Below are 288,358 nucleotides of genomic sequence, written 5' to 3'. Positions count from 1 at the left end.
ATCGTTTGTCCGTGCATTTGTGCTTTCGTCCGTTCATCTGTGCATCCATCCGTCCGGGCTTCCGTGTGTCGGCCTGTCCGCGAGTCCGTCCGTCTTTCTTTTCGTCCATACTGGCGTCAGACTGTATGTCCATTCGTTTGTGCGTCCGGACGGACGAACACTACGCCCCACTCATCATCATTCACTCCGTGGATATGGTGCGATCTTTTTCTCAAAACATAAATTGGTATGACAAAATTTGGCACATGAAAAGAACTGTTTATTTGCTTCGATTTAGGTACAAAGTCTATTTTAATTCAACCACCACATGGTGCAAGTTGCGTCTCATTATAGACAAAACAATTATTTTGTGATATTTGCGATTTTTTTCTCCTAAAGTGTGACAGCTTGAGAGGTCTAAAATATTTTTTCCTTCAAATATACCTTATGTGGATTAAGTATTCACTCCTCAGATATCCATTCAAAGTGCAATGTTGATATAGAAAAATGTAGATATAACACATTTCGGATAAATTATTTGAGGCGTATGTGGTCGAAAATGGCAATATTACTGAGCTTCAAACACTTTACGCAAGCCCTTCACTTAAATTGTAGTCCAAATGTGGAACGGAAGATGCGATACTTATGAAAGAATTTTTCTCACAAACATCCAGACGGGATTCCGGGAAGTTCAGGAGCCAGCCAAGTCACCAATAAATTGTCTGCGAAATATTCTAGCAGTTACCCTTTTTAATGCAGTAATTTCAGCGCGATTTTTTTTAATACATTTGCGGTGGTCACCAAAATGGCTGGGACGTCTCATGTGGAATGACCCAATAGCCAATTCTTCTATTACATAATCGTGTCAATGTGAGCCAGTTCAAGAAAACTAGTAACATTTGCACTTTAATACGTAACTGCCCATTAGCTAATTTTACAAGTTACCTGCACTGAATACCTTCTCAATGCGCATACCGTCATGTATGTTAAGTGGCATTGTGCTTTTGTGCAATACAGATAAAATATGTATGTGTTGTTGCGCGTCGTACTGTATTCCTTTTATTAAACTAATCGAATGAGTACCATGGTAGATCTGCAGAAATACACATGCAGCTGTGTTGATGCATTTTTAAGCATAGAACTTGACATTCACTTAGATTGGTCGTTGCATGCAGCTAATGGAACATTATCAACTTGGAGCAGCACCTTTTTATTTGCCTGCGCGAGCAAGCTGAAAGGGTAAAGTAAGGTTCATATACGGCACGAAAGGTATAATGATTCTGCCGCTGCGCGCTTTTTATGGCGTTTATTGCTCAGCATACTTTTTCTAGCATTTCTCATTGTAGTGGATCCTGATGCCACTGAATAAGCTTGCTATGCACTCAATGTATACTTACACAAAAGAAAGCAGTTAGTAATGCATGGTGCACACTGAATGTAGCACTCTTTGTGAAATTTCAGTCATTACTCCTTGTGTACTTATTTTATGTTTCCGGGATTGAATTTCCTGTACAGAAAGAACAGCTTCGCCCCACTTCTCTCGAAGGCACCAGTCATCTTAACAGCTGAAGATGATTGTGCAAGCGGCAGTGACGAGTGGTTTTGCAGTTAGAAGTGTACCAACACCGAAATTACAATACAATCTCAATTACACTATCTTGTCGAATGTTCTCTTTTTTTAATGTTGAAATTGATACTGCGAGATGTATTATGTAGTAAATGTGACCCTAGAAACTCGCTTACACTTTCTACGTTTTTTTTTATTTTATAGGTGTACATCAAACGTCATACGTCTCAGTCGTTTGCCCCACCAGCGCAAATGTTTTTGAAAGTTGTGGAGATTTATTGTATTCAAAACAATGAAATTTTAGTATAGAGAGAAAGAAACTTGGTCGCGTGACATATTTCAAAATTTTTCAGAATGCCATCCGAGTCCTGTTTGTCAGAGTTGCAGTTTTTCTATAGTAAAGGCAGATGTTAACACATGGGCTTAATATTTTTTTGCTTCGGCGTTATGTTCTGTTGAACGTTACGCTACAGGTTACTGCTTGCACTACTGTGGTGTGCTGCGTGCGTGCGTGCGTGCGTGTGCGCGCGCGCGTGTGTGTGTGTGTGTGTTTGTGGTTGTGTGTGTGTGTGTGTGTGTGTGTGTGTGTGCGCGTGTGTGTGTGTGTGTGTGTGTGTGTGTGTGCCTTCCGCGTCTTTGTCGTTTACGGCCCAGTTTACGTACACATATATACACTGGTCTCATGCAGCTCATTCAAGACCATGGCCCCTTATTTTGTCAGCCGCAGAGAAGGTTCATATATGCTTCTCCCTGAGAACAATTGAGGCTTGGGCCAGATGGTGATGCATATGTGATGGAATGAAGTGCTATGAACGGCTCTCCTCAACACACAAGTCTAGGCGTCACCTCCTGTGTTTCTGCTTTTGTTGCCCGTTAATTGCGCTTAATTTGATAAAGTATGCTCATCCATAAAACTGCCAGCGTTTCAAGGGGGTTTTTAGTGTACCCCCACTCGCATGGGTGTAGCTTCATCTAACACTCATAGTTTAGGGGTGTTCATAAACACCTATTAACTAGGGTGCAACGTTTATTTACACCCTACGGTTCCGGTTGTTTCTTAACACCTTAAACATCCTCGACACCCTAATCGGGTGTTGCCCATGGGACAAAACAATTACACCCTTATGGGTGTAAATGTTTTTAGAGTGCTGCAGCGCTATGAAGAAAACAACACCGACTCTTCACGAAGCCACAGCTATTCCCCGGGATCACATGTATGGCTGGCTGTTCCTTACGAAACCCCCAGCCTATTCTCAAGACTGATCCCAAAGTACGAGGACCCTTGCCACGTTTAGGAGCAAATCTTGCCGGTATTTTTTTTTATTGAGCCACTTTCCCCTTCTGGTGACATGCGCCGGCGTGGACGTGACATTGTCCACGTCGCCCGCCTTAAAGCATATCATATGTATCTGCTTCTAGACTCTTAGGTCGCCAGGATCGCTCTTTTTCGGCGGGGAAAATTGTGAAGAAGAAAACGCATCGTTGGCAAGCAAATTTGACACCGCTTAGGTACTGGGTTCTGGGCTCCTCTAACTCGCCTCCTGCTGATCGTCGCCAGCACCTGCTTGACCGTTGCTCTGTCCCAATCCTGTTTTCATCGTAGAGCCACCGTCGCAACACACGCCAATAAACCCCTTTTAATATCAAACAGAATGCTTTGCTATTACCACGGCTCACACGACACAAAATATTCCGGTCAGCAAATATTTTCGATGCATTTTTAACTCACAGTACACGTCACTGTAAACACTGCACAATTTTGAAGACGTGCCACTGTTCCTTGCGAAGGCAGCCACGTGTGTTCCGTTCTCCTCCAGCCTTAAAGAGTGAGCCGCCGCGACAAAATTTTGTCATCAAGTTTGCTACACGTCTAGGTGTTATGTGGCAGATACCACAGCCAATCTTGTAACATTAGGATTAAGTTTATCTCTTCTCTCCCTCTCAGGAATGGTGCTAGGGGGGAGGGTAGATCCAAGGTTCAACAGTTAGTGGGGATATAAGCTTGTCGTTGAATTAAAAATGTGTTTCAAAAAAAGGGCGTATCAGATAACGGGATAGCAGCATGTCCAAATGCTATTTATTCATACGAATGCTCCTGTCTTAGTTTTCTGGACATAGCAAGTGTAAGTACAAATATTTAACACCTTCGAAAAATAAAGTTCAACAAAAAACATATTTACGCATTTTTTTAGCTCAGCACGCAGTCTGGGCAGATGCCCACCAAGCACATTCCAAAAATGCACGTTCTGCAGAAAAGCAAAAGAAAACAAAATATTACCTTGTCTGAGTTCAATTGTGGGCAGAATATTTGGATGATATAATCACCGCGTGCGCTGTGTAGAAAATGAATTCAAGATTATGGGTGCTAAAACACTCGATTCATTGTGAACTATATAATTTATGTAGGAGGATGATACAATTGCAAGTGCGCCGATGTTCGAAAGGGGCTGCAGCGACAAAACGTGCGCATGCGAAGTAGACAAGAAATTCTGCTCTAATCGACAAAATATTGAGCAATATTTTGTTTTTTTTTACAGATCATAACATAGTAAAGTCATGTCTGTTGTCAGGCGACCAAACCACCGACGCATATTCGAGTCAGACCAAAGTGATATGGGCTGTCAGTCAGAATTATTTTGTTCAGTTGCTTACCGAGTGCGTGTCAAAGACGCCGAAGTTTTCGAAGAGCTAGTTGCAGATTGTTTAGAAGTGTGTGCGCAATTTAAAATTTACTGTGAGAGCCAGAAAACTGTGTATAAACTACATAACAACTACAAAATTTACATTTTCATTAGTATATGTAAGGCTGTTTATCCTTTGAAAAGGTCGTGGCTACAGTCTTTTTGATGTTCGCCATGTTTCGCTCCTGTTAATAACCGACGAAAAAAAAAAAACACTTTTCAGTGCGTCCTGATTTTGAGTAGTATATATGGTTTTACAGATAAGGCAGCCGTCTGCATCCATTCCAAGCCTAATTTGAATATCACCCACACTTTTTTCTCCACCATTTTGTAAATAAGAAACATTGGATACGGGTCCAAGCAGTCTGATGATCTTTTGTATTGTATGATTCAACAAATAAATAAATATATAAAAAAGCGGATCAAGCAGCCATTCTTGAGGCCCCTTCCTGATGTGATATGTACGTCAGAAGGCTTCGCGTAGTTAGGCGTAATGGATTTTGAGAGCGACAGCAAATATTGCGCTATCTCATCAACTTGTTGCCGCGAAAAACATTAGTGAAACATCTAAAAGTTTAACATGGCTGACCGAGTCAAACACCTTAAAATAGTCAATAAATATGACATCAATCTGTTTTTGGCCATTAAGGGAAGCAGCGATGTCGTGCGTAAATTGAGGTAACTGTGTAACAGTAAATTGTCAGAATGAAAGCCGTGCTGTGATCGTGAAAGCATATTGGTGCATTTAGATATCAAGCAATGTATATGTTGATTTATGCTCTAAAAACTTAGAGCTAGGAGAAGCCAAAGATATTCAGTGATATATGTTTCTTTCGGGACTTAGATAGAGCACGACTTTTGCTAATTTCTACAGCTGGGGAACTGCTGCAGAGATTACTTACTTATTATATAATACAGCAAAATTATCAGTACATCATTCTGTATACCACTTTAGAAACGCATTTGTTCTACTATATGGGCCAGATCATTTTGCAACTTCAAAGTTTAGTATAAGATTATGTACTCTAGACGAGCTTAATGAAAGATAAAAAAGCGCACGTAGTTTGCTGCAAGTGGCAAATGAAGGAGTGATGCCGTTATCGGCAGAAAAAACAGGTTTCGAATGTTTATGACAATGACAATAATCCTTATTTTCACATCAAGAGAGTAGTTTATACGAAAGGGCGAGCGAAAAAAGCTGTCGTTCAGACCGCTTGACGAGGCCGCCGGCCCCCTGATTGGCGCTTATCAGAAGCGATACATTAACAATATACTAACATACCTCAGCACTCTGTAGCACAAGGCATGTATAAAAAAAGTACAATGATGTCTAATTTCACAGAATTGCGGTACTTAGCAGAGACAAATAGAAAGAAAACGAAAACGGCCAGTTAATAACATTACTCATACGAAACGTTCGTTGCTGTCTAAATTGTCGAAAAAGGAAAGAAAGAGAAACAAACACGTGCGTTATACTTAGAAGTCAAAGGCATTAGAAGAATGTTTTTGAGGAATGTCTGTCTTTAGTTCAAAATAACTGCGTATAGATTTAAAAGACATATATTCTAATTGTAGCACTTGTCAAATTTGTCTGTCTACTAATCTTTGTAAGTTGTTTCTAAGTGCTTGTTTTTCATAAGTTGTTCACACTGGTATTAATTTGTAGTATTCTCTTTTACGTGTTGCATATGCAGGAGGTTTTTCTTGTGGGTAGCGCAGGATTCGTTCTTCCGAAAAAGTCTGGTGGTCCAGTTGGTCTAGTGCATTGCAGAGTGACGTACAGAATAAACCAAGTTCTTTCGTCACTGCTGCAATGATCACATGCAGCAGTGTCAGTCATTTCTATGCGGAACGCGTACGCATTGGTAAATGCGACACCAAACCATAACCTGCATAGCATGGTAGCGTCTCGTCGGCAAAGTTCTTCAAGAATTCGAGGACGGAGAGTTGGATCTAAAGTATATAATCATGCATGCGTGAAATGCAATTTATTCCACTTCAACGTAGTGCGCTTGCGAGCAAGCATACGGAGCTTCCGTGCAGCGTCAGTTTTGGAAAGCAAAATTGATATTTGCTTCACTATGGGCTGAACGGGCAGCTAGATCGGCCCGTTCAATGACAATTATTCCACAATGGCTTGGAAGCCATTGAAAGGCTATTTCATATTATTTGTGAATCAAATGGTGAGTTTCTTTTGCAATTTCGAACACCAGTTGTTCGTACGGGACGTGGCGTAAAGGTGATAGAAGGGATTGTAGTGCCGGCTCGGAGTCACCTTAAATTGCCCATTTTTGTTGCTGTTTATCACTAATGAACTGCAATGTGGCACCGAAACCTGTGAGCTCCATTCTCATCGATGTCGTAAGGTAGGAGGTCCTGAATATGCTTGTTGTGGCTTTTAATGGTATAACAAGAGATGCCTATTAACTGTTCTGTAAAACGGAGCCATCGGTGTATATGTGTATACAGCCTTGATACGTCTCGTATAACAAGAAAAGAGCAAGCTGCTTAAGAGCAAGTGACGGAATATATGCTTTTTTTTCTGGATGCCAGATATTGCTAGCCTGATGTAAGCCTGAGTAAGACACCAAAGAAGAGTCGAAGGCCTGGTGGGGGCTGTGAAGCATGTTGGCAAAGAAAGCGATATGTGGTTACTATTTTGCAAAAGTACGAACGTGGTCTGTCTGCTGATAAAAAGGCTATATGGTGGCTGAGTGTCCGAGCAATATGCTTTATATGTGTCCTGAGTGTCGCAACGTTACTATGTCTTGCGACAAAATGGTCACCGGTGATTGCTGTAGAAGCGATTGTTAATGCACTACGAGGCAAGCCTAGGCAAATCCATAGTGCTTAGTCCTGAACACTCTCTAACGTTTGTAGGCTCGTTTCATTTGCATTGGTGATTGCCGGTGAGCTGTACCGCAGGAAATCGAGAAAAAGTACCCTGTACAGCTCTAGCATTGCACTGGGTGACATACCCCAAGTCTTTCCTGCAAATAACTTCGGTTGATTCAGTAGAACCGTTTTTTATGTACGGCACGTGGTCACTTCATGTTACATGCCGGTGAAGTATGACGCCCAAAGACTTGTGCGATTGAACTTATGGTACAGTTTGGCCATTCATGCTTATGGTGTACTTATTCATAGGCTTGCGTGTAGAAGCTACGACAGCGCATGTCTTGAAAGTTATTTCCAAGCCTTGATTTTGGAGGTAGCGTAATGTTTCAGTGACAGCTTTTTGAATTTTCGCTTGCAACTGCAGGCGTGTTAGAGCCGATGCCGAAACGAAGATATCATCTGCGTACATTTGATAGCCTGACTGTGCTTGGAAGGTGCTCAATTAGAGCAATTAGCGTAAGATTGTACAGCACAGGGCTCAGTACGCCACCCTGGGGGACTCCACCGTTGCTGTAATGTGGAGAGGTTTGACCATCTGCAGTGCTCACAAAGAAGGATTGCATTAACAAATAACTACGTATCCAGCCATACATCTGACCACCTGCTCCTACATCTTCGAGAGTGGTGAAAACTGCTTCATGCGTGACGTTGTCATATTCCCCTTTGACGTCTAGGAAGAAAGATGTGCAGAGGCACTTACAACCTTTCTTGTGTTAGGCGTAAGTGACCAGGTTTACAACGCTGTCAATGGATGATCGAGCACACCAATATACTGCCATGACATCTGAGTAGGTGTTGCTGCACTCTAAGTTCCACTCCAGGCGTGCTAGGATTGTCATCTCTATAACTTTGCCTACACAACTGGCCAATGCGATAGGATGGTAGGATGAGAGCTCCAACGGCGACTTGCGTGGCTTCGGAAACGGAACTAGGCGACTTGTCTTCCAACTTGTCGGAAGCATCACATCTAGCCAGGATTTGGGTAAAACTCCAGGAGCAGGTTCTCGCGCTTTCACCGAAATGACACAATGACCTATAGGAAATTCGATCAGGCCCTGGTGCCGACGCGCGTCTACACAAAGCTAGTTCTGCTCTGAGTTCAACAATGCAACAAGGCAAAGCCACGTGGGAATCCAGTGTTTGTGGTCAGCTGGTTGAGGGCAATACCGAAGAAAAATTTTGCAGGCCTTATTGGCGTCAAAACACCCGAACACTTCTTGCCAGGAAGTATTTTCTATTTGACTACTAATGTTAAATAAACCTTCATCTGTAATTGTGGGCACCTAATACGTATATGTAGGTTGAAAAAAACATGTATGGGTATGTGATCACTTATACAATACGCGAAAACACGTGCTTTACCATTTGCATAGTTTACACTTTTAAAAAATATATCAATTATAGATGAAGAATGTTAAGTTTTTTCTAGTGGGTGAATGAATGACACTACCGAGGTCACTGAAAAGATGTAAAAAATCATGCTCTCTTTAGGACCGTAATTATTCATTGTACTGATAGTAATGTCACTGCAAAATACAACATTTGAAGGTATTTCCTACAGCTTCATAATTGCAGGAGGATCGGCTATCAAGAATAAACGATGAGGGCATAGACGATCAATGCAGGACAAATCGGCGTCTAAAATCTGAATAAACTTTTTATAAATAAATATAGCAATGATTGATTGATTGATTGATTGAGATGTGGAGTTTAACGTTCTAAAACCACCTCATGATTATGAGGGACGTCGTAGTGAAGGACTCTGCGAATTTTGACCACCTGTGGTGCTTTAACGCTCACCCAAAGCTGAGCACAAAGGCCTACTGCAGTTTCGCCTCCATCGAAAATGCAGCCACCACAGCCGGATTCAATCCCGCAAACTGCGGGTAAGCAGCCGAGCCCCTTAGCCACTGGACGACCACGGCGGGGCTATAAATATAGCGAAGGAATTGCTAAAGAAGTGTTTCTTAGCCTTTTTATTCAGCTTGTATTTACTTTTACGTTAAACAAATCATTACAGTTCCAGTGACGTTACATAACAGTTCAATGCATTAAATCATTTTAGTTGAAATGACGATTTTTACGTAAGCTCTTTATGCGACCAGTGAGATTAATTATATCTTTTCGGTACCAAGGGTGTCTCGGATGCTATTTCATATACTCTCTTAAAAAAAAGTAGTACTACTTACAAATTTTGTGGTAGTAAAATGCTTGCACAGCATTCGCTACCCTAAGTAGTAACTACAGTTAGTAAACACAGACATTTACTACTCTGACGTAGTAAACACCTATGGTGTACTGCTTACAATTGTGACTCAGGTAGTGATTGTGGCCACGGCACTTTACTACCTGAAAAATCACTAAGTTGCAAAACCAATTTTTAATAGTTCTTTTTGGAGACACATACTTTGCGAGGCATTCACGCATAATCTAACAAAAATCAAGGAGTAGCGCATCTAGATTGCGGAATTCAACACAACATATTTCAATACAATACAAGCGTCTAGTACGGCAGTGTCATCAGTTTTAGAAAAGTTCAATATAGCTTTTATGTCAAGTATTTGAGGAGAGCGCGCAAAGTTTGAAGTGACTTTAACAGTTTTATAGTAAGAAAGCTCATTGACGACTTCCCGTTTTACAGCGTGCGATAGAAGAACACAGCTCCATAACAAATTTAGGCTGCAGCTAAGCCTTTTTCGTGTGATCTTTTGTGAAACAGCAAAACGCTGGTAGCAATGCGGCCGTTCCTGGAGAAAGCGCAATGTTCGTGCAGTGTTATCAAAACATGTAAAAGGGTGTACGAGTCGTTCGCTAGTTTTTGAGTTTTTTGAATTGAATTTCACTTAAATTATGAGTGATACATTGGATATGTTGTATACAAATGCAGAAGGCCTCAAAGTAGCATCACTGTGAGTGAGACCTCCTCAAAGATTATTCACTAGAGATACAATAGAATAATAAACATGGGTAAGGACATGAAAAGTAAGTTGTATAAATGTACAGATAAGTACGAAGTGGCAGATATAAGTTATAGAAACTGTGTAGACAAGCACGTAAGACTGACACAAAAGTTCACTAACATTCACTCAGTGTATTCCCAAGCTTTGTGACGGTTAGGCAAGAAAAACAGAGGTATACAAAATATACATAGGCACCAGATAGAATCTGTGTGTTATATTATATTATGAATATAGTTAAAAAGACACAGAAATGCAGTAACACACTCTGTATATTATTGAGCAACATTCATTTATTAAGTGAAAACGTAAGCCTTTTTAAATATATTAGGCGGTGTATTTTTTTACCCACAAAGGTGAAAAATTTCGCAAGGATACAGACGAAATTGTTATGGTAAGTTTGTCATAATTAGTTTTTGGTTTGAGTGAAAGAAAGTTATTAGCATTTCCAAAACAAGTAGATGACACCTGAGGAAACTGACGCAATTTTAGTGAAGGAATGAGTAGTTTTTCATTCACACATTAGTACAAAGCAATGAAGAGAAAATATTTGACCATTTTTTGAACTGATAAAATTCCAAGGATGATGCGTTGGACATGAAGCTACTGAATGATATTATCCTCAGTGCTTGGTTGTAAAGATGTTGTGTGGCTGAAGTTGAGTGGCGCATGTATTTCCCCATCAAGAAATATCATACATTATGTTGCTGTGAAAGAAAGCTTGGTAAAGTGACAACAATACTTCAAAACGAAAAAAAGGCTAACGTTTAGCAACATATGAATGACATATAGAGTTTTCCGCATAAGCTGTGATTATGTGAAGTATATTTTAAATGCTCATCAAGCTCCACCCCGAGAAGCATCGTACTAGAGGTGGAGTGAATTTTTCCTTTTTAGCATTTATATTTGATTTATTATTATTGAACAATTTCCCGTTGTGTGTCACGTCAACGCTTAGAATAAACAAAAACAAGCCAACCTCTTTTTTGTGGTTTTTATAGTGGTATCATCCGCATAGTGCATGTAGGGTGACTTAGCTAGACAATGACGAAGAATGTGGATGTAAAATAAAAATAAAAGCGGGCCCAGTATTGAACCTAGCGTAACACCTATGTTGATCACTTTATGCTTGGAAAGGTATCGGGCACATATACGAAGTGTTCTCGATCACACAAATAGCTATGAATTATAGTTCTAGTGGGACGCCAGATACGCCAATAACTTCCAGTTCCTAAAATAAAACATGATGTGTGAAATAGCATCAAATGCTTTTGATAGGTGAAGAAAAACACCTCCAACAGTGCCACCACTCTCAATAGCAGCTTTAATTTCGTCAGTTTGAGATATCACGGCAAGATCAGTGGAATAATTAGGCCTGCAACCAAACTAGTTATTAGAAAGGATATGGAATAGCCTGATGAATTATAAAATATGCACGCTCAAATATCACTATGCCTGATGAAAAATCGCAGGTGATAGCACTCGAGAACGCGCCCTTATAATCCAAGTTCAAAGTTCTGAATCGAGCCACGCAGCCTCCTATCTGAGTATGTCTTCGTACTCTTTCATCCTCATAAAGACCGGCACGGTTCCTTTCCGGTTTAAGAGCGATCGACGGCAGGCATTACACGTGGCGTGATGTTATCGCATGCGCCTTCCCTGCAATGGGGATCGGCAGCTTGTTTCATCTGGGCTTCAGCAGCGTTACTCGATAGTGCTCGTGAGATTTCATTCACGGGAGCAGCATAGAGTGCGAGTACAAAGGTTATTGATTTCGACTTTATACGGAACATGACAGCGACAATGAAAACCTGTAGGGAGTGTACAAATCAAAATTATGCAAAAGGTGTCGAAGCGGGCTGGCCTTTTAGGGGCAGAGCTCCCAAAGCCTTGGGTGTGTCCCTCATAGCTCGTTGCTGTGCGTGACCGCCTTGTTACGGATGAACGGACGAACGGACGGACGGACGGACGGACGGACAAACAGACGGACAGACAGACGGACAGACAGATGGACGGACAGACGGACAGACAGAGAGACAGACGGACAGACGGACAGACATACGGACGGACAGACAGGCATACGGACGGACAGACAGACAGACAGACAGACAGACAGGCATACGGACGGACAGACAGACAGACAGACAGACAGGCATACGGACGGACAGACAGACAGACAGACAGGCATACGGACGGACAGAAGCACGGATGGACAGATGGACGCTTCACCCCACTCATAATCCATCACTCCGAGGATATGCTATGATTGTTTTATAAAGAGCTGCGTCGTCTTCGCGGTAAAAAAAATTGGGCGTTGGTTGAATAAAATATTCCAAAGCCTCTTTCTTTGGTTTCGTTCTTCTTTACACTACACAATATTCCCTTCACTACAATTTTTACCGGCCATGTCTCTTCAACATATATGTCTTCATAAAGCACGTGTGCAATGTGAGCGCTAAGCGTTGAGCATATCAAGATTTCTAGCTTGTGGGCTTAATTTTATTATTTCTGCTTGCGCAATCGGAAACTTGAAAATGCAGTGAAGTCACAATTTTCTTGCACGTAATTATTCAGTTCAGTTCAGTTTAATAACTTAAAGACCCCCTGAGGCATATAATATAAACGGTGGTCAAATGACAATACAAAAATGTCCTACAAAACTTTATGCAATGCAGTACGTTTGTTAATCTAATATGTTGTTAGTATATCCGGAACTTTTATTACTCATTGTTAGTCTCAATAACTTTCGTCAGATGCTTTATCAACAGAGATGGGCAGGCGGTAGCAACACTTTCCTAGGAAAGGCCGTTCCTTTCTGAGGCAGTTCTAAAAAAGAATCAGGATGAAAAAGTGGTGGTTCGTGCACGTGGACGAGAGACTTGGTTCGACCAACCTAGGCTGCTAGAGGTGCGCGACGCGGGTGAAATGTAGGGTGATTGATAAAGAGAGCTGAAAAAGAATTCGAGGTAGAGCGATAGGCTGGCGAGAGGCGAAGATGGGTGAGAGGTGAAAAACCGGTTCGCATTTTAGTGATGTGCCACTTACGTCATAGGAATACGCAGAATGAATGAATCTGGCTGCCCGATTTCAAACCACAGCTAAGAATTCAGTGAGATATGCCTGATGTGAATGTCAGACAGTTGACGCGTATTGGAGTTTTGGGCGGACGAGTGTTTGATAAGCGATTAGTTTTACGGTCTGTGTAGTATGGTGGAGGTTACGCTTTATGAAACCTAATGTTTTGTTAGAAGCTGATATAATATTAGAGACATAGGTGCGCCACGATAAGTCACTGCGTACAGTGACAACCAAGTATTTATATGAGGACACCAGGTCGAGTGGTATGATGCCTATTTCGTAGGTAAACACCAGGGGCTTTAGGCTTCGAGAAAATGACAATATTTTTCATTTTTTGCATAAACAGATGTTAAACAGGTGTCACATCATTTAAAACGTGCTATAAAGGTCTTCGTGAAGTGCTTTTTGATTGGGTATCGCTCGTACAATGCCATAACGAACAAAATCACTAGCAAATACTCTAATATTGCTGGTTACATGCAATAAAATAACCTTGGTATATATGAGAAATAAAACTGGTGGAAGGACGGAACCTTAAGGGGCGCCTGATGTTACTGGGACGAGGCTTGACAGGTTATTATTTACAGTGACAGACTGTGAACAATTGTTTAGAAATTTTGTTATTACAAAACAGCAGGTTGTAGGTGAAGACGGCAGGTTGTAGGTGAAGACGGGAAGCTTTCAGTAGCGTTTGCTTTTGAGGTACCTTGTCGAGACTTCAGTAAATTCGGGAAAATTGTGTCAGTTTGTATGTTCATGTCTAGGTTAGGATGAACATCATGCAGGAGCATTGCCAGTTGGGTTTCGCAAGAAAGGCCAAGCTATGAAGGATGAAAGAAATTATTAGAATCTAGGAAATTTATGATGTTGGAGCAAATGACGTGTTCCATGATTTTAAAAGAATGTGGGTTAGGGAGATGGGACGATAGCTTAATGGAGAACTTTTATTGCTAGATTTGTAGATTGAAACAATCCTAACGATTTCGCAATCACCTGGGATAGCTCATGTGGATAGCGATTGTGCGAAAATAAATGACAAAGAAAATGAAACTTCCTTAGTTGTGTTTTAAACACCTTTGTATTTATTTTGTCTCTTCCAGCTGATCACGAAAGTTTCACGTTATGAATTAGGCACGATATTTCATATACGCTGACAGTAAAGTTAGACTTAGAGGAAGTTGTAGCACTTGGTGGAAAGGAAAGTGGTGCGTCTAAGTCTGATGTAAAAATGATGACAAAAACAGAGTTGAATACATCAGCACTTTTGGCATCAGACAGCCTTTCCGCCGGATCGCTACAAATGACAAAATCCAGTGTGTCATCACTGTTCACCATCCTCCAGAATTTGTTCGGAATGTTGATAAGCATATTAGCGAGATGAACCTAGTAAAACGTACGTTTACCAGGTTCATGGCGTAGTGCAGTAATTGATTGATATGTGGGGTTTAACGGCCCGAAATCACCATATGATTATGAGAGACGCCGTAGTGGAGGGCTCCGGAAATTTCGACCACCTGGGGTTCTTTAAGGTGCACCCAAATCTGAGCACACGGGCCTCCAGCATTACCGCCTCCATCGGAAATGCAGCCGCCGCAGCCGGAATTTGATCCCACGCCCTGCGGGTCAGCAGCAGAGTACCTTAGCCACTAGACCACCGCGGCGGGGCTCGCGTAGTGCAGTATTGCAGTGAATAGCATAGTGCAGTAATGTAGGCGTTTTCAGAAGCATAATATCTATCCCAGGCACCATGGTTTTCCCCGTATCTGGCAGTACGGTAAAGACGATTTTTATTATTTCTAAGGCTCTTTAGTTTTTGAACCAGGGCTTGTAGCTGTTGGCAATAAAACAAGCCCTAGAAATAATTTGTCAAAATGGTTGATTGGGCGAGTTGGTGATACATGACTAATTATGAAATGGAAGCGCACAACGTAGAAGCAGACGGAAAGACAGGGACAAGCGCTAACTACCAACTGAAAGTTTATTCGGAAAAAATATGAAATATATACTAAAAGATGAAACAGTGTCAAGGCACATACGATAACACCAAAGCATAGACCAAAAATGGCAACACCGATAGAATATCTTAGTGCGTCAGCCCTACCTTACCATCGCTTACTGTGCTTTACATTGATTAGTTAACTTCTACGGCATCTGCTAATGTTTAAAAACGCTAGCTCCTTATCGGACAAAGCGATTGATGGTTTGCTGACGCAAGCCCCGTGTTCCGCTATGTGTGCTGCTTCAATTAGATCAAGATGAGCGCACAAGGCTTATAATTGAAGCAGCACACATAGCGGAACACGGGGCTTGCGTCAGCAAACCATCAATCGCTTTGTCCGATAAGGAGCTAGCGTTTTTAAACATTAGCAGATGCCGTAGAAGTTAACTAATCAATGTAAAGCACAGTAAGCGATGGTAAGGTAGGGCTGACGCACTAAGATATTCTATCGGTGTTGCCATTTTTGGTCTATGCTTTGGTGTTATCGTATGTGCCTTGACACTGTTTCATCTTTTAGTATATATTTCATATTTTTTCCGAATAAACTTTCAGTTGGTAGTTAGCGCTTGTCCCTGTCTTTCCGTCTGCTTCTACGTTGTGCGCTTCCATTTCATAATTAGCCTAGAAATAAGTTTTTCTGTCAGCTCCCTTAGCGTGCTTTCAAGCATGTCCATTTGTCGTTAACTAGGTGATCCTGAAAAGTTGCCTCAAATACGGAAAAGGAATTGTGAAGTTCCTTATTAATTTTTCTATAGTCGCCCTTATGACAGAGTTTTCTAGCTTTCTTATACATATCGCGTTTTTGCAGGGTGTGTGTAAAAGGGACGAGAATAACTTTATGTTCACCAATTTCTGATAGGTAATGAATAAAGAATAGACTCTCAGGTTTAGTCGCTAGTATCAAGCCAAGAATGCTGAAAGATTGCGGTGTTACACAAGTTGATCAAATCACCTGTTCGGTTAATTGAAGTTAAGGCACAAATCAGCAAATACACGCGCTTCTGTTTTCCCTGAAAGTTCATAGAGGTCACGTCGTTCCGATCCATGTGGGAAAGTTAAAGCCCCCGAAAAGGAGTGTCTCAGCTTTTGGGTGAACCACTAGTAGATTTTCGGTGGCAGTAATCGTAGTTCGAGGCAGAAATCATAGTTAACATTGGGAGGTTCGTAATAGACACCAAGAAGAATTTTTTGAGGGGTTACGTGAATGACTAACCATAGCATTTCTATAACGGACGGTATGTCGATTAGTGAGCATTGCAGTTGCCGACAAATTGCTAAAAGCACAGCACATCTCCACCACGCGTATCAACATGGTGTTTCGGGTAAACAATAAAGTTTGGTGAGTCGGCAATCGCTTCAGCATCACTAATCTGAGAGGTAACGTCCTTCATCTTTTTCCCGCTACCTCATAAGCGGAGCCACACCATGCACCACACACATTTTCGTCCCCTTTTGACCTCTAAATTCACGTTGAACTGAAAAATGTGCTCCAGTCATCACACTTTTCACTTTTTTCGGTTACTGCCAGTACACTTCAGCCAAATGATAACACAACGTTTAATATGTTGTCTCGTTTTCGAAGTCAGTTGCGTACGTTAGAGTAATGAATCGATATCATAAATTCCTCTGAGGAGTATTAATTGGTGTTTCATTTGGCTTTCCACAGTGAGATGATTGCTATAAAGTTTCCATCAAGGAACTTGAGGATTCATCAAATGAGTATCGCTTTGAACCAAGAAATAGTGTCTAAAATCAGAGGGATTGAGGCATTTCATTGTTTTTCGTGAATGAAAGAAGTTATTTCCTAGCTTTACAAACTAGAGAAAGTTTTCGACTATTCGAAAAAATCTTGCTCTCAGCTTTGAGTGACGAAAACTTTATAATCATGGGGTGAGAGCTTTGCTGGGTATAGCGGCCAAGACGATGGACACAGAGAACTTCTCCTGTGTCAATGTTTATTTGGAGTTAATCGCGGCAGATTTCAATGGCCAACTGCTCGGATTCGGTGAATGCTTCTGAGCTGAAGGTGTTATTTGTTTGTTATCGCGATGACTTTGTTATTGAAATTTTGTGATCGCGATAACTGCGGTTTTCTGCGTCATCAACACGAGATTCCAGCTCGACAATGCGCCGGATCATGTGGCCCTTAACTGTGCGTATTTCAACTACACAACTTTATAAGGGAAGGGGTGTCTGATAGTGGTATTCAAGGTTAGCTAATTGTGTGCCTAAGTACTCGATTGTTTTGTCAGTTGCGACTAGTTTGGTTTTCAGATTTCTTACTTTAGCGATGATTTTCGTTTGACCAGCTTACAGTTTCTGCAGTTCAAGAAGTAAACTATCGGAGTTGGTAGGACAGGGGTTACTGTCAATGTCGTTAACACACAATATTACTACACGAATTACATTTACACATTCAGTAGCAATGGCAAGACAGCAGTGTGGGTCCTAGGCAATAATTGCTGTATCTTTTAGTAAGAAAAGAATACGATTCACCAACCTGCATGATGTAAAGGAGAAATTTAGCGAACTGTACCGGAGCACAGTCACCGAGCTCACAAATTGCAGCCGAAGGCTTCGCTTGATTTATATCGGACAGGGATGCTGATGGAACCGGCCCTGTGGTTTTTTATGCTCGACGAGGCACTAGGATCAGCTGGGCTTTGCAGGGGGAGGGGGTTGTCTGGAAATGATGCGCCGTAGACCATATGAGCGTGGAAATTGCCGATATTGTCGTCGATATAGCAGACCACACCTCGAAAAAGCATATACCGTGCAGTGGGCCAGTGAAGACAGCAACTCCGGTAGCATGATGACTTCGAGCATCTGCATGATGTAGAAGAGAGGATTAGCGAATGATACCGGAGCACAGTTACTGAGCCCACGAAATGCGAGACATGAAAAAGAACGGAAGAGGCGGGCTTACTGCATGTAAAAGCAGGGTAAAAAATCACAACTGATACTTTTCGTATACTGTTCATTCGAGAATATGTGCCCTATTCATGTCGCGTGGGTCACTGTTCTGCCGTCACGAAAACCGCCAAATGAACGCAAAAAGCCAAGAGAGAAAAATGAATCTTCGGAGGCCGTAGAGCTCTCATAAAGACAGAGCACACAAGCATTAACACAAGAGAGCTGTCCATAAACCGCAAACGCGGCTCTGAAAATTTGAAGAAAGGATGCTCAAGTGATGTATTTTATGCCAACATTCTCCACTGGAAGCAAATAAGGAGGAATGGTGGTTGGCTGGAATTATTGAGTGGCAGCGGCAGCGGTGTGGTCTCGTTATTTCGGTGGCGGCGCGGCAAGGCCGAGGTCTAGCCCCAAACAGTGCACGCCTGTACCACGGTCGGGAGGAAGGGGAGGGGTGGGGCTTTGCGAATAGCGGGTGACGATGTACATGCGCGTGACGATGTACATAAGGAGATGTCTATTGTTTAGGTGAATCTTCCATGTCCGCGAAATCATACTTAAGAAATAATTTTATGCCATGGCCGCTTTTTATTACACGCAAAAGCTTGATTGGCTGAGCTCGTCCATTCGCTAAAAATTGTTCTTTCTCGCGTTATTTTTCTGTCAAGGCTACATGTAGCTTGCTTATACTAATTATTTAGCGTCGCTGTTCTATCAACATACTGTACAAACGCGCAAGCACGCAAGTACTCTGGCGCTGTCAACAATACAACGCTGTGATAGCATTTTGTCAAAGTAAATAACTATGTTTAGCTGAATTACCAACTTCAAGGACAATAAGTTAAATACTAGAAATAGTTCTATTTTCTTGAATTTGTTTGCCCATTCGCAGCACTCCTGAGGCCTTCACAAGCCTGCAAGACCTGCTGTGGTTCATGCACAAGGACAAGAACGCCATCTTGCGGATAATGGCGACAAGGCGAGAAGAATCCGCTTTACTTTCCAGCCAAGAGTCAAGGCCGGTGTGTCGAAGTATCTCCACGAAGCTGCAAAGGGAAATTCTACACAAAGGCAGAGGAGTGCAAAAATTGTTGCAAGTCTTATTTTAAAAATAAATAAGGATAACATCTTCAGGTTATCCTTTTCACCATGAAAACAACGCTGGTCTGTTTTGCGCTATTTCTCTTTGTCTAACTTATGCTTCAGAATGCATTATTTGCATATATGTATATGCACACACACACACACACACACACACACACATATATATAAATATATATATATATATATATATATATATATACATATATATATATATATATATATATATATATATATATATATATATATATATATATATATTGTAATAAATCTGAAGAACGGACGCACTGCTGTTACTCAAGAAGACGATGATGATCGGTGGCTGTAGTAGTAGCTCGCCGACGCCGCTCGCCGGTAGCCATACCTGCCTCTTAAAGCACCTTTTGCCAAGCTGCGTCTGAAGCGTTCTCGACGTACAACACCTCTATATTAAGTGGTGGATGTGCGGGGTTCCTATCAACCTGGGACATCGCAATCGGACGCAACCCTCATCGTTCACCATGACTGCTCTTGGCCCTTCTCAAGCTGCCCCATCACTGATAGTCTACTGTACTGGCGGGCCTCGGCAACACGAACCAACAATTTTTCGCGGCAACGACAAACAAGACGTCGAGGACTGGCTCGTCAAGCACAAAATCGTAAGCGCTTTCAACAAATGGAACGCGTGCGACCAGCTCATGAACGTGCGCTTTTACCTCGCTGATGTGGCCAGCTTCTGGTTCAAGAACCACGAAGGCCAAATCGCCAACTCGTCTGTCTTAAAGACCACCATCGCCCCGGTCTTTGGTCGTCCTGCCGTGCGCCGGCTTCGCGCGGAGTAGCGTCTGCGTAGTCGAATCCAGCGCAGGGACGAGACCTTTACAAGTTACATCGAAGATGTCTTGTCTCTAAGCAAGCGCGTCGATGCATCTCTAACCGAACACGAAAAAATCAAGCACATCATCAAAGGAGTTGACGACGATACCTTCCAGATAGTCGTCGCTAGGAACCCACAGACTGTCACGGCGTGGTCCCGCTCTGTCAGGAGTACGACGAGTTGCGTAACCAGCGTGTCTTGACGCGCAGGGCTGCTGATGATACAGCTGAAGTTTGGCCCTCGTGCACGACGTTGCTGCTCACCACACCGTCTTACTGCCCCACATTAAACAATTCATTCGTAAAGAAGCTGCGCGTCAACTTTCTCTGTGCGGCCGAAGCATTAGAGCCAGTGACATCGTTAGACCCTCGTCTACGCCAGGTCATTGAGACACAGGTCAAGCAGGCACGGCCTTCATCGCCACCTGTCCCTAGACCGCTTACCTACGCTGCCGTCGTTGCTAGACCCCCAACCCCACCTGTCTCTGGCGCATACCGGGGCACCGGGTCCTCCTACCCTACGACGCTGCCTACATACAAAGCACCCCATCCTACTACGCCCCCTGCACCTTCGGTCGTTAACCCATGTCGCGCCTTCGATAATCGACCCATCTGTTTTGCATGCGGTTTTGTGGGACATATAGCACGCTACTGTCGCCGTCACAAATTGCATTCTCTGGACCGTGGGAATTCTGCAAATTACCAGGCTGCCCAGGATCCCCAGCGACCATCTTCCCCTATCGCCGACTCGTTGTCCCCACGACACCCAGCCGACTCTCGCCGGTCATTACGACCCCGTCACTGATCTGTCTCCCAAATGCTTCGGCGCACGAGCCCCGCTAAAGAGAAAAACTGACAGCCGCAGTTCCGAAGGCAAGAACTGGGTCGTCGTCAAACTCTCCAAGACCTCCTCTTTGTCCGCCAAACGAAATTGATGTGCGAGTAGAAGGTGTTGCTGTACGCACACTTGTCGACACAGGCGCCGTCGTTTCTGTAATTAGTAAAAAACTGTGTCACAATTTCACAATAGTTACAACGCTGCTTACGAATCATGCTCTGAGTACAGCCACCTCCCATTTCATCGCGCCGACAGCTCAAAGCACAGCACGTGTTCTTATTCAAGATGTTGGTACGCCGTCAAATTTGCTGTTCTTAAACGTTCATCTTACGACGTCATAATAGGATGGCATTTCTTTTCTACTAATCAGGCCCTCGTCGACAGCGCTCGTGCTGAACTTTCGTTGAATCCGTGCCTTGATATCGGCCACCACAGTTCCTCGAAAGTGTTTGCCGCAGCTGATGTCCGCATCGCACCTTTGTCCGCCGTCCTAGTGTCTGTGTTTTCCCCTGCTGCCACTAACTCGACGTTCCTTTTCCAATCAACTACAGCTAGTCCACACCACCGAACCATCGTCCCCTCGTTTGCTGTCATCAACTTTTTCAATGATTTGGCTGTACTTTATGCGTGCAACGCCTCAGCTTGTCCATACATCCTGTTACGCGACGAGTGTCTGGAGAGCCTCGAGACCTTACATTGTATTTTTGAGGACTGGATGTATCCAGACAAGCCATTTCTACCGACTTGTGTCATTACAACCGCAATGGACGCCAATGACCATATGAATGTATTCCGCAAGTCTAATTATCGCCTCCTCCCACCTGGGCAGCAGGAACAGCTGATCAAGCTCCTCCAGCGCTTTAGAGCTTCGTTTGACCACAATCAGCCTTCCTTTGGTCGAGTGTCATCTGTTCTTCACCGTATAGATAACGGTCAAGAGACACTATTACGACAGCGTGCATATCATGTGTCAACTGCCGAACGCCGTGTTATCAATGAACAGGTCGACGATATGCTGAAACGTAGCATAATTGAACCGTCAAGGAGTCCCTGGGCCTCCCCAGTTGTGCTCGTGAAAAAGAAGAGCGGCCCCATCAGGTTCTGCGTTGACTACCAACGTCTCAACCGAATCACGCGCAAGGATGTCTATTTGCTGCCACGACTTGACGACGCCTTGGACTACCTACAGGGAGCAGAATTTTTCTCCTCTTTAGATGTGCGCTCTGGATACTGGCAGGTACCCATGGCAGAGGCCGATCGCGAAAAAACAGCTTTCATGACGCCCGACGGGCTTTACTAATTCACAGTCATGCCCTTCGCCCTCTGCAACGCGCCAGCTACTTTCGAGCGAATGATGGCCTATTTCCTTCGAAGTCTAAAATGGAACGTTTGTCTTTGTTATTTAGATGACAATGTCGTCTTTTCAACTGATTTCGCAACCCATTTAACCCGCCTCGTGAAAGTCCTTACTTGTATCTCTGTTGCGGGGCTTCAACTGAATCTGAATAAGTGCCATATCGCCACTCGAAAGCTACGATCCTTGGCAACGTGGTTTCGAAGGACGCCGTTCTCCTGACCCTGCCAAACTTACAGCCGTTTCATTGTTTCCTAAACTAACCACCATGAAACAGCTCCGATGCTCTATAGGCATTTTCTCCTACTTTCGGCGCTTCGTACGCTATTTCGCGACGATCATCGCTTCTTGAACCAAGCTCTTTGCCCGCTCTAGAGACCTTTCGGCCTGGTCTGCCACCTATGACAATTCTTTCAATGAACTGCACCGCCTCCTCGTGTTACCGCCTATTCTGCGACACTACGACCCATTGGCACCCACAGAGATCCACACCGACGCTAGTGGTGTCGGGCTAGGTGCTATTCTTGCGCAGCTGACAGATGGTTTCCAAGAGTACGTGGTTGCCTACACAAGCTGAACTCTTAGCAAAGCCGAACTCAACTATTCCGTCACTGAAGAGGAATGCCTCGCCATTATTTGGGCGATAGAGAAATTTCGGCCTTACGTGTATGGGCACCCTTTTGACGTCGGGACTGACCACTACGCTCTCTGCTGGTTGTCGTCACTGAAAGATCCAAGTGGTCGCCTTGTCCGATGGGCTTTACGCCTTCACCAATATAATATTTGCATGGTCTATCGCTCCAGCCGGAAACATTCGGACGCAGACGCCCTCTCCCGTTCGCCCCTACACCCTGAGCAGGCCTGCTGTGAAAGTCTCATCTGCGATGCCACTGCCGTCACCATCGCTGACATGCCATCTGAGCAACGCAAGGACCCTTGAGTTGTTTCGGTTCTAGACATCCTGGCTAGGCTTCTCCCCTTACTCGCACGTTGCGTCGGCAAGTTGAGCACATCACCACTCGCGACGACGTGCTCTACCGACGCAACTACGCACCAAGTGGACGTCAGTGGCTACTCGTGATTGCATGTCATCTGCGATAGGAAATTTGTTCCACGTTTTATGACGACCCCCAATGTGGCCACGCAGGTTTCCTGAAGACTTATTCTCGCATACGGCTCTGATAATACTGGCGTGGCATGTACTGTTTTATACGACAGTAAGTTCGGGCTTGCTCGACATGCCAGAGGCGACAGACTTCCCCTCTTCGCGCAAGTGGTACCTTATTACCCCTACCATGCCGATCCCGATGGTTCCACTGTGTCGGCATCGATATCTATGGTCTCTTACCAACACTGCAGACGGTAACCACTGGATCATAGTTGCCGTCGACCACCTCGCGTAGTACGCCGAAACTTCATCCCTTCCCTCGTCTACAGCAAAAGACGTTGCGACTTTCGTTATTCTCAGCATCGTTTTATGTCATGGAGCACTTCGAGAGTTACTGAGTGATCGCGGTCGCGTATTTTTGTCAGAAGTCATCACAGCATTGCTGCGTGATTGCCACGTCGTTCCCCGCACTAAAAGCGCTTATCAACCCCAGACCAATGGAATGACAGAGCGCTTCAACTGCACCCTTGGTGACATTGTGTTTATGTATATCTTGTCAGACCACTCCGACTGAGACCGAGCGCTCCCGTTTATTACGTTTGCCTACAATATCGCCATTCAAAGCAATACTGGGTTCTCTTCTTTTTTTCTTCTTTACGGACGCGAAAATTCTTGCAGTATGGACACCAGTCTTTCATACAGACCTGACTTCCCAGAGTCCACGACTCTGTCTCAAGCCGCTTCATAAGCTGAAGAGTGCCGCCAACTGGCAAGATGATTCACAACCCAAGAACAAAGGCAGCAAAAGCACCGCCATGTCGCATCAGTTAACACTAATTACCACGATCCAGGTGCACTCATCTGGCTGCATGCCCCTTCTGCTACGCCTGGCCTTTTTACCAAGTTGGTCCCCAAGTATCACGTCCCATATCGTATACTACAAAAAACGTCACCGGTGAGTTACCTCATCGAGCCACTGGCAGCATCTTCTGACCTACGTCGTCGTGGCCAGGAAATTGTCCACGTACCGAGACTTAAGCCCTGTTACGACCCTCCCGTGTTTACTTGCTCATAAACCGCCAGGATGGCTCCTTATTTCGCGGGGAGTGATTGTAATGAATCTGAATAACGGACACTCTGCTGTAACTGAAGAAGACGATGATAATCGGTGGCTGTAGTAGTAGCTCGCGCACACCACTAGCTGGTAGCCATACCTGCCTCTTAAAGCACCTTTCGCCAAGCTGCGTCTGAAGCTTTCTCGACGTACAACACTTCTTTTTTAATATATATATATATATATATATGTATACGTATGTATGTATATATATATATATATATATATATATATATATATATATATATATATATATATATATATATATATATATATATATATATATATATATATATATTGTGAGCGCGACAAGCGAATGACTCTTTATTCTCTTTGTAATCATCATCACCTGTACATCTTCTTCATCTAGGAATATCATCACCGGCGTGATTGAGCTCGAGCCTGGCCGAATAACCCGGTTCCTCACAAGTGGTGGACTGTGCTTTTCGTTCCCTCAAGTCCTCTCGCCCGCTCTCACTGAAGCTTCGCTCGGGTCGTCGCATACAACCACCTGCCATGGCAGCCCAAGAAAACCCTGGCCCATCCAACGTCGCCGTCTTACTGCAGCCACTGCCACGCGCTCCGCCCAACAACACTCACCTGCGTGATCCACCTGTGTTTTCCGGTCTCCGAGGCGATGATGTCGAAGACTGGATCAAGAACTACGACCTCGTCAGCGATTTGAACAGGTGGGACAATCCACACAAGTTGCGCAGCGTCCCATTTTACTTGTCCGATGTTGCGAAAACTTGGTTCTGGAACCACCACCCGGATCTTCCCGACTGGGACACTTTCGAGCAGCAAATTCGTCAGGTATTTGGTGCCCCTGCAGTTCGCACTGAGGCAGCAAAGAAAAAACTCGCTCAACGCACCCAGCTGCCGGGTGAATCTTACACCTCTTATATTGAGGATGTCCTTGCACTGTGCAAGCGCGTTAACACCGGCATGTCTCAAAACGACCAAATACGCCACATTAATAAAGGCATTAACACCGTCGCCTTTAACGCCCTCGCCACGCAAAATCCTGCCACCACCCAGGACGTGATAACCATCTGTCAGCGACTTGACGAGCTTCAGTCTCTTCGCCTTTGCTAGGATGCCACCGACGTTCGTTTGCCTGCACCCCTCGACTTGCGTGCGCTTATTCGCGACATCGTTCGTGAAGAGCTGCACGGGCGCTGCTTTTCCTGTGCTGCTGAAGTTACTTTACCTCCTGAAAAAGATAGCTTGCGAGACCTGATTAAACAAGAGATCGCCTCCGTATCGCGTGCGACGTGTTCCAACAGTCCCTGCGTGTGCCAGACGCGCACGTACGCCGAAGTTGCCGCGCTCTCTGCCGCACCCACCGTTTCTGTGCCTACAACAGCAGACCATACGCCTGTGGCTTCGTTATCACCGCCAGTGCGTGCACCACCTTTCTACGCACCTCAACGCCCACCTCGACCAATCTGTTACTACTGCGGCTATCGAGGACATATCGCTCGGTTTTGTCGAAGGCGCCAGCAAGACGAGCAACGCGGCTACGCTCCCGAAGAACATCGAAGCTTCCGTCCGACCATGAACTACTTACGGCCACCCTCCCGATCGTCCTATTACCGTTCACCGTCACCTACTTACAACACGGGCATGCCTGGAAATTCCCGTACGTCTCGCCGCAGGTCGCCTTCGCCAGGTCGCCGTTTAGTGTCGCCTCTACGGCCCGCCTCCCATTCTACGAACGCCCACGCGGAAAACTCCCCAATGCAGTTTTAGGAGGGGAAACTGCATCCCTTGGACAGCTAACAATTCCTCCAGAGTGGCCATCGAATTTGATAGTAGTGTTTGTAGAAGGTGTACGTGTTGAGGCTCTTGTAGACACTGGCGCTGCCGTTTCGATTATTCGTGCTGATTTTTGTTCCCGCCTTCGAAAAGTCACCACACCTTATGGCGGCCCACCTCTACGTGCGGCGACCAACGCTCTCATTCGTCCACTTGCACAGTGTACCGTTCGTGTCTGCATAGAAGGCATTCGTCATCACATTGTTTTCGCGGTATTTCGTGAGTGCACCCACGCTCTCATTCTTGGGTGGGATTTCTTGTCTTCTGCGTCCGCTTTCATATCATGTCATCAGCGCCTCCTGCATCTAAACGCCACTGACTCTTCTCCGCTTGAACAAGATGAACGCGTCCGCCTTGTCACCAAGTCAGATTATGTACTTCGGCCATACATCGAAGAAATTATAAGTGTTAATTGCACCGACATTGTGGATGGTGACGTACTAATTCTCCCTTACGGTCATACCCTACGTAGGGGCATTGTGATCACACCGGGGCTTATTCGCTTCTTCGATGGGTGTACGTACCTAACCGCCATAAATCAAACGCCCGAGTGTGTACTGTATATATATATATATATATATATATATATATATATATATATATATATATATATAGGTCACCAGAAGAGAGCGAACGAGCACACAAAAAACGATGCTTTATTGCCAACGTTACGGCCGGGAACCGGCCTTCGTCAGGGCATACGTATGCCTGACGAAGGCCGGTCCCCGGCCGTAACGTTGGCAATAAAGCATCGTTTTTCGTGTGCTCGTTCGCTCTCTTTTGGTGACTTAAATCTCGACTGGAATCCAGAAAGACTTTCAACAAATATATATATATATTGATTGATTGGTATGTGGGGTTTAACGTCCCAAAACCACTATATGATTATGAGAGACGCCGTAGTGGAGGACTCCGGAAATTTAGACCACCTGGGGTTCTTTAACGTGCACCCAAATATATATATATATATATATATATATATATATATATATATATATATATATATATATATATATAGGAAGGAATTCGATACCTATAGGCCAGTTTTTCAGTTTTGACACACTGTATTAAAATCTAACAGCCAAGGAAAGTATAGCGGAGGTTATTAAAACAAGTTTTGAGGTAAATGTGAAGAAACAAAAGTGTATACGAAGATAACGTGCCGTGTCAGAAACAGAAACTGTTACCTTCGAATAACTTGTTCGATGCTCTACCACTGAGCTACCATGGCGGCTATCTTCCCAGCCACTTTGTTGGGTATATATGTGGATATAAACGTGAGTGTGTCAGTCAGCGCCATCTGTAGCCATGGCGGCGAGTGTGGCCCGCTCTTTTATGGGCCTGTGTGGTGACAAGTAGCACGTGAACCTATTACAAGTTATTCCGTGTTTTGACAAAATATTAATTAACTCTAACCGACAATAATGCCAAAGAAAGTATAGGGAAGGTTATTAGACCAAATTCTAAGCCTAAGAACAAGTAATTTTCCGGAACAGCCACGGTTTCAATGGGCAAGTAGTGAGGGTCAAATGTAACGTTTGCCTGAGCATCGTAATAAGGCTATGCCAGTTTATAAAGTTCCAAAATTACGAATATGCCACAATGGGCAATTTATTTGTGCTTCGAATGTGCAGTAGAGTAAATGTTTGGAACAAAGTGTTGTATGCAGTGTGGTGTCGGGACATTGAAGAAAAATAAGAACATAAATATTTTTTCATCCTCGTAATTTATTTATATATTTAAACATTTTGCAATGAAGTGTTTTATCTTTCTCAGCCGGCTAGGTACAAGCATAAATGCTGGCTGCATCACAAATTTTGCACAGCCATCTGCACAGTACTGAGCAAATACATCGAGCACTTACTAAATATTTTACTTATTTCTTTACCAGTAAGTTAAAACATAGAGCAAAATACCATAACGGGTACTGACACAAAATCTTGTGGCTCACATAACCTGCGAGATTGATTCCCTCGAACATGTGCATATCTACAAAATTTGAGTAGCAAATATAGCTTAGACGGTCATTTGTATGAATATTGAGGTTTGCGCGCTTCATCCAATGCTATACGCCACACCTAGCATCTTCGAATCACTGAAAGAGACCTGATGCTGAGTCCCAACATCCTGGCGCCACCATTGTGGCTGAGCTCAGAGTTGGCACCGCTACGTTAATAATATCATAGTCTTTGTTGCCGTTTGGCCACACTTGTGCTAGCAGGCTACAATTTAGTGACTGCTGTGTCCATGCCTGTTATAAACATGCGGAACTTGAGCAAGCCTCATGAAAATCTTTGCACCCAAACAACAATGATTACGTTGACGGCAATGACACTGTGCTGCACATGCAGCAGCTAAAGATTGTAAGCACACAATGCAGGTAGCACAGAAGAGCGTCAGTGTTCTGTGTGTAAGGAGGAAGAAGAACAACACGCGTAGTGGTTCATCTCTTAAGCCAGTTGCGCATAGCGCGAGCTGTTTGCCCCAGCGCCTTGATTCCTGTGTCGATTTTCGCTGCTCGCTTTCACTACCGATAGACCTGCTGTGCAAGTGCTACTTACGCCAGAAAACCCCGTTTCATGTGCAATATTTTGCACACTAGCTGGAATTTGTTGCATCCGGTGGCCCGTGTTCTCAGAGCTGTGCCAAGATGAAACCAGTCTGTATTAAACAGACAGCAATTGTCCATCTGCCCATGCTGCAGCAAGCAATCTGCCGCTTTTTAACTAATAGGCTGTCAACAATGTTATTAATGCAAGACGAAAATTTTGTCAGTGCCGCTTTTTGCAATAACTAGCAACAACCTTCAAGTTTCTCACTGTCAGGGCCCTGTTCAGGGGTACCTGTTTTCCCCTTGATGCACAAAGGCCCCAACGCGGGGTCACTCTGAGGATCTCATTCTCAAGTTGAAGGAGACTCCACAGGAGCTTTGAGGCCTCCTTGCATTACGATCGCAGCCAAGCCCACTGCTACTTCTTCTGCCTTTCAGATGAGCCTGCATTAGTAAAATGTCTCTGTGATCCTGTTTTTGTATGGCAGTTAACCTCGTTACAATCACTCTTACAGTGTTGCTATTACACTTAATGTTTACTTCCCTAACTACTTCAAATTGTAAAGTTTCAATAGTGAAAATTGATCCAAGAGGTTTCACAACTTTGTATTCAAATAGGTAAATAGAAGCTTCCACAAAAAATTTGCGTGCAGCTATAGGCACGTTCATAGGTTCTCATCTGTGGCATTAGCACAACATTTAGGTTGGCACATGCTTTTTCTACCGAGAACAATAAATGGAGTAAAAATCTGAAGTAAACAATAAGTAGGGTTACACAAAGATTCGTACTTTTGAATATTTTTCGAATAGTGTTATCTATTCGATTCAATTAGTATTGGGAATCTTGCTGTTTGAACTCTTGTAACTTACCAAAGACAAAAAACACAATCAATGTCTGACTGAAAGTGCCTTCCAAATTTTTTATATGTTTACCTCATCACACTCGCATTGCATGAAAACTCACTTTTTGGCTCTGCTAAGGTCACAAATGAACTGTGATATGATAGAGGTGGCAGAGATAGGGACATATGAATGGTGTTTTTCGACATGAAATTCATCCAACTCTTTGGCTGCATGAAATGGTGTATATAAACACAAGCCGGTTGCAGCATTGCCTCCTTCTTAATAAGGCAATTACGAAGCGTTTCCCTACCAATACTTCATCAATTTTGCGAAAAAGAAGACTTTCATGTCATAACAATAAACTTTAAAAATGCCTCTAACTTTTTTCTATATTTTCACACGAACTATTTGAAAAGAACTCTAGAAGTATTCTAAAAATATTAGAAAAATACTCAATTCACACTCACACTTCAATTTTCGAATTTGCTTTTGCAGCCAAACTATAACAATAAGTTTCAAGAGAAGTGGGAAAACCAGAAAGAGCTAAGCACTTGATCGACACTCGTGCCAGAGAGAATACTTCTTCTTCCTCAAGCACTTTGATAATGATAAAGCAGGCAAAACCATATAAAGCATTACCAAATTAAGGCATTCTTTTGCTAGAGAGGAGACCTCTCTCTCTTGTTCTTCGAGTGCCTTGACGATAATAATAACTGTCCTGCCATTTAGGGGCTTGGGTCATCTGCTGTCATCACCTAAATTGTTTTCGTTTTTATAAAGTGTAGCAGATGGCAGATATGCAAGAATTAGACACGCCAAACTGGGCATTTCTTTCAATAATTTAAGTAAAGTATACGCAGCACTCTCCATGAAGCAATTAAAAATGCCCCGCAACACTTTTCGAGCATGGTGAGAAAATGCTGCCGAGGGTAGTCGAGGCACCTGAGAGCATGCGAGACAGACATTATAGGGCAGCGCGCCGCGTGTAATTCATAATTTATTACCAGTCACCTGAAAAACGCTGTTTTTTCTCAAACAAATGAGGCTCCATATACAACTGACTGCACTCAAGTGCAATGCCTACAACCGAAACGGGAGGCTGCCACATGCCCGTGCGCCTGTTCGTGATTACACTGAGGAGAAGCCCCACGTTTGAAGAAAAAAAAAGGCATGAAAGCGCTGAAGGTCATGACGCACGTTGATCAGTAGGCATAGTTTCTTGCCCCCTAGTTTTCATTCCTGCGTACCTTTGAGTGCGCTCACTCGTACGAAAAGAGAAAGAAAGCATGTAAAGCATGTGGCAAATTCCTGTAGCTCCGCTAGTACTTCGCGTATTGAAAAATTTTATGCAGCAGTTGATATGGAATGAATTAGGTTCTCTGATGAAGACTTTTGAAGATTACTTTGAAAGGCTTTTCAGGCCTTCTTCATTACAAGGCGATGCGAAGATGTGCCTGTAACATGAAGGTCGGAATTTTTTCACCCGATAAGGTTTGGTTTCGGCACAACGTAGCCATCACAATTCCAGCTTGCAGTTTTACATTTAGTCGACCTGTTCCAAAATTTGCACACTGTAAAAACTACACCTTCAAATCAGTAAATTATCTAAAATTGAAAAAAATGTGATTATTATGTGAGCAAATAGAGTACATACATACAAAAAAAGTTTGGTACAAGCAGCAGCAGTGCAATTGGGATATTTAGGCCGTATTAGAAACGCTGTGGAACTGGTAGTGATGAGTACTAATGCATCAAGAGCAAACAAAATTTTCAAAAAAGCACACCTGCCTACCTTATTACTTATGAGGGCCACAACTGTAAGCAGCAGTCACCCCACTGGCAGCTGCACCCGGAAAAACAGAAAATTAGATAGCTTAGTCAGCCATAAACCGAAGTGATTCCACACAAGAATGCAACCATAACTGACAGAAACGGCCACTTAAAACATTAAAAGAAAGCTCCAATGCACAGCCCTTAATGAGCCCTTTGCAGCTCTACGAGCCACCAACAGCCGCTTCTCTGAAGCACGCATGCTCTGGCACCCTCATCCGAAAGAAGGCACCGTGCCAATAGCCAGAATGCTTCACACCAAACGCTGGTGCAAAAGCACAAAAAATTGAGAATTCAGGACATATGGTCAGGTGGAAGCCGCTACAGCGCTATGAGACAAGTATGCAAGGAACTTGTTTCTTTCAAGGCCTTGCCTTTGTTTCGCTATGCATGAATGAGTCATGTCAATAATCCTCGAACAAGGGTGCAAAGGGCAACTATTCGCACCATTGTTCAAGATTTATAGCGATTGAGAATGAAGATTAGCAGTTACTTCTTATGAGTTCAATCTCATTTGACTGGTTTAATTAAACAGTTAAATCAAAACACTGGTTAAAGCAAACGGGAGTGCTCCCTAGAGTAAAGAGTTTGTTGTGTTGTTAGTAGTCTCAAGAAAAACTAAGTGCTAAGTACACACCATGTAAACAAGCAGTTTTGAGATAGTTCGCAAAATAGCACGTACCAGCACCCGCAGCCGTACCCTTACGTTCATATGATTTCCATTAAAATAATTTAGTTTAAATGAAGAAAGTATAATGTAAATGCAAGGTCAAAAGCGGTATCAGCTTCGTTACAGAAGCAGCAAGAGCTGGCCGGGTGTACGGGTTGCGTCGCAGCAGCAACCAGGAAGTCTTAGCTCGTGCCTCGAGCCAACGTGTCGAAGTCGCTGCAGTAGTGGGCATTCCTCTTCACTACACTTTGTCCCCCGTTGGAAAAGGACATAACTGACACAAACGACCACTTAAAACATTAAAAGGAAGCTCCCATGCGCAGCCCTTAATGAGCCCTTACGAGCGGATCGTAATAAGGTTTCAACAGCTGTACGTGAACGGTTTCACTACCCCGAAAGCGCTGATCTGTGGTTGGCGTAACGTGTTCGACGAAGTAGTTAACGGGTTAAGTCTGCGAGACAATGCGGTAGGGTTCCAGGTATTTTGAAACAAGCTTCGAAGAAAGGCCTGTATGCACAGCGGGAAGCCAATGCCACACAAGAGTGTCCGGAACAAAGTTAGGGTATGTCTGGTTATCGTCACGTCGAGATTTTTGTCTCCATTGGTCGACAGTTGTAAATGATTGGGAGCGCTAACGGCATTCCTCGGCACGGTGGGCAGTTTAGGAGATAGGCGTAGACTCGGAGGAATCTGGGTGGTAGGGTAGAATGGTATCTAGAGTGGTGGAAGGGTCTCGGCCATATAACAGGAAAATGGCGAGAAGCCTCTAGTTGCCTGTGGAGCAGTGTTATATGCGTACGTCACAAAAGGCAGAATGAGGTCCCAATCGAAGTGGTCTGAGACAACATACTTTGATATCATGTCCCCTAGGGTACAATTGAATCTTTCCGCCAATCTATTCGTCTGAGGATGCTAGGTGGTTGTAGTCCGGTGCATGATACGGCATTCGGCAAGGAGTGCGTTGACGACTTCAGAGAAGAATACACGTCCTCTGTCGCTGAGAAGTTCACGCGGTGCGCCGTGACGAAGAATGAAGTTCTGCAGGAGAAAAGAAGATACGTCGAGTGCTGTGGCTGCAGGCAAAGAGGCTGTTTCTGCGTATCGCGTCAAATAACTCACAGCGACAATAATCCAACGGTTTCCGGAAGCCGTGAATGAAAGAGGCCCGTACAGATCGATTCCAATGTGATCAAAAGGCCTGGCTCTGCAAGGGATTGGCTGGACTGGACCAGAGGTATAATCAGGCAGAGCTTTCCGTCGTTGGCACTGTGGGCATGACTGAATGTACTAGCGCAAAAAGGTGTGGGGTCCTCGCTAATAAAACCGGAAGGAAAGCCGAGCGTATGTTTTGAATATTGCCACGTTCCATTTCTAAAATTTTGTAATCGCCCCAAAACACTACACAATTCTCAGCGCAAGACGCGCGTGCAGTTTTCGAGAAGCTTCCGGACTTTAGTAGATCATTTCGAAAAGACCACGCCCACTCTGCGAACTGATTGATTAATTGATACGTGGGGTTCAACGTCCCAAGACCACTATATGATTATGAGAGACGGCGTAGTGGAGGGCTCCGGAAATTTAGACCACCTGGGGTTTTTTAACGTGCACCCAAATCTGAGCACACGGGCCTACATTTCCGCCTCCATCGGAAATGCAGCCGCCGCAGCCGGGATTCGAACCCGCGCCCGGCGGGTCAGCAGCCGAGTACCTTAGCCACTAGACCACCGTGGCGGGGTCACTCTGCGAACTGTACAGATTATTCTGGAACCTACGCCACCGCCAGCGATAACGCTAGAACATTCGATGGCAACAGTATAAATGCCGACGCACTTCGTCGCTTGTCAGTAGTTGATCGACGGCCGACGCCCCGTTCGCTGCTTACCTGGTTCCGGAATTCTCGCGACCAGGCACGCTGCCAGTCGTCGACCTCATCTCATCGAGCATCAAGCGAACTCCTGGACAACCCCCCGGCTCGGTCCAGGCCTTCATCGTGAGCCAACGCTCGGGCACCACAGCGCAAGCCGTGGGAGCCACGGCCAGGACGGAAGTGTGATGCCTTTCGCAGCGCCACCGCCGAAAGCTTATTGCTTTAACTTCAGTGCTCCAGAGGGTAGCACCGTCGACGACATCATAGATGTCCTCGAAGCAGTAACCAGCCCAGCCTGTATCAAGCCCCTCCAGCACATGGGAGGGGCAAAGTTCGGCGCTGCAGCCGCAAACGTCCATGCAGCCACCAAGCTGAAGAGCCGGGGCGCCATTCTCTTGAACGGCGAATCAGTTCCACTAGTCAGCGTAGGTCCTGAAATGGTCCACGGCACAGTTTTTCGGGTACCGCTGAGGGTTGGCGACGCAGCCCTAGCGACTGCTCTCTCCGCCTACGGCAACGTGTAACATATCTACGAGCCAGTGTTCAAGGGCCACACTGGAGTTGGCACAGGTGTCCGTGTGACGCGAGTGGAAATGAAACGCCAAATACCAAACTTTCTGACAATTCAAGGCTACAATGTCATGTGTGATTACCGGGGTGTCAAGAAAGTGTGCTCTAAGTGCAGGAATATTGGCCACATCGCCAAAGATTGTGCCACGCCCGGTTGCACGCGCTGCAACGTGTTTGGACATGCCACAGTGGGATGCACAGAACCGTGCCGCAAGTGCTCGGGCAGCCATACAACAGCTGACTGCGTATGTACGAAGACCTTCGCAGCGGCTGCAGCAGCGGCAACCGAAGGACAAGCGTGCATCGACCTCACGCCTGCATTGCAAGATGATTATGCGGCGCTCGAGCCTGCGAGCGACACTGATACAAGTGACACTGATGCCTATGCTGAACCACAAGACGCAGGAGACCTGCCTCCCCTGTCGGAGAAAGCCTCGTCAACCCTTCACGCCGCGTCCGAGACCAGCGACTTGTCACCGGACGCCTATGAAGAACACAGCTCATCCAAAGCCGAAGCTCGAGTGCCCGAATTTAGCAGAAACCACGAGAGCTACAGCTCTGACAAAGTTGGCACCACCAGTAGCTCCGAGGCGCCGAGAGCTTCGATGGGACGCGGCAGCCGAACAACGGGACGTGCAGACGCTCCGGTCATCAGCCCAGACAAGCCCACAACGGTGATTATGCCACCGGCAACGACAAGCACCCGCGCAAGCAAGTACTCGGCTCAGACCCACAAACTGAGCCTTTCAAACCCCATTTACCAGATCACAGGTGCGGCCGCCGGTGCGAGTGTTGGTGCAAGCGCCATGGAAATAGTCCGTTCAGCCACCAAACGAGCCCACCCACCGACCACGGACTCTGACGGCTCTACGGACAATTGTAAGCCCCGAAAATTCGCTAAGGCTCTGACGACGTCAGAGCATTTCTCTCTTAAGTCATGTTCACTCGTTGAGCGCTCGCCCCACTCTCTGCAAGGGGTTTCTATGAAATTTGCGCTGACTCTCCCTTTTTCAAAATGGCTACGGTGCATTTTCTTTCCTTAAATGTCAGGGGTTCCAGACGCCAAGATAAGCCGAGAGAAGCCATGCACTTCGCAAGGTCACGTCATGTCGGCATCCTCTTCTTACAGTAATGTAATTTTAGAACCCCTTTTGATGTGCAATGCTTTTGTTCACCTTTCGGAGTCGAAGCCTTTTTTTCGCTGACTGATTCAAAGATGTGCGGAGTCAGAGTTGTTTTCTTGACACCAGCGTTACGTCGAAGAGCACACTGCGTTTATGGTTTTGACGGCCGCACACTAGCAGTAGACTTTGACCTCCACGGCAGACGATTAAGGGCGCTCGTAATATATGCCCCAGCTCAACGTGGGGGATGGTCGATTTTTTTAATTCACTCGACTCATTCATGTTTGACAGCTACCCTACTTCCTTAGTAGGAGATTTTAACTGTGTTGAGGTCACCGACAGTGATGCGCGTGGACGCAGAGAAAGCAGACAATATAGCGGAGTTAGCGCATTGCGATAACTCATTGTTACGGGCGGCCATTTTTGGCGACACCGCGTCACGGCAATTAACGGGCGCCGTACTCCCCGACTGACCGTGAGAAACGGCGGCGCATGAAAGGGATCCGAGAAGTGCAAAATGGGGTGCTCTTCTTAGAACGTCGCCGCCGACAGTTAATCCTTTTGTAACTGCGGCGACGTCTGCAAGGTCGTAGAAGGCCGCAGTATACCCCGAACAAGGATTAAACTACAATACGCACTGACTGAGAGCTAAGTGGTTGACCGTTCCCACGGGCAAAAACGTGGGAAACGCTCTGGTGGTCAAGCCGTATGACAACAACCCGACAGGTTGTCACTCTCGCTAGTTGAGGGCCCTCTCCCAATGAAAAAGGGGTGGGGTCAAAATATTTTTGGGGCGGAGTTTCCATGGATTAAACGCACATGATTGGACCCATGTAGAGGTATCTTGTCCCCAAGGAAGAGAGCGAGGAGACACGAGGGGGATTTAAGCGCAGGATTTTGCCCTGCTAGGCAGACTAGTCGCTGACCAAGATGGTGTAGAAACAGATCAACAAGCATCTCTTCTAGAAGTTTTTAGTGTGGCTCTGTATCGGCTGGCCACCTAAACTTAGCCGTTCGTCTAGTTGTGACGCGATAATAACGTCTGCAACTTAGACATCGGGACTTCGCCTCGAGTTAGCTCAACCCGCTCGAAGTCACCTGCAAGCACTAGCCTCCCGGAGCCACCAGCGTTGCAACCCCGCCGAAATCGCAGTCGTGCCAGAATTCTCTTCGACTTCTCGCTTCCGATCGTCGGGGACGCAACGCTGCCGGTCATCACACGTATGCCTTCATCTGTTTATATTTTCGAACTTTCTACTCCGTCGTTCTATTGTGTTAGTTTGTGTAGTTTTTAATAGTTCTCTCGCGTAAGCTGATTTATTGTTTTTATATGTATTTGTATCAAGTGTTGATGTAATTTCTTAGCTGTATTGAAGGGTTGTATTAGATCCCGTGTGCTGCAATATCACTAGAGTAAAGTTTGTTTTGTTTTCTCACGTCTCTGATTTCTTCACTGTCTCTGCTTGCGTATGGAACGAACCAACCTGCTGTCATTCCCGTCGCCGACTTCGCACTGGCGACGCTAGAGTGGCAGCTTGTAACAAAACTGGCGTCCGCGAGACAGGTCGTTCCGTACAAGAGTAAGACAGTGAGGGGAGAACGAGAACCGTGCGGATAGCGTGCTATAGAGCCGCACAGTTGAAGCGGTTGCATCCTGCATATCATGGCGCTATTTTTATAGTGGCATTATAGTGACAGTTGCAGCATGGAGTGTATGGATTTTGATAAGTGGATCGCGCACGGTAAACAGTTAGGCCTCGAGGGCGCCGAACTGAGACAATCCGTTAAGGAGCAGCAGGAACAGGCGCAGGCGTTAGCCAGAGAAGAGCGGGCACGGGCCCGGGAGAAAAGGGAAAAAGAAAGGGAGAGAGAACGCGAAGAAAGGGCGAAAGAACAAGAAGCGGCAAGGGAAGAAAGGGAGAGAGAGCGCCAAGAAAGGGCGGAAGAACGAGAAGTGGCAAGGAAAGAAAGTGAGAGAGAGCACCAAGAAAGGGCGAAAGAACGAGAAGCGGCAAGGGAAGCCGGAGAACGGGAAGTGCAGTTACTGCAATTAAAGATTCGCCTCAGTGGGGGTAGCAGGGTTAGCCGATCCAGCAGTGAGCACAGCGATGCCGGCGAGAAACTGTCATTTGAGCGAGACACATGATGTCAAGGGCTACTCACGGTTCTGCCTTGCGAGGCAAATGAAGCTGTTACGCGACGCAGTCAGCAGAACGCGAACTACTACGAGGTAGTTAAGGCAGAGATGTTCCGGACATTCGGAACTTCTGTCTGGACAAAAGAAGAGCAGCTCAAACAAGAGTCTGAAAGAAAGCGCGAAACAGAAAGACAACAGTCTGGAAGCGAGGCGCGTCGGAAAGCGCTGGACGTTAAAGTGTGTCAGGAAGCGCTAGAACCAGAGATCGCGCCAGAAAAGGGCCCGCGTATTCTAGAATGCGTCAAGTTAGAGTATGCTGAGAACGAGGCCTTGGCCGGTCTGGAGGTAGAGACGATGTCGAAAGACGCTCCTTGCGTGGATGAGGAGAGTGCCAGCAGCCCTCATGGGCCCAGTAAGAGGCTGGAAACCTCCTTCGTGCCTCAAAAGTACGTTTCGACATCGTCAAATGTAGGCATGATTAGCACAGTGGCCAATCAGAGCGAGGACACGACGCTTCAGGAATGCAGCGATGCCGTCGGAGAGGGCCCCTTTGATGGCTTCATCAGTGTGGACCAAGCTAATTTGGCCCGACAGTCCGTCGTGACGCAGAGTTCAAAAAGCGTTATCGGGAGGGAAGACCTAGTACCAGCTACAACGAGCTTCCCAACTTCTGAGGTCCCGAAGCGACATAATGATGACATCGAGGGAAAGGAGGTACGCAAACATCACCGAAAACGAAAGAAGCGGAAGCGTACCACACTGTGTAAGCCTAGGACTAGTCCCACCCCGTCGCCAGAAAGACGAAGGGGTAGGCATTCAATCAGTTTTAGGAAACGTCAATGGTGGCGTTCAGCCTGGCACAAGCAGCGAGACAGCTTTGGAGGAGGAAAAGGAGGTGCATCACCCAAACGAAAGGCGCGCTTTAGTTCGACAACTTCAGGAAGGCGACCTTGTCCGAAGGGTCAATGTCGAAAGATCACAAAAGCTAAAAACCGCGTCGGGGCGAACACAAAGGGACAGTGGCCCCAGTTTTCCCCCTGTTTCTGGCGTCCCTTTCAAATTCCTGAGGGGAACAGGCCGAAGTGGAAAATGAGGTGTGACGGCAGTGCACTGCTTAGAGTGTGTGCATTTTGTAGCCTCTGGCGTGTTCGAAAAACCACCGGGACCGCGACCCCATCGTGTGCGATTCAAGCGAATCAAATTGAGAAAACGGGGGCGGTCAGAGTGAAGAATTGTTGCACTTGCGTGCTAAGTATGGTTACTTAGTGTTGCTTTACAGATGCAGACTTCAGTCATAATTTTGGAAGTTACGTGATGCGGTGTAAATTGTTCAGAAGAAAAACCGCCGAGCCAAAGGCTGAAAGTTAGCATCGAATTAGTTTAATCATGAGTGCAAAAATTTGCAGAAGGTAAAAACCGAGAAAATTTGTCATTTTTCTAGTATTTCCAAAGGTTTAGTGTGGCATCGTATGCCTCCACTGCCATGGGGATGTGGCATGAATGAGCATTTGAGGACGATGTTAGCACAAACCGAATGATTTGAAAATTGATTAAGATTGGCGTGACCCGGTACAGTTGTCGTTGCGCGCATTGAGAATTGAGGTCTATGAGCATGTTCTTTTTTTCCTTTCGTCGGTTGTTTTCTGTTGGTATGAGCGTATTTCATTGTATAAGAAGTGTATTTTGAGTTATTTTCTTTTTGCTTGGTGCATTGGTTGTTTTACTTGCTGTAATGCACATTGAAGGATTGCACTACAGTAGAGGAGCGCACCTGTTCCGTTTTGTTTCGTAGTATACATTCGTGCAGTGTATGCTGTATTGATGGCTGCCGTACACGGCTATTTCCTCTTCTTGTTTGTATTGCGCCTTGATATTGTTGCGTGTAACTGAAGCTGGTACTCTAACAATTTGTTTGTTTTTTTCTTTTGTTGTTACTTTGATGCGCTCTGCCTAGTTATGTTGTGTATGAGAGGGACAGCCCTCATGTCTCCCTTGTTGGTGGTGTTTTGTTCCTTGTTGTCGAAAAAATTCCCCTCCGTGTGAACAAATGTTATGAACAACATTCTGAAAGTGGGGGGCAATGTCACGGACGGCCATTTTTGGCGACACCGCGTCACGGCAATTAATGGGCGCCGTATTCCCCGACTGACCGTGAGAAACGGCGGCGCATGAAAGGGATCCGAGAAGTGCAAAATGGGGTGCTCTTCTTAGAACGTCGCCGCCGACAGTTAATCCTTTTGTAACTGTGCCGACGTCTGCAAGGTCGTAGAAGGCCGCGGTATACCCCAAACAAGGATTACACTACAATACGCACTGACTGAGAGCTAAGTGGTTGACCGTTCCCCCGGGCAAAAATGTGGGAAACGCTCTGGTGGTCAAGCCGTATGACAACAACCCGACAGGTTGTCACTCTCGCTAGTTGAGGGCCCTCTCCCAAATAAAAAGGGGTGGGGTCAAAATATTTTTGGGGCGGAGTTTCCATGGATTAAACGCACAAGATGGGACCCATGTAGAGGTCTCTTGTCCTCAAGGAAGAGAGCGAGGAGACACGAGGGGGATTTAAGCGCAGGATTTTGCCCTGCTAGGCAGACTAGTCGCTGACCAAGATGGTGTAGAAACAGATCAACAAGCACCTCTTCTAGAAGTTTTCAGTGTAGCTTTGTATCGGCTGGCCACCTAAACTTAGCCGTTCGTCTAGTTGTGACGCGATGTTAACGTCTGCAACGTAGACATCGGGACTTCGCCTCGAGTTAGCTCAACCTGCTCGAAGTCACCTGCAAGCACTAGCCTCCCGGAGCCACCAGCGTTGCAACACCGCCGACATCGCAGTCGTGCCAGAATTCTCTTCGACTTCTCGCTTCCGATCGTCGGGGACGCAACGCTGCCGGTCATCACACGTATGCCTTCATCTGTTTATATTTTCGAACTTTCTACTCCGTCGTTCTATTGTGTTAGTTTGTGTAGTTTTTAATAGTTCTCTCGCGTAAGCTGATTTATTGTTTTTATATGTATTTGTATCAAGTGTTGATGTAATTTGTTAGCTGTATTGAAGTGTTGTATTAGATCCCGTGTGCTGCAATATCACTAGAGTAAAGTTTGTTTTGTTTTCTCACGTCTCTTATCTCTTCACTGTCTCTGCTTGCGTACGGAACGAACAAACCTGCTGTCATTCCCGTCGCTGACTTCGCGCTGGCGACGCTAGAGTGGCAGCTTGTAACACTCATCCGCAATTTCAAGCTCAGGGATGCGTGGGTCGACACTCACGGAAATATGTTCGTTGCAACATGGCAACGGGGTCCCAACATGACCCGGCTAGACCGCTTTTGTTTTCCAGAAGAGCTAGCCACACATGTCCTTAGTTGCGAGGTCCTACATTTTCCACCCGACGTTTCATGCATTACAGACCACTCTCCAGTGTCTGTAAAACGTTTCTTTGAACAATCCACTACATTTAGAAACCATTGGAAAATGGACACCATACTCGTGCACGACCCGGAAAGCGTAGTCTTACTGCGCAATGCACTAGAGCAAGCATGCAAAAGGCCGCCTGAACCGCGTAACTGGGACGCATTGAAACACAGTTGGCGCGCCGAGCTTATCAAAGCGGGGCGGGCGGCAAAGGAAAGCGCGCCTGATGACAGAGATAAACGACACGCTACAAAAAGCACATTGTACGCAGAGGCGAGACGCTGATGTTCGCAATGCACCACTATCTCGATCAGTTAAAGGCGCGGTACAAACGTTTGCTACGTCTTAGTTCGCGCACGGCTGCGCAGTCTTTTATCAACGAACGACCGGTTTCAGATCCAGCTGTTCTTCGAAGTGTTCGCAACGGCTCCTTGGGTGAACAAATGCATGTCCCTTTTGTTCAGTTGCCGCACGATCAGAAGTCCACACGAGCAGAAGTCACAGTCCACACGAGCAGAAGACATAATGAGGGTCTTTGAAAGACATTTTTCGAATCTTTTCAGGGCGGAGAACGCAAACTGCGTGAACTATACCACCATAATTAATGAGTTTTGCGAGAGAATTTTCCGCGTACCGGAGGAGTTCCGCGATGGTCTGTGCAGCCCAGTGACGCTGGATGAATTACGCATCGTGCTTCAGCACATGAACACAACTGCCGCCGCCGGCCCTGACGACATACTTTTGAGTTTATACAAACCCTTCCTTGAAACAATACAAGACCACCAATTGACAATGCTGAATGGGCTTCACGCGGATGGAATGAGACCGAATACGTTTCGTGAGAGCAGAGTTATACTTTCGCTTAAAAGTGAGGGAGAGCCGTCCGATCCAAGGGCGTGGAGGCCCATTTCCTTACTTAATTTGGAATATAAGATATTGACAGCCATCCTTGCAAAGAGCATAACAACAATTCAACCGGAAATAGTAAGCGACATACAAAGATGCTGTATCCCAGGTCGTACGATCTATTCCTCACTTGCGCTGACTTGCGATTTATTCACGTACGCTACAAGAACACAAATATCTCGCATTTTTGTTTCCTTGGATCAGAAAAAGCTTTTGATCGCGTAGAATAGAATTATCTCTTCGCTGTGCTTGAGTGTTATGGCTTCCCAGCCCATTTAACCGACACCTTCCGCTTACTATACACAGACATAGAAACGTCATTAGTAGTGAATGGCTATACATCTGAACATAGTGCAGTAAGTAGGGACATTCGACAAGGCTGTCCCCTCTCCGCAATTTTCTTTGTATTGTCGTCAGAGCAAGGTTTCGCGTCAGAGCAAGGTTTCGCGGAGAACCCTGTTCTTTTACGGCTACAAGCGGAGCAGTCAAGGTCGCCCCCGTTCGGGATTAGAAGGGGAAAGCTTACTCGGAAAACCGTCTAGCAAGAGGCAGGTCCGGCGCCACCGTCTGAGTCTAAGCCATTGTTAACAGGCACGCGTTTCATTGAGAATGACATGGGGACGCGACCACTTGGCATGGGGGCGGCAAGTACACGACCATATTCTCCCGCGCTGTTGTTAGGATGTCGGGGCGCCTCGCTGTCGCATGTACACCTGGTAAGCAATGGTGTACCCATCGCTCTTAAGGACGCTTCTAAGAAGCAACAGTTAATGAAAGAACTGACGGGGCCCGAGCGTGGGAACGGCCGCCGACGGTAGTCGGCCGAAGGAGGGCAGCACGGCCTGGTATGGGAGAGAATGTCCCATGCGGAGAACCTATCCCTTGCGTGTTTCATTTGGTAAGAAGGTTTTTACAAATGTAGTGCCTTTTATGAAAGTGTTTCTGTGATTGGTTGTGATGCTGCGAGTCCCAACATGTGATTGGTTTTTGTGAAGACTCTTTGTTCGACCAAGGGTTAAAAAGACTATGTTTGAACTTGAAAAGTGAGCGGAGTCGGGGTAAACAGCGGATCTCACCACCGGAGACCAGGCCATGCAGGCCGAGGGGTATGCCACCATTTTTCATGTTTCGTCTTTGTGAACCAGTGCATTTTGTAAATTAAAGTTGTGTTAGCTAAATAAACCCCCAATGAGTGCTCCCCGAAATCATCGTGTTGACGTCTCATCGATTGCCTCCGCGGAGTTTCACCCACACTTATTCGTCTCCCTGGTCGTTCGATGCGCCTAACTTTGAACAACCCCGACGTTTCGCTACAAAGTAGTGAAGGTTGCTCGGTAACGATAGTCCCGCTCCGAAATTATGCCCCGAGTCAACAACAAATATCAGGAACCTACCTCTGACTGCTCTACTATGACGGAACCCCCTACCTTCTCTGCTATGTCTACCCCCCAAGCTAAACCATTCATCGGACTACCAGTCTTTAGAGGCGCGCCGGAGGAATCTATTTCCGAGTGGCTACTTTGCTACGAACATGTAGCGTCGCTTAATAATTGGGACCAAGCCACGAAGGTGAAATTTCTATATCTGGCTTTAGACGGAGATGCGAAAAAGTGGCACAATACTCAAATTCTAACCGGTGCCCCTAATACATGGGAAGAATGGGCGACGCTACTAAAAACGTCCTTTACGAGTCGCCACTCAGTCGAGATCGCCTATTTGCGGCTACAAAACCGCACTCAATTGCCGTCCGAAACCCCCGAGCAGTACTACTATGACGTCGTACAGCTGTGTGCAAGATTGAACCCGTCTATGACGGAAGATGATCGGTTGCGGCACCTTATACGCGGTTTACGTCCGGATGTTCTGGAGAAATTGATAATCGCAAACCCGGAGAGCTGCACTGCATTCCTCCAAATTTTGCAACGCATAAATCTGGCAGCTTTGATGAGCCGTGTGTCGGGGCTACGACCGATTGGCATCCAGTATTCCACCGGATCGCAGTCGTGGATGCAAAACATCGCGCATCCCGTAGGGTTCGCCCCCGCCGCAGCGACAGGGCACCCTCCTCCTACGTGTGTCGCCACTTGCGCCGCGGCCGAATTGCGGTGCCCGCGGGAGGCTGCCGACCGCGAAAGAGACCTGAAAACGATTGCGGACTCGGTTGCCTTGCTGTCTGACCGGCTAAAAGGCATCGAAGACGAGGTGCGTCTACCCCCAATGCCTTGGCCTCAGAGAACTTCCCGTGCCAACGACGGGCGTCCCCGATGCCAGATTTGCCGCCGCATAGGTCACATAGCACAACAGCGCTGGCAGCGGTTCCGAGATGACAGGAACAATGAGGCCGAGCTCCAAGGCAATCAGAATGTGCAGCCTAATCTTTCGGGAAACGAGAACGGCCGGGCCTAGGGGGCCAGCCCGGCCGCCCCATCGGCCCATTGTCGGAAGGTCAGCTTCTCACAGTCCCCACACGAGCCAACGGTACAGAAACGTTGCGACACCGCCCTGGCCTCAAGAATAGAAATGCCGACACGCTTTCCCGCCTTCCTCATGATCCCGTGCCTGTAAGCGAAGAAAACCCTTTACCGTTACTGGTTCTGGATCAGGTGGATGTTGGAAAAAAGCAGAGGGCAGACCCATGGATGAAAGAAATTATGCAGCACCTCGAGCCGCCAGATGCGCCCGTTGTCAGGAAAACTAAAAGAACGGCACGGAGCTTTCGGTTGATCGACGGTGTACTGTATCGAAGGGTGAAAGGGTCTCAGGAGGATCGTGCTGCGCTCGTCGTCCCCAAGTGCTTGAGATCTGAGATTTTAAGGTACTGCCATGACGCCACCACGGCAGGCCACTTAGGTGTCAAGCGCACATGGGAGAAAGTTCGTTGCCGATATTTCTGGCCGAAGATGTTCTCGTACGTAAGCAAGTACGTTCTCTGCTGCCCCGACTGCCAGACAGGAAAGCAACCACCGGGGAGGCCGGTCGGTTTCCTCCAACCGATCCCACCTGCAGGTCGACCTTTTCAGCAGGTGGGCATGGACTTCATTGGGCCTTTCACTAAATCCAAAGCAGGGAACCGCTACATCGTTGTGATTACCGACTACCATACGAAATGGGTCGAGGCTGTCGCGTGTCCAGCGGCCACTGCCGCAGAAGCAGCCAGAGCTTTCGTCGAACAAATCGTCCTACGTCATGGTGCCCCGGAGAAAGTAAAAAGCGATCGTGGGCAGCACTTTGTCGCCAACTTGACCGAAGAAATATTCCGGCTCGTGGGTAGCGAGCATGCCACCACAACAGCATACCACCCACAGGCCAACGGCTTGTGCGAGCGTTTTAACCGCACGTTGGCTGACATGCTCAGCATGTAGGTTTCCTCACACCACCGCGACTGGGATGAATTCCTACCGTACGTTCTTTTTGCATACAATTCTTCCACCCACGAGACGACTTGATTCACTCCCTTCTTTCTTCTTCACGGACATGAACCGACACTACCAGTGGATGTAGGATCGGGCGCGCAACGCGGATTCGGCTACTCCCTGGATGCAATGAAAGTGGCCCGCAGGCTGCGGCAGGGTCGAAAAATAGTAAATGAACGGGAGAAGCGTCAGCAGGAGAAGAACAAGCGCAGCTATGATGGTAGGCGACGAGGTGTTGTTTATCATCAGGGCGACTTGGTGTACTTGTGGACTCCCTCCCGGGCGAATGGGAAGATGACGAAGCTTCTTCACAAATATCACGGACCTTTCCGTCTTGTGCGCCAGGTAGCCGAGAAGAACTGGGAGGTGGTAGACCAAACTGGGAAAAAACGTGACGTAGTGAATGTGGCGCGTTTAAAGCCCTGCCACGTTCGATTGGGCTCCGATGCCGACGACGCGGACGATGAGTCTGATGATAATCATGAGAAGCGCAATCTCGGTGGTGATGTGCGCGAGGGAAGTGCCAGGAGAGGTGACCATGGATTGCATCGAAGTGTTGTGCGCGAGTGCAGTGCAAGGAGAGATGACCACGGATTGCATCAAGTGTTGTGCGCGAGTGCGGCTCCAATGGTGATGTGCGCGAGTGCGGTTCGCGAGTGGGTCAGGAAATCCGTTTGCAACATTGTGTGCACGGGACACAGACCAGTGTTCCAGTACAGCAGTGCGAAAGCTACGACACGGACACTGAACTTCACTCGAACTGGAAGACATTTTCAAGTAATAACAACGCACAACAGAATGTCAGTGCTTACGAAACAGATACTGAATTGTATTGCAGTACCGACGAGTGAACCTATATATTTCTGTGCCCAATGATTTTGTTTTGTTTTTTCATCTGTTGTTTTTATGTAATTTTTTTAAAGCCTCTCACCTTTTATACACATGCATAAGTGTCTTTAAATAAGCGTCTCATACACTTGTTGAATGCAAAACCTTTTTGTATATTTAGTCTATTTCTTGTCGTGTTTTGCAGATAAAACTAGTGGGACACTATTTTTCGTAGGGGGGAGGTGTCGCGAGAGCAAGGTTTCACGGAGAACCCTGTTCTTTTACGGCTACAAGCGGAGCAGTCAAGATCGCCCCCGTTCGGGATTAGAAGGGGAAAGCTTACTCGGAAAAGCGTCTAGCAAGAGGCAGGTCCGGTGCCACCGTCTGAGTCTAAGCCATTGTTAACAGGCACGCGTGTCATTGAGAATGACATGGGGACGCGACCACTTAGCCTGACCGAGACATAGTGGCGGCAGGTAAACGACCATATTTTCCCGCGCTGTTTTTAGGATGTCGGGGCGCCTCGCTGTTGCATGTACACCTGGTAAGCAATGGTGTACCCATCGCTCTTGAGGACGCTTCTAGGAAGCAACAGTTAATGAAAGAACTGATGGGGCCCGAGCGTGGGAACGGCCGCCGACGGTAGTCGACCGAAGGAGGGCAGCACGGCCTGGTATGGGAGAGAGTGTCCCGTGCGGAGAACCTATCCCTTGCGTGTTTCATTTGGTAAGGAGGTTTTTACAAATGTAGTGCCTTTTATGAAAGTGTTTCTGTGATTGGTTGTGATGCGGCGAGTCCCAACATGTGATTTGTTCTTGTGAAGACTCTTTGTTCGACCAAGGGTTAAAAAGAGGATGTTTGAACTTGAAAAGTGAGCGGAGTCGGGGTAAACAGTGGATCTCACCACCGGAGACCAGGCCATGCAGGCCAAGGGGTATGCCACCATTTTCTATGTTTCGTCTTTGTGACCCAGTGCATTTTGTAAATTAAAGTTGTGTTAGCTAAATAAACCCCCAATGAGTGCTTCCCGAAATCATCGTGTTGACGTCTCATCGATTGCCTCCGCGGAGTTTCACCCACACTTATTGGTCTCCCTGGTCGTCCGATGCGCCTAACTTTGAACAACCCCGACGTTTCGCTACAGTATTATGCATAGATCCATTATTGAAACAAATTCAGAAATACACTTCGATACACGGTTTTCGTTTCCCAGGCTTGGGCGAAGTGAAAGTAGCGGCATACGCCGATGAGATCTCGTTGTTTATTCGGAACATAGATAACTACAGAGCTTTTCTGAGAATATTTTACACGTATAGTTACCTGTCGGGAGCACGTCTTAATCCCGGAAAAAGCAAGGCATTGTGCTTTGGGATGCCCAAAAAAGAGTTCCCTGATGGCGTCCAAATTGTCCAAGGCGTTAAAGTCTTAGGTGTAACTTTCCTTTCGACTGGTGAAGTAGCCCGCACCACATGGAAAGAAATCCAACACAATGTGGACAGACGCATTGAAGTCGCCAGAACGTTTCAACTACCTTTTACTGAAAGAGCTTATCTAATTAAATCCAGCATAACAGTGCCACTGCTTTATGTAGCCAGAATTGCACGACCACCTCGACGGGTTTTACTGAGAGTGGCTACTGCGTGCGGCTGCTTTTTTTGGGTTGGCCACGCCGAAGCTGTTGCCAGAGCCTTGGTCCGCCTACCAGTAAAATGGGGAGGGCTCAGTGTACCCAACATTGATGTAATGTGCCGCATGTTGGCTCTCAAAAACACCTGGGCCCTCTCAGAGAACTCATTGTATCGAGGCAGGCAACTCGTAGTGTATCTGCTAGGAACCTCTAGAAGAATTTTTGGTTTAGCAAACGACACGGGGCCAGCTGCTGAATAGCCACCGGCGTATTACACACATGTTATAAAATCTTTGCAACAATGGCAAAATGATTTTCCAGTTCAAGAACTTATGGAAATGTCCCCTACCGACATGAGCAAGCTAATAGCATTTAAAAGCCTATCTGAGGAACAACGCCTGAAATTCCGGGTGAAAAGACGTTGGACTCTCACAAACACGTCTCTCCCCTCTGAAGTCCATGACCTAAACTGGCTTAGGGAATGGAAGGCTTTACCAATGGCCGACCACCTTGCGGCGTGGGGCGTATGTGGCGCCCTCCGCCACATGCCCGCGATGCGGCCGCGTCGAAACACTGCACCATGTCTTCCATGAATGTATAGTAGCGCGCACCTTTTGACGCATGGTTACCAGAATGTTCCAAATAAGTATGCAGTTGAAGTCCAGCCACAGGGATAACTTCGTCATACTCTTAATGGCTATCGGAGCCTTCGTCTGATGGAAACGAAGGGGACTGGCCTGCCTGAGGGGATGCTCCCCGAGAGCCATATTTCCCTTACTACATCGGCTAACAAACATAATGCTTATGCATCTTAACGCAGAACTAGTCAGGCTGGGAGAGGAGGCTTTCCTACGATGGTGGTCTACGCGATTTATTATCGTAAAAAACAACACAGTGTCCATGCCTTTCCTCCCCTATTGAGGAGGTGGGCTAGAGGTTGTACCACTGTACACTGTACAGTACCACTGTACCACTGTGCCACTGTACCACTGTGATATTACAGTGTGCATTTTTCTTTTCTTCTGTATAAACATGTCCTTTTGTGCAATATTAATCTCGAGCGCGAGAGCGAATTGTCCTCACAAGTGAATGCAAAATATCATGCTACACTGTGAATGACCTCCCATTGTTGGTTCATATAGCCTTACTGTTTATTTAAGTTTAATCATCTCGATGTCATGAATGTCCTGTATTTGTTGTACAATTTCTGCATTGTACGTCACTGCATACGCTATAAGTTCTTTCGCTGTATATAACAGCTTGCATTGCACATACGCATTGTTAACCATTGTCTATTTTTATGCGTGCACATAAGTTGTGTAAGATATATCCGGAAATAAAATTCTCTTAAACGCTATCTGTGCAAGACTGCTACTGTAATCGGACTTTCCGTTCGCCAGGCACAGGTTCGCCCAAATAAACTGTTAAATCCCAACACGAAGTATCCTGTCTTCGGCCACGTCACAACCCCGTGACATCTGGTGGAGGTGCTGGATAAAGAGCGAAGGGCATCACCTTAAACTCGAAGAGGCCGTCCGATGTTATAAACGCCGTCTTCTCCCGGTCTCTTTCGTTGACTTCGATTTGCCGCAGCCAGTCTTGAGGTCCATTGATGAAAAGTACTTGGCGTTATGGAGCCGAGCTTGGGAACGATAACTGCCGATGACTTTGCTGAACGACAGCGAGCCGACCCGGAACTTAAGGCCCTAATAGAATACCTCGAAAGCAGGACCGCCGTAGTCCCGAAGGTATTCAAGCGCGCACTTGTGTCGTTCTTCCTGCGAAATGGTCTTCTCCAGAAGAAAAACTTTTCACCGCTTCGAGCCAAGTACCTCCTTGTGGTGCCTTCAGCTCTGCGACCAGAATTTCTGCAGGCCCTGCACGACGATTCGATAGCAGGGCACTTCAGTGTTTCTCGCGCGCTCGCGAGGATACGAGAACGGTACTATTGGCCACGTCTTACCACCGACGTGACTCGTTGTGGGAGGACATGCCGGGACTGTCAACGACGCAAGACACCACCGACCAGGCCGACGGGACTTCTGCAGCCAATTGAACCACCTCGCCGACCTTTCCAGCAAATTGGTATGAACCAACAGGGGCCGTTCCCGACGTCGGCTTTCGGAAACAAATGGATCGTGGTAGCTACCGACTACCTCAACCGCAACGCCGAGACAAAAGCCCTGCCAAAAGGCAGTGCATCCGAGGTAGCTAAGTTCTTCATCGAAAATATTGTCCTACGTCACGGCGCCCCGGATATCCTTATCACCAAGAGAGGAACGGCATTTACTGCCGACCTAACTCAAGCGATCTTGGCACACAGCCAGACAAACCACCACCGGACGACAGCGTCCCACCCACAGACCAACAGCCTTACCGAGCGGCTAAACAAGATGATCAACGACATGTTGGCAATGTACGTCGATGTCGAACACAAGACGTGGGACGTCATTCTTCCGTACGTGACCTTGCATACAACACTGCGGTGCAGGAGACGACGCAGATATCTCCATACAAATTGGTCTACGGAAGGAGCCCGGCAACGACGCTCGATGCCATGCTACCCAACGTCACCGACGAATCAAACCTCGATGTGAGTGAGTACCTTAAATGCTCCGAAGAAGCCCGACAACTCGCGCGTCTCCGTTTCAAAAATCAACAGACGACCGACAGCCGCCTTGACAATCTTCGACGACGCTTCGTGGAATACCAGCCCGGTGAACGTGTTTGGGTATGGACCCCGATACGCCGACGTGGACTAAGTGAAAAGCTTCTGCGACTGTGCTTCGGACCGTACAAGGCGATTCGACGTCTCGGCTCACTTGATTACAAGGTTGTCCCCGATGGCATCACTAACTCTCAACGACGCCGATCGCGACCTGAAGTCGTTCATGTCGCGCGCCTCAAGCCGTTTTATGCGCGTTAACAAACTGAGTGTTTTTTGTATTATTACTGCATCGTAATTTATTCATTTAATTTTCTTGCATAACTGTTGTACCTTCATCTTTAGTTAAAGCATCGGGAGAATGCCTTTTTCAGAGGGGGGCAATGCCACGTTCCATTTCTCAAGTTTTGTTATCGCCCCAAAACACTACACAATTCTCAGCGCAAATTGCGCGTGCAGTTTTCGAGAAGCTTCCGGACTTTAGTAGATCATATCGATAAGGTCACGTCAACTTTGCAAACTGTACAGATTATTCGGGAACCTACGCCACCACCAGCGATAACGCTAGAACATTCGATGGCAAGAGTATAAATGCCGACGCACTTCGCCGCTTGTCAGTAGTTGATCGACGGCCGACGCTCCGTTCACTGCTATCTGTGCAAGACTGCTACTGTAATCGAACTTTCCGTTCGCCGGGCACAGGTTCGCCCAAATAAACTGTTAAATCCCAACACAGTGCACGTTAAAGAACCCCAGGTGGTCGAAATTTCCGGAGCCCCCCACTACGGCGTCTCTCATAATCATAAGGTGGTTTTGGGACGTTAAACCCCACAAATCAATCAATCCCAACACAAAGTATCCCGTATTCAGCCTCGTCACGACCCCGTGACAATATGCCCGCATGTGCGCAAGCGGGCCTTCCAGCTTTCCACGCTGAGTGTCAGCGTGGAAAGCTGAACCTATTGCAGCACTAAGATGGCCAGGTATGACCAGTAACCACTTTCGGCCGTCAGACTTGTAATTCCTGCAGTAGAGTAGGCCATCGCGGACCTCAAAGTGAGCCGCTTCACGGCACAACGTTCGAGAAGATGGAGAAGTCGACGGATCTGAAAGGAATTGCAGAAGAGAGCTGATACAGTCATCCTTTGGTTGCTCAGACGCCATGTCACAGTTTTCTGGGAACGCAACCATTTCGCCCACGGCAGATAAACATGCAGAGCTTTTGGAGGACACAGATGAGCATGATAGAGCGTCGCCATCAGTGTGACGTCGGTCAGACCTGTAGGCAACACGCTTGTCGAACTATTGCAACCGCAAAGCCCAGCGAGCTAAACGGCTGGAGGGGTCCTTCAACGTGGATAACCAACAAAGCGCATGGTGATCATTGACTACGTCGAAGGGGTGACCATATAGGTACGCTCTAAATTTACCTAGAGCCCATATAATTGCCAGACACTCCTTCTCTCTCACAGAATAGTTGTTCTCCGCTTTGATGACGGTACGGCTTCTGCATGCGACTACGTACTCCTGGAATCCTGATTTGCGCTGCGCGATCATGGCGCCCAGTCCAACACCGTGCATTGGTGTGCACCTCCGTCGGAACAGTCGGGTCGAAGTGACGCAAAATTGGCGGCGAGGTTAACGGGCGGCGCAACTTTTCGAAAGCATCGTCTCAGGTGGGTGACCAAGTGCAACTTTACGAGTCACTGCGTAGAAGTTAAGTCAAGGGGGCGGTGATCTTCGCAAAATTCCGAATAAAGCGGCGGAAACACGAGCAGAGACCAGGAAAGCTGTGCAGATTGTTCAGAGACGCACACTATAAACTTTTTTACACCCATAGGGATGTATTTGTTTTGTCGCATGGGCACCACCCTTTTAGGGTGCCTAGGAACACCCTAAAAAATAAGGTGTTTAGAAACACCCCGAAACCATAGGGTGTAAGTAAACGTTGCACCCTAGTTAATAGGTGTTTATGAACACCCCTAAATTATGGGTGTTGAATGAAGCTACACCCATGCGAGTGGGGTGTACACTGAAAACCCCCTTGAAACGATGGCAGTTATATGGATGAGCATACTTGATCAAATGAAGCGCAATTAACGGGCAACACAAGCAGAGACACAGGAGGTGACGCTTAGATTTGTGTGTTGAGGAGAGCTGGTCACAGCACTTCATTCCACCAAATATGCATCACCAACTGGCCCAAGCCTCAATTGTTCTCAGGGAGAAGCATATATGAACTTTCTCTGCGGCTGACAGGAAAGAAGGAAGATACTGGTCTCACCCACTGCACTTATACCTGCATGCATGCAGCTGATAAAATAAGTTGCCATGTTCTTGAATGAGATGCATGAGACCAGTGTACTTACACACACGCACACACGCACGCACACGCACACCACAGTAGTGCAACTAGTAACCAACCGAACATAATGCCGAAGCAAAAAACAATTAAGCCCATACGTTAACATCTGCCTTTATTATACGAAAACTGCAAATCTTACAAACAGGACTGTGATGGCATTCTGCAAAATTTTGAAATATGTTAGGGGACCAAGTTTCTTTCTCTCTATACTAAATATTCTTTGTTTTCAATACAATGAATCTCCAAAACTTTCAAAACATTTGCGCTAGTCGGGCAAACGACTGAGATTTATGGCGTTTGATTGACACCTATACAACAGAAGAAAAAACACGTAGAAAGAGTAAGCGAGTTTCTGCAGTTACATTTACAATATATTACATCTCGCAGTATAAACTTCGACATTAAAAAAGAGAACATTCAACAAGGTAGCGTAATTTTGAATGTATTAATGTAATGTCAGTGTTGGTATACTCTAATTGCAAAACCACTCTTCACTGCTGCTTGCACAATCATCTTCAGCTGCTGAGATGACTGGTGTCTTTGACAGAAGTAGGGCGAAACTCTTCTTTCTGTACAGGAAATTCAATCCCGGAAACCTAAAATAAATACACAAGGAACAATGACTGAAATTCCACAAAGAGTGCAACATACAGTGTGCACCTTGCATAAGTAACTGCTTTCTTATGTTTAAGTATAAATCGAGTGCATAGCAAGCATATTCAGAAGCATCGGGCTCCACTGCAGTGAGAAATTGTAGAAAAGGTATGCTGAGCAATAAAAAGCGCGCTCTGGCAGAATCATTATACCTTTCGTGCCGTAGATATGAACCTTACTTTACCCTTTCAGCTTGCTCGCACAGGCAAATAAAAAGGCGCTGCTCCAAGTTGATAATGTTCCAATAGCTGCATGCAACGACCAATTTAAATGAATGTCAAGTTCTATGCCTAAGTATGCATCAACACAGCTGCATGTCTATTTCTGAAGATCTACCATGGTACTCATTCGATTAGCTTATTAAAAAGAATACAGTACGACGTGTAACAACGTATACATATTTTATCTGCATTGCACAAAAGCAAAATGCCACTGAGCATACATGACGGTATGCGCATTGAGAAGGTATTCAGTGCAGTTAATTTGTAAAATAAAGTACTGTACAGTTACGTATTAAAATGCGAATGATACTAGTGTTCTTGGACTGGCTCACATTGAGACGATTGTATATTAGAAGAATTGGCTATTGTATCATTCCACATCAGACGTCCCAGCCATTTTGGTGACCACCGCAAACGTATTAAAAAATCGCGCTGATTTTACTGCATTAAAAAAGGTAACTGGTCAAATAGTTCACAAACAAATAATTTATTGGTCACGTGGCTGCCTCCAGAACTTCCCGGAATCTAGTCTGGATGTTTGTGAAAAAAATTATTTCATAAGTATCTCTTCTTCCGCGCCAAATTTGGTTTACAAGTTAAGTGAAGGGCTTGCGTAAAGTGCTTGAAGCTCAGTAATAATATTACCAATTTTCTACCACATACGCCTCAAATAATTTCGCCCAAATGTGTTATATCTGCATTTTTCTTTATCAATACTGCACTTTGAATGAATATCTGAGGAGTGAGTACCTAATCCACATAAGGTATATTTGGAGGGAAAATATTTTAGATCTCTCAAGCTGTCAAACTTTACGAGAAAAAATCGCAAATTTCACAAAATAATTGTTTTGTCTATAATGAGACGCAACTTGCACCATGTGGCGGTTAAATTAAAATAGACTTCGTACCTAAATCGAAGCAAATAAATAGTTCTTTTAGTGTGCCAAATTTTGTTATAGCAAGTTATGTTTTGAGAAAAAAAAATCACAGCATATTCGCGGAGTGAATGATGATGAGTGGGCATAGTGTTCGTCCGTCCGGACGCACAAACAAATGAACAGACAGTCTGACGCCAGTATGGACGAAAAGAAAGACGGACGGACTCACGGACAGGCCGACACACGGAAGCCCGGACGGATGGATGCACAGACAAATGGACGAAAGCACAAATGTATGGACAAACGATTCGCCCCACGAATCTTCATTTTGTCCGTGTATATGCTGTGAAAACCACTAACGCTATCTATTGTGCAACTCATCAAGTGGCTACATAATACTAGTACGACTACAGAGGAGGGAACGACCCGCGGCCTCAAGAGCTTTGCCTCTAAATAATTTTTGAAGTTCCGAGTTCCCCGTTCGCCATTTGGTCATACAGAAGCCGACGCCTCGAAGTTCCCCATTGCCGTTAATGGAAAAATTAAAAAAAAAATTTATTCCTTGAAATAGAAATCGTAATGATGAAACTTGTCACATACCAAAAAACTGTTTATTTGCTTTCAATTTAGGTAAAAGGGGATTTTTAATTGGACCACCACCCCCGCTGGGGCGCCTGCGCAAGTAGGCGTTTGGAGTGTAGCGACACCACGGACCCGAGCTAACGGGGGAGTTTCGGCTCCCTCCCACGCCTAGCCGTGCGTGGCTTTGCCGTGTCCGGGGAAAAGGGGATCCTGGGGGTTGAGCTGACGCTGGGCGATTGGACCTTTAAGGCCCCCCGGAAGAGGCAACACACCCCTTTGGCCCCGGCTTCACGTAGACGGCACCCCTGGGCTGACCCACCCAGGGGAAATCGGCAGTCGCCTTTTCCTATCTCTCTCTTCCTACATCTTTGTCTTTATCTCTTACTGTTTATCTCTCCTGTCTTCTACTCTCTTCCGATTACTTCCAAACTTCCTGGCGGCTAGGGTTAACCCTGTGCAAATAGCCTACCTTGGTTTAGGCGCATTGGGTTTTAGTGGCGTTGTACGGCTGGCGTCTGCAGTTTTCAGCATCTGTAAACTTGTAGCGTCCCCTCGTTGGGCTCCGTGGTGGGTGGCCGCCAACGCTGCCGAACAAAAATAAGACCGGCATGCATAGAGCATTCCCTCAACTGTCTGATCGTACCGGCCTAATGCGGGTACGCACCGATGACATAAACTTCTTCAACCAGCCAGTAGAAACTTTTCCCCACTTCCACGTCATTCACTGAGAAAAAACCGGAAAGCAGGCCAGAACCGTATCTCCTTTCGTAGTTGCCAGGTGTCTTAATGAAACTCTCGGGGCTGGATACAAAGTAACCAAAATGGCTAGCGGAGACCTTCTTCTCGAAATTCGGGACAAAGCACAATTTGTAAAGCTAGACAGCCTCTCAACGTTTGGTGACGTGCCGATCACCGTAACACCACACAGATCCATGAACATCACTCGCGGAGTAGTATCTGATGCAGACTTACTTGAACTCACCGAAACTGAACTTTTAGAAGGGTGGAAGAGCCAAAATGTCAATAATGTACAGAGAATTATAATCAGAAGAGATAATAAGGAAATACCAACGAAACACTTGATACTCACGTTTGCATCCAGTAAACTACCAGATTCCATACAAACAGGGTACACAAAAACATCTATCAGACCGTATATACCAAACCCTCGTCGTTGCTTCCAATGCCAGAGGTATGGCCATGGCTCTAAAACCTGTCGTGGTCGCCAGACTTGTGCACAATGTGGAGTCCTAGGCCACGTGTCTGAGAACTGCAAACAACCGCCACACTGTGTAAACTGCGAAGGAAACCATGCCGCATATTCACGCTCCTGCACGTACTGGAAAAAAGAAAAAGAAATAATTACATTGAAGGTGAAGGAGAACATTACGTTTAAGGAAGCACGGCGAAGAGTCGCTCCATTCTATGGACCTACATACGCTGATGCGACGCGTCAGGGGGCACCGCCGCACCAGCCCTCGCCATACCTTCGGCCCGCGCATACCGAGCCGGCGGTTGTGGCACCTGCCCCCGAGGCGGCTGTAGCCCAGGCTACACCGCCTGCTCCCAAACAGAGGCCGGAGACTCCAGAGTCTTCGGGTCTCAAGGCCTCCCCTCACCAGGCGAGGCCTAAAATTCGAACTAACAGCCCGCACGTGCGGCCATCCAGTGCCTCCGAGGAGGCAATGGATACGTCGGCAGCCTTGGTGCCGAAAGAGCGGCGTGGCTCCTTGGAGCGCGCCAAGAAAACAAAAAAGCAAATAACAGGGCCTGGTGATGGCCCTGTTAAGTGAACTCAAACTCCCCGTCTAAACAGCCACTCGCTCTTCGTACACAAAGCATTATTTTACATTCACCATGAACACTCAAATTATACAATGGAACGTCAGGGGCCTTCTCAGAAACCTTGACGACATCCAAGAACTCTTACACAAACACACACCAAAAGTGCTGTGTGTACAAGAAACACATCTTAATTCAAAACACACAAATTTTCTTCGCAAACACGTTATTTTTCGAAAGGACCGTGATGATGCGATGACATCATCCGGAGGTGTTGCCATCATAGTGAAACAAGGAACTGCATGCACACACTTACAACTACAAATATCCCTTGAGGCAGTGGCTGTTCGAGCGGTTCTTTTTGATAAACTGATCACAATCTGCACTATCTACATTCCTCCTAGCTATCAGCTACGAAAACGTGATTTACACTCTTTAATTGATCAACTTCCGGAACCTTATGTTCTCCTTGGAGACTTTAATGCGCATAGCAGGCTATGGGGTGACTCTCGGTATGACGCGCGAGGTCGGCTGATCGAACAGTTCCTTATCTCATCGAGCGCGTGTCTCCTAAATCGAAAAGAACCAACCTATTATAACCTCGCTAATAACACCTACTCCTCTATAGACCTGACCATAGTATATCCATCTCTTGTGCCTCTACTACAGTGGAAAGTCGTCAGTAATCTGTACGGAAGTGACCACTTCCCCGTTGTTTTGAGCACAACGACAGTAACTGAGTGTCCACCACGCGTTCCAAAGTGGCTCATAAACAGAGCCGACTGGGAACAGTTTTATACTATCGCTTGTCTAGGTTGGAATGACATGTGTACTTTGAACATTGATGTTGCTGTGAACTACTTCACAGCGTTTTTGATTGATGCTGCAACAAAATGCATCCCACAAAAAAATGGACACCCTAGAAAACGATGTGTGCTATGGTGGAACGATGAATGCCGAAACGCGCGCAAACAGCAAAACAGAGCTTGGAGGCTGCTTCGTAACTCACCGACAGCCGAAAATCTTGAAACCTTCAAGAAAATAAAGTCTCAAGGCAGGAGAACTCGTCGGCATGCCAGAAGAGAAAGCTGGCAGAAGTTTTTATCAGGGGTTAATTCATACACACAGGAGGCTAAAGTATGGAACATGGTCAGTAGGATAGCAGGAAAACAAGTACACGCACTTCCACTCGTAAACACTCAGGGTGATACCTTGGAAGATCAGGCAAACTTCCTCGGTGCACACTTCGAACAGGTATCCAGCTCGTCCCACTATACTGACACTTTCCAAAAATACAGAACAAGAATAGAAAAGCAGAAACTCGAACACAAATCCACTAGATACGAGGCATATAACCAAGCTTTCAGTCTAGCTGAGCTCCGAACATCTCTAAACTCTTGCAGTACTTCTGCCCCAGGCTCTGACCGTGTGATGTATGAAATGTTAAAAAACCTACCAAACGAAACCCGCAAAACCCTACTTTCTTTGTACAATGCTATTTGGTCTTCTGGCACTATTCCTACCGCCTGGAAAGAGGCTATTGTTATTCCAATTTTGAAAGAGGGCAAGGACCCTTCTTTACCCTCGAGTTATAGGCCTATAGCACTTACAAGCTGCTTGTGCAAAGTCTTCGAAAAAATTATAAATTGCCGACTTGTACATTTTCATGAAACAAATAATTTGCTCGACCCATTTCAGTGCGGGTTTCGAGAAAGTAGATCCACCACAGACCACCTTGTTCGTATCGAGGCACAGATCAGAGACGCCTTCGTTCATAAACAATATTTTCTCTCTGTGTTCCTCGATATCGAAAAGGCTTATGATACAACATGGCGTTTTGGAATTCTAAGAGACCTGTCACACCTTGGCGTGCGCGGAAGAATGTTTCATATAATCGAAAGTTACCTGTCAAACCGGACATTCCGTGTCCGTCTGGGCAGTGTGCTCTCTCAAACATTTATCCAGGAAACAGGCGTGCCACAAGGTGGTGTGCTTAGTTGCACACTTTTTATTATTAAAATGAATTCTTTGCACTTGTCCATTCCCCGCAATATGTTCTATTGTACATATGTCGACGACGCTCAGCTTAGCTTCAAGTCATGCAACTTGGCCATGTGTGAGCGGCAGGTTCAGCTGGGTTTAAATAAGGTCTCCAAATGGGCAGATGAAAACGGATTTCGGCTTAACCCACAAAAAAGCACGTGTGTCTTGTTCTCTCGAAAAAGAGGCATGCACTCGGAACCTGACATTCGACTGAACGGGCAACGTCTGTCCGTCAAAGCCGAGCATAAATTCTTAGGCTTAATCGTGGACAACAAGTTGACCTTCGTACCCCACATAAAGTATTTAAAAACAAAATGTTTAAAAGCCATGAATGTTATAAAAGTGTTGTCGCATACTACGTGGGGTAGTGACAGGAAATGCCTTATGAACCTGTATAGAAGCCTAATTCGCACCCGTTTAGATGATGGGGCCATTGTTTATCAGTCTGCGACTCAAAGTGCTTTGAAGATGCTGGATCCCGTGCACCATTCCGGCATCCGCCTTTCTACGGGTGCTTTTCGCACCAGCCCCGTAGAAAGCCTTTACGCTGAGTCAAATGAGTGGTCGCTTCATCTGCAAAGAACCTACATGTCCTCTGTATATTTCCTTAAGGTGAAGGCAGACAAGAGGCACCCCTCATACTCTACTATTAATGACTTGTCGAGCTCCATTCTTTTCCAAAACAGGCCTTCAATGAGGCAGCCCTTCTCAGTTCGCCTGAAGGGTCTAGCTGAGGACACTGGAGTGTCACTCGAACACAGTTTAATGGCTCCTGTAGCATACCCGCCACCGTGGCAGTGGCAGCCTATAGATTGCGATGTGTCTTTCCTAGAAGTTACTAAACATGCCCCTATTGCCCATATTCGAACATACTTCTTGGAACTTCAACACAAATACACACGTCCTGAGTTTTTTACAGATGCCTCTAAGTCTAACTCCTCTGTGTACTACGCTGCTGTTGGCCCTTCCTTTTCGGATGCTGGCCCGCTACATCCAGACACAAGTATCTTCACAGCGGAAGCTTACGCGATACTCGTGGCAGCTAAACACATAAAACAATCACAAATACAAAAAGCAGTAATTTATACAGACTCCCTCAGTGTGGTAACGGCTCTGCAAAGTCTTAAAAAACAAAAAAACCCTGTCCTCGTTTCACTTTACTCCATTTTATGCACACTTTACACACTCAACCGACATGTTGTTGTGTGCTGGGTGCCAGGGCACCGTGAGATTCAAGGCAACATGATGGCGGATCAGCTTGCTGCATCCGCCCACGAAAGCACCGCCATTACACCTTTATCGATCCCGGCCCTTGATCTTAAGCCGTCTCTCAAACGAAATCTCAGGGACTACTGGCAGAGCAAGTGGGATACACACACACAAAACAAACTACACATTGTTAAGCCACACCTTGGTCATTGGCTGCCCGTATCGAAATCGCGTCATACAGAGGTAATACTTACAAGACTCAGGATAGGACACACATACACGACACACACACATCTTCTGTCGGGTGGGGATCCACCATTGTGTGACAGATGTGGTGAAGGATTAACAGTCCTTTACATTTTAATTCAGTGCAAACAATTGGACGCTCTAAGAAAACAACACTTTCCATTACCCTACCGACAACATATACCTTTACACCCTGCAATGTTCGTCGGTAGGGAACCGCTTTTTAGTCATAAGTCATTATTCGCGTTTTTAAGAGAAATTCATAGTTTTCATATCATATTCCCCGGCATTCCGTAGCACGACCTCTCCTGGGAGGTTTTCGCTGCGGTGGCTACACAAGAAAGCACTTGCCTCACGGCCCTTGGACGCAAGGGTATGAACGAGTGAGGCACTTGTGCTAATGCCATACATATCCATCATCGTCTTTTATTATCACCAACTTTCATCACCTATTCGCACCACACACCTTTCACGGCATGGTCATGATTTTACTACTTGTACGTTTTTACCCGCCTTACCGCGAGGAATTTTATGGCCCTTATACAGCCGCTAATCACAATCATCGTCCACATTCCTTGTCCTATGAACTGGGGCTCTTTGGCCATCAAATGGCCCTTGCGCCAAAAAACGCCATATATCATCATCAATTGGACCACCACATGGTGCAAATTGCGTCTCAATACGGACAAAAATGACAATTCTGTGAAATGAGTGATCTTTTCTCGTAGAGGTTAACAGCTTAAGATGTATAAAAATAATTTTTCATCAAAATATTTTTTCTGTGAAGTAAGTAGTCACAGCTCAGATATTCATACAAAGTGCTGTATAGCAATGAGAAAATGCAAACATAACACACTTTGGCTAAGTTCTTACAGACGTATGTGGCCGAAACTTTGTATTGTTATTGCTGATTTTCAAACACCCTACATAAGCCCCTTTGCTTAACATGTACCAAAATTGGTATAAAAAGGTGCGGTACTTGAAAAAATATTTTTTTCACAAACAACACTCAAACAGCAGTCTGAAAATTTTGAAAGGCAACCATGTGACCAAAAACTTTTTTCTCTCCGAAATATTCAAGCAGTTCACTGTTTTCAGTGCATTAAATCAGCATGATTTTTTTTTCGAACTCATTTGCCATAGCCGCAAAATTGGCTGGGAAATGTCAAATAAAGTGACCCTGCTACCTTAACTCAATGACCAATAAATAGTGCTAAATTAGGGCCATTTGTTTCAATCATGCTGTCAGGGTGAAAAAGCATAACTCCTTTCCGGTGCAGTGTAGGCTGTTCAGTGGCTGTGCGTGTTGTGTTCCCAGATAGATATGCTGCCCACTCTTACATTTTGGCTACAACACATGCTTAGATACCGTGCAGTATGTATAACAATAAAGTGTTATTGTGCAACAAAAAAAACTAATAGTACGCTTCACATAGCGAAAATACCATTAACATGTGAAGTACTTAGCGAAGTTAAACGCCAAAGTGAGGCGATGGCAATAAAACTCTGAATAACAAGAATATTTGGCAAGTTACACATGTTGGAAACAATCTGAATAAAATGTGCTCGAACGTTAGCAGTTATGTTCAAACAAGTGTTTCCGCTGTTCAAGTAGGCAATTCGACCACACCCACAGACTAAAGGTCTGTTCAACCCCGCAGGGGCGCCTGCGCAAGTAGGCGTTTGGTGTGTAGCGACACCACGCACCCGAGCTAACGGGGGAGTTTTGACTCCCTCGCACGCCTAGCCGTGCGTGGCTTTGCCGTGTCCGGGGAAAAGGGGATCCTGGGGGTTGAGCCGACGCTGGGTGATTGGACCTTTAAGGCCCCCCGGCAGAGGCAACACGCCCCTTTGGCCGGGCTTCACGTAGACGGCACCCCTGGGCTGACCCACCCAGGGGAACTCGGCAGTCCCCTTTTCCTATCTCTCTCTCCCTACATCTTCGTCCTTATCTCTCACTATCTATCTGTCCTGTCTTCTACTCTCTTCCGTTTACTTCCAAACTTCCTGGCGGCTAGGGTTAACCCTGTGCAAATAACCTACCTTGGTCTAGGTAGGTAGGTAGTAAACTTTATTCACTCAGTTGACAGGAGAGAGTTGGGGACGGCTTCAAGGGCCGGCCCCTTATAAAATCTAGGAGGAGTCTCTAGTCCGGGACCCCTGCGGCTTCTGCTGCTGCACGCGCTCGGGCCACTAGGGCACGCTGGTCTTCTAGGGTCGAGCAACCGAGCAGGGCAGCCTCCCGGCTCTCTCGGGTAGGGAGGGAAGGGGAAAGAAGTGGCGGGACCGCCGGATTTGAGAGCATGCCCACACCATATGGAAAGTATCCGCGAACGGATGGTCACAGTGCGGGCATTCCCCAGAGAATGCCGGATTGAAATGTTTGAGTATCGCCGGGAACGAGGCTGCAGATGCCTCGGCCCGCGCGCTTAATTACCGGGACACGCCTCATCCTCCATCGCCTGATGTTCCAGAACCCAATACGGCTACCTCTTTCAGAGAAATCACCGCTATGTACATACCTTGGTCTAGGCGCATTGGGTTATAGTGGCGTTGTACGACTGGCGTCTGCAGGTTTCAGCATCCGCAAACTTGTAGCGTCCCCTCGTTGGGCTCCGTGGTGGGTGGCCGCCAACACTGTTGAACAAAAAAATTGCCCGCAGCTTCCCTCGGGGGAACACTGAGGAGGATGCGGAGCATATAATTGGTTAACGGGGTGTTAAAGCGCGACTTACTTGGGTCGATGGCTAAATTGGTTAACGTGGTTGTGAAATGAGGTGTTGAATTGTGACTTACTTGGGTCGCTGGCTAAATTGGTTAACGTGGTTGTAGGAGGGGTGTTAAATGAGGGGAGTCGAGGAGCGATGAGTCGTTCTTCAACCGCGTTCAAGTCGGGTAGATGTTCGGGTCGGGGCGGGTAGCGGTAGCCGTAACTCACGCTAGCCGAGCGAACTCGACCGGCAATCAACGACTGCTTGCACGTAGCACGCACGACGTTGTCGGCATAGTCGGTGCCCTTTCCAAACGTATCGCAAAGAACCGACAACGCTTTGGAGTTGTTCTGAATGTTGCCGATCCGAGTTAAGTTGTTATCGAACCAAAGACGATCACACACCTTGCAGGTGTGGCCGAAGCTTCGGTCGAGGAAGTCGCGCTTGAAGCGAGCGTTGGGCGTGGCATACTGCTTGGCGCGCCACGCCGCTACCTCGGCGCGCTTGCGCTCGCGGGCAGCATCGGGATGGGCCTCTCGTCGCCAACGCTTGCACTCGGCTTGCCGTTTTCAAAAGTCCGGGTCCTCTTGTCGACGCTTACGTTTCAAAGCGGCCGAATCTGGTGCTGCTGCTCGACGCTGACGTCTCTCAGCGGCTTCACGTTCTCTAAGTTGAGCATCTTCCGCTCGACGCCGACGTTTACGTTCGGCGTCGCGAGCTCTTCTCCGCGCTGCTTTGTCTTCGAACGACGACTTGGTTGCGGTTCCGCCTACACTTTGGCCGGCGCTGGTCGAAGGGACGTCGATCATTGCGACCTCGGACGTCGACGCGCCGTTCAAACCAACCGACGAGCGGCAACTGAGCGAGCGAGCACCGACCTTGAGTATATATACAGCGCGATGGCGCATGCACTGTCAGCTGTCGAATGTTCGAGAAGGGGGAGAAGCGCAACGGCGCATGCGCGCGCGTCAGCTGCCGATGTTCTCGAAGCGCGACGGCGCATGCGCGCGCGTCAGCTGCCGATGTTCTCGAAGCGTGACGGCGCATGCGCGCTACATTATACAGCTAGCGAATGTTCGTGATGAGGAGAAGCGCACGCGGTGTGTAGAGGAGGAAGGTTGCACAGATGGTGGAGGAGTGAAGCGCGCGTGGTGTGTAGAGGAGGAAGGAATGCACAGATGGTGGAAGAAGGAGGAGGAAGCTTGCGGACGGCGCCGCACTACAAGCCTCGAGTATTAGATGCTCCGCATCTAAAATAAGACAGGCATGCACAGAGCATTTCCCTTACAATCTGATCGTACCGGCTTAAAGCGGGTACGCACCGATGATATAAATTTTTTCAACCAGCCAAAAGAAACATATCCTCACTATCATGTTATCCACTGTGAAAAAACTGAAAAGCAAGCCAGAACCGTCTCTGCTTTCCTGGTTTCTAGATGTCTTACCGAAACTCTTGGCACAGGATACAAGGTAACCAAAATGGCTAGTGGAGACCTTCTCCTCGAAATCCGTGACAAAGAACAATTTGAAAAGCTAGACCGTCTTTCAGATTTCGGTGGCATACCAATAACCATAACACCACATAGATCAATGAACACAACTCGCGGAGTGGTATCTGACATGGACTTACTTGACTTGACTGAGAATGAACTTTTGGAGGGGTGGAAGAGCCAAAATGTCACTAATGTACAGAGAATCATCATCAGATGAGATAACAAGGAAACACCGACAAAACACTTAATACTCACATTTGCATCCAGTAAACTACCGGAATCTATTCAAACAGGGTACACGAAGATATCTATTAGGCCGTACATACCAAACCCTCGTCATTGCTTCCAATGCCAGAGGTATGGCCATGGCTCTAAAACCTGTTGTGGTCACCAGACTTGTGCACAATGTGGAGTCCTAGGCCACGTGTCTGAGAACTGCAAACAACCGCCACACTGTGTAAACTGCGATGGAAACCATGCCGCATATTCACGCTCCTGCACATACTGGAAAAAAGAAAAATAAATAAGTACGTTGAAGGTGAAGGAGAACATTACATTTAAGGGAGCACGGCGAAGAGTCGCTCCATTCTATGAACCTACATACGCTGATGCGGCGCGTCAGGGGGCACCGCCGCACCAGCCCTCGCCACTCCTTCGGCCCGCGCATACCGAGCCGGTGGTTGTGGCACCTGCCCCCAAGGCGGCTGTAGCCCAGGCTACACCGCCTACTCCCAAACAGAGACCGGAGACTCCAGAGTCTTCGGGTCTCAAGGCCTCACCTCACCAGGCGAGGCCTGAACTTCGAACTAACAGCCCGCACGTGCGGGCATCCAGTGCCTCCGAGGAGGCGATGGATACGTCGGTACCCTTGGTGCCGAAAGAGCGGCGTGGCTCCTTGGAGCGCGCCAAGAAAACAAAAAAGCAGATAACAGGGCCTGGTGACGGCCCTGATAAGTGAATCCAAACTCCCTGTCTAAACAGCCACTCGCTTTTCGTACACAAAGCACTATTTTACATTCACCATGAACACTCAAGTTATAGAATGGAACGTCAGGGGCCTTCTCAGAAACCTTGACGACATCCAAGAACTCTTACACAAACACTCACCAAAAGCGCTATGTGTACAAGAAACGCACCTTAATTCAAAACACACAAATTTTCTTCGTAAATATGTTATTTTCCGAAAGGACCGTGTTGATTCCATGACATCATCCGGAGGTGTTGCCATCATAGTGAATCAAGGAATTGCATGCACACACTTACAACTCCAAACATCCCTTGAGGCAGTGGCTGTTCGAGCAGTTCTTTTTGATAAACTGATCACAATCTGCACTATTTACATTCCTCCTAGCTAGCAGCTGCAAAAACGTGATTTACACTCTCTAATTGATGAACTTCCGGAGCCTTATGTTCTCCTTGGAGACTTTAATGCGCATAGCAGGCTATGGGGTGACTCTCGGTATGACGCGCGTGGTCGACTGATCGAACAGTTCCTTCTCTCGTCGAGCGCGTGTCTCCTAAATCGAAAAGAACCAACCTATTATGATCTCGCTAATAACACCTACTTCTCCATAGACCTAAGCATAGTATCTCCATCTCTTGTGCCTCTACTCCAGTGGAAAGTCGTCAGTAATCTGTACGGAAGTGACCACTTTCCCGTAGGTTTGAGCACAACTACAGCAACTGAGTGTCCACCCCGTGTTCCCAAATGGCTCTAGAACAGAGCCGACTGGGAATGGTTTTATACCATCGCTCGTATAGATTGGAGTGACATAAGTACTTTAAGCATTGATGTTGCTGTCGACTACTTCACAGCTTTTTTGATTGATGCTGCAACAAAATGCATCCCACAAACAAATGGACACCCAGGAAAACGACGTGTGCCATGGTGGAACTCTGAATGCCGAAACGCGCGCAAACAGCAAAACAGAGCTTGGAAGCTGCTTCGGAACTCACCGACAGCTGAAAATCTTGAAACCTTCGAGAAAATAAAGTCTCAAGGCAGGAGAACGCGTCGGCAGGCCAGAAAAGAAAGCTGGCAGAAGTTTTTGTCAGGGATCAATTCATACACAGAGGAGGCTAAAGTCTGGAACATGGTCGGTAGGATAGCAGGAAAACAAGTACACACACTTCCACTCGTGGACACTCAGGGTGATACCTTGGAAGATCAGGCAAACTTCCTCGGTGCACAATTCGAACAGGTGTCCAGCTCATCCCACTATACTGACACTTTCCAAAAATACAGAACAAGAATAGAAAAGCAGAAACTCGAACGCAAATGCACTAGATCCGAGGAATATAACCAAGCTTTCAGTCTAGCTGAGCTGCGAATGTCTCTAAACTCCTGCAGTAGCTCTGCTCCAGGTTCTGACCGTGTGGGGTATGAAATGTTAAAAAACCTACCAATCGAAACACGAAAAACCTTATTCTGTTTGTTCAATGCTATCTGGTTTTCTGGCACTATCCCTACCTCCTGGAAAGAGGCTATTATTATTCCCATTTTGAAAGAGGGCAAGGACCCTTCTTTACCCTCGAGTTATAGGCCTATAGCACTTACAAGCTGCTTGTGCAAAGTCTTCGAAAAACTGATAAACCGCCGACTTGTACATTTTCTTGAAACAAACAATTTGCTCGACCCATTTCAGTGCGGGTTTCGAGAAAGTAGATCCACCACAGACCACCTTGTTCGTATCGAGGCACAGACCAGAGACGCCTTCGTCCATAAACAATATTTCCTCTCTGTGTTCCTCGATATCAAAAAGGCTTATGATACAACATGGCGTTTTGGAATTCTAAGAGACCTGTCCCACCTTGGCGTGCGTGGAAGAATGTTTCACATAATCAAAATTTACCTGTCAAACTGGACATTCCGTGTCCGTGTGGGCACGGTTCTTTCCCAAACATCTGTCCAGGAAACAGGCGTGCCACAAGGTGGTGTATTTAGCTGCACACTTTTTCTCATAAAACTGAATTCCTTGCGCTTGACCATCCCTCGCAATATGTTTTATTGTACACATGTCGATGACGTCCAGCTTGGCTTTAGGTCTTGCAATCTGGCAATGTGTGAGCGGCAGGTTCAGTTAAGTTTAAACAGGGTCTCCAAATGGGCAGAGGAAAATGGATTCTGACTGAACCCACAAAAAAGCACGTGTGTCTTGTTCTCGCGAAAGAGAGGCATGCACTTAGAACCCGACATTGAACTGAACGGTCAACGTTTGTCTGTTCATGCGGAGCATGAATTCTTAGGAATAATATTGGACAAGTTGACCTTCGTACCGCACATGAAGTATTTAAAAACAAAACGCTTAAAAGTCATGAATGTTTAAAAGTGTTGTCATGTACTACGTGGGGTAGTGACAGGCAATGTCTCATGAATCTGTTTCAAAGCCTCATTCGCACCCGCTTAGATTATGGGGCCCTTGTTTATCAGTCTGCAACTCAAAGTGCTTTGAAGATGCTGGACCGCGTGCACCATTTTGGCATCCGCCTTTCTAAGGGTGCTTTTCACACCAGCCCCGTAGAAAGCCTTTATGTTGAGTCAAATGAGTGGTCACTTCATCTGCATAGAACTTACATTTCCTTTGTTTATTTCCTTAAGGTGAAAGCAGATAAGAAGCACCCCTCATACTCTACTATTAATGATTTGTCGAGCTTCATTCTGTTTCAAAACAGGCCTTCGATGAGGCAGCCCTTCTCAGTTCACCTGAAAAGTCTAACTGAGGAAACTGGAGTCTCACTTGAACACAGTTTAATGACTCCTGTAGCATATCCGCCACCGTGGCAACGGCAGACTATAGACTGCGATGTGTCCTTTCTTGAAGTTACAAAACATGCGCCTATTGCCCATATCCGAACATACTTCGTGGAACTTCAACAAAATACACACGTCCTGAGTTCTTTACAGATGCCTCCAAGTCCAACTCCTCTGTGTCCTACGCTGTTGTCGGCCCATCCTTTTCGGATGCTGGCCCTCTACATCCAGGCACAAGTATCTTCACAGCGGAAGCTTACGCGATACTTGTGGCAGCTAAGCACATCAAACAAATACAAATACAAAAATCAGTAATATATACAGACTCCCTCAGTGTGGTAACGGCTCTGCACAGTCTTAAAAAACAAAAAAAAACCCGGTCCTCGTCTCACTTTACTCTATTTTAGGCACACTGTGCACACTCAACCAGCATGTAGTAGTGTGCTGGGTACCAGGGCACCGAGAGATTCAAGGCAACGTGAGGGCGGATCAGCTCGCTGCATCCGTCGACAAAAGCACTGCCCCTACACCCATATAAATACCGGCCCTTGATCTTAAGCCGTCTCTCAAACGAAACCTCAGGGTATACTGGCAGAGCAAGTGGGATACACACACACAAAACAAACTACACATTATTTAGCCACAATTTGGTCATTGGCTGCCAGTGTCAAAATCGCGTCATACCGAGGTAATACTAACGAGACTCAGGATAGGACACACATACACGACACGCACATATCTTTTGTCCGGTGGCGATCCACCATTGCGTGACAGATGTGGTGAAACATTGACAGTCCTTCACATGGTATTTCAGTGCAAACACTTAGAATCTCTAAGAAAACAGCATTTTCCGATACCCTACCGACAACATATACCTTTACACCCTGAAATGTTCCTTGGTAGGGAACCGCTTTTTAGTTGTAAATTATTGTTAGCGTTTTTAAAAGAAATGCAGAATTTTCATATCATATACCCGGGCATTCCGTAGCATGACCTCTCCATAGAGGTTTTCGCTTCGGTGGCTACACAACAAAGCACTTGCCTCACGGCCCTTAGACGCAAGGGTACGAACTAGTGAGGCACTTGTGCTAATGCCATACTTGTCCGCCATCGTTTTTATTATCACTAACTTTCGTCATCTATTTGCACCACACACACCTTTCACGGCATAATCATGATTTTATTACTTGTATGTTTTTACCCGCCTTACCGCGAGGAATTTTATGGCCCTTATACAGCCGCTAATCACAATCATTGTCCACACTCCTTATCCCATGAACTGGTGCTCTTTGGCCATCAATTGACCCTTGCGCCAAAAAACACCATATATCATCATCAAAGGTCTGTTCAAACAAAAGTCCAGCTTCAGTGCTCGATCCGCTACATAGACACGGCTGTCGGCAGTGTCACGCTACGTTGCGGGTGAACGAAAATACCAGTGCAGACAAACTTAACGAAATTGAATGTATTAGCAAGCAGGCTAACTTCGCGAGGCGCACCTAACGCGAAGCAAATACTGTGTTGTCACCCGATGCATCAACCCGAGTTATCACGGTAGTGTTACCGCACAAAACGAAAAAGAACCGAAAAGAATGACATGGACACGACGCCCTTGTTTTCCGTTCTTGGTCTTTTTGTGCAATAAAAAAAAGTAAGTGAACTACCGACGTGCTCAAGCGTATGCGTCTTACATACGGTTCATGCTTAGAGCTAAAGGCGCCGTCCCCACACATGTATTAATTAGTAAACTAAAATTGATATGCAGCACGAGCGGGCCCCGTTGAAAACGGCTGCCAAGATGGGCACCGCAAAAATCTGTTCAATTTCTTCGCTGAACCTCAGCGGCGCACGCTCACTCTGCTTTGTACTTCAAACAATCAAAACAAACAAACAAAAAAACTGGCCCACAATCACACTTTGCCATCATCCCCGTGAAACAGTTCGACAAATATTCTCGCTAAGTAAACATATGCTGATTTGTCATCAACTAGTTAAAAACTAAATTGTTTGAAGGCGTTATTCTCGTCCTCACGCAGTTAACAAAGCGCTGAACGAAACAACGTGAGAGCGGTACTCACTATTTCACTTCGAGTGCTCCACAATATGAATCCATAGGTCCAGTCTTCAGGATGGTGCACCTTCGCAATATGCAGCACGGACAGAACACACTGGTGTAGCACAAAGCGCAGTGCTACGAGCCGCGTCGGTGGCCGCAGCGGACCCAGTAAGTAGCATGGAGCTGGGTGGTGGTCGTCATTCCGCAGGCCGCGGAGACGTAGAACTCAAGAGAGCTGAGGCAGAGGGACAGGCGTAGAAGAAAACTTAACAAGACGTTTATTTGCAACATGTTGGACAGTAACGTCCGAACGACGACTCTTCTCGCGACTCTCTCCTGTTTTTTTCTGGTGGGCTGCTCGCGCTGCCTCGCCGTGCAGTTCCGAAGATAGGGGTGGAATGTCACTTCGGGGAACCAACCACTCATGGAGAGCACAACACAAAACAAGTATCTTTTCACGCATGTGGCATACGCACGTGGCAGACGGACGTGGCACAGGCGCGGGGACCCGGAGGCGACCACGCTGGAGAAATTCACGGCAGTCGCTCCTGTAGCACACAACAGGCCTTCCGCACATTCCAGAGGGGCCCGCCCGTAGCCACTGCCCCACAGGAGAAGCGCACAGCCGAGACAAATACAGCCGGTGCAGGTGACAACCCGCACCCCACAAAAGAATGTCCGAGATGACGGGAAGGCACGCTTGGCGGCAGCCGGCCCAAGGACTTCGTTACTGCTTTGTAACAGCTTCTCCGGCGGCCGGCCGAGACCTCGACGTACAAAGGTGATCCACCTTTGTGGGGAGAGGTCGATGAAGACAATGCTGGTGTGCTGAAGCCGTGGACACCTCGATGCGGCTCTGCTGCATTCCTCTGCCACCCCCCGGTGAACTGGAGCCTCTGGTAGCGTCGTCCAAAATGGGAGAAAGGCTCCCGCACTGCTGGCCAACACTCCTTCTCGAAAGACAGCACCTGTGCCCACCACGCGAGAAACACAACCGCCAAGCAGGCAAGCGCCCATACTCTCTTCCTGAGACCCACCAGGCTTTTACTTCATCCAAAATGATCTGTTCTTCATTACAATAGCAGCAGCACTTCCAACAACCCAACCTGAAATAGGCTGCTCAAATTCACAAACACATGTCGTGATAAAGCACAAATACAAAAAAGCAATTGTAAACCTGTCACACACACACAAAAATGGAACCTAAATACCCAAGCCAGATTACCTGTCGCCATCAAGATCCCTATAAACAACGACTTTAGCCGTCAGCGTTGCCATTCCGTTTGCCTCTCTTGTAACGAATTTCGAAAGAGTATTGTTGCAATAGCAAGCTCCAACGAAGTAGCCGGCCGTTCTTAGGCGACATCGTTTGCAACCACGTGAGGGGACAGTGGTCCGTCTCGATAATAAACTCTGATCCCGCGAAATAGCATGCGAGCATCTGAACCGCCCGTACAACTCAGGCGCATTCTTTATCTGAAGCGCTATAGGCTTCTTCCCTTACAGTTAGTTTGCGGCTTGCATATAGCACGGGATGTTCCTCTCCTGCGTCGTTTCTCTGACACAATACTACGCCCATGCCGCGGTCACTTGCATTGCACTGAACCACGAAGGGTCTAGCGTAGTCGGGGGCTTGAAGTACAGGTTGGCTCATGAGCGCATTTTTTTGCGCTAAGAATGCCCTCGCTTTCTTTTCATCCCACTCCAGAATCTGAGGTTTGGTTTTTCTAAGAGCGTCAGTGAGTGGGCTGGCAAGCTCTGAATAACGGGGAATGTAATGGTGGTAGTACCCTGCCAATCCTAGGAACGAACGCACATCTGTATTTGTCCGGGGCTGCGAAAAATTAATAACTGCCGCCACTTTGACATTGGAAGGTCTGCGGTGGCCTTGCCCCACTATGTGACCCAGGTAAGTAACCTCTGCTCGGCCAAGTTGGCACTTCCGAGCCTTCACGGTCAAACCTGCTTCGCGGAAACGTTTAAGCACTGCTCGCAAGTGGGTGAGTTGTTCGGACCATGACACTGAAAATACTGCTACATCATCTAGATAAGGCAGGGCAAACCCCTCTAAACCCCGCAATACCTTGTTCCTGAGATCCGAGAAACAGTAGGGGGCATTCTTTAAGCCGAAGCTCAACACCTTAGGGCGGTATGTTCCCATGGGAGAAATAAACGCCGCATATCTGCTGGCCCTTTTGGTCAGGGGCACCTGCCAATAACCCCGAACGAGGTTGAAGGTAGAGATGTACTTAGCACTGCCTACTGCCTCAATTCTTTCCTCTATATTTGGTATGGGGTAGGTCTGACCCTTCGTTATGAGATTTAACCTGCGGTAATCAACGCATGGTCGTGGATCTTTCCCAGGAACCTCCACTAATATAAGCGGAGAGGTATAATCGCTTTCACAAGCTTCAATCACATCGAGCTAGAACTTCCTTTAATCTCGGCCTCAATAATGGCACGCTCACGCGGCGACATTCGATACGCCTTTGACCGCATGGGCTGAGTTGCCGTAAGCTCCACGTCATGCACTACCAAATTTGTTCGGCCCGGTTTCTCCGATAACATTTCCTCAAATTAGATCAGGAGGCTTTCTAGGTCACGCTTCTCGTTAGCTGTGAGCTCAGCTACCTCAACCATGGTCTTGAGCATTTGACCAGCGTTATCCTCCTTTCTTTCCGCTCCCGAAAAGGGGAAATCTAGTGGTGGCTCTTCGGGCACGTTTACCGCCATGTTTACGACAACCTCTCTCTCGGTACGGTTTGAGCAGATTGCTGTGGTAGATCTGCTGCGTCTTACGTCTACCTGGCATCCTTACCAGATAGTTTGTGTCGGACAGCCTTTGAACGACTTCCGCCAGACCTTCCCATTGGACATCTAGCTTATTCTTTGGTGAAGGTTTCAGCCGCATTACTTGATCTCCAGCTTCAAACCGGCGTGATCTTGCGGACCTGTTGTAGTAGCGTTTTGCCCGAGCCTGTGCCTTGCTCATCTCATCCCCTGCCAGCTCCTGTGCTCTATGCAACCTCTCTAGCAGAGTTAGCACATATTTAACCACCATTGGGTTCTCCGCTCGACCTTCCCATGACTCCCGAAGAATACGGAGTGGGGATCGCAGAGAGCGACCGTAGACCAATTCTGCCGGGGTAAATCTAGTGGCTTCATGAGGTGCAGTCCTGAGCGCAAACATGGTTGCTGACCAGCACACATCCCAGTCGACTTTGCGCTCGAAGCAGAGCGCTCGAAGAACGTGTTTCGTTACCAAGTGTAACTTTTCTACTGGGTTTGACTGGGGGTGATACACCGAGCTGTGGATTAATCGGATTCCACATTTCTCTAAGAAAGCTGTAGTCAGTGCACTCGTAAAAACGGTCCCTTGATTGGACTGTATTTCAGCGGGAAAACCCACGTGTGCGAAAATAGCCAGCACACATCCCAGTCGACTTTGCGCTCGAAGCAGAGCGCTCGAAGGACGTGTTTCGTTACCAAGTGTAACTTTTCTACTGGGTTTGACTGGGGGTGATACACCGAGCTGTGGATTAATCGGATTCCACATTTCTCTAAGAAAGCTGTAGTCAGTGCACTCGTAAAAACGGTCCCTTGATTGGACTGTATTTCAGCGGGAAAACCCACGTGTGCGAAAATAGACAACAGCGCGTTTACCACTTCTACCGAGCTCAGTTCCTTTAAAGGCACTGCCTAAGGAAACTTGGTCGCGGGACAAATTACCGTTAAGACATGACGGCAACCGGACGTTGTTGTTGGAAGAGGCCCTACTGTGTCAATCACGAGTCGTCGAAAAGGCACAGTGATCACTGGCACGAGCTTCATTGGGGCACGAACCTTATCTCCTGGTTTTCCTACACGCTGACAGGTGTCGCAGATTTTGACAAAATTCTCTATTTCCCGGAAACAACCCGGCCAATAGTATTCCTGCAGCAGGCGATCCTTCGTTTTTTTGACCCCCAAGTGACCCGATCATGAGCTACCGTGAGCTAAGTGTAAAAGATCACGGCGGTAACGTTCCGGTACCACTAACTGATCAAACTGCACCTGTCTGCGATCTAGATATTTACGATAATGTATCGCAGCCCCATTCTGATACATCACGTTTTTCTTTGAAATACCCTCATTACTCTGACTCCTTATATTTTGAAGAGTGGGGTCTGCTCTTTGCTGCGCTATAAGAGACGATCGATCCACTCCCAGCAAAGTCTGCAGGCTACTAGATGCAGGAGTAATCATTTCCACACACACTTTTCCAGATTCAAGAGGGTCTTCCTCGTTTTCATCCGCGCCTTCATCGCTCACTTGATCAGTGCTTGGTGTGATCGTGTCTACCGTGTGCATGGGCTCTCCATCTCCGGCTTTCTCGGTGATTCTCGAAGGAACATCGAGCGGTGCGGCTCTAGTTGCGAGTTCTCGTGCCTTTGAGCGAGTGAGCGCGCACACAACCGCATCCCCGTACGCTAAGTTCTTCTGTCCCAGTAACCAATCGGATCTGTTTGAAAACAAGTATGCATACTGCTTTGGCAAATAAGCAGATACTGCAGCCTCTGTGTGCAATGTGCCAAAGGGGTCCTCGATGCATACCTTAGCAACCGGAAGGCATACGCTTGATGGTTCCGCTGCTTGTTTAATCCAAGTGCACTCTCCTGTGAAATGTTCAGCTTCAACATACGAGGGATGGATCACGTCCATTGTCGCTGCCGAATCCCGCAGCACGCGACACTCTTTTCCATTTACTATCAGCTCTCTGATATATGGCTCCAGCAGTCGCATGTTTTCACCCTCGCTGTCGACTGAGAAGCAAACAACTTTTGGACTCTTGCAGACGGCCGCAATATGACCTGGCTTGTGGCATTTATAGCACACAAGTGGTCGCCTCTTTTCAAACGCACTGTTTTGGTGCCTTTCCTCAACCGTGGTCTCATTATTTACCTCGCGTTGCTTTTCGGGATCAGTGTTGCGCTCTCGATTCTCTTGGACTGAATGTCCCCCCCACCCAGTTGCCTTTTGATCTGGTTCTACCGCTGGGAAATTTCTCTTCTATCAAGCGCGCGGCGCGAAACAAAATCCTCCGCTAGCTCCTCGACACAGTGGTTACCTCCTCCCTGTCTTGCACCCAGAGCCTAACGTCTTGGGGCAAACGACGGTAAAACTGCTCCAGTCCGAAACACTCCACGATTTTCTCTTTATGCTCGAATGCCTTAGCCTCTTTGAGGCACTCCCTCATATTAGACAATAATTTGTATGCGAAATCAGCATACGACTCGTCTTTCTGCTTTACAGCGTTCCGGAACTTCTGCCTGAATGCTTCTGCTGACAATCTATATTTTTTAGCAGGCTCGACTTAACTTGGTCGTAATCATCTGCTTCCTCTTTTCTCAAGCGGGCAATTACCTCGGTAGCCTCACAGGGTAGCAGGGTAAGCAAGCACTGCGGCCACATCGTTTTGGTAACACGCGACTTCTCGCATGTGCGCTCGAAATTTACCAAGAACAGACCCATGTCCTCTCCGGAGCGGTAAGGTTGCATTAGGTCTTTCATCCTGAACGACTTCCGTTCTACTCGAATAGACGCTTCGCTACCTTCACTACTACCTCGAGCCTTGAGGAGCTCGATTTCAAGGCGCTTCATCTCAAGATCCCTTTCTTTTGCTTCGCGTATGAGCTTCTCATTTCTCTCTTCAGCTTTGCGCCTTTTATGTTCGTCTATCAGCTCTAGACGCTCTGAGAGCTCGTCGTCGTCTGCGTTAAGGTTCTCAATAGCCTCGATAATCTCTGGCTTTCTCAATTGTTGACGAACATCCAAACCCAAACTTTCAGCTAACTCTAGCAAAAGCGGTTTTTTCAGTGCCTTAAGATTCATGGTTGCTACAAGTGCTGCTAACTTCACTACTACTAGGACGCTACGTTGCCATGCACACGTCAACGTAGAGTAGTTATCCAAATTCACCACCTTTCCTACAAAACTCTAGATAAAGCCTGGTAAAATCTCAGTGAAGAAAAGTCAAGCACTCACCGCACCCTGCAGCCATGATCTCAGCGGAGACGATCTCGATGCTGGCGCGAGCTTGTTGCGACTTGGCGTGAGCAGAATCCCGTCGCTGCCATCCAGTTGTTACGAGCCGCGTCGGTGGCCGCAGCGGACCCAGTAGGTAGCATGGAGCTGGGTGGTGGTCGTCATTCCGCAGGCCACGTGGACGTTCAGAACTCTCGAGAGCTGAGGCAGAGGGACAGGCGTCAAGCAAAACTTAACAAGACGTTTATTTGCAACATGTTGGACAGTAACGTCCGAACGACGACTCTTCTCGCGACTCTCTCCTCTTTTCTTCTGGCGGGCTGCTCGCGTTGCCTCGCCGTGCAGTTCCGAAGATAGGGGTAGAACGTCACTTCGGGGAAACAACCACTCATGGAGAGCACAACACAAGACAAGTATCTTTTCTCGCACGTGGCAGACGCACGTGGCAGACGGAAATGGCACAGGCGCGGGGACCCGGAGGCGACCACGCTGGAGAAATTCACGGCAGTCGCTCCTGTAGCACACAACCGGCCTTCCGCACATCCCAGAGGGGCCCACCCGTAGCCACTGCCCCGCAGGAGAAGCGCACAGCCGAGACAAATACAGCCGGTGCAGGTGACAACACGCACCCCACAAAAGAATGTCCGAGATGACGGGAAGGCACGCTTGGGGGCAGCCGGCCCAAGGACTTCGTTACTGCTTTGTAACAGCAGGCACATTTCAAACTAAACACCGACTAATAAACTGTACCGATCGAGAAGCCATGCGCACCACACGCACACACACGGGAGGGTTTATCGCCAGCGCACGCAGTGACATGTAAGACGATATAGTCCCCTTTCCCGCGCTGTGCGCCCGGCGCGCAGCAATAGCTGACAGCCACGGAGGAAGGCGGGCAGCCAAAGTTGTCTAGGCGACGAGACTTGATGGCACCTTGTCGTGCTCTCAGACCGGCTAGATGCGGTTTAACGCTAGCTCTTGCCCTCTGCTGATAACGCGGGCGCTGCTTTTTTGCAGCAGTTATCTGTTGAGTTATACTCGTTCTTTACCAGTGCATCTAAATCACAGTGAACTTTGGGATGGTGCAGTACGGCCAGTACGAGCGACTAGTCAGAACGCGCATTTGTAATCTTCAGGAGCAATGTTTAGCGTGCCTTCACCGACCTAATGTAGTGAATTTTGGTTAAAAAGCTAAGCTGATGCTTTTTGCTTAGCTCTATGGGTCCTCAGGGACTGCACATTCAAGGTCACGCAGGCGATATTTTATCAGCACTTTCATTTCGGTAAAGACATTGCAACATTGCGTGCATCGGCCATCACACTATTCGATGAGGACATATTGCCACGTGCGGACTGCTAGGAACACGAAGACCACAGCGCATACGCGCATCTGCACGCTTTTATGCAGCAAGCAATAACAAGAAAGTAGAGGAACACTTTGGCACGCTGTAAATAAAAAATACTGACCTGCTGCTACTTTCTCAACCTGTTAATTACTACTTCTGTCTTCACGTTGCGGCAATACATTTGTACTTAGCATGCAGTCCTTGAACAAGACCACAGCTGAAAATATTTCATAAATTTTGCTTTCTCGTTACCTAAAAAGTCAAGGCTTTGACCGAAGCACGTCTGCTGGGGAAGTTACATAAATTAAAAGAAGGGGATCCGCAAAAAAAAACGGAGAGAGAGAGAGAGAACTAGAGAATGCAATTCGGCTCCCGTGAAGAGAGCTTTGTTCGCAATTTAGTCCACAAGGCTTCCGTCATTGTGAACAAGGCTGCGTCAAGGTCACCGAAATGTCCTTATTCTGCTTTTTTGTTTATGGTCGGCGTCCTCTTCTTAATTTCCATGACGTACTCTTAAGGGCACATGAAGAGGAACATTCGCTACAGTAAATAAATAAAACGTGCCTGCTAAAAATACATGACGTTAATGTTCGTTTCTATGGGACCTGATGGCCTGCTGACGTGGTAATTATGTCTAAACAACTGTGCTGTTGTTGTTCTTTTTGCAGGTGGTGGACGTTTTATCTCCAGCTTTGAAAGCTTCGATCTTATGGGGGACGGGGGGAGGGGGAGTGTTCTATGCATGGCTACACCAATGTGCGCCACATTACCTTGTTCAGGCAAATCAGTGCTCTTTTTGAGTGTTGACTAATCGCGCAAATGACACAGGTGAAAGAAACAGGTACAGGAGAATGGGCCCTTCCTCTATTGAACAAGCGTCGCTCCTATTGTATCTTCCATCTTATAGTAGTTTGCGTGCTTCATTGATAAAAACTGCGTTTCGCTCACATTACTTTCTGCTTCTATTTATACTAAACTCGGAAACAGCTAGTAGAGGGAGCCTTGCTTGTATCAAGATGGTTAACGTATACTAACAGTATAAGAAAAACGGCCCGAAAATGTCGTGTATTTGTAGCCTTGTAGGCACATGTGCTCAGATTTGAGTGCACGATAAAGAACCCCAGGTGGTCGAAATTTCCGGCGCCCTCCACTACAACGTCTCTCATAATCGTATGGTAGTTTTGGCTTGGTAAACGCCACATATCAATAAATTATTTGTAGGCTTGTTATTTACACCCCAAATATAAGGGTGTAAATAGGGTGTTTTGGGTGTGTTTGAGTTACGAACACCTTAAATTTTACAAACGGGATGTAAAAGGGTGTTTGTATGGGTGATTTTAAGGCGTACACCCGTTTTACACCTCCAAATTTTTTTTGAGTCCATGTTTAGTAAACTCTGCAACTGCCCGAAGCTTGGCGGTGTCAGGAAGAATACCCTATTTAGATAAAACATGACCAAGGATGGTGAGCTGACTTGCGCCGAAGCGGCATTTCTTCCGGTTGAGCTGAAGCCAGCGTCAGTTAGGCACTGCAGCACTTCATCTAGCCTATGGGGATGCGTTGGAAAATCTAATGAAAATATAACCCCGTCATTCAAGCAGCACAGGCATGTTTTCTACTTCAGGCCACGCAAAAGATTGTCCATCATCCGCTCGAATGTTGCGGGTGCGTTGCAAAAACCAAAAGGCACGACACAGAATTCGTAAACGCAATCAGGTGTGACAAAGGCCGTCTTAAGCTTATCTTAAGGTGCCAGAGGGACTTGCCAGTAGCCACTCCGTAAGTCATTAGAAGAGAAGAACTCCGCACCTTAGAGGCACACAAGGGCATCGTCGATTCTCGGTAACGGGTAAACGTCTTTCCGAGTTATTTTGTTAAGACGACGGTAGTCAACACAGAAGCGAATTGACCCGTCCTTCTTGAAGAGAACGACTGGAGATGCCCAGGGGCTATTCGAAGGCAGGATGACGCCACTCTTGAGCATGTCAGCTACTTGGTCATCGAAAACCTGGCGCTCGGCTGCGGACACGCGATAGGGTGGTCTGCGGACACGCGATAGGGTGGCCCCGCCACGGTGGTCTAGTGGCTAAGGTACTCGGCTGCTGACCCGCAGTTCGCGGGTTCGAATCCCGGCTGTGGCGGCTGCATTTCCGATGGAGGCGGAAATGTTGTAGGCCCGTGCACTCAGGTTTGGGTGCACGTTAAAGAACCCTAGGTGGTCCAAATTTCCGGAGCCCTCCACTACGGCGTCTCTCATAATCAAATGGTGGTTTTGGGACGTTAAACCCCACATATCAAAACCCACATATCAATCTTTGACACAATGGCGCATTGGTACCCGTGTTGATGCGCTGACGCACAGCTGACGTGTGGCCGAGGGAAGTATTCTGGCAGTCGAAGGAACAACGGAACTTGTTCAGCAGTCGTAGAAGCTGAGCACGTTGCGAAACGGTTAACGTGTCGGCAACGCAGCTGCTCAGTAGGTCAGGCCTAGTAGTCTGCGGCGAAGAGGCACATGTCACTCCGGTGACTTCGTGTTCAGCTGAAGGACCAGTTGGCATGTCGATAATTGCAGAAGGGTCGAGACTGTAAACACGGCCGACGCACTCACCCCGAAGTACTGTTACAGGACATGACAAGAGGTTCGAGATGAACAATCTGCTGACGCCGTCATGAAGTTCTAGAATGGCATAGGGTAGCGGCGAACACTTGTGATGAACGAAAAGAGCAGATGGCGTGAAAAGGGCACTAGACTCGGCGAGAGAGTTGCAAGACACCATGGTAAGGGCAAAAGAGGGCGGTGGTATGATGATGTCTTCAGCAACAAATAGTTTGTCCCCGGTTTCATGAGCATCATATAATGGAGCGTCGTCAAACACTTCAAATGCCACCTCAGCGCGCGAGCAATCGATGACGGCCTTATTAGCGGAGAGAAAATCCCAGCCCTAAATGAGGTCATGGGAGCAGGAATCCAACACTAGCAATTCAACGACATAAATGAGGCCATCAATCGCGATGCGAGCAGTACAAGCAGCGGCCGGTGTGACGTGATCTGCACTGGCTGTACGAAGTGATATACTAGCTAGTGGCGTCATAACTTTTTTCAGCAAGCGGCAGAGTGTAGCACTTATTATTGAAACTGCGGCACCAGTGTCGACAAGAGTGAGTGCAGCGATGCCGCCCACATGTACGTCCAGAACATTCGTTGCTGAATTGAGAGGCCTTGGTATTTTCGCTGGTGACGCAGTTCCTGCCTCTGGAACTGCGGCAATCAGTTTTCCCACTCCGGCGATGAAGGACGACGACGCATCGGCGATGGCGAGCGGCGGTTAACAGGAGGGTGGTGGTCGGTGTACGATGACATCTGGTCGGGGGGCTGAGAGCCTGTGAACGAAGGGCACTGTGGCACATAAAGGGCAGTTTAGAAGGTCTGGTGGTAGCTCCGGCGGTAGACAGCGACGCGCCGACGGCAGTATCACGCTATGTGGCCAGGTAGCCCACAGGCAAAGCATATTGGGCGATTGTCGAGTGTACGCCATTGTCCACTACTCTGAACGTACCTTGGCTGAGCGAACCGAGGAGTGGGCCGCAGCGGCACGGCTGAGGGTAGTGACGTAAAAGTCTGAAGAGGTGGTCGAGCCACTACTTCAGCATGGCTTAGAGGTGCATTTACTTCGGCACAGGCAACAGAGCTCGGCAATGGGAAAGTGTCACGGGTAGATGGCAGAGCCGCGCAAACTTGCTCCTGGATGACCTGGCGAATGTTTGCTGGCAGAGGTGACGGTGGTTGGCCAGCTGTTGATAGCAGTGATAGCTGACGAGTGACTTCAGCACGAACAAACTCCTTGATCTGCGATAGCAGCGACTGAAGGTCAGATGTGGTGGTCACGCTTGAGAGGGTGTCATCCGGGACGTTGGGGTGTCGCGTGAGAAGACGCTGTCGTCGCAGCTCGTCGAAGCTCTGACACAACTCGATGACCTCAGAGACATTGACAGGGTTCTTCGAAAGCGGTATTTGAAAGGCGTCGTCAGAAATGCCTTTCATGATATGTCGAACCTTGTTAGTTTCCGCCATCGATGGCTTGACACGCCGGCAGAGGTCGAGGATGTTCTCCATGTAGCTGGTGAATGTCTCACCAGTTTGTTGAAACCGGCCTCGTTAGCGTTGTTCCGCACGAAGCCTGCGCACACCAGGGTGTCCTAAAACATCTGCGATGCAGGTTTTGAACGTCGTCCAAGTGGGGATATCCGCCTCATGATTTCTGTAGCACAGCTTGGCAACGTCCGTTAAATCTGTTCAGAACCGCTCAGTTCGGTTCATTTGTTCTAATTATTCCCGTACTGCTAGCATATCAGAAATGAAATCTAACCTTGACCTACCCAATTTAACTGTCCGGAGGAAACTGGCGCGACTGCATTTTTTTCATAAGATATTTTTTTCACAATCCATCAATGAAGCGAGACCTCATTTCACAACCGTCATACCACTCATCGCGCATTGATCATCAGCATAAGGTTGCCATTCCGTTTTGCCGCACCAAATTCTTTTCAGCAGCCTTCTTACCGAAAACAGCCGCCGATTGGAACCACCTTCCCTCTTCCGTTGTATCAATAACAGACCCTTTGTTATTCAAGACTGCAATTTCTCAGCAATGCTTGTAACTATACGCAGTTTCCACTATCTATCTTTGTCTTGTATGTGCTTGAATTCTTATACATTTTTAGTTGACTTATGTTGCCTTCCTGATTTGCGCATCTGATACTTGTTTCTTTATTTTGTCTTTTTTTCTTGTGTGTTATATATGTTGTACTCACCCCCTCTGTAATGCCCTACGGGCCCTGAGGGTATTCTAATAAATAAATAAATAAATAAATAAATAAATAAATAAATAAAACATCACGGTACCAAGCTTTGTGGGATCATCCCATTTGTTAGTAGCGCTGACTCGTTCATACGATTCCCGCCAATCCTTAACGTCTTTCTCGTCGGTGCCGCTGAAGATGTCGGGTTTTCGCAAGAGCTGGGCACCGGGACAGCTCCTGCGTGTCGAAGCCGGTGGGCGTGTGAAGACATCGTCATCAGGCATGACGGACGGCAGCTTTCAGCTACGCAGTTCCAGGACTGGGAAAGACCGCAGCATTCTCCACAAAAATATAATGTATATGCAAGGTCAAAAGCGGTATCAGCGTCGGTACAGAAGCAGCAAGAGCTGGCCGGGTGTACGGGCAGCGTCGCAGCAGCAACCAGGCAGTCTTAGCTCGTGCCTCGCGCCAACGTGTCGATGTCGCTGCAGTAGTGGGCATTCTTCTTCACTAAAAAAGTATTAACAGCTCAATGTGTGCTAGCCGCGTCTTCGGAACTATAAAGTTCTACCATCAATTCATCCACCTGCTCGTGATGCATCTAGTTAAGTTACTATAAAAATAAGCTGGATTTATCAATAATAGGGAAACAATAAAAATTTCCTCAGGTAGACTCAGGCACTCCAGAATAAAAAACAACACTTCTAGGAATAATTAGCCAGCACGACTAGTCACACCACGTAAATTGCATTGCCAAGCAGGGGTTCCGTTTTGGAAGTTGCTGAATACTTGTTCGTTCTCAGTGTCACTGTCTGAGACTCTTTTTCAAAACACTTTTTCTGTGAGTGCGCAGCGTTATGCCTTCTCACTTCTTTATAGATTGAGTGCCTCATGCCTAAATAAAGCAGTAATAGGGGCTAGTTTGTACATGAAACATCACCCCGTGTCTTTTTTTAACGTGTGTGTATTAGTCTGCAGCGCACCACAACCACGATGACCAGTGATACTATTTGAAATACAAGAATTGTCTGGCTGATCGAACTACTTCTGCGTTTTTCCTGTCTCTGTTCAGTCATGTTGAGCAGTGCCCTGCATAGGTTTGCATAAAAATGTGGAAACAATGCACACTCATTCATGAAATATATTTTGTCTTTTGGCCTCACTCAGACCCGTGGCTCAATGCAAGTCTGAGAAAGTCGGGTGATTCGACGTCCGAGGCAGTTAAAATATGATGACTTTTTTCACCTATGGTTTTAATGCTCCTTAACAGCAATATATTGCACATGTTGTGCTCTCGTTGGCACCTCGCAGTGTCTCTTGGCAGTGTAGTGGCCTCCCTTCACATGGCATTGTGCCTTGAGCTCTCAATTTTCACAGCTCACACATACCTGAATGCACAAGGATTTGTACACCTACTCAATGTTTATAGCTGAAAGGCAAGAACTACAAAGAGGGGCAGAAGGAGAGTCGAGGCGCCTTAACGTGCCCTCTTGTGAAATGTTCCCGTGACGTTTTAATGAAAATATTTGAGGCGTCATCTCATTGTGTAGAGATGAAATTTCTGGGTTGCCGTCACCATATAAAGGTCCGAAATTGAACGGTTGTAACTGGAACACCAATTATGCAACATATTGCTGTGAAGGAGCAATAAAGCCATATGTGGAAAAGATAATCATATTTTAATGGACTTGGAGGTCGACTCACCAGACTTGGTCACAGTTGCATTGAGCCGCGAGTCCAAGTCCACGAGTAGACCTCAAGTTATTATTTGCAAGAGTGCCCTACTGAAACGTTCCGTATGATGCGGAGACCTCAAGTACGGAAATATTGGAATATGGAAGACGTATGATGCGGCCTCCGCATTTTATGGAAAAACGTATCATGCAGAAAAACTGAAATGCGTGCATGTTACTTCCGAATCTAGTGCAAAGCAATATAATGTGTAAATTAAATAGACGTCCACATCTTCAGTACATGCAATACTATGTACAAATCACAATATTTCTTAAATATGCATGATGAAGGATTGAATCATCGGCATCTTTCTAATTGTCGTGATGCGGAAGCAAAATTAGCTTTGAAATAAAATACGTTACAAAGCTACTAAATTAACATGCTAGCGATTAAAAATGGTGGTTACATTGCAATACATTAATGTCGTCTTCTACGCAAGACTTAAAGAACTAATAAAGTTATTATTTGCAATAGAGAAGCATTGTTATACACATGAGCCCTGTTACAATCAATATATTTTTTATTTGTCTGTATGCTCCAGCTGTGAATAGCGACAATGCAGTGTTGATGGTACACAAATGAGGTGACTACACCGTAATTTTACGAGCTCCACCTAAGCCACAGGATGGTGGCACAAAACACAATGTAACAGCAATTTTGAAATGAAATCTTTAAACATAAATAATAATCATAGCACTGTGAAAGTGTGGCGCTGTGTTTATCTCATGAACGGTTTGTGGAGATCGGCGAAATTCTGCTTGAGGCTCCGGCACCACTGTGGATTTGGGAGGTCATTGCCATAGAACTTATGAAGACTTCATAGGCGCCTGAAAATGTAAATAATTGGCACAAACAACGTCAGAAACACATTTTAACACCTTAGTTCACATGCACAAGAAATATGACACACAGAATGAAACTGAAAATGTAAGGCACACAATCCTTCACGTTATGATATGTGAATATTAGAAGAAATAGGTGTATAAATTAGTTCTGCCACATTAAAGAAAACAGCATGATTATTACAGTGAAAATAACTAGCTAGTCACGATTTTCAAAGGTAGAAATAATCTCCTGATATGACCTATGACCTTATAAAATTATATTTTAAATGCTTTCTGCACAGTAAAACTTCAGGAACTACCAGTGAAAGCTCTCAATGTACATTTATTAGTGTGTGCATGTGCATCTGCTGCCTTTACACTATACAATTTGTGCACAAAATTGGCACCTTGAACAATTTTGAGAGGTAAACTCATGGAAATTAGGAAGGTTAAAATCACCTGGAAACAAGCAGGATCAGGCAGGTGCCAATAAAAATCTGTGCAAGCCAGACAACTATAACCGAACTGCACAGAAATAGGGGAGCAAGAGTAACGGAAATTCGGCTGCTGAACCGCAGGTCGCGTTATCGAATCGCAGCTTCATTTCCGATGGAGGCAGAAATGCTCCAGGCACGTGTGCTCAGATTTGGATGCACGTTAAAGAAGCCCAAGTAGTCGAAATTTCCAGAGCCCTCCATTACGGCGTCTCTCTTAAGCATATAGTTGTTTTGGTACGTGAAACCCCACATATCAGTCAAAAATAACAGAAGTAAACTGCCAACAGAATCGTTGGGTGCATGTGCTATCTGTAAGTGCTTACACCTGACTACATACAGCATACTCATTCCATTTTGAATACCGGTATTGAAAATAACTGCTCTATTAGGAATGTAAAAGGTAAGGTAAAACTGAACGACTCTATAAAAAGTGACTCTATTATGACATCACGTTTTCTTATAATAAAATTGACTAAGACTCTGAAATGTCATTATGCAAGAAAAAATCTTCGAAAGAACAATGAAGTTTGATGTCATAATTTTTAATATGGCTACTATGTATATAACCAAGAAATCGTCCTCAACATGGCTAATGTTAGATTTTAAGGCTTATGTTCACTAGACAATGAACTATACCACAAAAGCACAGCATTCAGGCAAAGCACCACACAAAAAAAGAAAGCAGAGCTTTTTGTTATTACCTACAATGCCTTTAAAATGGTATTTTTACCTCTACTTGCCGCTTTTTATCTAAGTAACTGGCGTGAAACAATTTAGCCGAAAATGCACTGTGCCTCCAAAACCTGTCGGTTGAATCTGAATTTTTAAAAAATGATAATGCTTGCACTAAATTAGGCTCCGCAAGCCTTGAAACAGCGAGACTGCATGACTCTTAGGACTACTTTGGTTACTTGTGTTTTGTTTCTGGGCCTAATCATGAAGACAAGGGCTTAATTGAATTGCTGCTAACAAACAAATGCTTTCGAAATTGCCCGAGCGTCAAAGGATGCTCAGACATTTGTTGCTTTTCCCACTGGGCTATTCTACACCAAACATCCAAACCATACTGGCTGGCGATCATCACAGATATATAGTTTAAAAATTATGGTAATTTACTTTTTCAAAAATAGTTATTTGCAGAAATATTTTGAACAATAAAAGTAGTGGTTACGTGGGTACCTTCAGAATTGCGCAGAATGTCGTGCGGGTGTTGTTTGTGAGAAAAATTTAAAAGTACAGCTTTTTCTTGCCAAATCAAATTTGATCTACATATTAAATAAAGGTGCTTCTTTAATGTATTTGAAGCCGAGTAACATTAGTGTAATTTTTCCGCTACATAGATTTGAAGAATTCAGCCAAACTATTTATTGTTTGCATTTTTTGTGTGGCAATACTGCACTTTGTATGAATATTTGAGCCACAATTACTCACTTCACAGAAGTTATATTTCACGGGAAAAAATATTGTTAGGTCCAGATTACAAATATCACTATATAATTGTTTTTGTCCACATTGACACAATCTGAACTATGTGTTTGTCTAATTGAAAATTATTTTTATGTGTAAGTTGAAAGCAAATGAACAGTTCTTGTTATGTGGCAAGTGTTATCATTACAATTTTTGTTTCGATGAGGAAAATGATTTTTGAAGTCTTCTATTCAGGGCCATGGGGAACTTCTTAACGGAAGCTGTCGTATATCAAATGCAGAAAACAGCCATCATTAGGAAACTTGAAAAAATAATTTATTCTTTAAAACAAAGTGTAAACATATAACTTGACATATAAAGAAAACTGCTTCCTTGCTTTTGATGTGGCAAAAAAATTTCACTACTATTACTGAGCTTCATGCACTACACACAATCACCTTTACTCAATATTTAGACTAAATTTAGTGTAGAAGAGGCAGTATTTTTGAAATACTTCTTTTTAATTTTTACAAACAACACCCAGACGACATCCTGGGAAGTCAAGAAGGCACCAAGGTGGCCTAATATTTTGTTCTCTGCGATAGATTTTAGCATTTTGCTGTTTTCAATACAGTAAACGAACACAATATTTTTTTTTCAAAACACATTTAGGATGGTTGGTAAAATGGCTGGGATGTTTGATGTGGAATTGCCTCACTGCCAGCATTTATTCTTCCGAAGCTCAAGCTATCACCTCTCTGTTACTGCCTCCCTCAAATACAATGCCTGCATAGGAAAGAAAAAGAAAGGCAGGTCCGACAAAGTTCACAAGGCAAGATATTTTATGTTGGATAAATTCATTACCATAAACAGCAGTGAAATAATATTCATTTTGAGTAGTCCAAGACACAAGCTATATACCTGTATACTAAGAGCCAAGCGTAAACTTTTCATTTGATCATGTGTGGTGATAGATAGGAGGCACTTATTGCAAGACTGATCAGCCTGTAATTAACTGAATGAATTACAATGCACTGTTCAATCCAACACCACATAGGCATCTTTGCTGCAGCAAAACCATGTGTCATTGATTCATGCACTAGATGGGACAATTCAAATGTAACAAAAAAGGTGAAAAAAGAAAACAAGGGAAAAAAAGAAGAAAAGGGGGGATGCAAAGTAGGAGCAGTGTAGCACTACTTTTACTTTGCATTCCCCTTTTCTTTCTTCTTTTTTCTTCTTTTCTATCATTTATCTTTTTTTTGCTTTCCTTACCCTTAACCTCCGACAGGAGAACACTTTGTATCAGCGCAACCTAACTTGAAAAGAAGCAAGGGCTGCACTTTTCTGCGTTATAGGTTTTTTTTTCAGACAAACATTTCCAACAGGCACACACGCCTACACCAAAAGATGATGTCATTACTCGCCCCATATAAACTAACACGCCAAGGATGACAAGGTGACTTCTAAAAAATAGGTCCTCCTATCGCAACATCGGCCAGCCTGTCTGAGGCACTTCCACTGTTCACCCTGATTACCCGACTAGATACTTCCATCTGTCGACTCGCATCTTCATTTTCAATAACACTAAGACGAGCTTACATTGATGAATACGCACGAAAGTTTAGTGATGTATCATGCATCAGATTAAGCAACTGTGTTAAAAAAATTATTGATAGCTTTGGTTGGCCAGAAAAGTGTTGCATTAATAAGTAGTGCCATCTATCTTCTTACTTGTGATGCGCTGCAGAGGAAAACATTGACCAAAAATTAGAAACAACACAGTGTGATGTTTTGCATATCAAATAGCTCCTAACTCATTACGGCATCAGTCAGTCATGACTGATGCCGTAAACGACGACTCAATAGATGATGCTGTGCAGTGACTGAGGAGGTGTTTTTAAAGAGAGTCTCACACAGTGACACTGAGAGAAACAAGTATACACCGAGTGCAGAGGGAAATCCCGTGGTCAACACTGCAGTCTGCATGGAGGGACTAGTTGGGCTGGTGATGAAATCATTGTTCGAAGTGTTGAATATTCTGGTGTGTCTGAGTTTCATGATTGCGATGAGCAATACTTGATTGTTTCGCCATCATTGTTAAACGCATCTGAGTTGTTCAGTGATTTAATAAGCAGTTCATTTAGAATAGATATTTGCAATGACAATTACATCGACACTTTGAACAGCTGCTACCTTTGAACGTAAGGGCGCAGTTACGAGTGTGGTGCGTGCTATTTGCATAACTATCACAATACGGCTTGTTTACGTGGTGTGCTCTCAGTACTTCATATTCGTTGAAACGATTGACAGCACGAAACCTCCTTCACTCTCAGAAGCACTCACACTGACTTCACTCAGTGTTTCATTTTGTTAGACTAAATCAGAAGATTTAGCTGCTAATCTGACTTTGTATTGGGCACGAGGGCATACTGTGGCACCACCAAGCGGATGCATCCCTTTGACGTACGCAGTTGGATTGCTCCGCCATTCTCTCGCGCGCAGCCCCCAGACGCTTTTGAGTTTCCTTTTTTATTAATATTCTTGTACTTCACTCAACAAAATCAGTAAAATACTGCTGCAGCTTCTTCTCTGGCTGTACAAAGCGCTAATAACTGCCCTGGAAAAGTTTTGTGCTTTTCACAATGCCTGACTGCCAGCGCCGTCTGCTATGGCCACCTAAATAAAAAAAAAAAAACCCAGCGGACGAGCGCGCTGCCTCTGTAAAAGGTGACGACTCATTCCGTGTAGAATTGAAGCATGAAATCAATATTAACGATAAAGAAACTTATCTTTGCTGCAAGAAATGCGCGCAACTATCCTACTAAATTTAGTGTAGGTTTGTATCTAAAGACGGGCTGCAGATGACATAACAAGCATGCGCAAATACATTTTGGATTAGCACACATAACCGTAAGAAACACAGCCCAAGCGGATTCCCCGCTTTGTCGGAAGTAACACCGCATTCTTGCAGCCACTTGCAGCTTCAAGAGCGAGAGGGAAAAATAAAATGAGGGAAAGGCAGGGAGGTTATTCAGAAATTGGGGCATCCGGTTTGCTACCCGGCCCCAAGAAAAAGGGGAATGGGAAAAAGATGAGAAAGGAAGCACCTTTATATTATTATTGGGCAAGAAGTGAGAATAACGCATGCACATGCCTCATTCAGAGTTATAACTTTTCTCCGTAGCATGCTTCTAATATATTGCGCGAAATTTCTATGGTTGTCATTATTTGCTAATCGATCACCATCTAGCCACACATACGCAAAAATTATGAATGATTGATTCAGTTCCAGAGCTTCTACAAAGAGGTAAATCATGATTTAAAAAATGTGATCAGCCAGCCGTATCGTTTTGTGTCCATGAGTATACTGTGGGGTCTTGCCTACCATGATCTAAATGGCGATTTCATGCTTCGGTAAAATTTCATGTGTCCAGGTTTTTTTCTTTTGCTTCAAAACTTGTGTGATATTTCGTGGCAGCTCTTCAAAGAAGAATCAGTTTTCAAAGCTTACCACATTTTCGCAAGTGACATTGACTATGCATAGGCCCATTGTACAGACGTAATATATAAGCAAGGACCCCTGTGAGCTGAAGTCACGGACGGCGAACGCAATGGCAGAAAGTTTTTTTGTGCCTCCTGATTTTTCACATATATTTGTCATTATCACTATCATCATCGTCGTCGTCGTCGTTGTCATCATAATCATCATCATCATCAGCCTTACTACGTCCTCTTCAGGAGAAAGACCTCTTTCATGTACTGCCAGCTAACTAGATCCTGTGCTTGCTGCTGCCAATTTATACCCACAAAGTTAATCTCATCTGCCCACCTAACCTTCTGTCTCCCCCTAACGCGCTTGCCTGCTCTGGGAATCCAGTTTGTTACCCTTAATGACCAGCGGTTATTCTGTCTACGCGCTACATGCCCAGCCCATGTCCATTTCCTCTTCTTGATTTCAACTATAATATCCTTAAACCTTGCCTGTTCCCTAATTCTAGTTGCTCTCTTCTTGTCTGTTAAGGTTACAGCTACCATTTTTCTTTCTATTGCTCGCTGCGTCGTTATCAATTTAAGCGAAACCATTTTTGTGAGTCTCCAGGTTTCTGCTGCCTAGCTAAATACCGGCAATATGCAGCTGTTATATACTTTCCTCTTGAGGGATAGTGGCAATCTACCTGACATGATTTGAGAGTGCTTGCCTAATGTGCTCCACCCCATTTTTATTCTTCTAGTTATTTCAATCTCGTGGTTCGGCTCTGCGGTTATTACGTGCCATAAGCAGACATAGTCTTTTACAAGTTGAAGTGCACTATTACCAATCTGGAAGCGCTGCTCACTTCCGAGGTTGTTGCACAAAACGTTCGTTGTCTGCAGATTAATTTTAAGACCCACCTTTCTGCTCTCCTTGTCTAACTCCGCCATCACGAGTTGTAATTCGTCCCCTCAGCTACTCAGCAACGCAATGCCATCAGCGAAGCGCAGGCTACTAAGGTACTCTCCATTACCTTTTATCCCTAACTGTTCCCATTCTAGGCCTCTGAAAACCTCCTGTAAGCACGCAGTAAGCAGAATTGGGGAGATTGTATCCCCTTGCCTTACTCCCTACTTGATTGGTATTTTGTTGGTTTCTTTGTGAAGCAATATGGTAACAGTTGATCCCCTGTAATTTCTTCCAGTATGTTTATGTATGCCTCATCGACGCCCCGATTCTGCAGTGCCTGCATGACTGCTGATATTTCGACCGAATCAAACGTCTTCTCGTAATCTATGAAGTTATGCATAGTGGGTGGCTATATTCTGAGCATTTTTTATTACCTGATTTTGATACCATGATTGTGGCTGATTGTTGAGAAGCCTCTTCGAAATCCTGCTTTTTCTTTGGTTGATTGAAGTTTAGTGTTTTCTCAACTCTTTTAGCGATGAGCTTTGTAAATAGCTTGTATACCACGTAGAGCAAGCTCATTTGCCTGTAATCCTTCATGTCTTTCTCGTCTCCTTTCTTATGTATTAAGCTGATGTTAGAATTCTTCCAAGACTCTGGTACTCTTCCCGTCAAGAACACCTCATATACAGTGTGGTTAGTTTTTCTAACAAAATCTGTCCTGCATCTTTCAGCAGATATGATGTTACCTGGTCCTCACCATAAGCTTTGCCTCTTTGCATGCTCTCCAAGGCTTTTCTAAATTGATCTATCATTACTGGTGGGGTGCCATGTTACTGCTAGTTCTTATAGTACTAAGGTCCTTTTTGTTCCGGCTACTGTACAGATCTTTGTGAAACTCCTCCGCTTGTTTAACTATCCTATCCATATTGATAGTTATTTTATCTTGTTTGTCCCTTAGTGCAAACATCCGATTTTTGCCCATCCCAAGTTTTCTCTTCACTGCTTTGACGCTTCCTCTGTTTCGAGAGGGTGTTCGATTCTTTCCATGTTCTCTCCATCGATTCTCTCGATTCTCTCCATCTGATACCTTACGCCTATTACTCAACTTTCAAACCTCTTTCAGTTTTATTTTGCCAGTTGTACTTGAGACGTTTATGCTTTGACGCTTCCTAATGAGATTCTTCGTATCCTGGGACAGCTTGCCAGCTTAGCGTGCCTCCAACTTCTATTGCACACTCCGTAATGATACTCGTTAGATAATCAATTGTTGTATCTAAGCTAAGGTTGGTTTCCTCAATAAGAGCCGAGTACCTATTCTGAAGTGAGAATCTGAATTCCTGTACTTTCCCTCTCAGTGCTAGTTCATTTATTGGCTTCTTGATTACCAGTTTCAGTCGTTCCCTATTCAAGTCTAGGCGAATTAGAGACCGTTTCATTCTATGGTCACTGCATTGTAACTTGCCAAGCACTTCCATGTCCTGTATGATGCCTGCGTGAGTACTCATTATAAAGTCTATTTTGTTCTTCTTTTCGCCATTAGGGTTCCTCCATGTCCAATTAAGGTGTCCTCGTTTTCGGTAGGAGGTTTTTAAAATCTGGAAAAGATTGTGTTTTGCAAATTCTGCTAGTAGCTCTCCTCTGGCCTTTCTTGAACCGATGTCATAATCTCCTACTGCCTGGTCTCCAGCCTGCTTGTTCCCTACCTTTGCAATAAAGTCTCCCATCAGTATAGTATACTGTGTTTTTACCATACTCATTGCCGATTCCACGTCTTCATAGGTGCCTTAAACTCTAGCGTCATCATGGCTGGATGTAGGTGCGTAAGCCTGTACAACTTTCACCTTGTATCTATTATTGAGTGTATTTACAATACCTACCATTCTTTCATTATAGCTATAGTAATCCTCGATGTTGCCAGCTATGTTTATGTGAATAAAGAACACCACTCCCAGTTCTCTTCAGTTAGCCAAGTTCCAATAGCAAAAGACAAGCCCATTTTGTAGCACCGTATAGGCCTCATCTGTCCTCCTGACCTCACTTAGCCCTATTATATCCTATTTAGGACCATCTATCTCCTCCAAGAAAATAGTTAAACTTGCCTCACTATTTAAGGTTCTAGCATTAAACGTTGCTAAGTTCAGGTTCCAGTGGCGGCCTGCCCAGATCCAGAGATTTTTAGCACTCTCTTCTATGTTGCAGATATGACCACCGCCATGGTCAGTTTTTTCACAGCTGCTGGAGACTGAGGGCCGTGATTAATTGACGTATGCATGTGGGAGGGTGTGGTCACATACTGCACCAGGGTGGCCAATCCTTCCAATTCTTCTCTGGTGAGGGAGTGCGTCCACATATACCATGGAAAAATTCGGGAGGAGGGGCACGGCCTTGGTGTGCCACCCCCTGGCTACGCCATTGGCGGATGGAGACCCGCGTGTTCGTTTACACGCATGGGGACGGGCGCCCGGAGAGGAGGATGGTGGTGGCGCAGGCTGCGGTAAAAGTTACCGTGGTGAGAGGGGCAAGTTTTAGCATAGACTAGAGCGCAGATGTATCATATTGAAAAGAAGGTTTCGTTGAACGGGCTGGCCGAACATGCAGAAGCATTTGACCACGAATTATACCGGCATAGGGTAAAAATAGCGAAAACATAGGGGAAGTAACTGGACTTCCCGGCTCTCTGGACGCTCTGGCAATAAAAAATTCCATTTTAAGATATATATAATGGAATTGTTTGCACATCTATTTTTCATTGTGAACGAGGGTCCCGTGCAGAAACTGAAACGTTTTGCTTTTATGTTAACGTTCGTGGCATGAGCTCATCTTAACCCCATGGGCTCGGAACAACAACTTCAACAACAAAGAACAATTCAGGTGACAGTACGCTGCCAGTGGCCATGACAGTGGCTTTGCATACGTAGTGTACTTTAGCTCACCGTCGCTAACGTTTACTGCATCTTTCCCTAATGGGCAGTCTGCAGGAGTCCACACAGATGAAGTCAGAGTAACACAATGTTGTTCAGGAATGAAAACACAGCGAAGGCGCCGTGAAAAACAACGCATCCAACCACCAGCTTTCTTTCGCAAGAGCAAGGCGAGATCACATGATCCAAACCTGCACGTGACAGCGAGTGCAGCGTTCGCACCTTCAGTGGTGAGCCTCGCGCCCAATAGCATTCCTATTTGTTTCTATTTCATTCATTGCTTCGTGCTTTTAACTAAACTCTAAGCTCAGACCTAATCTTTTGTCCCTGACCGGCGTTCGCTGGTGTGCTAAAACAGGGGTGAAAGAGCCGAAATACAATTTGGATCAATTTCTGAAGCAGCAAAGTGTTACTTTTCCAGCACTAAACTCAAGTTTGGAGCAGGTTACGGAAAAAAACATGCATTTTTTATTATGAAGTAGCGAATTTAGAGCAGTATAAGAAAGGCTTACCTATATATTAAAAAAATGTGTATGAACCATTCAACATAACGTAAATTGTGCTGTGTGAGAATACTATTTACTTCAATTTACTACTTTATCGATGAAAGTAGTGTTTTGAACTACCTCACTAAGGAACCAATGATAAAGTTCATATAAGCATTAACTGCACCTGGTAAATAGTTTGACAGACTGTGAGAATTTCATTATCATTCTGCCGAGCTCGTGACTTTGAAATTTGCGAGATTCGTAAAACCGAGAGGTAAGGGTGGCGAAAAAAAAAGCTGGCGCACCATGTAGTTTGTTCCTGTAGGGAAGCATAAATGTCACACACTTCTTCAAATGATTGCCAGTAGCTTATTTAGAAGTCAGTGATTATACTGGTACTCAGAATTGAACGGTGTACAAACGCATGCGTAACTGAGCAAAATGTGCAGCGTCCGAGTAGCGCGAACAGCCCCTTGAAAATCTCAACACGCTTTTCCGTGGGGCAATAGTGTAGTGCAGCGTAAGTAGCTCAAGCAGCTTCAGAACCAAAGTCAACAAATTTTCTAACTGCTTGCCACCCCCCCCCCCCTTTTTTTTTCACTGTGGGGTTAGGTGTTCTTTTGGCTCCCTTGAAAGGCGCGTTCGACCAGATAAAATAACAACGGAGCGCGCCCGTTGGCCTGGCGACGGTACCAGATATCTATAGCCAGGACCGTGGTAAGGATGACGCAGCTTCATGAAAAAATGTTTTATGTGTTACTGCTAAAGCAATCAACGCGGGAGTTCGCAGCACGTCGAGCTTGTTCGAGCCATAATAAGCCGAAGCCGCGTTTTTTGGCAAGATACTATCATCAGAGGGGCTTACAAGGCAGCATTAGGCTTACCGGTAAGCACTCCGACACAGAGGCTTCTCGCGATCGGCCTGCATAACACGTACGCTGAACTGAAAGCAGCAACATTGATCTCTCAGCGCAACCGCCTCAGCCAGACGAAGTCGGGGAGAAAGATACTGATGAGCGCGGCAGTAAGAGGCAATGAGAACGTGCTATACGTTGACGCTTCTAGGTATAACTAGAAGCGCTGCATCGTCACAATGGTAAGCAGCGACACGAGAAGCATGGCGTCCAGCGCATCACCGTACACTACATCGATCACCAAGGAGAAGTGTTTCGCCATCGCATTGGCGATTAAACGTCGCGAGTGCAGCGACGGCCAGACGTACATCACCATACTCTCAGATTCGCAAGAGGCGTGCCGGCTATTCACGAAAGGCCGCCTCCCAGTAAACATTTGCAGATTTTTAGGCGGCGAATTGAGCAACACTTATAGGTTGGTCTGGTGCCCTGGACATGCAGGCCTAGAGGGTAACGAGAGGGCGGACGCTCTAGCTCGAGCCCTCATGAACCGAGCGGAGCAGCAGCCTTTCTCGCTGTTACCACCACCCAGCAACGACGGCTTTCGCGAGGAGGAGGAAAACGACCCGGCTCGTATGGCTCCGGGAGAGCTTCTTGTTCACCAGCGATGCACGCGGCAGAAATGTGGCATTTAGGATGACTGCCAGTTGGGCGTGTTGGTAAAGGTTCATGATGAAAGAAGCGCAAAAATACACAAACTCAGAGAGGACACAGACAAGTGCTTACTAGCAACTGAAAATTTTATTTCGAAGTGAACACTAACAAATACATCACACTCATGTACGTCATTCCCGACTTCCCCTGTCACCATCAACAACGTGATATAACAAAATATGCACGCGCGCACAACCGGAAACAAACACGTGTCAAGAACTAAGAAAAGAAAATGTAAAAAAACAAAAGTAAAAAACAAAAAACAAGAACAGAAACAACCGAACAAACAAAAAAAACACAAAACAAAGAAACGTAACACAGAGAAATACACTGGGTTAAATGACGTCCAAAAAAGCAAATTCCGCATCTGTTAGTAGAACTGACGCTTGTCTGACACAACTGTCCCATCCTTTCCTTATTCTATACGCTTCCATTATTTTTCTCGTCGTCCGCTTGTTGTGCCTGTCAATTATTGGTGTGTCGGGAAAATTCGGTTTGCAGGTGCGCTCCTTGCAGTGCATCGCTAAGTGTGAGTAAGGGTCCCCCTTTAGTGAACTCTCATGTTCACGAAGGCGCACATTTATGCACCGACCCGTCTGACAAACGTATTCCTTTCCACATGCGAAAGGAGTTCCGTATACAACATCGTTTTTGCACTCAACGTACCTCCTGCCATGCTTTATGCTACATCTGTTTGATTCTCTAGTTTCTTCTTGACTAGCCTTTCTACTTCTGGACGAAACTTGCATATTTTGTTATATCACGTTGTTGATGATGACAGGGGAAGTCGGGAATGATGTACATGCGTGTGATGTATTTATTAGTGTTCGCTTCGAAATAAAATTTTCAGTTGCTAGTAAGCGCTTCCGTGTGTCCTCTCTGAGTACGTGTATTTTCGCGCTTGTTTCATCATGAACCTTTACCAACACGCCCAACTGGCAGTCATCCTAAATGTAATTTCTAGTACAAAGGGCCCTTTTCCATGTGTTAACACCGCCTTCCTTTCTAATCCTGCCACCATCACCTCGTTAATCGCTCTCTACGTTTGCAAGATTCGCATTGCCTCTTGGTATAACCGAGCATCGCTGTGCCCCCCGGATGTGCAACCTTTGTGTGGGTTACTGGCTCCTACTCGTGGAAACAGCAGACGTTTATGCAAAAAACTGTCCTCGGAATGGAGCCATCAGGTTCGGTACTTCAAAGACTGCGAGTGGCCTGTCGCACTCAGAGTGGAAATGGACCCCGACACTACCGAGAGTGGCTACGGCTGTTGGAAAGTGCCACAGAGGCTTTGTGGAACCAAGCACGAAAACGTTTACCCAAGAAGGAAAGGCGCACAAATACGGAAGGAAAGCTCATGATCCTAGAAGATCTGGCTTTGGCCGACCATCATAAAAGGCTTCTTCAACACGGACCCAAGTTCTGTGTGGAACCAGTTCTCGGCCGTGCCGAGAACGTGGAAGTGGCCAGGTCCGTGACAAGCCGTGCGAAGGACGAGGAAAAACTGAGGTGCAGTACTGATTGCGTGAATGTGTTTTCATCTAGCAATGTAACATCGCACATGGCAAAGAAAATGGGACCTGTGATTAAGTTTCTGTCTGCCAGTGGTAGTCATATTGCGGTTTCGGATAAGGAGGGTTACTTTGTGATTTTGCCAGAAAAGCTATATTTGGAGAAGGACCAGGCTGCTATGGAAAAGAATTTCCGCAAAGTAATGAGAAGGTAAGCCTTGTAAAACGTTGGGCGGTTAGGACGCTAGCTGACTTGAACCTGAGCAGGCTGTCTTCAGCGGTAAAAGGCGAAAAATGCTTGTTGCTGAAAGCGTTCTTTACGGTATAAACATACAAGGAGAACCTTCCGTTCCGAACCATTGTCTCAGAAAGGGGTACCTGGCTACGTCTCGTGTCCGAATATTTGCAAAAACATTTGAAAACGCTCCGGTTCTGTGACCCGTTTTTAGTTTCCAACTCCCTGGAAGTAGTGCACTACTTAAAAGGAGATGATTAAAGGGTCTCTGATGCCTTCAGTATTGATGTCGTCAATCTGTATTAGTCCGTTCCGCATGGTCTGTTACTACAAAGATTACAAGAGCTAGTGCATCACGGAAAAAATGATGAAGTGGCTTTTTGTAACGCCTGTAGTGTGTCTGTAGAAGGCTTTATTGAGATTTTAGCCATGTATCTGAGTTCCACGCTAGTGGGGCGGAATGAAGAATTGTACATCCAGAAGGATGGGATTTGCATCTGGTCTAGTGTCGCCCCAATCTTATGCAATGTTTTTTTGAGCAAACTTTACACAGCAGTTGGTAAGGAGCTAGATAGTCTGGATCTGAAGCTGTTCAGATTTGTAGATGACTACCTTATTTTAGTAAAAAACTATCCGGGTATGAGCACGTTAGTGACAGTTTTAAAAACTTTTAGAAAAAACGGGTGTGGTTTACAGTTTACCTTTGAGGTGCCAAAGGAACGAAGCATTCAGTTTCTGGACCTAAAAATTAATTTGTCTCCTTTTCACACGTGTTGGATGTATCACCCTATATCGGTGAAACCATTGCTGAGTTATCATTCGGCACATTCGAAGATAATAAAGAATGGGATCGCGACTTCTTGCATCAAAGCTTCCCCATGAAATCGTGCGTACACTCAATGAATGAGAGTGTTTCCGCGCAGATCAAGCGCTTGAGAGGAGCTGGTTACCAGAAATAATGTATCCTTTTGGCATGTGAGAAGAATCGTCGGGAAGTAAAAAATGCAATCATTGGCCCAAGCGAAAAGAAGAGACAAGTTGAAGGTGAATGAGAGCGGACAGTGGTCATCCCGTATCTGCACAATATTTCACATAGGTTGAAAAAAGTTGCATTAAGGTATGGCGTGCGGGGTGTTTTTTCACCTTAAAACAAATTATCAAAGATTTGTCCAGCAGTAGAAAGGCTAGTCAACAAGAAAGAAACTGGATATTCGAACTGATGTAGCATAAAGCATGGCAGGAGGTACGTTGAGTGCAAAAAAGATGTTATATACGGAACTCCTCTCACATGTGGAAAGAAATACGTTGGTCAGACGGGTCGGTGCATAAATGTGCGCCTTCGGGAACATAAAACTTCACTAAAGGGGGCCCCTTACTCACACTTAGGGATGCACTGCAAGGAGTGCACCTGCCAACCGAAAGTTTCCGACACACGATTAATTGACAGGCACAACAAGCGGACGACGAGAGAAATAATGGAAGCGTATAAAATAAGGAAAGGAGGGGACAGTTGCGTCAGCCAAGCGTCAGTTCTACTAACAAATGCGGAATTTGCTTTTTTGGACGTCTTTTAACCCAGCGTTTTTCTCCGTGTTACGTTTCTTTGTTTTTTGTTTCTTTTATTTCTTTGGTTGTTTCTGTTTGTGTTTTTTGTTTTTTTTTACATTTTCTTTTCTTATTTCTTGACACGAGTTTGTTTCCGGTTGTGGGCGCGTGCATATTTTGTTATATCACGTTGTTGATGATGACAGGGAAAGTCGGGTATGACGTACATGCGTGTGATGTATTTATTAGTGTTCGCTTCAAAATAAAATTTTCAGTAGCTAGTAAGCGCTTGTCTGTGTCCTCTCTGAGTGTGTGTTTTTTTGCGCTTGTTTCATGATGAGAAATAGGGCGCCCCACACAAATCTCTTGAACGGGAAGACGCCATAGACCTCCGTAAAACTCAAACGGAAGCTTATCCAAGTTATTACGACTGCAAAAATTTATCCAGCTTTGTATGGGCGCGATTGTCCGTGGTGTCGCGATTCGCCACCAACCCTTTACCATATCTCATGGAGTTGTGCTAAACGGCCAAATGAACTTGATCGCTTACAGCGTCTAAATAGAATGGAAAACTCTTTGAAGCAATAGGAGGCCCTCCTCGCTAGCTCGGACCCGGAGGTGCAACTAGCACTCTTGGACCACGTCCGGCAGGTGGCGCAAGCCAGTGGAGCTTTGGACAAGGGTCCCACCCACCTTGCTCCTAAACCCCTTCTTTTTCAACCCAATAAAGTAATTTCTCTCTCTCTCTCTGGCAAAAAACTTATATTTTCCGTGAAGCGTTGGTGGCTACACCAACTAATTTTTGTTTTGAAGTTCCGTTGTCTAGCCGAAACGTATCTGTTGCGGTCAGCGGACCGATGGGCATGCAGTGTTGTTACTTTATCTGATCGATCACGCCTCACGAGCAAAGGATGGATGCCTATAATATTTTAATTACATTTTAGGTATTCTAGTTCTGGTCTGCGCACCTTGAGACATGGCGCAAGCTGCTGGCGGCCGACATGGCCTGCATTGCTCACCGCAATTAGTACACCTAAAAAAATGTTGAGGCTGGCTGGGCATTTTGGCACAGCGTGGTTAATTTTCAACAAAGTTCACGGGTTTGGCGCAGCTCGGTGGAACAATCAGAAATTGTATTAAATTGGCGCATTTGGAGCTGCAGTTGCCCCCCTGCTGAAGGACATGATCTTGAACTGTTCAAGCTTTAACAGTGCATTTTGGGGGCTGTTAAATTAGCCATTTGAATCTACCTGGTCACTGCCTCCTAATAAGGCGTTGTGACAATAACTTTTCTGGAACGTGTATCCACTTTGCCATTATTGAATGAGACTAGTCTGCAGGTGTATGTAAGCTCTGAATTATTTCAGAGCACTTTGTCACTTTGAGGAGACCGGGCAATCTTCCATACTTCGACGTATTTTTTACCATATTGTGGTCATTTTTGAACATGTCTTATTGAAAGCTACCAGAGGTTTCTACTAATTTGTTCAGAGTCTTGTGTTTTATCGACCAAACCAAAGTATGGGTCATTTTTCAAAAATTGTATTTTTTACTCCTGTACATAATTTTAGACAAGTTTCGTACACTTTTCTTTACAGCAAATGAAAGTTATTCTAAAACATAAATTTCAGTTCAGTAGAACACAATTTGTTGTTTGAGTATGTGCACAAAGAATCAGAATGAGATTTTTCGCTATTTAATAATTATCATACTGACATTACGGAACAATGACATTTCGAGAAGATGGAGTTCAATTTAAGCAATGGAAATTTCACATTTTTTTTTAATGTGCCGACCATTTTTTTTCACTTTGCCAACATATCTATTTAAATGTGGCTGACTTCGGTAACAGCTCAAACATTACCAGTTGGACGGCATTTTTTTTCCTCAAAAATGCTAAACTTCATGCTTTTTGTCAATTTACAAAGAAAAGAAGCTACAAATATACCACCTGTAAAAGGGTCATCTGCTTTCAAGTTGCTTTTTTCGGTTGATTGAAAAAATATACCCAGGATGAGAAGCAGTACTGTAATATCTCAAGGAAGTGCTTCCACCCAAGCCAATGTCATCCTTTCTTCTTTAAAGAGATTTAAAACATGCGCCAACAACTAAGCAACACCTTCCCCCCCCCCCCCCCCCCCCAACCTTCCCGCCATTTGTGCAGTTTCCTTCACTTTCTTTATCTATTATTCCAATGAGGTTGCAGAATCATAGTGAATGCATGCATATTACAGAAAAGTGTTTCAGTTTTGTGAGAAACACATGTGGCTTTACCACCACCATCTTGATTTTTGATGAAGGATCGAGCAAGAACCCCACCCCCTTCGAAATCTCGCCACTTTCACCACAGTGGGAGGACTTCCGCAGAATTTCATGGTACAAGTAGACTGTGCAAAAAGAATCGGCTCTCATCTTTAGTAAACAATGAAAGAGTACTTTTCTCTCATTTTTTCTTGCCCAGTTCTCTTGATGCACAAAATTAAAAACATAAATCTTACAAATATTATTTAATTCTGCACACCTTTCTTCAATGAAACATGCTGCCCGCCGATATTGTGAACTGCTCTTCTGTCAAATTCATGAGCAGTATTCAGAATTTAGTATTATTATGAACACCTTGTTTATTGTACAATTTGCAAATTTCTTGCTTATACTTGCTTGGCACTTACGTTATACTTGTTTTTCTTGATTTTCGTTTATTCACGTTCAACCCATTCCTGCATGCGCCCGAGAAGGGGCCTGCAGTATTGTAAAATAAAATAAAAATAAGCTACTTTGGAATTCACATAAACTTTGTTTTCTGCACTGACAGACACAAGTAGTTTCAGCCCTGTTCAAAGAGCAGGTAGTAGGTTAACTTGTCAAGTAATTTGCCCCATCAAAACATCATTGCCATTGAAAGATAAATTTCTTAACAGTGCACGCTTGCCTAATAGCTTCTTTTAGAAGCGTCAGAAGTCTTGTCAAGGTGAAGCATCATTAAGAAGGACTGTGGTAGCGGCTCAGCAATGGTAATGCTTGTTGCGTTGCAGCAATGGCGGAAGTGAAATCTAGGCCGTGGTAGTGGCAGCAGCTGCAGTGAGTGTGCCGAAGGCAACGGACCCAAAAAATATGACTAAAACTTAAGGAGTGACAGAAAATATGTACCAAGAATTCTTGAAAAAAGAATGTTCACTACTATATAGAAATTTACAACTTAGAATGACGAACAGCTGAGCTTGTTGGTAGAGATTCATGTTGGACTTCTGTGAACATAACAAGTGAGAAGCGTAGCAAGGAACGGGTGTGTCGTGGGTAGTGCTTACACTCATAACTTATCTTGCAGGTTTAAGAAATTGATAAATGATACAGAATCAATGTATTACGGCCATCTATTAACTAGGTACTAGGTGGTATATGCGCCGTCGTGCTAAGAAGCATTGAGAGGGGACAAGAAGCTGGACTTCCATTTGTTTTGTAAACACACCTAAAATATTGTTACGGCGTTGGTGACTTCTGTACAAAATGCTCTTACAGAAGAAAAACCACAGACAAGAGTCACAATGACGGATTGGAACCCTCGCGCGCCTATCGGCTGATTGTCCTTTCACTTTCTTTACTTTATCTTCGTAACACTATTGTTCATTACCATACAGGCGCAAAGTAAAATGTTCCTTTTAGCTTCGGTCATATATACATAGAGAATTGACCAGTGTTAACCACAGATTATTGAAATATAAGAGAGCGCGAACTACAGGCTCACCAAACTATCCATCTTTAAATTGCCTAAGGTGTGTCGAAAGCAAAGGCTGACAAAAAAAAAACGTCAAGCACACTCAATCAAAAGTTTTATTTGCACTTATGACTCATTCAATTTCTCATTCATGGCTCAATCCGAGGTTCAAAGACTCGGCTTATGAGGAAGTTTGCCCACCTATGGCTGAGAAGTGTTCTGAAGTCTAGCCTTCCTTTCCTGTATAGCCTCTATTTTAGGCTCATATCACTCTTTCTTTTGTAATATTTTTCTTTTCTTTCTGGAGGAGGCTGAATGAAACAAGCTTTTAAATGCCAGAGCCGTCTTTCAGGGCTCTTTTTTTTCTTGGATTGCTGCCTTCTGTGACTTTTTTTCGGGGGGGGGGGTGTCTTGGGAGTGTATATATTAACCCAAAATATTACCACTCAGTAGAGAGGCTCCAAATGCGATAAAATCCAGAGTAGGCACTCATAACTGAGTAAGCACTTCCCTACCTTTTTCAAGAGGTTCTAAATAAGTGGCCTCGTCTCCTTTACCACCATTGTCAATGTTTATACTTGCCCAGTGAGGGCGAATGAAAACTGTGTATGCATGAACATTCAAGAAAATGTTTAAAGAACCACCGGTGTGCATTTTTCATTCTGAGTGATTCTTCCAGTTCTACGTTGAACAATAACCAATGTCTGAGCAAGGGCCTACTCTTCAAATCTTGTCGCAATATCTTTCGCTCAACAGAAACCTTTGCTGAGAATTTTCGCTAAAGACAACGCAGTAGGAAGTCTCTGCTTTCCAGTAACACATGCCTCCAGATTGGAGTTGCAGTAACTGCCTCAATTAGGTGATCTAGGACTTTTAAGTAGCCATAAATACTCACTTGTCACTTATCATACTGCCTGCTGTATTGCTGACCGCAACAGCTGCATGTGCTCTTGAATTCATAACAATGCAATTCTTGCACATCATATTTGCATGCTGATGTTTATGCAGTGATTTAGCCACATACATTTACGCAATTCAATAAGAATATGAACCGCTTCATGAAAGTAACAAACATACAATCAGCATGAGTGCAACTTGAGAAGCTTGCTTCGATACGATATGTGGTGTTTAACGTCCCAAAACCACCACATGATTATAAGAGACGCCGTGGTGGAGGGCTCCGGAAATTTCGACCACCTGGTGTTCTTTAACGTGCACCAAAATATGAGCACACGGGCCTACAACATTTCCACCTTCATCAGAAGTTTCTGCCTCCATCGGAAAGCCGGGATTTGAATCCGCGACCTACGGGTCAGCAACCGAGTACCATAGCCACTAGACTACCGCGGCGGGGCAAGCTTGCTTCGGCTTGTTGACACTACTGAGAAACATTTTAGCTCACGGAACATGATGCCTACATTTTTCAAAATCAAAATGGTCCCAGAATAGAAAGCAAATAAAATTTCATGATGCAATGAATGTGCATTTTGTACGATTTCTCTACTGTGTCTGTCTACTTACGAGGCCATAGCCCTCAGTTCTTTACGCAAAGCAGCCATGTAAGCATGCCTGAAATAAGTGTGAAGTGTGTGCTGTAGTTTCATTTCTGGGTGCTAGGCAGTGCAGTTCCGCCGAAATTCATCGAATATTGAGCAATGTGCACAGCACGCCTTTCAATGCATGACAGCAAGGCACTGCAATAGCGTAGGAAATTTGCATGATGCAGAGGTTTTACAATGCAGACTGACTGGGAATGAAGGAAGTGTGAAACAATGATGGTATTGACCGAATGGATAAGATGACTCGGGAAAATTATTGGGCCAGAGTTTTTTGGATGAGTAATTCATTTCCCAAAATATTGCAGTCAGCTCTGTATACCACAGATGACATGCCATGGTTGCACACAGAGAAAGACTCGAATGTCACTAACTGTGTGCAAAGTTAGTTACTAAAATACTGACTGGCAACAAAAAAACAAACATCAAACGAGTGCTATTTTGACATTTTTCTAGCATCGATTCTCCCCCTCGCGCGGAAGCTACTTTGTGGTCGGTCACCTCAGTCTCCGTGCGAGTAAAGTTTATTGGACGCCCGTGACGTGTGAGGCTGTTGTAACTTGCTTTGATGTTCTCGTTGGTGTGATGCTTGTACGGCCCCACGCATGACGGCAGAGTGACGCTGTCGGCTACTATGGTGTCCACGTCAGAATGAACCACCAATTCTGTGTCAATTTGAAAAAAAAAGCAGCAATGTCTTGAAAAGTTTTGGTACTTCCGGGACCGTCTTTTTTCGACCTGCTTACCGTCAACCCACAGAAACTCAAACTTGGCTGAATAGTGGAGTGCGTCATCGGTTTTAAACCACGGGTAAAGTAAGTATTTTCCATGGGGTCCAACTATTTCACGTGGCGTTTGTGCATATCGTCGGGCCGAAGACGCAAGGTGACGTTCAGATCTGGCTTTTGCTAGTACGACTCGTAGTTTGACAGGTTGCTGGTAGTGTAGGATAAAACACTATGGCAGTCACGTGAAATAGACACGTGCCCAGACAGTCATTCTTCGACAGTCATTTTTCGTGCCCAGACTGACTGTCTGGGCACGAAGAATATTGCAGTGCAGTCGGTCTCAGCACGAAGACAGCTGGCGTGACTGCGTGGCAGACGTTCTTGATATCCACAGACTTCACGTCTACTCTCTCGTCTTCGATATATCGGTTGCGTCTCCAACACAGACGGGGACGCCGCATGACCAAGGAGCATACAGAAAGAGATCAGCTCTCAAACACAACTGTATTATCAGTGGTATAAGTGCATGGTCATTGGCAGGATTTTCTCTAGGGGAGGGGGTTGCAAATGGCTGTTGCATCGCAGCTGGGGGAGGGCGAAAGCACTGGTGTAGCTTGGGTGAGTGCAAGTGCTGGTGATGCTTGAAGGGGATAACTACCCCTTTGGTTCCCCTACCAACGCCTATGCATAGGTGTACAAAACAAAATGAGTAATAGATACTGACAATCTTGTTAATAATAAGTTAAAGAAGAAACGACCCAGTAGGCTTTCCTATGTGACTTCTAGCTGGCATAGGATCCAATGTTTCTCATGAGTGGCAAATAATATTAACATACTGATTTAGAAGCGACACATAATTCACGAGTTAGAAACTGGATTATCACCATATTACACAAATTCACACTTAGCAGAAAGTATATCTTGCTTTCTTTTATACGTGTAAGACTTCGGTAAAGTAAATAAAGAAGACTAACAATAAACACTTCTATTCGATTCTTTGGAGAATGAAATCTCTCTGCAGTTACGGTGCACCTACTTTTTCGAAACCATACTTGCGTGGCATTGGAAGATTACGTCCCTCAATAAAATGAGAGAGACGTCTTCAAGTGACGTTTTCTATGCCTCTAAAACGGAAAACGAGAAAACAGACAATGCACAAGTTTGTATCACACAAATACTCAGATGACACATTTCGAACAATGCCTGGAGACGTGAACAGACAATTTAAGGTACTCATCTTGCTTCAGGAACACAAGTGCTGTCACGCATATACAGTTGTCTGGTTGGCAGAAAAGTTTTATATGTACAACAAGCTACAACAAGCTGTTTTGGAAAGCTCAAATGAATGCGCATGAAACGAAACATTGAGAATTATTTGTCCTGTGCACCTTCTCTCTGGTAATGGAGCTGAAGTTCTGATTACAAAAAAGAAACCTTGCCACCAAAACAGTCTGAAGAATGTCAACCAATGTAAGAAGTGAAACGAAAATTTGAGCCACTTATGTTTGCATGACACAAATACAGTTACAAAAACCTGTCGAGTGAGGAAGATGCTTTCAGTCACGCCTACAACAAGCTGTTTTTGAATTATCACATGCAAGCACACAAAACAATATGCACAGAATTAGCTTAACTTGTCCACCTTCTCAGTCAGAAACACAGCCAAGTATCACAGACATGAATTCTTGTGCTACAACAACACTCACATCAACCATTTGAAGCAATATGTGAAGCTCGAAACAAAAACTCGAGCCCCTCTTGTTTGCAAGACATGATTACTGTTACAAAAAGCTGTCCAATGGGAATGGTGCTGTACATGCAGGCCTACAACAAGCTGTTTTCAAAGGTGAAGACGGAAGCGCACAAAACAAAGCGTGGAGAATAACTTGCTATTCTGCACCTTCTCTCTGATAGCACAACCAAATATCATGAACAAGAGAGCTTGTGCCACAAAACACTCCGGTAAACCATTTCAAGCAATGCGTGGAAGCTCGAAACGACAACTAGAGCCACTCTTGTTTGCAAGTTATGAGTACTGTGACCGGTAGCTATTGAGTGAGAATGATGCAGTACAAGTATGCATACAACTAGCTTAGCTGTATTCAAGGGTTCAGACAGAAGGACACAAAACAAAGCGTGAAGAATTATTTCCTCTTGTCCGCCACCGCCATCTCAGTGATAAAAACAGCCACGTATCACAAACGAGAATTCTTGTGCCGCAAAAACCCTCTCATCAACCATTTCAAGCAACACGTGCAAACTGAAAACGAATAGATGAACACATTCTGTTTGCTAGACATCGGTACCGTTACAAATGGCTATCCGATGAGGATGATGCTGTACATGTATGCTTACAACAAGCCGTTTTTGAAGGTTCAGATGGAAGCACACAAAATGAAGTATGGAGAAATATTTGCCATTGTGCATCTTTTCTGTGATAGCACAGTAAAGTATCATGAACAAAAAAGCTTGTGCCACTAAACACTCTGGTGAACCATTTCAAGTAAAGGCTGGAAGCTCAAAACAACAACTTGAGCCACTTTTGTTTGTAAGACATGGGTACCGTGACCATTAGCTGTGTAGTGGGGATGAAGCAGTACATGAATGCATACAACAAGCTGTATTCAAAAGTTTACACGGAAGCACACGCAACAAAGTCTTGAGAACTATTAGCTCTTATTCAGCTTTTGAGCAATAAACACAGCCAAACACATTTCACGAGCAAGCAAGCTTGTGCCACCCAAACACTCAACTATTCAAAGTAATGTGTTGAACCTTGAACTGAATATTTGTACCAATTTTGTTTTAAGACACGAGTACCATGAGAAATACCTTGTTGGCCAGTGGTGAAGACGCTTGCATGCATACATACAACAAGCTGTTTTAAAAGGCTCAGATGGAAGAACATGAAACGAAATTTTTAGAATGATTTGCCCTTATTTAGATTCTGAGAAATAAACACAACCAAGTACCGTTCACAAGTGAGCAAGCTAGTGCCAAGCCATCAAAACTCTCAGATCGACCATTTCAAGCAGTGCATGGAAAGTTGAACTGAATATTTGATGTTGTTTTGTTTCAACAACACCAGTACTGCAAAACCTTTAATGACGTTTTATGTACTTGTTTTCTACTTGAATGGAATAATGACTTTATCGAAAGCTTTCGGGGCGCGTGTTTGTAGCACAGAGCGCAGTAGCTCTGTCATAAAAGAGACGCCTTGCCCCTCAACCGTGTCATGTGCCCTTATGCCTCGTTGCAGAGGCCAGGGTTGTGCCACGAGGGCGAAGCTGCGTAGAGCTCATTTGCAATCTTCCTTGGTAGTTCTGCATTGCCCCTTGTGCTTTGTGCCTTGGGGTAATGCCGGAGTATGTGAGCGAGATTTGGTTTGTCTCTCCTGAATCTAAGGATGAATTCTTTTTTTATATTTCTTGTGTATTGTTCATAAATTTGCAAATTACTCAATCACTATTTGCCGTTCTAGATTTTTAGTAAGAAGATTATCCATTCAACAAATACAACATTTAAAATATTGTTTTTGCATAAACTTTACTGCATTATTTATGCAAATGTAACACGTGTAAAACTAAGGTGTTTAAATGAAATCGAAGTACTTTGTTAATTATCTGATATACTTGTCTTTTGTACTTTAGCACATTATTGCATCTCATGATATGTACTAGTTAAATTGGTTATTTCTTGAGATTTCGTACAGCTAACTGATGAAGCTGAACAAAATTGAGTATTTTAGACCCTTCAATGCCCAAAAAACAAAAAAAATGTTACGCATGCCTAGATATTTGGTGTAATAAGTTAATTCATGTCCTACATTGACTCTTATGGTGGACATTGAGCGCTATTCAAGTCCTATGTATGGCTCCAACTCAGCCCCATTAGCTCCTATACTGTACTAGATGGGACCTACATATTGAACCCGTAATCCCTACATAGCTCCTACATACCACTAGGTAAGTCCTGGCTAGGTCCCATCCAGCTCCTAAATACCAGCACGCAGGTCCTGTTTAAGGTCTATTTACCCCTTTTGGCTCCTGTACAGTTTCTGCATTAACTCCTGTCACTCCTGTATTGAAGCATATAGATCCTGTATGGATTTATGTAGGATTTTTTAGTAGGGTAGTGCACGGTTATACAGCCACACTTGGTGGTTTCTACCTTCTAGTGACCTTGGTTGAACGCATTCTAATAATTTTTTTCTATTTTTGACCAAGTTTCACCGGGCGATTCGCACTTGCCGTCATTCGAAGTATTCACGGTATACTAGCAATAGGGTAAATGCTGCAGTGACAAACTCCAAACTCATCTCAAGCACTGCAGTAGTGGACGAGCGCTCACAGCGTTCAACTACTATCTATAGTGCATTTGATTGGCAGTGTTACAGAGCGCTTTTTTTTTCAAAAGGTTGCTTGGCCTGAGATTATCCGTGGCGGCAGGTACTCGTTTCTTAAGAAGGTGGCTTTCGCGCTCTCTTTTTTCACTCCCCTTTTGACCCAAAAGCGCTCTGGCGTGCGTGCTCCCTGGTAAATACATAATTCAGGGTTCATATCTTCCCTCCATTCTCTGTTATCGCAAGAGGGCCCAGTGCCTAACTACACTTATCATACCTGGTACATTATTTTTGACGTGCTAGGATATTCGACCAGCCGTCAGTCATCACGATGCTTTGAAGAAAATATAGACATGCAGTGAGCTAATTGCTTGCGGCCAAGTTGACTAGACACGTTTTTTTGCTAATTTGGTGGAAATTATTAGATGCAGCAAGGCAAAAGAGCACGAACAGATAGAGAAAACACAAACAGAGGGATTACTTTGTATCGTCTCTCTCACTACTTGTCATGGTGCGTGCTTCAGTGTAATGACGCTCTAAATAGTTAAAAAGAAGTATAGCAGCTAATTGAGTTCTGCTGATAGGGTCGCCGATTGGCTACAGCAGACCAGATCAATGTGAAATATATTTGCGTCATAGAGAGATACTCTGCTTTTTGTTCCTACAATAAAGTTCCAAACCAAATTTTATTTTTTATCAACCACAGTTCTGCTAGAGATGAAAGGTGCATGGACAAAACCAGTGTATTCTGCTTGACTAGGTTTGTGCCCTTAATAGTAATTTCTAACATAAATTAGAATATGGACACATATCACACACATATACAACCACAGGTGTTAGCCTGTTTATTCTGATTGAAATTGATATGTTGAAATCGACCTATTCAACCAATGTGTACAAGATATGCCGTGTAGAGGAGCTATGCTTTAAACTAAGCTGAGCTGGTTGGTTACATTTACCCAATTCCTTGCTCGTGACATCGGCAGAAAAAACAAGTTCTTCGAATGCACATATTTTGTGAAAGGTTACATTTATTGTCATGCAGTAAAAACAAATTGAAAAGTATAATGGCTCAAAAGAAAAAGAACTAGACAGAAATTCAGCCAAATCATTCCCAAGCTCACTCATTAATCATAAACAGATTCTCAATTAAAACATACATACATACATACATACATACATACTTACATACATACATACATGCATACATACATACATACATACATACATACATACATACATACATACACACATACATACATACATACATACATACATACACACACACATACATACATACATACATACATACATACATACATACATACATACATACATGCATACATACATACATACATACATACATACATACATACATACATACATACATACATACATACATACATACATACATACATACATACATACATACATACATACAAACGTACATACGTACATACATACACTGAGGTGTAAATATTAAGATGAACGGCTATAAAACAACAATTTTAGTACACTCATTTTGAGTATACAGAAAGTAACCTACGAGAGAAATCCCCCAACACTGTTATATTCGAGCTCTATGTTTCTCGAACCATCTTGGAAAAGCTTGATGCGTAGTTTCTGCTGCTGCCCAGTGACAAGAAGTTTTTATAAGAAACACAAAAAGAAAGCCCTTGACAGTGTCATGCTAAAAAAAGGGCTGTGCATCACAATTTGTTACATGTCTGCATAATTGCTTCGTTTCTTTACACAGCTTGGCTCATTCACAACACTGTAACAAAGCGTGTTAGGACACTTGAGCTGAAAATTCAGCCCATCACGAAGAAATTCTAGACTAATGCATGAATAATACAGTTTTAAATTGCTAAGCTCCTCGGTGCAAACAGTGTTTACACTGACAGCTATAGACCCCATTTCGTTTCTCAAAAACACTCCTCAAAACGGCTTCAGAGTTTACAGAAACAGGGCTGTTTCCCATACAGCTGTTTGTTAGTCAGCTTGAAAAAAAATTCTGTTCACAACTGGACAAAAAGTGTACAATGAGAATGTGAGGCGATGCCCCCGTACACTGCATGTAGGTCTTGCTGCTGGCCTCTACTGCAATGTTGCTTCTCACATAGTTGTAAAATCACCCCTACTACTCTAACACTACAAAGTAATTATGTGTCATTTGCATGAAACAAGGACCACAATAAAAGAACATAGGAACATTTACCTTCACACAGTTAAAGAAATGTAAATGCATTTCTACAAAGTTTTCACAGCTCATCAATCAATAGTAATCATGGTAATGAACACATCAGTACTTCCACTAACAAAATATTTTTAAAATGCCAGCTTCAATGTTGGAGGATACCAGTGCCCTTGTAGGGTTAAACAATGGTACAGGCCCCTGTAAAAGATAAGTAAATGCATGCTATAGCTATATATAAACTAAAATAGATACTTTTATTTCTAATATGTGGAAAGCTGCATAGATACTAGGTGCTTTGCATAGTACACAATTGCATTATGAACGAACCTTTTCGAGCGAAGACGACATTAAAGAAGCTACACTTACACAGTAGAAATACGGAAGTAGAGTGTTGAAGGACGGAGAGGCAGTGGGGTAACATTGCACAAGTAGCAAAACCTAGCGTTAGATTTACTAGGAGTAGTGATGATCCTCTTCTATCTAAATAAAATAATCCACATAACAGCACTTCACAGAGCCTATACAAACATAGAATCATTGATGCAATACAAACAAGTGTACACTGAAGGATTATGTTTACTAGGCACAAGGTTACCGCAACAATGGCTTTACTTCTTGTACTACAAATAATGAAAACACACTTACCATTGCTGACCATGAATGCTGCAATTTATAGCAGTGAAATGCAGAGACATGCAGTTACTTCGATTAACATGTATGGTAAAAGCGTCAGCTCAATTTTCTTTACAATTTGCCCTGAAATTTCAAATTTGCCTTTATATTTCAAACAGCTGTTATATTAGTCTCATAGTTTGGCATCTTCTGCGCAAAATTTGATTATTTTGGAATGCTCAAATGCAAAAAAATCTTTTGAATAATAAACTGATGTGTAGTTAAACTGCAGCTGCACAGAATGTTACTATGTATACAATTGAAGCTGCTCCAGACATCACAATCTGCTCTTTCTGCTGTCGTGAACCTTGAGCACGAGAACACTGGCACTGGTAGTCTCTCTCTATTTGTTGGTCTTCTGTGCTCTGTTCATGATACACTAAACGTGACCGTGGAGCACCTGATCCCTTGTTACTGCTGGAACTTAAAAACTAGAGATCATCGTTACAACTATGCTGCATGTAAAAGTGTAAAACTGTTAAATATGTGCTCAAAATTACAGATGTCGTATATTCAGAAGCCGATGACAAGCATGCAGAAATTATAAAAAGAAAGAAAGTCTCAACACACACAAACAGTCAAGACAGAAAATATATTTTAATATGGTACAAGTGCAGAACTACAATATCAAATATGAAGCCATGAAACTTCTGCCAGGCACACCAAGCCTATAAACTATCTTCTATTTCGACTTTTTACTTGGCGCGAGAAGCCGATCACAATAATGTTCACTAAGAAACACAAGTTAGACTGCCTACTGTTAATAACTTCAAAGCTATCTAACATAGCCATTTCGCATTACAGCGTATAAGAGCAAATGGGCAGTCTAGAAGACACAAATCGCTTGTGGATTATGAGTGTGCTTGCTGCTCACATCTTTTATTCCAAACAAAGAAAACCTTTAAAAGTGCACTTCATAGGGGATGATAATCATACGCAACAAGGACAACGGGCTTCTACAGGTACCACCAACACTCACTGTTATTACTGATGCCAGTGTCTTGCCGGACGGATATGCTGTGTCCTGCATAGAACACAAAGGAGCGCTCCATGACTTCCTCGCGTGGGTGCTGGCTGCATCGCACTGTTGTCCAAGTAAGCTAGCCACAGACAGGTAGATAAAGAGCCATGGCTTTTAGGCTCACCGAGCGTCATCTTTATAGATCAGCAATGCATACTAAGATCAGGCACAATTTCTAGAAAAAAAAATGTGTCCCTATGCAATTGAGGTGAACACGTTCGGCTGAAACACAACATGTCACAGCACTGAGAGCGAAAAACATACTTCAAGTAAAATATGCAGTTACCGGCTTTATGTCATCTGAGGCATGTACAATAGGTCTTTCTCTTTGTGAATTGTGAACAGCCAGTCAATTTTAAGCCACTTGCTATTTACTTCCAGAACATTTAATCCACAGAGTGAGTCACAAGCTAGAGAGTCTAATAAGTAATCAAAGTATTTGTGCCCCTTCAAAAGCACGAGGTTTTCAGAATCGGATGATTGGAGTGTCATTCATAAGCTCCAGACTTTACCCTTTCAACATTCTCAAGTATTTCGCAACTTACGTCTAATAATATTCACCAAGCATTAGGTGTGAGAATAATACAGGTATCGACTGCTAGCAACCATGCTTGGGTTTTCAATTTGTGCAGAGTAAGTGGTGTTAACATAATCGTATCTATTAAAAAACTAACCTTGCAACTAGCATTTGCGCTGTTTTGTGCCCTCAAAGCTCCTAGGCAAATCACAGTCCTTTCAGATGAAGCTACCATGCATGCTTCCAAGCCACTGCCAGCTCCGCTGAATGATAACAGTCCCAGCAGTGACATAGACTTGCACATTTAAGGAGCACGTGTCGTTTCTATTTTTTACAGGTGCTCCAAGTCTTGAGGAGGCTTGATGTGCCAGTGCGTGTGGCCGATGCATCACAGGACCTTAACAAATTCTGCGATCTCTGAAGGGCCAAACATGATATAATTAAAAACAACCACTAAAAGCACTCACTTCTAATACTTATTTCACGAAGCTGTCACTTCGCGAAAGTGATCAAATCTGCCATGATCACTCTGAAACAAACTGAATCCGCATGTAGGATTTACATACCGCAATATATATGTTCTAGTGAAATATAGTGCTACCACGGCGGTAATCATCTATAGAACTATTTTTTTAAAGAACATGAATTCCTGAAGTGAAACCTGGCTTCTGAAAAACAAATTCACACTATCTTTCAAACTATTAAACGTGGTCAATAGGCAGGCTCCTCTTACTAATCAAACAAGAGCCCCCTTAAATCAAATGACAAAAAAACTGCTGATGTATTTGCCCACCTCTCCGTATTATATCTTTGTGTATAACAGTAGTAACAAATTTTTCATGCTTAAACTTGACATAGGGAAGCTTTACATCTGCTGGCAAAAAACTTGCACACATTATAGTACTACTTGCATAGCAACAAATTTAGTTCTGCAAGGTCAACGCTCCGCTGGTAGCATGTAGTAGCCGTCGTTGTCATCAGGGACAAAGTGTGCTCTGAGGCCAATAGACAAAGAACACCTGCAGACTGGAAGCTGCCGATGACATAGCAATGAAAGGCGGGCCAGGCGTGCCCGTCCATTCATTATGTCAGAGGTAAATAGGTATGAGCCATCAACTGTAGCGTGAAGTCGTTTGGCAGTGTAGAAAGAAGAAAACATTGCTTCCTGTTTTGGGTGCGGACAAGACATCAACTCCTGGCTGTCTCTGTTATTTCGCCTGTGGCACTGATGATGGTTGTGGGTAAATGCGCGTCGGCTCCAGATTTTCAGTCGACACACCGAGCTTCTTGGAAACAGCTACAGCTTCCACGGCATGAAGCAGTCACCGCCTGCATGGACTATCTCCCAAATACGGTCCTCTCTCCTAAGACGAGATGGCAACCTCGACTACCAGCCAGGCGAGTCCCACCAACGACGCCTATTCTTTTCTCGCGCATTTTTTTCATGCACCGCAAACACCACGCTCGCTTCAAGGAGACATTTATGACGATTTTTATGACTGGCTTGACCACTTCAATCGAGTTGCCAGCATCAACGAATGGGATCAAGCTCGCAAGCTGCGGAGAGTTTACTTTGTGTTGGAAGACTCTGCCAAAACAAGGCATGACAATCACGAGGGTTCCTTTGAGATGTAGCAAGAGTTAAGCCGAAAGTTTCGCAATGTGTACCGCAGCGCCGAAAGGAAGGAGGGAGAGGAGCAGGCCATCTCGTCTCGTAACCGACGACATACTGAGAGAGTTTCAATGTTGGTCGAGGACATGCTCTTACTCTTCAAGCGTGCCGACCCTGCAATGTCCGAGGAAAATAAAATGCGGCTTTCAATTCGTGGGGCAAAAGATTCGCCGGACTGTCGCGCAATCCGCTGACGACTGTGGCTGAGTTTATAAATGAGGCAACCACAATGGAGCGTACTCTCCAGCATCAGTGGTCACAGTATGAACGCTACGACGTCACCACTGCTGCATGCTCTATCGGGGCTGACAGCGAGATACATGTCTTCACAGAGTTCATAAGAAGCGTTGGACTAAAGCAGTGGGACCCCAATCACCCGTAAATGCTCTCGCAGACTTCATCCGAAGTGAGATAACATAGGTGGTTACCCCACTCACACCAACAAGGCCTGAGCCCCCCCCCCCCCCCCCCCCTCTGATTTATGCAGCGGCCCTGCGATCTTCTGCACCACATGCTCCTGATACCACTATGCGAACGATGGATCAGGCTATCCGTCGATTTCAGGGCACCTATTTGACTCCACCTCCCACCTCAAGGTTTCCAAGTGCACCCAAGTATCAAACGTCTGGATCTCAACAGAACGCCACAAAGACCAGCGTGTGGTGTATGTCGGATGACCGTCCACTCTGCTACTACTGTGGCGAAGTGGGTCACGTCAACCGCGATCGCCAATAACGCCAACTTGGTCTCCGTGGCTTCCACCCTGATGCTCGGTGCCCGCATTACGGTGAGTGTCCCCGCGACATCAAAGCGTACCTTATGGGCCAGCAAGCTGCTCACTTCGGTCAACGCCACCAATCACAATCACCATCATCTCCCCGCTCCATGTCACCTAGCTTTCCCTCGTCACATTATGTTCCTTTTAGAGGCTGGCCACCGAGTTTCCACTGGGGAAACTAGAAACCGTGGCTCCTGCGGGTGAAGCCGCGTCCCAACGAACGGTCAAAGAGCCTCCCTTGACGCGAAAACCCGAAGAAGACCATTCTGATTGTTCAGTCGTTTTTGAAATTGATAAGGCTGTTTCCGCTGACATCACCGTACAAGTCAATAATCACGTTGTCACTGCCCTCGTCGACACCAGCGCCAATTATTCGGTTATGAGCAGCGCCCTGGCATCCAAACTGAGGAAAGTAACAACCCCTTGGCAAGGACCCTCGTTGCGCATGGCAGGGGGCCACCTTATCACGCTGACTGGAATGTGCCCAGCCCGTGTCTCTGGTTCGTCGTTCACACGGTCTTTCCTCGTATTACCTGTGTGCTCCCGTCCACTCATATCGGGGGTGCATTTTCTTCGTGAATATGGCGCAATTATTGACCTACAAAACTGCCAGGTGTCGTTCGAAGACCGATTTCATCCTGAACGTGAGAACACCCACGTATCGAAGGCTTCTTTACGTGTATCCTCCGAATCTGTTACTCTGCTTCGCCTCAGCAGCCTCTTTCACAGCGTTGAATGTGACCGAGAAGTCCTTTACGGTGTAATTGAAGAAGGAAATTTCTCCCTACTTTTTGAACAACAAATCTGCTACGCCCGAGGTATTGTTCAGCCCAGGTGGAAGCAGGCTTGCCTTTTACTCACAAATTTCAGAGAGGAGTATCGCCATATTACCAAATACACTGCGATCGCATACCTTGAGGATATTGCCGACATTCCTGGTCCCTCAACATTGTCTGCCCTTTCGTCGTGTGACCATTCCGCCATGATATTCGCAAGTACTCTCGGCGTAAACCAGGGTCTACCGTCCGCACAACGGGAACGTCTATTGAAGATACTCGACTAATTTCGGGTGTGCTTCACTACGACTTCAAAAGTGAACCAAACACCACTTGCCAAGCATGGTATCATCGCCTAGCCTACTGAGAGACTCATTCGACAACACGCCTACATAGTCTCGCAAAAAGAACAGGACGCTATACGCCAACAGGTCCAGCAGATGCTCAAGGACGGTGTCATCCAGCCATCGACCAGTCCCTAGGCGTCCCCTATCATGTTAGTCAAGAAAAATGATGGTACCCTGCTATTTTGCGTCGACTACCGAAAGTTAAATAAGATCACGAAGAAAGACGTGTATTCTGTACCACGAATAGATGACTCACTGGACCGCATTCGAAACGCTCGTTACTTTTCTTACATGGATCAACGCAGTGGCTATTGGCAAATTGCTGTTGATGAGCGCGACCGCGAAAAGGCCGCCTTCATTACTTCTGACGGACTCTACGAGTTCAAGGTTCTTCCCTTTGGCTTATGGTCGGCGCCGGCTACTTTTCGCAGAATGATGGGCACGGTTCTTTCTCGGCTAAAATGGCAATCGTGTCTCCTCTACCTCAATGATGTGGTCGTCTTCTCGGACAAGTTTGAGCTGCACGTCCAGTGCTTACAGGTGATTCGAACAGCTGGACTTTCCCTTAGACCTGAGAAACGTTACTTTGCTTTCAAGGAACTGAAGTTTTTGGTCACGTTGTCAACCACGTCGGTATGCGCTAAGACTCTGACAAAACGAAAGCTGTTGGCGTATTTCCTGCCCCAATTAACAAGCATGATCTACGCTGATTTGGTGGGCTGTGCGCATATTACAAACGCTTTGTCAAAGGCTTTTCAAAATTAGAAAATTAGTTGAACATCTAATTTAGCTTGCAGAAGACGGCGTGCCATTCGTTTGGCATGACAGCGTCACGCATTTGACACGCTACGAAACCATCTCCAAGCTCCACCTGTACTTGGTCTCTTTGACGACAGCGCTGCCACAGAGCTACGCACGGATTCCATCAACGTCGGACTTGGAGCTGTATTTGTTCAATGGCAAAACGGCATACAGCGCGTGATTGCCTATGCAAGTCGAACGTTATCATCCGCATGGAAAAACTAAGCAGCAACAGAAAAAGAATGCTTAGCCATTGTTTGGGCTATAACAAAGTTTCGGCCTTATTATAGAGTAGTTAGCGAACACTATTCTTTACGCTGGCTCGCCAACCTCAAAGATCCTTCTGGTCGTCTAGCATGGTGGAGCCTTGGGCTGCAAAAATTTGATGTTACAATCATTCACAAGTCAGCACACAAACACATCGATGCTGACTCTCTCACGTGCGTCGATTGGAAGTACGAGCGCGGACGCTAAGGATGATACATTCCTTTCCTATGTATCAGCAACCGCCTTGGCTCAACAACAACGCGACGACATGGAGCTAAGCCAGCTGTTTGACTACCTCGAAGGCCGAAAAAGCAGTCTTCCTTGAAAATGCCTCGTTCTGCATCAGGGATGGAGTCCTTTATAAGAATAATTTCGACCATACCCAGGCTACTTACCTGCTGGCTGCGCCGACCTCGCTTCATGACAGTATTTTACAAGCTTGTCACGACGAACCATCATCCGGACACCTTGACTGCACGCGCACTTTGGAAAGAATTCACCGCTCCTACTACTGGCCACGCCCCGCAAAGACAGTCAAGCAGTACGTCCGCACATGCCGCGAGCGCCAACACCGTATGACTCCACCTACTATAGCCTATCGCCTACTACAGCCTACCGCCACACCGAAAACACCATTCTATCAAATTGGAATTTACTTGCTCCGATCGTTTTCTCCGTCTTCGTCCGGAAATTGGTGGACTGTGGTTGCCAGCGAATATTTAACACGTTACAGCAAAACAAAGTTCCTGCCCAAAGCTAACGCAGCCGAAATCGCCCAGTTTTTCCTCACCAGCATTGTTCTTCGTCACGGAGCACTAGCTGTGATAAATAATGATCGTGGGACAGCTTTCACTGCAGAGATACTCAACAAGTTCTTGGACCAAGTGCTACATAACATTAAAAAAACACTGGTTATTACCCCAAAACAAATGGACTAACTGAACGGTTGAACAAGACGATTGCGGATTTGTTGTCATTTTATGTGCCCGTTAATCACAAAAACCCGGACGATGTACTCCCTTACGTAACTTTTTCTTACAGCACAGCAATCCAACAGAGTACAGGTTCCATCCCATTTCGTGTAGTTCATGGTCGAGAGGACACTACAATTCGCGACGCAATAATCCTTCCCGACAACCTGCGCATGTTCAACGCGGACGCTGCCTTCGCTCAACGTGCCGAGGAGGCCCGACAACTCGCCCGACACCGTATTCAGACTGGCGAAACTGCCGATGCATGGCGCTACAACCTTAGACACTGAGTGGTTAACTTCCAACCAGGCAATGAAGTTTGGCTGTGGACCCCCATTCGACTGCATGGTCACTCTGAAAAGTTGCAGTGGCGCTACTTCGGCCTGTACAAAGGTCCACGCTGACTAAGCGACGTTGCATACGATGTTTTTCCTGAGGGCACCTCAAGAAATTCTCGACGGCTTCCACAAAGTCATGTGGTGCATGTGACTGACGCCATATTAATTGCGAAGTTCTTAGTGAACTTCGGTGACTTTGCGCAAATCTCTCTATGAAGCCGCCTACGACTTTTAGCTCTTCTGGCTGTTTCGATAATAGTATCGATAACAAACTTGGTATTGCATAACATGACTGTATGAAGAAGATATTTGACTAAACATAACAAGAAAATAATAATATGTATTTCATGAATGTCATGATTTATTTCTATGGTTTTGCAGCTCTTGCGGTGGTTTCGTTCACATGGCATGTTGCAAAAATGGTATTGTAGGACATAATTTTATGGTGAACACAAGTGACAGCCTCTAACATAAAAATCATGACATGCGTGTCATTTACCAACATGACTACATGCCAAGCTCATGATGCACTCGCGGGCGCTTTGTTAGCGTCACACATACCAAAGTTGGTATTAAGGTACCTGAATGGATGACGAAGCTATGTGACTGGTGCAAAAATGATGATCATAAGAGACGTGTCGTCTAACAACATGAATACATGCCGTGCTCATGATGCACTGGCAGCCGTTTCGCTAGCTTCACTTATACCAAATTTGGTATTACGAGACGTGAATCGACGATGGAGGTATGATATACTGATAAAAACATAATACACATTAGAAGCGTATCATATATTTATTTATTTATTTATTTATTACATACTGCTGGCCCCATATGGAGGCTTTAGGCAGGAGTGGGGCATAAATACACAACACAGAAGAAGCTCGAAGTATTGAATAAAACTGCACAAACAAAAAGAAATTCATGACTTTGTATTCTGCAAATCAACGGCATTGGAAAAATATGCGAAAGCAACGAAAGTCAACCAATTGCACGGAAGTTAGTACTCGCATAGCACAAGGTACTCACATTAAGTATTTACATAGCAGAAAGCATTGCAGGTACTGACATTGTACTTACATAGCACAAAAAGTAAAAAAAAGACAAAAGAAAAAGAAAGTTTCTAACTACATGCTACGCTCATCATGCGCTCACTGCCGTTCCAATGGCTTCACATATTATTACGTGACGCGAACGGATGCTATAGGTAAATGACACATATAAACATAATAATTACGACATGCGTGTCATGCAACAACTTGACTACATGCCACACTCATGATGCGCTCATGGCCGTTTCGCTAACTTTACATGAGACAAATTTGGTATTACATGACGTAAATGAACGACGAAGACATGTGACTGGTGCAAACATGATAATCATGAGATGCGTGTCATGTGAGAACATGACTACATGCCACTGCCAAGTCCGCTATACATTTCGACGTAACGTGGTGTGCGTGCTCACCGGCGTTCATTTCGTCAGGTCACACTGGCGTTGCAACGGCAGACACCGGTCCTGCCATATACTCACAGGCACGCGCCGCGCTCCGTTGCTTTGACGCATGCGCATTTAAGCGCGCCCGGCGTCCCTCCATCACAAAAAAAGGGAGACGCAGTGTTTGTTTGTGTAACGCGCTGGCCTAAAATGCAACATGTCGCATTTCGCACCGGTTGCCGTCGAGCCGCGCCGAGACTGGCGTCAGACTTTAGAGTGCTTAAGTTTTGCTAACATTGCATTGCTGTGCCCAGCGTGCGCACGCGCTAACGCTTCATTTGAGTATTTTGGGTCCTTCATGATGCGCTCGCGGCCATTTTTCTCGCTCCACTTATACCAAGTTTTGTGTTACGTGACGTCGTTTGATGACAAAATATATGACTGGTGCAAACATGATAATCCTGAAATGTGTCATGCTATAACATGACAATATTCCTAGCTCATAGCGTGCTAGTGGTCATTTCCCTTGCTCCACATATACTAAATTTAGTATCACTTCACGTGAATAGATGGCAGAGGCAAACGACATATCCAATAATGATAGTCATGACACGAAAGTCATGTACGGCATCATTTACCTCGACCTCATAACGTTGGACCGACTTTAAAGTGACATATCAACATTTCTTATTCGCGCTTCGCATATCGTCGATTCCCACTGTACGTGGGATCCACCAATTTTTCTCGCGTCGTCAATCAAACGTTGACTGATTATCATGCAGTGACTATGTATTTTTTGTTACTTTTGTTTCTTTTTGATGTTTCTTGTGTCCTAACTTTATATCTGTAACGTCTGTAACATCAGCCCATTTTGTTTTGCCTTACAACGCAGTTGTTTGATTCAATAGTAGCGTCTTTTTTTCAATGCTCATCCCCAGCATCCAGATGATGCTTTTCGAGGAGAGCGAATAATTACACTAGTAAATGGGTATGAGTTATCAACTGTAGCGTGAAATCGCTTGGAAGAGGACAAAGAATGCAACATTGCTTCCTGTTCTGGGTGCGGAAAAGACGTCGACTCCTGGCTGTCTCTGTTATTTCTCTCCTGGCAATATAGTGTAATAACTGGCCATGAGTCGCTGTTGTCAATGCTCTAGTGCCGTGCAAAATGATGTCCAGATGAACTCAAAAACCTGTAGTTAGCCGGTACTGGCGTACAACTATATCCAAAGCGAAACACGGGTGAAATATTTGCTCTTTTTGAGGGCGAGAGAGAAGTTTGATGTTCACGGGCTCTCGCTGGCAGTTCTTACCGAAGAACAGTCTAGGCTTGCTGCCAAAGCAACACGATTCACAACAGAATGTAGCATCTCCCTGCTTTGGTTTGTCGCATCACGGCGCACGTACCATGGTTTCACAAAAAGTAGTAGTGACGAGTGAACAAACAAACATTGACAGATCCCACGAATAGTGGGAATCGATGATTTCTTAAGGACGAGTGAGAAATGTTGATATGTCCCTTTAACATCAGCACAACGTTACGAGATGGAGGTAAATGATCCAACACATGACTTCCATGTCACGATTATCATGTTTGGATCTGTTGTTTGCCTTCATCATCTATTCACGTCACGTGATACCAAATTCAGCATATGTGGGGCCAGCGAAACGGCCGCGAGCGCGATATGAGCGTGGTATATCGTCTGTTCCGACATGAAACGCGTGTCAGGATTATCATGTTGGCACCAGTCATATATTTCGTCATCCATTCACTTCCCGTAACACCAAGTTTTATATATATGGAGCAAGCGAAACGGCCGCGAACGCATGATGAAGGGCCCAATATACTCCAATGTAGCTTTCACGCATGCGCACGCTGGGCACAGCGACGCTACGTTAGCAAAACGCGAGCACTTTATACTCTCACTTCAAGAGCGACCAGTAGCTGGCGCGAAATGCGGCGTGCTGCAATTCGCTCCGATGTGTTACCCCGAAAACTCTGCGTCTCCCTCTTTTCATAACGGAGGGACGCCGGACGCGCTGAAACGCGCATGCTTCAAAGCAACACTGCGCGCCGCGCACTTGTGAGTATACGGCAGGATAGAGAAACAACATTCAATAATGAAAGAAGTGGTTCATCGCGGTTAGGGCCCTTCTTCAAAGACTCCACTCGCTATAGCGGCTCGGCGGGCCTGACCAAGGGTCGCTAGTTGGCATCCCAGGGTCCGTTCAGCGAGTGGCACCTCCCACCACCACGTATGAATTGGTTGCGTATGTCCTATGTCGACTGTGACAGGGCGCTCTGGACAGCTGCACGTAATATGTGTTAGTGTAGGAGTATCTGCGCACCATGAGAATGCGTTGGAATATCTTATCGGGTACATCATGTGAAGCTTGTGCAGATTTGGGAATGTATTAGTCTGCAGGCGGCGCCAGTCCCAAGATTGACGTCTATTGAGGTCCTTAAGGGGAGGTGCCCTGATGCGGCGATCTAATCTTTGTTTCTCTAAGATTCTACGCCGTGTCATTCCTTCATCTGTATCCTCTTCAGCAGCGGGTGGGTAGTGGGTCTCGGCCACTAAGTACTCGAGCTTGGCATTGAACAAGTTCATTGCCATCCTGTCTCTTATGGGCGAGACACCAGACTAACCCTGGTAAAGAGGCGCTCGTTTCACAACAGCCTAATGGCCTTAGAAGGTAATATGCCCTTGAGGTACATGTGACAAGCTGTATGAGAGTCTGAGACAACGTAAGCAGAGGTACCCTGTTTTGTCTGCCATTCGAATGGCGAGATCAATGGCACATGTCTTGAATGACGAGGAAGATGAGGTACGTATAAAGGCGGAGTTGACAAGTTTGCCCCGTTTGACCACAGCGAGAGCGAAAGCGTGAGATTGCCCTTGCAGCTTAAGGTAGGGACTGACATCTGTATAATAAACGTCAGGACTATTTTTCAGTCGCTGCAGCCTCTGTATTCGAGCTTTTCGGCATGCTATATGGCGGTACAGACGCATAATGCGAGGGATGGGCTGCGTCATGATGCGCTGTCTCAGATTTTATGAGAGTAGGTTGGTGGCTTCAGAACAATATTGTGGCGAAATAAGATATCCGAGTCTTTGTAAGAGAAATTTCCCCTGTGGTGTGCCACAGAGTCATTCTCGCTGGGAGATGAGTGTGGAAGCTGCCAGCTAATCGGAAATATTATGCATCCCCAATTACAGCAGGTATTGTGTGGTTGTACTGGTAGATAGACCAAGCGATACTTTAGTCACAAGTTGAATTATTATGTCGGCTTGCTCCTGCTCTGTTTTCCAGGTTGTCTGGTAAGAAAGAGCATAGGTAAGCCTACTCATAACAAGTGCTTGCACAAGCCTCAGCGTGTCGTGCTCAGTCATGCTGTTATTTCCTCTGCAGATTCTTCTAATGAGTCCCATCAGGCTCTTAAATGCGAAGCATTTCTTAGCAAACTTAGGCGACTTAAAGCGTATCTATCTATCTATCTATCTATCTATCTATCTATCTATCTATCTATCTATCTATCTATCTATCTATCTATCTATCTATCTATCTATCTATCTATCTATCTATCTATCTATCTATCTATCTATCTATCTATCTATCTATCTATCTATCTATCTATCTATCTATCTATCTATCTATCTAGTTATCAACGCTGTGTTTCAATTTTCAGTCACACGAGCACAGCCTCTTCACAATCTTGGAGACGTCAATACAGCACCACTATTTACAACGAACATTGTTTCACTCCCGAACACTAGACTGCTCACAAGAAAATAGAAGCGTACGGGCTAACCAGTGGCGAAGCAGGAACCGAACACAGCGCGTAGTTCATACGTTTCCGTACGTACTTGGGGTCACTCAAGTAACGTGCCAAAACGCTGTCAATACGAAATCTCGCACATCAACCAACTGATACTGGAAGGTGAAGCGAATGAACTGTTACCAGCACACTAAGACACATTGCAGCCTTCTCCAATGCTAGCTGTCGTTAATGCGTAGGGTGCCTATCACGCTTGATAAACACACTGAGGCACAGGTTTCACTACATGTCACCGTACACCGATACCCTCCCACTGGTTTTCACACCACTTAATAGCATTGAAAAAGCAGTGGTAATCACAACGCATCCAGTCGAACGCTGAAGAAACTCAAGCGAGAGGTGTTTGTTAAATTTTGCACCGACCGATACGCTGTTTACGGCGCCATGTTGTTTTCGACAACTGCGCAGCACGTGAGAGAACTCTGAGAATGTACTTGCGCATTTTTCATGGCGTTATAAAATTCGCTCTTATGTGTAAGGGTAGTGATATGACGAACACCACAGGCATGCCAGATTGAAGAAGTGTTTTGGCAACGTCACTGAGAGCTGATGGCGAGAGTATTGCTTCACAACCAATCACAAGCAGTGCTTGTCCGCCAAGCCGCCGTCTGCTCGCGTTTGTTGTCTGCTTCGATCAGAGCATGCGACGGGAGTTTTGCCTTCGTAACGCTATTATTCCGAGGCCAAGTGATCGCTGCGTCGCACAAAACACATGTCAGTGGCTCGCTCTACCTTTGAATGATATTCGTGCGCCTAGTTAAACAGCTTGTAATTGTGGCAGTGACGAATTGAGCCAAGGTTTGCTGCAGAATCAGGAGGGTTTGCACATTTCCGGTGTCATTTAAAATGACTATGGTCAGTTTATTGCAACTGGATGCCATTATATCACGGCCTACATCAGTTTCTGAACATTGAAGGTGGAAACGCTTGATTTGTTTGTAGTTTTATGCGTAATCACGCACACCTCTAATACGCTTCGGTTTACAAAGTACGTGCCCGTTGCAGATCATCCCAAAATGTATCGAGAGCTGTTTTTCAGAGATCGCACCCATTGGACAGTTAGAGCCAATCGAAATACACTAAAGCACCACCACAGAATCGGCTGTCTTAACCACTAACTGAAAAGTTCCGCTTATTTTTATTTCCAATAGCATACAAGGAATGTGCCCCTATTAACCTCTTTGATGGTAATTTTTACCAATGAGGCAAAGACCTCGAGTTGTACTTCTAATAGGATGACTTGGTGCGCAAAACAACAACGTAACAAATAAGGTTGATCATATGCTATTCCAGGTTCGAATGCACCGACCATTCACGTAACACATTGGTTTTCATCCAACCAGATATCTTGACATGCATAATTTTACGTTATTGCCGCCAAATACGATTCTTTATATATTGCGACTCTGAACTTATCAGACGACGGTGGCTGTCAGTAACGTCCGCTGCGTACAAGGGAAGCAACACATGAAACTCAAAGTGCCAAAATAAATAAAAACGCACAAGCAGTCATCAGGCAGCCCTACAAGGGCGCCAATTAACTCAAAACCAGCCAGTGTACCAAAGTATACTGCCGCAGCAGCAGGTTCTAAGTAGCCACATTGCCCCTAAGATTGGTGCGGCCCACTCTTAGGATTTTTTCTTAGGCACGCTGTTCTTAGGCAGAAGTTTGCGTCGTGAATCCACTTACTAGCACTTTTCTGTGACTTAAGCAAATATATCAACTGCATCACGATCGCTGACATGTTCCCGGGCAGTCACAGCGCACTTTATTGCCACGGCCAATGGGACAACGGTGGTCTCTTACGACGCTTTTTTGTTTCGTAAATCGACTTGCGCAGCAAAATTTCTCTTGCGCGAACATTTTTTTTTGTAAGCAAGATTTGTGATTTGACCTCAGGTAGTTTTGCAAGGTGATAAATGCACCAACCATGTCTAAAAATGGCTTTACCCCCGTATCTCACATATGAACTAAATCATTTAAAGAATGAGCTAAGGTGTGAATAAACCAACGTTCCACTTTACGTGACTACTTTGAGAGAGTTCCCGTCACGTATATAAACTTTCACACGGAATAGCAAAATAAAACCTATCATGCGTAGCGGCACGTGTGGTTGAGGTTCCTAAACGATGCCCACACCCAATGACTCAAAAGCATGCACTCTTTGTATAGCTGCCCTCGCATCACGAGTTCACCAGCAGCTTGGTCAAGGTAAAAAGCCTCAGAGCATATTGCTCTTTAGTATATACGAGCACGCAAAAAAAAACAAAATAAGAATGGTGAGTACCAATCCTAATGTGAGTTGCCGCACTCCAGTTTTGTTTATTCAAAACAGCAGTGAGAACTCTCTGAAAATCGCAAACGCAGTTTCCAGCGTCTTTCCGTGCACATGCCACTCGGCTCCTAACAACAAGCCGAACACGTAAGCATATATTGCAGGCAAAAAAAAAACATGCCCCGCAAAAGAGGCAAAGAAAATTAAGTGAGAGATCATTACGTCCTGCACAATTAACTGTGTCTTGTCTACAGCGTTAGAGGAAGCATTGAATTCAGCACATATCTAACCATGCTGATTGGGAGAGACGTGCAGCTTCGAAGAGTGGATTCAAAAACATTGGCCTGAAGTTCGCACTTCCAATTCTATGCAACCACGTCTTTTGCAGCACCTAGGTGCGCTCAACCTTTTGTAGCATGCTGTCTATTGTTGTGAAGAAATCTCTGAAATTTTTGGAGTTGCTGTGGTGACTATGAGAGGCTCATGTGTATATTGGTAATTAAAGTGGACAAAAAAGGTTTTCATTCCCCGCGTTAGATGGGGCCATGATGTGATGTCTTTTCATGCACCTTTGTTGAAGATGGTAGAATCCTACTTTCACGGATAAGTCAACTTCTCCTCCACTTTTTTTCTCATAACATTTCAAAATTTGCAATTTCCGTGTTTTATTGAATGCAAACAATAGAAAAAAAACAGTTCGTAATCACGAGCTGTAAACATTTCGGCCTAGCGAAGTGAAGATAAGTTTTATACCAAGTTCGTCATTGTGTGCACTCTGGTGAACGCTATGCATAGAGGAAACGCAGCTGTCCATTCCATGGGCAAAACACCCTTGTGGATAGTAGTAACAAAATTGGAAAAAAAGAGCTTTCACCGCGGTATACCGTGCAAGGATATCACGCTTTTTCAGACCCTCTTCATCAAGTACCCACACTCCTACTTTGGTGGGTTTTTCAAGTTCTTTATTTTTTCTCCCTTATACGTATAATATATACGAAATCGTGATTTAGTGTGTTTTATTGAATGTACGCCATAGAAGAAGACCTCTCAGCTACGAACTTTTAATATTGTGGCTTGGTGAAGTCAAAATAGTTTTGAAATAGCTGAACCGCCCGTGCTCCTCACCCCTCCCCGCCTTAGTCCCCCTCTAATAAAAAACATTCTTGTTACATTTCTGGTGGTGCTGCAGCTATTTTTTCCAGTAATTTGTTCGAGCGAGACAGCTCCATGGTTGAAAAAATATCGCAACCTTCACTAGTTGAACTTCTTGTGCAAGTTGTGCACTGTAGTGGACATTTGGTGTCTTGTGAAGTCAAGCTTTTACTTCACCAATATTTTTTCTGTGCCTTTTTATGAATGCAAAATAAGAATAAATGAAAAGTACGTACTGTTTCAATGCGTGGGCTTCTGCCATGCAACAAAGGGTTAACGGGCGGTATTATGAAGAGCCCATGTCCAATTTCTCTTCTTGATTTCAACTATATATCCTCAACCCCCGCTTGTTCAATATTCCACTCTGGTCTCTTCTTGACTCTTAAGGTTACATTTACCATTTCTCTTTCCATTGCTCGCTGCGTCGTCCTCAATTTAAGCAATTTAAGTTAAGTGGGCAGATGAGATTAAGAAGTTTGTGGGTATAAATTGGCAGCAGCAAGCACAGGACTGACCTAATTGGCGGAACATGGGAGAAGCCTTTGTCCTGCAGCTGACGTAGTAAGGCTGATGATGAAGACTATGATAATCGTCATCATCATGAAATCTTTCGGATGCCATTAGACTTGTTCTAGCACCAGAAGGCGCAAAAACCGCCCACGCCAACGAATCGCGATTTCATTTGGGTGAAGGGTAATGTCACAGCACGAAGCACACGGAAGAACAAGTTCGTATCCCTCGAAATTGATGCGCTGTGCCCTAAAAAGCCCACCTCCAAGAGCAAAGATGGCAGTCACGGGTGACTGTAAACAAACGATGTGGTGGCATCGGGACAATATCAACTCGGGCACGCAAATTACCACACTCGTCTCTAATTTGGGAAGTTTTAGGGATTTTAAATCTTGTGGCCTTGGCGCGTTTGGAAGCTCGTGGAAGGTTATGGGAGCCTACGCCGCGCTGTAGTTTTTTGTGCCGAGTTTCCAAACAGGGCGCTTGAAGTCTGCTTGCTTTTCAGAATGCTTTGAACAATGAATCTTACCCACCTTTAAGCGCGGTGTTAGTGCCTGTGGCAACAACAATATGCAAAAATTTATATGTCAAGCGTCAACAGCGCGCCCTGTTTGTGATACAGCTTAAGAGCATTGGTGTGTGCGTAAAAACGCGCTAAATGAGCACACGTAAAAAAAAACGAATAGAAACTTGTTTACAGTGCTAAAAGAATGGAATCGTGCATGCAAGAATTAGGAGTAATGAAACAAAAACGGCAGTTGTGCGCAGAACACGCAGCACAGTTACAACGAGAGCTGGAAGAGCGGCCTATCTGAGCCTTTTCTAAACACTCATTGGATAACTACTACAAGCACACCTGCGGGATGCCGACTATGCTATAAATAATATCACCTTTTGTGTAGTAAGCCTGCATTCACTATGCTATTTTCCCCATTCTGCAGAGGTGCATGGCGTTCACTGCACGCTTGCTTGGAATTTTGTGCTATTCATTCGGGTCGTGCCTGACAAGGATGAAGAATTTTGCCTGAAGTGGGTATGCACCATAGTTAACAGGCCATCAAGAACAAGCTTTTGTAATTGGCCGGAGCAGTGAATGATGTTAAAGTTTTTGCGCAAGCACACAGGGACACAGAAAGAAAGACAAACGGTTGTGCCTGTTTGTCTTCTTTTCTGCGTCTCTGAGCGCTTGCGGAAAATTTTCAAGATGAATATGTAACAACTAGGCCGAATCGCAATTTTGCTGCAGTGGGAGACCCACTCGTTACGCAATGCATATTGTGTGTGACGCCTGGTTGTGAATTTTATGTTCTGAATTGCTTTATTGTCATTATAACGCGATTCCTTTTCCAAAATCAATCCTGTTTAGAGCGAGTTAGGAAACGGGTTCCATGCAGCGGCGTGGTTCAGTGATTCCACTTCCGGTTGCGAAAGCGTTCGGACTTGTGTATCATGAGCTCCGTAGGAGCGGCATCGGCGGCTCAGCTTAGCCGCGGTTTCAGGATCGAAATGCGCCAAGATCATGCTGTTATTTTGCCCCCTCTGCCGAATGGGTATGTGGTTCAGAACACTGTTTTCTGCATGTGGAAAACCTTATCACGCGGAAGACTTTCGCGAGCCACTTTTTCGACGTGTTCAGCCCCCCGAGGTTCTTGCGCTCGGCGCTTATCAAATTAACCACGTGTGGGCAGTGACGTGCACAACCACTGAAGATGTAAAGAAACTTTTAACTGATCCGCAATTGACAGTGAAAGGCCTCAAATGCATGATAATTGACCCAAGCCACCGCGACGTCCGTCTGAAGCTGCATTGGTTGCTCTACCACGTACGAGAAGAGGACGTACGAAATGCACTGACCCCCTACGCGACGGTGCTTGACGTAGGAATGGATAAGTGGCGAATTGACGGCTACATCCAGCAGAATACCATGACGAGAACCGTGACGCTCCGGCTAAAGGCTAACGTTACGATGGACGATATACCTCACCAGTTACGAGTTGGAGGAGAGCTCGCACTTATTGTGACAACCGGAAGAGCACCGCGGTGTTTGCGCTGCCAGCAGATTGGCCACATTAGGAGGGACTGTCGAGTTCTGCGGTGTGACACTTGCAAGCGTTTTGGGCACGCCTCTGGGAACTGCACGAAGACGCATGCGGCAGCTACACTGAATACAGGGAGCATGGATAAATCCGAGCTCACTATGGACGAGGCCGAAGCAGAAGTATCGGTGAAATCAAAAACGGCTTGTGAAGGAAAAACACCCAATGCAGAAGGCATGACGCGATTGCAGAAAGAACCGCCAAGGTCAACTGACAGTGGGGAAGTGCAACCTATCGCGGATGCATCGGCGAAGTCACAGGTTACTTCTGAGGAAAAAACATTCAGTACAGGAGGCGTGATGGATGTTAAAAAAGCAGGAAAAACAAGAGAACCTGCGTGTATGCAAGCGGCCGCAGAATCATTGACGAGCGCAAAGGAGACTGATGTTTTAAACGATGAAACCACTGCAACAGATGAGAGCGAATTATCTACTCAAACTGTCCAGGAACCTGCCGAGGGTGGTGCCATGGAGTGACACGACGCCGAGGAACCAGGTACGGGAGGGAAAGGACCACGAGACGCAGCATCAACAGAATCAAGTGATATGAGCAATCAAGAACCGCCACAGAATGCGGCTCTCTTTTAAAGGCAACGACTGGCGGTCAAACATAATATAATAGAAGGGGAAAAGAGGGCGGAAAAACCGGCCTCTTGACAACACATGTGTCGCCTTCTACCAAGAAGGTGCACCGGACGACTAAATAGGCGGAGTTCGGCAAAGACGGTATGGTGAGCAGCTACTTGTATTTTAAGAAAATGAGCCTGAAACTTAAAAGAGGAATGCGTTTTGCCAGCTTGATTGTACGCGGATTAGCTTCAAGAAGGCGGCATTACCAGTTGAGTAGGCTGTTTTCAGAGCATCACTTGGATGTGATTGCTGTGCAGAAAACTAAAATAGCGACAGAGAAAGATACCGACCATATGACGTTACCTTTTCGCTCAATGTAAAACACCTGTGTATACCATGCTGATGGCTTATCAGGAGGGTGTGCGCTCTTCATACGACGATCGATAGGCGTTGTTGAAAGAAGTGTAGCAAGCAGCGATAAAGAACGCTACGTAGTGTGTGATTTTTTTTTCTTTAATTTCGAATGGCGTGTCATATGCGTTTATGCTCCGAAGGGAGACAGTGAAAGGAAAGTTTTCTTTGAAGAAACCAGTAACTCACTGGATTGTGACAAATATGTAATCCTTTTTAGTGATTTTAAGTGTGTTTGTGGAAAGGAGGACCGTGCCAAGCCAGCCCAGTCATTTGAAAAGCGCAGTGTTCTGTTGCTTTATGTATTGCAATGTTCAGTTTACGCACTTTTAGGGTCTAAGCCACGCATGTTTAGACAGAGCGTACATATCACTGGACTTTATTATATGCTGTGATGAATATGTTGTTTCACCAGTGTCTTTCAGTGACCACTGTATGATTAGTTTCACACTTGGCGCTAAAGACAGGACTCCGAAATTTAACTGGCACTTGTGGAAACTAAACAGCCATGTCTTGAAAGATGAATCTTATGGTAAAGATGTAACCGAAGCCCTCACGAAAGTCTACGGTAATCAAAAAGATCACTGGGTAACAAAGTGAGAATTTTCAAACAAGAGGTTAAAATGAATGCGATAGAACTATCTACAAAAAATAACTTTGAGAAGAAACAGGCGGAAAGGAACCTGTGAAAGCAATTACAAGTGCTCTTGCAGGAAGAAACTGTGAAACCCGGCACCAATGAAATAACAGATACTAAAAAACAAACTGGAGAATTTAGACAAAAGAAAGTATAAAGACGGTATAATAAGAGCTAGAAGTGAAAACAAATACGCACAAAGAAATGAAATCAGGAAACAGTACGCAATGACAGACTGACGAATGAAAAAGGTCAGATAATGGAGGCATTTGTGGATCATTATCGCGATCTGCTTAGAAAACGAGTACCAATGGCCACGGGTTTTAGTGATGTCTTTCTTGATACGATGCCCAAGCTTGATGCCGATACAAGAGAAATATTAGGGGCTCCTATCAGCGTACAGGAAATAAAAAAAAAACTATTGATGACCTAAGTACAGACAGGACGCCCGGCCCAGATGGAATCGGGGCGGAGTTTTATAAAGTTTATAAAAAAGACGTGGCAGTTGCGCTATACGAAGTTATCGTAGAAGCATACAAAAAGAAAAAAACTCTGCCGCGCTCTTACACACAGGCGCATACTGCCTTGATTCCGAAGACAGATGATAGCAGCAAAGCCGGTCTAATTTATTCCAGTCCGTTAGCAATGGCGGAGTTGGTTTATGTCATTTATTTATTTATTAGACAAGTTGTCTCCCGGTTTATTTTCCTTCGCGATCAAAGAAACAAATTTCTGCAAACAGTGATAAAAGTAAGGCCTTCATCACGCATTCCAGATTTTGCTGTGTCTACAAACAGTGATATGTGCCGATATGTGTCTGGTTTTTTGAGAGAAGTTAAACAGTCTTTTGATATTTTAAAAGTGCGTTTTTCGCTGGAACAACTTGCCACTGTTAAGCGAAAAAAATCTGTACAGGGATCTCCGTGATGTCTTGTTCCAAACACCTTTGTACAGATCTATGTTTAATAGAGGACCTGGACAGGACATTTTGAAAAGGGTCAGATAGATGGAAGTAGAAGCAGGGGCAAAAACTTTCTTTTTTAAATTGCTTTCCGGGACACTCCCCGTAAAGCAGTGGCTAGCGGACAAGAAAATCGATATACCATGGACAACCAATTGTTTACTTTGTAAAACATCTGAGACAATAGACCATGTGTTCATTCATTGCTGGGACGCTGTCTTTCATTGGAACATCCTTCAAAGAACATTGAAAAAAGATCTCCCCATTACAAGCCATGGCATTCGTTTTTTCTGTGTGGATGATGACGACGGCATACCACACGACATGGTTATGTTAATTAGCCTTCACAGCATCTGGCAGATCACAATGGCTTACGGACATCTTGACCAGAACATACGTCCTGTCCGGGAGAACTTCATTGCAAATATGCGGTATATCACTGAGGTGTGTAAACAACAAGAAGAACCTCCCAGCTGGCTAACAATGTTAAGGGAATTGTGCAACCTCAAAAAATTTTAATGTGAGCACTTGGGATCAAGTATTGGTCCAAGTGTCTTTTATCATTCATGTTTCTGTGTGAACACCTGTAAAGAAAAACAGCTAATAAAGAAAAAAGCGGCGTGGCTCAGTGGTAGAATACTGCACTGACACGCTGTTAGCCCGGGTTCAAATCCCATCGTGTCCTTGGTGTTTTTCATTTACAGATTTTTTTTTTGTTTTACGTACGATGCTGTTTACGGACACCAGCAGCGGCAGTGGCGGACAACTGCGGCGCCGCACGCAGTTGTCTACGCACGGACAGATAGATGAACGGATGAACGCACGGAGAGATGGATGGACGCGTGGACTATCTATCTATCTATCTATCTATCTATCTATCTATCTATCTATCTATCTATCTATCTATCTATCTATCTATCTATCTATCTATCTATCTATCTATCTATCTATCTATCTATCTATCTATCTATCTATCTATCTATCTATCTATCTATCTATCTATCTATCTATCTATCTAGCTGCCTACGACTTTTAGCTCTCCTGGCCGTTTGGATAATGGTATCGATACCAAACTTGGGATGATTTAACATGAATGTATGGCGAACATAACTGACTAAAAATAACATGAAAATTATAATATTTATGTCATAAATGTCATAATTTACAAGTCACGGTCTCGCTGCTCTCGTGGTGTTTTCATTGACACGATATCGTATGACATGACTACATGGCGAACACAAGTGACAGACCCTAGCATCAAAATTATGATATGCGTGTCATGTAAAACATGACTACGTGCTACACTCATGATGTGCTCGCGGCCGTTTCGCCACCATTGCATATACCGAATTTCATATTACGGCACGTGAAGAGATGACGAAGGTGTCTGACTGGTGCAAACATGATAATCATAAGAAGCGTGTCATGTAAGAACAAGACTACATGCTACGCTCATGATGCGCTGCGGCCATTTCGCTAGCTTCGCATGTATGAAATTCGGTATTACGTTACGCGAATGAACTACAGAGATATAGATATATTACACGTCCAAACACGATGATCATGACATGCGTGTGTTGTAACAACATGACTACGTCTCACACTCATGATGCGCTCACTTCTGTTTCCGATCTTCACATAAGCCAAAATTTGGTATTATTCACGTCAATGGATTACGAAGGTATGTGACTGGTGCAAACATGATAATCATGAGATACGTGTCATGTAAGAACATAAATATACGCCACGCTCAAGGCGCCAATACAATTCGACGTGAGCCGGCGCGCGGGCGCACCGGCGTTGGTTTTTTCGCGTCAGGCCGGCAATGCCATGCCAGACGCCGATATCCCCGTAGTAGAGATCAATGGATTTTCCCACTGACCTTCATTGTGGATCTGCATGCCATATACTCGCAGGCGCGTGACGCGCTGCATTGCTTTGACAAATTCGCGTTTGAGCGCACACATGTAGCAGCGTCCCTCCGTCAAGAAGAGAGGCGGACGTGGTGCTCTCTAAGTAACGTTGTCGGCGCGAAATGCAGCCTGTCGCATTTCGCGCTGGTTGCCACCGGGCCGCACCAACGGAAGCAGGTCGCCGTGGTAGCGCCTGGCGTCACACTATACAGTGCTCACGTTTTACTAGCATGGCGTCACTGCGCCCAGCCTGCGCGTGCGTCAACGTTGCGTCGGAGTATATTGGGCCCTTCATTACGCTGTCTTCACATGTACCAAACTTGGTATCGCGGGAAAAGAATAGACGAGGATGGTAAATGACACGTCCAAACCTGACAATCATAATATGCGTTCCATGTAAAACATGACGACATGCCTCGCTCATAGCGTTCTCGCGGCCGTTTCACTAGTTACACATATACCAAATTTGGTATTACGTGACCTGAATGGACGAAGAATGTAAATGACACGTCCTAATATTATATTCGTGATATGGATTTCAAGTAAAATATGACTGTAATCTACGCCTATAGCCCGCTCGTGGCCGATTCGCTAACTCCATATATACCAAAGTTGGTATCAGGTGACATAAATAGTGAAGATGGTAAATAAAACGTCGAAGCAATAAATCATGATATGAAAGTAATGTTCCGCATAATTTACCTCCACTTCTTAACGTTGTGCTGATTTTAAAGTGACCTATCACCCTTCTTCATTCGTGCTTCGCATATAATCGATTCCCACTGTACGTGGTATCTGCCAACTTTTTACATTCCCTGTTAGTAAACTGTCACAATCAGCTGGTTGGAGTATTCTATTCAACACACCAATATTCTCTATTATTTTTCTAAAGCGAGGTCTTTGGAGTACAGTGATTTCAGAATGCAATTGATGAAAATGTGGAATTGAAGAGGTTTTTCAACTTGTGAAATAATTTGACTACTATAAATACTAATCATTGTAATCAGACGGTATCTAGGGACAAAATGCTACAATTGATACAAAACTTTAGTGCAAAAGTCTTACAGTGTGCTCAGGCGTTTTTTCGCATAAATAATTTTTTTAACTCTAGTCAGCTTTACTCAACATGGGCCTCAAATCACTCCACCTACAAGCTGAAAACTTTTGTTACTATAACAGAAGTCCTTAAAAAGGTACGCTGAAGAAGAGTTGTGACAATAAATTGGATTTCCTGGAGGCTCACAGATGATGAGACAACAGAGAAGAGTTCTGCATATAGGTATTCATAACCTAATCGAAGTGCAACAAAGTTGACATCAAGCCAGAAGTAGCAACAAAGCCGGACTATTATTTACCAACGCCCCATCACGGTGGTCTAGATAAGGTACTCAGCTGCTGACCCGCAGGTCGCGGGATCGAATCCCGGCTGCGGCGGCTGCATTTCTAATGGAGGCGGAAATGATGTAGGCTCGTGTGCGCAGATCTGGGTGCACGTTGAAGAACGCCAGGAGGTGAAAACTTCAGGGGCCATCCACTACGGCATTCATCATAATCTTATTGTCACGTGATTACAGAACGACCACAACGTCTGTTCACAGGAGCAGCACTTGACGTCGAGCCGAACCGAACGTTAGAGCACGAGCACACCAACAGCCCTTTTCTTTTTTCACACCATGGCACATACTCGCATTGGCATGGCTAAACCTCGTTCCATGCCTGTGGCATAACACCCCTCCCCCTTCGAAAAAAAGTACCACCCCGATGACCAATGCGGATTAAAAGTTAAAGTAATCGCGTATACGCACAAAGACGCATGATAAAGCAGTGTCAGGTGGCTCGGGGGTAGTTTGGCTTCATCCGTGACACATGAACAATGTCGGCCTGCTGGGAACATCGAGATCGCCGAGCTGTGTCTTCAAGCAGTATTTCGTAGCTGACATTGGTGAGGCGCCGTAGTACTCTATAAGGACCGAAGTAGCGATGAAGTAACTTTTCCAAGCGGCTCTTTTGGCGAACGGGGATCCACAGCCACACCAGATTACCGGGTTGGTAAATTACATGGCGATGACGAAAATTGTACCTCTGCGAGTCGATGCGTTGTTGTTTTCGGATCCCCTCGAGTGCATGCTGGCGGGCCGCGTCGGCAAGCCGGATAATGTCGTTCGCATTAGTAGGAATATCGGTCATGTCAGGCAACAGCATGGCATCCAGCATCGTAATTTCTTCTCGACCGTGAAGCAACCGGAAAGGAGTGAAACCCGTTATCTCTTGAACCGCAGTGATGTAAGCGAACGTTATGTATGGCGACTACGATCCAGCGGTTGCCATCATGTAACTTTAGGAAGGGCCCAAGCAAATCCATGCCGATTCGTTCTAACGGTTGTGACGGGGGTGAAACAGGCTGCAATAAACTAGCAGGACACACAGGTGGGGCTTTACAGCGCTGGCAATGATTGCACGTTTTAACGTAATGCTTGACATCCTGGGTGAGCTTTGGCCAGTAGTAGCGAGTCCGAATCCAGGCAAGGGTACGTGCGAATCCTAGGTGGCCGGAGGAAGGCTCGTCATGGCAGGCAGATAAAATGTCAGCACGTAGCCCTGATGGAACGGCGAGGAGGTATTCAGTCGCATAAGGTTCGAAGTTCTTTTTGTAGACGATGTCGTTGTGGAGACAAAATGACCCTGAACGTGCGAATGCATATGGTGGACTCGAGCTGTGACCTTGAAGGTATTTGATAAGTTGTCGGATCTCTGGATCATTCCACTGTTGTTGGGTCAAGTCAAATTCACTGACTGCACAAAGAAAATGACCATCGGTATCATCGTCACTCGATGTCGTCGTGAGGGGAGCGTGCGAAAGGCAATCAGCATCCGTGTGCCTGCGGCCCGACTTGTACACGACTGTAACCTCAAATTCTTGAAGGCGCAGGCTCCACCTCGCGAGGCGCCCTGAAGGGTCCTTGATATTGGCCAGCCAACAGAGGGCATGATGGTCCATAACTACTCTGAATGGACGGTCATACAGATACGGTCAAAACTTTGTTATCGCCCAAAGAACAGCAAGACTTTTCTTCTCCGTGGTCGAGTAGTTAGTTTCCGCAGATGGCAGAATGCGACTAGCATAAGCGATGGGAAGCTCAGCACCGTCTTGCCACTCGACGAGCACTGCACCAAGATCGATGTTGCTTGCGTCAATGTGAAGTTCGGTGGCGGCATCTTCATCAAAGTGCCCTAGTAAGGGTTCACTCTGACGGCACTGTTGAAGCTTCGAAAAAGCGGCTCTCTGCTCTGGACCCCACACAAAAGGAGCATCCTCCTTCGTGAAACATGTAAGGGGTTCAGCGATGTTGGCAAAGCTCTGGACAAAGCGCCTGTAGTAGGCGCAGAGACCCCAAAAACCGGCGCAAATCCCGTTTGTTCGAAGGTGGAGGAAATGCAGCAACGGCCATGGTCTTTTCTGGGTCTGGTCGAATGCCATCGTGACTGAAAAGGTGGTCGAGGAACTTCATTTTTTCGTAGCCGAAATGACACTTCTCTGGTTTTAGCGATAAGCCTGTGGATCGAATAGCGACGAAGACGGACTGAAGTTGTTGTAAATGTTGCTCAAATGTTTTGGAAAAAACGACGACTTCGTCAATATACACGAGGCAGGATTCCCACTTCAGACCGGACAGGACGGTGTCCATCATCCTTTGGAACGTTGCTGGTGCAGAGCACGATCCAAATGGTAACACTTTGAATTCGTAGAGGCCATCGGGAGTTATGAATGCTGTTTTTTCCCTGTCACGTTCATCGACCTCGATCTACCAGTTGCCGCCGCGTAAATCCATTGATGAAAAATATCGGGCATGTCGAAGTCGATCCAGTGAATCATCTATGCGAGGGAGAGGGTAGATGTCTATCTTCGTCACTTTGTTGAGCTTCCGGTAACCAATGCAAAATCGAAGAGTGTCGTCTTTTTTTTTAACAAGTACGACGGGTGACGCCCATGGACTGTTCGAGGGTTGGATGACGTCATCGTCGAGCATGTTTCACTTGAAAACCTATTGCCTCTTGTTCTTTTTGTGACACGCGGTAGGCGTGCTGTCGTATAGGCTGTTCGGTATAGGGTGCGTTCTAATGTGGTGCTTCACGGTTGGGGTCTGCTTGATTTTGAAGGTGGACGCAAAGCAGTCACTATACGTACGTAAAATCATGCGTATCTGCTGCTGCCACACAGAAGATAGCTGGCAATTCACGTCATTTGTACTGGCTGCAGTGTCACCTTCGAAAGCAGTGGCAATTGGAGCGATAGTCGAACATTCTTCGTCACCAATGGCTTCAAAGTTCGCGATCGCTGTTCGCTTTGCCAAGTGTTGGTACTGGCCGCCGAAATTCGTGATCAGAAGCCGAGTCCTCCGATGTTTCAGTTGGACGATAGCGCGTGCGACACAAATCTGCCGAGCCAAGAGCACCGAGAGGTTAGTTTCCGCGATGCCACTACTCTTGTTGTCACAGTCGCTCTCCACAGTTACCAACATACTGGCTCGCGGCGGAAGTGCGATGGTGTCGTCAGCAATTCGAAGTGTTGTGGTCTGCGCAACTGCATCCTTTCGTAGGGCTGTATGGTCGTTAGATAATGTTATGAGCAGGTCGCGAAGGCTAATAATGGCTTCATGCTCGCGCAGAAAATTCATTCCGAGAATCAGGTTTTGGGAGCATTCGCGCAATACAACGAAGGAAACAATGTACATCGACTCACGAATTCGGAGGCGGGCAGTGCACTATCCCAGCGGTGTCAATAGGTGACTTCCCGCAGTCCGGAGGTTGGTTCTATGTCACCAAGGTGTCGTTACCTTTCTTTACTGTGCAGGGAGGTCAGCACTTATAACGGAATAATCGGCCCCCGTATCTACCAGAGCGGTCAGCGGGTGGTTGTCGACAAGGACAAAGATGCGAGCAGATACACGTTTGTCGTCGATGGCACACGTCGGTGAAAGGATGTCGTCGGATGTCGGCAGGCAGATCGGGGGAAGGTCTTTTAACGGTCGATAAACAGCGGCCTCACCCCCAGAGGTCGCTGTTCTTAGTTTCCCCAGTGCGGGCTTGTGGATCTAGGCGATCTTCCTGCAAGGACGTCCGCAAAGGCCGATTGTTGGCTGGGTGACGTGGAACGTCGTGGAGACGGTGAGCGGGATTGGCGACGCGGAAGGGTTGCGGATCGTTGGCTTGCCAAGTATTCGGCGATAGCACGGGGCCGCTCACCATCTCAGGGTCATCCAGCTTCCGGACGAAAGCCAGGAAGACCCATGTGCCTACATGCGCACTCACGGTAGGTGTGACCTGGTTCACCACAGTGATAACATAGAGGCCGGTTGCCGGGAGCACACCATACACTGGATTTCCGTGTAAGGGGTGGGTTGCCGTACTGCGGTGGTCCTGAGTAGATTGACGGCGCCGTCTGCAGGGTGGACGGACGGAACGGATAGCCAACAGCTGGTGCAGGAGTACGTACTGTTTCGGCGTACGTTAATGGCGGAGCTTCGGCTGGACGCGGGGCCGTCATAGGTTGGACTTCGGCTGCACGCAGAGTTGTCATGGGGTGCACCAGCTGCCGGACATCTTCGCGAACGACATCCGTTAGAGCAGCAACATGGGGTAGAGAAGACACCACGTGCAGCTTTGGCAGCTCCTCGCGCACAATACTGCGCAGGAGCTCCGTCAGGTCTCTTACAGTCGTGACGTTTGGTGGTGGCAGGGCCGACGACACTGACGAAAGACTGCCAGGACGCTCATACTGGTACGAACGCTGCCTTAGCATTCTCTCCATTGTCGTGGCTTCGCGGAGGAAATCCTCTACAGTGCTGGGAGGATTCCGCACTAGTCCCGCGAACAGCTGCTCTTTCACTCCCCGCATTAGAAGGCGCACCTTCTTCTCTCCCGTTATTGAGGTGTTTGCTCGCCTGAACAGCCGCGACATGTCCTCAACGAACATGGCAACACTCTCGTTCGGACGCTGGTTTCGGGAATTGAGGAGCTGTTCCGCTTGCTCCTTTCGGTCAGAGCTTCGGAAGGTATTCCGCAACTGGTTGCAAAACTCTGGCCAGGTTGTCATAGTGGCTTCATGGTTTTCGAACCAAGTGCGCGCAGAGTCCTCGAGATAAAAGCATACATACCGAAGCTTTCGCTGCTCGTTCCACTCGTTGACGCTGCCGCAACGGTTGTAGTCGTTAAGCCAGTCGTCGACGTCCTCGTAAGGGTCACCGTGGAACGGCTTCGGGGTACGCGGGGCGTTGAAGAACCATGGAGGCGGCAGCATTGATGTTTCTTGGCTTTGCGTTCCCGCACTAGCCATAGTACTGCCGAGTTGTGGAAATGGTCCGAATTGAGGAGGTAGGCCTAGTTGTCGCTTGCTACGCCGTAGGTCAGCTGGTTCTTCCAAGTCGCGAGTAGCGTCGGGACCTTGCTGCTGATTGCAGTGCATACAACACTACCCAGCGCCTCCACCAGAAAATGTCACGTGATTACAGAACGACCACAACGTCTGTTCACAGGAGTAGTGCTGGATGTCGAGCCGAACCGAACGTTAGAGCACGAGCACACCAACAGTCCTCTTCTTTTTTCACACCATGGCACATACTCGCATTGGCATGGCTAAACCTCGTTCCATGCCTGTGGCAATATGGTGATTTTGGAATGTGAAACCCCACATACTATCAGAATTCTTTACCAACTTTCTCGCTTCTTCCGCACATGGTACAGTAAAATAAAGCCACCTTTGCTCTCATATAATGTGCCAGAAATATTTATATTGAAAACCTGAGACATGAGATAGCCAATCAAAACACTCGCAATGTTCACTTCGCACCTGAATGTTTTTATTGTTCATGCAATACTATCTCGACGATAGCACGCATCCGCAGTAACATCATGACTGCAAAAATATAGCACAGTATTGCTAGGCAACACTTTCATTACGTGTTTTCGAATGCTGGTGCACGCCCCTATAAGCATAGGCTGAGCACAACATTTTGTTGGCGTACTTTATTTTGACTGAGTACATAGAACGTACTTTTACGCAAATAGAACCTTCTGAGCTCCCAAAGTTTATTTCTCTCTGCTGCACGTATGAAAAAGCAGCCACAGTGACACTTGAATCAGCTACCAAAACTGGCCAGAGCTTGATAGAAATTAAAAAGAGTATCAGCAGGCACTTACAAACACAGGTATATACGTTATTACGAAAGGGAACAGCTATTGACTAGCTGAAGTCTGGCTTTGAGTTTCCATGTTCCTTCTGAAAGGTGTCAGGGCGCAGCATAATTCATATTTTGTTTCATTAAGTACTTTGCATGCCAACCAGAAATGAATGAATGTGACTGTGAAACACATTGCAAAAGTTATGAATTGTGACTGTAACGAACACACAACACGCAGTATTTAGCTGCAAAGGATTATTGCTGGGCCTAGGCTCCTATATAATGAGCTCACGCTGACAAGTTTATACAGATGTCTTTAAACGCGTCACCAGTTTTGTACAGCTTGCAATGCATCTCAAACGTACAGGTGTGGGCTAAAAACCACGGGATCACGTAGCAGAATGCACTGATATCCGCATATACAGACGTCGAGCCTGCTCCAGTTTTAATTCTCGTCCAGTCGTAATCAGGTGGCTTTGCATGGCGCTTTGCTTGACTGAGTTATGGCACCCATAGCTAAAACGACAATTAGGTGTTGATTTCTTTGCTCCATCCATTCTACGGCCGTCTTCTATATGTAGCAGCTATGGCAGGCCCATTTGAAGAGGGGGATATGCATCTTTTTTTTGCATCTGATTTAGCCTAACTAAGCATACCTAGCACTTTATAATAACGTAATGAAACTAAACATGCAAAATTAAATTTCTCGGCCCAGCTTGCCTTTGTCACGTTAAGCTAAGTTGAACTTAGATGAGCATTCTTAATTCAAAATGTATTCAAGACTACTAAAACCTAGTATATCTTGGTACAACGCATTAAAGGCAACCATTTAGGTGGAATTTAGCTAATCGTAATTAAACATATTCCAGTTTGCTGTTTTCGTGTTTAGCCATGTAATGCTTAGATTAGCCAAGGGCAGTCGAGTTATGTATACCCAAACCTAAATAGAAATAATTGATCAAGGTGCCACCTATTTTAGCCGAGCATAATTAGCCTAATAGTTGTCGGTTAATCGAAGTTGAATTCTTTAACAGCTTAAAAAAGTCAAGCCCAGGAAGAGGCTAACTAACAATTCAATAATAAATAAGCGTATTTAGAACTCGCATGTGTTGAAGGAGACACAAGCCTCATTAGGCAATGAACATTTATAATAGGTTTAGCTAGGCATAATTTGCATAATTAAGTGACACATAGTGCCTCGCGATCGCTTAGTCGGTTTGAAACACATTCATCATCATCATCATGAGTATCATCAACCTGACTACTTCTATTGCAGAACAAAGGCCTCTCCAATGTTTCGCCTATCAACTTGGTCCTGTGATTGCTGCTGCCATATCACACCCGCAAACTTCTTACTCATATGCCCACCTAACTTTCTGTCTTCCCTAACCCACTTGCCTTCGCTGATAATTCAGTGAGTTATCCTAATGACCAGTAGTTATTCTGCCTACGCGCTGCATTATCAGCCCATGTTCATTTCCTATTCTTCATTTCAATTATGATTGCTTTAACCCCGGTTGGTTCCCTGATCCACTCTGCTCTATTCTTGTCTCCTAAAACTACTGATTTGAAACACATTATTGAGCCGTAATGACATATAGTGCCTCGCAATGGCTTAGTCAGTTTGAAACACATTCATCATCATCATCATCATTATCATCAGCCTGACCACTTATACTGCAAAACAAAGGCCCCTTCAATGTTCCGCCAGTCAACTTGGTCCTGTAATTGCTGCTGCCGTATGACACCCGCAAACTTCTTGCTCATACGCCCACCTAACTTTCTGTCTTCCCTAACCCACTTGCCTTCGCTGAGAATCCAGTGGGTTACCTTTGTAGTGCCATCATCACCATCATCATTTCCGGATCACTGCGCCGCGCCTCTCGTGCAGCTAAGGCAAGCTCGAGCTGCGCGAGGATTAGAACAAGCTAGCGCACTTGGTGTGTCGGACGTGGACAGCCACGGCGGCTCCGTTTCAGGCGTGGAATGAAGTGGCGAGAGAACGACACGACCACGTTGGCCGCCGTCTCGTCTTCCTCTCTCGCTACATTGGTGACCCGGAGAACACGCCCTTCGCCGAGCGGCCCGCGGCCGTGTTCCCGCAACTCTGCCCGCCAGTGCCACCGTTCCAATCGACCTACCCCAAGGTATGGTTCATGCAGCTCGATGTCGTTCTTGCGCTGAATGGCGTCACGGACCAGCCGCTGATGCACGCCATTCTTCATGACGCCCTTCCGGTAGAGTTGCGTCATAACTCTGCCACTTCAACCTCCAGCCAGCAAAGCGACCTCTGCTCTGCGGTGCTTGCCAGCTATGGCCTCACCTACCACCCGCTGCCGTTTACCCGCGACTTTCAGGTTTTCCCTGCGTCGCAGCGTGCTGTACCCTCCGGCCCGAAGCTCTCATCTGACCGCAACCTAACTTTCCCGACAACGTCTCCCTCCACCTTGGGTCCGGCCACTAGCGCAGTGAGTCTCGCACCCGGTTACAGATCCGACGAGCTTGTTAAAGTCGTTCCTGCTGCCGACAACCTGTCCACCACGAAGTGCGTTTTTTCGAAGTCCTCGGCCGATGGTCGTTCTGGCATGCTTGCTACCTCCATGTTTTCCACGAAAGCGACGGCACGCGACACCGTGGCCCCACCAGACTCCTTGACGACCACCTTGCCGCCCGCATCGGAGTCTGGCACAGGTGACCTTTCACCCGTTATTGACTTCCCGACCTCGAAGCTTTCGCCTTCAACAACGTCCGATAAACGAGACTTAACTTCTCGTCTGGCCACTAGCGACGCGTGTCCTGCGCCCGACTACCCATCTGCCAAGGTTCTCAACATTTGGGCTGAATGCAACCAGTCAACCTCGAGGTTTGTGTTTTCATCGTCCTCCGCCGACGACACTGCAGGCATGCTTACCACCGGCTCGTTTCGGCCGACCTCCATGCCTCAAAACACGGCTGACACGTCAGGTTCCACGACGGCAACATCACCGAACGCCCTGTTGGCTACCACGACTATGGGTATTGTCACGCCCGCTATTCACCTCCCGGGTGCGGAACCTTCACCCTCCCCAATGTCCGAAGGCGACTCTCTACCAGCCTCAATGCTCTGCACGTCCTGCCAGCAACGACCACAATCGTCCTCGCAGTTTCCCGCAGCTGAAGTTAAAGCCACCAGCCATCAACCACGGCCAAGCTTCCAAGACGCTGCGACTATGACTGACGCGCTTGAGGACGACGTGCCCGGTCCGCTTCAGACAGGGCTCACCAGGCATACCACGCCTGCGTAGGAGCAATCTAGGGAGTGTTGGCTAGAGGCAGCCATCAATTATGCAGACCTTCACGCCAACCCTCGTGCGCGGACTACCGGAGGTCATTGCACGAGCACAGGTGTCCCGTCCAATACTCCGGGCGAGCCCACGCTGACTGGGTTCCACCACCACCATTCCCCGGAGTCTTTGCCTCCGGACGGCAACAACCAGACGTGTGTCCACAAGGCCAGCTCGTGTGTCACAACCGCGACGACGCTCATACCTCATAAGTGTCTACCACCTATTACCCTACGTCGGCGACGACAACGTGCTTGGCGTCGCACATTGCGGCAACTTTTGAGCCGCCCTGCTACGCAGCCACGAGTTGCAGTCACAGTCCTGAAGACGGCGCAAGCGCCTACTCGGCCTATCCGACACAATGTCTCACCACTAGTCGTGTACCCGACTACCCACCATACACTTGGCGGCATTGTTGGGACACGTTCCTGCGTGCGTCGGCACGTTTATCTATACCGACACGTCAGACGCCGCTCGACTTTGAGGTCTGTGTTGCGTCTACCCCAACGTCAAAACCCGCACTGCCGACCCTCTGCCGACGTTAGCAGCATGACTTCGCGACACACGGTCCACTCTCAGCCTGTCCGACCAGGTCATCGTGAGACCCGCTTGTCGGCAACCACATCGACCCGGCACTTCCTTCTTCGTCCCTTGCGCTTCTCCCAGAGTCGCCCACCGGAGACACACTGCTTACCGATGGCCTATAAACGTTGACAACCTGGACTTGCCAAAGGAACACTTTATGGATTGTCGTTCATAAATATAGCATTTGTTGCTCTCTTTCTTTTTTCATATGCCTTCAAATCGCGCAAAGCGCTAGGGGGGGGGGGGAGCCTTGTAGTGCCATCATCACCATTATCATTTCTGAATCACTGCGCCGCGCCTCTCGTGCAGCTGAGGAGAGCTCGAGCTGCACGAGGATTAGAACAAGCTAGCGCACTTGGTGTGTCGGACGTGGACAGCCACCGCGGCTCCGTTTCGGGCGTAGAATGAAGTGGCGAGAGAACGACACGACCACGTTGGCCGCCGTCTCGTCTTCCTCTCTCGCTACACCTTAATGACCAGTCGTTATTCTGCCTACGCGCTACATGTCCGGCCCATGTCAATTTCCTATTCTTCATTTCAACTATGATTCCTTTAACCCCGGTTGGTTCCCTGATCCACTCTGCTCTCTTCTTGTCTCCTAAAACTACTGATTTGAAACACATTATTGAGCCGTAATGACATATAGTGTCTCGCGATGACTTAGTTGGTTTGAAACACATTCGTCAATCATCAACAACATTATCATTAGCCTAACTACTTCTACTGCAGAACAAAGGCCTCTCCAATATTCCGCCAGTCAACTTGGTCCTGTAATTGCTGCTGCCGTATGACACCCGCAAACTTCTTGCTCATACGCCCACCTAACTTTCTGTCTTCCCTAACCCACTTGCCTTCGCTGAGAATCCAGTGAGTTACCTTAATGACCAGTGGTTATTCTGCCTACGCGCTACATGTCCGGCCCATGCCAATTTCCTATTCTTCATTTCAACTATGATTCCTTTAACCCTGGTTGGTTCCCTGATCCACTCTGCTCTCTTCTTGTCTCCTAAAACTACTGATTTGAAACACATTATTGAGCCGTAATGACATATAGTGCCTCGCGATGGCTTAGTCGGTTTGAAACACATTCATCATCATCATCAACAACATTATCATCAGCCTGACTACTACTATTGCAGAACAAAGGCCTCTCCAATGTTCCGCCAGTCAACTTGGTTCTGTAATTGCTGCTGCCGTATGACACCCGCAAACTTCTTACTCATATGCCCACCTAACTTTCAGTATTCCCTAACCCATTTGCCTTCGCTGAGAATCCAGTGAGTTACCTTCATGACCAGCGGTTATTCTGCCTACGCACTACATGTCCGGCCCATGGTTATTTCCTCTTCTACAATTCAACTATGATACCCTTAACCCCGGTTGGTTCCCTGATCCACTCTGCTCTCTTCTTGTCTCCTAAAACTACTAATTTGAAACATATTATTGAGCCGTAAATATTGCTTTGATTGATATGTGGAATTCAACGTCTCAAAACCACCACGTGATTATGAGAAACGCCGAAGTGCAGGGCTCCGCAAATTCTGAACACCTGGGGTTCTTAAAGAGCTTCTAACTCTGAGCTCACGGGCCTACAACATTTACGCCTCTATCAGAAATGCAGCCGCCGCAGCCGGGAGTCGATCCCGCAACCTGCGGGTCAGCAGTTGAGTACCTTAGCTACTAGAACACCACAGTGGGGCGAGCCCTAATTATAATTATAGCTAACAATATTCAGATGTATTAGCTTAGCGAATATCACTTCAGTCAGGAGCATTTAGTATCTTCTTCAGCAATGATTGTCTTAGCTTGTAAGGAATTTGATCTCAATTACTTTAAACGGCATGAGAGGCCACCTGGTAACGACGCGGTGGGTATGCGCGCCGCAGCAGGTGCCAAGTCTGTAGATTTTGCATCGAGGCACTCTGCCACGCTATTGCATAATCTGCAGGCTTATGTTCCCGCCTGTACACTGCTTGCACAAGAAGCAGTGTGGAACCTGCACCACAGCGGTGGTATGGTGGCTAGAAGGAGAGGTGTCAGCATCGGCACGGCCGCGCTTTGAAAAGACGCGTGCTGGTATTTCATTTCGCAAAGGGGCGGCGCGCAAGTCGCCACCGAGATTGGTCGATAGTGCTCGCCAGCTGCTGGCGCGGCAATTTCAATCACTTGCTCGTGTGCTCGCAAGTCGCGACGTCTTCGCTGTGCCTATTTGGACGTGTTCGGGATCAATACATGCCAATGTGACCATGTCACAGTGATGAGTAAACAGCAAAGACATTGTTTTGCACCTAGATGCAATGCGGGATATGTTTCGGCCAGCGAACAACAGAAGCAAGCGTCTCTCTTCCCTGCTCCCACTGACGATGAACAGCGCAAGGCCTGGGACCGTGCGTTTGCTCGCGCTGACAAACGACTAGAAAAGAATTGCGTTGTGTGTGCGGCAAACATCTGGCTCGTATTATCACCCTTCAGATTTCACCGACACATGTTTTGATATCTGTGAATTGCCTCAGTTTTTACAGTTTGGCACAGTCAACCTCCAAAGGAAACATACCTTCTTGAGTTCCGAGCAGCCTTCTGTGTCTGGGCGTCCGCAATAATTCAATAAGACTGCAGAATAAACTGGATGAGCTTCTAAACTTGGGGCGCCTCAGTGAGGTTCGTAAAATGATTGTTGCTTGTGAAGCGCCTCCTTACCATACTGATCTCACAGGACGCAAAAGTGTCTCCCGGAACACTTATTATGTCAGTGGCTATGTGGCCCGGAAGATGGGGAAAAAGATGAAGTGAAACGAATGTAGCAGGCCGATGCTTCACTCTGAGAGTTCCAGCTTGCTTCCGGCAGAATCGTGCCTCACACGTTATACAGACAGAGATGGTCTTCTGTACGCGTGCGAGTCCTTAACAGACCTAGTCAAAGCTAAGGGAAGATGCATTCACCTATTGCTTCAGTTTCTAAAGTCACAGCATAACAGACCTTATCTTTTACCCGCCTGTGAAGAGGTTCAATATGCTCGGCTGTGAACACCACAAACCGGAAGTGACAAATCAGATAATTAGATTCATTACACTTACCCGAATGCGTTTTCTCGTTGCTGGAGAAATTGGGTCCAATTAAAAAGAGAGAGAGAGAGAATTGTCTATTTTGTCTCTTTACGTCCACGAATGGCTTAACTCTCATAATGTTGATAAAGCGCAAAAGGTTTATTTTATGTTATTGCGCATTACTCACAGGGTGTTTTTTTAGCATATACTATTGTCTTGTTCACATTGTTACAAAGCTCTCATTACTAAATGTGATGTCGCTGTCTGGCTGTGCTTCACATATGCAAAACTTAATTTTTCGTGTACTGGTTTAATTTGTGTCTGTATCTATGTTTTGCAATATAATATCAATAACATGTGTGTATGTATGCCCATTGTATCATCGTAGATTTACAGTTCTTTCCAAGTGTCTTATTCACTTACTTCAGCTGAGTTTCGTATAACTTGCAGTTCTCTCCAACCTTAATGAATATATTGTGTTTATTCTTCATGTTGTTTTTCGCTTTCGTGAAAAGAATTAAATGTCTTGCTTCTAAACTTAGACCTTGATTGCGCAAGTCATATAATTAACGGTGGCCGATACCTTTACCTGCATTTAGACGTCACGGACAACACTGCGGCATCAAAGTGAAAACTCCACGGACTTTGTTTTGGTGTCAAGCTTACAGCAAGTCAATTCGATTATCTATCTTCTAAGCTTCGTAGCTGATATACTGAGAAATGAATTGAAAACACTAGTTTTCAGGGCCTATACACGCTTTGCAGCGCGCAGCCAGAATTGTGTCTGGTAGACGTTGTTATAGCCCGCAGGGTAGCGTGAAATATTTGCAATGAAAAACGACTGCTACGTGCCCGCGGGCGCGTGGAGAGGCATATCGAAGGCGACCGCAGCACCGCCGCATCTGTATGAATTCTCGCTCGCTCTTCGGTGCGCTGATGCTGACGCCTCTCCTACTACCCACCATAGCGGTGGCTTAGCCGACAATACGCACCACGCAGCCATCGCATGCAGCCAATACTTGCTGATTCATGCTTATTTGATGTTTACACAACTACGCGCGTACACGTAAAAGAAAAGCGGACGAGGCTACGTCCCAACCTTTTGGCCGCTCTGTTTCTACAACGGAAATTTGAAATCGCAGCTAAATATCAGCCAGTCATACCGCAACGCTTCAAGAATAAAACAAGAACGAAAGTTGGAAATGCGAAGAAGGTATCTTATCGTTAAGAGGTAAGTTCAATCAGATGAATACCATTGAAACGCATGCTGCAGCAACTTACGCACGCTCGCTCTGCATAGAGAAACTTCTTGGCCGAGTGCTAGACGCCATCACCCGAAACACCAAGCATAAACAGCACCAAATATACCAACACTATGCAATGCGATGTTGATGATGATATCATTGGTAGTTGTAATTCTCACATGACGGAATTGGCAATATAGAACTGCACATTTTTGGGTCAAACACAGCACCCCGCCGTGGTGGTCTAGTGGCTAAGGTACTCGGCTGCTGGCCCGCAGGTCGCGGGATCAAATCCCGGCTTCGGCGGCTGCATTTCCGATAGAGGCGAAAAGGCTGTAGGCCTGTGTGCTCAGATTTTGGTGCACGTTAAAGAACCCCAGGCGGTCGAAATTTTCGGATACCTTTACTACAGCGTCTCTCATAATCATATGGTGGCTTTGGGACGTTAAACCCCACATATCAATCAATCAAGCGTCACACACAGCGCTTTTTTGCACGTATGGTCACACGATCGCAGGAGTAGCACTGCGCATTCATAGTTTTCCCTCCGCTCGAGCGCAGCTATTAGGAGTGCATTATGGCAATATACAAAGCACGTAGTATCATCGAGGGAAGAAGTGTTTCATTCATCTCTAAGTTGAACCGAGCGCGAGCCTTCTAACAACTGAATAAGTTGCACTAGTACGCACAAACACCCAAAAAAACGCATGAAGTTCATTCGGAGTTGCTTACCATGTGTCCTTCACTTCAAATTTATGGGTAACATTGACAACTTTGTCGCGACTACCACCAACTAACATGACTGCCTCGATGAACAGAACCGACGCAAAGCTTCCGCGCCCCGACGTCCATACTATAGCATTGTCGATGCCACTTTCTCCGCTCTGAGTGCGTGTCGTTTCTCGTAAGCCGGAATCGTAAGGCACGATGTTCGAACGAATAAGAAGACCGTTGACGAGGCGCGGGGTATTTCAAACTTGCCTACTGAAATCACTTTGGCGGCTGTGACGCTGAGGCTGAGAAAGTATTTCCTCACTTGTTTGTTCTTGTCTGAATCGACGTCCTTGAGTGCAGCCATCTTACTCACTCAAATGTTTTTCGGTTACTCCCGTTTTTCTAATCATCATCATAATCATCATCATAAGCCTGAGTACGTTCACTGCAGGACAAAAACCTCTCCAGAGTTCCGCCAGTCAACTCGGTCCGGTGCTCGCTGGTGCCACTTTACACCTGCAAACTTCCTAATCTCATGCGCCCACCTAACTTTCTGTATCCCCCTAGCCGACTTCCCTTTTCTGGAAATCCACTCAGTTCCCCTAGTGGCCAGCAGTTACCCTGCCTACAAGTCACATGCCCGGCCCATGTCCGCTTCTTCTTCATGACTTCAACTATCATATCCTTCACCCTACTTCGTCCCCAGATCCATTTTCTTCTGTCCTTTTCTCTTAAGGTTACACCTATCATTTTCCATTCCATCGCTCTCTGCGTGATCCTTCATCTGAACCCTCTTTGTGAGCCTCCAGATTTCTGCTCTGTAGGTAAGTACCTGCAAGTTGCAGCTGTTATATACCTTCCTCTTGAGGGATAGTGGCAATCTACCCATCATGATTTGAGTGCTTACCGAATATGCTCAACCGCATTCTTATTCTTCTAGTTACGCCTACCTCATGGTTCGGCTCCATGGTTATTACCTGTTCTAAGTAGACGTGGTATTAGGACTTGAAGGGCCCTATTTTCTATTTCGAAGCGCTGTTCTCTTCCGAGGTTGTTGTGCACTACTTTTGTTTTCTGCAGGTTAATTTTAAGATTTCTCTTTATGCTCTCCTTGTCCAATTCAGTAATCATGTGTTGCAATTTCGCCCCTGAATTATTCAGCAATGCAATGTCATCGGTAAAGCGCAGATTAGTAAGTTACTCTTCATTAGTTCTAATCCCTAACTTCTCTCAATCTAGGTCTCTGAAGACCTCGTGTAAGCACGAGGTTATTAGCATTGGGGAGATTGTATCCCCTTGTCTTACACCTTACTTGATTTGTATTCTGTAGAATTGTTTATGAAGCACTATGGTGGCTGTTGATCCTCTGTAGATTTTTTCCAGGATGTTTATGTACGATTTGTCGACGCCCTGACTTCGCAGTGTCTGCATGACTGCTGATATTTATACTTTTGCGACCGGGGTTTGCAGGCACCGGAGGTCCAGGATGAAGCTGTCGAGGCAAGAGGAAAAGACTTGAAGAGGGTTTACTTACATTATATACATGGTGAGCTCTCGTACATGACGAGCTTTTTCTTACATGGCAAGCTTTCGAATCTAGTGTTCTTCTACGTGGTGCTAATTCGAATGAGCCGGGTGGCTCATTACAAAGGGTATGTTCTCCCCAGATCCCTAGATCAAGGAACACGTGCAGATGCTACTGTCCAATCACAGATCACACACAACAGGTGAGGGGGACGAGCATGCACAGCCCACGTGAACATCCAATATTGAGTCGTGATCACTGCACTGAAAAGTGGCGCCAGTGGGGCTTTTCCTCGTCGTGTGTGTGCCGCTGGTCGAGGGGTCCCAAGCTCATGACAGCATACATAAAAGCACCCTCCCATGTGTTCGCTCAATTAGTCGGGCGATTTGTGGTGGCCGACGCGGTCTCTTCCAAGGAAGATGCTGTATTTGTTGTCCTCTCTCGAACGGCTTACGGCATTGTGGCGACACGACGTCCCACCCTCTGGCTAGGAGGGGCAATAGGCAGTTATAGTTTAGCGTTTGCATGATAGCGTAGGTTAAGGGAATAACGCTACCGTGCAGCAAACGTTCGTTGTAGGCAGCGTCTTATAGTTTAGCGAAATAGCGCTTACGTGGTTCACGTGCCCCCAAGAGGGATGGTGGTGCCACCTATTAGATGGTTAACAAGTTAAACAGTGAAAATAAACATAAAACGAGAATGTTTGCCTATGCTACCACGCGAAGCATTGTTAGAAGTTTATTTTTGTGATAATAAATGTAAATAAATATGAACAACGTACAAAACGCCAAAACATCTACGTTGCCCATTTTTTTACATTGATCCTGTAGTTAGGCCTAGGTGCGTTCGAAATGAGAAGCTATCTCAAAAACTACGCCAACTTTTCTGTTATACTCAGTCATAGGAGCTAACTGAAGGCAAGCAAAGCCACTTTGAACAGTCATTTGCTGCGAACAAGGTGACTCTGTCAACAACTACGCCAAAATCACTTCCAAGCGGGCGTCCGAGAGCACCGCCATGTTTACGTACACAACGTGCACCTACGCTACCTTAAATCTGACAAATACCGCGCGTACGGTAAGCGGTACGCGTGACGTACGTATCTGCGCATGCGCACTTCGATTCCGGTATCACGGTACGCCCGGTATCACGGCAAGCACGGTATACTGTAACTCTCTAATGTCTGGTGGTCATATGCAGCTGGCCTGCGGGTTACTTGTTTGAAGATCCAATGAGCGCCGCTCCCTCGTCAGCTCCGGCGCCAGTAACAACAATACTGAATAAAATGCCTTTTCCTAATCGATGAATATGATGTATAGTCGTTGGCTGTTATTTGAGCATTTTTCTATTACCCGATTGATAGTATGAATGTAGCGTTGAACTCTTAGCGTTGTTTTCATGACAAGTGGAGCCAAATCGATATCGAAGCTGCGCTGGTAACATCAGCACCCACTGCCTTGAGTGGCTGATCGCTAGGATGATCTTTCCGCAGCATCAAAGCTGCTGGCGCACGTATTTTAGAACGGCTTTGTGAATATAGTACGCACAATAATACTAAACAACCTGTGTTCAATTGAATTGAGCAATATGACTTTTAGGGCTCTTTTGTTTGTTTGCGAAAACATTAAAGAAGACCAGAATATTACAAAGCCAAGGAAAGTACAAGGAACAATAAGCATACTGGTTTAGGTTTTGTATAGCGCTTGTGATATATATGTGAAGAAAGGAAAGCAGACGAAAACAATTATCACAGGCTGGAACAGAACCTGCAACCATCGGATTACACGACCGATGTTCTTACCAAAGGAGCTACGGCAGCTGTTGTGGCAACGTGTTTCCTTTCTGCGGATGCTTATGTAAATATAAACACTGGGAGTGTTAGTCAGCCCCGCTCGCAGACATAACGGCGAATTAGAAACTCATCATTTGTCATCTGGCTGTAGCACGTCATATCCTAAAAAGCTTGCCATTAAGCCCTCGCATGCCACGTGAAGGCACCAACTCTGCCTACACGAAACCCTGCCTATAAATGAATGAAGGGAAATAATTTTGAGGGCTCGTTTCTGTGTTTGACAGATCCTTACAGCAAACCAGAAAATAATGAAGTCGAACAAAGGATGGAGGGCCTTGATTGTACTGTTTTAGGTATATAGTAGTTATTGTGATTCAGAAAGCCAAGTGGATGAAAAGACAACTGGCCGCTGGCAGAGACTGAGCTGACGAACTTTCAGCGCATAAGGAGCGCAGCGGCTATGCTGAGTTGGTCACGTGTGATGTTTACCGACTTCTTAGCAACCCTAATATTGAACGTATAACGTCTTGTTAGGTATAATGACCAACGTTATTGATTTCACTCAGAGAGCTCGGAAAATTAAAGAAAGCTTTAAAAATACTACAAGCACTTCAGCAGAGCTATGAAGTATAATGGTGCGTGCGAAAAATAAAATGATGGGTTGTGTAAGTCATGCCTAGTTTTAATTCCTTGAGTTGAGCTTTGCAGAAGCACTTTCGAAAATGAGGCATTTGGTCTAGTCTATCCGGTGTATGATTTTTTCTTTTCTTGAAAAGCAATTTAAGAGTAAAGTGAAATAAGCTGCTCATAGTATTGCAATCTGTCCCTTTCTTTATTGATAAATCTGCTGGAATGCAGATGGACATCACTTTTTGCCTGGTTGGGCTCAAAGTGCCGGAGTTTCCGACTTAGTGGAAAAGTGTATTTTGCTACTAATATTTTCCCGTTTTTTCTTTCGTAAAAAAACATCAATGACATCATTTTTGTACTAAGTCCTCCAAATTGAGTAAGGTTTATTTCATTCGGACTTAGTCACTTTAACCTTGCGTTTGTTGTTATCTGTATACACCCTGTGTACGCTTCCTATGAGACAGCGTTGAATAAAAAGCCGCATAAAAGAAATAGGGGTGAGTGGTCACCCATTATTGTGTTCTTTTTGCGCGTGTTCTCTTACACTCTATTCAATCAGTGTGTCGCCTAAACGAAATCGCGTCTGCTTATGATACATGAACGAAAACGACCTCGACTTCTATATTTTAGATGTTATGTCACATGCATTTCTCTTTATTGGGATTTTTGGTGTCTAGCTCATTGTCACTGTTTTAAATTTGAATATGTACGAACGGGTGAACATCTGTATGCCACCCAAAGTTCTGAAATGCAACTACAAATCAGGCGTGGAGTCGAAGAAGAAGGTTCATGGTATTTTATTATTCATAGAATATTGTAAACGTTGATCAAGCCACGCAGCATAGTTTGGAATACTTCACGTTACAAATTTTTGTGAGTTTCTGGGGAATTGGCTGTATTTTTTACTCTAAAGCCTTCTTAAACTCCGCTTTGGATGTACAATTACCAAGAATGCAAATCTGTAAGATGTCAGTGAATTAAACAATGCTGATATTAAAATTAAAAAAAAAACACAGACAGAAGGACGATCCTTCATCTTCATTTTTCAAGTTTCCTGAGCTCTACTGAAATTCGATTACCCCTACATTAGCCCGACAAAGATTCGCGAAATGGCGAAATAAATAAATAAAATGATAACCAGAGAGCCATTGTACGAATCCTCATATTAACAATGTGGATGCTTGCATTAGCGTGACATTTGAATGTTACCAGTTTCTAGAGTATTAAAATGTTCCCGAACTCGGTAACATATCTGAAAAGCTACCCTGAGTTAATTTCGCCACCTGTGCAATAACGAAAGGGGAAGGCCACATCATCCAACCATAAAGATAGCAAAACCTGCGCATACTCTTTTTCGAAATACGTTGTTTGTATTTCAAAGATATGTTAGCTGTTCTGAAGGATGGTATACTGTCATGTTTGACATCTCACAGAGATTCTTTATTATATGAAGCATATCAAGTTTGAATCTCAAATTTTCACTCATTGGTCAGGTAATATCCCGCTTTCTCGCATTGCAGTAAGCTATCAACGCATTTCCACTGCAAAATATTTAGTTTCTGTAGAATGCACTGTTGTGAGTGAAGCGCACACTAAACTGCACTTTTTATGTGAGGCATGTCTTATAGTTTTGTTGGTTTGTGCAGAATTCGCCAAATTATGCAGGCAGCTGTAGAGAAAAACAACAAAGAGGCAGAAGACTTCTTGAAAGGCGTTGCTGATATGGCAACAAAACAAGAAGATATATGCATTTTTCGAAGCATGCTCCCGCTCTACGAGGTGCTCAAAAAGTTTGACTGCCATTCAGAACTATCCATCTTTCCATCGTCAATTTGTGTAGTTATTTCACAAAGATGAACTGTCAAGAAAAGAGCATCAAAAAGGTTATATAATTTCCTTTACCGTCATTTGCAGTTCTTATCGCATGGTACTAAGCATGATTTTAGCGGGGTTTTCTTGTGTATTGTGTTTTTTATACTTTGTTTTTAGTGGTATTGAAAGAAATGCCAACAAAATTAAATTCAAACACGTGATGATACTCTTCACGGAGAGCCCTTACCCTAGGATAACCAATGCATCGAACGTTTTTTAGTTATCGTGGAAGTATTTGAGGTAATTCGTTTCATGATTCCCTGAGTACCATGCCAAACCTCAGTCACACTTACCCATTTCTGGTGCTCAAAAAGCTTCATCTATAGGCATATCATTCAACGAAAATAGGCCAGCTTTAGAACGGTTAGAATGTACGAAATCCAAAGAGGAGCTAAATGCGTGCTCAGTTTTAAATTATTTGGGCCCAATCCACTGAGGGGCGTCTTGAACATTGGCACGTGTGGGAACAGCCACAACACTGTAGGCAGATCTTTTTGTCATGATTACTCGCTTTCTCTCGGAGTAATCGACTTTCGTTGTGTCGTCGCAATTTGAAAGAATGCCAATAAAAAAAATAAGTTACCCGTTGTTGTGCCACAGACATGTTCCTCGTTCGGGAGCACGTCTCACGAGATCGAGCCCTGTTCCGACGAACTGTCTCCCCCCCTCCCAGCGCCGCCTTCCGTGCAGAAGAACCGTGCAGTTCCGGAGATAACGTCGCTTCCTCCGCCGAACCACCTTGCAGTTCTGGGTATGGCTGCGTCTCCTCAGCCGAGCCACTGTGCCGTTCCGGGGAACTGTTCTCGCAGAAGAGTCCCAAAACGCTATTTAAGGCCATACCGGCCCCATGTTAGAGGATTTGCCGCAGCCGACGTTGTCGTGCTGGCCCGTTCTGTAGAAACGACAACCTGCTACAGTAAACGCTCCTTTTGTTGCTGTTTTCAAAACGGATTGCCTCCCTGTTTCGCCTTCGGGCTAAGGCTTCAGCGAAGTCCGCTCGACGGCTCGCCGCTCTTCGCCACCGCTACCATCGCGACAGAGCGAATTCCTAACACCGTCTGGATATATGCATAGCAAACAAAGTGCGTTAAATATATTTAGTGGCCAACGAAAGCATTGTGGTGCAGTGCAGGCTCAGTGAGTACATGGTTCATTAAACCCTTTAAAAGACCAATTGTTCAGAAAAGTGTAAAGAGATTTATTTGTATACTCAACTACTTTTTGAAATGGGCAGTTTTTCTCGATCTGCGCGGTGTAATACGACTAGGGCTAAGTCAAGTGGTAAACGCACTTGCGCCTTCATAATCTGTGCCTCACATCAATACAGTGATGCACGCGCTTAAAACCCCTACACCATTTGTGAAGATGCTTTGCTTGCACTTAGCAACCTTTCTGAAACAAGAATACAAACTACAAACATTGGAAAGTAGCTGAACCGTGACTAACTGCCCAGCGTTTTTTTATTAGAGGTTTATCCTCAACGTATAAGCCGCTTTGTGACTTTTTCAAAAAACAAAAATGACAGGTTTGCTGGAAAGGCCATAGCAACAAATTGAAAGGTCACACGCAGGATTGAAAACATATCGAAAAATTCCTCGCGTTCCTCATGCGGGGATGTTTACTTCGCGTCTAATTTGTTAATTTGCTGTGTCTGAAAAGCGCGCGCATTTCGCAAACGGAGACTGCAATGATTGCAGTGGCCTTTAAGCACGAAACTACACCAGAATCAGTCCTACTAAAGCCCTAGGCCAGCGAAGGCACACCACCTTTTCCTCCTCGCAGCCGCGCGATAAGGGCTCCCTCACGTGCCTCGACGGGCGAAGTGGGCGTAGGAGATTAGAGCGGGTGGTGCCGCGCGAGGTGGCGACGCGCCTTCTTTGCGCCATCTTGCTGGTAATGCTGAAAACACAATTCCCTCCGAGATACTCGTGAGTGGCGGTAAGTGGTAAATATAAGTAGCTTGCCGTTTAATTAGGTAGTTTAATGGTCAACGGCTCGCTTTCACGATGCAGAGGTCCCACGTTCGATTTTGCGCACCAGAGTTTTTTTCTTCAGGATTTTTTTTTCTTTCTTGCGTTCTCACATATATAGATGCGTATATTTATGTGGTGCATGATATCGACACCGAGGCCGGCGGCAAATTCCAGCCGAAAGTGTCCATACAAGTGCTGTCGCAATAAAAATGCCTGCCACATATTCCCTTTAGGGGAACTCGAGTCAATGCGGCGCCATGTAGGGGGGGCATCGTGCGAATGTTACAGAATTGGGTATGATTTGGGCATGCCTAATTGTTATTTCGCCTTTATTATTCCGATTTATTGAATGAAGGAGAGACGTTGCCGTCGATGTCAAGCGAATAGCAAGTAAAGACGCCCTCGACTGAACACCTAACGCATGATTTAGTGCTTACATATACGAGGTGGCCAGTTAACGGTTGTGCAGGGCGTGCAGTCGCTTTTTTTTTTACTAGCAGGAGCTGCCTGCGTCGGCCTTTCGAGGTGAGAGAGGGGAACGGGAGCGACAGTTTTTCGGGTATCTTCCTGAGCTGATGCGAGATAAGAGCATGCGGCACGAGAGCCGAGACGCAATCATACTCTGTGGGGGTGTAAGGGGCGCCACCGCTGAGGCTGAAGAACGGCATCGTGCGACTAAAGAATGCTCCGCATTTAACAAGACATTACTAAAAACACGGTGTATTCTATAAACTACCGATACAGTATTTAGTTTAAGTTTGTGATGGGGGCTCTGACTGCCTCTCTTCATATAAATTTTAGCATTTCAAAGTTTGTTGACAGCATAGTATCACAAAAGTGCTCAACGCTGTAATGACCTAGTCTTTACCATCTCATCTTCGCAATTAGGTGTACAGCTGAATTCTCTAACGTACAATTAGAGTAATCAGGTTAGACTTTGTTTTCTTTACTCACAACACATTGGTAATATGGCGTGCTTACCTTTCCTAAGCCGCAGCCGACACCATCGACAGCAGTGATCAGCATATTGTCGCCATTCCTGTTGATATAGCACTTCACAATGCATACGCGTGCGTTGTAAGCCTGAAAGCAAAACATTCAATAAATAGTAAAACATAAACACTACCCTGTGTCTGAGACATATATAAGCGTATGATTCATGGCCGTGGCCCTCGAGGGTTGAAGTTGATTTGCAGTGCGACAAGAGCATTTTCGTCTAAAATACAAGAGCACCCACAATGCTTCCTGAAAGATACATTTTTTGCGGCGAAATTGGTCAGCAAAGACAGTATACACAATAATGTAGAGCTTCCTTTCTTGCCTATAAGGATCAAGGGGCTTTTAGAGGACTTCCCAAATTTACCAACAGTCCAAAAAACGCGTCTTTTATTTTTTTATTATAGATGTGATGCTATTAGGAGACGTGGTGAGATCTTTGAAGCAATATCTGGTAAGAATATTAATAATTAAATCGTGTCAAATCAGTTTCTATGGTAATGCAGTGTTCGGCACTGCTGATGACATGGTCGACAATATCGCAGAAAATCGTACTTGACGAATCTTCTTGCGGTGGAGTGCAGATAGTGCCTCGGAGTAGAAGAGCAAGCGCTCTTTCCAAACGTCAACTAAGGACGAATGGCCCAAGGTATTCCACTATTGCCACGTTTGCAAATATGGAGCATCTTTTCAGCTGATACCTATTATTCTTTAAAGTCGATAACAATGCTTCTCCTGTCGTTTACGTGAATTAAGTCCACATTGAAAAAGAAGTAAGCAACTGCACTTAAAAAGAAGCTGTTGAGGATAATTATTAAAACTGGTTAGTTGTTTTATTATTTGTTGACCTAGCGCAGGTGTTTATAATGCCATGTTGTAGTGCGTGTTAATTTGTGGCATATCTATCTCTTTTCAATCACAACAGTGATGACGAGAAAATAATTATTGCAAACATCTCTAAGAACGTGAAAGAAAGGTTGCACGTAGTTGTATGTATTTGTCATCGAATTTCACTGGTAAAATTAAAACTGATCACTCAGAGCGCGCACCGCCAGACTGGAACAATCCGTCACATGTAAGTTATGAACTTTGAAAGACGGTGTGACGCTCCAACCCCACTTTTTGGCATGCTTGCAACCCATCTTACTTATGCCCGCAGATCACCATAGTATTGCGCGTATTGTTTGGTGCTTATCTGCTGATCTGCTCATTCGATATGTGCACAATAACGTCATATGATAAACGTTTACATTGCCGGGGATAACAGCAGATAGATAACAAATAATAATAATAATAATAATAATAATATTAATAATAATGAATTATTATTATTCCTGCTCACCAGCAGGTCGCGGGATCAAATTCCAACTGCAGCGGCTGCATTTTCAATGGAACCGAAAATTCTGTCAGACCGTGTGCTGCAATAAGGGTGCACATTAAAACCAAAGATGGTCAAAATTTCTTGCGCCCTTTACGACTTTATTTGGTAGGGTTTCGTTGAGAAAGTATTCCTTCAAGGCGGAGATTCTATGCGAAGTTATCAAGATCCTGTAGTCAGGTGAACTGATTATATGGGCCAGTAGTGGGGCAAAACTTGAGTGTGGGGAAGATTTCCGCTCGTTCATGACTGTTAACATGATCGTTGAAGTTGTTATATATGTGTTCGTCTTTGTTGTTTGGTATGTTATTTGTTTCTCTCAGCCCGCTCTTTTAGGTTTGATAAGGGTTTATTAGTGATGAAGATTGATGTCTGATTGAGACGTCGATCAATAAACAGTTAGGGATTAGCGTACACGTTTTGCTATATGTCTACGACAACCTACACAACGCCAACCAACACAGTCGTTTCGTAACCTCTCTCTCTCTCTATACATCTATATCTATATACATACTATATATATATATATTCGAGAAACTTCTCAATACTCGCGTGCGTGCGTGTACATATGCGAAATAAAAAAAAATGTTCGGGGGAAGGATTGCAGCAGTTTAATTGGAGTATGCGTAGACTGCGACTGGTGCAGAAAACAAGCATATGCGAAAAATGCAGACCCAAACGGAACGGAACATATTATTAGAACGCTTCATTATTAAAAAAAAAACACTATTGCGCGCTTAGAGAAGCTCGAATATTGAAAACAATGCACACACGCTAAAATAGCAGTGTACTAACGGATGAGAATTACGCCATCACCAGGAAATTGATTATAACAAAATACCCCTGTGTCCGTCACCATCTTCGCAGCGTAATGTTATGATTTGCGCCGTTCTCAGTCACGCGTCGTCTGCATTCTTCACGAAGTAGTATGACATACGTTGTCGTCTTTCAAGCGTAATGCCACACATTGCGGCACACGGAAATGGTCTACGAATGTCACTTTTTTTTATTTTCTTGCTCTCGCGCACAGCGTGCTGAAAATAAAACACCTATACGACCGCTTCTCAACGCGCACAACGCGGTAAAATATCTCCTTTCGTGGTTGACTCTGCCGGCGCTCTTTCCAGGAGCGGCTGCTAGATAGTGACCGCTCAGTTGTAGTTGCGAATACAAACTTGTATCTGTATAATGTCATCGCAAAAAGACCGACAGCGCAGCGAGGGGTGACTGCGAAAACCCCGGGAATGGTTTTTAGCAGGGTTGTCCCTGAAGTTTGAGTGAAATTTGCCAAACGGCGAGCAAAATGCCGCCAAAATTTGCCATTATTTTTGAAATTTTGCCAAAAAACTCACCCCTCTACATTTGTGTGACGTTACTCGTAATAAAAATTTTGATGTGTAGCTTCACCCAACCATCCATGAACCCTTAAATAAATTGATGTTTTTGAATGCCAGTCACATCACCCGCTTCAGTATGGGTCCAGTTTGAAAGGGCTAGTATGTACAAGCAGCGTCTCTGAATACTAGAGCCTCATAACAAAAGTTTGCGATGGCTTCACTTGTAGGAAATACAGCATGAAACAGTCACTACATTATGAGAGCGATGGGATGCGTAGCCTTCTTGCAGATTTAGAGAATCACGTTGCAGCTGAATGACGTGTTTGGTAATCAGAAAGCTTATTTACAAAACAACAAAAATGAATTCGTAAGTACTTCGTTATTGTCGCAATGCTTGAACCACATTTTATGTAAGGTTATGCTTGCGCTAAACATTCGCGTCATTCAGAAACTGCAGTAACGCTGTTTCTGAAGGTTGGCCCAAGAAGCCTGACTACTTGGCCCTTAGGAAAAGTGTGCTAATAGCAAATCATACCAACCAAATTGTTCAACATACAAAATTAGCAAGTACTACAGCAGGGGGGAAGTCTACAAGCTATTTACATGCGGCCTAACACTCATTTGTCCACTTCAGGCACGAAAGTTCGATGAAAATCAAACTGCCTGAAAAACAAAGTATAACATCACTGCCTCGAAGCAAGCGAACCAGTCTACTGACTTCAACTTTGCTAAAAAGTTGCTGGCGGACGCACAAGTGCACCAGGGCTTCCAGGATCTAGGTAAATTAACAGATACACACAAAAAACAGGACAAACGTACTACGTTGCACGTAAGGTGTGCCTATTGCTGTTGAGCCTAAATCTACGAAAAATAGAAAAAAATGTCACCCTTTTGGTTTGAAGACACTGAGTATAGAATGCTTAACTCAGCCGAGATTCAAGTCAGAAATCCCCCTAAATTTGCCATGTAGCCATTCAAGGGTTTAGGTCGCCACGGGCCTCCCAAATTCACCAACTGGTCGAGATATAGCAACCAGAGGCAACCCTCGCAGCTGGGGCACCGTGCCTGAAACGTCAACAGAGCCCAACGGCCATGGTCCGAGCTGCACCGGCTGCTTCTGGAGTTCAATAACCGCTTTCGGCACCTGCACAGTAAATACTTTCCAGCATGAACGTGACCGTTGAACCTCGACTGCGTTTCTTCCGCGGTGCTGCTATATAGGCTTCCCGCTACTGAAGGAACCTACTGAAAGGAGGGAGCCTGACGATACAAAAGAATGCTCCTTGGTTGTAGCGGAAGAAAGGAGTGAGAGGGGAGAATGCGATGAAGCGGCGAAGCGGAGAGAAAGATGTGGCGCAGTCCGCATTATGACAGGGCAACGGAATTCCGACAGATGGCTGATTTGGCGTGGTGGATAGACATGGTAGCGTGATTACCGTTCAAATCAAGCGTATAGAATTTCTCAACGCACTTGATGACGTGATAACATCCATAGTAACAGCACTGCAATAGATTTTGGACTGCGTCGCGTCACACAAACACACGTGTCGCGTTTACAAGTCGGAAGAGCTGTAGGTAGAAGCGTGGTGTTGTAGGCGAGGGTGTGGGGCGGAGAGATTAAGTAAAGTGGAGTGCATGCAGCTGCACAACATGCTAGGTCGGGTCAGGGTAAAACATGTGTCGTAAAGTTCTCCAGGAAGACAAACCAGGTGTACCATAGGTCAACTCAGCAGTCGTCGACTTCATGTCCTGCTTTAATGTTAGCCTAGGTTGCGTTCAGGGTCCAGCTAACACGCTTGACCATGCCTTTGGCGATGGCATGGTCTGCTTCTGTGCAAATCCACGAATTTTTCAGCAAGACCGAAACTTCCTTAAAAAAGTAAGACATAAACTATTGACCGTGATCGGTGGTGATAGCAGACGACATTCCAGGCGTGTACTGAAACTCGACTAGAAAGCTTTTCCTGTTGTTTCGCTTCATATGTAAGGGATCGGGAACGCCTCTGGCTATAAAACAGTTATTACATGTCATAAATCAGGTTTTTTCATCAGACAGAGGCCATGGACATAGAATGTTTAGACGAAGTTGGTCGAAATAGAACTAAGTTGGTGCGAAGGAGCTTACGATGGCTAAGTATGACAATACACGTTGACGATACCACACAGCGGACTACAGCGGGTGCACGTACGAACATCTTTGTCGATTCTCGGTCAGACAACACGCTTTGTAATAGAGAGTAGAAGAGTCCGGATGACAAAATGACAGAGTGTATACTGACACAATGTCACTTCAAGTTACGTGCGCTAACCGATACTTATGCCCTCCGGATGGTTTGCGGCACACGAGTCCGCAGAGCCCAGCTGCGCGCGACCCGCGTAGAAGAAAAGAAATAACGTCGAGAAAGAAGCAGAAGTGAATCTTCGGCACTGCTAGGAGATTCTGTTCTAGCTGTGAAAGAAGGAGAAGTGAATCTTCGGCACTGCTAGGAGATTCCGTTCTAGCTGTGTTAGTATTTTCGGCCACAAGTTCGCCCTGCTTACGCGAATCTATTAAAAGTGTTCATTGAGCTGTGTGTTATAAATTAGGTGGAAGTGCTGGGTGCGATGTCAAGCCCCTCTCTAGCGACGGAGCACAGTCCAAAACCACAGCGATTTGTACCCAACGAGCTGACGCTTAATTGTCAAGGCTGCAGTCGACGCCTGCGTAGGAAGGTTCCTGAGTTTCACATTTATCGACTTGCCTTAGAACCTCAACGGCTGTTGACGGGTACGCAACCAACATGACAGGTTAGGCCACTCCAGCCAACATTGTAGTGGACGAGCTAATGCTACCAAAGCTTTTCCACGGCGAAAGCTACGAGGACGCGGAGGTCATGCTTGAACACTTTGAGCGCGTCGCAAAGGCTAACGGATAGAGGGAAGGGCGCAAACTTGAAAGTGTTTACTTCACGCTGAAAGATAGCGCACGAACTTGAAATGAGGACCACGAAGCTACCTTCCGGCCGTGGGATGACTTTGGACGGAAGCTGCTCGCTGCTTTCCCAAACACAGACCGCAAAGAGAGAGCTGAAGCTGCGTTTCAGACAGATATCAGTGTAATGATGAAAGTGTCGCTGTGTATGTGGAAGATATGTCTCACCTATTCCGCCAAGCTGATCCAATTATGAGCGAAGACAGGAAGCTGCGTCATCTGATGCGAGGTGTGAAGCAAGAACTCTTCGCCGGACTTATTCGGAGCCCACCACGCACCATCGCCAAGTTTCGTTCTGAGGCCACTATGAGAGAAAAGACGGCTCAACAGCGAGCAAGGTTATACAACCGGGATGCGATCATCACTTCCTTGGACATGTTGCCACCAGTCTTCGTTAACAGCATGGAAACACTACGCGAGCTAGTGCGGTATGTTGTGGGAGAAGAGCTCCAGAAGCAGGAGCTGGACCAGATCACTCCAATGCTTACGTCTCTGGCCGACGTGATCCATGAACAGGTCAGGCCGCTGGTACGTGAACCTTCAAGCTACGCACAGCCAGAACCGCCACTTCAAGAGCAGACGAGAATGACGTACGTGGATGTGCTACTGCGAGGATCTACAGAACATGCGGAGGTCACGTCGGCTACACCTTTGCAGCACCCGATGCCGCCGAGCGCCCTGCAGGCAACGTCCGAGACGAGACTCAGGAAGAGCGATGTCTGGCGCACACCCGACAGGATACCGCTTTGTTACCACTGCTGGTCACATCTACCGAACGCGCCACGACCACTAGGCAAGACTACGTGGTTTTCCTGTCAATGCACCTCGACCACGAAATGGTGAGTGCCCCTTCGACACTGATCAGTCGAGTCCTGAAAGCTCAAGTGGATTCCATTGACACCAACCTTGAGCAACGACCACGCAAAGGTATAGGTCGTCTAGCCCCCAACCTTCAGCAAGCTCCCCAACGCCTCATTCCCCAAGCCGGCGTCGGTAAAACTACAGTCAGCGACCTGCAGAGACAAGGCCGCTGTCTACGCTAATGCAGAAAAACTTCCATCGCTGACCATGAACGACGACCGACTCAGAAACCGGTGCTAAGATAGTGACGTTGCTTCCGATATACATGTTCGTTGACGGCTACAAAGTCATAACACTGGTAAATACAGGCGCACATTATTCAGTGAAAAGTAGTGGACTTTATGAAATACTGAAGAAAGTGCTGACTCTATGTAAGGGACCACAAGTTCGCACAGCAGGAGAACACTTCATCGACCCAACTAGAATATGCACAGCAAGTATTGGAATACGGGGTATAACGTACGTCGCCAGTTTTCTTGTGCTCCCACAGTGCTCAAGAGACTTGATTGTCGGCATGAATTTCTTACGAGCTAATGGCGCTGTATTAAACGTGCGAAAATCTTTGGTCTCATTCTCGACTAGGCATGCAATTGCTACCTTTGAAACTGAAGAGAACGTAGATGAACTTTGTATTTCAGATGATGGCGTCATTGTGCCGCCATGATCAAGCGTATCTGTCGCAGTAACCAACAAAGCATTCAGTAAATTCGACGAATTTTTTTACTACAACACTGCCCTAATACTTCGAAAAGGGATCTGCATGGCACGAGGCCTTGTTAAATTACGTGAAAGATATGTAAATGTTCTCCTTACAAACTTTAGAAATGAAGTGCAGCACGTTGCAAAGGAAACCGTCATTGCCAGTCTGAATAATTTCGTCCAGGTTATGAAGCTGCGCACTTTTGAAACCAACGAGTCTGATTACCAAGACGTGGAGTCTGTCTTTGCAACCGTCGACAAAGAGCCAGGTATACTACCAAGCCAAAAAGAGCAAATAGAGGGTTTTATAAGAAAATTCACCGAATGTTTCTCGTTGTCACTTAAAGTTCGACGCACTCTTACCGCCAAACACACATCATTGTCGGCGAGTCAGTGAGGCCAATATACAAGCATCCCTACTGTTATGTTTTGCCACTCATAAGTTGATCGTGCGGATGGGACAGCACCAGAAGCTACGTTATTCAAAGCTCCTTTCTCGGATCTCTCTCGGCAAGGTCGCAAATTGCTTTCTTTGAGCATGGGATGACAGCGCGGGAAGCTACGTTATACAAAGCTTCTTTCTCGACTCTCTCTCGGTATGCTCGTGTAACTATACACCACTTATCCCCTGGAATGCAAACTACGTCCGTCTCCTCCGCTGCTGGGGACAAACACACAATGTGAAACGAACCCACTCTGCCAACCAGCTTGGAATGTTTGTGGTATAGAGACAAGTCGCCGCCGCCGGGGGCAAACGCACAATGGGATTAAGCGACCCCGTCTTGCTTCCGCGGCCGGGCGCGAGCTCAGTGGGAGTAGGCGACACGCTCTGCCCTGGCGATAGGCTCAAAGTCGCAGCGATGCACGACCCGAGCACAAGGAAAGCGGAGAAAGTCAAAGGCCGCTTGCTACCTGCGGGGGCAATTACGTTCCGCGCGCAATCATTCAATTTCCGGCTTTGGAGGTTCGTCTCGGCTCGCTGGGTGTGGGAAAGGGCATGAATGTACCGGGTCTACAATGCCGATATCTCCCGAGCGTTAGAATTCCTGAGCGCGTGGGAGGTGGAGAGGGAGAGACATGATGGGAAAGAGTACAAAAACGCCTGTTTAAACTGTAGAAGCGCTGCTGTCGAGAGTAAGGTCAGCCCAGTAGGGAGTGACTTAATCTTTGTGGAAACAGATTAGATGAGAGAATGTTGAGGCGGACCAGCAGTGGCCCCCTCCCCTTTTTCTTTGTTACCGCAAGATGCTTAAGACTGAAGGGAATCCGTTTCTCTTCAGTCGAGGCTGCAATCACTTAACTGATAGATCAGTACGACTCCGTACGATGCAACTTTTGTCTGGGCCGTAACCACTTGGTGGTCGAACAGTGAGACTAAGTACGTTGTATGTAGTGTAGTGAAGAGGAATTCCCACTACTGCAGCGACATCGACCCGTGGGCGCGAGGCACAAGCTAGGACTGCCTGATTGCTGCTGCGACGCTGCCCGTATACTCGGCCTGCTCTTGCTGCTTCGGTACCGACGCCGCGACCGCTGCTTACCTTGCATTTACATTATATTTTGGTGGAGAGTGCTGCGGTCTTCCCCAGTCCTGGAACTGCGTAGCCGAAAGCTGCCGTCCGTCATGCCTGACGACGCTGTCTTCACACCCCCACCGGCTTCGCCAAGCAGGAGCTGTCCCGGTGCACAGCTCTTGCGAGAACCCGACATCTTCAGCGGCACCGACGAGAAAGACGTTGAGGATTGGCTGGAATCGTATGAACGAGCCAGCGCTACTAACAAATGGGACGTTCCCACAAAGCTTGGCACCGTGATGTTTTATTTAACGGATGTTGCCAAGCTGTGGTACAGAAACCATGAGGCGGATATCCCCACCTGGACTACTTTCAAAACCTGCATCGCAGATGTTTTTGGACGCCATGGTGTGCGCAAACTTCGCGCAGAACAACGCCTACGAGGCCGGTCCCATTAAACTGGTGAGACATTCACCAGCTACATAGAGGACATCCTTGACCTCTGCCGGCGTGTCGACCGGTCGATGGCCGAAACTGACAAGGTGCGACATATCATGAAAGGCATTTTTGACGACGCCTTTCAAATGCTGCTCTCCAAGAACCCTGTCACTGTCTCTGAGGTCATTGAGTTGTGTCAGAGTTTCGACGAGCTGCGACTACAGCGTCTTCTCACTCGACGCCCTGACGTGCCGGATGACACCCTCTCCAGCCTGACCACCACATCTGACCTTCAGTCGCTGCTATCGCAGATTAAGGAGTTTGTTCGTGCTGAGGTCGCTCGTCAGCTATCGCTGCTATCAACAGCCGGCCAACCAGCGTCACCTCTGCCAGCAAACATTCGCCAGGTCATCCAGGAGCAAGTTTGCGCGGCTCTGCCATCTGCCCGTGACACTTCACCCTTGCCGAGCCCTGTTGCCTGTGCCGAGGTAAATGCACCTCTAAGCTATGCTGAAGTAGCGGCTCGACCACCTCTTCAGACTTTTACGTCGCTTCCCTCTGCCGTGCCGCTTCGACCCACTCCTTGGTTCGCTCAGTCAAGGTTCGTCCAGAGTAGTGGACAATGGCGTACACTCGACAATCGCCCAATATGCCTTGCCTGTGGGCTACCTGGCCACATAGCGCGATACTGCCGTCGGCGCGTTCCTGTCTACCGACAGAGCTACGACCAGACCTTCGAACCTGCCCTTTATGTGCCACCGCGCCGTTCGTTCAGAGGCTCTCAGCCACCCGACCAGATGTCATCGTACGCTGACCACCGCCCTCCTGTTAACCACCGCTCGCCATCACCTCGACGCCGCTCGCCATCGCCGATGCGTCGTCGTCCTTCATCGCCGGAGCAGGAAAACTAATTGCCGCAGTTTCAGAGGCAGGAACTGCGTCGCCAGCGAAAAGACCAAGGCCTCTCACTTCACCAACGAATGTTCTGGACGTACATGTGGACGGCGTCGCTGCACTCGCTCTCGTCGACACTGGTGCCGCAGTTTCAGTGATAAGTGCTAGACTCTGCCGCTTGCTGAAAAAAGTTATGACGCCACTAGCTAGTATATCACTTCGTACAGCCAGTGCAGATCACGTCACACCGGCCGCTGCTTGTACTGCTCGCATTGCGATTGATGGCCTCATTTATGTCGTTGAATTGCTAGTGTTGGATTCCTGCTCCCATGACCTCATTTAGGGCTGGGATTTTCTCTCCGCTAATAAGGCCGTCATCGATTGCTCGCGCGCTGAGGTGGCATTTGAAGTGTTTGACGACGCTCCATTATATGATGCTCATGAAACCGGGGACAAACTATTTGTTGCTGAAGACATCATCATACCACCGCCCTCTTTTGCCCTTACCATGGTGTCTTGCAACTCTCTCGCCGAGTCTAGTGCCCTTTTCACGCCATCTGCTCTTTTCGTTCATCACAAGTGTTCGCCGCTACCCTATGCCATTCTAGAACTTCATGACGGCGTCAGCAGATTGTTCATCTCGAACCTCTTGTCATGTCCTGTAACAGTACTTCGGGGTGAGTGCGTCGGCCGTGTTTACAGTCTCGACCCTTCTGCAATTATCGACATGCCAACTGGTCCTTCAGCCGAACACGAAGTCACCGGAGTGACCTGTGCCTCTTCGCCGCAGACTACTAGGCCGGACGTACTGAGCAGCTCCATCGCCGACACGTTAACCGTTTCGCAACGTGCTCAGCTTCTACGACTACTGAACAAGTTCCGTTATTCCTTCGACTGCCAGCATACTCCCCTCGGCCGCACGTCAGCCGTGTGTCACCGCATCAACACGGTACCAATGCGCCATTGCGTCAAAGACCCTATCGCGTGTCCGCAGCCGAGCGCCAGGTTATCGATGACCAAGTAGCTGACATGCTCGAGCGTGGCGTCATCCAGCCTTCGAACAGCCCCTGGGCATCTCCAGTCGTTCTCGTTAAGAAGAAGGACGGGTCAATTCGCTTCTGTGTTGACTACCGTCGTCTTAACAAAATAACTCAAAAGGACGTTTACCCGTTACCGAGAATCGATGATGCCCTTGACTGCCTCCAAGGTGCGGAGTTCTTCTCTTCTATTGACTTACGGAGTGGCTACTGGCAAGTCCCTCTGGCACCTGAAGATCAGCCTAAGACAGTCTTTGTCACACCTGATGGCCTTTACGAATTTTATGTCATGCCTTTTGGTCTTTGCAACGCACCCGCAACATTCGAGCGGATGATGGACAATCTTTTGCGTGGCCTGAAGTGGAAAACATGCCTGTGCTACTTGGATGACGTGATTATATTTTCCCGGATTTTCCAACGCATCTTCGCAGGCTAGATGAAGTGCTGCAGTGCCTAACTGACGCCGGCCTTCAGCTCGACCTTAAGAAATGCCGCTTCGGCGCAAGTCAGCTCACCATCCTCGGTCATGTTGTATCTAAAGAGGGTATTCTTCCTGACAGAGCCAAGCTTCGGGCAGTTGCAGAGTTCCCTAAACCTGCGTCTCTGAAGGATCTGCGCAGCTTTCTTGGCCTCTGCTCCTATTTCCGCCGCTTTATTCGGAATTTTGCTATGATCACCGCCCCCTTGACTGAACTTCTACGCAGTGACTCGAAAAGTTACGCTTGGTCACCCGCCTGTGACGATGCTTTCGAAAAGTTGCGCCGTCTATTAACCTCGCCACCAATCTTGCGTCATTTCGACCCGACTGCTCCGACGGAGGTACACACCGATGCAAGCGGTGTTGGACTCGGCGCCGTGCTCGCGCAGCGTAAATCGGGATTCCAGGAGTACGTAGTCGCATACGCAAGCCGTACCCTCACCAAAGCGGAGAAGAACTATTCTGTACGAGAAGTACACGCCCTTCTCGCCAAAAACTAATAAAATTTGCAAAGAGCTATCCTGAGCGCCCGCAGTCTAAACTGCGCTATAACAAATTGCTCATGAATAATAAACGCTTTACTACAGCTCTCAACCTGATCGCATAGAAAAAATACACTCGCATGGCAACCAATCAAGTCCCGGAGACACCACTGGGCGAAATGCCTCACTGTAGGAAGAAGAAGGGGTGGTGGCATGTCATCACATCGTCCATTGCATCCGATATCTGTACTCTTAGCTAACGCCAGATTTGTTCTCATTAAACGTTGTGTCCTCTCATCTATTATAGATACATGCAATGCGAAAATAATAGCTTTACCTGAAACGTGGCTTTCCGCGCAAACAACAGACTCAGAATTATTTCACAAGGCAAACAACTTTATGGTTTATCGCTGCGACCGCACCGAGCATAGAGGAGGAGGCGTACTACTTGCGGTCTCGAAGGACACACCATCATCACCAATTCAAGTGAACAGTTTACTAGAAATAACCTGGGGTTTACTAACTTTGGGTAACTGTAAGCTGGTTCTAAGTACCTGCTACAGATCACCTTCCTCACCATCCACATTTGTTAACGGAATACATGGCTCCATCAACGTAGTAAGCTCTCGTTCCCCTTCTTTACCTGCGTTTTTACTCGGAGATTTTAACTTTCCAAACATAACGTGGAACACAAAGCCAATACGTATTTCCCCTTTTTCACAGCAGAGTGAAGATTTTTTGAATACGTACTCCGTTTATTGCTTGACTAAGTTAGTAACTCAAGGCACCAGAATTACAAGTAATGCAGCAAGATCTCTTGACCTAATACTGGCAACGCATCCTGACCTCGTATCCGACATAACATACTTACCAGGAATCAGCGACTAGGTCTTGCTAAACTTTGTCATCAATATCAGTTCTATTAAAAAGACTTAACAGCAGAAGCGCCTGCAATAATACTGGAAAGCTAACTTCGAAACAATGAATTTGTTTTATATGTATTATTTATTTAACAATACTGTAGGCCTTCTGCAAACCTATACAGGAAGCGAACATATATCAGCACAGGTAACCAATTAGATACAAAGTTTAGGAAATACAATAATTCAAGGGTTGATACGCACAACAGCAAAACACTTACAATAGCGGGTACAACAATACTACATTGGTGCTGTTCCCATACACGAGAAGACGAGAAAAAAATAATAAAAACCATGTACTACGCATAAAAAACATTATATATGTACAAAAGATTATAATGCACCACTGATAAACACGTTTTTTGTTATTGCAACAATAAGAACAGCAAAATGTAACTATACTGGCTCTGTTAACTGCTCCAAAAAAGAACAATATTCTTCAATATTTGTAATACTAACAGCTTCACCTGGTAGCGCGTTGCAAGCGGTGACAGCGCGAGGGAAAAAGGAATATTTAAACACATTGCTGTGGGCACTGAAAGGACGTATTCATTTATCATAGTTCGTCCTACTAGAACGGTGGCCAGGTGGATAAATATAGTCGTCTTTACAGATTTTAAGGTGACCGTGAAAAAGGAGATAAAGAAAGTTCATGGAAGCAACATGACGCCGGCTAGACAGAGGTGCTATGTGCGCTTGATGACGCATGTCCGTTGCACTGTCGCGCCAGGAGTATTTTGAGTATATAAAGCTCAGGGCCCTGTTCTGCAAATTTTCAAGTTTTTCGCGAAGATATTTTTGATGAGGATCCCACACTATACTTCCGTATTCTAGAATGGGCCTGACCAGGGTTTTGTAGGCGGTTGGTTTAACTGCTGAAGGTGCTTCGCTCAATTTTCTACGCAGAAATCCGAGTTGTTTAAGTACCTTGGCACATGTATTGGTAATGCGCTGTCCCCATTTCAAATCTTTCGAGATTGTGACGACCAGATATTTTACTTTGTCAACATTGGAACCATTAAGATTTACAGAAATGACAAAGGTCGTTTTTTTCTTGGTTAGACTTATGAACGCGGTTTTAGACACATTTATTTCCATTACCCACATCTGACACCATTAGGAAATGTTTTTGTAAAGAAGAATTAAGTTTTAATTGGTCATCAATACCGCGTATTGTAGTGTAAATGACGCAGTCATCTGCGAAAAGTCACAATGTTACACCTGGTTCCGCACAAGAAGAGATATCGTCAACGTAAACAAGAAATAATGTTGGCCCCAAAACAGACCCTTGGGGTACACCGGAAAAAATACTGAGGCAGTCAGAGTCTACGTTGTTTAAAGTTACATACTGTAAGCGATTAGTTAAGTAGGCCGAAATCCACGCAATTACTTTGCTATTATTCCCAAGAGATTCAAGCTTGTCTATCAATTTGGAATGAGGCGCATGGTCGAAGGCTTCCGCAAAGTCTATGAATATTGCATCAGCCGGAAGTTTGGAGTCAATTATGCCAGCAAAGTCATGCGCTATTTTTGCAAGTTGCGTTACCGCGGAGAGACCCCTACGGAATCAGTGTTGCTTCGGGTACAGCATATTGCTAGATTCTAAGTAATTTACTACGGCTTTGTTGAGGATGTGCTCCATTAATTTACAACAGTAGGTCGTCAGCGATATGGGTCGATACGTGTCCACCAGAAATCTGTTACCACTTTTATGGATCGGAAATATTCTTGCGCGTAGCCAGTCTCTCAGAAGTGCGCCAGTTTTCAGTGAAAGCATAAATATTTTGAACAAAAAAGGAGCAAGCTGTTCTGAATGAGGCCTAAAAAACGCATTTGGAATTTTATCTGGCCCCGGTGATTTCTTAACATCAAGTTGTAAAAGCAGGCTCAAGATACCTTGTTCGGTTATCTCGATTTCTAGCATGGCCGAGTCACGTTCAAAAAGCAGCCCTTGAACTGGGCATGCTTGGGGGAATACCGATTGGAAAAAAGAATTGAACGAGTTAAATATTGCGTGCGTATTTTCACTAACGATGCCGTTGATTTCCATCTTATGGATTGGACTGTCCGGCTTAGCTAGGTAACGCCAAAATTTCCTCGGTTGTGTTGTCATAAGTTTGGTTAGGGTGTGTAAAAAAACATAGGTCTTCGCTTCGCGCAACAGGCTTTTAAACTCTTGGTAGCACTGACTTACTACAGCTGGATCGCATTTACGCTTCCGCATTCTTTGATTGATTGATTTGTGGGGTTTAACGTCCCAAAACCACCATATGATTATGAGAGACGCCGTAGTGGAGGGCTCCGGAAATTTAGACCACCTGGAGTTCTTTACCATGTACCCAAATCTGAATTTTCGCAATCTTTTCAGCTTCCGACTAATATGAATTATTTCTCGCGTTATCCAAGGAGTCTTTCGTTTTGTCCTCTTACGTTTCGTAGGAATGTAGGTTCCATCACAGTGAAAAATTGCTGCCTTGAATTTTAACCACAAGTTGTCAGCATCATCGGAAGGTTCAGCGTGAAAATCGTTTGACTGCATTTCTAGGTAATCAATAATACTTTCACCGGCAGCTCTATAATAATCTTCAATATATAAATGTGTGAATTTTCATTGTCACTTTTTGCCGGGCTAAGATTGGGGAATTCAAATAAACCATTTTATGGACGGGGATTACATCTTGTACAATAACTTGAGCATTTATTGAGCTAGAAATTGAAGCAAGATCTAAGATGTTGGAAGCATGCCCTTGAATGCGTGTCGCTTGCGTTGCGCATTGAGATAATGAGAAACTTAGCATAGTATCCACAAGTTTGTCGCAGCTATTTGCCTCTCTTTTGCTGGTAGTTTGGTTTACCTAGTCTATTCCTGCCAAGTTGAAGTCGTCAACAAGTACTAGCTTCGTCCGATCATGCATTTTCACGAGGAGATAGTTGTGCAGTTCCGTAAGATAAGATTAAGGTGCCCCAGGCCGTCTGTATATTCCACCTATTAGTAGAGGTGTGGTTTGAAATGTTACAGTGCACCACAGACTTTCGTGGTTCAGTATACCATGTTCTTCCTGGAACGCTAAACCATCTTATAATGCGATAGCCACTCCACCTCCGCGGCTGTCATGGTCCTTGCGAACTAGGCTATAGCCTTGTGAAATTATTTCTGAATCATGAATGCTGGGACGAAGCCACGTCTCGGTAATCACCAAAACATCAGGTGCAAAAGCCAGCAAGATCTCTTCTAGTTTGTCTGTTTTGTTCACTATACTTCTGGCATTGAAACACAACAAAAAAAAACGACGGCGTGTTTGCTTGACTTCATGTACTTGAACTACTGCCTTCGTGGCCAGCAGTTTGGGAACGCGCCAGCTGCAGAGGTATCCTCTTTTCCACGTGCCTATCCCAAACGTACAGCGTGTCATTTATTTTCAGCTTATCGAAAAGAAGCACAACTTTATCGCCGCTGTCTAGTTTAAATTTTGAAGACTTCCATAGTTTCCTGCGTGCTTCACGGGCTGCAAGTGAGAACTCCTCGGAAACCGATATGTTCGTACCTTTCAACTGTTAACAGTTGCGCAGTATTGCCATCTTTTCAGCAAAGTCATAAAACCGCAGTATGACGGCACGATTCCGATCAGTTATTTTTTTGCCAACACGATGAACCCGCTCCACAGTCTTCACTTTAACTTTCAGTAGATGACTAAAGATTTCGTTTTCGACATAATTTCTTAAAAATTCGGGGCCTTCATCGTCATTTTCTGGTATGCCGTATATCACAATATTGTTACGGTGGCTTCTGTTTTCCAAGTCGTCCGTTTTACGGCACAATTGTGCGACTTGCTTTTGAACTGCGTTAACAGTTGCTTCACACATTTCAACTTTTTTCTTACAGTCACTGAGCGATGCCAGTATATTCTCAATGAGAGACAAGGGCTTTTGAACGCCCTGCATTCCGGTCTGAAGTTCAGTTTGGGAAGCCTTAATTTCTGTGACGGCATCTAAACTCTTCTGGAGAACATGAAAATCGGGACCAGCCTCTACGTCGGGATTAGGGCTTTGGTTTTCCTCTACGTCACCACTCAGAATTAGCAGTAACTTAACTATACGAGACGCATCTATGCAACAGCTGGACCAGCATGACCACAATTAATGAGCTAACTCACTTTTATGATGATTTAGTTAGAGATTTTGGATCTCGTTCTGTTCAATCTAACTGGAACATGTTCGCAGGCACAGTCCATAAATTGATCGAGAAGTATATCCCTAATCGCACACTTATTTACAATCCCCAAGCGGCGTGGTATTTCAGTCATCTCAAACGCCTATCTAATCGGAAAAAAGCGTTTCTTTAGTTTAGCTAAAAACTCGCCTTCACCTTCGCGCGGGACAACTTACAATTCTGCTGCAAACACCCACTTAAGAGCTCCAAAAACTGCAAAAAACAACTAACTAGAACACTACCTGAAACAATAAAAAAACCCTAGAAAGTTTTGGCAAATGAATAACCCAACCACTAAAAACACTATATCAATAGAAGATTTGTCTAAAAATAATATCCCTGATAACATGTGTGCATCACTTATTAAGGTTTCATTTTCAAGCCAGTACTCTAAATACGAAATCATCATACTCCCTTATGCGCACCAATATAATTACATGCCCATGATCCAGTAATTATCGAGGTACCTGGAATATTGAAACTAATAGATGAGTTACCATTCCACTCAGCTCCTGGCTGTGATGGCATTAATAGCGAATTCCTCAAAACGACTAACGTAGTTAGTTCTATGATACTAAGTAAAATATTTCGACTATCATTGACTTTTTGTCAACTGCCAAAATAATGGAAAATAAGGATGACGGTTGCAATCTATAAATCTGGCCCCGGAAACTTACCTCTTAATTACCGACCCATATCACAAACAAGTATTTGTTGCAAATTTTTAGAACATGTAATCTTCTCAAATCTTGCTAACTTTCTAGAGTTCAACTCATACTTTGCTAACGCGCAATATGGTTTTAGAAAAGTGTCCTCCTGCGAGACACAGCTTGCTTCGTTTACTCATCAACTGCATCAAATCCTGGATTGATCATCTTGCGCCGACATTATTTTTTTATATTTTAGCGAATCATTGACAAGGTTTCGCATAAAATACTGCTCTTAAAAATAAGCTTGCTAAATATTGACACTAGCCTTCTTAAATGGATAGAGCATTTTCACTCTAATTGCTCCCTATTCGTAACTGCCAACGACCATCATTCACCACCCACTGAAGTACAATCAGGTGTGCCTCAAGGTTCAGTGTAGGAACCATTATTATTTCTTGTATATATTATTGATCTAACTTCTTCAACAACTTTTAACATACATCTGTTCGCAGATGACTGTGTTATCTACCGTGAAATTACCAATGTTGATGATACTAAAACAGTTCTAACTAACCAAATTATATTGCTAATTGTATCGATACCTGGTCAATGAAACTTAATATTAGGAAATGTGAGATAATGCATGTATCAAGAACTAACTCGAATCATAACACCTGCCATCTAAACAACATTACGTTAGATTCCGTCTTGTCTTATAATTAACTTGGAACGCACGTCACAAATAACTTATGTTGGGCAACTCATGTAAAGTACGTAATTAACGATGCTATTCGCATGCTTGGCTACTTACGACGTAACTTCTCTAAGGAACCCCCTTCTTTAAAACTAATGCTCTATAAATCTCATACGCGCTAAACTCGAGTATGCCATATGGGATCCTAGTCATGCTAATCTCATCACCTCTCTTGAACTAGTACAAAATAACTCTGATAAGTTCATCCTCTCTAACTACGACCACACTGCCATTATTACTTAAATGAAAAATAGTTTATCTTATTCCATTGGCTCACCGGCAAAAAATTGCCCGTGTTTCACTCTTTCATAAAATTTTATATTACCCAGCACTTCAAAATGACCCTATACTTCGGCCTCTGTACATCTCGATTCGTGTTGATCATCGCAATAAGGTAGGAATCACATCATGTCACACTGTCTTCCTTTCAGTCATTTATTCCCCGCACATCTCATCATTTGAACCCCCTTCCCTCGAATGTCACAACCATCGCTGACTTCAACTTTTTCATGAAACATTAGCTAACCTTGTATAACCAGAAAAATTTGTTACCTATACCTATTGCTTCACTTTTTTATATTTTTGAGTAACTATTTTTGTATATTGTGCAGAAATGTTGATTTAATGTAAGTCTTTTATTGTATTGTTTTATTTGTATTTGTTGCTCTGTTTTATTTGTATTACTTATGTATGTACCCTTTCCCCTTTTAATGCTTTTTTGCTCTGAGGGTATTATAAGTAAATAAATAAATAAATAAAAACAGCAGACCTTACGTTCCTGCATTGATTACCGGAAGCTCAATGCCGTAAACAAGCGGGATGTTTTTCTTTTTCCAAGAATTGATGAAACTCTGGATAGGCTGCGAAAAGCCATGGAGGTGTTTTTCCCTCACTGGATCTTACAAGTGAATATTGGCAGATAGAAGTTGACGAAAGAGATCGCGAAAATACGGCGTTTGTAACACCGGACGGTTTATAGGAGTTCATGGTACTCCCCTTTGGCCTTCGTTCAGCACCCGCCACATTTCAACGGATGACTGATACAGTCTTTGCAGTCTCAAATGGCAGTCGTGCCTGGTTTATCTCGGCGATGTTGTCGTCTTCTCTGCTACCTTCGAGCAACTTTGGAAAGGCTCCGGGCCATGCTCACTGCTGTGAAGTTAGCTGGCTCAATGATAAACCACAGAAATGTCAGTTTGGCTTCCGTGAGCTCATTTTTCTCGGCCATGGCATCGGTGCCGAAGGCGTCCACACAGACCGTGCTAAAACTGAGGCCATAGCAAAATTGCTGAAGCATACAGACAAAAAGGCAGTCAGGCGACTTTTAAGTCTGTGTGCCTATTATCGACGGTTTATTAAACATTTTTTCACGAATCGCTGAACCAATGACGCAGCTGACGAGAGAGGAAATGCTTTTCGTATGGCTTTCCGAACAAGAGGATACCTTTAATGAACTGCGGAAGTGTCTTCAAAGCCATCTTGTTCGGGCGCATTTTGACGTGGAAGCGCACACCGATATCCACATGGATGCAAGAAATTTAGGTCTTGAAGCCATGCTTAATCAATTGCAAAAGGAACAAGAACGAGTCATTGCGTATGCCAGTCACACTCTTTCGAAAGCTGAGGGAACTTCTCAGCGAACGAGAAAGAACGCCCTGCCGTTGAATGAACTATCAGCAAGTTTCGACCATATTTACATAGTAGGCCTTTTCGAGCTATAAGCGACCATCATTCACTGTGCTGGCTGGCTAATCTCAACGATGCAGATTCTTTATTTCAGCATTCAGATTGAAATAAATGCTAGGACAGGAGCAAAAAGCCCTTATATTGCATCTTGGTGAAGGTCCCTGCCCCTACAAAAGTTAGCAGGAGACAACACACGTACACAAAAACTTCATTGCATCGATATGCAGATTATCTTTCAAGAAAAGTATTACAAAATAAAACACTGAACTGTGTTTTGTAAATTTACAGCACAACAAAAAGTTTTCTATTTTTCTTACACAGAAGGCACTTTATTTTTTAGTGAACAGTTCACAACAATTACGAACACAGTCGTAGAAAATTTGTATCATGGTGAAACCATACATCTTTTTAAGTACATAAAGGCATGTAGAAAGACTTTCACACACACCACGAAAACAAAAGATATATTAAACCCATGAAAATGAAAGAAGAAGATAGCGCATATGTGGCATAAAATTTCGCACATGAAGCTGCACGGCTAAGAAAATACTGCTTTAACATTCAACGCGAAGTAGTATTTAAATTAATATTTTCCCCTCAAGATCGTAAAGCAGTATTATTTTACGGTATGGTATACGGTCTCTTCCATGACTGATTCGCGAAAAGGAGACAGCTCACGTTTCACGCTCTCTAATGTCATAATTGAGTGAATGTGGTTTGTTTAAGTAACAAAGATGAATAAATGCACTGTGACATCGTTTAACGCTTTCTTTATGCGTCATGGCAAGGTTAAACACATAATGGTCCCGATATGAAAGAATATTAAACTGTGCAAATAATGGACTTGTATGGCTGCCATAAGGAACCCACGTGACATGCCGCAATGCTTTTTTGTAGCATAATGTCCTGCAATTTTTGGACGTTGTTCTACAAACTAAAAACAATAAACAGCTTGAAAGATGAATATTGCAATATACACCAATAGGCGCATTTTTGATGGAAGAACATCCCGAAGCTTACACAGTGCCCCACAAGCTTTCGCCAAACGTGTGGTAACACGTTCGATGTGTTTGTCCCACAATAGGGGCTTATCAAAGAATACACCAAACTTTTTTCTCGTCAGCCGTGACATTAATTCGTTCGGATTGATAGAATATGTTTAGGTGATGATTTACGTGTTTTATGTGACCCATGTGAACGGCTTCCACGATGCAGCCTGCGATTACAGGAGTGCGATATCACGCTTGTGTATAAGTCAGGTCGCAAGCACAGTGATGCGGATTGCTTGCCAGGGCCTCCGATTCAACCTGCTCCTTGTGCTTCCAGCGAAGAGGGTGAAGATTTCGTTTTCTTGGGAGCTGTCACAACGTCATAGATGGCACATTATCAGAAATGCGACCCAGAGCTACCCCTCTTGATCAAGTACCTACAAGGACAGTCTGTTGATGTTTCATGACCTTCTGCTCATGGCTTGTCAGCATTCGTCCCTCAAAACAACATCCTGTATAAAAGGAACTTTGACAACAATACAGCGAAATTCCTGCTTGTCATCCCAACTTTTCTCCAACCAGAGATTTTCAAGGCTTGCCACGACGATCCATCAGCTGGACATTTAGGAGTAATCAGAATGGTCGCCCGCGTCTGCACTAAATACTATTGGCCGAAATTGCTTAGCTCTGTACGATATTATGTCAGAACTTGCCAGGACTGCCACAGTCGTAGAACACCGCTAAGACCAGCTGGTCTCCTTCAGCTGATAGAACCACCAGAGGCCCCATTCACACAAGTGGGAATAGACTTACTGGGTGAATTCGCTACGCGGTCATCGGGAAAACGTCAGATAGTAGTTGCGACCGAGACAGCGACTCTTGTTAAAATATCAGCCGTTGAAGTGGCCGAATTCTTCCTCTCCAACATCGTACTGTGGCACAGAGCTCCAAGCTTTACGTGTTTTATGTGACCCATGTGAACGGCTTCCACGATGCAGCCTGCGATTACTGGAGTACGATACCACGCTTGTGTATAAGTCAGCTCGCAATCACAGTGATGCGGATTGCTTGCCAGGGCCTCCAATTCAACCTGCTCCTTGTGCTTCCAGTGAGGAGGGTGAAGATTTCGTTTTCTTGGGAGCTGTCACAACGTCAGAGATGGCACATTATCAGCATTTCGACCCAGAGCTGCCCCTCTTGATCAAGTACCTACAAGGACAGTCTGTTGATGTTCCATGACGTTCTGCTCAAGGCTTGTCAGCATTCGTCCCACAAAACAACATCTTGCATAAAAGGAACTTTGACAACAATACAGTGAAATTCCTGCTTGTCATCCCTACTTTTCTCCAACCAGAGATTTTCAAGGCTTGCCACGACGATCCATCAGCTGGACGTTTAGGAGTAATCAGAATGTTCGCCCGCGTCCGCACTAAATACTATTGGCCGAAGTTGCCTAGCTCTGTACGATATTATGTCAGAACTTGCTGAGACTGCCAAAGTCGTAGAACTCCATCGCTAAGACCAGCTGGTCCCCTTCAGCTGATAGAAGCACCAGAGGCCTCATTCACACAAGTGGGAATAGACTTACTGGCTGAATTCGCTACGCGGTCATCAGGAAAGCGTCAGATATTAGTTGCGACCGAGACAGCGACTCTTGTTAAAATATCAGCCGTTGAAGTGGCCGAATTTTTCCTCTCCGACATCGTACTGTGGCACAGAGCTCCAAGAGCGTTGATCACGGTCCGCGTGAATGAATTTACGGCCGACCTGATAAAGTGTACTATGAAATAGACGCACGCTAGTCATAGGAAAACGACGGCATATCATCCTCGAGCGATTGGTCTTACCGAACGACTGAACAGAACGCTGGCTGATATGTTGTCAATATACGTGGATATAGAATACCATACTTGAGTTAAAATATTACCCGATGCAACATTCGCATATAACACCACGATGCAAAAGACGACATGGATGACCCCATTTCAACTTGTTTTTGTCCGGATGGTAACGGCACCTTTAGACGCAATGATACCTTTCGACGAGACGTTCAAGATTGACTATGACGTACACGACTACATACAAATAGCAGAAGTCAGACTACTGGCATGGTTACGCATTCTTCAATAGCAGAAATCTGACACGCCCCAATACAATGTGCGAAGAAGGGACGTCCAGTACTCACCAGGAGATAGACTATGGGTGTGGATTCCTGTACGAATACGTGGCCTATCGGAAAAATTGGTTCGTCGCTATTTCTGTCCCTGCAGAGTGCTCCGCCACGTCAGCTTGCCCAACTTTGAAGTGATGCCAGAAGTACAGGATATTTTATCACGACGGCGGCATCGCAGGGAAACTGTGCATGTCGTCAGGATGAAACCATATCACGACAGGCAATGAAACGTCGAGGACACGACGTTGTTCGACGTTAAGTGCATCCACGACGAGGTGTCATGAATGACTACTATGCAACCAGTTTAGCACAAGCATCAGGACGACGCATTCTGGAAAGGGGTGCAATGGCACAATGTGACTCTAAGTTACGCACGCTAGGCGATATTGATGCCCTCCAAATGGTTCACGGTGCCCGAGCCTGCGAGGCCCCGCTGCGCGCGACCCGTGTTGAAACAGAGAAGAACGTGGAGAAAGAAGCGAAAGTGAATCCTCGGGACTGCTAGGAGATTCCGTTCTAGCTGTGTTATTATTCTCGGGCACAAGATCGCCCATGTGTACGTTAGTCTAATAAATGTGTTCATTGAACTGTGCGTTACAATACAAAAAATCAAACACTGCGCGACAAACTTCCGTCGGAACGACATAACGAAGGTTGCTGGCAGACATCTCGCAGATAAGGAGAGTGGTGCAGGATGGAAAAATAACTTCAGGAAACTGAAGTGTTCTGTGGTGTAGGTGAAGCTGCCTAATTTGTTCGCCTTGTGTTTACGTGGACGCAAGCGCCGTGAAATTCACGGTTGTTCATGCTGCAGCAAAAGGTACAAAAGCTTTGAGGCGATAAAGCGCAACGGCTGCAGCATTCGTCGATCATTGTACGTACCGAACATAAGCTCTGGTTTCCGTGATGTAAGCAACGTGACGGCTTGTTGGTCGCAGATTTGATGATATATCTTTACCACTGCGGTGTCTATACGATTTCAGCGTCCGCTTCCAATGCGGGAGGTGCCGTGTTCAATTCCCAGTGCCGACCGGGAACCCACCGGTTTTTCCCGATAGGTAGAGGAGAACACCTTCCTACCTGGCGCTCGGTTGTTTTTGGGTACTCATCTCGAAAGGTAGCCCCATAGGCTCTGCGAAGGCCTCTAGGTGTACCTTAATCCACCACAGCTATGGTGATATAGTTGAGCATGCGCTGCTGCTGTGGGAGGCAGAGGATTGCTGCTGCCAGGTACCTACTGGTTAAATAAGTACAAGCGCACTTCCGTCCTGGTGCTCGGCAGAACAAAGCTGCAGTCGCTTGGGAAGGCACCCACCCTGTAAGAAATTGGCGGCATGTGACCACAGATCTAAAATTAAGGTCATCTTCTTTTTTGTGAGTTGGCTTGGGAGTCGTTTCGATGTGAAAATATCGGGCTTCAATGAAATACCTTAAGTGACGCACGTCCTTGTAAACAGCAAAGAATTCACGTGGGTAATAGCTTCTGTAAAAAAATGCTAGCGGCTGCCGTTATCCGTCAACGAACTGCTGTAAGACGGCTCCAGCTACCACATCCGCCGCGTCTGTAATCAGGCAGAGTGGAGATTCTCGTGTTGGGTGAGAAAGAAAGGATGGCGCCTGCGAGCTGTGTCTTAACAGCCTCGAAGAATCTAGACGCATTCTCAGATCGTCTAATGACAGCACACTTCTTGTTACCGCAAAGCATATAAGTAAGGAGTCAGATGTAATCCGCTCAACGGGAAATGAAATGCCGATAAAGTTTGATCAGTTCCAGAAATTCTCTCAGCTTTTGCAAGAAACTTGCTTTTGGAAATTCCCAGTTTGTTTGCACTTTCGATGGAGAGGTGGGATTAAATGACGATCGACATGGTGCCTGGAGCGTAAACAGAGCCGATCGGCCAAGATCCGAGATGCGCTGGTTTCAGCTGTAGTTCATCAGCCGCGTTCGTCGCCTTGCACCCTAAACACTTGGCGGCGTCGACTTGAAAGTTGAACCTTTACCGAATTTCCTCTATGGTGCTGCTTTAAATCCTTTATGCTTAACTATGCACGTGTCTGTAAGTTTCTTCAGCATTGCAGTTGTTTGTTTATTTAAAAAGCGATCATAAAATGGCACAGAGGGTCAGAGAGCGCTTTCCGTTGCCTCGCCTCTCTTGGTCATGGAGAAAAGAAATGGAGGCTGGTGGTATATTCTGTGTGGCGTCTTTTCTCCCAGACTACGCACTTAGGTAACGGAAGCCAGGTAACTTTCAAATCGGAGTCTATGGAATCTGGTGATTCAAGTTAACGGTGAAGAGATATTATTCGTGCTAATGTGGCTTCGTTCACAAAGTCATCCGGCGAGATTTTCGTGCCTATATTTGTCTGATTTAACTAACAGAGAATTATGTTAACGTAGCAAGTTTTTTTATCTGAGATATATCACAATTTGATATGAAATATTTCCGACTACGTGGCCACCTGTCGCATAGTGAGTATTAATTCACTTTTGAACATTTCAAATCTGTCTCAAAATGTAGTACGCTGATACGTGAAAGGTTAATAATTAAATGGGCTCTGCAAAGCCTTAGCAAATAATTTATCAATGACTTCAGTAAAAGATATCATTGCCTTACAAATCCAATACCACACTTTTTAACACTAAAATGTTTTATGCCGGGGTCCACCAATACATAGGTGACAAATTTTTGTAACGGAAAGGACGCCTAAAATGCGCATGATCAGCAGACAAAGGTTCCATCAACAGGAATCAAACCCATCACATCTGTGTCCGCGAATACACATGCAGGGCACGCTATTCATTACGTCATGGTCACACACTTTGTACGCTTTAAAAAACTCGCCATGTATATCTACCACTGCCCTCTCACAAAGTTCTTTGTAAAGTGTGCCTAATAAATTATGACAGTGACATGCACGAATAATTTCTGCCACGTGGCATTTCTAAATGTCGCTTCCCTCTTCATGCTCACCCCGCGAATAATCGCGGCCAACCAAAGGCAAAACACGTCATATGTTTCTTTTCCCCCTTGTCAGACAGTGGTGTTCAATACTCTAAGGTGCCTCGAGTAAGCGACTTTACCCTAAGTTCAGCGTGCTGTCAGTCATGTTCTTTAGCTCTCACATCACTTCACCTGGTTCCGCTCACAGCGTTAACAACTATAGCTAGCGCAATATTCTTGCCACAATGGCTCGTTTAATCAATAATGGTCGACGTCAGTCGTCTGGATGGAGATGTATGTATAAGCGTCAACGTGATTGCATCTACGTTATGCGGTGCTATAGCTCTGAAGCACCAACATTTATTGAAATGTGGAATTTAGCGTCCCAAAACCACCACATGATTATGCGAGACGTCGTAGTGGAGAGCTCCGGAAATTTCTACCACCTGGGGTTCTCTAACGTGCACCCAAATATGAACACACGGGCCTACAGCGTGTGAAAGACCAACATACGTTGCGCAAGCTCTCTTAAAGCAACTTATTGTAAAGAGTAAACAATTTGTGTAAGAATATTTTTAGCTTTCGTGTTTTACTTATTGTTATGACGTAGTGATCTAGCATGTTTTTGTTTTCAGATTGTATCAAATAAGGGTGGACGTACTACTTGTTTTGGCACGCTTTAAACAGTTCACTTATTCTCTCATCAGTGAACGAGCTGAAAAACAACACAGGTTGATGATTTACAAGGCGCAAAGAAGATGCGTCTTCTTGTCAGAGTGCTTTGCTTTCCATGAGCACTTTGTTTCCATTCTTTAGAAGCTTGCTCCGCAAGCACTTTTATGCTCGCACCTTGTCCGGCGGCGGCGGCAACCGGTGCGTACACCGGTGTTGCCTGCGTACACTTCTCCGGGCACCGCTCGTGGGGTTCCTCCTGTGATTTCAACAATGCTCACTAAATGGCACTCTGCTGCCTAATGCACCAGTTTTCCATTCGACCGACTTCACCTTGCTCGTTGGAACGTGCGTTCCTTCAACGCATACGTTCATGACATCGAACATGATCCCGACCTGACCACCTGCAGCCTTCGTGCTTTGCTTCACAGATTTATGAATCGATGGAAACATGCACATAAATGAGTTCGTTCCAGTCGTCTGCACCAAAGAAGTCGAGCGTCCTGCGGGCAGTATCGGTATCTGCGTCAAGCTACGCGAAGTGGCTGAAGATCTCGCATTGGCCATAACCAGCCAGGGCCATTTATTTATTCGCAATAGTGCTACTTTCTTTTGAGAGCATGGTAGGTGGGCAGTACAATAATTTTTCACGCAAAAAAACAAAAAATAACGGTAAAAAGCAAACACACACAAGCATAACAAGAAAATATAAATATCGCCAATGCAGTCAAACAATGCAGGAGTTAACTATAGTAATAATTGACGTATAGAATGACCACAAGACATATTGCAAGTTCTAAATATAATGTGATGCTGCCTTCGAACTGAATGCAAAAAAAGAGAGAAAAAGTATGGCGCTAAATGGAGACTGGACGGATGTAAGTACGATAACTCTAGTATCGAGATTTAAAATGCCTAAAACGTGATTTGCAAATACTGCGAGCTCGTTTGAAAATGCCTAAATGATTGTTGAGTGCAGGTGTGAACAAATAGACATGAACGGCGCCTGTGTCGGTTTATAGCTACCGTGGCCCTTCATACATAGCGTCTGTTACGCGTGCCCTGTTTTTTTTTTCGTTCGCGACAAAAATTGAGATAATCCTTTTGTTTTGGTGATAGCAGCATCAACTTGATTTCATTCTGCTATTGCGAGCGCAAAGAATGAACGCTTAAATGCATCATTTTTTGCATATGTATTCTGTGAATGTGTGCACATCGTTATTACCTGTTTGTCTAGCCTAGGAACGTGAGACATATTTGAAAGTATTTATCCTGTAGGTATTTTTTAGTAGCTGGGACAGAAATGTTATGCGAGCATGTTTCGCTCTTGTGGACAGTATTTGTAAGGCGGACTGGAATAAAAGATGCATTGGTGAATAACGGGAGCAGGCTGCTGGGAAACTCTCATCCGGGATAGCAGTCATGGCCATGTAATTGTCCCTGAACTTGTGAGAAAGAGACATCACCAAGTGCACTGAGCAGAAATTGCATCGATACAAGAGACCAAGTTCAAATGTACTCGTCAGAGATCTCAATGCTGACATCATGGAAAGCAATCAATATTGAGTTTCGCGGTTCTCGTACTTTGCAAAATCACATCTTTAGCGTTTAATGAATATATATATTGCATTCAAATGTGTGTTAGTAAACATTGCGTATATATATATATATATATATATATATATATATATATATATATATATATATATATAACAACACGCATGTATACAATGGTGGGGGACGTGTACGGAAAATTTGTGGATTACCCGACCGATCATCTCAGTGCAAGCTCTTATAACGTATGACACACTGTAGACATACCAGTGCTTTTTCTTTGAAAGCGTGGTTTAGTTTCAGTACTATCAACAGCAGGTGCACTGCATGTCACACGTGCCACAGCGTTCATAGAGATATATATATATATATAAATATGCAAAGAAAGGCAGGAAGGTTAACCAGACGCACATCCGGTTTGCTACCCTGCACTGGGGAAGAGATGAAGGGGAGAAAAAAGGTTGCAGAGAGATGAGAAGGTACACACAAACACAAGCACACTCGGGGTGCACACACAGTCTACAGGCGGTAGTTCAGGTTTGTTGACTTTAAGTATAGTAGCAGTGCTTTAGTCGCTTTCTGCGCAACTGAGGCCGATGCCCAAGGTCTTAGTATCTTCTGCACACAAAATGGTCTGGCGTCAAGTTTATTCAAAACCATCCGGAGCAGGCATCGCTGTGTGTCGTAGCTAGCGCAGCTGCACAGGACGTGTTCGATGGTCTCTTCAGCTCCACAGTAGTCACATGTAGGAGTGTCGGCCATACCAATGCGAAAGGAGTACACCTTTGTAAATGCAACACCCAACCAAAGGCGGCATAACAGTGTCGCATCGGAGCGGGAAAGTTGTGATGGTAGCTTTAGCTTGAGCGAAGGATCCACTTCATAAATTTTACACCTTTGGAAGCTGGTAGACGACCAGAACGTGCGTGTGAGATCTCGAGCCAGCAGGTAAAGTTGTCTTGCTGCATCAATCTTTGATAGAGGTATCGGAACTACACGGGTTCCTTCATGGGCTGAGCAGGCTGCATCATCAGTTAATTGATTTCCGGTAATACCGATATGTCCAGGCAGCCATTGATATATAATATCATGCCCTCGTGCTAGAGCTTCATGATGGCAATGTCTTATTTCTTGTACCAATTGTTCATGACTCCTCCTACGGCAGACTGCAAACTCTGAAGCGCTGCCTTCGAATCACAGAATATGACCCATTTTCCTGGACGTTCTTGAAAGAGATATTGTAAAGCAGCCCTTATAGCAGCAAGCTCTGATGCCGTAGATGTAGTCATATGCGACAACATAAACTTGATTGTCATTGCTGCAGCCGGAATTACAGCGGCACCTGATGAGCTGCTGGACGAGACGGACCCATCAGTGTATATCTGCGTTCGGTCTAAGTACAACTCATGTAATAATAGCAGTGTTGCTTGCTTCAATGCTACTCTGGAGTGGTTGCTTTTCTTTTTGATTTCCGGAATTTCTAGACGTACTTGCGGCTGGTCGAGGCACCACAAAGGACATGTCATTCTCGCAGCTGGCGTATATCCTGATTGAATGCTGTTTAGGTGTTTGGCTATGACGTCTGAAAACGTAGCGCGTGGTCTTCCGGAGGGTAGAAGGGCCAAGTGGTGGTCGGAGACATGGCTACCATGTCGAATGTGTGCTCTGAGGCAATTCACAACTGTATATGTCCTGACCGGATGGTCTTTGGCAAGCATGATTGTGGCATAAGTAGAAGCGCATCGGGGCAGCCCTAGGCAGATACGCAGTGCCTGACCCTGCAAACTCTCCAATGAATGGGTATTGGATTTGCAAGTGTTAGTCAGTACCGACAAGCTGTAGCGCAATAGACCCAGAAATAGGGCACTGTACAGCTGCAGCACGGAGGCCACAGAAGTTCGCCATGCTTTCCCGCATATGAATTTCATTATATGCACAATAGATAGCAGTATTTTTTTCAAGTACGCACAATGCGCGCTCCACTAAAGACTTCTGTCGATTATTATGCCCAGGAAACGATGCGTCCGTGCATACTTGACACTCTGTCCATTGTGTAAACAGGGTATGGCGTCATTGGTTTGCGTGTAAATGCTATCAACGCGCACTTCACAGTTGATATAGTTAGGCCTTGTTTCTGAAGGTAGGCTGTTGTGAGGGTTGCTGTCCGCTGTATTCGTGCACGCACCTAAGGGCGAGTAACTGCCGCACTCCAGAGGCAAATATCATCGGCTAATATGGATAGGCACACCGACTTTGGCAGAACCCTCACCAGACCAATGAGGGCAACATTGAACAATGTGGGGCTTAAAACACCTCCCTGAGGTACTCCGCAGTAGGTGTAATGTTCAGCAGTTGTACCCTCATATGTTTGCACAAAGAAACTCCTGCCGGTTATATAATCTTTTATCCATTGAAACATTCGTCCACCAATGCCCATTGCTGCGAGAGAAGTGAGGATGGCATCGTGACCTACATTATCAAATGCACCCTTCACGTCAAGAAAGAGTACCACTGATATGCGCTTGCGACTTTTTTTCTTGCTGAACAAATGTCGATAAGTCAAGGACACAGTCGATGGAGGAGCGGCCCCGACGAAAGCCTGCCATGCAAGAAGAGTATTTCGTGTATCGTTCCAAGTACCACTCGATACGAAATAGAACCCTTCTTTCCATTACTTTTCCGAGGCAGCTTGCGAGGGCAATGGGGCGATACGCTGTCAAGTCCAATGGTGATTTTCCCGATTTCAGAAGTAGTATTAATCGACTTATTTTCTTTTCTCGGGTCACTGCCGCTGAGCCAGGAGTTGTTGAAGCAAGTTAAAATATCTTTTCTGGCTTTTTGTCCAAGGTGTCCCAACGCACTATAAGTAATACAATCAGGACCTGGCGATGACATGCGTTTAGAAGCGACTAACCCACCTTCCAGTTCTTTCATGTTAAATGGAATGTCCATTTCTGGTGATCGCATCTCAGGAACGATCACGGCGTCGATGCTCTCGTTCATAATATTCCTGGCAACTCTCGTGCCAAATTTTTCAGACACCTCGAGTTCTGTTTTTCCATGATGAAGTGCCAAAACTTTAAAAGGGTGCCGTTGTTGCGGAGAGGAGCGAAGACCACGAACTGTTCTCCAGATATATGACAGCGGTTTATGAGGGTCTAGAGATTTGCAGAATGCTTTCCAGCGTTGGTTCTCCAACTTGTATATGCGTCGTTCAATATTTCTCTGGAGCCGTTTTGCTTCCCTCAGATCATAAATTGATCTTGTGCGTCTGTATCGTCGTTCAGCACGCCTTCGTATAGCTCGTAATATTTCCAGTTCGATGTCAAACTGTGTTATTTTAGACGAAAATGGTAATTTACATTTGGACGCTTGCATAGCTTCCGCTATGGTATTTTTCAGGCTGCAGGCGAGGCCTTCTTGGCAAGCGTCCTCAACACGCGATGTAAACATCTACCAGTTAGTGCGATTTCAACACCGGAAGAGAAATGTTTTATGATACCATCGATCGTCACGTAGGTAGGTATGTGATCACTCCCATGAGTCTCAATATCGCAAAACCATTTAACTTTGTGAGAGAAGCACCGTGACACCAATGTCAGGTCAAGGCAACTGCCATACGTGAGACACCGCAGATATGTTGGGGTACCCTCGTTCATGATGAAACGGTCGTAATCGGAAGCGAATGTAACAATGTTCCGGCGCCTGGCATTCATCCTAGTGCTCCCCCAAAGATTGTGATGGGCGTTGAAGTCACCGGTGATGATCCAAGGCCCATCGGTCCTCATTATGATGTCTTTTAATCTGTCGCAGTCAAATCGCGATGACGGAGATATATATCCCCCAATAAGCGTGAACGAAACTGAATTCTTCTTTACACGAAGACACACGTACTGATTGTCGTCGTTTGAACTTATTGGGTGCGAAAGATAAGTCAAGTCTGTGCGAATGTAAACAATTACTTTGCTTCGTTCTTCGCAAGCGGCTGAACAAAAAACTTTATAACCGGACAATCTATAGGGCGTTCATACGTTTGGTTCACATATGACAAGTATAGGGAATTGATTGGCCTGAACAAATTGGCGAAAGTCCGAGATACGGGACTTCATGCCTCTGGTATTCCACTGAAAAATCGACGCACTTTTAACTTCAGTGCGGAAGATGAGATTTTGTTGAGCAATTGTACTTATACGAAGTTAGCAAGAACTGGATTCTGTGCATCCAGTATTTGCAGTGCACTCTTAGCAGACGGAGATTGTATGCTGCTCAGTAGCGTGCGAATCGTGGCAATTAATGATTGCACGGTTGCAATCACTTGCCTGTTTCGGTTGGAAAGATCTCGAACTGGTATCGCGGACTGGCCGTCATGAAACTCCTTTGGTTCACTTGATGCTGCTTCCCTTTGAAGTGCAGGCCACTCTGTCGCAGTTATGGTATGCTCACAGGCTTTGTCCTTTAGAGCCTTTCCGACGGCATGTGGTCTGGAAGGCAAAAAAGGTGGTACGAATGAGGGATCTGGCAAACGTTTCGAGAAGGTAGCGGGCGTCCTTGAAGACCGACGTCGACGTAAACGACGCCTTCTGATTTAGCTGCGGCTTCTCAATGAGATGAATGATCGCGCACCATCTCCTTCAAAATGGCAATTTTTTTCTGAATCCTCAGGCTGTCCTTCGATGTGGCTTCATAGGATCCATTGCAATTAGAGCATTTCTTGACAGTTGCGACGCACTTATCCGCTTCATGGGGCTCGGCGCAGTGGTGGCATATCACCGAATTCTCGCAGACGCTGCTCACATGTCCAAGTTTCATGCATTTATGGCACTGGAGAGGCTTCGGAATGAAAAGCCGCACAGCATGCCTGAAGTACCCCACCTTCACATAAGAGGGGAGTGATGTGCTCTTAAACGCAATCTTCACACAGCGAGAGTTGCCTAGCCGGGTGACATCAACAATTGGAGTATCAGTTGTTGACTTGACAAGAAATTGTAAGTCATTATTGGAAATAGTCACATCTATGTCGTAGATCACGCCGGTTACTACATCACATCCCAAGGGAACATGAGAGCGCACGTGGTTGCCGTCCAAGTCAGTTACACTGCACAGAACGCCCAATGCACTTGCGTGCAAAACGTCCACAGCCAGTATATTTTTTCTGGCGTTCACTCTTATGTCCGTGATCTCATTTGGCACGAGCGTTTCCAGAGACCTCGACACAGACTGTCTGTTAAGGCGTTTCATGCTGACGGTAGGAAGTGCAGGAAGAAACAGGATTATATAAGTGTTCAATTTTGGCGCTTCACTTACAGTTTGAATAGTTGAGGATGAGGATGTGCTCATGTTCGTCCTCTTCGCTTTGCGGCTCAGCACAGGTTGGAAACCGTCATCTGAAAAGTCCTCACTGCTGTGTTAGTAAGCATGAGCATCTTCACTGTCGCTGTCACTCGCTTGTCCCATCCGCTTTCTGGAGGCGGCCGCCGCTGACGCCGCTGGTGCCCGCAGGCGCCCGGGGTGGTCTACATCTATCCTCTCCAAGGGAGCAGCGAAAACCGATAAACAGACTTAAATTGCCACTTAAATACACCGGAGTTAGCAGAAGTAGCTCCTATTCAAAACACACTTCTTCTACAGCGTCCATAGCCGCTAAGCAGCATATCATGTGTGAGGAGGTTTATTAGCCGTTAAAGACAGCGACGAGACAGCGTCAAGAACCGTCCAGCGATCGGCACAGCAACGAACCGAAGCACGAGCCGAGAGAGCCAGGCGTTGGCGATGCTGCTCGCTGCAGGCACATCTTCTTCTTCACAATCGCCCCCGCTGAAAAAGGAGCCATCCTGGCGACTTAAGAAGTTTCAGGCAAAGGCTCATGGTACGGTTTCAGTCGGGAAACATGGACGATGTCACGTGCACGCCGGCGCATGTCGTCCGATCGGGAAACTGGTTCAATTAGGAAATTAACCGGAGAGGTTTTCTCCAAAACGGTGTAAGGCCCCTCGTACCGCGGGACAAGTTTCGAGGAGAGTCCTGGTGTTTGGTATGGGATGGCAAGCCACACAAGAGACCCTGTGGCATAGTCGGGATCCGGAAGAGAGGTGCTACAAGTTTCTTTCTGGCGTTGTTGTTCTTCCGAGGTGAACGCACGGGCGAGCTGGCGGCACTCTTCGGCTTGTCTAGCAGCATCGGAGATAGGTGGACACTCGGAAGCATCAGGACGGTAAGGAAGTATGTTATCAATTGTATGGGAAGGCTCACGTCCGTAAAGAAGAAAGAAAGGTGAGAATCCCGTGGTGGATTGTATTGCGGTGTTATATGCAAACGTGACGTATGGGAGAACACGGTCCCAGTTGCTGTGATCAGATGCCACGTACATTGAGAGCATATCACCTAGCGTGCGGTTGAACCGTTCCGTTAGTCCGTTAGTCTGCGGGTGGTATGCTGTCGTTTTCCGATGAATGACGCGGCATTCCGAAAGCAGGGTTTTGAGGACCTCGGAAAGAAAAGCGCGGCCTCTGTCACTAAGGAGCTCTCGAGGTGCACCATGTCGAAGGATAAAGCGTTGCAAAATGAACGAGGCGACATCCTGAGCTGTAGCGCTCGGCAAAGCGGCTGTTTCGGCGTAGCGTGTCAGGTGGTCGACCGCCACTATAATCCACCGATTACCATCTGGTGTCAATAGAAGGGGACCGTAGAGGTCAACGCCGACGCGATCAAATGGCTTGGCAGGTCATGGAAGTGGCTGCAATGCGCCAGTCGCACGTGTCAGTGTTGATTTACGTCGCTGGCAGTCAGGACAGCACTGCACGAATTTACGTACAAAATTGTACATGCCGCGCCAGTAATAGCGATGGCGAAGGCGTTCATAGGTTTTGAACACTCCGGCGTGGCCACATTGCGGATCGTCGTGAAGGGAGGCGCATACTTGCGATCGTAAAGTGCGTGGAGTGACCAGCAACCACCGGCGGCCAGCGGGAGCGTAGTTGCGTCGATGAAGAAGTTGATCGCGGATGGCGAAATGGAGAGCTTGACGTCGGAGGGATCGAGATACTGGAAGGTTGGGCGTGCCAGATAAATATTCGATGAGAGAGGCGATCCACGGGTCACGACGTTGTTCGGTGGCAATTGATTCAAGATTTAACAATGACAAGTACTAGAGACACGTGTTTCCGCACGTCGGATCTGGTGGCAAAGGTGAGCGGGACAGGCCATCAGCGTCAGAGTGTTTGCGTCCGCAGCGGTATACGACGCGAATGTCGTACTCCTGGATGCGGAGTGCCCATCGCGCAAGGCGGCCAGAAGGGTCTTTCAATGTGGAAAGCCAGCAAAGCGCGTGGTGATCAGTTACTAGATCGAACGGGCGGCCGTATAAGTACGGCCGAAACTTTCCAAGCGCCCACACCAGAGCCAAACACTCTTTTTCTGTCACGCTGTAATTAGTTTCGGCTTTCGTAAGAGTGCGGCTAGCGTAGGCTACAACGTATTCTGAATAGACGGGCTTTCGTTGAGCGAGGACCGCGCCTAGCCCGACGCCGCTGGCGTCGGTGTGCACTTCGGTAGGAGCCGTCGGGTCGAAGTGGCGAAGAATAGGTGGGGAAGTAAGCAGACGGCGCAGAGTAGCGAAGGCAACGTCACATGCAGGGGAGCAGGAGGTGAGGTTCACGTCACCGCGATGAAGCTGCGTTAACGGTGACATGATAGATGCAGAATTGCGAACAAAGCGCCGGAATTAGGAGCATAGGCCTACAAAACTGCGAAGTTCTTTCATGGTCGTCGGCTTGGGAAATTCTGCGACTGCTCGAAGTTTTGCTGGGTCTGGTAATACACCGTGCTTGGACACGATGTGGCCTAGGATGACGAGCTCGCGTGCAGCGAAGAGGCATTTTTTTAGGTTAAGCTGCAGACCAGCGTTGGCAGACAACTCAAAACGTGCCTGAGGCGAAGGAGGTGCGTAGGAAAGTCATTGGAGAAAACCACGACATCGTCGAGGTAACACAGGCACATATTCCATTTGAGGCCACGTAGCGTATTATCCATAAGACGTTCAAACGTGGCAGGCGCGTTACAAAGCCCAAAGGGCATGACGTTAAATTCATATAGTCCGTCTGGCGTAATAAATGCCGTTTTTTGGCGATCGGCTTCTGCCATTGGGACCTGCCAGTAGCCAGACCGCAAATCTAGCGACGAAAAAAATTCCGCTCCGTGAAGGGTGTCAATGGCGTCATCAATGCGCGGCAAAGGATAGACGTCCTTGCGGGTTATCTTATTCGAACGACGATAGTCCACGCAAAATCTGATAGATCCGTCTTTCTTACGCACCAGGACGACGGGTGACGCCCAGGGACTGTGAGATGGTCGAATGACGTCCCTACGAAGCATATCTTCGACTTGATCGTTGATGACGCGGCGCTCTTCAGCGGAGACACGGTATGGTCTTTGACGCAGTGGCTGGTGTAGGCCGGTGTCAACATGATGTTTGACTTGTGATGTGCGGCCCAGTTGAGGTTGCGACACATCGAACGAACTCCTGAACTCATGGAGAAGATCCAGCAGGTCGGCATGTTCGGTGGGAGTGAGAGTGTCAGCGATGGCGCTGGAAAACGTATCATTGGACGACTCCCCAAGTGCTGACAGTGCTTTTGGGTGGTCGCAGTAGTCGTCCGGGACATCAAACAAAAACGAAGGGTCGAGACCCTGCACGCGGCCGAGACATTCCCCCGCAAGCAATGTGACAGGGTGTGGAAAGCGGATTGCTTACGAACATGTTGCTTCTTCCGGCGGCAAGGTCAATTGTTGCGAAAGGCAGCGGCAAAGCTCGACAACATTTGAAGATATCGGAAGGCATAAAAAGAACTGTAGCGTCAGTGTAGGCGTTGCATGAAACGGGAACAAGGGCAAAATTTCCAGGCGGAATATCGGTATCTTCAAGAACGAGCAACTTCGGCGGCTGATGAGGAGCGTCCAGTAATGGGACATCACACAAGGGCGAAAACTCAACTTCGGCGCGTGCGCAGTCAATGACGGCATTATGGCGGGATAGGAAGTCCCACCCGAGGATGACGTCATGCGAACAGACAGGAAGAACAATAAACTCCACGATGTAAAGAATGCCTTCGATGGAGACTCTTGCAGTGCAGGCTGCGAGAGGCGTTACTTGCTGTGCGCTTGCGGTGTGAAGCGACAGTCCCGAAAGCGGCGTCGTTACTTTGCGTAATAAACGGCAGAGATTAGCGGCAATAACAGAAACAGCGGCGCCAGTGTCCACAAGGGCGAAAGTACAATAACCTTCAACAGTTACTGCGACCACGTTAGCAGGAGAGGAGCGAGGGCTTAGACAGTTCGAAAACGGCGCAGTTCTTGCCTCTTGAACTGCGTTGCTTAGTTTTCCTGGTCGGAGGGTCCGGGCCGGCGACGCATGGGGGAGGGCGATCGCCGACGAGGAGAGGGTGCGCGTTGCGGCTGAAAGTCTAGGTGGTCAGTAGGCGCATAGCGAGGTGGCGAGACCGGCCCGTATTGGACGAAGGGTTGGCTGCCGGGATGCGACGACCGGGCATAATTGCCGAACGTCTGAGGTCGACGGCGGCAGTAGCGAGCAACGTGTCCGGGAGTGAAGCAAGCGTAGCAAATCGGTCGGTTATCGGGCGTCCTCCAGGAATTGGCGACTGGTGCTGCCGCCCAAGGTGCAGTATAAGCAGCCGGGTGTGCGGGCTGTGAGCGCGTGGTGTAGGGTGGTTGCGGGAGCCTACGTACAGCGTCTGCATATGTGAGCGGCGCGGCTACGGGCTGCATCTCTTGTGAAAAGGCGACAGGCGGAGCCACAGGCTGCGTTGCATAGGTTAGGGGCGTGGCCACAGGCTGAACGGCTGGCGGATAGGCGACAGAAGCGCCTACCGGCTGTGCGATGCCCGGGCAGTGACCACGGCTTGATAGAGGTGGCTCGTAGTGCGCACGAGGAACAGCTTGTGCAACCTCTTCCGATATAGCCGTGCGAAGCGGGGCAGGTAGACGGGTGGTGGTCTCGTGAGTAAAGGGCACTAGGGAAAGTTGGCGGGCGACTTCCTCACGGACGAAGACTCGGACTTGCTGAAGCAATGGTGAATTGTCGGGCATGGAGTCGAAGCTGGACAGCGACTCACCACCAGGCTGAGGCTGCCTAGTCAGAGTGCGTTGCTTTTTCAACTTGTCGTAGCTCTGACACAAGCTGACGACTTCAGAAACTGTGCTTGGATTCCTTGCCAAAAGCACTTGAAATGCGCCGTCGTCGATGCCCTTCAGTATGTTTTTTACCTTGTCGGATTCGGGCATGGTGTCATTCACATGTCGACAAAGGTCGACGACGTCCTCAATATAACTGGTAAAGGTCTCGCCAGTCTGCTGAGAGCGGACGCGCAAGCGCTGTTCTGCCCTCTGCTTGCGGACAGCCGGCCGACCGAACACTTCAGCACATGGCGTCTTGAAGACGCTCCATGTGGGGATGTTGTGTTTGTGGTTATTAAACCACATTCGGCGACGCCAGTGAGATAAAATATCACGTGGCCCAGCTTGTCGGCTTCATCCCACTTATTGTTGGCGCTCACCAGTTCATAGTGCTCGAGCCAGTCTTCGACGTCGGTCCCATCCGCACCGCTGAAGACCTTCGGCTCCCGTAGTTTAGGATGACCAGGGCAGTTGAACTGGAGCGAAGGCGTCGATGTAGTGGCGTTGGCAGTCATGACAGGTGGTAGCGTGCGGCTTCGCAGCTCCAGGGTGTAGCAACGGGGATTAACAGCACCTTCCACCAAATGTGAGGAGGTTTATTAGCCGTTAAAGACAGCGACGAGACAGCGTCAAGAACCGTCCAACGATCGGCACAGCAACGAACCGAAGCACGAGCCGAGAGAGCCAGGCGTTGGCGATGCTGCTCGCTGCAGGCACATCTTCTTCTTCACACATGCTTAAATCAGCCGCGGGCTGTTGACTTCGGATATAAGATATTGTAATTTGGTTATGCGGCAGGATGTGTAGAGACAAGAAGGAGTGATTTTAAGCTAGCTTCAAGGATTCGGCCATGCAAGTGGTATGCTGCGCTACGAGGTCTTGCTATCGCATGCTTAGGAGCTGGTGCGGCACTTTGTCAGTAGTGACCAATACCCAGAAAAATATCAAAACTTTATATGTCTGTAACATACAGAAAATTTTTTGGCCTCTTGAGTTAGCATCTTGAGTATTTTTTTCAGACATGACCTTCAATTTTGCTATTGCTATGTTTTCTGGAGTGAGCACACAATTTGTTCAATTTAATTACCGTCGACTCACCTTGTCTACTTGTACGTACTTGTACTGATAGTAAACCTTTTTACAATATACTTGTCGACTTGACACTTCACCAGGAAGTTTCAAAGAAAATACGCCGTTTTTGATACTGTTTCTTACGCGAAGACACTCGTATTCTGGGCGGCTGTAACATGGAGCAATTACATTATTTAGTGAACACGCCCACTATGAGGGCCGGCTATTGGGTTAGTTGGCAAACAAAAACACATGGAAAACAATATCAAAGCTCTGAGCACGGTAGAGTGAGACAAAGTATCACCGCTAATCAGTCTCTTTTAGTCACACTCACTGAGTTCAGTTACACAACTTCATTGTCTTGCGCATTGGCAGCATCTCGTTAGCAGAAAAAAAAGTGAGTACATGATAGTCCATCCTGTATACCAGATGTGGCAGCCTGTTCTATGTATCGCTTTTCTATGTTCGTTGTTTTTTTGTATACTCCTAATTGTGCATGCCTACAATAAAAATTGTATGTAATAGTAAACAGAGCACCTACTTGAATATATTCGTGATTTCGCTTTAACAACATTCAGAAAACCTGTACATGTTGGGGGCTATAAACTTTTAACTCATCATGAATCCCAGGTCCCAATCACAGTCTTTGTACCCAATATGTCCCTTAGGCCAATCGCTGGGGCCATCATCATCGTGCGAACACCCAAGGCTGAAATCAACAAAGTAGAGGTGTATACATCATTCATTTTAGTTTTAAAAGAGATGAGAATTATTGGAAAACATAAAAATGTCTTGAATTCACCGCAAACTTCCAGCAATGAAGATGACAATGACACATTAAAATTTTATAGTTGAAAGACTAGTAGCTAGCTCCTCTAGCATTCATTCTGTTGTAACTCAAGCAAACCCTGGCATGACGACTCAGTGCAAGCGCAACGAGTGAAGAGGCTCTGTACTGTCAATTACTTCATTGCGAAATTATCTGCGAGACTTGCAAGTGAAAAACGCAAGCCTCTGAAAACAAGCACTTTCGACTCGCACACGACTTGGCAGCCCTTCCTTCTCATGCGCATTTCGCACGACGGGCTACCGGTCACGTTACCTAACTTCTAGATCTTATGTTGTTGAACAGAGAAAAAATTGAAGGAAAAAAGTGGGGGGAGGGGGATCGGAAAGCGAGACGAAAATAGTAATGCTACAACAAAATGAAAGCCACTGCGTACACGAATGACGGAAATAATAGAGCATGAAACTTCTAAAACTCGCAGACGGGCACCACGTGCAGCTACTGAAAAAGTAGCAGACCATGATGGCGTCTGTCTATTTTCAAACAACCACCCACAATTGGGAAGCAGAAAAATAAATGCAATAAAAAAAAGAAGCGGGTGGCTTACTTTCAAAAAACAAAATGTCAATGGCTAGTGATACTTGAAGGGGTGTCTTCAGACTACGTGAAGAATGGGGTAATTTATTGGCCGACAAATGTGTCAAGTGTCACCATAGGTTGCCTGCTGAGGGGAATTGCCTCAGACATTAAGCTACATGTCAGCTAGGGAAAAGGAAATTAGAAAACAAGGGACGCGCATATTTTTGGGGGGATGTGACCACGTTGAAAATGCGGGCGCAGAAGTGATCAAGTGATCTTACAATCTTAAGAAGAGGATGGCAATGGTTAGAAAATTCTAGAAATACAGGCTGCAGAACAGTAGTATATGCACACATCATATATACAAACATTCAGGTCTAGTTTTCTTCCTGCCTTCCACGTATATATGTCAATTGTACAAATTGAAAGACAACATTAGTAGTGCAATATGTATGCAGGCTACGAGTGATTGTTTGTTCTAGTCGTCATAGTTATTTGGAAGTAAAGCGTAATTTATATCTGTCAATAATAATAATTCTGCAATGACTTTTAGTTATTCCAGACAGCCACGTATTAGATTGATTCCTGATAGCTTTAGATAGTTATACTTGTCTAACAAATACGGTTCTATGTAACTTTCTCACGTACTGATTGAAAACTTGTAGAATGGAAACTTTGGATTCGTAGAAATTGTGGGTGCTATTGTAGTGGCGAACAGTAGCCAGCTACTGCTTTTGGTAAAGTGTATTTTGTGTGTGCATGGTGGCAGTCGAGTCTTTCCTATATATTGTTCTTTTCTAGGTGACACTGTAAAGTATATATGTTAAGTTGTTTCAAGTGCAGTTGAACCTCGATGTGCCCTGTGAATGCAATCTAATACTGTGGTTTTTATTCTGTTAGCCTGGTGAATACGTTTGCAAGTAGAGCATCTGAAGTGACCACAAGGAGCAGATGTCCTGGTTTTGCTTTGAGTTTGGCATGAACGAGCATGCCTATAAAGTGTGCGGTGTGTCTGCAAGTGTCCTTAAGTGGTTCGGGCAAAACTTTTATAGCGAAAGCTGTTATGAGATCACAGCTCGAAGCTCGCGCAGCGCCGTAGTTGTCCAACGCCACCGCCGGTGTCTGTAACCAATGACACACGAATTAGGAAAAACGACTAGAAGCAATTGCGCAGTGGATCTCAAACCAGGGTCCGCTTCCCTACTGAAACGTTCCGTATGAAATCTTACGGAAAATATATGGACTCCGTAACATTTCCTTATGCTACATATGAAAAAATATGGAGTTTCATGGAAATATACGGAAGTTTTATGGCATTAACGGAAAGCTTCTTATGGAGTATATGGAAGGATAAGGAAATTGTATGACGTATACGGAAAGCTTTTCGTGGAGTATACGGAAAGATAAGGAAAATTTATGGCATATATGGAAGGCTTTTTATGGAGTATATGGAAGGATAAGGAAGTTTTATGGCGTGGATGGAGTGAGTTTTACGGAAAATAAGGAAGGATAAGGAAACCTATGGAGCATACGAAGAGTTCATTATAGAAGATATGGAAGGATAAGGAAAGTGTTTGGAGCGTGCAGAAGCTTTCATAAGGAAAATGCAGAATGTAAGGTCTTACGGAAATATACAGATTTTGTAAGGTGCTTACGAAAATGTGCAATAGTGTATGAAAGGCATGTGGATTGTTGCAAAAATGTGGAAACTCTACAGTTGTCACATTTTCAGCAGGAAATCAGAGCTCTATAAAGTTTTAAATGAATGCACAGTGACATATATAGTACAAAAGAATAACGCAGGCTAGTCTGTGTTGTCAGTCACCGCTGTTCGCCCTTTTCCAGAATGAATACAACTTCTGCAGATGACCAGGTGCTAAAGCCTGTCACACGGAAATTGTGTCGTTCACAAGGAATGACAATAACTGTCATTTTACTTGCATGCTGTCACACGAAAACAAATCAAGCAAAAAAAGCATAACTTCAAGGGCTCGTTTTTTGGTAGAAACAGTAATAGTGAGAACTAAATTCAATGTGAATGAACTTGTCAATAATAATGAAACTGTTCTCATTAACATTGGCAAAGAGAAATGTCATTTTAAAATATCGACCATGAGCTTAGCTCTCCTGAGCACCGACAAAAGAAATGAAAATCTATGAAAACTAATTGCATGTAGCCTAAAAATAATTTTTTATTGATAGTATGTGCTCCAACAATATAAATACACCTATACACAACTTGCCACAGCTTCGTGACAGAAACGAGGTAGGGGCAGAGGGAGTGGTCAGAAAAATAATTAAGTGTGAGAGCACAACTGATATGTACGGACACATAATGGTGCTTATCATTGATGCATGAATGGTCGTGTATAGAGCTGGGTCGTTTTGAGATTTTCAAAAGCATTGTTTCAGACCACCATGCAGATTACGCTTCAAATGTAGTGCTACATAAGACATAACTTATGGGCCAGCTTTAATGAATAAGAAGATTATAGGTGAAACAAATGCTTTAAAATATATCATATCATGGCTGCATGGACGCATACAAGCTATGTAAAGCGCAATAAAGTGAAGACGCATGAGCTTCTCTTGATGCTTCAGTTCTACATAGATGCTTCAACTGTGCTGCAAAGAAATTTAACCAATATCTGTGTGTGCAACATTGTCCATTTTAAACTATCTATATGTATATATAAAATTCCTACTGCGAGTTAAGCTACGTAGCACTCCATACCTCTTCCTTTATTAAGGGCAATTTTTCGAACAATCAACATTATTCATTTTCTGTCTCATGACTTCGTGCCCGCAATTCTTGGTTTGGCTCGATCACAATTGTGCAGCCCTTATTTTGGAGGAATCAAAAAACATCCACCACAATATATTTCGAAACTGCTTCTCGGTGATATTGCCTTCCCTCAACTGCCACAGCTTGAGATGAGTCATATAGCAAGTCTCGTGCATACCTAGGGCCTACCCTTGAAGAAACTGGTCCGGCTGTGAAATGCTCAGTTCTTTCTCAAATAAATTTTTTGGTTTGAGTTTTCTCAGTTCTCGAGTCCCTTCACAATCAAGCAGACCCAATGTGTCCCCTTAGTCCTTAATTTTGTTATATTATGAAATAAATAAAAATATAATAATTAAAATAAAAATACTAATAACTGTTGCGCAAAAAACACAGTCCCACATACGTACTTGAACGCAATATTGCTTTTATTTTGTTTTAGAACCTAAGGCATTAGAAAAAATAGCAGTACAATAAAAACGTTGCAAAAAAAAGTTTTGACATCGCGGGACTCGAACCTGCGCCACTTTGTTGTGCTCGCGTACGTGAACTGAGTGCGTTAACTTACAGAACTATTCGTGCTGAACAGTGTAATGAGTTTAGGTTATGTATATATATTTGCTTCTTACACGCTATGTGTTGGCATATTTATGTACGATATGCGATCGTATCTATTGTTGTGTGCATATGTTTTGTGATTGTATATACGTCACATGCTTTTCGCATGTCTTTCAACTATAGATTGCTGCCCCGCCGCGGATGAAATCAAGTATTTTTACACCCACACACAAGCTTGAGCAGTTGAAGGTTGTTTCCCGGGGCTCTCTTGCGATTGAGTCAGCCACCACAGGGAATTATAGTGATACGCCATTAATCCCTGCATCTAGCTATATTCCACTTAGTAGCTCTATCACTTGATGACAAATCAAGCGCGGGGCGCGACGCTATTGCGCACGACCATGCCTCGCGTAGTGGCGACATCAGCTGATTGCGCCGGCCGGCTTGCTTCGATTTGCTTCAGAGCAAAGAAATGTCATACCTTGAAAGATTGCATACTGCACTATGTCAAAATGTTACTGCTTTGTAGCCATCCTATGATTCATTGAGAATTCATAACTCTGATATCACTACTGTAGAGCTTTGCGTCGGCGACACGCACCGAACGTGAAACCGCACTACGTCTGTCGTAGAAGCAGTAGGAGGCTGTCGTCTGCTAGAACAAAAACAAAACAAAGACCTGCGAAAAATATTCCTAACTTGTAACTTGTTTTTTGAATAACCGTTCATCACTTTGAAAGTTATTTTGCCAGATCACATAAATTTTTTTTCCGTTTATAGCAGCGACAGATGTTTTTTTTCCTCACACAGATATCCAAGCCAAATCCATTCACAGTTAAAGCCACATGTTGTTTGTCTTTGTTTCCGGGGGCATGCCGTTTGGGTGCGTCTCTCATGTGTTCGCGCTGCTACACACGAGAGCACGAAATGTTAAATTTACGCAAGGAAGCGCCGTTCCTCGTTCGTGTGTAGTGCTAAGATTGCGCCCTATTCCCGCGGTTGTTCGAGTGCGGATCAAGTTAGAGTCGTCCAAGGAATCGGCGGGTTGGGCGGGCGCTTGAAGGACTCCGAGGTGACGGCTGACGCCTGTGGTTGCTTCCCTCAGGACAGTGTGAAAGAAACTAAAGGTAAGGGGGACACTTTTTTATGTATACCAAGTATGCCACTCAGTGCAAGTGCGTGTTGCTGCACTCGAACGAGGCGTCGTGAAACGGCAACCTTATGCGCCTTTGCGAGTGCTGTTGCCGATTCGTTTTGACAACGCTAACGCCAGCAGAGCCATGGCGCTTCGGCGTGGTCTTACTGGAGCTAATTCGAGAAAACTGGAGCAACATGCATGTGTATGGTGATTGATTTTTTTCATATGTGCAATGTAGTGAGGAAGACGCACACGGCGCTTGCTACGTTGTTAATTAAACGAAGCCTGCAGTGCCATTTGATGCAAATCAATATTTTGTTTACGTTCGCGGGCGATACAATTTGTAACTTGGCTCGATTCACCTAGCCAACTGCCTAAGTGGGTTGATTAGCATACGTTCACGGTAGAGCGTTATTATGCCCCTAAACAGTGGCGTGTGCTTGTTAAAAGATATAATGTGTGTGCCTAGTGTAGAGAGAGAAAGAGGTGTTCGTGCAATCTGCATGTGTACCTGCAAGACGCTTTTGCTTGTAACTAATAATGCACCGGCCAGCACCTACATTGTACGCCTGACTTTGAAGAAAACTTGCATGCACAATGTGAGATTTTGTAATCTGCCAGAGTTGCTTTTTATAAAATAATACTCTGCTAGCATGTTCAAAATATGTTTCGCTGCTGTGTGGCACGGGTGCGGTTATCACGCTGTTGTGTAGTATCTGATGCAAGCACTTATAGTTTTGATGCGTTAATATTTCTCATCTAAACTCATCAGGTGTTTGGCTGTTTCAGCACAAACAAGGCAAAGAGAGAAGGAAGACGGGTAATGACAGGACCAGTGCCGACTTTTGTTTGCAGGAGAATACCCATGCTGGTGTATTTATTGTGACAGCCTTTCTGTGTTGCTTTTTTGCCCAATTTATGCAACAACACAGTTGTCAGCAATATGAGAGAGAACACTGAAATTAGCTTTTAAAGATCATGGTGACTAAATGCCTAGTAATTCACAGCACAAAGTAACAACAAAAGACATCTGTATATACTGATCAATGTGGACGAGTACAGTCTTGCATCTAAAAAATATATTGTGCAAAATGTTGCCTAAGTAAGAAACCTCTCTATGCTTGCAAATAGTGTGACGTCACTTTGAGCACCGTGCCAGCCATTCCCTCCCTCTGTGCAAGGGCTGGTTGGCAAGGAAGTTGTTTGTGACGTTCCTGATAGACCACTGAGATGTATGCGATTCTAAACCTGTGGCCTAATATATACGTAATCTTTTGCGCAGTTACATCGCTGAATCTGACACCTACAACTTATTTGCATATTTACATTGCTCCCTTAGGACCTAACACACAAACTTGTTGTTTGCGTTGTTACTTCATGAATATCGAGCGGTAAAGGTACTGAGTATATGTGAAACAAGAATCTATGCTTATTACATGAAGACATATGAGGCCTTCGATAAGACAAGTTATACCTTTATTGGGCTTGCGTACTCGTCGGGGCGATTCATACATGCAGCTTCAGCAAATGGTATCTTCCAGCCCGGTGACCATGCAATTTTTTTCTGCACACAGCGCAAACACCGAGATGTACCCACTCGCAGATGGTCGCGTCAAGTGCATATTTACCTTGACTAAAATGTCGAATCAAGTTTTTTCATTGACCGGTCCCTGCCATGAGTGCTAACGTCTTCGCAAACAAGACACATTGTTATTGACACTGCACACACCACACACAATATTCTCAGTTGAACCAATATTCTCAATACTTTTCAATGCACACTGCATGCCGCAATCAACAGTGCACATTTTTGAAGACTATGCCGCTGTTCCTCGCACAGGCCACCACGTGTGTTCACTTCTTCAAGATAAACAGACAGCGTGGCAAATGTTTTACCACACAGTTTACCACACAGCTAGATGTTTGCTGACACATACTACAGCTAATGTCGATATTGTAACGTGAAGTGTAAGCTTTGAAAAATTAAAACTTGCCCCAAGCACCGCACGACTGTACCGGGCTGAGCCACCAGCGGGAGTGTTTTCCAACCACACCTTTTACATGTGCCAGTGACATCATGCTGTGACGTACCTCGGTAGGGGCCTATTGCTGCATACTTTATGTGAATGAGGGTCCTGTTAGTGAAAGCAGGCATTGTTGATTTCGTAACTTGTTCATTCCCAACTGGACCTTCATTTGCACGAGTTGTCTGACTGATATTCAGGCGAACTTTTGTGCAAGAAATTACACAGTTGGCAGTCTGTGCTTGCTCCATACTGTTGTTACTGGTGTTTTTTGTTGTTAATTTGCACTGCTCATTACTGCTCACCTACAGAAACTAGCCTATCTTGCCGCTGTTTTGGACAAGATGCAGCTGGCAAGTGCGATAGTGTTCATAACTCTAAATTCTCAAGCAAAAATTATCGTTTCATATTCAGTTAGTTGCATTCATATCAGTACATTATAAGAAATCATTGATTAAACATTAATCCGTGTTCCTTCACATAATGCTCACAACTTTTATATCAAATTGAATGGTGTTTATAAAAAACATGGGTTTCAGTTAAACTTCGTGCTCTTTTCTCGAACAGCTGACGAAACGCTATTGCATGCTTACTTGCCATGAATTGGACTGTGTTTGAAATACATTGTAATTATTCACCGGACTGCCAGTACACTTCACATTGGGAGAACATTCATTAACCATGGATTGATTAATTAAGAACGGAAAGAAAGAAGTGGCAGGCCGGGATACTTGATATTGGCATTCGTTTTGCTACCCAGCGCATTATCATGCAAACTTTTTATAGAGTGGCTATGCGTCTTGCATGTGTGTCTGTAAACCAAGAACTTTGGGTAGAACTATATCTTACAAATGGTTGCAGGACTGTGGAGACTGTAGGGCTGCTTAGAAATGGTGGAATCCCTGGACATGTGTTCAACCTTGCTGCATCAGCTCCTTGGTGTTTTCACGGCATCTTTACAGATGTGTTGGGTGAGTGAAGCAAGCAGGTTTTAACACAAGGAAAAGTATAATATGGCAGCACCTCTTGTGCGTGCCTTACATCCCAAGTATATAAAATATTTATCTTGCACCTTGTGGCCTGTAATTTTTAAAGAGACACTTCTTTTTGCTTTATATTTGAGTCTTGATGCTTCGACAGCAATGTATTTGTGTTTGACAGCAAGTGTTCTTGAACAAATAGAACAAATAACTGATCTCAATAATGACAAAACACCCTTCATACTTGGTCCTTAGCATAAGCTAACACATATCCGTAGCAGATTGAATTATTCATTTTTTGCTGGGATGATAATGGGCAAGTAGCAAAGGCAAGTTCAGATTGGAGTGGTCGGTGACGTCTGTTTAGGCTCTGCCATATTGCTTTGCAATCAGAGTTACTTGTGGCCACATATACAATGAAGCCACATGACGTGCATTCTAAATGAGATTACCGTATCACATTTCGCTGCATCTCAAGTGTGCTAAACAAATGCAGATATCATTAGCTTGCCACTATAAAGGGATCCTAAACCAACACAAGGTTGATATTTAGTCGTGGTGTTGCAACTGTGTATGACTCTACAATCGATGCATAGCAGTGATAATTTGTCTATATGTTGTCGCAATAGTGATGTTACACACATTGTACGATTCAAAAGAGATCCTCGTTTATTTCGCTTTTTTTCGCTATGCTTCTTTCTTGTCACGTCTTGCCATGTGCTCCTCCTCACTGTGCAAGGAGCAAGAGTAGTAGGCACACAAACACGTATTTAAAAAAAATACTGTAATGTGAGGATTGAGAAGCTGAACACTTCCAAAAGGTTCATAGAGGTAAAGGTATTGTTTCTAGCTATTTTTGGGCACCCATAGCTAGTTGTGCTGCTGCAGTTAAAAAATAAGTTAAATGTTAAAAATTAATTGGAGGTGGTTTGGCACCCATAATTGCAGTTACATACTAGGTAAACAAATGGTTTGCTAACCCAGTCGGTTTAACTTGATTTGGATAAAAACATAAATGCTCTAAACTTTTTTTTTATTATACAGCAGGTTTATTTTTAAAATACGCGACCATTGATGTGAACGCAGTTGGTGGCGTGCTTGAATAAACCTTCACTATCACCACTCTAACTACACCTGCTACTGTGCATAGTGTGACAAAAGTAATAGTACTTAACATTACTGTCAGCATACACTTTTATGTCTCAAGATGTGTTAAAAAGCCTGGTAAAAATGTGTGTACGTTTTTTTTCGCTCCAACTAAATATTCTGGTCTACTGAAAGTAGCTTCCGCTCTTTTAAGGCCCTCAAACTATTAGGTGTTCAAAAGAAGTATCAATGCCGTTTGCTTTCTTTGTCAGCCTACTCACCACTCTAATAATGAGAATTACCCGACAACATTACCCAGTAAAATATAGGGATGTTATAAAAAGTAATGTCAATTCAATTGTCAAAAAACGTTGCCAAGTTACGTTTTTGTTCACTTTTCTTTTCACAATTTTGTTAAATTTACTTTTGATAACATCCCCTATAGTTTGTTTGGCATCATTTTCTGCTAGTTCTCATTATAATGTGTTCAACAAAGACAACAAACCCTTAAATTTATAGTTCTTTCCTTTACTCATGAATCTGAAACAGTGAATCTCAGTAATCTTAGTGGTGTGTGACTTGTTTTTTTTTTGATCAGTTGTGCATGTGTTCAAGTACACGCATTTAGGTGGGAGGGCGAACCATTGCCACCTCCTGTGACTACCAGATTTTCTGAGAACTGACAGATGCATAATGCTGCCAAAGAAGTATAGGGATACCGGAAGTATTCGTAACGTAATTGCAATCGTAATGTAATTGCCACTAGGCAAAAAAAAGGTGTCCCACACTCTCCATAATGGTAACAGGCAGCGCTGACTGACTATTCCATGTATAAATGCACATATATACCGTACAAAATGGAAGAGAGATAGCCGCCATGGTAGCTCAGTTGATAGAGCATCGGACATGTTATTCGAAGTTCGCAGGCTCGGTCCCTGTACAGGGCAGGTTATCTTTTTTTCCTTCTACTTTTCTTTCTTCACAATTACAACACTTCTATTCTTCTTGAAGATTTTCTTGTGTAAAAAAGGTACCTTGTAATCTGAAGAGGCAAACAGAATGTGCCAGTGTACGAGTTTGCTCTTGTAGTGGTTACAAGTAAGATATGTTTTGAAGAATAAATCATTCTGCCACTTGCCTAAAGAATGGCTAGAGGACATGGCACTGGATGCACTTTGTTATTTTTGAATCAAGCTATCTTGTATTCTATTTTTATAAATTACATGGGATACACATGACGGTATCACACACTTTAATGCCACAATGATTATGTAGCGAACAATGTTATAAATGCGAAATTGCATAGGGATAAGGCGAAAACTGCACCCTTAACGAGAATGTACAGGGAGCACAGGATGCAGGCGTCATTCTATCTGCCCGTGCTTTTCAAGTGCGAGCTGTTTTCACCTCGTTCTGACCAACTAACTAAATTGAGATGTGTTGTTATAGTGCAAGAGGATGCTCCATGGGAAACTAGGTTTGTCTCAAACTCTGTGTGTGTCTTTCATTCTATATGGTGCCCGGTTCAAGAGTTCATGCAGACCAGATCGTGTAAAACAGGACCGTGTAACATGAACCGTGTAAATAAAATAAAATGGACCATGTAAATAAACAGGATCGTGTAAAATGTCGTTTTCGTGTGCAACTGTAGTTGCGGTTGTGCTGAATGATTTTTCTTTATATACACTACATAACAAACTTGCTCCTTTAGAGTCGAATGCATCTTCGGATCGATTGTAAATGTTTGCATATGCGAAGCCTGAAGTTTTATAAGAAATTCCTCAGTGTGCCACGAGAAAATGTGTGTTCTGCGAAAATTTGCATAATATTATATACAACTCTTAAAGCCTCGTCTACAACTTTGTGCAGGTTGACCTTGAGCAGAAAACGAGGAGCGGCAGCAGCCCCCAGAAAAGAGCAAGCACCCTCCAAGCTCCCGAAGCTCTCTTCGACAGGAACAGCAAGGTCACTGTGTGGCATTGAAAACCATTGCAAGGAGTGCCTTATCAGTACACTGTGCTGCTCTTTCATCGAGAAAGACGAAGTTGACCACTCCAGAGGAACTTCACGGTGTGTATTGTGAGTGCTTCAGTGGTTTTGTTTTTGTCCAGCCAGCAGTTAAGAAATTATGTGTCAGAATCAGCCGGGATGGCTAGAGGGAGTCGGGCAGGCATGTTTGGACAGTTGTCTAGCCAAGTAGTGCCAATTTTCGCACTGGTCCTGTTGGAGTTACTGCCACAATCACAGAAGCTACGTCACCTCTCTAAATGTACAGATGTGTCGGGGAAGATTAGCTGCATTAGGTTTTTCTATAACTGATAGCTGCCAACATTCTTAATATACAGGAGTTTTATTCCACACTTATGGGTGTAAAGCCCTCCACAGAAAAAATGCAACACGTCTACTTCCAGAAGGCTCCAAGGCTCTACTTGTAGGTTTTTTCGACTTGTATTATAAGCACCTCTTTTGGGTGTACATGAACTTATTATAAACATGTACAGCGAAAAATTTGGGTGGCCGGTCGTTTTGTCGTTATCATGTTCCTCGCAGTATTTTTAAGCATGTTGTGCATTACGTTGTCAATCTGGTTCTTGTGCATAGAAGACATTACGAAGTTTCAGGCTACAGTAGAAAAAGCCTGGAAGCAAGCTATCAATAATTTTTAACAGAGTTGCTTAATCTGACACATGATATATCACTAAACTTTCGTGCGTATTTATCAATGTAAGCTCGTCTTAGTGTTATCCAAAATGAAGATGTGAGTCGACAGATGGAAACATCTAGTGGGGTAATCAGGGTGAACAGTGGAAGTACCTCAGACAGGCTGGCCGATGTTGCGATAGGAGGACCTATTTTTTAGAAGTCACCTTGTCATCCTTGGCATGTTCATTTAAATGGGGTCAGTAATGACATCATCTTTTGGTGTAGGCGTGTGTGCCTGTTGGAAATGTTTGACTGAAAAAAACCTATAACGCAGAAAAGTGCAGCCCTTGCTTCTTTTCAAGTTAGGTTGCGCTGATACAAAGTGTTCTCCTGTCGGAGGTGGGGGGTAAGGGAAGCAAAAAAAAAAAGATAAATGATTGAAAAGAAGAAAAAAGAAGAAAGAAAAGGGGGGATGCAAAGTAAAAGTAGTGCTACACTGCTCCTACTTTGCATCCCCCTTTTCTTCTTTTTTCCCCTTGTTTTCTTTTTTCACCTTTTTTGTTACATTTGCATTGTCCCATCTAGTGCATGAATCAATGACACATGGCTTTGCTATAGCAAAGATGCCTATGTGGTGTTGGATTGAACAGTGCATTGTACTTCATTCAGTTAATTACAGACTGATCAGTCTTGCAATAAGTGCTTCCTGTCTATACCACACATGTTCAAAGAAAAGTTTGTGCTTGGCTTTTAGTATGCTGGTATATAGCTTGTGTCTTGAACTACTCAAAATGAATGTTATTTTGCTGCTGTTTATGGTAATGAATTTATACAACATGAAAATATCTTGCCTTGTGAACTTTGTCGGACCTGCCTTTCTTTTTCTTTCTTATGCAGGCATTGTATGTGAGGGAGGCAGTAACAGAGAGGTGATAGCTTGAGCTTCGGAAGAACAAATGCTGGCAGTGAGGCAATTACGCATCAAACATCCCAGCCATTTAGCCAACTGTCCTAAATGTGTTTTGAAAAAAAAAATATTGTGCTCGTTTACTGTATTTTTCTAAAAAAAGCAAAATGCTAAAGCATATCGCAGAGAACAAAATATTAGGCCACGTTGGTGCCTTCTGGACTTCCCAGGATGTCGTCTGGGTGTTGTTTGTAAAAAGTAAAAAATGTTTCAAAAATACTGCCTCTTCTACACCAAATTCGGTCTAGGTATAAAGTAAAGGTGATTGTGTGTAGTGCATGAAGCTCAGTAATATTAGTGCAATTTTTTTGCCACATCAAAAGCAAGGAAGCAGTTCTCTTTATATGGCAAGTTATATGATTACACTTTCTCTTAAAGTAGAAATAAATTTTTAAAGTTTTTTTATGATGGCTGTTTTCTGCATTTATATACGACAGCTTCCGTTCCGAAGTTCCCCATGGCCCTCAATAAAAGACTTCAAAAATCGTTTTCCTCATTTAAACAAAAATTGTAATGATAACATTTGCCATATAACAAGAACTGTTTATTTGCTTTCAACTTACTCATAAAAGTAATTTTCAATTAGACAAACACACAGCTCAAGTTGCCTCTCATGGTGAACAAAAACGATTATATAGTGATATCTGTAATCTGGACCTAACATTATTTTTTTTCGTGAAATATAACTTCTGTGCAGTGAGTAGTTGTGGCTCAAATATTCATACAAAGTGCAGTATTGCCATACAAGAAATGCAAACGATAAACAGTTTGGCTGAATTCTTCAAAGCCTATGTAGCGGAAAAGTTGCACTAATTTTACTCGGCTTCATATACTTTAAGAAGCTAGCACCTTTACTTAATATGTAGATCAAATTTGATATGGCAAGAAAAAGCGGTACTTTGAAATTTTTCTCACAAATAACACCAGCACGACATTCTGCGAAATTCTGAAGGTACGCACAAGACCACTACTTTTTTCTCTTCAAAACATTTCTGCAAATAACTATTTTGAGAAGAGTAAATTACCATCATTTTTTAAACTATACATCTGTGATGGTCGCCAGGCAGTATGGTTTGTATGTTTGGTGTAGAATAGCGCAGTGCGAAAAACAACAAATGTCTGAGCATCCTTTGATGCTCGCGCAATTTCGAAAGCATTTGTTTGTTAGCAGCAATTCAGTTAAGCCCTTGTCTTTATGCTTAGGCCCAGAAACAAAACACAAGTAACCAAAGTAGTCCAAAGAGTCATGCAGTCTCGCTGTTCCAAGGCTTGTGGAGCCTAATTTAGTGCAAGCTTCATCATTTTTTAAAAATTCAGATTCAACCAACAGGTTTTGGAGGCACAGTGTATTTTCAGCTAACTTGTTTCACACCAGTTACTTAGATAAAAAGTGGAAAGTAGGGGTAAAAATACCATTTTAAAGGCATTGTAGGTAATAACAAAAAGGACTGCTTTCTTTTTTTGTGTGGTGCTTTGCCTGAACGCTGTGTTTTTCGTGGTATAGTTCATTGTCTGGTGAACATAGGCCTTAAAAACTAACATTAGCCATGTTGAGGTCGATATCTTGGTTATAGTCATAGTAGCCATATTAAAAATATATGACTTCAAACTTGATTGTTCTTTTGAAGATTTTTCTTTGCATAATGATATTTCAGAGTCTTAGTCAATTTTTTTATAAGAAAACGTGATGTCAGAATAGGGTCACTTTTTGTAGAGTCGTTCAGTTCTACCTTACCTTTTGCATTCCTAATAGAGCAGTTATTTTCAATATCGGTATTTAAAATGGAATGAGCATGCTGTATGTAGTAAGGTGTAAGCACTTACAGATAGCACATGCACCCAACTTTTCTGTTGGCAGTTCATTTCTGTTATTCTTGATTTATATGTGGGGTTTCACGTCCGAAAACCACGATATGATTATGAGAGACGCTGTAGTGGAGGGCACTGGAAACTTCGACCACTTGGGGTTCTTTAACGTACACCCAAATCTGAGCACACGTGCCTGCAGCATTTCTGCCTCCATCGGAAATGGAGCCGGGATTTGATACCGCGACCTGCGGGTCAGCAGCCGAATTTTTTTTACTCTTGCTCCCCTTTATGTGTGAAGTTCGATTATAGTTATCTGGCTTTCAGAGATTTTTATTGGCACCCGCCTGGTCCTGCTTGCTTTCATGGTGATTTTAACCTTCATAAGTTGCATAGGTTTAACTCCCAAAATTGTTCAAGATGCCAATTTTGTGCACAAACTGTATAGTATAAAGGCAGCATATGTACATGCACACACTAATAAATGTACATTGAGGGCTTTCACTTGCAGTTTCTAAAGTTTTACTGTGCAGAGAGCATTTAAATCATAATTTCATTAGGACATATTAATCGATTATCTTTACCATTGAAAATCGTGACAACCTAGTTATTTTCACTGTGATAAGCATGCTGTTTTCTTTGATGTGGCAGAACTAATTTATACACTCATTCCTTCTATTATTCCCATATGCATAACATGAAGGATTGTGTGCCTTACATTTTCAGTTTCATTCTGTGTGTTATATTTCTTGTGCATGTGAACTAATGTGCTAACATGTGTCTCTGACATTATTTGTGCCAATTATTTTCATTTCCAGGTGCCTATGAAGGACACATAAGTTCTATGGCAGTGACCTTCCAAATTTACAGTGGTGCCGGAGCCTCAAGCAGCATTTCGCCGATCTCCACAAGGCGTTCTTGAGACAAACACAGCGCCAGACTTTCACAGTGCTATGATTATTATTTATGTTCAAACATTTCATTCTAAAATTGCTGTTACATTGTGTTTTGTGCCACCATCCTGTGGCTTAGGTGGAGCTCGTGAAATTACGGTGCAGTCACCTCATTTGTGTACCATCAACACTGCAATGTCACTATTCACAGCTGGAGCATACAGACAAATAAAAAAATATATTGATAGTATCAGGGCTGGTGTGTATAATAACGCTTCTTTATTGATAATAATAACTTCATAAGTTCTTTAGGTCTTGCATAGAACACTGCACAATTGTGTTGCAATGTAACTACCATTTATGATCGCTAGCATGTTAATTTAGTAGTTTTGTAATATATTTTATTTGAAAGGTAATTTTGCTTCCGCATCACGACAATTAGAAAGATGCCGATGATTCAACCCCTCATTAGGTAGCTTCTCAACACATTTGTTTCTTTCAAGCCTTTGTTTACTTATCAAGGCTGTTTCAGATAGCAAACATACTTCACCTTCATGCGACATAATAAAAATGAAATATTCATATATATTTCTACACAGTACTTGCTTTTGCAAACAACGTAAATGGCCAATTGCTTTTACTCGAGATCTAGGATGTCCATTTGATCTTTGCAAGATGCAGCAGATAGCTGCATGGTTTCTGCATTATGCTGATTTCCGTAAGCTGCTTTTCGGGTAATTTAGCATGATATGGCACTTTCCGTAAGCTGCGGATGTCCGCATCTTTCTGCACGATATGGCGTTTTCCGTAAGCTGCGGATGTCCGCATCTTTTCGCATGATATGGCGCTTTCCGTAAGCTGCGGATGTTCGCATCTTTCCGCATGATGCGGCTTTCCGTAGTCCAATAATTGCGTATGTACGGATCCGTATATGCGGAACGTTTCAGTAGAGTTGGCGCCAGCCCAGTATTTTACCACTAAGCTATGCCGCTGCTTGGGACATGTTGGCAAACTTGCCACAGCCAAGCTTGGCGTCGAGACAGCAATCGCGTAAATACGACTTTAAGCGTTTTGAAAGAGGAAGGAACAAGTAGTCATCGCGCAATGCGAATAGCGTACCGAGTGGGTCGTCCGATTCTCCAGCCCATTACACAAGCTTGGTCTTGTTCTAATATTAACTGTGGCGCGTGCCTACTCCAGGCATAATTCATCATCGTCGTCAGCCACTGCATGAACAATTAACACAAAATTCCTTGCAAGTGTTTAACAGATACCACGTGTAGAACAAGAATGACAAAAAATAGCATAACTAATGCCGGCTTACTACCCAAAATGTTTTATTATTAATGCTATAGTGGGTATCAAGCAAAAGTGCTTACAGCAGTTACCCAATGAGTGTTAAGAGGCTTTTTAAGGCCCCACCTCGAGCTTTCGCTGTGACTGTGCTGCGCCTTCCACGCAGGCCTGGCGTTTTTTGAAGTTGCTAGTTTGTTTTTGGAACAGGATTGTATTTTTGTTAGTGTGTTGTTTATGTATACAAGCGCATTGAAAAATTTCGCAATGAAAAGACACAATGTTGTTGTTATTGTTTGTTGTTGTTGTTGTCGTTGTTTTGTAGCATAATTTGAGCTTTTCAGTGATTCATGGTAGCCTCCTCTAGTGCCTCGGCGCTCGTTTTTTATTGTCTGGGTCTTCCCTAGATTCCCTGCAAGGGAAAACAATGTAAATCCGCACAGTCCAATTGATAGAAAAGGTCAAACACTTCCTCTTTCCCAATCCAAGGAAGAAGGAAGAGGCACGCTCAGATGAACGTGGTTAAAGGAACGTGGTTAAAGAAGGGTGAGACAGTGCATGTTCCCGGATATGTAACCCTGTCGCATCAGCGTGATTCTTGTTCACGTGGCGGCGGCGTCGCATTTTTAATCAAAAGGGGCTACGCTTTTACGGAGCTATCATCACTGAATTGCAGCTCCGCTGATATTGAAGCTCTTTTTGTTAGACTACACTCTTTTGGTATAATCGGCGTCGTTTATTGACCCCCGAATTCAAACATTGACCGATTTTTAGACAATATGGAAGAAACTTTCTTTAATCTGTCGGCGAATTATAGCAACCCGGTTGTAATCGTTGGAGACATCAATATTGACACCCATAATTCTAAGTATACCAGTTACGCACAATTACTGAGCTCATTCAGTTTTCGTAACCTAATAAACATACCTACGAGGGTAACTAGTACATCAGCAAAAACAATTGACCATGTTTTGACGAACATAACATCTAATATGAAGGCCGGCGTTTATGATGAAGCGATATCAGATCACCTTCCTGTCTTTGTTTCCATAAATGACACACGAAAAAGCAGCACACCATGTATCACAACAGAGGGCAAAATAGATTACAATTTATTGCGAAGCATCATTCTCGCCAATGACCCTGACAGTCTATATAACGATGACGTCAATGTTGAACTTCAGAACTTAATAAAATTCCTTGTCAGAGCCATTGGAAATAGCCGCTCAAACGTATCTGTGCGCTCATATAAGACCCCGCTATGTCCTTAGATGACAGCAGAAATCCTTGACCTGCTGAAGACGAAAGATTTTTGGTACCATAAATGGAAGAAACATAGAAATAATAAATATTACCTTGGCCAGTTCAAAATATTCAGGAATAAATCCGTGCTCCTTACGAGGCAGCGAAAGAAGGAATATTACTCTCGCCTAATAGAACAAGCTCAGGGCAATTCTAAAAAAACTTGGGAGATCGTAAACGAAGTTGTTGGCAATCAACCACGACAACGCGTGCTACCTGATTCTATTGATGCACAATCTCTAGATAACTTTAATCATTATTTCACTAAAATTGGTCCGACGTTAGCAATGCAGTTTTCTTCCTCCACTCCTCAATGTTTTTCGCCGTCTTTGCCGAATACGTTTGCGGTACACAACATTAGTCTAGATGAAATTCAAAACACTACTGCTAATTTAGCCACCAATAAAGCCAGCGGGATAGATGGTATCACAGCGCGGATAGTAAAAGACAATATTGACGTCTTAGGCCCTATCCTATGCCATATATATAACCACTCCTTGCGTACATCAACATACCCATCCTGCCTGAAAACTGCTAAAGTAGTACCGGTGTACAAGGAAGGTGATCGCTCTGATCCCTCAAGTTATAGACCTATATCTGTTTTAAGCATAATAAATAACATATTTGAAAGAATTCTAGCAAAACGGATGCGCGTCTTCCTAGAAAAATATCGTGTAATATGCGCCGAGCAACATGGATTTCGGGCGCACCATTGCACCGCCACTGCTGTACTATCTCTATCACAAAAAATTAACGAAGCAATAAATGATAACCTCCTTGTAGCAGTAGTTTTTCTTGATTTAAAGAAGGCATTTGATACAGTTGACCATGATATATTACTAATGAAATAAGACACTACGGTTTACGTGGCAAAATTTTTGACTTATTTTCTAGTTACATGAGCGAACGTCAACAAATGGTGATTATGCATAATCTCACTTCCTCCCTGTTAAATATACACACAGGGGTACCAGAAGGCTCCGTTCGTGGACCCTTACTGTTCTCACTGTACGTAAACGACCTACCAAACATATTGACATCGGCAGAGATGCTAATGTACGCTGATGATACAGCAGTTATTGTTACTGCAGACAATATAAGGGATCTCGAGCATAAAAGTAATGTAGAACTAAAAAAATGTTTGTCAGTGGTTTATAGCGAATAAACTAACACTGAATGCAAAGAAAACTAAATACACTATTTTCCACTCCCGTTATCGAGATATAAGTAATGAGTCCATTTGCATTACAATAAATAACTGCGTGCTTGAGAAGACGAACGGAACGAATTCAAATATCTGGGTGTAATTCTCGATAGCCAGGTAAACTGGCAAAGCCACATTAATTCTGTATGCGCTAAACTGGGATCTGGATGCAGTACATTATTAACCGCTAGAAATTATTTTAAAAGTAGTATTCTCCGCATTCTCTATTTCACATTTTTTCATTGTCACCTCACATATAGCATAGATTCATGGGGATGGACTTTTAAAACATATCTAGAACCCTTACGTATACTACAAAAGCGGGCACTTCGAATAATAAACAATGCTAGATATCATCAACACTACGCGCCATTGTTTCATAATATGGAAATCATACCATTCGATAATTTACGACAGCAAAAAATTGCACTTACCGTCTCTAATGTCATTTCTTAAAACCTGCCCTTTCATATATCACTTTTTTCATCCTCTTGCCGCCTTACCAGACGTGCCACATTACATAATTTCAATCTTCCGCCTACTAACAATGTTTATGGCAAACGATTGCTACAATTTGCTGGAGTAAAGGTCTGGAATGATATATCATACCAAATAAAAGAAAGCAAAAGTTTTGCCTGTGCTCTTAAAAAATACTTTCTGCAGAAAAATGAACAGGTACGCTAACACAAACCTCGTTGTAATCTCCACTTCGTTATGTATAGATTATATGTCTAACGAAATCCTACTTGACATGGTATACGTACCTTTATGTATTCGATGTATTGTATACATGCAATCCGTTGTTTGCATGGAACAATGCTGCAAGATACTGCAAATGACTTATCACAAATATGTTTCCTTCTTATATTTTGTTTCGATTTTTTTCTTGTATGATTGAAGTGTACCTATAAAATATCTGCTTTGTTAACACAATCTGTTCCTTTAAATGCATATTTATTTAGACCCCCTACTAGCCAGTGGCTATGGGTCTAACCAGTGTTGTGTATTTTGATGTAATAAGAGAACTTGAAATAAAATGAATGAATGAATGAATGAATGAATGAATGAAGGTACGGCAAGGGAGGAGCACTACACAATGTACAATGAGGTTAGCTCTCACGCGCAAATCAACTCTGTAGTGCGGTGGCGTGTTGGCTCGTCGATGAGGTTTGTGGGCTGAGCCGACCACTTGCTTGTGAGAAGGGTACCTCAAGACGCATCACAGGCTCTGGGTTCATTGCCAGGTGCACCCGGTTGAACAAAGCAGCGCAGAAGTGACAACGTTTTCCGAGCACATACATCCGAGAACAGCTGTTTCTAAGCCATAAGATGATCGGGTGTGTCCAAAGAGGTTTCGAAGATGGGAGCCATAGGTACTGAATAATTTGCAGCATGACTGTCGTGTTGTCGCTGCTTCTTTAAAGTTGCCCTTGGCTGCTGAAAGGAGCGCAACCAACGACAACTTGCGACAAAAGAAGCGAGCAAGGCGAAAAATTGTACAATTTTCTGCACCCGGCGATATCCGAAGGACAAGGACTCCTGTGGTATTTATTGAAATGCAACCACCGAGAGCTGAATGGCTATAGATAAACGGAACGTAGTATGTCATGTGAGACGGCGTTTCCTCAAGCTGTTTCTAGCGACTGGAAATTTGTCTGTGAGTGCAGATTGGAAGAGGCGTGTTATATAGATAATAAGAGGTGAAGAGCCGTCTTCTTTCACGCTCTCTGCAATATTTCGCTACCAGGAATAAAATACGCAAACAATAGTCAACTGTAAAGGCAAATTCACTTTTATCCTTCTTGAGAAGACACGTGCTCTGCATGTATACAGCCTTAGTATAAATATTCTTGTGAAGTCAATGACTTGATTTTATTGATGGCATTTCTAGGTTACAAAGCTACGACGCGCATGATAGCAACCTATAAACGGTACGAACATTGATCAGTACGACGTACCTGTGTGCAAGCTCATGCGCGTAGACATACACTCCATAATAACTACTAACTCTTTCTTGAGACATGCCCACTCTCCATGCTGTACAGGCTGCTCCCACGTACGCATATCCTGCATTCAGAAAACATATTAAGGCTTGCTTGTAGGCGTAGTCAGCCATTCAATTGTTGTCTCTAAAGTCAAGAAATCCCACGCAAAGCTGTACTGGTGGCAAGTTTTGCTAGTAAGACTACTTAGATTTTTCTAAGGCACAATTGCTTCGAATTGAATTTCTGTTGCTTAGCTGATATACTGAAAGAAGTTTAGCAAAGCTTTCTATATGGGAAATTAAAGCCAAGCGAAGCTCCACGTGTGTGTGCCTGAGTTACCATTGTTCTTCGATGTGTCGTATTGCTTAATGCTCGTTGCTCACTGCTTCTATATTCCGTAACGGCAATCGGACAACATTCGAGTGATAAGCTGCGCGGTAATACAGTTGCTACAGGCAACACAGGCTTTTGAGCATTCATGTCCAGATAACAATGAAATGTGGTATTGTGAATTGATGACAGATATGAATAAACTCTTTCATGGTGCCATATCAGGGTCGCTTACTGCGGACAAGTCGACTATCGATAGAGCATCCATTATTGCTTATTGGTTCCTGCAAGAATCAACACGGCTAGTGCAGCTTTAAGGGCCACACTTATTAGGACCCCCAGGGACCATTTCTACTCCTTTATTCCTGCGGTCGCTTACTCAAAGCTCAATACACTTAGTGTAGCAGTAAAGATTTTTTATAGGTTTCACACGATGTCATTCATTTCTGCACTGCGGAATCAAATGGTACAAAATGTTACAATGTCCGCCGTGGCGATCGCAGTGTGATAGAGCCGAATTGACAGAGAACTATGTATTGTGCGACGTCCGTGCAAGTTAACTAGCACCAGATGGTTGAAATTTCCGAGGTACTACACAATAGCGTTCCTTATAATGAAATGGTCGTTTTGGGACGTACAACCACACATCGAAGAATACCAGAGTTCTTCAATACTTTGTACTGGTCATGAAGCTTCGGGGAGAGTAAGATCCAGGGAGAGGAGCAACCGCTAGGGGCGCCCTCCCTCACGACAGGGCATCGAAGGGGCCACGGAACTGCAATTGTATGACACGCGCTGGAGCTGCGACTTGCTATTAAATGTAGTCGTGAAGGTTGAATACATATTCAGAGCGATGTTACCTTCAAGGCAGTATGGAAAACTTTAAATACAGTGAAGTGTAGCGTCGAAAGAGGCCTTGAAGCTCAAATTTTGGCAATATGCTGATTATACTGTAAGATATGCTAACGCTATGAAAGCTTGTTCTTTCTTTTTCCTGAAATATTTACTGAAAAAGTTTGGACCATCGAGAGTTCTTCAATGACAATGGCGGTTTTTAACGTGCGACGGAAGTGCAGTGGTTGCAGCTTTTGACAGTGCTTCCCTAACCTTGCAGGGTGCATATAAAATATTTTTATACAAAGATAATATCACTTGGACATGACAAAAACGGGTTTATTTATGGTATTTACGGCCTACAGTAATGCGAGAAAAATACCAAGTTGATGAGAGCAGGCACAACCTATTCCTTCACTTCTTCGTTCTCTAGGTGAGTGGCACACACCATTACCCTCCGTGGCAAGGGCACCTACTGGGTGTAGCCGGAGAAAGACGACTGAGGTATTGGTCATGATACATGTGCGTTAGGGGAGCCCGGTGTATGATAAGGCTTCAGACGGACAACGTGAACGATGCCAGTGCGGGGTTGCGTGGACGAGCACGAAGACAATTGTTGCACTTCGTATGTGACGTCGGTCACTTGGCGGCGCACACGGTATGGTCTGGAGTACGGGAACAGTAGCTTCTCAGAAAGTCCAATACGGCAAGGTGAAGACCACATGAGGACAAGAAATCCTGGAGGAAAGTGGGCGTTTCGGTTACGGCTGTAGTAACAAGATTTTTAGCCCGCTTGCGAGTCAGTTAGCCGAACGCGCGTAAGTTGACGTTCATGGACCGAGCGGGTTATAGCTTCTTGAGCGTACTCAGTGGGTAGGTACGTCGAAGAAGGCATCATCTTGTCTATATGCAACGTTGGACTTCGGCCAAATAAAAGAAACAAAGACGAATAGGTGCAGCCGTCAAGTGCTGTGACGTATTGTAGGGGAACGTGACAAAAGGCAACGCTGCATCCCAATCCTGGGGTTTGCAGAGGCGTACATTGCCAGCATGTCTGTAATGGTTCGGTTCATCCGCTCTATCAAGCAATTCCTCTGCAGATGGTGGGCCATGGTTAGCTTGTGTTTGGTCGAGCAAGACATCAAAATAATAATTTCGACACGGGATAGAAACTGCCTTCCACGGTCCGCCAGAAGCTGCCGCGGTATTCCGTGCTAAAAGATGAGGTTGTGGAGCGAGAAATCCGCTACGTCGGTCGCCCAGCTGGTGAGAAGTGCGCGAGTAATTCCAAATCAAGTGGCATAGCTTGTGGCAACGGCAATTCAATGATTTCCCGAGACAGAGATAGGGAACGGACAAAGCAAGCGAAGGCCGACACGATGAAACGATTCATATGTGACGTCGAGTGATGGAAGACAGCCAGCAGATTGTACTGTTGACTTCTTCCCGTGCAGACAAAGATCGCACAAGGTCACGTAACGGCGTACTGACTTACAAATTACTGGAATGACCGTAGGTGTGGGAAAGGCCAAGGTACCCCGCCATGGGGATGTCGTGAAGCTGGACCCGAATAGTCGATAGAAAGTACGCCGGAATTGCAAGGAAGATCTCAGGACTATCGGTATCACACTGCGACGAAGCAAGGTGCCTTTAACTGCATGCCATGAAAAGGCGAAGGGGTGAATCGGGAGCCATATAGTTGAGGCAGTCGGTATCTTGCAAAGAGGCGGATCGCGCTTTTGCTCAGCAGAAATGTTATACATGTCAATGATATCAAGCACAGATAGACTGGTATCGTTTGCCGATGAGTCTGGTGGGTCGACGAGATAACGGGAAAGCAGATGCAAGCGGCCAGACTTGTAAACAACAGTGAACGTATACTCTTAAAATCATACTGCCCAACGACCAAGCCGTATAATTGAGTGAAGACAGCTAGCATAAAGCGTGGTGATCATTCACCACGATGAAGCGTCTGTCGTACAGATAGGGATGAAATTTTCTGCTGCACAAACAATCGCAAGGCACTTTTTCTCGGTCGTAAAATAGTTGTACTTAGCTGCGGAGAGGAGGCGGCTGGCGTAAGCAATGATGCAGTCTAAGCCAAAAAAACGGCCGAAATGGGAGCAACGGCCGTTTTTAGTCCATCAGACCAACTGTTAGTCCCCGAAGGGACCAAGCGGAACAAGATGGCTGACATGTTCGGAAACAGGGGAGCAACTGTTAGTCTGAAGTGTGTAAGGAAGCAACGAAAGGAGGAACCGCTGTAAATGCTCTCGTCGAGCAACGGTTACTCCCCTGAAGGACACCGCACACAAATATGCATGCCGCCCACATTGATATTCATGGGTCAGATTATTATTTGTTCTGTGTGCCAAACTTCACCAAACCAAAAGAGTGGTTTAGTTTAGCATCCACAGATAATAAAATAGCAGCGCTGGCTGAACACAGAAGGCCTGAGAATACAGCTACCGCGAGGGCCTAACACACGCCGCACCACAATGGAGAGTGGGCACGTCAAAGCGGATTAAACGCCGAAACACGTGCAAAACAAGGATGTAAAAAAAAAGCCAAGACACGCCGTTCGTCTGCTAGGGAAGGGTGTCAAAGCCGATCAACCACCAAAACACGTGCAAAAGGAGCCCCTCCCACCCTTCAAATATATCGGAGAAAAAAAACAGACACAGATGCGCTTTTCATCAGCCGTCAAACTTAGTAGCACGCTTCAACGTGTAGTTTGAGGGCAGAATGACAAATCTGCCGCATATGCACCCGCACGACAAGTGTGGCACTAGTATAGCAAGCGATGTCATTTACAAAGTGATCATTATTCAATGTTTATGTGTACTAGCACTAAATAAAAATTAAACAAATTTTTTTATATATAATTATAAGTTTTAGTATACCTAAGTTTTTTTTATAAATGTATCAGGCGAACACACTGAAAGCATTGTGTTGAAGCCTGTGCTGCCACTCCTCGACGTTTTTTTTTTCGGCGCAACTAGGTTTGCGTTCGCACTACTCAAATTCATATGGTTTTTGGTCGGTGAGCACATGGACATGCGAGCTTGTGTGCTATGTTTTGATCGTGCGTGTTGGTCGAAGATTTGCGTTTCTACTTATTCGTGGTGTAGGTTAGTGTATATTTATCTTTAGAGCGTGCAATGTTGTTGTGGATTTTGCTGCTGGTTGGAACAAACACAACGTAAACACGTCTTCAGCTATCGGCAAGCCTGTTCGCTCATCGGACAGAAGACTGTGCATGCATCAGCGTGCAGGTGAGTGGCATTTTCAGCAACATTTTGTGCTCTTACAGTGTGGGCCATTACAATTTAGCATTGGTTGGGGCGAATTCAACCCCAAATTCATGCTTGTTTACAGCTTGTGGAAATATGTTGAGCCCTCGAACAGCTGGCTCATTGTTTTTTCTCCAAATACATTGTTGAGTGGTTGCGCTATCAAAAGAGGAATGATTTGCTCTTGCTTATTCACCGTATTCATTGCTAGTCGTATCGGACTAAATTACCTCTATTATCAATCATAAATTACCTCAAAGACAATCGTAAATGCTGTAGGTTTACGTTAGCGTTGTCAATATTCTGCATAATGAAATCTTCGTGCGTTGTGAAAACTTGGCAAGCCGTTGAAGTCACATTTTGACGTTAATACCAATCGACAAAAATTTCATCAACTTGAATAACGCTGGTTGGGATTTGCCGCATGAACATAATTAGGCTGATTCCCACTTGGCCCTTCTTAACCACACTTCACTGCTACCAAAAAAAACAATACTTGATGCATGTTCTCTACAACTGTTATTCAGGTGTATGACACAAATTTTGTTATACTGCAGATATTGATGCACCCAATGGTGCTAAAGTACAGAAAGCAATGAATTTTGGTAAAGACAGACTTTTTGTACTACGTATATGAAAGCATCGCTTTTCGGCGGGCAAACTGCACATGTGTTGGCCAGCGATTAGTTTATCATGCCACATGGTTACACTGGCACTCATAATTCGACGTTGCTCCACTGGCCCGTGTGTGTGCTTACACTGTTACCGTTAAGATAAAATGTTTACGTTTTCATTGAAGGGATTACTGTTTGTACTAGAAAGCCAACTGCCAAGATTTGTTTACGCTGGTGCTACAAAAAGTACGCTTTCTCTATTTCCACGGGTTTCGGCTTGACAAAGTATAACACTTGGGCCTAGATTCCCAAAGCTGTACGTGCGCAGGACTTTATAACAGCGTTCCTTGACTCGCCTGTACCCTGTTTTCTGTAGATGTTTCGGGGGTTTAAAAGTGCCACAGCATGTTGACCTCTCCCACTCTGAAAAATACTCGTTCGAAGTTTTGCAAGAGTGAGCTTAACTTTCTTGGCACCTCCTTGCTGTTCCAAGATCCTGAAGTGTTATGCTCTTACTAGGGGTGGCAGTATTCCTAATGTTTGTATTTTTATCACGTTGACCATGTATGCGATGTTGGCTTGAATGGTAGCACATTCTTAACAAATGTCTTTATGGCACATGTAGAAAGCAGTACAATATAAATAGGCAGACATTCAGACCAAGTGGTAACTTCTAATAGTGCTTTTCTGGAAACCACGGTGTGCTTATTCCAATTTGTCTAACAGAGCCGTAACCTGTTCGGCTGGAAACCAACACGATGTTGAACTAATAAAAGCTTCACATATTGTGGCGCTCAGATATATATGTATTGGCAAGCTATCTGTGACACTGTCAAACAAAGAATCAGAATATCTGTGCATGCCTTAAGATATATTGCTTCGTTCACATATCCCGTGGCTGTGACTCGCCAACCGAGTGAACAAGTGCACCCTAGTTTCCTAAATTTGAAGCATTTTTGAAGGTGGCATGGTCTACATTTATTTGTCTATAGTTTTGTCCAGCCGTTTGTGTCAAGTACAAGAAAATATACTGAAGATTATCATGTAGCCTCTGCAAATGTTTGCTTTCAAGGAGGCTTTGCATGCTTGGCTTGTGCATATATGTATTGCACAATTCATGACGCAGCAGCATATGATAAAACAGTAGAATCGAGAGCAACTATGTGCACGAGCAAAATATGTATTTTAACATGAGCGGACGGTACGCGTTATTTACTACACACATGATCTCGCTTATAATGCCCATTGGTGAATGGGCTCATAGAAATGTCACTCAGCTGTGTATAGGAAACAAGTTAACTGAACCTAAGGGTATCTTAAACTGCTACAAATATGCCTTCTTGAGGAGCTGCACATTTTCTTTCAGAATATTGCTATCTGAGACATCATGCGAAGAGCGTCTACAACATCAGCATTTATATGGCTTGCCAAGTAACATTTCACCGAACCTACCTTTTTTTCACATTTGGTTGTGCAGTAGGCATCCTAGAATGTAAGCGCTGCTCCAGTGTGCGTGACTCATTGTTATGTATTTATTCTGGCATGTTAAACCTCACACTTCTATTTTTTTTCTTGTAGCACTGAAATGCTTCACAAATGCCCGTGGTGGCATTCCGCTGCGTTAGCGTGATGGAATTACCAGCTGCCAAACTCGATTCCTTCAGAATTGGAGAAGTTTCCCTTCTCTCACCAATAATGAGACAGACTGCCCTATGCATTAAATTCGAGAATGTTTTTCCAGGGAAGACACAGCAAACTTTCGATGTATTATGGCGTTTGTTTAGTGCTGGCTGTGGTGTTGGGAAGTCTATTTCTACGTGTAACACACGTCGCCTCAAAAAAAAAAGAAAAACAATAAAGCATTTTCTCTTCCAATATTGCCCACTTTTTGTGTTAGAAGCAGCCTTGCAGTCCTCTTCCAAGGAGCTCTCGCTATGTGTTAAGCGTGTGACAAGCATACTCCAAATAAATAGTCATTTCCAGAAGGAGCAAGTGGAAGCATGTGCAGTTGGTCCTCAGAGAGTGACTGCGAACACGCGGGAATAACAGTAAAGAGTAAGCATCGGTCTTGGGGAGCAACTGGTGGGAGTAATGATTGGTCCACAGGGAACAACTTGTGGGAGTAACTGTTGGGCTGCAGGCAGCAACTAGAGATGTAACTGTTCATCCCCTGAAGGAAGAACTGAAAGGGGAGCAATGGTTTGTCCCTCTGTAGTTACTCCTTTGAGGGGAGTAGTGGGAGTGGCAATGCAATCGCTCTCTGAAAGGAGCCTTTCCTATACCCCTGTTGCTCCCTTTTGGCTTACAGTGGGCAGTCATGACCACATTGATTTTTTCCAAGGATAGCGCCGATACCATGACCGCTAGCATCGATGCGTATTTTGGTAGGCGCAAGGTTGATGAAATGGGCCAGGACAGGGGTTGGCGTGAGTCGGTCGGCGAGATGAGAAAACGCCGACACTTAGTCAGGGCCCCGAGAAAAAGGGGCATTCTTCTTCAAATGTCATATGAGGGGCGGCGCAATCACTGTAACGTCTTCAAAAAAGTGGCGAAAATACAAGCACAGGCCAAAAAAAAACGAGTGAACTTCCTTTTAAGAACGTGGAATAGGGAAGTTGATGAGCGCGCGTATTTTCGCTGGATCAGGTCGTACACCCGCAATATCAATCAGATGCTTGAGGTCTCTCGGCAGCCAAAGCGGCATTTTGTAGAGTTGAGTTGAAGGCCAGTGGTGTGAAAAACTTGCAAAATAGCCGACAAGCTTCACAGGTCACTAGTTACCTACGGAAAAAAAATGACATCTTCTAGGCAACAGAGGCTTATGGACCACTTGAAACCCCTCAGTAGCGAGTCTATCATGCGCTTAAATGTTGCTGATGCGTTGCACAACCAAAATGACTTTAAGTGACTTTAAGCTCGTATAGACTATCGGGTGTAATGAATGTGGTCTTCCCACGATCATTCTAATCGACAGCTATTTGTCGATAGTCAAAAAGAAGGTTCAATAAAAACAAAGTACCGTGCAACATGAAGGAAAGCAAGGGATCGTCTGTTGGTGGCAAAGAGTAGAAGTCTTCTTTCGTGATTTTGCTTAGGTGTCAGTAGTCAATACAGAAACGCCAGGTGTTGTATTTCTTGTTTGCAAGAACCATGCGTGACGTCCAAGGGCTCGAAGGTGGCTCGATGATGTTCTCAGCGAGCATCTTGTCCAACTTCCGCTTCAATGACGCTGTGCTAGGTTGCCGATATACAGAAAGGGCGCCGTTAAAAGGTCTTGTGCCCCCGGTGTCGTTGCTATAGGTCACCAGAGATGTTTTTTCATGTTTTGGTGAAGCGAAGTCAAAAACGTAGTGGTATGAGGCCAACCAAAGCACTCATACCAGTCCAGGCTTTGAGAAGGGTCATGGTCCGGGGCAATCATGATGTCGAACGCGTCATAACGTGTCGGGCTAGCAGCAGGGCTGCCTGGAGGCAGCTCTGGGACGTCAATGGTCAGGGAAAGAGGGTCATATGCGCCTAAAGGTGATATCGTGCCCATCGTGATACCTTCAGGAAGGAGTGTTGCCCAGCGTCCAATGTTCAGGCCAGGTATGTAAGCGTTGTTCGCAGAAACATTCACAAGAGAGTGTGGCAGAGCTACTCGTCACGTCAGGACAACGCCTAAGGAGGTGGTATTCAAGTAGTCGCCATCACGTACTGGTGGGTCTGCGTTAAACAAGACGTAAGTACCGGTACCTGGGCGCAAGTAAACAAACTCGACGACACGTAAACGTGGTGACGATGTGATAGTGAGGTCAGGTATAGCAGCAATGTCAAACTGTAACGAACTAGCAGAACACTCGATCAAGGCAGAACGTGTGCTCACAAAATCGGGGCTGAGGATTAGGTCATGAGGGCACTCATCCGTGACTATAAAGAGAACTGAGGTCTCGTGGTCGGTGAGGTTCTGCCGTGCAGGACACATTCCAAGGACGGTAAGTGTACGGCCATCGGCTACGCGAAAAACAGGCGATGAGGCGGTTGTAACGACTTTATGGAGACTACGAGAAGCGTGAGCACTCACGACTGATAGTTGCGCACCTGTGTCGATGAGCGCTGAAACAGGCATGCCATTTGCTTCTACGTCCAAAAGGTTTTGTCGAGTAGGCAGAGTTAGTAGAAAATTTCCGGTTTGATAGGTTAATGCAGCGTCACCTCCAGGAGCTGCACCGGTCAGTCTTCCGAGGCAGAACGGCGTAAAGAAAGGGAAGGGGAGCGACGGGACATTGGTGACAGAGAACGTATCTGGGCCAGGGGGATGGCGAGTGATCGTAACGTGGGGTTGATGTTCGGACATTAGCGTTCGGTGGGTCCTCATGGCTGTGCATACGGGGAAATTGAGTGTCGTCAGAACGGTATGATGAACGAGGGACCGATGTCCGACGATAGCGACAATAGCGGGAAATGTGCCCGACGCCATTACAGTTGAAACATATCGGCCTGCCATCACGCATGTGCCACTGGTTCGGATCACGGTACCTAGAATACATTTGTTGTGGCTGGTAGTATGAAGCAGGGCTGACCGCGGGACGACTTAGCGCAAATACTGGCGGGATGTCTGCGTTTGCCAGTTCTCCACTCATGACGGCCTGAATTAGCGAGACTGTCGGGTGGGCTTTCTCGCGAGAACGAGTCTGGGGAGCAGATAATGTTGCTGCCCTGATCTCTTGCCACACAAGATGCAGGAAGTGTTTGGTACTGAGTGGTGGCTGGATCTGGTCTTCTTCGCACAACGACGTGGTGGCAGTGTTAGGGAGCCGAACGAATTGCTGCGTAACTCGTAGGCTCTTTGATTACTCTAACCATCGGCTCTCCATGATAAGGTCGTCAATGCTAGATCAGTTATACACAAGCAAGTGAATGGCGTCGGCACCAATGCCTTTGAGAATGTGGCTCATTTTGCCGGCTTTAAACATTTGGCTATCAACTTGCCAGCACAAGTCTAACCCCCGTATTCACAAACACTCTTAGACTCGACTTTCACCCTTCACTCGACAGAGTTGAGCAATGCGCCACCGCTCGGCTGAAAATAGCGCTGCCCTACACAAGAATCGCAGCAGATTATCGCTAATGTGCAGTGACTTGTCATGACTAGAGACGGCGCTCCCATCGGCTTTCTCAAGTGAAGGTGGAGCATTGAGTGAAGGGACAATCTAGAATACGGGAGTAAGACACCTTGTTTGTAAACCATGTAGGGCTCCGTTGCGGTTGGAGCCCGGCACGGGAATATTTCTGGGAGACTCGTTGGCGTGCAGTGGCGTTTCGGAAAAGGTGTTTCATTGTTTGTTTACATACGTCCCAGCTGGTAAGCTCCTCCTTGTGCGTGCAGAACGACACACTGGCTGTACCCCTGAAGTGGTAGGCGACGTTTGCGAGCATCAAAGTCGGATCCCAGTGATTAGTCTTGCTGGCGCGCTCACAGTTGGCCAGCCACTTCTCTACGTGTACGTTTTCAGTGCCACAGATGGGTCCAGGGTCTCAGAGGTGGGTCACAACAACGTGGCTCGATGCATTCCACATAATGGGGGCTGATTGACGGAACTTTTGTCGACATGATGAACTGTCTAAGAAGACGCCCACTGCGAAGTTCCGTGATGTGCTCCAGATGTACCCAGCACCCACACTAAAGGTGTTATGGGGAGATACCAGAAATTGTGTGCATTTACAGTATATAAAGCCTACAGCAGTGTACGTAAAAACAGCCGAGATACTGTCATCTGGTTCCCCGCCCATCTCAGCCAGGTGCCAGGTGACCTATTCAACCTCAACGAGATCGCCCATGACGCAGCGTGCGCACTTATCGACCGCACCGCCACAGGGCAACTACATCTTGCCGAGTTAGAGACCAATCGGGATGCACCCGTTAAGTACAATGACATAAAAAACACATTTACTTTCAACGCCGTATTCTTCCATCCCCACATTCCAAAATTAACGGACAACAGGCATTAATCCTACGCCCATTACAGACACACACGTACCCAAACCTTATCACACTTCACGTTTATTATCCTGATGCATACCCCAGCGACACATGACTTCCATGTGGATACACGGCGACACTCCCACACATACTCTGGGAGTGTAGAACAACTTCTCCCGACTCTACCTCAAACAAGTGGGAGAGGTTCCTCAGGAGCTCACTTCTCGCTGACCAGCAATGGGCCATCCAGCAGTCCCACGAAGCGGCCGCCAGGTACTCCCTGTTGGTCCCTATATGTGGAAGACGCCCGCTACGCGCTAAGCGTGTCCTGCAGGACTAAAATAAAGTTTTTTCACTCCATTTCATGGCGAGAGCAGGCACCATCTAGTACTTTACTTCTTTTTCCTGTAGGTGAACGGCACATAAAAATACATGTCTTAAAATAATCCTATATATTGCACCAATAGCCACTTTGAATGAATGAGCGCTTTGAATTGAGCTAGTGATGAGAATCAAGCAATACTTCATTAGACGTTTGCCTTGTTTTCGTGCTTTGCTTTACGTTGATTCATCACTGCGGTGCCATTTGGCGTTGTAAGTTCGGTTGCGCAAGCAATGTAGTTTCGCAGCTATTTACTTTGCTGTGTAGGTTACTCATGCTGTGTTTTTTCTGGCCTTTTTATTATTTTCACGATGAAGGCATTCACTATTAGGGTGAAAGGCTTGCATGTCTCCTGAAATGCCAAAATTGACCATCTGTATCTCGCACATGCGGTGTCAACATGTTACACAAAACGTTACCTCCTCGTGCTAATGACGCAGTGATGTAGAAAATGTTTCAATCTTTTACAGCTTGCGTAAATTTTGTACAAAATTTTGGTGCAACCTCTTTTTATCTGTATCCCCGGCAAGCTTCTACTGGCAGCGCTGAAGTCTTCGTTCTAAGCAACGGATGTGTGCTTTAAATTTTAAGGTTTGAGGAGCTGTATATAGCTTCACCTAAATTGCATATCACCACTACGCGTTTGGTCATCTAAGTGCGTGTATAAAAAAACAGCAAGCCTTTCACTCATCGAGCTTCTCTATTACCTCCTGGCATGCAAGGAGGAAGATGTGGCCAGTATGCTCCCCTTCGTTATATGCGTCATATTAAAATGGCTCATGCACAGTGTCCATGCCGCCTCAACAGTCTTCAGCTCAGTTGATGGTTTTTCGTGACGCTTGGTATAGGCGGGCGAGCTCTGCATCTTTTTGCACTATACAAATACGCCGTGAGGCCATTAAAAATCTTTGGAACGTCAGCAAAAGTGTCGCAACGTCAAGCGGTGCCTTCAATACAACACCTCCTATTAGCCACTAGTCCACAATGATGTCACTTTCATCCAATTATTTTTCGCACGCGTGCACATTCACGCAATATAATGTGAAAACACCAGTTTACGGTTGTTGCTATCGCGGCATTGTCCGTTTTCACTTTTCCCACTGTTCGCTGTCTATGGGCAATAAGAGCCTGGAGACTTCCACGTCTTTTTTTTTTCGTGAGCGAGTTGCGAACCAAGTGCACAGTAGGTATACGGCATCTTTCTCGACCTTCAGGCACAGCACGCTAGGCCCAATAGTAATGATACGGTGAAAACTGTGCGGTGGCTCGCCACGAAATTCAGCAATAACCCCATAGCGGCACCAGCAGCCAGCTTCCCTCCCGTCTGCCGATGCCCTGCGGGCGGTGCAGCGCCGTCCCACCGCCACAGCTCGCAGCGCACATAGCTCTCCCATAAATTTACGGCGAAGCTTCAAGACCAGTAAAAGTTTTGTTACGGGAGGGTACACAGAGAAAGGAGGTTACAGCTAAGATATCTTTCGCCAAGTCTAAGCCGAGATGGCAAGCCAGAGCGTGCCCACATCCCAGAATCACGTCGGATTTTCTTATTACTGAAAAAAAATGTCACGTCTGCGTGGTACGCACCGCACAGTCACGGTGAAAGATGGAAAAAAGTTGTTTTTCAGAGTTTTTTTTTTTACACGGAACATTTGCAAAACACCCAATGCGCCAATCTTATTCATAATTTTTCTAATATAGGAGGCAATGAGTATGTCATGCTCCATCATTTGGAGAAGCGTCGTACCCGTTACACGCTTGCAAATAATATTGGGCATTTTTATGCTGTAGTTGACGACCATGATAAATTATGCCGGAAGCTTTTCTAGTGAAATTGATATTCAATCGAATTGAATTTGATTTCTTCAGTGTAGAAAGTCGCTAATGTGACCCTCCCTGCTGAAAGATAGAGCAAACGGTTTGCTTTTGACAACATTCGACCAATTTTTTTACATGCAATTTTGTAAAATTAATTTTGAGATCATTACACGCTCTGATAAATCCATTTGTTATTATGAATAAATGATTATTTTCTTCTCTAATGGGTTTTAGAACATAATAGTCAATTTTGTGTGCACACGTTCATTTCGAGAGCAGAGTTCAGCTAGGGCGGTGACAGAAAGAACATGCAGCATTTGTTAGGTTTCAAATCTTTAAGCCCTACGGTTGTGTCAAATACCCGATTTTACTAGCCAGGATGAGAGAGGATGGCTTGCCTGACTATTTTTAGCGTGGATGATTGAGTCCTTGCTAGACAGGAAGTTTTACTGTGTTTTACGGGCAGGATATATCAACAAAGAAATTCAGACAAACACGCTCTGTTCTCCAAAAAGCAGGCTTGTCCCCACTACTCTTTATAGGCACTTTTAGCTGACCACATTTTGCACGCCGCTTCACTCTGCCATTATAATAATTTTTCAGAGCGAGCATGAAAGGGCTGGAAGAAGTGCTAGCCCAAATAGCCGTTCTTCTCCGCTCAGCCAGTCGGTGGTTGCGCCACTGCGCATGCGTTGGATGGTCAGGCGCTGAGCGTGTGAGCGGACGTTCGTAGCGAGAAAAAGATCACGTGACGTTCAGAGAAAGGACTAAAATGGCGGCGTCTTGTGCCACAAGTTTGAGCTGCTTGGGAAACGCAATGGTTGTTGGGTAAACACGCAAGCACCAACGGCACTTCAGGACCAGCAAGGATCTGCGCTTCCTCTCAGAATTCGTCGCAGCCAATCCCTACGAGAATACGCGCATGTGGGGTGAAGTTCCACGAGACTATCAAAAGCTGACACTTCGAACCATAACCAAGTGTCTCGAGATGATTCTTTCGCACTCCGTCAAAGGGACTTCGTGAATCTTCGATAGTAAGCCATTTTATGTAACAAAACAAAGAATTTAGTTTTTAACAGTAGCCAGTCTTCCACCTATTCTGAAAAGCCGTTTAGTTTTATTTTCCACACGGCAACGTGGTGAACTCGCTGCCTCAAGGGAGAATATTGGAAACGCGTTTGGGCTGCCTTGAAGGCTTCGATTGTAGTACAGCTCCAAGTGAACGTGACAAAAAAATAAAACATAGTAATGCCTCAATCAATAAATGAACCCACAGTCTTTCAAAACAGAATTTCTTTATCTTGCTGCGAGACAAGAACAACTTTTATTTTACCTAACAACAGCTTTCATGCAGAAGTGGCGTCGCGTTGACCGAATAACGATTGGCTAGAACCGACAACGTTCGTTTTGCTTCAGTAACGCTGAGTGTTGGAGCCGAACGGGGATTGGAGTGCTAAATCGGTCAGCTAATAGTGCCTAATATCTTGCTCACCTACATTCCTCGTCGCCAGAAAGTAGTCACGTATGTATACAGGGATTATGTAGCATTCTTTGCTTCTGCGGATCACTTTCAATTACTTTATATTTTTTTACAAGAATACTTATCTCCCTCGTAAATTTGGCAAGACAGTTTTTGTTGACCATTATTGTAGAGAAGTGTCCAGTTTTGGCGTTCTCCCCGCAAGACAATAAAAATATATCCTTCTCATTTCACTTACCAGGCACTCCCCATGTGCAAACAGTCAAGTACCTCGGAATAAGCTATGATAGAAATCTCCACTGGCGTATGCTTGTTGGACGTACAGTGATTAAAGGGCCACGTGCGATATGTTTAATCAGAAGAGTGAGTCGTTCCCGTATGACGACAAACACATTGGTAATGAATCACCGATTGTACATAAGCTCTATACTTGACTTTCTGAGTGCCATATTTTCAGGCGTATTAGCCTGGGAGTTACGCCTGTTAGTCTTACTTGAGCGCCAGACACTTCACCGGTGCCTGCGGCAACCTAAATGTGTAGCATACTCTGTTCTAAACAAGGAATCCCGAATACCTTTTTTACGTGCTAGAATCAAACTATTAAAAGTGCAAATATTTTGAGGAGTTTATGAATTACCGATAACACGAAACTAATGCATAATTATGATCGATAAAACCTTGTGTTTATGCAACATGGCATCGCATTCAAACCCCTCAGATAATTTTTCATATTTCCAATACCGACACTTCTTAACCATAAAAGATAAGGCTTAACAAGATAGTGACTATGAGAGACAGGTTGAGTAAATTAGCCATGTTATATGACGGTACATTCCTTTACAATACTAAGTTGCTACGTACTAATCTGCTGAATGGAATTTTTTTTAAAGATCATCTAAATCAGATTGCTCAGCGCTTGGTGTAGCAAATCATGCTTTTCAGCGTGAAAAAAAGGCCAGGGTGGGAATTTTTTCTACACATTTGCGCCGGTTGTTTCCTTTTAGGCTTTCTGAGTACACACAAACGTTTTTGACTCAGGTCTTAGATGTAAATTCAGGCGTATGTAAGATTCCTTTATCTATTACTTCTGTGGCTGTAGTTACAGACTTATTAACATTATGTTCGGCACTAACTGCTGTAACAGATAAGGATATTCAAAGATTGTTGTGATTACTTTCTCCTCATCTTCTGGGAAACCTGAGACTAATTTGGGTCCCGGGACACAAAGGAATTGTATTGAATGAAGTTGCGGGCTGCCTGGCAAAAGCTTCTCTGGCAGGTCCAGTTCTCTATCTTCTACCAGTTACGATGCTTTTCGCTGCGGCAAAGCCCAGAAGGTATGACATATCGGTCCTTACTCCAAGTCTCAATTCATAACTGGACTTCCTCCACCTACAATTGCCTTGCAGCAGGAAATGGTGTGTTGAAAGATAGGCGGAAGTGATAAGCTGATGCATTCTGGATTCCCAAATATTAATTTTTAAATTCACAGAGCGGGCTTGGTGCTACCGTGGGTGCTACAATATCCGCTACCATGGGTGTGCAAAAGCCAGGTTGACAAACACTTGTTCTCTACCGAAGCCACAAAAGCCACTATCTACTTCCCCCACTATGATGCAGCACGACTTTGAACCTCCGAAGACAAAATTCCGTCAATGATCATGTTGACTACTAAACGTTGATGATGATTCGCATTGTATTTGTTGAAAAGATATACATGATATACCGCCACTGAATAGCCGCTCATTGTTTCTAGTGCGGTCAGCTGTTACCACAGGGGGCCCTTTTATTTAAGGTTTCACCGCAGTGGCTTGCACAAAAAAATAAAGCGTAGACATTTGCTGTCACTTCCACCTTAGTGCCTCGCTGTCGGTTCTATGTTCCTCTTGCTGTCAGTTCCAGGTTCAGATAACACTACTTAGATTGTTAGATCAGGCCAATGTCGGGCCGACCTGCTGTCAGACTGGGCCAGGCCCGGTAGGTGAAATTCCTTCTCGTGTTAAGGCTTGGCCCGGTTCTCGTTTTCGAATCATGGGGCCAATTTTAGGCGGGTAACTTAACCAATTGCTAGGCTCTGTGAGTGCCAAGAATCGCTGCCCATGGAGTATTCTTACTCCCGCTACAGGATATCTCATAGTCATATCATGATTTTCAAACTCTAAACACCAAATTTTTTATTCCTAATAATAATGATATAATGTAATAATAATAATAGCACATATTATTATTATTATTATTATTATTATTATCATTATTATTATTATTATTATTATTGGTTCTTTAAATAACCATACCAGCAATACCTATCTTAATTTGCTGCCTCGTTCCACACATTTGTGTATTTCGGCAACAGATCGAAATAATGTTTTAACGCTGTTCTAGCAGCTTATCTAAGGGCTTATTTCTGCTAAACAGTGAAAGCGCGAGTGTAACTAATATATGCATAAATAATTTCAAGCAGCCATCTAGTAGCTACGTGATAAGCATTGGGTAAAATATACAAGAATAGATAAGCCTGAACAATCGTCACTTGAAGAAAACATATGGCCTTCGCAGAACTGCGTTCGACACTAGCATGCGGATGTGGTCAATCAACTTTCGGCATTAGGCATAAGCGACAGGTGATAAGCAGAGAGGAAGAGACACATATTAGAGGTTTGCAAGAACAGCGCAGCCTTCTTGATATCAAGTATTCCCTTTTGTCCCTGTCAAAGCATGAGATTCATGGTTGTTTTTAATACTTGGGGTGTAGTGAAAGTTGTTTATGCACCGCTAAATATACAGGGGCATGAAAATAGTGGCAGTCAATAAGTTCTTTTCCAAGTAACACAATATAATAATAAACTTACCTCCAACCCAGTCTTTCAAGGCCTCATTTTCCCAAGCAGACTTGTTCGTTCTAAAAAAATTAGTATGAAGCATATGAAATGTGTGTAAATGTAATGTTTCGAAATTTTTCACAGCGGAAGCTAATATGAGATCACAACAAGGGCGGATTCTCACGCCATAGTTGTCCACCACCATCCCCCTCCCCATCTCGCCGCCACCCGTGTGCGCAATCTCTATTGCACAGAAAACATATAAATAATAAAAGTTCCTCAGATCATATGAACCTTGGGAATTTACGCATTGTGAAGCATGCGGAGGAAATGTGACCATGTTGTAATTAGCTAAACATTACGAAATAACCCTAAACTAACGTACAAATGTTGTATACGCAGGAACATGTTGAGCAGCCACATATTGTTTACATAACTAGTTGTTTGGTGGATTTTTCGTTTAGCTAGTAGGTTCATACTTGAGGAAAAAACACACATGGCACAAAAAACATGGGGCCAAAGTGAAGAAATGAAGCTGTCTGTCAGTTCGTTTCTTCACCTTGTCCGAGCACTTCTTGCCCCGTGTCAGTTTTTTTCGTTGAGTTGATAACCCTTTCGTAACTATGGCACCAGCAACATAAATGTTAGCAACATCAAAATGGTTAAGCACTGAAGCGGCGCTTGTAATCGTGAAGATGGTAACTCTGCACGCTGCTACATAAACAAACTTTAGGGGTAGAAGGAAACTAAATTTTACGTTAACCCCATAGGACAGCTGTATGGCAGGCAGCCATAAGTAGTGTTCATAAGTTTGGAGAGTCAGCATTGCAACCGCAATCAACTTTTCACCTATAGTACACCTGGACTTTGTCTTTTTCCAAAGCAGTAGCGAGACCTCACGTGGCTAGGATATAGAATACTTGATTGCCAAGCAGAATGGTTGGGTGAAGTTCCATCTGGGGCCTGATATTTGTTCTTTTCATTCGGCGGGTCAATGATTCTGATGTAAACTGTTTTCTTAACTATCCCACGTTAAAAGCACCAATGCCGTTCTTGATAGATATGAACTGTCTAAGACATGTGGCACATACCCACCCATGGTATACAGGTATGTGCCACGCATGTCTGGCGGAAAGGGTAGGACGACGTACGTGACGCAATTGTCACGGTTTTCATGTCATGACCAGGGAGTCATTCGTAACCATCTTACCGTAACATACTAATTTTGGTACACGCAAAGTTACGCGTGTTCCTCTAATGAGGTATACCTACTCTAATGCAACGTGTGTACTATGCAGTACATCGGACAAACAGAAAAACCATTTAGGATTCGCTTCAATAATCACAGAGCCCGAGCGAAATCAGCCCCAAATCTACCCCTATCAAAACATCATAATCTCCCGAACATGCATTCGACAAACTGTCAGTAACACTCTTAGAGACGGGATTTAAATCAAACCGAGAACGTGAACAACGAGAGTCCTACCTTATCCACCGATTTAACACCCTCGATAGAGGAATAAATGAGAATCCTGGTACACTTGCAGCAATTAAATCATCAGAAAACAATAACTGCAATAATGAAAATAGTAGCTTAGTTCATGGCACTGCAGCTGCGAAGGGCACTGGACAACTCAAAACAATTCCAAGTATAACTACTGTTCCTAAGTACAGCGGTCGTCTGTTTACTGTTTTTACTTTACTACCCAATCAATTGTGCCAAGCATGACATGCCAAACAGCAACCCTGTGCACAGTCGGGAGGCCCCTACTGCACGCGTAATCCAGAAGCGGGCAAGGAATTCGCATTGCGCCCGCTTACCAGCCTCTGCCGCAATACACGGCACCCCTCTTTCTACAACAAAATGTTGACGGGGCGCTAAGTAGTTAAAGGCTTGAACTTCTTAAAAAGCTCTTTTTGCCCCACACTGAACCGCCTGAGCCAGGAGGCGCCGTCTGGTCGGGAAGAATGCGTTGGTGAAAGGAAGCATACAGACCACAGACATCAGAAAGGTGAAGGGGAGAAAAGGGAGAGAGATGGAGGAGAAAGCGGAAGGAAGAGTGGAGGGGGGGCGCCCGGGGGGGAGAGTCCACCTTATGTTCTTCTCTTTTTTTGTTTATTTTCTTTTTTTCCATTTTTTGCCGTCTTTTTCTCTCTTTCTCTCTCCCCCCTCTGACTTGAGATTGTATAAAGCTGAGCACCAACAAACTGTACCTTCAATCCTGATGAAGGCCAGACTCTAGAACGAAACATCGAAATAAACCACGTTGTGACCTCTCACGGAGGATCCACTTGACTTTATATATATATATATATATATATATATATATATATATATATATATATATATATATATATATATATATGTGTGTGTGTGTGTGTGTGTGTGTGTGTGTGTGTCAGCAGCTGAGTGCTTTAGCCACTAGACCACCAGAACGGGAAACAGCCCTGTTTTCTACTCTACCTAGCTGCGCTGCTGCTGGAGACTCTGTCGCGCCCTACATGCAGTCTTTTTTTTTTGAAGAAAAAGGTCCGTCTAACATTTCTAGTAAGGCGTTTGAAAACAGTAAGTCAACAACAAGTGTGCCACAATGCCATTGGTGCAATGAGTTGGTCATTGAATGCTCCAACGCAATCACAAAGCCTCAGGCAGAATTCTTTGTCATTGTCAGCCCCAGCATCAACACACTGCCCATATTGTCTTAGAAGACCAGACAGGACAAGATCCTTGACGATGTGGTGCATACCCAGGCTGGGGAATTGGCCAAGAATCGGATAGTTTCCATGAATTTCTTTTTTAATAACAGATTAAAATAATCAATTTACGACAAATAAAAGAAAGACGCAACAAGACGAATTTGATGGTTGAATTGTGAATAATCTGTAGTGTAATGCAATAAAGTGTCGTATTTGATTTATTATGAATTTTCAAAATCTACCGAACTATGATTTCGACACTTAAACCTCTTTGAACTTTTGACGAACTCCTGCAATGCGTCAACCATCTTTCCGTCGCTGTGGCCTAGACACAAAGCTCCGAAAGAAAGCACATTTTCTGCATATAAATCTATTCCGAGAAGGTGGCAAAGGGTACCTAAGGTGTTTTTACGTAAGGCAGAGAATCTATTACAATAAATAAAATAATGATCAGTTGACTCATTTACTCCACAAACAGGACATTGAGGGGAGGCTGCTAGACCAGCTCTCTGTAATTATAAATTCAGCTGTGGAATTTGACAGCGCAGTCTAGTAATTGTGACGTCCGTTCTTCGCGTTTGACATATTTTACATATCCAATGGTATAACAAGTGCTCGAATCCTGGTGTGGCTGTTAGTAAAGGTGTAGAAAATTCCTCTAACAGTAGTTTTCTTCTCAATCTAGTGCCTAATAAGAATTTCGATGCCGGTAATACATCAATAACAGGCCCATTTAAAGATGACTAGGCCATTTCATTTATATTTTTTCCCTTATGTCCAGGAACCCAGACCGGTTTCATCAGATTGAGATGCGAGGGGACTAATACATTGAAAGCACTCTGTACATGCGAGTTCTCATCTGCAGTAAGAGAGGCACATACTGATAGTGAATCTGTTAAAATTATCGCGGTTCTTACTGAAGCAGTTATTTTACGGAGAGCTAGAATTATCGCAAAAATTATGCTTCAAATATGGGCACAAAATAGGGAAGACGAAGCGAAAAGGACCAATCTAGGGCAGAAGAAAAAATACCAATTCCACATTTCTCTTTCCTTTGTGACGCATCTGTTGCTATGACTGCTTGTATTGGCGTATGTGCCAGGTAATCTCTTAATATAGCTTCTAAAAAAACTGAGCAGCTTCAATTTTGAATTTTTCTGAAATATATCTTCAAACTGTAATTTAATAGAATTGGTAATAGTATTGATTAAAAAAACAGCATCAATTTGAACATCTAAATCATATAGAAAGCGCCGTGTAACCAGAATTTGGTGTATACGAGATTTCGGCCAGTACTGTTCAAAAATCAAGTCAGGACGGTCAATAAAATCTGTTTCTAAGCGCTTTACCGGCGATCCATAGAGTCTGAGAAATGCCTCTGTAGCTAACAATTTAAAACGGGTCGCAAGTGAGGGAAGCCTAGCTTCAAGATACAAGTGTATGAAAAAGAGTGGCATAGTTAACCATTCCCCACTACACCAAAATTATGATTTATGGTGTAGTGGGAACCACACAAAGCGGACCTCTAAGAGTTCTCCTTGGAGTGTGTTAAATATTGTGTGAACAAGAAAGAACGCCGCTATCATAAATTAAAGAGCACCAGGGTTCGGAATAAAAAAGGGGTCAACGGTTGGGCTTCGCTATGGGCACGGCGGCTCGTCCTTTCCTCAAACAGAGTGTTCAACAATTGTTCTACTAATGCCTCTCTTCAAGATTTCACTTTGATTTCACAGCGGCTTGCGCGCGGTCAAGTCGAATTCGTTAGTTTAGCCAGGAAAGTATCACATTTTGCGAAGGCAACTTGATGCATAAAATGTCCTTTTTTTTCTAAACGTACTAAAGATAACTCCAATACAATATTTCGGACAATAAGGGGGTTTATATGAAATCGATTCTACGTAGCCCGTAAGCGCTCGTCCTGCTTTGCTGAGCGATTAATAAGCGCTTCGAGAATTATTGTCATAACGTGAAGCGCTATGGTCAGGGTAAGGCAAACACAGCGAATAGACGAAAGATGTGAACAAGGAGATGGATGGATAGATCGACATTATTATGTTCTTCAGAACCTAGCTACGCCGGTGTTCACTCCAATATTGGAACATTATTACCAAGTCTCTCTGCTGCGTCACAGGCCCGTTGGACTGCCGATAATCAGAGTTCAAGGCCAGAGCCGCTAATAGTACCCTCCTATTTCGACATGATAGCTTGACCACAGCGTTATGCGGCGCCCCGCAAGAGCATGCGTAATAAACTAGCTATATTGTAAGACAGTAGCAGTGTACTGCAGACGGCCAATGCATTAGTTGACTGTATTCCGGGAATATTATTGGGCAATAACGCAGGGTTAGAGTACGCACCGACTTGAAGAAGCCTGAGTGTCTGAGCCTGAGGTCTGCCTTGGTTTCTGTGTGGTGGTGAGTATTGTCTTCGCGCCAAGTATAAATGTTCTGTCAGCTCGTAAACTAGATGGGATGACCCCGGTTTTCTAAAGCATGAGCACCTGTCACGCAGGTCCCGTTAATTACGGAGGCGATCGCCGGGCTAATTCCAAGGGCCGAAGTATCAGCCCCCCGAACCGCACCACGAAAGCGTGGACAATTTAGAAGTGGTCCTTTTTGGCGCGCCAGCGGACGCCGGCTGTGGCCCAAAGAACAAGTCAGAGCCGAGAGTTGATAAACAAAACAAAAAATTTATTCTCAAAAATGGCAGATTGAAAACAATACACAAGAATGCACACTCCACAATAGTTGAGTACAATATGTCACCAATCAAACGACGTACTACACAGTACAATCAGCCACACTCGAAACAACGGACACAGACAACAATACACACTACAATGCAGTCGCATGCATTAAACAACCAAGACACAAAGACTAAAGAGATAGAAAACCTATTCAGTCCAAAGTTCTTGAAACAAAAGTCTGGATGATGCTCTTCCGAGAATCACTCACTCAAAGTCCAGCGTTGTTGTCGTTCCGCTGCCCCTGAAGTTTCTCTTCCAGGAAACCTCGCCGAAGTTTCTCTTCCAGGAAACCTCGCGTCTTCAATAGGCCACTCTCCAAGCTTCAAACTTCTTCGCCGGAAACACGTCGGCTTCACACACGCAGCTGTTGCCACGCGTCTTCGCTCGATAGCGGTAAACACACACTCTTCCCTGTAGCTCGAGTCGTCACCCCTCAGGTGGAAATCATCTTCTTCTCCTGCTTTGTCTCTACGGACAAAACCTTCGCCGACTACACGGTGGAATCCCTACGCGCTCTGGCGCTAACTTCCGTCTTCTTCTGATCTCTCGTCTCGGCTGCTCGATTAAATACCTTCCGCGTAAGATTCCAGAAAGTTCTCATCATTTCGTTGGCGCGATGCGCAGAGAAGGCTGGGGGAAAGGTCGAGACGATACGAGGGCCGTCTGCGTCGGATGACTCAACCTGGCATCACCACGCCCCTTTCCATCGAGAACATTCGAGTGCCCGCTCGGCCGCCGTTGTGGGGTGAGGAGGTTCGTGGGCGAAGCCACGCTTCCGATCGAGGGGAGAGAGTCGCGCGCCCGGGGAGCCTTTACATGTTTGTTTTCTTTTTTTGTTGACCTCGCGGCGTCACTCCGGCGTCTCGTCGCGAGAACTTGGCGGCGCTCCCTTTTTGAGCGCTCGTTCTGTGACAGCACCACACCCCCTGATAGCCACTCGGTTTGCTAGTCGTCGCGCAGCTATGTGGGCTAACTCGTTCATATTGAGCGCCTTTCCCTCAATGCAACCCATGTGAGCTCAGAATCAAACAAGTGTCTGTAGTTGGATCTTCTTAACCTAAAGGTGGATTCACAGATGAAAACGGAGGAGGAATTTTCGCAGCGGACGGCGCATCTCGTGACGTGCGCGTCATCCAAACGTGCCGTCCTCGCTTGATCCGCTCTCCTCCCTCGCGACATGGATGAAAATTGATCGCTAATATTTCTATTTCTCCGTTTAGCAGTCGTCTGCTTTGGATCAGGAGGATTCAGGATCAAATCTGTCAACATTATTGGAATTGGCGTGGCTAGGATGCAGGCTGCCGGCTTAAAATTCACATGTTTTAGTTTTGCAGCAACGACAGATTGTGTTTCTTGTGACAGTGGAAAAGACGAGTGGTTTTTAGTGGTTTCGGTGCTGAATTGGTGGTTTTTATTCACATCCCATGGCCTGCATTACAACATAAGAGCACTTCATAGGTGTAGGAGTCGAGAGCATGCACGAAAATTCCGCGAGAGTAGCTCCGGCTGTCTGCATGCGACGTCTCTGCTGCTGCACCGAATGAAACTAATCACTTGAATATTCGGTCCGCGGAGCAGCGGGATTCAGCTCTCGCATGTGAATCTATGTTAAGGAGCCGCAAAAAATAACCTTGAAGAAAAAAGCACGAGGCAAAAACGAACCAGTAAACAGAACGCTCCGTGAGGACCACTCAATCTGGAGCCCCGAAATAGGGCAAGAGCATAGTAAAGTGACGTCTCCATTTATTCATGCATTTGGTCGTGAGGGTTTGCATTGAATGCGTCTGCCGATGCTCTCAATCCGATGTGGTGCATGGGCCAACGTCTTTATCAGGTGACTAGTGTGCAATGCTACAAGCATCAGTGAAATGAATCAAACTACAATTGGTTAAAATGTAGCTTGAAAGGAATCAAACCGCGAAAGAAAGTCACTCGGCGAGTCTTTTATGGTAATGCGAAATGACCACGCCGAATGTTTTCTGAACAATAAGTGGCAAACTAGGAAAGCTGCGTTGTCTGCCACAGCTGTAGACCGAGCAGTGCGTGCGAAGGTGTGGCGGCACGAGGTGCCGAACTCCACACGATGGCACTAAAAAATTTACACGGTATCACATCTGTTTTTGTGAGCCGCCGCCGAAGCGAATGGCTTACTTGTGTATCACTTGACGTCGCACCGTCGTAATTTTTCGAAGCACATTTTGGGCGCGCGCGCTGGACATGCACCGTCGCCGAGCCTTAGGACACTACCAAGGGGTATTTCGTCACTTTTCTAACTCCTCATGCATATGTCATGAAGTGCAGCTTAGCAGCAGCTGAAGGTGGGGTGAGAACTTCATTCATTTTTGCATTCAGAGAGAGAATAGCGCCGCAGAAAGGCATTCTACGTGACTGCATAAACATAACTGCCGAGAACGCGCCCTCTCTTAGAACACTCATTTCTGCAGTAACCTGAACGAACTTTGCTGCAAATACTCTTTTGCGCAAGCAAGATACGATAGTAACTAACACATGCCAATTGACCCGTACATTTGACTACAAGCGTAAAAACAGAAATCAATATGTCACCTAGAACTTCTAGTTACCGTTCACACACCTTTCCTATTACACATTAAAATAAGCTTAACATCAAGCAAGCTGCCCGACCAAGGTATGATTCAGCCATAAATTGCAGGATGCAATCGAGTGCTCTGAACTGTCGTTTTAGATAGTTCATAGAAAAGTTGTCACAAAACGAGCGCTCAAAAAAGGGCGCACCGCCAAATTTTCGCGACGAAGTGCTGGAGAGACGCATCAAGGTCAACGATAAAGAAGAAAAACAAGCATCCAGAGTCCCTGGGCGCTCGTCTCTTTCCCCTCGGAAGCGTAGGTTTGCCGACGAACCTCCTCACATCGGCGGCCGAGCAAGCCCCGGAAGGTTCTCGATGGAAAGGGGGCTTGGTAATGCAGGGTTGCGTCATCTGCCGCAGACGGCCCTCGAACAGTCTCGCGCTTTCCCCAGCTTTCGCTGCGTATCGCGCCGAAGAAACGAGGAGAACTTTCTGTAATCTATCGCGGAAGGTATTTAAGCGATCAGCGGAGAAGGGAGATCAGGAGAAGAAGGAAGTTAGCGCCAGGGTGCGTAGAGTGTTCCGCTGTGTCTGTCGGCGAAGGTGTTGTTCTTAGTGACAAAGCAGAAGAAGGAATATTGCGCCAGAGTGCGTAGGGTGTTCCGCCTTGTCGGCGAAGCCTTTTGTCCTCAGTGAGAAAGGAGGAGAACAGGATTTCCACCTGAAGGGTGAAGACTCGTGCTACAGGCAAGAGTTCGTATTTACTGCCAGCGAGAGAAGACGCGTGGCAATAGCTGCGCGTTGTAAGCCGACGTGTTACCGGTGAAGAAGTTTGGTGCTTAGAGAGCGGCCAATTGAAGACGCGAGGTTTCCTGGAAGAGAAACTTCGGGGGCAGCGGAATGACAACAGCGCTGGACTGGAGTGAGTGATTCTCGGAAGAGTATCATTCAGACTTTTGTTCCAAGGACTTTGGACTGAATAAGTTTTCGAACTCTTTAATCTTTAAGTGTCTTGGTTGTTCGATGCATGCGACTGCATTGTAGTGCGTATTGTTGTCTGTGTCCGTTGTTTCGAATGGGGCTGATTGTACTGTGTAGTACGTTGTTTCATTGGTGACATATGTATTCAAGTATTGTCGAGTGTGCATACTTGCGTATCGTTTTGATCTGCCATTATTGAGAATATAATTTTGTTTTGTTTATCAACTCTCGGCTGTGACTCTCGGCTCTCGGCTCTAAAGTAGGACCACTTCTAAATTGACCACGCTTTCGTGGTGCAGTTCGGGGGGCTGATAATTCGGTCCCTGGAATTAGCCCGGCGATCACCTCTCTAATTACCGGGACCTGTGACAAAAGTAAAATAATGAAGATATGTATAATAAGCTGCACCTTGAGAAACGGCTTCTGCGAACAGCTCGGCCCCTCACTCTGCAACCTGTACGAACCCGTACAGATTTGTGTCGTTTTTTTTCACAATGCCATTAACTTGTAGAACAGTTTACCAGACAAAGCTGTACAAACAAGTGGTGTAATTATGTGTGTTTCAGGCTTTTTTTGACAGAAATTGGGACAGCTCTAATTTTGCCTAACAGTAGTAGGCCATAGTGATACGTTTGTGTGTGAAGTTATCTATTGTGCCCCTCATGTAACAACGTAAAGGGAGGTTTAACGGTAATAATAAATAAAAAACAAATAAACAAGTCAACATATATTGTCTATTTTTCTCAGTTGCCAAAATGATCACACTATTTTCGAGGTCGTTTGATCTTTAGCTAATCTGATGCTCACTCGCATAGCATGAACCACCAAGTTAGCACTGTGATCGAAAAGGCCTGTGACTGTTACACTGCTCTGAATTGTATGGCAACCTGCAAGTTTAGTGAACAAGTGTCCGATACGTCACCACTGGCATCCACAAAAAGACGTGGCCGTTTGTACATCATACTTTATAAACACATAAGAACACTAGCACACAGAACATTGACAGACTATGAAAACATTCCTTCACTAATCCCTCGCGCTATTAAAATCATATTCTAACTGCCCCTCATCTTAGCTCGGACAGATCAAAGTTCTGGCCTCATTACACTGGCCTCATCAAAGTTCGTTGCTCAGTCTTGAACTGGGGCGCATTGTTCGGACGGTCGACCAGGCAGCGACTTGAAGGGAAGGCATCGCCAACGTAGCCGCGTCCCGACTGGACACCTCCGCTTGAACTCGTGCCCATAGCTCGACAGTTCTGCGTATTCCACGGGTACAAGATACCTTGAAGCCGCAGTGCGTTAGGTAGTTCGTGACAGGGAGCTCCGGCCTTTGTGGTTAGCAGGCTCGGGGCCGTAACCCAAGGACCAAGTAGCAAGACTCGTCTTTCTCGCTCATTCTTCCCACCTCCGACACACCACGCTCCGCCCTTCTTTTTCTCCTGGCTAGCATGACCTGTCCCAATTGGCGTTTTTTTTTCTTTTTCTGCGGCAGCGTTCACGCCACATTATCAGTGTCGGCTTCCAACTCTTGTAATGACACGCACTTTGGACATTCCCGCACGTCACTCACCACAAATATCAGTTAGTCTTTGGAGTGTTCATCCGAAGCAAGTGCTGACTGTAGTGAGCCCTTCCACTTCCGTGCTGCGAAATACCTGACTGGTCAGAATGTTCCCTATATAGTCAAATCCCATGAGCAGATTACGTTATGGTTCTTCATCAGCCTGCTCTAGTCGTCAGCCAGCAACTTGTTTTCTAAACTCAGCTGCTGCAGAATATGGGGGTCAGCGGATGGCACAGTGATGCCGTTGTATATCACTAGAAATATGGGACTTTTATAATTTTATTCCGGGTGCCTTGATTACTGCATAAAAGCATTAGCTAATTTCTGAAGTTCGATTCGGGAAGTGGATGCGCTGCCGAACGTGTAAAACAATATTCTTGGTTCTCCAACAGACTTGAAACCAATTTTCATGGCAACTTGTTTTAATTAAAGACGTCTTGTTCCCATAATCTGGAATGACTCTGACACAGTACTGCTTGTTATTATGGATGACGAAAGCACGAAAGGAGTTCATATATACTTCGTTATCCTTGGTGTTCACTGTCTGCCCACTGCACGATAACTCTGTGGAGTTTGACACTGCTGTTTCAGGGGAAACGAATGCTGATATTTGGGGTTAAACGTCCCAAAACCAGTATATGATTATGACAGACGCCGTAGTAAGGCGCTCCAAAAATTTCGACCACCTTGAGTTCGTTAATGAGCACCTAAATATGAGCACATTGGCCTACAACACTTCCGCCTCCATCGGAAAGCCAGCCACTGAAGCCGGGATTCGACCCGACGACCTGCGGGTCAGCAGCCGAGTACCTTAGCCACAAAACCACCAGGGCGGGACTCAAAACAAATCTTCCCTATTACCAACCCTGTAAGGGACGTAGTACCGGGACAGACGTGCGGATACTGATGGGTTGATCAGCGTCTCCGTTACATCTTACAACAGCACTACGATGAGAGTTATGCACAGGTGCCGATAGCCCTTCAAGCCCCTCACCTGTCTGCTCTCGACCCCTTTGAGTAACGCCTGATAGCTTCACGTCTGCCATTTATGAACCCTGGGCATTAAACTCATGGCAGCGGTCAGTATAAAGAAAAGGTGGTATTGTTTCGGTAGGCATGTGCCGTGTGACATTGTCAGTGTTGGCACTGTGCGTTGCCGGCCGCACAACGTTCCCGACAGTGCTGCCTTCTACGTACTGGACACATCATGCACTTGCTCGTTACCCTTCTTTCATAAATGGTCTCGCCAAGGAATACCTCGTGCCCCTCCGAGCAAGCTCGTATAACATGATTCACCTTGTGGATATGGTTGCCTCAATGTTTTGGTCACGCTTAAGCTGATGATTTTTCGCTCACAACCAACGACGCCACTACGTTTTTAATAGCTTAATTTCGGTGCATTTTTCAGACGTTTTTTTCTGAATCCTTGTTTGTGTGTGTGTGCAGGGAAGCGACGTGTCCAGTGGTTGGGTCATAATCCAGGCGTGCGTGACCCCCGGCAGCCGTGCTGAGGGCATAATAAGCTAATCGACTAAGAAAGGGCAGAATCGATTGTTGATTTCGCCTGTATATTGACACGTGCTTCCTCTCAAGTGCTGCGTGTATCACAACCTCGTGACAATATCTTAGGTATCTTTATTTCATATATAAGTGTGCATGTACATTTTGTGTACATTTCGTATACATTTCGTATACATTTTCGTGTAAGTTTACCACAATTTCACGCATTACCTAAAGAATTCAGTCTGAATCACTGGCAAAGTGCACTTAAGCTGCTTAGGTTTTTTGGCAACTTCTGATAAGTGTGAATGTCTAGGTTTTGTGGTACATGAAAACTTTTGCTTGTCTCGGCCTAATTTGCGTTTGTTTGTTATTTAGTGAGCGAAACCAGTTTGTATGTATACGTTATTACGCGTTTTCTAACGCGCACAGATACTCTCCCTTACGATCTTGATAGTTTCGTATTCTCAGTCATTCTTGGTCTGATTTTAAGCATAGCTATTTTTTGTTTTCTTCCTGACCACATGTTCAGAGTTTCCTTTACTTCGCTCATCGGTCAAGCAATGCGCCTAGTTTTTTTTTTATACTTATCCAACATCGCATCCATGATGGTGATGGAATGCTGACCCGCAGTCCGCGGAATCTAATCTCCGCTGAAGCACCCCCTTTTTGATCAAAGCGAAAACGCCCGATGTCGGTGAACTAAGATTTAGGTTCACGTTAAAAAACAGCAGGTGGCCTAATTTCCGCAGCTCTCCAATGAGGTGTGACTCATATTCATATCGTAGTTTTGGGATGTTAAACACCAGCAATAAAAGTTTCCCCAACAAAAGAGCGTGTTTACTGGCACGAGCGAAATCAATTAAGGACAGAAGATTACGTGATAAGTAACCAGATGTGCTCGTTCCATCGTTGTTGTTGGCTAAGGTGAAGTACTATCAATGCTGATCTCAGTTTATAATAATTACCAACCCACATAGCTCTCACTGTTCTAGGCTATTTCTAAGATCACGTATTCATGGCGACGTTCAGAAATCACTTTGTGACTAGACGAATGACTCGATATATATTCAGTGCTTATGAGACTACCATTGTATTGGTGATAGCGATAACATACTTTTTCTTTTGTTTCGTGAAGGAGATAACCGCTATGGGCTCTAGATATGACGGTGCCTGTAGGTTCACGTCTGATTATTTTGACAAGGATAACAACAAGCAACTACCCCAGAAGTTATGCTGGCATAGTCACATTATCGGTTGGAAATATTAGTTTTATCAACTTAATAAACTCGAGAATAGCTCAGGTGCTTCTTCGTTTGGCCGTCACTTATACTGCAGCTGTCCTGCACATCAAAATGAGCCACAACAAATAACATGGGCCGGAGATAATCGGGCTGTGATTGCCTTTTTGAATAACATTTTTCAACATCTCACACTTTTTTACGACTTCTTGAAGAATGCCGAAGCCGTTCTGACGCTTACCAATTGGACTGTGAAGTTTACTGCAGGATGCTGATGTTTCACAAAGCTTGTTGCGCTATGCAAAGGTTCCACAACACGCTGAAGCGAACGTCACTCGAAATTACATCTTTTACCCTTGATACGCTCTTATGACTTGCAGTTATGTTGAACAATCGATGTTGGTATTATCTGATAATTGTATTCAATCATGGTATGATTGGCCGAATGCTTCAAATTCTATCTATAGACCATTTCAATCACAAAGTAAGCTCAAGAGATACCCCTGCTGTTCCAAAGGGGTAGGAAAACAGTAAGAGTGAATAAGCTAGCGCTTGCTTCACAGTGGTCTCCTCCTTTGCGCCACATCTTCTTAGGTAAATAGGCGTAATGCTCAGCTGAACGCAAATGACAGCAAAATAATTTTTGTTGTATAGCAACGTGCACAATTCAAAGGCAGTGGTGCTTCAGCCCTGTCGTACGCATGAGTAAATCTGCCTGATGCCGATGGATTTCAATGTTCCTCAGAAAGATTGTTCTGGAAAGCGTACATGAGGTATTCAGACTGTTTGTTTAGCTGATCGTTGTGAGGCTGCAAACTGACAGACTATCACACATTTTTACATTAGGTGCTATGAAAACATAGGTTACTCGCCCTGTGAGCAGAAACACTATGTCTGAGCTCTCAAAGTATACTTGTTTTTTTACGTGTTCGTTGAAGTTACTAATTGTTTGTCCATAAAAAATGTTTCTGTACTGCTCATACCCCTCTGCATGAACCATGTATGGCTCTTCACTTTCCTGCAAAAGATGAAAAAAAAAAGGAATATAACAAGTGTCTTTCCATATCCACGATGAAACACATTATGATAGAAAAAATAAAGAACTATAATATAATATAAACCTACTACTACTACTACTACTACTATAATAATAATAATAATAATAATAATAATAATAATAATAATAATAATAATAATAATCTCTGCTGTTTTACATCCTAGCACACTCATATGTTTATCGTCGATACTAAAGCGAAGAGCTCCATATATTTGGCTGTGTAGTGTGCATTAACGTGCATGGAGAGAAGCGAAAATCTTCTTCCGCCCATTCTATTTTTCTCTTTTTTATATGTTCATATACACGTCCGCAACAAGAGTGCGAGGATCACACGCGTGTAACGTGCGTGTATGTAGGGCCGTGTGTATGCATATATTCATTGCCACTTTACTTCTTCAAGCTTTGTTATCACCTGTAACGCCATAAATCTCAGCGCAAATCCACGCCTGTTGTGTTCGAGAAGCTTAAGAACTGTAGTATATCTAGTTGTTACGATAACGCTCCCTATACGCGAACACTACAGAATATTCTCGAATCTACAGGGCTGCTACCGATAACACTGAAATATTCGCCGGCACATGTATAAATGCTGCCATGCTTCCCCGCATCTAAGTGGATTTATGGCCGGTGCTCTGTTCGCCGCTGTCAGTGCCAGTGTGTATCGCAGTAATCTGACTTCCCATTCGCTGGCTATAGAGGTTCCGTCAAATAAAAAGTTTCTTCTTCGATCTACAGTCCACTCCTTTCGTCGATGTCACGACCCCATAAAAATATTGTCACGGGGTCGTGATGTGAACGAAGAGCAGCTGACTTAGGTCGAAGATGAAACTTTTTATTCTGGCCTAACTTGTGGTGACGCAAAAGGAATCTCGGAGTATAGCAAGACACTGGCACTGATAGCAGCTGACAGATCGTCGGCCGTCGATCAACTTGAAAGTGGCGAAGCGTGTCGGCATTCACACACTTGCCATCGAAAATTCTAGCGTTCCTCTGTTGTGTCCTAGTTTCCAGGATAATCGGAAATGATCACGAAGTGGACGTAATTTTAACAAAAAGATCTACTGAAGCCCTGACGCTTGTCGAACACTCTATAAGTGCGGTTTGCACTGAAAATTGCGTACAGCGTAACGGGGCAATGAGAAAACTGGGGCATCGCCCCCTCTAAAAAAACATCGTCCCTATGATTTACCAATAAATAAGTACAATAAGGTAAGAACATACAAATATTCAACTACAATGCAGCAGCAATAACATGAACAAGAAAACACACTTTTACTTCGTTAACGAGCATGAAACGGCTTGAGGCCCGCAACATGGACGACGTCTGTTCGCGATCGGCGCCGTTAAGAGTTCGTAATGCCGTCGGGGACAACCTTGTAGTCGAGTGGGCCAAGACGTCATACTACGCTGTATGGTCTGAAGTAATATCATTGAAGTTTTTCACTGTGTCCACGTCGGCGCGTCGTCGTCCATACCCAATTACGTTCATCGGGCTGGTACTCCGTGAAGCTTCACCGAGGATAGTAACAGCGGCTGAATCTTGACGCGCAGGCAGGCGAGTTGTCGGATTTTTTCGGCACGCTGAAGGTGCTCACTCACATGGAGGTTTTTTCCATCAGTGTTGTTGGGTAACATGCGTGGAGCGTCGTTGCCATGCTCTTTCCGTAGACCAATTTGTACGAAGATATCTGCGTCGTCGTCTGCACCGCCGTGTCGTACGCGAAGGTCACGTACGAAAGGATTTCAGGCATTGTGCACGACGTCATCGTACATGACCAACATATCGGCGAAGGTCTTATAGAGATGCTCGGTGAGGCCATTAGTCTAGATGGTAAGCGGTGGCCCGACAATGACTTGTCTGGCTGTACCTCAGGATCGCCTGAGTTAGGTCCTCCATAAAACCCTACCTCAGTCAGTAATGATGACCTGTAAAGCTCCATGGCACACGACAATAATCTCGACGAAGAACTTTGATACCTCGGCGGCATGGCCTTTGGGCAGGGTCCTTGCCACAGCGTAGCAATTGAGGTAGTCGGTAGGTACGACGATCCAACTGTTCTAGGGATCTGACGTCGGGAACGGCCTGTTAAGTCTACGCCGATTTGCTAGAACAGCCGGTGAGGTGGCTCGATAGGCTGGAGAAGTCCGGCTGGCCTAGTTGGAGGTGTCTTTCATTGTTGGGAGCCCCGGCATGTCTTCACATTACAAGTGACGTCGGCGCGAAGGTGTGGCGTACAGCCCCTGTAATATTGCGAGCGTATGGGAAACACCGGGGTGTATAGCCAACACAGCGTCGCGCGTAGAGCATCCGAAATTTTTCGACGTAACGCTGAAAGTACTACAAGGAGGTAATTGGCCCAATGCGGCGGAAAGTTTTCTCGACGACGATGTGATTACGCAAGAAAAACAACGACATTTCTCGCTTGAATATTTTCAGAACAACGGCATCTGTGCCCTCGAGGCATTCAACAAGGCCCTTGATTTCAGGGTTGGCTCGCTGACGTTCTGCAAAGTCGTCAACACTTGAGGTTTTCAAGAAGCGGTCGCCATTCTCGTCGACCGACGGTGGTGGGTCAACGGGAGCGCGTGACAGGCAGTTGGCGACATAATTTCTTCGCCCCGACTTGTCAATGACGTTGATGTCGAATTCCTGAAGTCACAGACTCTACTGTGCGAGGCGACCTGAAGAGTCCTTCAAGTTAGCATGCCAACCGAGGCATGGTGGTCGCTGACAACTCTGAAAGGCCTGCCGTAGAGGAAGGGGCCAACCTAGAGCTAGTCCAGATGATGGCAAGACACTCGTTTTTTGTTGTGGAATAGTTGACTTTTGCTTTGGTTTATGACCAGCTCGCATAACCGATGACCTTTCAATCCCATCAATTTTCTGCTCGAGGACGGCTCCGAGCGCTACACTGCTTGCGATGGTGTGGATTTCTGTCTCGGCGTCTGCGTCGAAATGCACAAGTATCGACGGTGCCTGCAGGTGTCGTTTTTGTTCTTGAAGTGCTTCCTCCTGTGGGGTTTTCCAGTTGAACTCTACGTCGGTGTTGGTAAGGTAAGTGAGTGTCTCGGCGATTCAAAAAAAATGTTTCAGGAAACGCCTGTAATAGGCGCACAGGCTCAGAATAACGCACAGCCTTCTTGTCGGCAAGTCGCGGGAATTTTGCGAGCGCTGTTGTCTTCTGCCTGTCGGGGTGTACTCTGGACTTGCTTACCACGTGTCTCAAGGAAAAGAGTTCTTTATTTGCAAAGTGGCACTTTACTGGCTTCAAAGGGTGTCCGGAGGTGTTGATTGCTTGAAGTGCAGCTTCAAGGTGCCTGAGACGCTCGTCGACAATTGAGAATAATACGACGACATCGTCCAAGTACAAGAGGCAAAACTGCCACTTCAATCGAGTCAGCATCGTGTTCATAACACACTGGAACGTCGCAGGCGCCGGGCAAAGACCAAAGGGCATGGACTTGAACTCGAAGAGGCCGTCTGGTGTATTGAACGCAGTCTTTTCTCGGTCTTGTTCATTTACTTCTATTTGCTAGTAGCCTTTCTTCTGGCCCATCGATGAAAAATATTTCGCGTTGTGGAGTCGATCAAGGGCGTCGTCTATTCGTGGCATTATCATGTCCACGCGTTCATACGGGTGCGACATGTGCGTGCATGTACCTGCTTTTAATATTGTCTCGTTACTCACGTAACAATATGAAATACTGACAACACCAACAAGCGACCGTGGGGAAGCACAGTACATTATTCATTAGAAACTCCGCACCATGATGCGAACGAAAAAAAGAAGCTCTCCAATTGCCATCGAAACTACAATTTGCTTTATCTAAAAGTACGCTGACCCAGGCATAGCTCTGTTCTACAATAAATTGGACGGCATGCGTACTTAGCTTTGCGGAGAAACAGAGCACCCTGTGACAAATACATTCGGCAGAGTGAGTGGCAGCGTAGTTAACTGAAAAACTGTTAAGGCCTTGTACGTAGAAGTGTAGCAACTCAGCACAAAAGTGCTAGCACCTTTTCAAGAGGTCTACTAGACATGAGCCTTCTTCAACCTGGGTGTCGCTAGGCAAAATCTTGAACTAAATGTAATGCTGTTCGCCGAAGAAGCAAGATGTTTACCAGCACAGCGCCACAATTTCGGCTCTTTGGCGAGTAAAATCCTTCATGCCGATTAGAATAGCGTGGTCTGCAGCCAGCTAACTTTCGTCTTGGATGAAGCAACGCAATCCGATGCCCGAATTAAGCAACAGCAGTACAGCGCCAAGCCAAAGTGCGGCGTTAACTCTGTTAGGCACAGCCATGTTTGCTTTTTGCAACAGTCTTACCAGCACATTCAGCGTTTTCTGGAGTTGCGAATTGCACTGAATTGTATCAAAAACGCTAACCTTGTTCCAAACTCAAATAAATGCTACCTAATAGACAATCATACTCTTGCTCTGACACCTCTCGTTGATACGGAATGCATCCGTTCAGATCCCCAGAAGACAGCAGCCGTTGAAGCGTTCAGTGTGTCGTGCTATGTTAAGAAGCTCCGTAGCTTTTTCGTTTTTCTTGGGTGGGGGAGAACTTTGCTTCTATATTCGTCGCTTTACACCTAAATTCGCCGATGTCGCGTATCCGCTGACACGTCTGCATTGAAATAATACTTTCTTTCAGTGAACCCTAGAGTGCGAATCCTCTTTTCCTGAACGGAAGTTCCTGCCAATCCTTCAGCTTCAAAAGAGCTGCACACGGATGCCTAGTGGCATAGAAACTTGTGCCGTCCTAGTTCAACGCTATGGTAACCACGAACACGTGATCGTATACGGAAGTCACCAGTTAATAGGCTTTAGCTGATTCTCACTATCAAAGAACAAAAATGCCTCGCGGAAGTATTTGCGATACAGCGGTTTCGGTCTTACCTATACGAACGCCCAATCACAGACGTCACCAATCACCACTCGTTGTGTTGGCTTGTCATTTTGTGAACTTGAGCGCGCTGACACGATTCACACTCATGAACCAAATCCCTGATGTTGGCGTTCATGCCGGGCCAGACAAAGCGTGAAGAAACAAGCTTTTGGGAAGCGCAGATTCCGGGGTGAGAAGGGCTGTGATAGGCGTCGAGTATTTTCTTACGGGAAGAGTTGGTTAGAAATGGTCTGATTGTGGCTGTGGAGGTGTCACAAACGATTGGCACATCTTCAAAGGTGACGCGTTTGAGCTAAATTGATGTGAACGCTACGCGTAGGTTTTCAAGCTCGTTGTGTTTTATTTGAGCTGCAGCCAGATCCTGGAGTATCAATGAAAAGGATATTGGGGTGCAGGTTTTGGAGCGACTGCAGGTGATGTAATCCACGCGACTGAGAGCGTCAGCTGGAGCGTTATCAACACCGCTGGTGTCACATATATCAGTTGAGAACTCCGAGATAAATGAGAGCTGGCGCACCGTGAGTGGTTTGTATAGTGAGTGAGATTGGCCGATTGAATAAGTGACATGGTTAGAATCAGTGAAAACTGTAAAAGAGCGGCTTCCAAGGAGGTGTCGAAAATTGTGCACGGCGAGAAAGATGGCGAGCAACCAATAGCCAAAAACGCTGTAGTTTCTTTTGGCAGAGGTCATACGCTTGAAGAAAAAGGCAAGGGGCTGCCCCTGATCTTTCACTTTTTAGTGGAGTACGACCACAAGTGCAGAACTAGATTCCCCCGTCATGAGCACTAAGGGAAAACATGGATTGTAGTGCATCAGCAGCGTCGCTTCAGCCAGAGCGTCTTGACAGGGTGTAAAGCTTCTCCCTTGGTGGTGTTCCATGGTAGTGCAGTTTCCGAGAATTTGCCACAGAGCGAATTGTCGAGGGCCTCCAACAGCGTAGCACAATTTCTAAAAAATTGTCGGTAGAAATTTACAAGTCCTAGAAACTGGCGCAGCTAGGTTATTGATGTAAGTTTCGAGAACTCGACGATTGCTTGCACTTTGTCAGGAAGGGGGCTAATACCAGTGCTGTCCAAGCGATTAGCCTGAAAATTAAGAGATTGCATTATGAACTCACTTTTTTCAGTGTTAACAACAATTCCATTGGCTGAAAAGCACTAGAAAAGTTGACAGAGTTGTTGCAAGTGCTCCTCGTGGGATGAGCTTGCCGGCAGCAAGTCGTCGACGTAGGCAAACACAAACGGCAGACCACGTATGACCGCGTCCATGAACCGCTGGGACGTTTGTGCAGCAATGTGGAGGCAACTTGGCATTCTCAGGAACTCAAAAGGCCAATTAGGGTGGTAGTTGTTGTCTCTGACACATCTTCTGCAGCAACAGGAATTTGGTGAAAGGCTTTGGCTAAGTAGATTCTAGAGAACTCTGTTGTACCACGGAGAGCTGATGTAAAATCCTGAATGTTGGGCAGGGAATACCGGTCGGGAATAGTTTTTGCGATCAGGAAATGGTAGTCTCTGCAGGATCTCCAGTCACCTGACTTTTTGGGAATGAGATGGAGAGGGTACGCCCCGCTACTCGATAATGGTCGTAATATTCCGAGTTCCAACATGTGTTCAAACTCAGGCCTGGCTACATTGAGCTTATCTGAAGCAAGTTGCCGTGAGTGAGCGAAAACAGGTGGACCAGTGGGGATGATATGTTGGCGGACATCATGTTGCACGAGTTTTGTCCAGTAAGGCGATTGCGTAACGCTTCCAAATTCTCGAAGTCCTGAGAAACGGTCGTGGGCCACTGTTCTAGTTACGGTGATTATGTTAGAGTCATCGGAAACAGCACCATAGAGAGAGAGCAGTGTAATAGTGTCTAGCAGGCGTTGTCGTTTCACGTCGACCAGCAGTCCATGATGGTTTAAGAAGACCGCTCCAATGAGGGCACAGCGTGTGTCAGGGACGAGGAAAACTCAATGAAACACGTGGCGCAAGCCAAGGTTTAGAGTGAGCGACCACGAGTTGTACACAGGGGTCTTGCTACCGTTGAGAGCTTGCAGGTAGAAGATTAGAGGTACTTTTCGGTCAGATTTTCAAACCGGAATAACGCTGACCTCTGAACCCGTGTCCACCAGGTACTGCTGGCCTGCGATTTTCTCCATGACGTGAAACAGGCGACTTTTGGGTTGTCTTTGACCAGTCGCCACCGTCAATGGTCGGCCTGCCTGTTGTCCTGCCTCGAGTAAGGTTGGCGGCAGTGACGCGCGTCCTTTCTAAAACGGCGATGGTAATAACATATCCCAGGTGGTTTAGGAGACCGAGAGTGTTGTGCGAATCCATAACGCGGGGAGCTTCGGCTGCGGTTACGGTTACGTGGAGTGGTGTAATGATACTCAGCGGCACAAACCGTTTGTTCTAGGCAATCACAAAGCGCGTCAATGCGAGAAACAGAATCAGGTGGTGTTTTTGCAGTGACATTCACGTTGTTAAATGACGGCGTGACGTTGCACACAAATGGCGTGGCCACCTTCAAGACCTTGTCCGCCAGGTTGGCCAGACTGTTGAGGTCCTACGTAAACGCAGTGGCTAGTATCCTTTGCGCATTTGCCAGGAAGGCGCTGCAGAAACAGTTATCGCAACACGTTCTCCTCAGTATGGTTCGTGCCGCCGCTCATGAGTTGATGCATATGACAAAGAAGCTGGCTGGGACAGCAGTCGCCTATTTCATCTACGGAGGGAAACTGCTGTATGCGAGAACGCTGTGATGCCGTCGTTAGCTCCAGCAGAGCAGCCTTGAAATTGCTATACAGTTTGGTGGAGGAGTACCAGAAACCAGGTCAGATACTTCTTCGGCAGCAGCTGGTGACAGCACCGAAACACCGAGATGGTACTTGCGTTGTCCGTGCACACGCCCAAAGCACGAATCACGACTCAGCTTGAATGAACCAGATCGAAGAGTTGCGGTCCCAGTAAGCTCGTAGTCGGATAGAGATCGCAGAGACGTCATGATCGGTCGTGCCAGTAGCTTCCGTGTTTAGGTGCGTCTCGTTCCTTTGCATGACTGTACAATACTTCGGCAGTGCCGCGAAGGACTATGGGACACTACTATGTAGAGCCAGGTTGTACGAGATGGACACGTCTTGTCAGTAACAACGTCTACTTTATTCTAACAACCAGAGAGTCGAACTTAGAGCAGGTACACTCAGTGCACCGGAAGTGGCAAGAGTGAAAGAGACGAACAAAAAACAGACAGGAAAGCAGCACGTTGCTTGGAGTGCTGCTCCGCAGGTTTTTATGACCCTGGGGTGCGCGGTGGCGGACGCTTCGCTACAAAATCAATAAACATACGGACCATACGACACGTTTGTTTTTAAATTCAGATGCTATGAAATCTTTTTGCTCGAATAACATGATTTCAGTGGATCAGTGTTTTCAGAAACCAAACTGAGATGAGAAAATTGCGAACGTTTATCTAAAAATTGGTATGGTTGGTAATGCATAATTTTTTCTAACCCTGTGTGAAATAACAAAAGAATAGTTACGGGTGTATGTTTGCGAATATCAATTTTTTCGCCCTTTTTAAAGAAAACACTGATTTTTGCTACCTACAATTTTTTCGGAAACTTTGCACCTCACAAACAGTGACTCAATGATTATTACATTGAAGGGACAAGGATTACAAGCACATAATTCATGAATCTAATCATTGCACCATAAACATCTCGAGATGAAGTGTTTCTAAGTTGCAAAAAAAACAGAATGAACATCTTCTTTCACTACACGCTCAAAAATATGGAGGTCGAGTTTGTATTAGGTATAAATAGAAAACTTGGCAAGTCTCACGTACATTAGGCATCGAAGTTATGCGAAGCAAGCGCAGAAAAGGTTACTGGGTTGAATTAGAGTATTGAGAGACACGATATGAAGTACGCTAAGAATTTATAGGAATATATGTACAGAAGTGACACGTACCCCTCCTCGGGTATGTTGTAATACCTGGTGGTGATGGTTTGCAAACATATTGCGCCATCGTCATTACTGCACTGTAGGAACGTGCAGTTGCTTCTTCAACCAAACACGAGCATTTAACATACAATTATATAGCGGTTGTGTCACAGCCATGCTCAGACTATGGCTGCCCGCAATCCACAGCACACGCATAGTGCGCACTCGAAACATCAGCGCTATCTAAACAAAAATATTGAAAAGAATTCACGCGTTAGGTTTTCGCAACGTCTATAATGCAAAAATTTGTAGAAAGACAAAGCCATTTGGAAGGTGCCGGTTAAATACAGAAGAAGTAAGGAGACAGACGTGAATTGTAGTCACAACTGCACAATTTGCCGCTCTGACTATTTCGCTTCACTGGTGGAACTCGAGTAGGTTAACAGCACGCGGTGCTCCGTAATATCCATGGTAACCTTGCTCTAAATGCCAGATAAATACCATTTATTTATTTTGACCTGGCTGAAGAATACTATGCATAAAATACAATCAAAGTAACTTACGATTATGAAAAAAAGCGCTAATGCTCAAGCGTTAGGACTTTTTGGGACGAGACGTGTAACTAGGTCCCCGTGAGTTAGCAGCTCATAACTTGTCGTGGCTGTCACTCTCGGTGCGTCGAGGACTATCTAAATTCAGTGAAAAATCCTCGTCGTCCAGATGGTTTCTTCCAAAGTCACTGCTGAATGCAATCTGAAGAATTTTCTCAGCAATGACTTCGACAGCCCTAACACCACTAGACGCACCTAGTTTGTCTGGGCCACGAAAACATTTTGCTCAGGATTCTGTCAACAAGCGAATCGCTTGCATTGTGATGTCATCTACCACAAAAAGTATAAAAAAAGTGGCGCAGCGTTGGCCAAGTTTTGGAAGAGCCAATCTTCAGCCCGGGCGATTTTCTGCGCACAACGTGACGAGAATTATGGGTCACAAAATCTTCGACTAGTGCTATATTCACGTAAGACAGGGCGAGCTTCAACTGAATAGGCCAGACAATAACATATGACACAACGTTGATATGGGTACTGTGCGGGCTACAATCGGAAGTGCGAATGGCAGCGTATTTTCACGAAAGCTCCGCGTCTCGTAGAAGCGTGTCAGGTATGTCAAGTCACGTAAAGCCTGATTTATTCACTGACGCATCAAACACGCAAAGTGTTAAATGTTCGTTTCTTGCTCAACTTTACCACTCAGTCGAGTACAGCCGAACAAAGAAGCATCTGCCTACATACTATTCATGAGAGGACGCTCCTGCAATACACTTGGCCGTGCTACAGTTTATGTGCATTACGTATAACAAACTCTGCTGAACAACGACCGAGTCGCTAGTGCACTGCCGCATATTCTTGCCTGCCACTCTACACACTGACCTACGTCAAGTTTGTATCAACACTACCAGTTCTCGACGCCGACTACGTGCCGTGTCCTTACACCGATGTCCTCATGAGAGGTAGTAGTGCATTACCACATATCGTTCTCTCTTCCTCGGTAAACTAGACACACCTTCCAGTTAATATTTTGGTATGACAGGGTAAGTGCTGCTGCAAGCTAGCATCTATAGGCATTGCTTTCCACCTAAAAGACAACACAGTAGGCATTTTCATGACGGCTGCTGCTTCCGACAACAAACGAGCACCTCCAACAGATATGTTACGGGGGAGGCAGAGACTAGCAAGATTTGCATATATATGTGCAAATGGTGAGCTGAGCAACGCTGGTGATCCCAACAGCTCGTGCAAGTCTATCTTCTGTCATCAATTGATTTTCATATATATAATATATATATATATATATATATATATATATATATATTCGTATAGGGAAGAAGTCGCACGTACGAAGTGATTTTATTGACGTTTCGTTGGTGGGTCCGGCCTTCTCTGATGAAGGCTGGACCCACGGCCGAAACGTCAATAAAATCACTTCGCACGTGCGTCTTCTTCTCTATACGAGTAATCTTTCCCGGACCCAGCATCACTTTTGTTTTTGGTATATATATATATATATATATATATATATATATATATATATATATATATATATATATATATATATATATATATATATATATATATATTTTGTAGAGAAACTGCCGAACATTGAAGTGGGTCAAACTCTCAAGTGTTCTCTAGTTGGCCTACCCAAAAAAGGACGCCGCTCGCGCTGGGAGTCTGTGCTTGACCGTTACTGTCGCCATTGTCTATACTCGCTGTGTGCCTGCTAATAAACGCCATAACGAATTGGTGGAGAGTGCTACGATCCCCTTTGATGCCCTCGGAACTGCGCTCACGTACCCTGCAATCTACCATGTCCCACGACGCCTCTCAGCAAACGCCTCCTCCCATGCCACCTCGTTGTCCCGGTGTCCCCAGGATCCGAGATTCACCTATCTTCACGGGCGCCGATGGCACTGACGTGGAGGACTGGCTCGCTATTCACGAGCGCGTGAGCGTCCCCAACAAATGGGACGAGGACGGCAAGTTGATAAACTTGGTGTTCTACCTTGCGGGCGTTGCGAGCTTGCGGTACAACAACCACGCGTCCGATATCGCAACCTGGTCCAATTTCAAGACCGCTATCACCAACGTTTTTGGCCGCCCTGCCGTTCGTAAGCTGCAAGCCGAGCAGCGCTTATGCGAACGCGCTCAGCAGGCCGGTGAGTCATTCACCAGTAACATAGAAGATGTCCTGGACCTGTGCAAGAAATCCAACGACAGCATGTCCGAATCAGACAAGATCCGGAACGTCATGAAGGGCATTGACGATGATGCCTTCACGATACTGCTTGCCAAAAACCCAGGCACAGTAGCTGAGGTCATCACGCTGTGCCAGAGCTATGAGGAGCTCCGCCGGCAGCGTTCGATGACCCGTCGCTCCACACCACGAGATGCAGGGCTTGCAGGCTTGCAGGCGAGCTGTGATCAGGTGGCACTGCTGGCAGACCTCAAGTCCTTCATACGTGAGGAAATCGCGCGGCAGTTCTCACTCTTGCACTTTGCCCACCCACCGGCTGCTCAACAATCGGCCACTACTATTCTCCCATCCATCCACCGAGAAATTGAGCAGGAAATAGCGGAGGTCATGCCTGCGTACCAACCACAACAGGTTCTGCCCCTGCGCCCCCAAGTTACGCCCAAGTGGTCGCCAGGCCGCCTCCAGTCGTTCAACCGCCCGCCCCACTGACTTACGCCGAAGCTGCCGCACGACCTCCATCCTTTGCAGCGGCTATGCCGGCTACGTATGTTGACGTGACCTCTCAGACTCAGCTCCAGCACCCCCTGCAGCCTTTCCAGCCACCGTTCCGTCCATCGGCTCTTGCGTCATGGACAACACCTACCCCAGCGAACCGATGGCGCACACCCGACAACCGGCCCATCTGCTTTGCCTGTGGTTACGCTGGTCACGTAGCCCGTTATTGCCATCGTGTACAGCCGGCTCGAATTTCTTCGCCTAGTGCTGGCCACCTCAGCCGTCCCTATCACAACGAACCACCGTCTATGCCACCGCCGTCTCACCCAGGTCCATCTCCTCGAAGGTCGCCGTCTCCACGACGTCGTTCCCTGTCCCCCATGAGGCCAAGTTCGGCTACTCATGAGCGGGAAAACTAGTCGTCGTAGTCCCCGAGGCAAGGAATGCGATGCTATTGCGGTGTGAAAGCCCTCAGAGCCGCCCATCTAATGTCATCGACGTGCTTGTGGACGGTGTTCATGCGTCTGCTTTTATTGACACTGGAGCTGCAGTATCCGTTATGGACGAAAAATTTTGCCACTTGCTTCGAAAAGTGACGACACCGATTTCTGGATGGTCCCTTCGTACTGCCGGTTGACATCGTATCCATCCTTCAGCAGAGTGCACAGCTCGCGTTGTCGTTCAGGACGTTCTGTATGTCGGCCAATTCATCATCATTCCTGCATGATCTCATGACGTCGTCCTGGGCTGGGATTTTCTTTCCCGCAACGACGCCGTCATCCATTGTGCAAATGCTGAAATCGAACTCTCACCCTTCTCGCATTTGATGCCGGAAGACAGTCCCTCAAAACTGAGTAAGATTCTCGTGAAAGACGACACCTTAGTGCCTCCAAGCTCAGCGATGGGTGTACCTGTCTACTGCGCTGGACTCTCCGACACAATTGCGCTCGTTTCGCCATCCGACCGTGCTTGCCGAAGGAAAGGGTTGCTAGTACCTTTCGCGACCGTGTAAATCACCCAGAGCAACGCCGCTATTTTTGTGACCAACCCATCCCCGTACACTGTTACCTTGGTTCGAGGGGAATTTCTCGGCAGAGTGGAACCAGTGGATAACGCACAAGTCCTGGACGAACCTGATGACTCGCGTTGTCCCAGTTCGTGTACCGTCAGCGCTGTTTCCAATTATGATTCATCATCTCCTGATGTATTTGGCCCCTACATTGATGACAATCTTACGTCGGTACAGCGTTCCCAGATTCTGGACCTGCTGCGAGAATATCATTCTTCTTTCGATGTCGGGCGAAGTCCTCTCGGTCGCGCATCCGCTGTTACACATCGTATCGACACTGGTGCCCATCCACCATTACGGCAACGTCCCTACCGCGTGTCGCCTGCTGAACGTCGGGAAATTAACGAGCAGGTTGATGATATGCTCAGACACGACGTTATTCGGCCCTCGGACAGTCCATGGGCGTCTCCTGTTGTTCTTGTCATGAAGAAAGATGGTTCTGTGCGGTTCTGTGTGGACTACAGACGGCTCAATAAGATCACGCGCAAGAATGTTTACCCACTGCCGCGCATCAATGACGCAATTGACAGCCTTCACGGAGCCGAATTTTTTTGTTCTCTCGATCTGCGCTCGGGGTACTGGCAAGTACCCATGGCTGTTGACGCTCGACCGAAGACTGCGTTCATCACACCCGACGGCTTGTACGAATTAAACGTCATGCCGTTTGGTCTATGTAATGCTCCTGCGACCTTTGAGCGCATGATGGGCACCGTTCTGCGCAACTTGAAATGGCACACGTGCTTGTGTTACCTCGATGACGTTGTTGTGTTCGCCCCAGATTTCTCCACGCATCTCCAACGTCTGAAAGAAGTTTTCGCACGTGTGAGCGATGCCGGCTTGCAACTAAATCTGCAGAAGTGCCGCTTTGCAGCACGGCAACTCACAATCCTAGGGTACGTCGTGTCTAAGGATGGCATTCTTCCTGACCCAGCCAAGCTTCGGGCCGTGGCTGAATTCCCCAAACCTGCGTTCGTCAAAGAACTGCGTAGTGTCTTGGGCCTGTGCTCATACTTCCGACGCTTCATACGAAACTTTGCTACGATTAAATCACCGCTGACGAAGCACCTTGGAAGTAACGGGCCCCTCAATTCGTGGTCGTCTGAGTGCGACGACGCGTTCGCGAAGCTCCGCCGTTTGCGGACGTCTCCTCCCATTCTACGCCACTACGACCCTACGGCCCCGATGGAGGTGCAAACAGACGCCAGTGGTGTAGGCCTCGGCGCTGTCCTGGCGCAGCGCAAACCCGGATTTCCTGAATATGTCGTAGCATATGCAAGCCGTACGCTGACGAGAGCTGAGACAAACTACACCGTCACGGAGAAAGAGTGCCTGGCGATCGTCTGGGCCCTTACAAAGTTTCGACCTTATTTGTATGGTCGCCCATTCGATGTCGTCACCGACCATCATGCACTATGCTGGCTTTCATCATTGAAGGATCCCTCAGGCCGTCTCGCCCGTTGGGCTCTTCGCTTACAAGACTACGACATCCGCGTGCTTTACCGCAACGGACGCCAGCATGCTGACGCCGACGCCCTCTCGCGCTCCCCTCTGCCTGAAGGTGATGTGCTCTGCTCAGTATCCTCTACTGCAGTTTCTGCCATTGATGTTGACATCATCGCTACCGAACAGCGAAAGGATAATTCGATCGGCCCGCTCATCGACTTGCTCGATGATCCATCCGCAACGCCATCCACGCGTGTCTTGCGTCATCAAGCTCGCCATTTCGCCATCCGTGACGGCCTTCTACACCGACGCAATTACGACGCCGATGGCCGGCAGTGGTAACTCGTGATACCCCGCACTCTGCGGTCAGAGATCTGTGAATCCTTCCACTCTGATCCGCAATGCGCGCACTCTGGGGTATTCAAAACCTACCGTCGCATTCGACAACGCTACTTCTGGCGCGGGATGTACCGCTACGTGCAGCAGTTCGTTCGCTCCTGCCTCGCTTGCCAACGCCGCAAACCGTCAGCACACATGTCGCCAGCCAGTCTTCAACCGTTACCTTGCCCTGAGCGTCCGTTTGGGCGCATAGGTATCGATTTGTATGGGCCGCTTCCTCTGACGTCGGCTGGTAACCGCTGGGCCATCGTCGCCGTAGATCATTTAACGCGATACGCCGAAACCGCCGCTATCCCTGCGGCTACTGCGCGTGATGTTGCGTCCTTCCTACTGCACCGATTTATACTGCGCCATGGTCCACCTCAGGAGCTTCTCAGCGATAGAGGCCGTGTCTTCTTGTCAGAAGTCGTCGAAGCTATTCTCATGGAGTGCCATTCTGTCCACCGCAAAACAACTGCTTACCACCCGCAGACGACCGAACGCTTTAACCGCACCCTCGGCGACATGCTTTCGATGTACGTCGCCGCCAACCATACGAATTGGGATACTATACTGACCTTCGTCACCTACGCCTACAACACCGCTCCTCAGAGCACGACCGGTTTTTCACCTTTCTTCTTGCTGTACGGAAGGCACCCGTCACACACCATCGACACTATACTCCCGTACACGCCAGATCTATCTGAGTGTGCACCTATTTCCGAGACAGCCAGGCTTGCTGAAGAGTGTCGCGAGCTGGCCAAGACATTTACGACGCATGAGTAAGAGCAGCAGAAGAGTATTCGTGATGGCTCCGCCACTTCTGAACCCACGTTTCTTCCTGGTTCCCTTGTATGACTCTCAATCCCGACCTCTGTAGCTGGCTTTTCTTCCAAACTACTCCCGAAATATGAAGGTCTTTACCGTGTGATCGAGCGCACATCTCCGGTCAACTATCTTATCGAGCCAATTGAACAATCTTCGGATATGCACCGCCGCGGGCGCGACATAGTCAACGTGGAGCGCCTGAAGGCTTACTACGACCCACTCGTAGTGACAAGCTGCTAGGTCGCCAGGCGGCTTCCTCTTCGACCCCGGGGTGATTGTAGAGAAGCCGCCGAACACTGAAGTGGGTCAAACTCTCAAGTGTTCTCTAGTGGGTCTACCCAAAAAAGGACGCCGCTCGCGCTGGGAGTCCGTGCTTGGCTGTTACTGTCGCCATTGTCTATACTCGCTGTGTGCCTGCTAATAAACGCCATAACAATATATATATATATGCCCACTTGGTGAACATGCTAGAAGATTTGATGACGAGTGTATAAATGCCGACACGCTTCACCCCATGCCAGTTGATCGACAGCCAATGCTCTCCTCACCGCTATCAGTGCCATTGTCTTGCTGTAATCGGACTTTTTTTTTTGCGTGGCTCAAATAAACCGTTTAATATTTGACCTGCAGTCTGCTCCCTTCGTCTACGTCACGACCTCGTGACATCTGGTGGAGATACTTCCCGTCGATGTACCGACTAGTCGAAAGCCAAGATGTCATGGGGCCGCATTCAAATAGAGTGCCCTTCACCGTGCCTGCTGAGACCATGTTGGCAAGAACACCTGGATAGACCCAGCTCGCATGCGCCACGTGCTCGGGCCTTCTGGTGAAGAGAAAGAAGAGGTGTTCGGATATTTTTCAGTTCGATAGACTCGCAGTTTTCTAGAGTTGCCTTAACCTATAGGCACAAGTTAACCCTAATAAATAAGTTTGTTTCACAAGTCTGTGCACTACAGTATAGTTACAATATACATTATACGATGTGCTAACCGACAGTTGCCCCATGTTACAGCAGAAGTTCAGAATTGCCTCTGCAGCCCCAATAGTTACAGCCTATGTTGTCATTCATGTTTTTTAAATAAGTGTACTAATGTCACATTCAAGAATATTCGCTAAAAATCAAAACTTTCTGAAATGGAAACAAGTCCACACATTTATTACACGTCACGTTGTGTGTCAAGTCTAAGTAAAGTAGTCTTTACCACATTCAAGTATGTGTAAGTGCGCCTGCACAGCGCCTAATTTCGAACTCTTATTAACCTTTCGGTAAATGGTTTTACTTTCTGTTAATTTATTTCATCTTGATGGTGCCCTAAAAACTGATTGCACATACTTCTTTCGGAAAAAATAAAGAGAAAAGTTCTTTTTTTCCTGTTTCGGAACGTTTTAACCGTCCAGACATCTCCTGCATTCGATTCGATAATCGGAGGGATTGTTTGGCTTTATTCATGTACCATTATTCTTATGTTATTTCAATAATCATAAAGAACGAATGCTTGCATCCTCAAATGATTGTGTTATGTGCACTGAGCGAAACAGTAGAATTTATATTTATCCCTACAAAGCCAGCGTGATAGCGTAGTTTAGGCACCAACCATGCAATTGATGTCAGTGCTTTTGCATAAGCCCACAAATCAATCGTGGTGACTAGTATAAATAGATCAAATAGAAATCATTATATCTCTTACACTTTTAGTAACCGTGATTCCAACCAGTAACAGCTGGACCCTTGGCTGCACCACGCTTCGATATCGTAGATTAGCTTGTTGAATTAGAAGAAACGTTGATATGTATTAGTGAAATACATAAACTGTAATTTTCTGATATATTTAAAAAGTAATAAAATCATAAAGTGTTATGGCGCCCCCTAATTACTACAAAGGTGCTATTTCACAAAGTAAAAAATAAATTGGCTTGTCCTAAAGAAACAAATTCATTCAGTATAACCGATGAATAGAGATATTCGGTGGTACATTTGGCTGCTGGGATTAAGCTGCCTTTTTCCTTTTTCAATGACAATGAGGTTAGCACCCGTGAAAGCGCTTCATATTGTGCGGTAAATTAGTTCAGTAAACAAATGCGCATTTCTGAACCTCGTGCCATAAATGCGTTACAAGAATGCGTTGCAGTGCTCCCGTGACTGATCACGCACAAGAGTCAAAAGGAGTGTCAAGATGACCATTATGGCAGGCTGCTTCGCCAGCAGCACCTGCGTAATATTGCACGATGAGTCATACAGCTGTCTTGATATATGCTCTACTTCATACGTGGTGGCTGTTCTTGCACCATGTGAGGCAGCATCAGCTAATGGTTCAGGTTTGCAGGGAAGTACATTTTACAGATGCTATACGTGCTACAATGTCAGCATCTACGGAAGCTAGCACATAAAAGGCCGTAATAAATTGCAGGAAGTGAACACTCTAGGAAAGCAGAATTTGTTTAATGCTGCTGGCATACTACTTCTAGATATTCTTAAAATACTTGTATTAATTTGAGTTCATCCGACAGTTTTAGGTTTAGTGCAGACTTTCAGCTGAGCTCATAGTAAAGTGCTATTATTACGTAGCATTTTTAAATATATCTCGACTATAGTGAACCCATGAAACTCTGCGATGGATAATCCGCTCCAGTGCTTTCTAACTGGTCGTTTCCCTAAATGTTTTTCTGAAAAAAAAGCGCTCTTGCTGGGAGATGTTGCCATGCCTTGCCTCGCGCCATTGCATATTGTCACCACCCGCTGTCAAATAAACAACATTACAATGGGTGGAGGGTGTGGTGCCTTAAAGTTCGGCCACCGTTCGATGCCCCTGGAGCTTTGATTTTGTACCCTACTATCTACAATGTTTCATGACAGTCTTTCCAGAAAGCTCATCGTCAAAAACATGAAATTAGTGCAGTAATAAGGTATACTTCGAGAGTTCACCGTATTAGACGAGCCTCGAAATGACGTGCCCTTCCTCAGTAATATCTGCGTGCGGCTCTAAAGAAGGACCACAAAATTAACACAGTAAGCGGAATAAAACTATGATCATTTTAAAATCTTAACACTAATATTTATGGAGCCATATTATTTTTGGGATAATGAAGACTAGCAGATGTCGCGTACACTGGGAATTGATGATATGCGATGCACGAACGAGGAAGACTGATCTATCACCATAAATTCGGAACGTCGTTACGAGGCGGACGTAAAGTATGCCGTACAAGACGTCTATATCATGAATATCATGTTTGCAAGTGTCCTTTACTTTCGTCATCTATTCACCGTCACGTGATAACGTATTTAGTATATGTGGAGCTAGCAAAACAGCCGCGAGCATGCTATGAACTTGGCATGTAGTCATGTTTTAAACAACATGGATGTAAAAGTTATCACGTTTGGACATGTCATTCACCTTGCTCTTTCGTTCGCGTCATGTAATACCAAATTTGGTGTAAAGCTAGCGAAACGGCCGTGAGCGCGTCGTAAGCGTGGCATGTAGTTATGTTGTTACATGGCACGCATCTCAAGATTATCGTGTTTGCACCAGTCACATACCAACTTCATCCAGTCACGTCCTGTAATATTAAATTTGGTATAATTGAAGCTAGTGAAACGGCGGTGAGCGCATCAAGGGTGTGACATGTAGTCATTTCTTCTCTTTTAATGACGATTGTCTTTGTTGGGGATCTTCGACGCGAAAATTTTGGTCTCTCTGTACATTTGTCTTTTTGTCCAAGGTAACGATTTCCCTTACGGCACCAAACGATACCTCAGACGACCAACCCCATCCGCAGCACCCACAAATATTTCTCAAGCTGTAGCGTTCATACTTGTGCGATCGTGAACTAGAAAGCAATTATTGCGCATATCTAAGGCACCAAAACAACACTTCGATGTTTTGTATGTGTGCCTTTTTACCTGAGAAGGCACACATAAGTAATTTTGAAGGCTGTAGCGTTTATACCTCTGCGTGACAGTGCAACGCAATGCCCAGAAAAGCAAGCGTTGCAAACGCTTTCCTAAGACGACACGGTAGTGGCACCAGCCCATCGCTTTGCGTTCTACACCTTATCGTGTCTAAAGAAGGCGCGCATCTTTCTTCGTGGTTGCGCACACTTTCCTTCGTTTTCAAAGATAACTGCCAGAGGACGCTCGTGTCATCTGGCAGTTATGCGCTCGTTGGTCGATGCGCTCGTTGGCCTTCGCTGCAAGGTTCGAGATTCTCTAATGCAGCGCTTCAATAATACAACTCAACGACTTTCTCGCACGGAACATCAAATGAACGTTTTGCTCACTCTCTCCACACGCAAAACTACCGTCTTTCGACGAATTTTGCAGTGAAACATGAAGAAACGGGCCAATTTTTTCTTATTACATTTTGTTGCACTTCACACAACGAAATCAGTAAAATACTGCCGCAGCTTCGTGACTGTACAAAGAGCTAAATAACTGCTAAATAACGTGTCAACCACGCCCCGTCTACCGAAACTTGTCACGGTTGTAGAGGAAGCCGTTCAGCACGTGAGGCTGTGCGCTAGGAAGAAATTAATTTCGAATTTTTTTCGAAATTATTGTCACAAAGGGAAAAAAAACTTGACCACCGAGGAGAACCAGACACTTTGGTAACTCCGACGGGGTCAGAGGATCGTCATGTTGCCCGCCGACAAGGGCAATTCGATGGTGGTTTTGGACGGCGGGGACTACAATAGGAAGACTTCAGCTCGTTTAGAAGGGAACGCATACACGCCGCTAGGGAAGGACCCAACGAAGCGAACCCAGACAAAGCTAAACAAGCTACTCGCAAAAAATGTCAAGCATTGCCCACTTAACCTGCGACTAATCTGCCGTAAAGTATCCGCACCAGGTTTCTACGCACTACCGAAAATTTACAAGCCTGACGTCTCCCTCTGACCAATTGTAGACTTCAACACTCTCCATGCCGAGCTCTTTTGAATTTTCTACACTGAGTCTTCACCCTCCCTCCGTAACCCGGAAGACACAAACTCATGTAAGTGACTCCAGCCACTTCGTGAAGCTAGCTTCAGAGGTGAGCATAGACGATGAGGAGAGCCTGGTCTCGTTCGACGTCGTTTCATTGTTCACCATTGCACCAGTGTCCTTAGCTGTGTCTTCTGCTCGAGCTGCGCTTGACGGTGACGCAATACTAAATGAAAAGACTCTTTGGCGATTGATGAGTTCTGCCTTATGAAGAAACTCTGCCTGTCAAGTACACGCTTCTCCTACAACGAAACAATTTTCAGGCAGAAGAGTGGCACTGTGATAGTAGCTTTCATCTTGTTCATGATGGCGAACCTGACCATAGAGCACATAAAAGAGAAAGCACTCAGCTTTTACTCGCCATGACCTAAGCTCTTTCTTCGTTATATCGACGATTGCTTTTGCGTCATGAAGACGTCTCAAATTCAAAACTTCAGACAGCATCTCAATTCCGCGCACCCAGCCATACAACTCATGGCCGAGTGCGAAAGCGACCACTGCCTGCCCTTTGTCGACGTCCTGGTGACAAGAAAGTGCAACGGCCTGGAGTTCTACGTTCACAGGAAGCCAACGTACACCAAATGCTACCTTCAATTTGATTCATTGTATCCCGCCTGCCACAAGGCCTCGGTTGTGTCCTAGTTACTCCAAAGAGCCTAATGCTCTAATGCTCTAATGCTCTAATGAAATGGAACGAAAGAAAGAAGGGGTCCCTGTAATTTCGAACCTCAAAAAAACGAATACCCAGAAAATTTTATTCGAGCTGTCACCCGCCGCGCAGAGCAACAGAAGATACGAAATACCCAATCAGCTATAATGCTGGCAGCCCTCCGAAACGCGTACTGGTCCCATACGACCGGTTAACCAGCAAAATGTTAGCGCCAGTCTTCAAAATGAAAGGGTTCACATCGCGCACATGCCGTTGTGTACATTGGGCCAACTACTCCCCCGCCCGAATGATCGGCGAACAATGGACAGAACCCCCGGTGTCGTTTACAAATTTCCGTGTGGCGAGCGCCCTTCTTCGCATATCGGCGTGACATAAAACCTATCGGAACGACTCAAACGACACTCTAATGACGTGCGGAAGATCTACAAAGAGCGCGGCGCAGTTGCCAAGCGTGCTGAGACGTTTCACCAAAGGACAAATTTCGATGCAACGACTATCCCTGAAAGCGAGACTAACTGGAGGTGAAGGTTACTACTCTAGTAGTGGCTTATACAGTGAACGGCCCAGAACACCAACTGCTCTCTTCGAACCCTTCTCTCGGGGTATAAACACGAACTGCGCTCCACTGCGAAACGGCAGAGAGAGAGAAAGGAACAGAGGGTCATCAACCGCCCCGAGCTTTCTTTGAAGACGCTGCTGCTACGTAGTCCTAGTGACCCCTTAGGAAGGAACCAAGTCGGTTCCGAAACGTCGGGTTTTTTCAGGTACATTTCGTTGGAGTTCAAATCATTTCCCAGTTTTCATACACAAACAGACAGACATCTGTCGAATGTTTACATTCATTAAAACATACATGTTATGAATTTTATGTTATGGCTAGTGAATTATTCTCGTCACACAGTCATGTTATGCCATACCGAATTCAGTATTGATGATATTATCAAAACGGCACGGAGAGCTAAAAGTCATAGGTGGCTAGATAGATAGATAGATAGATAGATAGATAGATAGCAGCGATAGCGTAGTGGTTAGAACATCCGCCTCGCATGCAAAAGGTCCGTGGTTCAAATCCCGGTGCCACGCAGTTCCCAAATAGATAAAAAAATCCGCGTGGTGATGGAACTGCACTACGAGGCCTGGGGTGCGGCCTCACCGGTAACCACCGCCGGGAACGCACTCTCTCACCAGAAAAGGACTGGCCACCCTGGTGCAGTTTCTGGCCACTACCTCCCACAAGCATACGTCAAATAACTCACAGCCCTCAGTCCCCAGCAGCTGCGAAGCAACTGACCATGGTGGCGGTCAGATCTGCTACGCAGCAGAGGGTGCTGAGAATCTCTGGATCCGGACAGGCCGTCATTGGAACCTGAACTTGGCAAAATTTAACGCTAGAACCTTATCCAGTGAGGGAAGTCTAGCTGTACTCTTCAGGGAGCTAGAGGGTGTTAAATGCGATATATTAGGGCTCAGTGAGGTTAGGAGGACAGATGAGGCCTATACGGTGCTAAAGAATGGGCACGTCCTTTGCTATCGGAGCTTGGCTGACAGAAGAGAACTTGGAGTGGAGTTCCTAGTTCACAGAAACATAGAAACATAGCCGGAGTATAGAGGAATACTATAGGTATAATGAAAGGGTAGTAGGTATCCTAATTAAACTGAATAAGAGATACAAGATGAAGGTGGTACAGGCTTATGCACCTACATTCAGCCATGATGACGCTTCAGTTGAAAGTTTCTATGAAGACGTGGAATCGGCAATGAGTAAGGTAAAAACACAGTATACAATACTGATGGGAGACTTAAATGCAAAGGTAGGGAAGTAACACGCTGGAGACCAGGCAGTAGGAGATTATGGCATCGGTACTAGAAACGCCAGAGGAGAGCTACTAGTAGATTTCGCAGAACGCAATAATTTACGGATTCTGAATACCTTCTACCGAAAACGAGGAAAGCGCAAGTTGACATGGAGGGGCCCTAATGGCGAAAATAAGAACGAAATAGACTTTATAATGAGTGCACACCCAGGCATCGAGCAGGATGTAGAATCGGTTGGCAAGGTACGATGCAGTGACCAAAGAATGGTAAGGTCTCGAATTCGCCTAGACATGAGAAAAGAACAACAGAAGCTGATACGCAAGAAGCCAATCAATGAGCTAGCACTGAGAGGGAAAGTACAGGAATTCAGAATCTCACTTCAGAACAGGTACATGGCTCTCAGTGAAGAAACCAACCTTAGCATAGATAAAATGAATGATAATCTGACGAGTATCATTACGCAGTGTGCAGTGGAAGTTGGAAGCAGGGTAGTTAGACAGGACACTGGCAAGCTTAGCCAGGAAACGAACAATCTCATTAAGGAGCGTTAAATCAAGAAAGTCTCAAGTACACTAGACAAAATAGAACTGGCAGAGCTTTCGAAGTTGATTAATAGGCGTAAGGTATCCGATGTAAGAAGGTATAACATGGATAAAATTGAACACGCTCTGAAATATGGAGGAAGCGTCAAAGCAGTGAAGAGAAAATTTGGGATAGGCAAAAATCGGATGTATGCACTAAGGGACAAAGAAGGCAAAATAACTGCCAATATGGATAGGATAGTTAAAATAGCGGAGGATTTTTACAGAGCTCTGTATAGTAGCCGGGACAACCACGACTTTAATACTTCAAGAACTAGCAGTAACCCAGATGACACCCCACCAGTAATGATAGAAGTCAGAATAGCTTTGGAGAGCATGCAAAGAGGCAAAGCTGCTGGTGAGAATCAGGTAACATCAGATCTACTGAAAGATGCAGGACATATTGTGTTAGAAAAACTAGCCACCCTTGTTTACGAGGTGTCTCCTGACGGGAAGAGTACCAGAGTCTTGGAAGAACGCTATCATCATCTTAATACATAAGAAAGGTGATGACAAGGACTTGAAGAATTACAGGCCGATCAGCTTGCTCTCTGTAGTATACAAGCTATTTACAAAGGTAATTGCTAACAGAGTAAAGAAAACATTAGAATTCAATCAACCAAAGGAACAAGCAGGATTTCGAACAGGCTACTCAATAATCAACCACATTCATATTATCAACGAGGTAATAGAGAAATGCTCAGAGTATAACCAACCACTATACATAGCCTTCATAGATTACGAGAAGGCGTTTGATTCAGTAGAAATATCAGCCGTCATGCAGACACTGCGGAATCAGGGCGTTGATGAAGCATATATAAACATCTTGGAAGAAATCTACAGGGGATCAACTGCTACCATACTGCTTCCTGAAGAAAGCAACAGAATACCAATCAAGAAGGATGTAAGGCAGGAGGACACAACTTCCCCAATGCTATTTACCGCGTGCTTACAGGAGGTTTTCAGAAGCCTAGAAAGGGAACAGTTAGCGATAAGAGTTAATGATGAGTACCTTAGTAACCTACACTTCGCCGATGACATTGTATTGCAGAGTACCTCAGGGGACAAATTGCAACTCATGATTACGGAGTTAGACAAGGAGAGCAGAAAGGTGGGTCTTAAAATGAATCTGCAGAAAACGAAAGTAATGTACAACAATCTCGGAAAAGAACAGCGCTTCGAGATAGGTAATAGTGCACTTAAAGTTATAAAAGACTATGTCTACTTAGGGCAGGTAATAACCGCGGTGCCGAACCACGAGATTGAAGTAACTGGAAGAATAAGAATAGGGTGGAGCACATTTGGCAAGCACTCTCAATCTATCACAGGTAGATTGCCACTATCCCTCAAGAGGAACGTATATAACAGCTGTATCTTGCCAGTACTTCGCTACGGAGCAGAAACCTGGAGACTTACAAAGAGGGTTCAGCTTAAAGTGAGGACGACGCAGCGAGCAATGGAAAGAAAAATGGTAGGTGTAACCTTAAGAGACAAAAAGAGAGCAGTGTGGATTAGGGAACAAACGGGGGTTAAGGATATCATAGCTGAAATCAAGAAGAAGAAATGGACACGGGCCGGGCATGTAGCGCTTAGACAGGATAACCGCTGGTCGTCAAGGGTAACTAATTGGATTCCCAGAGAAGGCAAGCGGGTTAGGGGAAGACAGAAGGTTAGGTGGGCAGATGAGATTAAGAAGTTTGCGGGTATAAATTGGCAGCAGCAAGCAATGGACCGGGTGAACTGGCGGAACATGGGAGAGGCCTTTGTCCTGCAGTGGACGTAGTCAGGCTGGTGATGATGATGATGATGAGATAGATAGATAGATACATAGATAGATAGATAGATACGCTATAATACGATGAAGCTCGCTAAAAAATGTTTCACATGTATTAACCGTGAACACTCAACGGAAGTCTTTTCTTCGCTTTCGATCTGTGCCTAAGCACCCCGGTCCCTGGACGACGTAGATTATGTCGGGGACTGCACCGCGTAGCGGAGAAGAATAATCGCAGAGCGGGTCCATGACTAAAAATGAGGTGCAGGTGTGCAATTTAGTCTGTGTCACTGCGTGTGCCTCCAATGTGACGACAGAATTGACCAACGAAAAACCGTGAGCACGACAAGGCATGGGTGGAGTTTTCGAGAGACCATCGGTGGACTGTTTGTGTCTTTGCAGTTTACATTGGACGACGACGAGACAAAATACTCTCCTAATGGCAGTCCGCAGACTAAAATCGGCGTCGTGTCTTTTTAGTGTAAACGCGTCTAAGGCATTCGCTCCAGCTTTTTGCCTACAGACAAGTTTGTAATACGTCTTCAACATATGAAAATATATAATATTGTTTCATTTTATCACCATCATCAGTTTTCTTTTTTCAAGAAGCACAAGCTGCAGGGCCTGTGCTTCTGAATAGGTAATTCATCCTTACTGAGGTGCGCGAAAAAATTGAAGTACAAAAGGAAGCCACTTGGACACAGCGCTCCGGGAACTGGGGAGTGGCCTAGTGGTTAGTGTACGCGACTGCTGCTTCAATGCTCACAAGTTTTGATGTCACGAACTTTATGTCGTTTACTTTTGTGTGCTGTTTCTATGTGTCTTCCTTTTGTACCTCAATTTTTTTCGCAAAACTCAATTAGGATCATTATTTTGCCGTCCCTTGCAATAGAGAGAGAGGGCTATAGAGCCTTCATGCAACACGGGACATCAAAATCTGGGGAAACTCATAATATTCAAACATTTTGAGAAGTTTGCATAATTTCGATAACAGCTTATGACAAACTCGTCTGTAGGGCTCATGTGAAATGTTCAGGGTTACTAAGAAATGTCTAGTTGTGTCTATCAGAGTATTAAGGTGGCATTTATACTGTCTCCATCTACCCAATAGTTTGAAAAAAGATACAAGACGACGCCACTCATCCACATTTGCAAAAAGCGAGAAAATTGCGCGTGTAGATACAGTTAGCTTCGCCTTGCGTGGCTTTAGCATGTCGTGTGAGGCGACGTAAATCGGCCGACGAGAACCAAGAACTCAGAGCACGTTAACACTTAGCATTCGGGTTACCAAAAGTGCTCCGAATCCGATTCGGCGGCGGCGAGATCCGCTGAAAGTACCCTTTACGCACCGATCGCCCTCGGACGAACTTTTGCGGCGTCTGCCACCGAATCGGTCGCCACGGACCAATACGAGCGCCAGTAAAGGAATTTAAAAAAAATGGCGGCAAAGCCCTACTTATTTGTGATGTTGCAGTGCCCGTAACTGAATATTGTAACTAACGGGAGTTTAACACACTCTGTGCCTACTTGACGTCCCTTTTTCCTGAAAGACATGGCCGAACTTGTCGTTGGCGAGACGGAGCTTGCCGTGGTCTTGCAGAGCAAGATGAAATCCACTGGCGTCGGTAGTTTTTGTTTTCTTCCTACTTCGCAAGAGAGCGACTTACCAGCAAAATAAGCAGTAGTGCTTCTTCACGCTTCCTACGTACGGTAATCATCGAAGTCTATAGACCGACGGATAGCGTAGTGGCGTTTGCGAGCCGTGACAACAACCGCGTGACAGAGCATCTATCCCACGTTTGCCCCGTGGTAGATGGCATATTCAGTGGCGCGGCGCGTGTGCAGCGCGAACGACGCTGCGTTTTGGCGGCAGGAAAATTTCAGTAGCTGTAGAAGGTGGATGCTTCCGTGTGAACTAGGAGTAACACGAACGGCATCTTGCACCTACAATCGGCCAACTGTTGGCGTCGTTTCAACGGTACGACGAAAGGTGCCCTAGTGACAGCTGGAGGACTGGAACAGGGGTCCTTTCGCTAAAGTGTGAACCCACACGCATACGCACGCATATACACAAACACACACTCTCTTTGTCTCTCTGAATCACTCACGTTCATGAATGAGCGATTGACCGTATCATCAGCTAAACGCTGTGAAGCGTTTGAGTGTACTGGCTGGGCCACTAACCTTTTTTCTGATGTAGCTACCTTGGCACTGGCTTGATAGCGTCACTCGAGCACGTCATGTGTGTTTGTTTTCTTGCCACGCGAAACTTCTCAGCCTTGGTCATTGTAGCTTACGCTAAAGAACAGCCAGGTACATTTCAACGCAAGATAACCTTAAGATACTGGGTTTATTTGCTATTGTTTGCCTTCTCTAACTACTGTAAAATTGTTAGCTAAATAAAGTGTCTCTTGTTGATGATTAGTTGAACCCATGACTTGCACATATAGAAAAGTTAGAACCTCCTAGAGCTCACGGCTTTTCTAAAACTTTTTATGAGAATTACGTGGAACACCTGGTACATGCAATGATGCGGGATAATCCAGTCTTGCTTTCACCGTCTTTGTGCTACTGCCTAAATTATGGTAAACTAAGCTTCCACAAAGTGTTTAATTAAGAATTTTTTTATTTGCTGAGAATTGATTTTCAAATGTGACGTAATCGCTCCAACACACAAATCAGGGAGTAGCAACACAATCGGGCTTAGCGTCGCACTTATTGAGACGGTTGGAAAAGGTGGGGTTATGCATATTTGTAAATCATAGAGGATTATGGCGGCACCTACATAAGAGCGACACCTCTGAGCCCATGTCCTTGTGTTTTAAAATGTCTTTTCCTATACTCTGTTAACTACATTGAGTGCAACGCCACGGAGGCAGCGAGACATCTTGCAATGAATGCGTTCACACTAATGAAGAGTACGATAATTTTTGCATTGGGACATAATTTATTGTCCTCTTTGTGCTTTGCGCGTTGGACATAAAAACGGCCCGTTATACAGCTTTTCCATAGAGAAAAGGAAAAAAAAGTTAGGAGCGGCAACTCCGCGAAATCTGGCCTCAGGAAATTACGTCATCACTACGTAACAAACTAGTGCTCTCACGAAACGCCAGACGACACAAGTGTGAAAAAAATTATCGTCAATTATCGGAATGTTTTTTTTACAAAATATAACTGTACGGCCATAATTTGCATGTTTTAACACATAAAATCAAGTAATCAACGCGCCTGACGTGTTTTTTTGAGCCACACTGCCAAAAACAGCATCTACGCGCTGACTAGTGCGGACACACGAACATCACCTCCTGCAAATTTTTTTGATCAAAACGCGTCTCATCTTCAGCAAGAGTTTCTTTAAGTAAAAGGAGTTTTTCAAGAGAACCATGCGGATATCAAGTTTGGGCCGCCGGGTGGTATTTTTGCCGTTTTCAGGACTTTTCACATCGACGCTGAGGCATGGTGTTCGCACGTCGAGGCCTAGCTCTTTGAACGCCACTATGCGTTCGCTACTGCCAAGTATGTCCATGTAAGTGACGGTCGAGAGGGAGGACATCATCTGCGAAGAGTGCTTAGAAGCCGAAGGTACCACGGCTTTTTCGAAGCACAAGCTGCAAAGCTAGCACGCAGTCAGCATCGTGGCGAATCTGACACAACATGGCAGCGGACGTGGTGGGTCCGTCAACCCCACCACCTGAGTCTTGAAGAAAAGCACCGCCGCAGCCTTTGCGCTCTCCCACCTAACGAGATAGCATTTTCGGATCACCGGTAACCATAGGTGTGGGGTGAGTGTCAAGAAGATAATTCAGATCAAGGTAACCCAGGCTCTCGCCATGGCTGCCCACCTCGCTCTGGTTATAACAGGATAGAACATCGTTTGCGCCAACGTTTTCCAAAATATATTTGTCGTTAGTACGCCGACAGATAAGAATGTCAATGCTCACGCAAGAGTAGAAGCTTTACTCGTAGCGTACACCCAATGCGAAGAAAAATGTTAGCTCGAGATGCCGGATAACACAGGCAAAGGGATAGTGCGGAGCGTCGGCCTCGACTTTGACCACAACCAGCTGCACGAAATGATCGTCCATCCGAGGAACGCGAAAGCCCTCGAACAAAGCGCATCAAGGACACTGCTACAATCATTATTCTGTGTGACGAAATCAAAGTTCCGAATTATGTCAGGTGCCGTGCCAGTGCGCTTCGCTGCTCGTTCGACAGACGCCAGATGGTCATTTGATACGTCTTTGACAGGCTGGGTCACCGTGCCGACGTGTGTTTGGCCCGGATAAACACGATTTGCAGAGGATACAGCACCGCTACTCTCGCAGAAGATCACGAGTGCTCGCTCAAGTGTGTCTTTTGCGAGGAACCTCATGTTACAGCGGGCAACAATTGCAAGCAACGCTTCCGAATGCTCTATGTCATTCACCGCAAAAGGAGGCAGCCGAAACACACTACAGAAACACCTGCGACGCCGGTAACGTCCAGCTGCCAAAGACAGCATCTCTTTTTATTATAACGTAGCTGAAATAAAAAAAATACGTCATGACTTCAATTTGCACGAGCAATTTTGTGCTAGACAAAACAGGTAATCAGTAAAAGAAAACAGCGAAAAATAGCCTTGCCATTTGGGTTGAAAAAAGTAGTGTGAAATCGTTAGGTTCGTCAAAGCCAAACCAAATCAAGAAGCACAAGTCAGTTGATCTCACCAACTACCAGCTGCGCTAGGATCGATTGGGCCGCTGGAGTCTATGGGAGCGTACGCTCATAACATCTTTCGTTCTCTATGGCTTCTCTTTGTTCTCATTTCTTGACATTTTACTTGTAGCCTTTCACGACCCTTTGCCCGCGCGCTCGTGCTCCTCTCTCACGAGCATTTACAACAATAAAATCTAAGCGCGAGATGCACGAGGTCCTACATGCATCTAACTGAAGTTCTTGCATAGCTTGCCGCTAGGTGGCGTGAGGCGGTGAGGACGTGCTCACATCACTCTCTGCTTTATGAAACGCTTTCAGGCGAAAATTTCATTCAAGTCTACTTGAAGGGTGCGTCATCTTTTCCGTGAAGTTGCGAGGACTTGAAGGACCCCAAAATCAGGGACCTGGACCAGCTTCACGAAAAATTATCAACGTTTGAAGATACGACGTGCACGAACGCAGCTTACCGTATCACCGGCTTCGGTCGGCGGCGCCGGGACGCTAAACCGGGCGCGGAGCGGCGACGGGTGCGTCGACTGGCTCAACACTATTCGACCGACTTTCTCAGACATTTTCTGACCGAGTTGGAAGTCAATGGTGAGTGCCATTTAACCTCCTTTTCGGACTATGCGTCTTGCGCAGAGGAAAACGGAGGTCGGCCCATTCCCCTGTTTCTACTGAGCATGCATGCATAAGGACGCCTAGAAATTCTTCGTCTACATGGACGTTGACGAAAACCCTCCCGGCGCATCGCTGGTGTCGGAGAATCAACCGAGCGACGCGAACAGCGTCTCGTCAAATGAGGAACCAAGTAACGACGCGCGAGCGCCCAGCGCCGCGTCTCTCGATAACAAGAACGATGACGACGCGGGTCTGGCTCTTACTTGGACGGAGGACGGCTGGCACACCGTCCTTTCACGCAGAAGAAAAAAGAACCTTAAAAAAAGCCAGAAAGAACCCGAAAAGGGACTAGAGAAGAAAAACGAAAAGTAAGCAGGCCATCCGCTTGCCGACGCAGCACGGGACAGCCAAGTCAAGCGCGATTTCCAGCGCAGAGAACGCCGAGGACCGACGCCCCTTCCAAAGGAAGACATAAAGGTTATCCTGAGACCGCACAAGGGCCTCACAGTGAAAAATCTATTTCGATCCGAGCTCTCTGTGGCAGTGATAGAGGCCTGCCGGAACAGCTTTGGAGGAGAAAGTTTTTTGCTGCGGGTCCACCCCGGATCGAACATCATAATATTGTGCACGCCACACGAACAAGTGGCAGGCAGGCTGAGAGAGATCAACCAATTGAAAATCAGAGGACGGATTCACCCCTTCAATGCGTACGTGGCCGACCCAGAAGACGTGCTGCGAGGCATCGTTCACGGACTACCGCCCGGAACCACTCAGGCCGACCTGATGGCAAACCTACGAATACGGACACAAGGGGTGAAGATAGAGAGAGCCTGAATGCTGGGCTCTTCGAAGTCAGCAATAATAACTTTTACGGGTGACGTGCTCCCCAGGTGTGTCTATTTTATGGGTGCAGAGGCGATCTGCTATCCATACAAGCCTACCGTACAGGTTTGTAAGATTTGTCGATCAACTTGACACCGAACCGACGTGTGCCCGACTCCGAACGCCAACGTGTGCTACAAGTGCGGGACGTGTGATCTTACTCAAGAACATGAATGTGCCCTGACCTGCGCCATATGCGGTGAAGAGCACGCTACAGGAGACAAATCATGTCATGCAAAAAGAAACTGAAAAATGTGGCCCCCCGAAAATCACGAGTGGAGACGCCTCGAAGACAAACAGAGTGTACCTATGCCGAGAAGGATTTCCCATCATTTGAGCAACACCAGCAGAAACCTCGTCGTTGGTTCAGCTCAGACCGAAAAGAAGCGACGCTCCAGACGCGGCAGGCATCTAGATCCAGCTCCAGATCACGATCAAGATCGAGATCATCATCAAAGACCCCGCAACAGCGGAATATTAGCAAGCCTGCGGAGGCCCCTGGCAAGCCAAACTTGAAGAAAACACCGAGCAGCAGCTTGGAAACAAGCTCCGCCCATGACAGGAAAGAAGAAGCAGTAGCAGCAACCACTGGCCTTAGTACGCAGGACGTACAAAACAACCAACCAAACAAGGTGAGCTGGGCGAGTCCAGTGCCTCCCAATGTTCTTGCAACTGATAGCCCACAGTATAGGAAAATTCTAGAGGAGAACAAAAGATTAACACAAGAAATTAAACAGCTTAAAAATCAAATGACTGCGGAGCGGAAAGAGTATAAAATGGCCATCTCGTCAATGGAAATCAAATTAGAAAATGCAATTAAGAAAATACAAAACCCAGGGTCGATAGGCAACCCCACCGTGGGCAATAAAGAGGCGCGAGAGCGTCTAGCCCACATGAAGGATAGTGCAGAAACGAGCGCGGAAACGATAGACGAAGACTCGTTCGCTAATCAATCAGAAAGCAGTGAACTAGTAAAGCGAGTGCAGACGCAGGTTCAAGCAAACAGGGAAAGCATAGCTACTTTACATAAACTTCTAAGTGATTTCATGGCGGAAATGAAAACGTTTGTCGTTGAAGAACTGAAAATTCAGAGGCAGTATGTTAACGATGCTGTGGGAGGCTTGCAGAGGGCACTAAACAAACGCTCCATGTCCGCTCCAGGTATTGACAAACCATCTAAAGCGGGCCGCGACAGCATGGGTACGACCATGAGGCATGGCCAAAAATAATATAAAAAGTGTAGAACATTTAGAGATTTGGCAGTGGAACTGTCGCACTTTTCACAAGCGCGCCGCAGCACTCCAAAATTACATGAACTCGGTACCAATTCAGCCAGACTTAATATGCTTGCAGGAGGTTGGGCCCAAGATGGTCAAACT

General features: G+C 45.4%; 1 pseudogene; it reads right to left on the bottom strand.

The window, feature by feature from the left end:
- Positions 1-157,418: 157,418 nt before the first annotated feature.
- Positions 157,419-273,678, bottom strand: LOC142761770 (A disintegrin and metalloproteinase with thrombospondin motifs like; annotated as a pseudogene).
- Between the last annotated feature and the right edge of the window lie 14,680 nt (positions 273,679-288,358).

The sequence above is a fragment of the Rhipicephalus microplus genome, chromosome 2 (genome assembly GCF_043290135.1).
Source record: "Rhipicephalus microplus isolate Deutch F79 chromosome 2, USDA_Rmic, whole genome shotgun sequence".
Classification (NCBI taxonomy): Eukaryota; Metazoa; Arthropoda; class Arachnida; order Ixodida; family Ixodidae; genus Rhipicephalus; species Rhipicephalus microplus.
This window is presented reverse-complemented; position numbering and strand designations above follow the sequence as displayed.